The sequence below is a fragment of the Neovison vison genome, chromosome 2 (assembly GCF_020171115.1).
Source record: "Neovison vison isolate M4711 chromosome 2, ASM_NN_V1, whole genome shotgun sequence".
NCBI lineage: Eukaryota > Metazoa > Chordata > Mammalia > Carnivora > Mustelidae > Neogale > Neogale vison.
The window spans coordinates 226,913,565-227,191,238 of NC_058092.1; the positions used below are offsets into that span (position 1 = coordinate 226,913,565).

The 277,674-nt window shown below is 45.2% G+C and overlaps 3 protein-coding genes across 3 annotated transcripts; 2 read left to right on the forward strand and 1 right to left on the reverse strand.

Annotated features, from left to right (window-relative positions):
• Window positions 1-47,628: 47,628 nt before the first annotated feature.
• On the forward strand, window positions 47,629-59,087 carry KCNK18 (potassium two pore domain channel subfamily K member 18). Its single transcript, XM_044236682.1, has 3 exons — window positions 47,629-47,848; window positions 50,326-50,454; window positions 58,291-59,087. The coding sequence occupies exons 1-3, from the start codon at window positions 47,629-47,631 to the stop codon at window positions 59,085-59,087; spliced, it is 1,146 nt and encodes a 381-aa protein (XP_044092617.1).
• A 23,826-nt stretch (window positions 59,088-82,913) lies between these two features.
• SLC18A2 (solute carrier family 18 member A2) lies at window positions 82,914-119,490 on the forward strand. The gene is made up of 16 exons (XM_044240607.1): window positions 82,914-82,944; window positions 83,362-83,497; window positions 84,914-85,265; window positions 93,343-93,401; window positions 93,661-93,744; window positions 94,063-94,155; window positions 94,934-95,023; window positions 95,185-95,228; window positions 95,300-95,360; window positions 98,372-98,467; window positions 108,773-108,851; window positions 109,035-109,086; window positions 110,023-110,086; window positions 111,957-112,076; window positions 112,211-112,344; window positions 118,971-119,490. The coding sequence occupies exons 2-16, from the start codon at window positions 83,377-83,379 to the stop codon at window positions 119,073-119,075; spliced, it is 1,554 nt and encodes a 517-aa protein (XP_044096542.1). The 5' UTR covers window positions 82,914-82,944; window positions 83,362-83,376; the 3' UTR covers window positions 119,076-119,490.
• A 2,233-nt stretch (window positions 119,491-121,723) lies between these two features.
• On the reverse strand, window positions 121,724-203,674 carry PDZD8 (PDZ domain containing 8). The gene is made up of 5 exons (XM_044240606.1): window positions 202,594-203,674; window positions 178,385-178,510; window positions 160,385-160,487; window positions 130,665-130,827; window positions 121,724-126,869 (listed from the first exon to the last, which is right to left on the reverse strand). The coding sequence occupies exons 1-5, from the start codon at window positions 203,463-203,465 to the stop codon at window positions 124,666-124,668; spliced, it is 3,468 nt and encodes a 1,155-aa protein (XP_044096541.1). The 5' UTR covers window positions 203,466-203,674; the 3' UTR covers window positions 121,724-124,665.
• Between the last annotated feature and the right edge of the window lie 74,000 nt (window positions 203,675-277,674).

Below are 277,674 nucleotides of genomic sequence, written 5' to 3' on the forward strand. Positions count from 1 at the left end.
ACAACAGAAATTTATTTTCTCACAGTTCTGGAGGCTAGAAGTTCGGAGACCAAGGTGCTGCCAGGTTGGTTTCTGGTGAGACTTCTCTGCTTGGCTTGTAGACAGTCACGTTCCCCTCTGTCCTCACATGGCCCTTCCTCTGTGCTTTTGAGGAAAGAGAAAGCTCTTGTGTCTCTTCCTCTTTTTCTAAGTCCACCAGTCCTGTCAGACTAGGCCTCCACCCTTATTACTTCATTTAATTTGAATTACCTCCCTAAAGGCTCCACTTCCAATGGGGGTTAGGGCTTGAAGATATAAATTTGGGTGGGGGATTGGGATCCAATTTAGTCCATTACAGTGTGATATAATTTTTCCCTCATTCATTAATTTACTGAGCACTTATTAATTGCCAGACGTTTGGTTAAGTGGCTGGAGACATAGCAGTGAAAAAGCAAACAAAGACATTGCTTGTTAGACCAGAAGCTGTCCACCATCTAGGGGGAGAAGGTGTCAAAAGACAAGGAACATGGAAACTCAATCCCACTTCAGCCAGTGTTAAGTATTTGGGCAATAGTCATACGGTGTGTTATTGGGACTACTTTGGCCAAGCACATAGAGAACCAGGGGAAGAGTTTCCCAGGCAGAAGAAGTTAAGTGCAAAGGTCCGGAGGCAGAAATGTTGCGTATTAGAGGAGCAGAAGGAAGGCTGGCCTGGTTGAGCTGGGGAGAGTGGAGTAGAGCAGTTTGAAAAGAAGGACAGGGCCATGCCATAGAAAGCTTCATAGTTTGTGGGAAGGAAGTTCGTCTTTACTCTAAGAGCAATGGGAAGCCATATGAAGGTTTGTATTCTGATTTATGCTTTCAAAGGATCTCATTAATGGTGTGAAGAATAACCCATAGAGGTTTAAGAGTGCAAACAGGGGTCTCACCAAAGAGGGTCTTCATTTGTTCGCTGGCAAATATTTACCGAATATCTAGCTGCTAGGTGATGTGCTGGTACAACCCCAGGGAGCTAGGAGCCTCCTGTGTTGTAGGAGGAGGACTCCCAGACAGGGTGGTTCTTGCCCAGGGCACTTCCAAACTTCGATGAACGTGTCAATTGAGTGAAGACATCCCTCAAGGCTGAGCTTTGTGGCTCCAAGTGGGGAAGGAGTTCTGGAGAAAGGAAGGGCCGAGTGAGGAGAGCTGATGTGGAGCACGGCTTCTCTGCAGACGTGAGACACAGCTCAGCAATGAAGGACGGGCGTCCCAGAGAACGGGGTCCCTTCCATCCATGGCGACAGGAGGAAAGGCGCACACATGGAATGGACACAACAGCAGTCATAGCACGGACTTATTTTGCATAAAAGTCCATTCAACACGTTTTCAGCAAAGCACATGCTCCGTCCCTGCAGGCCTGGCCCGGAGGGGTATGTGAAGGTGATTCAGACTGGGCTCCCACCATGGAGGGATTTCCAGCTAGCAAGGGGCATAAGGTAGACCCATGATGATCTGTCACACCCGAGAGATTGAGATGTTCTGTTAGCAATTCGGACACAGCACTGCGGGACATGAGAAGAGTGTATATGCCTGTTATATAGAACAATCCTTCCAGAAGCATGAATATGTGCCTCCCTCTTCACCCGTGCAGATACGGAGCACACTTTCTGCTCTCCGAGTACCTTCACGTTTATCCACATAAGAGCCTTGTGAAGTGTGTGTAACAGGTGCAGGGCCCACTTCTGTTTTCCATGTGAATAAAGACAGTGCTTTCTCAGTTAGGACCCAACCAGGAAACTGGGAACCGCAGCCATGCAGCCCTCGACTGCCCGGACCCACCACGGGTGGTGGAGAGCTGCTGGGGAAGGCGCACACGAGCAAGGGCAAGGGGAAGTGGGGGACACAGTTAGGAGGTCCAGCTGGCAGGACCTACTGCTGGATTGAGTATGGAGGTGAGAGAGGGAGAGGACTCATAAATGATGCTAAGATTTACAGAGGATAGGGAAAATACAGAGGAAGGGGGAAAGAGGAAGGGGGAGACAACAGACTGCTAAAAGGCTGTTTGATTCTAGGAGCATTTCCTTCTTTAGTCTCAGTTTTCATATCTGTGAAATGAAACTTTCTAAAAAGATTTTTTTTTTTTTAATTTATTTGACAGAGAGAGAGACTGCAAGAAAGGGAAAACAAGCAGGGGGAGTGGGAGAGGGAGAAGCAGGCTTCCTGCCTAGCAGGGAGCTCCATGGGTGGGGCTTGATCCCAGGACCCCGGGGCTATGACCTGAGCCAAAGGCAGACCCTTAATAGCAGAGCCAGCTAAGCTGCCCAAAACTTAAAAAAAAAGAAAGAAAAAAAAATATTTACTTATTTATTCTAGAGAGATAGCCCGCGTGTGTGCACACACAGCTGGGGGGGCGGGCGGTGCTGGTCAAGGAAGGGGAGGAGGGGGAGAGAGAGAGAGAAGCTCAAGCAGACTCCTCGCTGAGCTAAGCCTGGAAGCCAGAGGTGGGGCTTGATTTCAGGACCCTGAAATCATGACCTGGGCCCAATTCAAAAGTCCTACACTTAACCAACTGAGCTCCTCATTTACGAAAGGAAACTTTTAAGACCAATAACTAAAGTCATTTGTGTTGTGTACGTGTGTGTGCACGCGCATACGCACACACCAAAATTTACGAAAATGAGATCACAGCCGTCCCTCAGCATAAGACAAAGCATGCCAACCTAATCCAAGGCCCTTTGTGCACCCAATCCCACTGCAACCCCCTGTTCCCCCACCTCAGAGGAACCCAGATGTCAGGCTTTTGACTACAGCATTTGCCATCTCTAGTCACCTTTTTTTTTTTTTTAAAGATTTTATTTATTTATTTAACAGAGGGAGAGAGACCACAAGTAGGCAGAAAGTCAGGTAGAGGGGGAGGGGGAAGCAGGCTCCCCGCTGAGCAGAGAGCCTGATGTGGGGCTCAATCCCAGGATCCTAGGACCCTGAGACCATGACCTGAGCCTAAGGCAGCAGCTTAACCCACTGAGCCACCCAGGTGCCCCCATCTCTTGTCACCTTTTAAGGGTTAGAGATAATTCTGTTCTTTCCCTGCAGCTTGTGATTCCATAATGCCTCTCATTTCGTTTCTTGTATAGTTGATTTGCACTGGACAGGAAGCTTCCATATGGACCACGGTATCTCTTTTCCACTGAAGTTCTAGGATCGCTGCTGTCCATGCAGGGTTCGCTCCAGCTTTTTGGATGAGCCAAATGAGGGTCAGAGGGTGATAGGCCAAAGCGTGTCCCATCCTGACCACGTTTTCATTCCATTTCATGCCTTGCTTTCTGCTGCTGGTCTTCTTTTCATGCACCTTTGTACTCATAGCTAGACTACGTTCTCAAAAGCAGGGATCTCTCTCCTGAACTTGTGACCAATGTGGGAAAGCAACAGGGTTCCGGCTTCAGTCAAAGAAACAGTGATGAAAGGAAAGCAGCCCACGTGATGGGGAGGCTTCTAAAGCCACAGGTAACACAGGATAAGAGGTGTAGGAATTGGATCTAAGGAGAGGAAGGGCATACATAGTGCCCAACGGAGTCATCGAGAAGGAGTGTAATTGATCAGAACCCATGGCAGAGCCGGCTGGGCACAATTTTGCTCTTGCAAGCCAAATGCCCTGGTGTTAGACAAACAAAATAAATGAAGTTTCACTTGTTCATGACAATCAGGCTCCTGTGATCTAGGAGTAAAACAAATGACTGCAATCTCCACAGAGTGGACATTCTTCCTAGTGATAAGGGCAAGACTGGCAAGAATTCTAGGGTTGGGGCTTAGATGGGCACGGGTGGTCCTTTGTTTTGATCACTAATGCCAAGTACTGAATGGTTTACATGCATCTTGTCATTTAAGTTTCCCTTATAAAGAACAGGCACTGTTACTATTATTTCCTCTATTTTTAGAGCGAAGGCACCAGAAGCTCAGAGTGGTTGGTAAGTTGCTCAGAGTCACCAAGAGAGGAAATGGGGGAGTCCGTATTCAGACACAGGCCTGCTTGCCTCCGTAGCCCTACCTCTTCACGTGCTTTTCCATCTCATCTCCTGCAATGGTGCTCTCCTTCTCCAGACCTGGGCTGTGAACTGTTTCTCTACTAGCCTCCTGAAGGTGGGTTTGCCCAGATGCAGGCACCGGGGCTGTGACAGACAGGGACTATTTATTACCAACTCAAAGATAAGCAAATCAGCATATGAACTCATTAGCAAGAGGCTTAATCTCCTCAGGTAGCCCCTCTTGGTCAATTATACTTTCATTATAAGCAGCTGTTAGTTACATCTGTGCTTTCCAGGTTACTCATAAGCCAAACCCTAGCAGTCAAGTGATAGGAACTACTGGAGGGTTACTGACGATTAGTTTGCCCACGTCCAAGGGCAAAACACCGTCCTAAGTGTTCTACTGACTCTTTAGCTCCTGGACAAACAAGTTTTTCTACCACTAGACCTGCGTTAAGCTACGTGATGCTTTCCCAGTGAAGATAGTGATAGCAGCCTGTGTAACCATATATAAAGACAGATGCTGGGTGCAGATCAGGTTTTTTTTCTATTCTGTGGGCTCGTTCTGCTTTTACAGAAGATTTCAAGTATGAAAAATAGCTTCAAAGAGTTGATGTTTATTATTATGTGTCATGAGTGTTAGAAATCTTGATATGTCATAATATTATGTGTATAATATTATATGTATGCATACAAAATTTGCTTATGTATTTAAAAAGAGAATAAACAGAAAGGAAACATCATGGCCCAGCGGCAAATAACTGAGATCCTGTGGTTTCTAACCTTTTAGAGTTTGATAATCAACAATACAATATTACAAACCTGTTAGGGTTTGCTATTCAATAATACAAAACAAAACAAAAAAAATAAGACAACTATAAATAAATCCTATCTAGCTGATTTAAATTATAGAACTCATGCAGCTTGAGCAAACCCTCTCTCCCCTAACCATGGTGTGATTCTTCTTGATTGAGAATCGAGTTTCTGGGCTATTTCTCAGAGAATGAAATTACAAAACACAAGATAGCAGATTAAAAAAAAAAAAATTGTCGCCAGGTATCCCTGCTGGATATCAAGTGACTGGGTCAGAAACTCAGTCGGAAACTCTGCTTAAGGAAGAACAGAACAAATCCCTGACGCCTGGGAGGCCAAACAGAGCATTGTTTTAGTTCCGTAGGACATAACGACAATGGAATAGAACATTGTCCCGGGTAATGGTCTCCTGCTGGTGGAGAAATGTGGAGGCAAAACCGAGGTGCTCAGCAAAAACAAACAGGGGGCTGAACTGCTACCTTCTTTTTAGAGCAAAAACCGTGGATCCAGGAACTGAGCCCCTCCCAGCAGCTTCCATTCTGTAATAAAAGTCTTGCCTTTGGAGGTGCTCTGGGCTGGGCTGTTGTTGGGTGGGGGGCGGGGTACAGAGGCTAGCTGAGCCACTGTGGCTGAACCTCTGGCTTCAGGGATAGGCTTTAGGGACCATTTTGAATTTCAGCAGCTGCTGGACAAAACAGGTTTTCCATTAAAGCACTGCATCATTCCTCAGGACCGGCTGAGATCTCCCTACCCCCACATCCTACCCTTAGCTGTATTCATTTGATGACTGCATCACACCGACACACTTTGTATGGGTAAGGTTCCACACGTGTTGGAGGGAAAAGCCTTTATTTTGTTAGAATTAACAGCGGATGCCTGAAGAATGACGCCAGGAATCCATCATGTGATACGGAAATCAGTACCGTCCATATTTTTGCCTTTTCTCTTGGTAAAATAATACTAAATGTAGAGACTCTCTACTACCTGTCACAAAACATAATTGGAATCAGATAAGAATTTAAACCAGATAAAAATTTAAATAGAAGTTATTTAAAACGTGAAATTTTCAAAAATAAACATCTCTTCATAGTTGAGACAAAAATAAATGAAAATTCAGGACCAAAGTCATCCTTCAACTAACTGAAGCTTTTGTAGAACACACAGCTCAGACCCTACCGCACAGATGGAAACTAGTCCGAATACAGGCTGGCAGTATTCTTTCATTCCACAAACTTCTACAATCTCCATTAAAGCTGCATGGCATTCAAAAGATGAGGTCCAATTCATCTTTGTTGTTAATGAGACATTTTACAAGCGTATTTTCTTCTTGGGAAAAATTCTTGAATTGGGTAAAACAAATGGGAAGTGGATATTAAAAAAAAAAAAAAACTCAACAACAAAACCCAACAACCCCCTCCTGCTTGGACTGCTGATTGATTTGCTCAGAATTCTCTAGGCAAGCATTTCGTTTCCTGATAACTGCCATTTCCCCTCCCATTCCCAATTCTCTTTCCTTGGGGGCTGACACAGGACATGGAAATACCAGTTTGTGATGGTGGAGTTCCCTTCATGTATTCCAACAAGAGAACTATTTCATATCAGTTGTCAGGTTGTCCCTCTGAGCTTTCCTTTTCCTCTAAGGTCAGGTTTTTCTACATAAAGAAGGATGCCTGATAGATCACTAGTAATAGGAGCTAGGTGTTCAGGGTTAAACACACACAACTCTGGGAAGCTTTGTATGGCCACTCAATGTGTTTTATAGCCTTGCTAGCAGTAAAGGCTCCTGACCTGCATACCCCATAGATGGTGGCAATTTACATTATTATTACTGTAATTAATTTGATATTTCTAATTTAAAGACATTCATATTTGGGGAAAAAAAGCACAACAGCGATGAGATGCTTTCATCTTCAGTTACCTGTATATGATTATCTCATTTTTCTCCTTTACCTTTCTGGATTAACAAGAGCTCCTTGGTGAAAAGATAGTCCAGTGGGTGATAAAAGGCATCAGTTAATTTCGAAGGTGCTTCGGAAATTGGATCAGTAATGTAAATCACTGTCATAGAAACCTCAAGTGGTCAAGAGAATAAATGGGGAGAATAATAATCAAGAAGAACTACTTTGGAGTACAGGCATAAAGGTAAGGGGGGAGGAGTAAAAATTATGTAGGGACAGAAGAACTTCAGTTTGTTGATCTAGTTGCTAACGAATGAATTTAAAGCATAAGGATTTGGATTAGGCAGTTCAAGTTGTTCCTAACAGTATAGGGTGAAACCAAAGCAAACAGTTCTCGGTAAGTCCCCAGGTACTCAGGGCTGGCTGAACAAAACGAGCTATGGAAAAGGGATGATAATTAGTAATAAACATGAAGGCGTATATACAGTTTGGACAATTCCGATCTCAGCGCCTCCTCTTCCTCTATAACTGAGTGCGTCCTGCAAAATGAGGAACCGTTTTTGAATTCTGTCTTCATCTTGCATGAATCTGGCCAGGAGATTTTGCATCTCCCTCAATGGGTCAGCATACCTAGACTATTTGCTGGGCATATTTACACTGATCCCACATCCCAAAGCCTGTGCACCTTGATAGGTGTGGGATGCCTCAACCTGCATCACTTCAAGACTCGCCTTGTCCTAAAGCAGATTTCCAGGCACGCACATTTTCCCTCAGGAAAATCTGCTTCAATAAAAGCGAGGTCCAGGCACCCAGGGAAAGCCTCAGCTTAAAAAAATCAGGCAGGGAAATTGGTGGTTTCGAAGGCTGTGTTTCAACTCCTGTTTTAAAAAGTGTTCTGGAATCATTGTGTTTAATGTGAAATTTCTCCAAGAAAAAGTTCATGGGAATTATTTTTAAGTTTCAGAAAAGTCTATTTGGTTAGGGCAGAACGTCTTCAACTTCAGAGACTACTTTTTTTTTTTTTTTAAAGAAAAAGGAAACAAATTTCAATCACTTTAATATACACTTTAAAGGCAATTTATGATAAGTGGAGCAGTCCTCCCATGACTAAGCCTACAGCAAACTTCCCAGGCTGAATCATTCATCCTTGTATTCAAGAAAAGTCCTCTCGACAATTTAGAAAAATATTAAAAATATGGAAGCAATTGTAAAATCACTTTCACCTGTGCAATATCCTTTTTCAGGACGAGCTCCAAATTACATAGCTAGGGTTACAGATTTTCACAAGCACAGTTTCATTTGTGATCGTTCTGTGGCTGTAATTCCAGGCTGCGATTTGTTGCACTCCACTGAAAAGTATGGGGTTATCTTTGCCTTGTCTTCCTCCTATGACTTGAACCATCCAAGAGAATGTCCAGAAATCAACTAAGAGGAAGGGGAAACAGGAGGTTGAGTATTCAAAGGACTGAAATCCACCACATGAGTAAAATGAAGTTGATAGTAAGTTGGGATTACCTCCCTGCTCCACGTCCTCCATCTGAGCAATGGGCTAACGCCCCTGGGCTGGGGAGATCTGGGGACGAAGAAAGAAGTCCTCAGCCGCGGCAGAGATGCTAAGAGAATTGCCAAGCTGTCTCTTGACTTAGAGTATCTGAAAGCTTTCTGGCCTCTCTGAGGAAGCCGATCCAAATCCACCCGGTGTCAGTTTGCTTTCTAGAAGCGACAGGATACGTACCCGGATCTGGGCAGTGCTTACATTTGGGGTTTATTGGGTTTAGGGGGGATGCTTGGAAGTCTGTGCGATAAAACCGCAGTAGAGCAGAGGGCGGGGGACGAGGTGGGGAGGAAAGGAGTCGGGGAAGGAGAGGAGAGTCAGGGAGATAAGCAGGGGGTGGAAACCCTGGGAGGGAAAGGAAAGGCCGGAGGCGGAGAGCCCAGCCAGACCGGGGCTGGGAGAGGTAGGGCGCGACCCGAGCTGTGTCCGGAGCGAGAGGACCGGACTGGGCTCTATTAGAGGGCGCCACGGAACCCCGGGCCGCCCTCCGCGGCCGAGCTGGGCCCCTTCGCCCGGCGGCCGGCCACTGTCGCCCCCACCCCCAGCCCCAGCCCGTGCGGCCGCCGCGGGGACGCTGTGCTCTGCCCGCCTCTCTCCTCCGCCTCCGCCGCACCCGGCGAGACTGAGCTGCTGCAGGGGCAGCCCCGGGCCCCGGTGGCTCGCCAGGCTGGCTGGGGCGGGCGCGTTTGACTGGAGGTGGCATTTGCAGGAAGGGAGGAGACAGGGCCATCAGAGCTTCCCTGAGCACCGGGGGCCGGGCCGGGCCGGGCCGGGAGTGAGGGTAGGAGACGGGTTGCGAGTTGTGCCTCTTGCTGGTGGCGACCGAGCTCAAAAGGCAATCGCGCGGGCCCCGGGCCCTCTCTGTCGCCGCAGTCCTTCCTCCGCGCGGGGGAGGCGCCCACCTGTCCCGGTGGCGGCGTCCTCGGCGTCCTGGCGCGGACCCGCACGTGGGGCCGGGGAACAGGGCGCGGAGGGAGGCGGCCCGCGCGCCTCGACTTCCCGCGCGCCGACGGCTGGGCTCGGTGCGCCGAGGTCCCTCCCGGGGCTGGGGTCCCGCCCGCCCGAAGACCTCACCTCCGCGTCCCGCCCCGCCTCGGGCCGCGAGGATGGGGGCCAGGCAGGGGCTCCGCCGCGGCCGCGTCCCCAGCGAGCCCAGAAGCGCCGCCTCGCCCTTTCCTCCCGGGCCGGGGCCCTAAACCCCGGAACCCCGCGCGGGAGGGGGCAGGGAGGACAAAACAGTCAACGCTTTCCCGCCCACGGCTTCAGAGCAGCAAGTCTGTGGCGCTCCAGACCCGGGGGTGTCGCCTTCCCCAGTGTCTTGCGGGGGTGGGCGCCAGGCTGGGCCTCTTGACAGTTTCACGCCTACTTAGAATTTCCCGTTGGCTTTGCAGAGGGGTAGCTGCGCCCTCCCCTTGGAGAGAGAGGCCGTGCCTGCACCCGAAGATAACTCTCAGGTGACCCGGGGAGCGGGGCAGTCCGCGGGGCGGTCCGCGACGGGGGTCGGGAGTTAGAGGTTGCTGTTCCATCAGAGAAAATCGGCGGCATTTAAAGTACACTTCACGTAGGACTGGGCCTAAATTTAATTTAAAAACAAATTGAAAAGATTTCATGTTGTCCGGTTTGCCTTTTTGCTTCAATTTAAAAATTAGTAACCCTTGCAAAAAAAAAAAAAATCAGATTTTTCTATTTGGATGGTTCCATGTCAGAAAAGACTTGCAGTAGCTGCCGGCTTTGCTAATGATTAAAGGGAGGACATTTCCTACCATAAGGTAGAGTCAGCGCAGTGCCTACAAGCCATTGATTTCCAACCCTGTGGCCTCAGCTTGTTGTTCACTTTCTCCTAAGGTTATGACAATAATAATCATCATCATAATAACCAGGACACAAACAGCTCTTGAAAGTCGTTCGTAACTACTTCTTGGAGGTGACACACACACCCACCCACACACACACACACACACCCTGTGGACCTGTGTTTTATTTTTGCCAGAGGAGCTCAGAATTGCCCGAGTTTTTTAAAAATGATCTATTTACAGACTTGCTAATGCCTCCCCAGAAATCCTGTTTATCGGCCCAATAGTTGTGACAGGGTTAGAAAACCAGTTTAAACTGTTAATCGGCCACAAAAAGGGTCCCAGATTGACGCCTTTCACTTACCTTTGAAAGGCTATAAAAGCGACGCTGTACATTGGGATGAAATTAGCGACAAAATCATTACCTTGACTTCCCACAATAAAGACGGCCTTAAAGAGGGGCTATTGATGGTTTCAAATTACATAACGGTGGTTTATAAGTTCTTCCTCTGGGTTCACAGAAAGCAATTTTAAGGTGCGAATTCTTCAAAGAACACAGCTTCTAGCACTCAGCCACCAACATGCCAATGCTTTTTTATTTTATATTTTGCAAAGCGGCTATTAGAGAAAAACAAAAACAAAAATTCTAGTAAAAGCAGGCCGTGCCCAGAGAGAATCTTGTCCTGTTTAAATTTCACCTTGGCCTCAGAACCCGGAGGGCTCGACCTCTTCCTCGGGGGCGGGAAAGACAGTGGGGTTCAGAGACCCTCGGGGGTGAAAAGCCCAGAGTCCGTCACCGGTCGGCCCACCGCGGCTGCAGATTTTAAAGCCGGACACAATCTCGCTTAGGTTAGAAGGAAAGGCGTTTCCCTAACACATCCCTGATTCCGGGGTGGGGTGGGGGTCCGAGCGCCAAAGGTCAACCCTCCCACCCACCCGCCTCCCTGGGAGATCTCCCATCGGGGCGGAGGGTGGGCCTGGGCCTTGCAGCCGAGCTTTCCCGGGGCGGATATCCACGCAAATCCGAAAGTCTATCGACTGCAGACGGCCCACCTCGCCCGATTTCTCTCGGGTCTGCATTTCCGGGCGCTGAGGACGTCCCCTCGAAGCCCGTGTTCCCGGTGACCCCACCCGTGCGCACCCCGCCGCCGCAGCTGGCGCTCCTGGAGGGCAAGTCGGTGGTCAGGGAGCCACCGGGGGGCTGCGGGCTTCCCCGAGCAGAGCCTTTCGGGCCGGCCGCACTGATCGCGGCGCGCGGAGGGAGAGGAGCGTGCCCCCTTTAGCGTGTTAGGGGGTGAGAGGCCACTTGGGGTCAGGAGCGCTCGGGGAGCAACTTTGCAGCGTTGAGGCACGGGAGGGGTGTCCACGCGCACGCGGGCCCGGGCTGCAGCGGAGGCTCGGCCGCATTCGCTGCGCAGCACTGCCCCCTGGTATCCCCCGTCGCAACTGCCCCGCTCGGCGGTGGCGGGTCTTCCCTCCTGCGCGCTGGGACAGACCTTTTCTCCTCTCCCGGACGCAAGCCCCGCGAGAGAGCAGTCCCTGGAGGCCTCAAGAGAGCCCTCCTGCCCTGCTCAAAGCCTTCCAATCCCCTCCTCAAGCACTCAGCACCCCCAAAGAGACCCACGGAGCCGGCGGCTGCCTGAGCCAGGCCTCTAGCGTGGCCCACGCCCCTTGTTGACTGTGGCGTCGAGTCCTGGCTGATGTCTCCTGGAGGGGGCTAGAGATGCGGGCGCGCAAGGAGGCCTCCACTACGGGCCTCGGCAAGGAGGAGCGGGGAAGGGACTTGTTGACACAGAGACTCATCTGAGGCTGAGAATGTTCATTCTTTAATGAACACCAGCTCCCAGGGCATCTTGCGTTATGGGCTTTCCAGAGAAGAAAGGAAGGGATGGCAGGGCTGGGGTCCTCCTCACACCTTGATTTGGGAGAGGTGGGCAAAGCACCTGCTGACTCCCACCGAAGTATCAGGGCAGAATCCTGGAGGTTGACATGAGAGGGAACCAGTCCCTGGCCCAGCCCACTCCTTCCTTTCCCAGTGGTCCAGTCTGGTCTTCAGTTCCTGAAGGTGCCAGGAAGAAGACTGTCTCCTTTTCCAACCCACTCTGGGCACCAGATGCCAGGGTGGACGGAGGGGCCCAGGCCTCAGGACTGGTCATCCTCTCCCATCCCAGCTGGGTGGTTGGTCCCAGGCTTTGGGGCTGAGCTGAAGGGGACGTAGGTGTTTAGACGAGACTTAAAAAAGGAGCTCAGGCTCTGGAATTAGATGGAGTTGGGTTTCAACTTGGCCATATACTTGGCTGTGTGACCTTGAGTCAGTGACTTGACCTCTCTGTGCATCAATTTCCTTGTTTGTTTTTCAGGATGTTGTGAGGATTAATTGAATGCCTTCATGGTGTCAGCATATGCTTAGTTCCTGCTGATTCATGCAGGTGACCCTGCAGGAAAAATTTCCAGCAAGCATCCTGGAGGGTGGGCTCCAGCAGCACTGGACTGGGGCATCTCCTGATCTCCGGTTTCAGGAGGAATGGATACAGAGCAGGGCTGGACCTGGACTCTTCCCAGCCTCTTAGAGCAGGGCCCATACCGTACATGCTGGATGACTTGGCATACTTCTTGCAGGTCTAGGAAGCTAACCATGCTCCCTTGTGATTCTGTCAGGCTCTGAAGGCCATGAGGACCCTGGGCCTAACAGCCACATATCCAGCCCAACCGCAGAAGTTGTTTGCTTTTAAATCTCCATTTCACGGAGCAGGAAACCGGGGCTCAGAGAGATAGGAGACTTGACCAAGATCACACTGCTGATCAGGGGTAGAGCAGGGATTTGGAGTGAGGTTTCCTTCAAAGGTCAAGCTCCGAACCACTGCGCTGTGTGACCTTGGAAAGGGGGAGACTTTGCTCTTGGGTTTCCACTCAGTCTCTAACTCTAAGCTGCCCTTTCCCCTGCCTTGGCACTGGCAGAGGCCGAGAAGCACTGCCGGGAATCGCGGGCCGCGACGGGCAATTCCACTCGCTCAGTTAGTGCTAGGGGCGTCCTCCAGCCTCCTTTGGTCGTCTCTGGTCCCCTTGGTTGCCTTGGATCATACTGAGCCGCTCAAGCGCCCTGGGCTGGGCGCCAGGACAAAGGTATGGGGGCGGGGGGGGCGGGGGGCTTCTCTTCTTTCCCTGGAGGCTCAGCGCGGCGGTAGGAACCATTTAAGATCGCAGTTGAGGCCACGAGTACTGGAGTACTGAGTTCCGGGGAGGCGGGAAGGGACGAGGAGCCTGGAGGCTTCGGGACTCTTCCAGGTGGTGCCCACGCCGCGCAGGGGTCCCTCGTCCCCCTGCCCTAAAGGGAAGTTCCATGGGCCGGAGTCAGTGTACTGCGGAACTGCAGAGTTCGGGTTCGCGGTGCAGGGCCCATCTTTTGGAGCTGTCAGCTGCCTTGACGCCGGGAAGTGCACTTGGACTCCCCAGAGCCGTCCCGGAGTTCAGCAAATATTTAACCAGCACCTAATGGATGCGAGTCTGCATCTATCCCTCTCCCCCAAGTCACTCTCGATTTTCAGACCACCCCTGGGGCCCCCACTCTGTGCCTTAACCCCGAGCCTCCCCTGGGGCCCCGCTGAGGGTTCCCCTGGTGGTGCGGGGAGTAAACATTCGGGTGAGATGCGCGCTCTCCTCCTCCTCCTCCCGCTTCTCCCTACGGCCGCCGCCCCGCCCGCGGGCCTCGCCGGGCTGGGCGCCCCCTGGCGGCAGGAAGCCGAGAGGCAGGAAGCTCGCCCGCCGCGGGCGCACCCCCGGGCGCCCTCCCACGGTGGGGGGGGGGGCGCCTTGTCCCCAGACACAGGCCGAGAGTCGCTCCAGGCTTTCCGGGACTGGTAGGGGAGCGCCGCTGCTCCAAGCCCGCCACGTCTTCCAGCGGCGGACCTGGTCGCCCCCATTAGAGACCCCCAAGGTCAGATAATCCCACCCAAGTTCAGAGGTGAAGGAGAACAACCTACAACCGGATTCTTAAAAAGAATTCCAATCCCCGCCCCCCGCCAACCACACGGTGTCCCTGCCCCTTGCCCAGATCGTAAGAACAGGAAGGGTAAATACGCCTCAGCTTTCTCGGTTGTCACACGCCTGTCCCCTGATGCCCTGTGCTCGGGTCTCTGTGCGAAGCAGTTTCTCTCCCTCAAAAACCCCGGCGGGGGACGCGGTGGGAGAGGACGGAATCCGGAGGCAGAGGGCGCTGAGGGCGCCCCGGCACTACGCGGGCTCCTCCATTCTCCCAATCACCCTTGGTGGGGTTCTTCTCACCGTGGCCCCCTCCCCCTCGTTTTCACAGACGGAGACTCAGAAGAGAAAAATCAACTTGCCCCTCGCTGCTCAGTTAGTAAGTCAGGGAGCCGGCATCAGAATTGAGCACATTCTGGGGGCGCCTGGGTAGCTCAGTAGGTTAAGAGTCTGCCTTGGGCTCAGGTCATGGTCTGGGGTCCTGGATGAACGCCTTCTCCCCCTTCAGGCTCCCTGGCCAGCGGGGAGCCTGCTTCTCCTTCTCCCTCTGTCCTCCCCCCCCACCCATGTTCCCTCTCTCAAAAAATACATAAAATCTTTAAAAAAGAAGAAATAAAAAGAAGAAGGAGAAGGAAGAAAGAAAGAGATAGAAAGAAAAAGGAGAAGAATGAAAATAAGAATAAGAATTGAGCAGTTCTTACCTAGTTTGCTGTTCTGACCCGAACGTGGAAAAAGCCTTCTGTCCACGTGTATGTGGAATGTATTGGGTGCTTTCCCCCTGCCAGCTAGTTGGGTGGTGGGACTTTATATCTTTCGTGATGCAGATTCTTAGGGGGTGGGGTTGGGGGGTAGGGGGTGGGGGCGTTGGTCAGGAGGAGAGGAAGAAAGTCTCAGGCAGACTCATCATTAAGCTGGGGCTGCGGGACTAGGGGTTTGATTGGTGTCAAGACCCCATACCATGACCTGAGTGGAAATCGAGAGTTTGATGCTTAACCCACTGGGCCACCTGGGGTCCCCTTCCTAGTGATTCAGATTCTCGAACCAGGTCTATACCGCCTCTGATTCCAAAGGCAAATACAATTGTGAAGTTCTGTGGGATGTGGAGATGAGGAGTGGGCACTGAGCATGCCCCCAACTTACTTGTTTTGTAAAACGTTGTATGGAAAATGTTAAAAGGACACAAGAGAAGAGACGGCTTGCTGATGATCCCCCCTGTACCCATCTCTGATCTGTGAGTAATCAACTTCCTTCCCCCTCCCAGCTGACTCTACCCCGCCCCTCTCCCGCGTTCAGAGAGATTATTTGGAAGCAAGACCTAGACATCACAGTATTTAGTCTGCAAACATTTCCAGCACGTGTTGCCAGAAGACCACCACATTTCCCAAACGGCAATACCATCAACAAAACAACGATACCAAGATACTCCCAGACCACCACCTTCCTAAACATGCACCGCCCAGTCAGCGGGGACCTCCTTTCTGGAGAGGGCTTCCTCGAGGGTGAGGGTCGGAATGAACTGAATCTGAGTCTTAATTTTGTCACTTAAGAGCCAAATGGGTCAGGCTTAGTTTCTCTCTGAGCATCAGTTTTCTTCCTAGTGCACTGCTGTTACCTCAAATGCTGTTGTAAAGGTAAAACAAAATGCATGTAAAGGATTTAGCATAGAGCAGGGGATGGTAGCTTGGTTTTTTCTCCTAAAGCTAGGTGATGCTTTAGCTAATGATTTGACAATTGGGTTTGAGTTGAAGCATCAAAATTTTCCTCCAGGGGCTCCTGGGTGGCTCAGTGGGTTAAGCCTCTGCCTTTAGCTCAGGTCATGATCTCAGGGTCCTGGGATTGAGCCCCACATCGGGCTCTGCAGAGAGCCTGCTTCCCTCTCTCTCTGCCTACTTGTGATCTCTCTCTCTCTCTCTCTCTGTCAAATAAATAAAATAAAATCTTAAAAAAATTTTTTTTTTCCTCCAGCAAATGGTTGGAGGATGACACTGTGACCAGCGATGTTATTTTGAGGTCAGCTCTTAGTCCTGGAAGGGCCGAACTCATAATGAGTATTAGATGTGACAGGATTTTTTTTTTTTTTTTTTTTTTTAGATGTGACAGGAGCCAGCATCACAGAGTAACTACTTAGGCAAAGGTGCTGGGAGTTAGGACACCAAGGCCCTCCAAGGACTCTTCCAGGCTTAACAGTTTTCTTGAACTTGTCTTGATTCAAGTTCTATGGTCTATCCATACCTCCTTATTCTCAAACCCAGCTCTGGGCCAGGCCCTGGGGTCAGTGCAACCTGCTGAATAAAGGGTTCATGTGATGATCCCACTCTGTAACCTTAAATAGGTTATTCTCTCTCCTGGGACATTTATACTTTACTCTTTGCTTCATTAACTCCACCCTGTCTGAATGAGTCAAATTCCGCTGTCATAAGCTCTCAGAGGACCATGTGTCTTCTCTTTGCAGGACTTACCCCCTTTAAAACTGCCTTTATTCACTTGATCGTCAGACTGCCTTTCTCTGCTCCGAGCTCCATGATGGCAGGGACCCTTGCTGGTTTCTTTCCACTGTACCCTCAGCACTTAACACAGTACGTACTTGCTGAGTGGCTATGAAATGGGTTTTCTTGGGGCGCCTGGGTGGCTCAGTGGGTTAAGCTCTGCCTTTAGCTCGGGTCATGATCTCAGGGTCCTGGGATCGAGCCCCACATCGGGCTCTCTGCTCGGTGGGGAGCCTTTCCCCCCCCCACACCGCCTGCCTCTCTGCCTACTTGTGATCCCCCTTCAAATAAATAAATAAAATCATAAAAAAAAAAAAGAAATGGGTTTTCTTGTTGATAGGTTCAAAACCTAGTTTAACTCTACCCCTTGCCCTAATCAGCAGTCATAGTCGGTAATTCACAATGGTAGTGTACGTACTATTTCAGTATATCTTAAAGGAAATTACTTCCCAAATCACGGCCAGGCAAGCTATTCTAGAGGTGACAGAACAGAAGGGCTCATAGACCAAGGTGAGATGCGAGAATCTCACAGATTACTGAATACACACCGCAAGCAGGAAGAGGAAAGGCACTGGGAACGTTGGCACAAATACGATAATGTGTGAGCAGGTGGGAGACGCACTCCTGAATCCTGGGTTAGGTAAAATGCAGTGGGTCTCTCTCTCTCTCTCTCTCTCTCTCTTTCTCTAGTAACCTTCCCCCTTAATGATGTAGTTCCAAGGACCAGAATTGAGAGTGAGTAATAGGACCCAATAGACAGAAGGTGCCCGAGGCCATGACCTCCCCTTTCCCTATTGGAGGGCTGGGTTGGCAGCTCCGTCTGGCCCAGCAGGAGGTCATCCATTAGCCTGCTGAACAGCTCTGGTTTTAGCTGTGCTTCTTAGGCAGAGCACAAGTGGGACCATAATGGATGTCACCGGTGGGTATCCGATTTAGGGGATAACATAGCTGCAAGCCCGAGGCGGCAGGAGCCTACCTTATAACTTGGACCCTTTATCTATTTCTTTCCATACTTAGCACTCTGGTTTGTTCTAGTCTATGTTCCATTCATTCTAACCATCTTTAACGTATCACGCAGGTTACCGATTTACTCGCAATCCACGTGAATTCTGTCTGTGTCCACAAGCTACCTGTCACTCATCCTCTGTTCTGTGCACATCTTATGCGTTTTGCTTAAACTTCATAACCTACTGACGGATTTACCACTGTCCCTCACACTTCTCATGAGTTTAACCCATCTTGGTTGTTTTCTTTGTCTTCTGTAGTGTGATTGACTATTCTCAGATAACGCTGCACACACACCTTACACAACACATTTATTCAATGCCCACGTATCATGCCAGCCAGCCTTCCATGTAGTGGAAAGACACAATCAAATAATCCTCACACTCCTGTGACATAAGATAAATGCCAGAAAGTGGGGGCAGGGGAAATTGCTGTCTCAAGAATGTGGGGGTGGGCAGTCAGGGAGAGCTTCCCAGAGGAAGTGGCATTTGAGCCAGAGATCTGAAAGAAGAGCTCCATAGTCTTCAGTTTCAGAAATTCCTAATGAATAAACATCGAGGTGTCTTGCTTCCACCCCTTTCTTTTTGAGTCATTTAGCCTAATTTCCATCTGACTTTCCCAGGGAACACTAACCTGTTCTAGTCCCCCAAATGTGCAAATGTTATGTTTTACACAACAATAACAACGAAACACACCTATTGGCAAGACAGGGCAGAATGGTGTTTAGGCTTATAAATGGTTCTAACTGGGATCAACAGCCTATAATTAGACTTTAACAATCCAAGAGAGGAGTAATATGCGCCCCGCAGTATAGATTGGCGTCTTTTTCTTTAGTTCTGCAGGTTTGGTGAGTAGATTGGCCCCCGACTTGCCTCCTACAATAACTGTCCTACCGAGGTAAACATGTCACAAACAAGAACAATGAGATCACCAATAATATAACACTAATACTATAAACAAAAGAAACGCCACCTTCGGCTCTGGTGGAATGAAAAACACAATGTGGACCAACTAACAGAGCTATTTAAAAAACAAATTACTCACGGCCAAGCTTCTTAGCTCTCCAGACGCAATTTTCCCAGAGCCTCCGTATGAGCAAAAGTTTTTCGTGAAAGGGGCCCGCCTCTGCTCCTTTCTGCTTGGCGCTTGCTTGCAGATCTGAGGCCTTGGACAAAGGAGAAAATGCCCCACACAGACCCACCTCCACGCTTATTCTCACATATTCTTCGGTATTTTCTTCCAGATCGAGACATTTCTAGGGTCATAGGGCACTGTAAATGGAGAGTGTGCAAGCACATCTCCATCAGTGACATTTCTCTGAAACTTCTGGCTTTTTCCAAATGCCAAAGCCCTCGGATCACAGGCCACGCTTCTTGGATAAGGCCATTTTCCTTTATTTTCTTTATGGATGTATAACAGAATGCTAGAATTATAGAGGACTTTTAGAGATGGCCTGATCCATCTCTTTCATGTTGTAGAGGAGGAAGCAGGCTCCAGGTGCAGACTGGTAGCCACCAAACATGTTGCTGGGCAGAAGGGCAATATTCCTTTGTATGAGTAAGTAAAAAGACAGACTCAGGATCAAACAAGATGCCTGGCTGTGCTCTTCTGGGCATTGGTGATTTGCCCTCATTTCTTCTATAAATGGACTCATCTGACCAGGGAATGAGTCTCCAGAATATTCATTTAACTTCCACGTGGCTTGGCAAGAGGGACAGAGACAAGGATTAAGTCCACTGGCTAGAAATGAAGTGAACGTATTTATGGAAATGGAATGACTGGTGGTTCTGGTGGAAGAGATATTACGCTGGGTAGGACATTTGAGCCGACTCAAACTGGCCCAAGATATAAAGGCCTTTATTGGATCACATACCAAAGAAGTCCAGATGAATACTGATTTCAGAAGTCAGTATTGTAGCCAGAGACCAATGATATCATTGGCTAGCCACACACTGTCTCTCGGGTTCCTCATGGTGACAAGATTGCTGCCAGACACTCCAGGCATGCATCCTCCCAGATTTAAGTGCTGTGAAGGAGAGCGCCTATTTCTTAATGATCACAGTGGGAGTCTCAATGCTTCTGACTGGGCCATGTACTCATGCCTCAAACCGTCACTGTGACCAAGAGAAAGCAACGCTCCAAAAGGTCACGTGTGAATTACATGCCCAGTTCTGATGCAGGTGAAACATACGGACCGATTTCTCTTAGGAAAGTTGAGATATCAGGAGAAAGCAGACTGGGGCTGGGTGGCAAAAATAAAGGTGTCCATCACAGATGTGAAATTGGACATTATTCTATTTTATTTTATTTGTATAAGATGTTAATTAGAGCACCAGTCTTCCAGTGCCAGCCCCAGGCCATGCAAGCTCTGGAATCCAGGAGATTATACAAAAATCCCTCCGGTTCAGGCACAGCTACTTGCTCAACAGGAAGTGCCTTGCATCAGCCTTCTCTCCCGTGAGCTATACAAGACCATTAGTTTGATTTCAGGAGGATGAATTCTGCTGATTTATAATTTGGTTCCCGCTTTATCATAGACTTTTGGAAGCTGGCAAGCCTCCGTTTCCTCATCTGTCTAATGGGGATAGTACCACAAAAGTGAAAGCTTTTTGCAAAACAAAGAATTCCACTCAGAGGACATGAAGGGGGCTGGGGAAGCTGGGGAGGGCAATGTCCATGGCCACAAAGCCAAGGGCATGGAGATGCTAGACCATTTCAGATGAAGCACCGGCCGATATGTGGGTAAAAACCACAGCTGAAGGGTCTTCTGCTTTCTGAGCCAAAATTCTGTGTGTGCTCCACCTCAAAGAAAGTCAGAGTTTTGGAGCAAGCATGAGAGAAAAGGAAGGTCAAATGCATACTTCATTCATGGAGCTAGAACCCAGAAGCCCTAGAGAGCATCACCCATCCGTCACAGGAAGCCTGGGGACAGGAGAGAAGAGGCAAGACAACAGTGATCCCCTGTTGGTCCTGTCACCTGAGTTGACCAGCACTCAGAAGGCTGCCCTCAGGGACACCTGTTAGTGAAGGCTGGGGGGTGGGGAGGCGGTCTGCTGAGGGGTGAACCCAGAGTGAGGTTGCAGTCACCACCTCCCGGAGAAGCCCAGGGGATTTCTGTCTTTGGAAGCCTTTCAGACTTCCCTGGGAGCACCTGCCATTCCTGAATGCCCACGAACTCCCCTGATACCTGCTGAGGCCATGTCGACCAGTCCACTTCCCCGCTGGCCCCCTGGCCCCTTTCCCGTGTATAGCCCACAGTAGTGATTCCTGCTGAATCCTAGAACCTGAAAGTCAAGAGGCATTCCCTTTTCTCCCTCCCCCAGTCCCACCCCAGACTGTCTCCTGGGTTCTGCCTCAAAACCAAAGCCTTGGGGCACCTGGGTGGCTCAGTGGGTTAAAGCCTCTGCCTTCGGCTCAGGTCATGATCCCGGATCGCCGGGGAGCCTGCTTCCTCCTCTCTCTCTGCCTACTTGTGATCTCTGTCTGTCAAATAGATAAATAATATCTTTAAAAACAAACAAAAAAACCCAAAGGCTTGCAGGCCCAAGAGAGATCCCTATTGACAGCCCTGTCTCCAAATGCATAAAAAATGGAAATTTCTGCAGGGACAAAATAATCCTGAGAAGAGGAAAAAAGCGGTCGTGACACCTTCACGTGGTAATGAGAATGAGACCTTATGAATTTCAAGTACCCTTTTATTTTTTTTTAAGATTTTTACCCATTTATTTAATAGAGAGAAAGAAGAAGAGAGCACAAGCAAGGGAGCAGCAGAGAGAGAGGGAGAAGCAGGCTCCCAGCTGAGGACCCTGGGATCATGAGCCAAAGGTGGCCGAGCCACCCAGGTGCCCTGATTTCAACTCTTCTAATCGATAGGCCACCTCAGGTGGGTCAGCTGTGCTCTAGGATAGCTGGGCTACATCTTTTCCCTGGAAGATCTCAGCACTGGGGCTAGCAGCAAAACAGCAACGGGGGCATCCCTCTCCCAAACGGAGATGAGGTACGCCAAAAAGGGACACGTGGAGTCTAGTAGCTGGAAGTCATTTCCACTCTAATTTTCGTCTGTCACCTCTGTGTTGTCACCTGCGCACAGGGCAGGTGGGGAGGGGAAGCAGCCAGAGAGGGTAGGGTTGGCACGTCTGTAACTGCTGGACACTGAGTCCGGGCTTCCTTCTGGCTGGAAGGGCAGTTCCGGGGAGGGGGACGGGTGGGGGGGGCTGTGCATCAGGCGGGGAAAACGCGGGGTTCCCACCCAGGTGGGAGCGCGGAGGACGGGCTTCTGTGCGGGGATCCCGGGACTCTGAAATAGTTATGGGAAGCTCCCCAAGGAGGACAGCGATTCTGCACACTCGCAGGGCTAGCCTCAATCTGTCGTGTGTCCTTCTCACACATTGGGAGTGAAATCGAAGTGTCAAGGGGTTTTAAACTCATCTTTGGATTTGCGGGAAGGAAGTAAAATCCAGACTTGTTCTTCGAGCTCCCTCTGGTGACAGCTGCCCCAAACAATCCTGCTCTATGGGATTTGCAGGCGGCAGGTGGCACCGAGGCTTCCGGGGGATTCAGTTCGAGGCAGCCTAGGAGGGAGGACCCTCTCCCTAAGGATCGGCAGCCCCTCCGTGTGCACCCTTGGGAGCTGGAATTCCTGCAAGTGCCCCGCCTTGCTGCTGTGCTCATGTGTCCTGGGATGTGGGACCAGGGCAGAGGACTTGGAAATCTGCTCTGGGCCACTTCACGCTCATACCCTAGTCTGGCCTTTCTTAGACCAGTCCTAGCTTCTCCACCAGCCTGGCAGCTTCTCCGCCTCCAACATGGCATGTGGATCATCTTTGAAGGATGCCTCCCTCCCCGCAGCACCCGGTAGGGGGCTGTGCAGACTGGCGTGCTTCCTGGAGGAGCTCTGGGCACCAGGGCAGGTCACAAGTTGAGCAGCGGTGTCACCTCTGAGGCTGATGGTGGATGAACGGCTGCCTACCCCATGCCATATGCCTTCTCATAGGTTTTGACAGGTGGTGGCAGGTTTGACAGCTGGTCAGCCCCACGTGGACCCTTGTCCCCAGTCACTGCACTCCGACTGCCGGCTCTGATCCCAGGTGTGGGGCTTTTCCTCGCATGCTGGTGGCTGGGGAGATGGGGCAGGAGCTTCGGGGTGGGAGTCAGGGCAGCAGTGGGGTTGGCCGGGAGATCAGCCGCAGGAGTAACAGAGAGAAGGCCTCGTGTCCATTCGCAGGCATGACTTGCACAGAAAGCTCAGGAAGAGCTCCAGAAAGCAAGAAGCATTGGCTCCAAAGGCCCCAGACAAGAAAACACTAGACTGGGTTCCAGACCTGGCTCTGTGGTCCTGGCTGGTCACTGAACTTCTCTGAACGGTGTTTGTATAATGTCTTTGCCGAACATATTTTCCAAAGATTCTTTTCCAGATACAATATTCTCTTCATCATACATGTGTATTGAGATGGCTGATGGTGTGTTCAGTGACCAGTGGATATGTGCTACCACTTTCAAGGAGGAAAACTCAGGAAATCCCAACTCTGGTTTTCTAATTTCCTCCTTGGCTGGTTGGGCCATTGCCTGGACACCACTGCCCCCTTGTGGCAGTGAATCTCATTTTGTGGGGCCGTGGTAAGAAATTCCACAGTTTATAAGGCTTCATAAACTTGGATTTATAAAGGGGTTTGGGTAATGAATGTCCACAAAGCTTTATTCATGCCTGGAAGGGACGCAAGCCTGTAGCTAGATCAGATGCCTTAGTCATTCACCCCCTGAATGCCTTTCCCTTACCTCAAAACAGTTATTTATTTTAATATACATTGTTTATTTGTATGTTTTTCTTTTCAAACTCCTCTTTGAATTCTAGTTAGTTAACATACGAAGCTGTATTGGTTTCAGAAGTAGAATTTAGAGATTCATCACTTACATACAATACCCAGTGCGCATCACAAGTGCCCTCCTTGATACCCATCTCCCATCCAGCCCCTCCCCCCACCTCCCCCCATCAACCCTCAGTTTGTTCTCTATTGTTTTTTTATATTTCTTATTTTATTTTATTTTATTTTTTTAAATTTTATTTATTCATTTGGTAGACAGAGATCACAGGTAGGCAGAGAGGCAGGCAGAGAGAGAGGAGGAAGCAGGCTCCCAGTTTAGCAGAGAGCCCGATGAAGGGCTGGATCCCAGGATCCTGGGATCACAATCTGAGCTGAAGGCAGACGCTTTAACCCACTGAGCCACCCAGGCATCCCTGTTCATTTGTATTCTTTCTTAAATTCCATGTATGAGTAAGATCGTATGGTATTTGTCTTTCTCTTACTCACTTATTTCACTTAGCATAATACACTCTAGTTCCATCCATGATATTGCCAATGGCAAGATTTCATTCTTTTTGATGGCTGAGTAATAGTCCACTATAGTCCATATCTTCTTTATCTATTCATTGTTGCTGGACATTTAGGCCCTCTCCAGAGATTGGCTATTGTTGATAACACTGTTATAAACATTATGGTGCGTGTGTCCCTTTGAATCTGCATTTTTATATCCTTTGGTTAAATTCCTAGTAGTGCAATTGCTGGATTGTAGGGTAGCTCTATTTTTAACTTTTTGAAGCACCTCCGTACTGTTCAAAACAGTAATTTAGATGCAATCTTTTTTTTTTAAGATTTTATTTATTTATTTGACAGAGAGAGATCACAAGTAGGCAGAGAGGCAGGGGGAGGGGGAGGGGAAGTAGGCTCCCTGCTGAGCAGAGAGCCCAATGTGGGGCTTGATCCCAGAACCCTGAGATCATGACCCAAGTGGAAGGCAGAGGCCTTAACCCACTGAGCCACCCAGGTGCCCCAAATCAACCATTTTTAAGGTGAGCAATTCAGAAGCATTTTTTAAAAATGGCATTTAGTACATTCATGATGGCGTCATAAGCATCCTTGCAGGATGCCCCCTTTCCTCCAGCATCTAACATGGGGCTCTGCTGTTCGGAGTGCTTCCTGGAGGAATTTATGAAAACATCTACCTCCAAAACACTTTGATTATCCTAAAAGAAACCTCCTGTACCCACGTAGGTAGTCTCCAATGCTCATTTCCCCAGCACCTGGAATCCCCCACCCCCCAGCCCTTAGAAACCACCAAGCTGTTTCTTACTGTCTGTACGAAATTACTTTTTCTAGATATTTCATTGGAATAGAATCATTTACAGTATCTGTCATTCTGGCTTCTTTCACTTACCATAAAGGCTTCAGGCTCCTATACGTTGTAGCCTGGACCAGTACTTACTTCATTCTTACAACTCAATAATATTTCACTACACAGATGCCATATTTTATTCATTTGTTCATCCCTGATGGGCATCGGGGTTGTTTCCATCTTTGGGAGATTGTGAACACTGCTGCTCTGGGCAGGTAGTATTTGTTTGAGACCCTGTCTTCTATTCTTTTGAGCATATTATCTAGAAGTGGAATTTCTGGGGCATATAGTAATTCGAGTTTAACTTTTTTTTTAAACTTTGTTTGTTTATTTGACAGACAGAGATCACAAGCAGGCACAGAGGCAGGCAGAGAGAGAGGGGGAAGCAGGCCTCCTGGTGAGCAAAGAGCCTGATGTGGGGCTCGATCCCAGGACCCTGGGATCATGACCTGAGCCGAAGGCAGAGGCTTAAGCCACTGACCACCCAGGCGCGCCCGTGTTTAACTTTATGATGAACTGAATCTTTAGAATGATGTATCCTTAGGAGGGAAGATGACACGCTCCAGGATGGGCAGGATGGGCATCTCCTTTCTTACGATCCAGGATCTGTCTCAGGTTTGCAGGCTGGTTGATGTGGTTTCCCGTGGGTGGGGGATGGGGGGCCTGGTCTGTTCCCCACGACTGGGATGAACAGTGTTCAGAGAATGTTCTTCTTAAGATGCAAAGAAGGAGACCAAACCAATCTGTGCAAATGCATTAAAAAGCCTCTTCCAGGCTCCCATCGGCCACGGTTCACTGGCCAAAGATCACAGGGCCAAGCCCAGCTTTAATGGAGAGGGGAACATAATGCTGGGCGACTCTGTCCGAAGGCCCTGGGACATCACGGGGCTGAGGATGTGGGGGCAACAGGCTGTCACAGGCAAGGAGCAGTTACGTTCCCCACATTCCCGCGGGGACTTGTTCCCTCTTGGTAAGGGGCTGGGTCCTGTGAAATACTTAATTTACTTTTTCTGTGTCACCTTTACAACCGTCTCCAAGACATTCACGATCTTGATGCAAATGTATTTGCGCTTTGGGACGTTTGCCGGTAGAGAACCCTCAGGTCACAGCACTGGGCCGCGAGCGTCCTGCTGGCGGCCGGGCCTCTGGGGAAGCGGGGCTTGTGCTGGGTGGAAACCTTCAGGCTCCTTTAACCCAGGCCTCTTAAGAAATGGGAATCGATAAGTGGCATAAATTATTCAGCTCAAGGAACATTCTCAGAAATGAACAACAGGGTTTTCATCCTTTTCAGGGTTTGGAACTTTCCTCACCTTCTGAATGGCTGGGCATTTCTAACTATTAAAAATTCAGATCTCAGGGAAGAATGAATCTAAGTCGTACAAAGATTTCCACGCAACTCCGAGCTTCTGAGGGTCCGATAAGTGGGGCCACCTCAGGGCTGTCGAGAGGGCCCAGTCTCTGTTCAAAAAGATCTTTTCTACCTGTCGGCTGAGACGCCAGAAATCCATCCCATCTCTAAAATCCACTCTGAGGGCTCTTTGTCTCTTTGGAAGGGAAGACTTGCTTCAGAAAGCAGAAATTCGGGAGGGGAGATAAACTAACATGTGTCCAACACCCGTTACACAGAGGCATCATTGCCGCAAGATAAATAATGTTTTACAAACGTGCTTTATTGTTTTTTCCCTTTAAATAACCAATACATCACAGAAATAGATAACATCAGAAAGTAAAAGTTAAAACGAAGAAGAGTACCTTGCCTGGCACCCATCAGAGATCATCTCTGGTCGATCCTCTCTGTGGTGTCTAATCCTGCAGATTTTTCTCTACACCGACACACACATTAGCATCTTTCTTGACGTATAAGCAGCATTTGATTGGGTTGGCGACTCTGGCTTGTCCTCCTGGCTTCTGAGACGGCTTCTGCTTGACTTTCCACCTTCTCCTCTGGCTGCCCAGCCCCAGTGGCTTCTGCGGGTCTCTGGACCATCTTCTCGGCTTGCTCTCTACATATCAGGAAGTCTTGTTTGGTCTTTTTTTTTAAAGATTTATTTATTTATTTATTTGACAGAGAGAGAGAGATCACAAGTAGGCTGAGAGGCAGGCAGAGAGAGAGGGGGAAGCAGACTCCATGCTGAGCAGAGAGCCCGATGCGGGACTCGATCCCAGGACCCTGGGATCATGACCTGAGCCGAAGGCAGAGGCTTTAACCCACTGAGCCACCCAGGCGCCCCAGTCTTGTTCAGCCTTTAACCAGCCTTGTGTACCTTCTACCCGGCTGTGGACCTCCAACCTCCTTCTCTCCTCTGAGTTCCAAACTGAATCCCCAACAGCCTTTGGACAGCCTCACTCGAATGACTTGAGAGACCCCCTAAGTGACTGAACAAAACCGAGATGTGGATCTTTCTCTTTCAAAAGCCACTACTCCCATCTCAGAATTAGGACCTCCTAATTGTGACTAGTTATCTTCCTCTTCCTCGAATATTTCATTCAATCCATCATTAAGTCCTGTCAACTTTGCCTGCAAATATCTCCACATAATAGACTAGGCATATTTTATCAAATTCAAGATGTGTTGCTGCTGGTACTTGTTTAATTTTATTTTTATTTTTTTAAGAGAGAGAGAGAAAGAGAGTACAAGTGGGGAGAGGGGCAGAGAGAGAGAATCTCAAGTAGATTCCATGCTGAGGGCAGAGCTTGACTCTGGGCTCGATCTCCCAACCCTGAGATCATGACCTGAGCCCAAATCAAGAGTCACATGCTCAACTGACTGAGCCACCCAGGTGCCCCAGTACTTTTTAAATCTTAGCAAAAAGTGTCAGTGAAATGTTTTCACCATATAATTACCTCATAATTGTTTCATGGTTAATAACAATGAAAAATGCTATCATTGGGTGGATATCTTTTGATTTCAGAGATGGATAAATGTGAAAAAGAATGGGATCTTTAGGGGCACCTGGGTGGCTCAGTGGGTTAAAGCCTCTGCCTTCGGTTCAGGTCATGATCCCAGGGTCCTGGAATCGAGTCCCGCATCAGGCTCTCTGTTCAGCAGGGAGCCTGTTTCCTCCTCTCTCTCTGCCTGCCTCTCTGCCTCCTTGTGATCTCTGTCTGTCAAATAAATAAATAAAATCTTTTAAAAAATGCAGATCTTTGAGTCAACGAAATAAAGGACCTTGAGTCCTTCTGTCTCCATCTCGGTCACTCCTGTTCTAGTATAAGTCGTCTTCCATTTGGACTTCCTGAGTGCTTTCTCACACCTCACATTTACTCCTCCTCAAGTCTTCTCTTCTCTTGTTTATCCACTGGCAAGTCCTCTTTACCTCCAAAATATATCTGGATTCCAGTGATGTCGCCATACTTCTCTTCTGTGACCCTCATTGTGGCCCCACCATCTCTCGCCTAGACAACTGGTCTCTTTGCTTCCTCCAGCAAGCCAGAGGGATCTTTCTAAAGAGGAAGCCCACCTCATTGCCCCTCACGTCAAAACTCTCCAGAGGTTTCTGGTTAGACCTGGAAAATACATTTAATGGCCAGGCTACCTGATCATTTCTTGTCTGTGGCTCCCTGGGTCGCAGGTCCCTGCCCCAGACATGCCGAACTCATTCCATCTCAGGGATTTTGCGTTTGCCCTTCTGTTTGCTTCAAAAACTCTTGTCCTGGACCTTTGCACAGTTACTTCCTTCCCATTAGCAAGGGGTTAGCTCAAATGTCACTTCAGAGGGGTGTTTTTCCCAGACCAACCTACCAAAGCTGCCTTTCAACCCCTATGTCTGCACCCCCTCCCCATCAACGAGTCACTGTCACTTAACCAAACACTGTGATTTAGGCATTATTTCCTCTTTGTCCCCTCACTAAAGTGTAAGCTTCTTGAGAGTGGGAACAATGTTCCCTGCTCCCACTTCAGCACTTTCGGGCTTAGCACAGAGTAGACAGTCAGTAAATATTGATGAATTACTTGATTCCCTACTCCCTACTTGTTCCTGAACTTGACTGCTAGACTGATCTTTTTAAAAATGAAGATCCTGACCATGACTCCATTAGCAACATCCTGCTGTCTCTGATCCATTGTATTTTCGTTTTCATTCAATTCAAAAGGTTTTCTAATTTCCCTCATGATTTCTTCTTTGAAAGAAGTGCTGGTTAGAAGTGTGTTATTTTAGTTTCCAAATATTGGGGAATTTTCAGATATCATTGTTAGTGATTTTTTTTTCTTTTGAAGATTTTTAAAATGTACTTGACAGGCAGAGATCACAAGTAGGCAGAGAGGCAGGCAGAGAGAGGAGGAAGTAGGCTCCCCGCTGAACAGAGAGCCCGATTCGGGGCTCCATCCCAGGACCCTGGGATCATGACCTGGGCCGAAGGCAAGAGGCTTTAGCCCACTGAGCCACCCAGGCGCCCCCTGTTAGTGATTTTTAATTCAATTCCACAGTGCCCAAAGAACATTCTTTGTATGACATGGATCTAAAGCGATCTATTGTGACTCGTTTTATGACCTCAAATATGATTGATTATAATGTGCCTCTGAGAAGAATGTATATTCTGCAGTCAGAATTTTGGTCATAGTGTCATTCAAGTCTATTCTTGCTGAATTTTTGCCTACTTATCTCAATACTTTAGAGAAGGGAACTGAAATTTCCAACTATATTTGTGGATTTGTCCATTTCACCCTGAATTTTTTCAGTTTTTATTTCAGGTATCTTGAAGCACTATTATTAGGTGCAAACCATTTAAGACTGTTATGTCTTTTTGATTAATTGACTCATTTATCGTTGGAAAATAACCTACATTAGCTCTGGTAGTATTCTATGTTCTGAAATCTATTTTATCTGATATTAATATAGCCATCACAGCCTTTTCTTCTTCTTTTTAAAAAAGATTTGTATATTTATTCGAGAGAGAGAGAGAGAGGAGCCTTGGGAGACAGAGAGAATTCCAAGACAGCTCCCCGCTGAGCATGGAGTCTCATGCAGGGCTTGAACCCAGGACCCTGAGATCAGGACCTGAGCTGAAACCAAGTCAGACACTTAACCGACTGCACCACCGAAGTTCCCCACAGCCTTTTCTTCTGACTGATTTAACATGGTATATCTTTCTCCATTCTTGAACCTACTTGTGTCCTTATATTTAAATTGTGTTTCTTCTAGATGGCAACTGGTTAGACTTTGCTTTTATATCCGGTCTGACAATCTATTCCATTAATCGGGATGTTTAAACCATATACATTTAATGGTTATATTGTTACCATTAGGTTTCAGTCTGTCATCTTCCTATTTATTTTTCATTTGTCTCATTTGTTCTTTTCTTCACGGATCACTGTCCTTTGTTGTCTGATATCCAGTTTTTTATTTGTTTAAAGATTTTATTTATTTATTTGATAGAGATCACAAGTGGGCAGAGAGGCAGGCAGAGACAGAGAGAACGAGAAATAGGCTCCCCGCTGAGCAGAGAGCCCAATGCCGGCTCCATCTCAGGACTCAGGGATCATGACCCGAGCTGAAGGCAGAGGTTTTAACCCACTGAGCCACCCAGGCACCCCCATATCCAGTTTTTTTAAACCTTGTTTTATGTAATTTGTCTTTTCTTTTCTGATAGGAGGGTAAATCTGATCCCTGTTGTTCCATTTTGATTAGACCTACTGATTGTCTTTGAGTTCACGAATCCTAACTTCTGTTGTATCCAAGTCTTTAGTTAAATCTTTTTAGTTAAACCTATACATTTCTAAAAAACCAGAATTTATTCTTTAGGGCAGTTTTAGATTCATAGCAAAATGGAGCAGAAGGTACACAGAGTTCCCATATACCCTCTACCCAGACACAGACACGACCTTCCCTACTATCAACATCCTACACCTGATGCGTACATTTGTTACAATCAATGAACCTACACTGACACATCGTTGTCACCTGAAGTCCATAGTTTACATTGGGGTTCACTCTTAATGTTGTACATTGAATGTATACTGACATGTATCCACCAATATAGTATCATGCAGAACACTTTCATCACCCTAAAAACTGACTGTGCTCTGCCTATTGAACCCTCCCTGCCTCCTAACCTCTGGCAACCACTGATCTTTTTACTGTCCCCATTGTTCTGTCTTTCCAGGATGTCATCCAATTGGCATCGTACAGTGTGTAGGCTTTTCAGATTGGCTTCTTTCACTTAGTACTGTGCTTTTAAAGCTCTTTTGTGTGTTTCCATGGCTTGACGCCTCATTTCATTTTTAGCACCAAGTAATATTTTCATTGTCTGAATGAACCACAGTTTATTGCTCCCTTCACCTCTGGAAAAACATCTTGGCTGCTTCCATGTTTTGAAAGTTATGAAAAAAGCTGTTATAAACATCTATATGCAGGGTTTTTGTGGACATCTGTTTTCACCCTCTTTGGGTAAATACCAAGGAGAACAATTGCTGGCTTGTGTGTTAAGAGCATGTTTAGTTCTATAAGAAACCCCTAAGCAATCTTCCAAAGTAGCTCTACCATCTTGCAGCGAGCAAGGGTTCCTGTTGCCCTACATCCTTGCCAGGACTTGGTGTTGTCAGTGTTCCACATTTTGGCCATTGTAACAGGTGTGTGTTGGTATCTCATTGTTCTAACTTGCCATTCCCTGATGTCACATGAGGCTGAACATCTTTTCATGTGCCTATTTGTCACCAGTGTATATTCTGTGAAATGTCTGTTCAGATCTTTTGCCCATGTTTAAATCAAGTTGTACTTTTCTTTTTACAACAATTTTTAAAAAAATTTATTTTCTTTCATTCCCTAGCTTTGAACCTAGGTATGCTACTTTATTCATATAAACCTTTGCTAGGCGTTTTCTCCCTTTTAACCTCCTATGCTGCACATGTGCACATTTCTCCACAGCCTTACAATAATTATTAACCTTGTTCATTGTTCTTTTTTCCCAGTATGAGATACGGGAACCAGGAAGAGAGGCTACATATGGAGGCTACTCCATAGGTTTGTTTTACAGACATATGGACACCACGTGACACAGTGAATGGAGCCCAGATGTCCAAAACAGTGCACAATCTCAAAAGTGTCCAGACTCCTGGGCTCCTGTTTTTGGGGAGGTTTTTTTGATCACTGCTTCAGTCTCATTACTAGATAGTGATCTAGTCAGGCTATCAATTTCTTCCTGTTTCAGTCTTGGAAGCTTATAGGTTTCCAGGAATGCACCCATTTCTTCTAGATTGCTTAACGTATTGACATATAACTGTTGAGAATAATTTCTGATGATTGTTTCTATTTCCTTGGTGTTAGTCATGATCTCTCCCCTTTCATTGATAATTTTATTAAATTGGGCCCTCTCTCTTTTCTTTTGTATTAGTTTGGCCAGTGGTTTATTGATCTTATTGATTCTTTCAAAAAACCAGCTTCTAGTTTCTTCGATGCATTCTACTGTATTTCTAGTTTCTAACTCATTGATCTCTGCTCTAATCTTGATTGATTCCCTTCTTGTGTGTGGGATTGGCTTAATTTGTTGTTGATTTTCCAGTTCCTCAAGGTATAAAGAGAGCTGATGTATTCGGGATTTTTCAAATTTTTTGAGTGAGGCTTGGATGGCCATGTATTTCCTCCTTAGGACCACCTTTGCCATATCCCATATGTTTTAGACCAATGTGTCTTCATTCTCATTGGTTTCCATGAATTGTTTAAGTTCTTCTTTGATTTTCTGGTTGATCTAAACATTCTTGAACAGGATAGTCTTTAGCTTCCAAGTGTATGAATTCCTTCCAAACTTTTTCTTGTGGTTGAGTTTCCAGTTTCAAAGTATTGTGGTCTGAGAATATGCCGGGAATAATCTCAATCTTTTGGTATCGATTGAGCCCTGATTTGTAACCCAGTGTGTGGTCTATACTGGAGAAAGTTCCATATGTGTGCTCGAGAAGAATGAGTATTCTGTTGTTTTAGGTTGGAATGTTCTGTATATATCTATGAGGTCCATCTGGTCCAATGTGTCATTCAAAGCTCTTGTTTCTTTATTGATTTTCTGCTTGGATTATCTGTCTATCACTGAGAGAGGTGTGTTAAGATCCACTACAATTAATGTATTCATATCAGTGTTACTCTTTATTTTGATTAACAGTTGGCTTATGTGGTTGGCTGCTCCCATATTGGGGGCATAAATATTTACAACTGTTAGATCTTCTTGGTGGATAGACCCTTTAAGAATGATGTAGTGTCCTTCTGTATCTCTGACCATAGTCTTTAGCTTAAAATCTAATTTAACTGGGGCACTGGGGTGGCTCAGTGGGTTAAGACTCTGCCTTCGGCTCAGGTCTTGATCTCAGGGTCCTGGGATCAAGCCCTACATCAGGCTCTCTGCTTGGTGGGGAGCCTGTTTCCCCTCTCTCTCTTTCTGCCTCTCTGCCTACTTGTGATCTCTCTCTGTCAAATAAATAAATAAAATCTTTAAAAAAAATCTAATTTATCTGATATGAGAATCATTACCCCAGCTTTCAATGGCCAAAATTAACAAGACAGGAAACAACAAGTGTTGGAGAGGATGTAGAGAAAGGGGAACCCTCTTATATCGTTGATGGGAATGCAAGTTGGTGCAACCACTTTGGAAAACAGTGTGGAGATTCCTTAAGAAATTCAAAATAGAGCTACAAATAGAGCTGCCCTGCAATTGCACTACTGGGTATTTACCCCAAAGAGACAGATGTAGTGAAAAGAAGAGCCATATGTACCCCAATGATAATAGCAGCAATGGCCACAATTGCCAAACTTTGGAAAAAGCCAAAATGCCCTTCAGCAGATGAATGGATAAAGAAGATACGGTCCATATATACAATGGAATATTCCAGCCATCAGAAAGGATGAATACCCAATTTTTATGTCAGCATGGATGGGACTGGAGGAGATTATGCTGAATGAAATAAGTCAAGCAGAGAGAGTCAATTATTACATGGTTTCACTTACTTGTGGAGCATAAGGAATAACATGGAGGACATTAGGAGAAGGAAAGGAAAAGTGAATTGGGGGAAATCGGAGGGGGAGACAAAGCATGAGAGACTGTGGACTCTGAGAAACAAACCGAGGGTTTTTGAGGGGAATAGGGTGGGGAATTAGCTGAGCCTGGTGGTGGGTATTAAGAAGGGCACATATTGCATGGAACACTGGGTGTGGTGTATAAACAATGAATATTGGAACACTGAAAAATTAAAAAAAAAATTAGAAAAGGTTTCCAGCCACCCCTTGAAGGTTTCAGGACCCATCCAGTTTCTGCCTTAACTTTCACATACCTTGCTGCAAGCCCCTATAAACTGTCCCCAGGTTCAACAAAGACAAGGCAGATTTGGGGCTGATCCCTGCCTTCTCAGTGGTCTATCCTTCTGATAATAAAGCTTTCTCTGCTTCAAACCTGGTGACTCAGAGATTGGCTTACACCAAATCAAACACACTCATTTGATTTCAGGGTTTGGTAACAATTCGGTGAGCCAGCCAAGAGGCTTTGTGCTAGAGGCCGGCCATGAGGTGACTTGGGGGATTCCCTGAAGCTGCTTGACATCATATTGAGTCTCCAGAGGTTCTCCTGGCTAGCTCCCCCAGCAACATCAGCTGCATTTAGCATTCTACAACTGAAGGGTAAGTTTCTGGTGTGCATAACCAGTGGCCGTTCCTCTCATTTGCTTTTGGTTCTTTTGGGGAATTTTCCTCCTAGGGCATCTGTAAGAGGGGCCCTTAAAGTTTGCAAGATCGAAAAAGTCATCCAATTACCTGTGTTCAATTATGTTTCCTCCTACAATGCCTTGATTGTTGTCTTTGGGTGTTGTATGTTTGTCCTGCTTATAACACGTGAAATGCTGATTTGGTTCTGGACACGTTGGGCTGCAGATTCCAAAACCAGTTTTAGTTATGAAGTTACGAAACCGAAAAAGATTACCTTCTTTTTCAACACTCCTTGGCCATAGTGTTTATTCGACTCTGGAGAAAAATGACAAATTAATGGATTCACAGATTATAATACTATCTTGTAATTACATTTATTTTGTAAAAGGGAGATATGTGGAAATTGGACCCTTAATATCTTCTCCACAAATACTAATAACATAAAAGCTAGATTTTGTTTGTATCTTGTTTGTGTATTTATGTCCATATGTGTTATAAATATGAGATATTTTCTCTACCTTGGATGGTACTGCTAAAATTAATTGATAAAGGAGCTTTATTTAATTGGTTTAAAGGCAAGCACTTGTAAAAATTGTGCATTCTAAACCCTGATAATAACTAACCCAAATGCTTTTTAATTTCACATGGTCTGAAAAAATATTTGATATTAAAGCAAATTCAAGGTTGTTGGTTTAATTAAACAGACATATATTTAGAGTTATCAGCATCACATATAAAACTTTTATTCTACCAAGGCTTACCAAAGGTCAAATGAGCTCATGCTGTCTTTGTTACAGAATTTTTCAACAAAAAACAAACAAAAAAAACCTTAAAAGTAATGTTAACTGTTCAGCGTCATAAAATTTTCATAACTGATCTCAACGTAATTGTTGAGGATAAACAGTTGAACTTTAAAGTTTTGCTAAGTTAAGTGGTGAGTAAAGTTAAATCCATTAACGAGATACCTGGGTGGCTCAGTCAGTTAAGTGTCTGCCTTTGGCTCAGGTCAAGACACCAATGTCCTGGGATCATGTCAGTTTCCCCACTCAATGGGGAGTTTGCTTCTCCCTCTGCCCTTCCCCCTGCTCATGCTTTCTTTCTCACTCTGTATGCTCTCTCTCTCTCTCTCTCTCAAATAAATAAAATCTTTAAAAAAAGTTAAATCCATTAAATGTCTAGATCACCTCCAAATAGATAAAGTCCTGAAACATAATTACTAAATATTTGTTTATCTGCTTTTGGCTTTCTATGGCAGAGAAAACTAGAGATACTTGGGTCTGTTAGTAAACACGTTTCATGCTTTATTTACAAAAGTTGTACTATAAAAGAACATGTTTCTAGAAATTATGAAATATATTCATAAATTTGCCAGTCTAGAGAATTCTGGTTTAACACACACTTCGTAGTTGGTGACTACTTAGTTTTCACTGGAGATTGAGGTTTCTAAGAGTTACAAATTCTAATAAATGTAGTTGAGACTGCTGGAAATGATGAGAAAATCAGCTATGTGTGTAGGGAAAGTAGGATACATATTTTTGGTAAGAAAGCTTGGAGGAATGGAGAGGTATTTTCATTTAGGAAAAAGAAAATAATTTTGTCCTAAAATGAGGCTGGTTATTTAAGGAAGGTAAGCTTAGGACAATATCTAAATGTAAAAAGAAGGTTGTGGAAGGCTTATGAGAAGGAAATCTTTGGAAAAGAATTTTATACATGGGCAGGATGCATTTATTAAAATTTATGAGTTTTAATATCAAATTAGAATTGATGAGTTAAATTAGAATTATTAGAATTTATGAGTTTTAATATCAAAAGCACACTGATATGAAATTGAAATGTGGTTTTCTGTCAAAATGAGTTTTCTCAGATTACTGGTCTACTCTTCATCAGTGTATAAGTGTGACAACACTGACTCCATCTTTGGCCCTCCATCTTGTTTGTGCTCCCTCCATGGCTGCCCCCGGGGTTATGTGCTCCAGGCCCCACGGAGGTGAACACATGCCTGATTGCAATGCCTGAAAGGTTGTTCTGACCTTCCCTAAAGTGTTGCACGGAAGGCTCCATGTCAGGTAGCTAGTCGAGATGTCCTGGCGCACGGAAGGCAGCACTTTCGAGAACTACCCTATGACCTCACGACCATGCCCCTTGCTCTATAAAAGCTGAGGGTTAAGGTCAGGCTGGGGCAGAAAAGAGGGGCGGAGAGTGGATGCGTACAGCCTGGACCGCCGGCTCCTGTCAGTAAGCAAGCTTGTGTAAGACTGTCAGTGTGTGGAGTGACTTGCTTCATTTTTTGGTCTTTTTTTTTTTTTTTTAAGATTTTATTATTTGACAGACAAAGTTCACAAATAGGCAGAGAGGCAGGCAGAGAGAAAGGAAGGGAAGCAGGCTCCCCGAGGAGCAGAGAGCCCAATACGAGGCTTGATCCTAGGATCCTGGGATCATGACCTGAGCCGAAGGCAGAGGCTTTAACCCGCTAAGCCACCCAGGTGCCTCTCATTTTTTGGTCTTAAGTCACCTTCTCATCTGGAGGATATGTTACTGACCCTCCTCCACCTTCTAGCAATAAGAATTGTAAACAAAGCTTTCCCTTTACCTTAAAGGTATCTGCCTAGGAAAATAGTTTCTATGTTTTTTCTTTATCAGGTCTTTGATTACTTAAGAAAGTTCAATCTTCTCAATATTAAAGGAGCTAGTTTTGCTGACAACTATGTAACCCTCTGTATTTGCCTTCAGAATTTCTCATTACCACCTTGACTAAATAGATAATTAAGTATTAAGCTGTATAGTGACCTATGATCCTATTTAGGCATGGGCTTTGTAATTTTTTTAAATAAAAGATTTTATTTATTTGACCAAGAGTTTGAGAGTACAAGCTGGGGGAGAGGCAGGCAGAAGAGAGGTAGAAGGAGGGTCCCCACCGAGCAGGGAGCCTGACACAGGGCTTGATCCAGGACTCTGGGATCCTGACTTGAGCTGAAAGCAGCTGCCTAACTAACTGAGCCACCCAGGAGCCCCTACTTAGGGTTCTTTAGTTGGTATGTCAAATTACGTGGGAAGCATTGTCTGACAAGTGATGATAAACCTTCTTAGATTATCAGTGAATGCTGTAATTGTTCCAGAAATTATGTACAATTCCTAAGCTTTTGCTATGTCCTAGTAGAATGTCATCACTTGTGATCTTAATTATTAATATGTTGTGTGTCGCAGGAATAACCGACTTCCTTGTCACCTGCATTATAATGAGCTCTCATTAGATCTTTAATCATGGCCATTTTTGAGTCCTTTGTCATTTATAGTCATTGTCTTATTCTGATAAGTCATTGTCTTATCATTTGCCCTTGCAGATGTGTTTCAGCTTCAAGGAGATTCATGGAAAGGACTTTTAAAAAAATTTATTTTATTTACATTCAATTAATTAACATCTAGTGTATTAATTAGTTTCAGAGGTGGAAAGGATTTTTGACAAATACAGGTTTCCTACATCTAGAAGATCATAAAACGAAACCAAGCATTTCTGGACTACGAGGAAAGTTGCACTCAAACAGAACAAGAATTAGTAACATGCAACTAGCTAAATAGAGGGAGATGTTTATAGTTTTTGTGACTCTTGTTTGAAACTTCACCGATTCTCCAAAGTTTGGTCTTCCAGATTTAAGGAAACTGTCTCTCTCAAGATATCTATGATTTACAGAAATTTGGTAAAATCTTTTTTTGTAAACAAATGCAAACATTTATCTTTTCTCCTTACTTGAACCCTCCAGAATTCGGAAACTCTCTATGAGTATTGTCTTTCATGACAATTATAATTGTTTACACAAATTCATAAGAATCTGTTCCCCCTTGTTACAGGGGACCATCGAAACATTGCTCATATTATCAAGGCTGGAAGTTCATATTTGAGAGACACACACGTAGACTCAGATATGACCAGACAGATTTAAGGAACTAAGGTTGACTTTCTGGAGTCAGTAGAGCCCCTTAGAAATGTCGGCCTGATATCTTGCTGACAGAGTTCCCAGCAGCCTTACCAGGTGAGTGAAGAGTTCCTGGCAGGTGTAGGAACCTCAGAATTATTTTGAGGATCTTGGAAAGAGAGGAATTCACCCAAATTGACAGGTATTACAGGCGAATCTGATGGTAAGTATTTGGCTCAGCTTCTGGCCTCAGGAGGCTATTAAAAGTTTAATCTGAAATTCCTTATGAAAGGTTCCAGCAAAGCAAGTTTTTAAAAACGTATATGGTCAACCACTATTCTTGGTGCTCGCCTGTAAATAACCAGGCCAAGTTTGTAAAAAACTGGACCTATTTCACAAACGAATTTGTCCTAATTTGGCCATCTTTGGCAGAAATAAGAGTGATTTTAGAGAGAAAAAACTTACTTTAGGAACATACCTTTATGGATGTTAGATTCTATTTTTATTAATTGTCTTTGAATGTCCCTTTGCCTTTAAACCTGGGCTGGTCCTGAAGCCTTCTGGTTTCTTCAAATACCTGGCTATGACTCTCCAAACTAGGTTTCCCATTTTCTCCCATTCTCTTGACTTGGAATCATTGAGAACTAAAACTGCCCTTCTCCTTGAACCCCTGCAAACTGAAGCTGGATGACTTGAAGTAGACTTCAGAGAAATTGCTACAATAGCTCACGGATAGTCCATCTTCATCTCTGTTGCTCCGTGGACCACTTGTAAAGATCCCCAGGGACATTTGAACTACTATCCAGGAAACAATCCATTAGATTGCTGATGCCTGCTCCCCTCCATCTGGGGATGCTTTGAAACTGATACCTAGAAATCTTCTCATTCACAGCACTTGGGACTCAGACACTAGGTTTATAATTTGGGGCAACCATTAACCTGTGTTTTATTTTTGTTTCCATAGAAACGCTTCTTATTAATTACCTCATTGCTTGTACAACGTAGACTTTGAAAGCCCAGTTGCAAGATCGTTTCTTGAAATGACACAACTATTTAACTGAACGGTCCTATTCTTAAGACTAAGACTGGTTCATGAGGGTTAGAGCAGGATTTTTAGCTAAGGTTCAGAATAGAGCAGTTAAACTCCAGCTAAGAGGAAATAATGGTGATCTATGATGTCTTTCTAGGAAAAAAAAAATTGTGTCAAAAGGGGAGTATGTTAGTTTTTTACCCCATCACAAGGACTTTTGATAAAAATTTATTTCATGGATGCCCGGGTGGCTCAGTCAGTTGGGTGTCTGCCTTTGGGTAAGGTCATGATCTCAGGTTCCAGGGATCGGGTTCCACATTGGGCTCCCTGCTCAGTGGGGAGTCTGCTTCTCCCTCTGCCTGCTGCCTCCCTTCTCTGACAAATAAATAAAATCTTAAAAAAAAAAAAGAATTCTTATACATGCCTCCCAATTATGATAAATTAAGTCACAGGGCTCCATATGCTGAAAACAGTTAATCATATTAAAAGCTAGACTCTTTTTCTGGATTCCCTAGGGATTAAGTCAATGTTACAGGAACTACTAATATTTGGATATATGTAATAATGTGGTTTCTGAATATTTGGATCATGCAAAATGTACAAATTAAGCCAAGTGTCAAAGAATATTTCCCACAAGGGAAAAAGCTGTTTCCTTCCTCGAATCCAACGTTTGCCCCTATTTGGCAGGAAGTAGCTGAGATTGGTTGTCATCCTCTCCCTGTGATCAAATTATAAATGGGAGTGGGGATTTGAACTTGGACATATGCTTCTTCATCCATGTAAACTGTCACTAGGCAGGATTTCCCCCCATTAGAACCTCACACACTGCTCATAGGCACATTCCTTCACAGCCTTGCAAGAACTATTAAACTTATAATTTGGGTTTTTCCCCCTAATACTAGCTGTAGGAACCAAGGAGGGAGGCCACTTGATAATATGTGTTTCATAGATACAAGGTCAACACGTAACATACCAGGATCCCTGGATGAAACCCAGTGTCCAAAACTGTGCACAGTCTCAAAGGATTCCAGTCTCCCCTTGAAAGCTTTCAAGGGCCAACCAGTTTCTGCCCTAACCCCCACATACCTTCCTAGCTCCTATAAACTGTCCCTAGCTTCCAAAAAGACAAGGCAGATTAAAATGAGCATTGATCCCCAGTCTTCTCACTGGGTTATTCTTTTTTTTTTTTCCCCTAAGATTTATTTATTTTAGAGAGAGAGCACACGAGCAGGGGGAGGGGCAGAGAAGAGGGAGAGAAGCAGACTCTCCACTGAGCAGGGAGCCAGAGAGCCAGACGCAACCTGAGCCAAAACCAGGAGTCAGATGCTCAACCAACTGAGCCACCCAGGCGCCTCTGGGCTACTCTTCTGACAGTAAAGCTTTCTCTGTTTCCAACCTGATGACTCAGATATTGGCTTACTGTGCATTAGACACATGAATTTGATTCTAGGGCTTGGTAACAACTTTACTGAGATGTAATTGATATATAACATTGTGTAAGTTTAAAGTATACAATGTATGATTTGATAATGTTATGCATTGCAAAATGAGGTTGCTCTTACTGACTTTTATAACTTCTTCGTAGATTGCGGATAACAATCCTTTATCAGATAAGTCTTTTGAAAAATATTTTCTCCTAGTCTGTGGCTTGTCCACATTCTCTGGACATCCAGTAAGTTTTAAATGTCATACATTTTTAAAATTTTAAATTTAGAATATCTTTTTGTCTCTTTTAAAAGATTTTTTTTTTTTATTGGAGAGAGTGAGCAAGCATGAACAGGGGAGTAGGCAGAGGGAGAGGGAGAAGCAGACTCCCCACTGAGCAGGGAGCCCGATGTGGGACTCGATCCCAGGACCCTGAGATCATTACATGAGCTGAAGGCAGATGCTTAACCCACGGAGCCACCCAGATGCCTCTTGGTTGTCTCTTACACCCTGTAGATATTGTTAAAATTTTTCATTCATCCATTTGTCAACCTTTTCTTCTGTTTAACAAATTAAGCTGTGTTAAACTAATTGTCTGCTAACTCTCTCACCTGGATCATCAGTGAATCTACTTTTTTGTTTCTTTCCCTACTTGATTTTGATTATGATCACATTTTCCTTCAGTGTGTCTGTTGGTTCTTTATTGTGTGCTGCGTCTGCAGGAGGGAAAGTGTGGGAAACTCTAGACCCCAGCATTCTAGAAGAATAAAAATAACTATACTTCAAAGTTTTCCAAGCACTTTCCCATGTATCTTTTGACTTTCCTCATTCTACCGGCCACCAACCAGGATAACTAATTGCAGGCTATAGAGTTATCTCTGCCAAGAGATTTTATGAAGGCCCTGGCCAGAGACTTGGAGACGTGAGTCTCCATCCCACGTCTGTGAGAGTGGTGTCTCCAGCTACATTCTCAGGACACCCTCTGCCCCTTGGTGGAGGTGTGGTCAGTTATGTCTTCACAGTCACCCCCTTCTTCCTGGACCATGGCCACCTGCTAGAGGTTTCTTTTCTAGCCAACCTTACGGCTGTGTGTAGTTGTGAATAGAAGTGGGGGTACTTGGGTGGCTCAGTCTCTTGGGCGTCCGGGTCTTCGTTTTGCCTCCGGTCATGGTCTCAGGGTCGTGGGATCTGACTCTGTGCTCAGCACAGAATCTGCTTGTCCTTCTCCTTTCCCCTATTGCACGTGTGCTCTCTCTCTCTCCATCCCTCTCTCCATCTCACGCCTAAATAAATAAATAAAATCTTAAAAAAAAAAAAGAAATGATGCATGTAATTTCCACCCCACCATCTTAAACGAGGGTTAATTGTCCTGATTTCCTCTTTCCCTTCCCTTGACTTAAACAGAGGTGGGCTTCAGAGCCCAGAGCATGTCGGCGAGGACGGTGCCCAAGGGTAGTGCTTCTCACACTCCAGTGAGCTTTGGAATTGCCCGGGGGCTTGGTCAGACTGCTGGGTCCCACCCCCAGAATTTTGAAATCTGGACCCAAGAGCTTCCATTTCGAGCAAGTTCAACCACAGTTCCCAGACTGTGGTCATGCTGTTGGTCTATAGGGACCACACTCTGAAAACTGCTGCCCTGGGATAAAGCGGTGCAACACGATGGAAAGAACCTGGGTACTTAGTGTCTGGATGAAGCAGGGCTGCCCCAGCAACGAGCACATCTTGCTTTTGGACTATTATCTAAGAGATCGATAAACCTCCTGTTATTCTTTTTAAAAACCACTGTATATAGTTCAAGCAAATCTGCCTTCACCCCATCAAGGACACAGGGGACGGCCAGGTAGGGAATGGTGATCTCTAGGCAAGTTTTTGATCAATGACAGCCCTAATGTTCAATCTTCCTCTTCGATCTGCAGGTCCAGCTCTCTCTGAAGGAACCACCCCTTCCCCGTAGGCCTGACTGTGCAGATGGGAGGCCACAGGGCCCTAAGCCCAGGGCAAAGCCGACTGGACCAGAGGTGGAGAGCTAACCCGAGAGGGGACCCCCACGGCTGCACGTGTGGGCTAAATCAAGCAAACGAGCTTTGGAGGCCTGGTTTGTACACCCCACCCCGACCTCCCTGCCTTCTCTCCACCAACCTGTTTGTATTAAGACTTTCTTTCTTCAGTTCCCACATTCTGCCCTGAGTGGTAAGCCTGTAGGTCGTAAGTATAAAGCGGGTTATATGGCTTGATTGTAACACAGCAATTTGATTCTAGGAACCAAGGTCATGTTTAATGTAGGAGTGTAATTGGCTCCCATTATTTTTAAAAGAATTGATGGGTTTATTGTGACTGAGAAGCCCCCCGCCCAGTACTTGTCCTCAAGAGAGAGAAACAGAAATGCACACACGTACACACACACCCATGGGGCGAGAGTATGATTCCGTGTCTCCCTGGAGGGCTGTAGCAGGAGAGTTCACATGGGCCACGGCTGCTCCTGCTGCTCCAGGGGAATCCAGGCTGGGTGATGTCCTTCCTCCACTGTCTGGATTAGAGGGACTCATCCTTGGCTGTTGGATAGTACCATCCCTCTTCTCCACTGTCTGTGTACACGTACCTACCTGAGGGGAGGTCTCAGGTACTGGGTCTCAGGAGACCAGGAAGCAGCCTTAAAGCTCAATTTTGTTTTATCTGCACCTTGTGTTTCTATGTGTTCAGCAAAAACACTGCTCATCTAAAGGAACAAAATTTCTTGCTGTTGTTTCCACCAACCCCCACGTTCAGAACTAGAAAATTTTACCTCAGTCAGACCTATTACCATGGATCTGCTCTCTGCTGGGTATTAATTTCCTTCTCCTTGGATATCTTTTGACTCTTCTCTTCCACGAGGCTGCCCTAGGCTGCTTGGGCTCATGCATCCCTCTCTCGTCTGCCTCCATAAGCCACAGAGTGTTTGCAGCTCACTTCCTAATTCGTCCCTTATTATACCGAAGTGTTTGAACCCAGGTATCTGCATTCTCGCTTCCTGTGGATGGTGGGAACCTTTATTGGCCTCATGTCATCTGGCCCCTACTGGGCCCCCCAGGAAATGCTTTTTTGGCTGGTTGACTGACATCTTTCTGATGCCTCATTAGGAGAGGGATTTAAACTTCAGCAAGGGGAAGTCTCTCCTCCCTAAGTAAAGGGACTAGATAGTATATTGGAAGCAGAAAAATTCCCCTCTCTCCTAAAAATGGAGGAGGCTTGGGTCATCTCTGAGTGGGCAGGCATGACTGGATCTCTTGGCCCTGACTTATCCACAAGAGCTTTCTTCTCTTGTGGGTTCTCACCTGTTCCTGCCACCACTATCCCATAGGCCCAAATATGGGTGAATAACTCCTGTAGACTGACAAAAACCGTAACTGAATCACATACAACTAGATCATGTGGCTAATGGGCTGCTGCTCACCTGTCTTCAGTTCATGTTCTATCACAGGGTCTTCCTCTATCCAGCTCCCTGTCTCCCTCCAGATGGTGGAGCATGGCCTCAGGAGTAATGGATATAAGGCAGTTGTTCTTTTCTTTTCTTTTTTAAGACTTTATTTATTTATTTCACAGAGAGAGACAAAGAACACAGGGGAAGTGGCAGGCAAAGGGAAGGAGAAGCAAGCTTCCCATTGAGCAGAGAGCACAATGTGGGGCTCAGTCTCAGTGCCCTGAGCCAAAGACAACTGCTTAACTGACTGAGCCATCCAGGCACCCCTGTTATGTTATGTTATGTTACGTTATTTATTTATTTATTTTACAGAGTGAGAAATCACAAGTAGGCAGAGAGGAGGTAGGTGGGGACGGGGGGGAAGCAGGCTCTCTGCTAAGGAGAGAGCCTGATGTGGGGCTCAATCCCAGGACCCTGAGATTGTGACCTGAGCCAAAGGCAGAGGCTTAACCCACTGAGCCAACCCAAGTGCCCCATGTTATTCTTTTTTATAGTATTCTGGATGCTTGAATTATGTATAAAAAAAAAAAGCCTTAAAAAGATAATGCAAATACACTTCATTACTCTAACCACCTCATGCTTTCACTTAGTTACACTGACCCCAAGCACATTAATAGCATTTAATAACAAATAACTTGTGTGTTCTTATCTTAAAATGTTGATTTTTGGCTTGAGTAAAGAACAATGGAGCACTCTACGGTGTTGTTCCAAAGTAACATCCAGGAGAGAAATCCCATGTTCATGGACTGGAAGGCTTAACACAGGGAAGATGTCAAGTGTCTTCCCATTGTTCTGTGGGTTTCATGCAGTTCCTGTTAAAATCCCAGCTAGGTTTTATGTAGCTATAGATGAGATTATTTTAAAACTTACATAGGGGGCGCCTGGGTGGCTCAGTGGGTTAAGCCACTGCCTTCGCTCGGGTCATGATCTCAGGGTCCTGGGATCGAGTCCCGCGTCGGGCTCTGTGCTCAGCGGGGAGCCTGCTTCCCTCTCTCTCTCTCTCTCTGCCTGCCTCTCTGTCTACTTGTGATCTCTCTCTGTCAAATAAATAAATAAAAAAATCTTAAAAAAAAAACTTACATAGAAATTCCTTTAAATAGTTCAAAAAATCTTAAGAAGAATAAGGTGGGAGAAATCACTGTACCTGATATTAAGGGCTACTACATAGCTATAGTAATCAGATAGTGCTGTATTAGTAGAAGGATAGACATCAGATCAATGGACCAGAATTAAGAAACCAGAAGTGTATTTACATAAATTCACTCAACAGATTTTTCATGAAAATGAAAAAACAATCCAACAGAGTTACAATAGACTTTCAATAAGTGGCACTGGAGCAATTTAGTGTCCATAGGCAAAAAAATCAACCTTGAACTAAGTGTGACATGTTTTGCAAAAATTAACTCATATGGATTATGGACTTAAATATAAGCAGAAAAACTATAAAACTATTAGAAGAAAACAGAAGAAAATCTTGGGGACCTAGGGCTAGGCAAAGAGTTCTTAAACTTGAACCCATCTAGGAGGCTAGCTACAAATGTTAAGTGTAAGGGTGGAGAGGCAGAACAGTTGGCTTGTTCTATGTTTGGAGATTTTTTCGTTCTTCAGGGCAGTAAAGAAGCAGTGAAGCATTGGTTGCTTTCTATTTCGCACTGAGAATTGCATGATCATAATCATATTCCTTTACTGTCTTCCATCTCTACAACTCTGGGCTCTGTAGAGGTCCTGATCCCCAAGGGGGACACATTCACCAGGAGAGCTAGTAAGGAAACCATTGAACTCTATGGCTGCTGTCGGGCACTTTAGTAGCCAGAAAGCAAGAAAAGGGTGATCAGCTTGTCAAGGGCAATTGCCTTGTCAGCAGGAGGAGGTAGGGCATCTTTCACACAATGGAGCCTGGAAGGAACTTGAGTGTGACTCAGGTGACCCACTTAGGTACCTCTTGGCACTTCTTACCCAACTGTGTCTTTGGATGGACAAAATAAGCAACTCCAACCTGAAAAAGATATGGTTACCATGGACTCGGATATCCCCAGGAATGAGGATTTGGGTCATGCCATTGGGTCAGCCATTGAGACAATAGAAGAGTTGGAAGAGGACAAGGGGATTTAGAATGGGTAGTGAAGGAAGGGGACGATGAGTATCATTGAAGCCCTGAGACCAACTGCAGCAGAGGCTGTAATCTGTCCGAGTAACCTCCGTCTTCTGTGTTTGCCTTCTGATGATCGATGTGATTTCATGGTAGCCACCCAAATTCGTTGTGCTTGCATGATCATTCCTCCAATGTTTTCAGTGCCCGAATTGTTGCACTGGTCAACACCTTCCACCTGCACACCATTGCTGTCATCACCAGGGGAAGTTTATCAGCTGGAAGGCCACCTCGAGCCAAGGGCTCTCTGTACACCTTCTCCCCACCAGCTGGCTCTTGGTCAACCCCATCCCAAACCTCCATCTTGGAGTTTGCTCTCACAGTACACGTTCGCTGCCAACTACCCCAGGTTGTGGATCCTCTACAAAGTGGACATAGAGAAATGGGATAAGAATTGCAAAACCTTTTCTGGGATGCAGGATGCGACTGAGAAAGCCTTCCGATCATGATGCAGAGCTGACAAAATCTCTGGCGGGCCAACGGGGAAGTTCTAGAACAAAGGTTGCAGGTTGGAGGAGTCCCTGGGGGGGGCACAGATGGAGGGAAGCTCTTATACCCCCACCGTGCGCAGTTATTGCACAGGGCTTCCCAGAGAAGAGGACTTGAAGGTTGAAGGATGAACAGCTGGAGGCTGTTGTGAACTGTGTTCCTTGAAGCTGCGCAGAGAATCCTTTTGTGAAGGGGGATCTGAATGGGCAACAGTCCCGTGCCTGTCACTGGCCATGTTTTTCCCATGGCAGAGATAGGGCACAGGGCACATTTCAAGCCCCTGCTTCTGCCATGTCTGCTAACAGCTGATTGGCTAGAGCAAATCACGTGGTCTAGATTTGCCCACCTTAAGGTCGTGGCGGGGGGCCTATGCTACAGGGGAGTGAAGAATTAGGACCAATAATTAGATCCGTACACAATCAAGCCTGGAGACCGTAGAGCTCTGGCCATACCCATGACTATTATTACTACCGGTCCAGGAAACCAGATACCACAGACAACCCTCGGGAAGGGCAATCACTTGACTGAAAACCAAAAGTCAGATTTGGTACCTGGAAGTCAAAATTGCAGCTTCCAGATGGGAAAGGCCAGAACACAGAGCTGCTCCCACAGCGTCACCCAAAGCCCCTGCAGGGCAGCTCTAGGCCAGTGGATCAATAGCAATTTGGGGTGCTGGGGGGCGCCATCTAAGTGACTGAACGTATGAGAACCGGCTGCCTCCCGGTCCTTGGGGAAGCACGCGCACCATCCACTTAGTGCTGGAGCCTGGCCATTCTCTGGGCACTCCCATTCCTCTCCTGTCCCTCCTCCTCCAGCCGGGGCTGCTCCTGCCTCTCCCACCAGCTCCTCCTGTTCTGAGCGCTCGTGGGAGGATGGAGGCTGCAGGGCCACCCCCGGCCAGGAAGTGCTTGCTGGAGGCCCTGGAGAAGCTTTTCCCTCGCTTCTGCTTCCTCTGCTCCCTGGTGACCTACGCACTGCTGGGTGCTGCCCTCTTCTCGGCCATCGAGGGTGGCCAGAAGCTGGGGCCAAATGACCCAGACTTTGAGGAGTTCTTGGTGGAGCTCTGTGGCATCCTGAAATGCAACAGAACAGGTAGGTGTCTCCTCTGGGCGGGGTGGGCCCTCCTCCATGGGGGGAGGCAGCCCCCAGTGAGCAGCGGGCTGGGAGCCCTCAGCTTGTATCCTTCCCGCCTCTGTGTGGGACCTTAGGCAAATGACTCCTCTCTGAGCCTCAGTTTTCCCCTCCATAAAACAGGGAAAACAAGAGTCTGTTAGGGTTGCTATGAAGAATGTAGGGAAAGCACTGAGCACCCAGTACGTGCTCGGGAAGGACCCGCTCCCTTCCCTTTGCCTCAGTTCCCAGCCCCACCCAGACGGACAGGTTCTGAGGAGGATGGATTGTCAGAGATTTGATGAGGTTGGTTGGGGGCCATGGGTGACCAGACTTGGGGTTGGGGGTTCCTAGGTGCTCCTCCAAATTATGCCTGCCCAGCCCCAGGACTCAGTCTACAGGAGCTAGGATTCAAGGGACAATCAAACCGGGCTTGGCCCCCCTGGAGGAGCCGCCTGGCCCTCTTCTCTCCCACTTCCTGTTCCCAGTGGCCTTTTCTACCTTTGGACTCAGGGGAGAGAATTGGTAACTTGGGTGCCTGGTTTCAATCCCGGTTGTTCCCCAACTTGCTGTGTGACCTGAAGCAGAGCTGTTGCTGTCTCTGGGTCTCAGTGTGCTGGACGGTGGGGGCCCAAAGTCTGAGGCCTGCCAATCATAGGGCCCTTGTGGGAAGCAGATTAAGAACATGAAGCCTCTTGAAAGGCATAAGGCACTTTTTCTGTCCTTACTGCGTTTCATTTGTCTTTAGTCATGTAGTCCTGCTCTGCCTTGTTCCCCAAAGTTTGCAAATATGTATTTCACAGACCAAAATAAAAATATAGAGAGTCCACAATTAAAAGACAAAGGAAAAACAGCCTCTACAAGTGAGGGGAAGGATGTCCCTGGTGTGACGGGTAAGTCATCAGCTGGGCTGCTCACGGCTCCCCCTTGGACCGGACCTTGCTTCTCCAGCAGGCTTTCAGGAGGCAGAGCCTCTCCTTCATGGAGGGTCCTGCTCCTTCTCTCTGCATCTCTACCAGACAGACACACGATGCTCAGTTGACCCAGGACATGTCCTCTGCCACCGCCCCTGCCCCCGCCAGGACACTGAGCCCTCCCCAGCTCTGAAGGCAACAAGTTCAGAGCTTCCCAGACCTGATCAGGCATCAGAATCATCCAGGGAGCTTGTCTGAAATACACATTTCCAGGCTCTTCTCCAAACCCACTTAATCAGGATTTCCAGAGCTGGGCTGAGAATCTTACAATGTTTCCCTGGTGATTCTGACGGAGAGAATACAATGGGAACACAGCACTGGGCCAACCCCATTTTGTGTTTGTTTTTTAAATAATCTCTGCACCCAATGTGGGGCTCGAACTCATGGCCCTGAGATCAAGAGAGTTGCGTGCTCTTCTGCCCGAGCCAGCCAGACGCCCCTCCCACCCTGTTTTTTTTTTTTTTTTTTTACTAATTTTTGTTGGAGATTTAAATGCCCGGTAAGTGCAGACCCAGTGCAGAACACATTCCTGCGTTATCGCACTTAGTCCTCACGTCACCCCCAGGGGTCTGTATGAACTGATCCCTTTCACAGATTTGGAAATGGAGGGTCTGGGAGTTAAGCAGCTGGCCAAGGTCACAAACTACGACGGGGAGCCAAGGATTCCACCCCAGGCGTTGGACTCCAGACCCCACTTGTCACCACAGCATGCTCCCTCCCTGATGGGGAAGGGCTCGGACAGAAGCATCCCGTCCACGGCTGTGGGACCTACCTAGGGTCAGAGCCGGCTCTAGAATGTCCAGACTCCCGGCTCGGCACCCTTTCACATGAGCAGTGAGCTCCCGCCGCATGCCAGGGTCTCAGGATGGCTCTGAGGTCCCAAAGCCCACTGCCCACCCAGGCCAACAGAGCTATTTGGGAACCTCCCTGAGGAACCAGGGCCCCAGTCGTGCTCAGCTCGCCCAGGGTCAGATGCTGTGAAAGCCACAGCTTCCCAGAAATCCTCAGGCGCCTCGCTGCCCACAGATCCCAGCATGAGTACCAAATGCCATCAGGCTTAATGACCTCCGGGAGTAGGGATGGTTTATATCCATATAAGAGCTTGCATTTCACAAGACCCATTTTGTTTTCAATTCTCAAAACCTTGTGAAAGAGACTGAGCAAAAGTAGAATGCCCCTTTGCAAAGCGAAAGACGCGGCGGCTCAGAAATTTCTGGAAGCCCCCTTAGGTCACACAGCAATCTTGTGCCAGGATTGAGGTTGTGCCAGACCCCTGGGGGCCTCTCCCTGGGGGCTCCTGTCACAGGGGACAAGGCCTTGTCATCTCCGCAGGAACTAAGTGCAGAGACAGCAAAAGCAGAACCAGGTTTTGGCATTAAGGGGCCACAAGGCAGGGGGGTCCTGTTCCCTGGGGAAGACCCCTGCATGTGGTGGGACTGTCTTGAGCAAAACCCACTTCCTCACTTTGGTCCTCTCTTTCCCCAGTGGAGGAAGGCAGGAAACGGGACCTCGGGGCGCTGCTGCAGAAGGTGAAGCCCCACTGGTTTAACGGGTTTGCAGACTGGTCCTTCCTGAGCTCGCTCTTTTTCTGCTGCACAGTGATCAGCACTGTGGGTAAGTCCCAGGGCAAGGGCAGGCCTCGGGGGGAGATGTCGGGGGAGCAAGAGGGAGCAGGGGGAGGCTGGGGCGCCTTGGTGGGGAGGTAGAATATTCAGTTCACTTGGTCAAGTAATGGTGCAGGAGGGCCGGCCCTGTGCCGGGTCCGCCGGGCCGAGGGGCCACGTAAATCTGCAGGACTGTGTTCCCTGCTAAGACGGGGGGTGGGGAGGGTGGAATTTGGAAGGACTGCCCTCCCTTCTGGTGGGTGCAGCCCCTTGCCCCTGGTGGAGGCCCCAGGGAGCAAGGTGTGGGTTGCCTTTCAGCCCCCTTCTGCCCCTTGGCTGAATGTTCTTGTACGAAACACCTCCTGCCATTGGTACCCGCCGGCCCAGGCTCCCGGGCGACCGGATGTGGTCAGCCTGTGATGTATTTGGGGTATCGTGAGGGCGCAGTGTAAGGGCAGCTGCCCCAGGCTTGGGGTGGTCCAAGAGGCGACACTTTAATGGTAAGAACACTTTAAAGGCTCCCAGGAGGGGATGTCGGCCAGGCTGAGTCAGGGAGAGCAGGAGGCGCCAGTGTGGGGGAACGTGGGCGTGAAGAGGCCACTCCAGGCCCGGTGTGGACCAAGGCCCAGTAACAGAAGGAATGGCGGGCATTGTAAGGAGGTTAATTAGGGGTCACGAGAGGTGGGAGGGAGAGGAGGGCCCAGTCCACGGGAAGACCCTGCAAGCTGGGCTAAGGAGTTTGGGTTGATCCTGAGGGCAGTGGGGAATGTCCTTTAAACAAGGGTAGAACACGTTAGCGCAGCGTTCCAGAAAGATCACCCCAGCTGTAGCATGGGGTGGGGGTGGGGGACAAGAAAGGGTAAGACTGGCAGCAGGGAGAGCAGTGGGGGGGCTTCTGTGGCCTCCGATGTGAGTGAGGATGGATCCTCATCCAGGACAGTGGTCACGAGGACAGAGAAGAGGGGTGGATTGGAGGAAGTCTTTGCAGGAAAGTCTGCAGTGTTCGGATACCTGCGGGAGGAGGAAAACATCAGTCTCTAGCTCTGCTGGGTGGGACCGACCGGCTGCGGGGAGGGTGGTGAAGACCCTGCGTCTGGGGGTGCAGGCAATGATTTGGGGCCAGTCAAGGTCAAGTCTCCAGGGGAGCTTCCAAGGGGAGACATGCAGCCTTGTTGGAAATGTGGGTCTGAGGCTCAGGGGTCTGGGCAAGGTTGGGGAGCTGGGTTTCAGAGTCACCAGCATATAGATGATAACTGACTCCCAGGGGAACAGAGGGGAGCACCGGAGGGGGGAGGCCTGGTGTGGGGAGGGGAGCTGGTGTCCCACAGCAGGACTGGGAGCACCGACAGTGAGGTGAGGGAGGAGGAAGGGCTGCGGTGGTAATGGGGACCAACAGCTACCCTCGGGGTACTAAGCTGCTTCTTTTAAAGCTCAGAGAGGTCTTATGAAGCAGGTGGGGGAGCCTGAGCCCAGAAAGGTGCTGTTAGGGGCCAAGGCCACACCGTGAGTAGAACTAGTGCCCATGAATAGGCCTCGAGACTCCAAGTCCAGTGCTGTTTCCCTAGACTAGCCTGCCGGTCTTGCAGGCCCGTGGGGGTGCCGCAGGGATGCTGCCTAGCCCCGCCCAGGGAGCCCCAGGGAGAGTCTTCCTGTGCCTGGGGCGCAGGGGCAGCTCAGATTCCCAGAGAGACGTTATGTCTGGCTGGAGTTGATGCCAGAGCCTGGAAGGAAAGGCACTTGGAGAGAAGGAGCCCACCTCACCCCATTACCTGCACTTTCTTAAGTGCGTCTTTAGCCCCAAAGCAAGGATTCCTTATGTGCAAATCATTGACCCAGGGCAGTCCTTCCGGAGCCCAGGGTAGAGGGGAGGGTGTGGGGCAGAGCTGACCCCTACAGTGCCCACGTACTCATTTAAAGGGGGCCCCAGGGGTGCCTGGGTGGCTCAGTCATGAAGGATCTGCCTTTGGCTCAGGTCATGATTCCAGGATCATGGGATCAAGCCCCGCATTGGGCTCCCTGCTCAGCGGGAAGCCTGCTTCTCCCTCTCCCACTCCCCCTGCTTGTGTTCTCTCTCTTGCTGTGTCTCTATCAAATAAATAAATAAATAAATAAATAAACAAATAATAAGATCTTTTAAAAAGAGGGGGAGCCCAGATCCTCTTCTCGGGGGCTGCACAAAGTGTGGTCTCCTGGGGGACAGCAGAAACAGACAGGAGTGGGGGGGCATGGCAGGAGCAGTGACCTCCTGAGCTAGGGACCTGGGGCTGCTCTTACACTTGGGTGCTGTGTCCCTGGGCCCCCCTCTGAGGATGCTTGAGGGACTAAGGGCCCCTGGCTTCCCTCCGAGCGCTGCAGCAGGCTGGGACAGGTTTGGGGGGCCGCACCAGGGCTGGCAGGAGTCTCCCCAGCTGGGGATGGGGTCACAGGAGGGCAGGTGGTGAGGCTGCCCTCAGCCAAGGCTCAGGAGCTCCTGGGTCAGCATCTCCACTGGGAGTGTGGCCCATGGCTCCACCCTGGCCCCTCTCGGCCAGTGAAAACGCCCCGGGGCCGGTCTTCATTCAAGAGAGTAGCAGTCCCTAAGAGGGATGGGCCTACAGGGGTCGCAGAGCCCCGGCTGTGGCTGCGGGCTGGCGCGGCAACCCCTTCCCACGTGGGGAGTGGAGCACCTGGACAGCCGTGGACCCTGGAGACTGGCCGTCTGGGGTCAGCGGTGTGACCATCAGGGAGCGATGTGGCCCTTCTGACTCCCTCGTCGGTAACGCCTCCCAGGCCTGCCCTGCGGGTCACCGTGAGGATAAGTGTAGGTGACGCCAGGATCCGCTCAGCTGCCGCTCACGGAAAATCCAACCCAACCGGCTTCAACCGCAGGGAGAACACGTTCCCTCCGGAGAAAGAAGTCCGTGGAGGCAGCTCCGGGGCCGGTCCACGTGTGGCTCGGCCGTGGCCTTGAGCCTCAGGTCCTCTCCCATCCTCCTTAGCGGCTCAGCAGGTCACCTGAGTCCCCTCCGGTCGCGCGGCACTGCTTGTGCGGCCGAGAAGGGGCTGGCCGTCCCCACCAGCAAAGAAACCCTTCCTAGAAACCCCCCACACCTGAGTCAGTCCTGGCAGATGACCAGAAGGACCTAGACCCATTGGATCTATCTCCAAATCGGGGGTGGGGGAGCAGCGGTACCCCAGGAAAGATGAAGGAATAGTTGCCGGAGTGAACACCCCGCGTCTGCGGCGACAGCTTCACGGACGGACGCGAAGCGCGTCCCCAGGTGGCTCCGTTCAGAGCCGGGCTCTTCCCCTCCTGGCGGCTACCGGCAGGGAGGGACCGGCAGAAAGAACACCGCTAACTACCGCCTTACTGGGCAATTCCCAGCACCGGGCATGGTGTGTCCAGCCTTTAGATGCACGATCTTATCTAAGCCTCATGACACGCCCGGCCTATGGGGCAGGAGCTGTGTCATTTAGCGGCGAGCGGAGGCTCTGGAGAGGGAGCTCAGAGCCCCCAAGGCAAGGCCTTTCCAGAGAGATCCACAGCTCAGTGGAGCAGCAGTGGTGGGGAAGCAGCAGCCTCAAGGAAGGTAGTGGAGATGAGCAAAGGGGTTCAGTTTGTTTTCCTTTTCCTGGAGAACTTCAGGGGATTAACCTAATGCCGGCTTTCTGGGCAGGCACCGTGGACGTCTCGAGCTAGATGATTCTTCGTGGTGGGGGCTGTGCTGGGCATTATAGGAAGATTAGCCGCATCTCTGGTCCCTACCCATCTGAGGGCCCTACTTCTTCTCCTGCTGTCTCCACATTGTCAAATGTCCCCTGGGAGGCAAAATTTTCCCCAATGAGAACTGATCGAATGCCGTGGTCTCTGGACCCATTAGCATGCATGAGCATCACCTGGGAACCTACTAGAAATGAGAATGAATTCTCAGGCCCCATCCTAGACCTGCTGAGCTGGAAACTATAGGTGTGGGGCCCAGAAATCTGTATTTAATAAGTTCTCCAGGTGATGCTGATGCACGCCAACATTTGCAAAGCACTGATGCGATTCGACGGTTCTCCGCCCTGACTGCACATTGCCTGGCTATCTTTTATGAGCTCCCAAGCCTGGACCCTGAGGCAATCAAGTCAGAGTCTCTAGGGACAAACCCAGGCCTCAGTATTTTTCAGAGCCCTCCAGGTGATTCTAATGGGAGCCCAGGCTGTGAACCACTGATCTAATGGAAATGCATTATCTTAGTTTAAGTCCCAAGAAAGCGAGGCTACCATCAAATCAATTAGGACATCATGCCGTCCCGTAATTACAAGTGGAAGAGGATGTTGGGGAGGTTCTCCGCTGCCTGTGATCAATAACAGTGTTTGAAGTGCTTCCTGCCCTCCATCTCTGGGCCACCCTTAATGCACCTGGCCTTGATGGGGAAAAAAAGGGCACCTGGCAGGTGTGAGGTTGGTCAGTCCCCAGTCATTTCCGACTGGGTCCGTCTCCTTGGATTAGAAAGTAAAGCGTGTGGGGGCTCTTCGGGGGCTCAGTCCGTTAAGCTTCGGACTCCTGATCTCAGGGTCAGGAGTTCAAGCCCCACATTGGACTCCATGCCGGGCGTGGAGCCTACTTAAAAAGAAAGAAAGTAAGTAAAGTGAATGGGTTATTAAATACAGCCCAAGTGGAGTGAACTAACCGTACTGGAATATATGAATACATTAAAAGAAATGATAGGATTTTCCGTTATGCATCTCAGCATTCAATAATGGGTACAGTTAATACAATTTCCTTCACAGGGGCCGCATACTCTCTCAGATTTGCTTCCTTGAAGCGTTTTCTGAAAAATGGCATAGCTCCTAGATTCAACGTGTTCTACCTCGAGGCGGCCACCTCTAGTTTAAACCTGCTAAATTCACCCTTGCCAAGGAGAACACTTGGGGGGGGGGCGGGTGGACAGGGAAGCCTTCAGCTAAGGGGTGCACGCCCTTGTCGGCTTTGAGCTGTGCCACCGCAGACAGGTCCCCTGACTTCCCTGTTCTTTGTCCACTAAATGATGGTAATAATGATGGTTGTTGGCATGAGGGATTTTGCAATGCAGGGAATTTTCACTCTAAAAGGTACTTTATTCTAGCAATGGAATGTTCTTTTCCTTAAAATAGATCTGATGCTGGGACCCTATCCTAGAAGCCGAGAGGTTTCCCCTGCGGAGGGTCACCTGACTCACCTGGGGGTGCACAAGAACCCAAGGGGCTTCTCCACCATCTCGAAAACAGGGTGGCCCCCCTCTCTGGGCCCTCATGGCTGCTGGGGACCTGCTAAGCACTGGTGGCTGCATGAGGCTCATGAAAAGCTTTGGCCCAAGCATCTTCGTTGACACCCGGGGCTCCATGGCCAGGTCTGAGCTCCTTCCTCTCCACAAGAGGCTCCAGGTGCCCTCATCCCCCATCGTCCCTGCTCCAGAGAATCTTTCCATACCTTCCTTCATGGCTGGAGTGACCAGCTGCCCAGTTTGCCTGGGACTCCCACAGTCTTAGCACAGAAACCCCTCCGTCCTAGGCAAACTGGGCAGATGGTCATCCCAGCCGTGGCCCACCTGTGTTCCTCTTCTCCACCTTTTCCCCTTCAAGACCACACCCCCACCTTCATTGCCTCCGGGCTTCTTGGCTTTCACTGAAGACTGGGCGGGGCTCTGAGGCCACCTGTGCAACCTCTTCTCCTAGAGGCGACGGTTAGAGCTACTAGAAACTCTCAGGGACAAGGAAGGGAAACAGAGGCATTTGGAACCCTTGGCACTGTCTCAGCAAGTCCTGCCCCCTGAAACAAACCTGGGTTTCTGATGGGAGGGTTAGCCCATCAGACGCGGCCCCCATTCCTGTCCCCTGGTGTATACACCTGTTGGGTCCTCACAATGCTATGGATGGTGGAGAGCTAAGCTCAGGGCCTTGCTTTCTTCCCAGCTAGGAGCCCTAAAGGGCAGGACCTCTGCCCGTTTCCCACTGTACCCCCAAGCCCACCTGCAAGTGCCAGGCATGAAGTAGGTGCTCAATAAAGGCAAGTCCAGGAGGAGCGCCTTGTTCTAATCGCTCAAGGGACAGTGTGCTCTTTTACGTTCTGTGGTTGATCTCTACCTGCCGCAGCGAGTCACCAGTGTGGCTACGTGATTCACATCTGCCTCTCTCCCTACACCAGAAGCTCGGCGAGGTGGGATTCCGTATCTGCTCTGCTCACCACGGTGTCCCCAGCGCATGCAGTAAGCACTCAATGTGTACATACGCTATGAGGGCACATTCAGATTGAACTGCCCCTGCCACCAAATGCCACCAATGTGCGTCGTGGAATTAGTCAAGGGGGGTGTGGAGTGCTCTGGGATGGATGCCAACCGATGAGACCGTTTGAGGTCCGCAGCGCTGTCCGGGGACCCTGGTGTTGGGGGGGACCCGGACGCGTGCCTGCCGCTGGAAGGCAGAGCCTGAGGCCAGAGCTGGCCACCGGGAGCCGGGAGCCCGGGCTGGGGTTTAGCCAGCCAGAGGAGCAAGTGCGTCATGTCAATTTGCATCATTGGCCTAGGCTTTTCTGTATTAATCATCCTTTATGACATAAAAAATTAAACACAGGCATTTAATACAAAAGCATTTCCCTCACTCTGTTGAGGTCACTGAGCTCGTTCCCTCCAGAAGCTCCTGCTGCCCGGCCCGTGGAGTTTGAGGCCTCTCTGTTCTGGCCCCGCAGTCGATGGGAGGGTCGGGGCTGGGGTAATGGGAGGGGGGCGGCGCCTGAAGAGCACGGAAAAGCCTCAGCCCACCCTCCCTTTGCTTGGCTGACTGGTTTGTAAGAATGGCAAGGTCCCACCCCCTTGGGTGCTCCAATGCCGGTGTGACAAGTCTAAGGGCTTGACTGCCAACTCCACTCTTCGTCCCTGAACGCTCTTGGCTGGGTTGCTGCATTTCTCCAAGCCTCAGTTTCCCCACCTGCGAACGGTGATAACATCTGCCTCTGCAGGGGGGCCGCTGCCAGCCCACAGTAAGCACCACCGGCAGTGTGGATCAGCCCGAGCATGGGGACGCCGGCATTTCTCAGCTTCGCCCGACGGGTCAGGCCCTGGTCTCACGTCATCCTTCCAGGGGGTCAATATACAAAGCGGGGGTTGCCGCCCTGTGTTGTGGGCAAGAAACTTGACCACGTGAGCGCAAACCCAGTAAGGTTCTAGTAAATGGCAGAGCTGGGATTCGAACGCAGGGTGGTAAGAGTCTCGACGCTGGGATCCTTACCACTTCACTAGCGTTGGTGAACGTGTTGGTCTAATCTGCTAAACCTCAGTGGCTCCGAGGGCAGCAACTTGTGTCTCACACCGTCCATCCTTCCACTGTCCCTCATGCTATGTACAGTGCTGTATACTGTTGGCGTATACTAAAGGCCCATTATGGAGGAACAAATAAAGGAGGGGGCCAGACATCCCGGGGAGGACAAGGGTGGCTTCTTAAAAACAGGTGCTTTTGTGGAGGATGGAGGAGGAGGTGGTCCTGATGGCAGAGCCTCCCCCTGCCTCCCCCCTGCATGCGTCCTGCCATGTGGATGTTTAGAAATGGCCGCGGCAGAGTGAAAAGCGATCAGCTCACCCCCAGACATGCTTGTCCCCCCTGCCAAGGACGTCTTGGGTCCAAGATCCGGACGTGCCATGCTCCTTCTCCTAAAGAGAGGCTGAGTCTCCCCTGTCACTGCCCCCAGCAAAGCAAGCCCAAGGCCAGATGGCCGGTGAATGCATTAAGATGAGTATTTTCAAACACATTGTGTAAACAAGGAAGAGAAATGGCAGAAGGTCTCTTGAAAGCTTTTTCGGGGGAGGGGGAAGAGCAGACAACCATTCCTGGGCTCTGTGCTCTCTTTCAGGTTACGGCCACATCTACCCCGTCACCAGGCTCGGCAAATATCTGTGCATGCTCTACGCACTCTTTGGCATCCCCCTGATGTTCCTAGTCCTCACGGACATGGGTGACATCTTGGCCACCCTCCTGTCTACATCTTACAATCGGTTCCAAAAACTCCCATTCTTCCCTCCTCCCCTTCGCCGGTGGTGCTCCCGCCTGCTCTGCAGAAGGCCGGCCACCAAGCCCGTGGCCGAAGCTGTCCCCAGGATCGTCATAGACGCCCAAGAGCTTCCGGGTCCCAAACCCGGCCCGTGTCCCTCCGCCCCAAGCAGCAACACGGATCTGTTCGAGAGACTGCTTGCACGAGAGACACAGAACACGCTGCCCCCACCCCCGCGGGCCGTGGAGAGGAGTAACTCGTGTCCCGAGCTGGTGTCAGGGCGACTCTCCTACTCGGTCATCAGCAACCTGGATCAGGTGGGACGGCAGGTGGAGAAGCTGGACGTGCCCCTCCCGGTCATCGCCCTCCTCGTGTTCGCCTACATTTCCTGTGCGGCCGCCATCCTCCCCATCTGGGAGAAGCAGCTGGACTTCGAGAACGCCTTCTATTTCTGCTTCGTCACGCTGACCACCATTGGGTTCGGGGACACCGTTTTAGAGCACCCGCATTTCTTCTTGTTCTTCTCCATTTATATCATCATTGGGATGGAGATCGTGTGCATTGCTTTCAAGTTGGTACAAAACAGGCTGGTTCACATCTACAAAAACTTCATGCTGTTCTTTGCAAAAGGGGTATTTTACCAGCCTGTTAAAAAGTGAGATCTCTGCCATCTCTTGTGTGACAGACGCCAGCCAGAGCTGGTCTCTTCACGTTGTCTTTGGGGGTCCAGGGTAGTTAGAACTGGTGTCCCTGCAGCCTGTCCCCTGAGACCTTGGGGCTTAGAGACAAATCCTGCATGAGGGCTGATTTTGATCCTGACGCCCAGCGGAAGCGTGGCCAATGCCCTTCATATCAAAACGTTAGACAAAAACTATCACCATCCTCCAAAGCCCAGTTAATGGGAGCCCCATCTTCATTTTTCAAACGTCCCACCTGTTGTAGAGGAAAATACCTTACGAATGTCATCGCTTCTCTTGAGTCACCAGAAAAAAACCACCTTTGCTCTTGCAGTTTGTACTTTCAGCTCAGTTAAAATCTGCCCGAGCTCCTCCCTGTTCACCCTCGATGAAACAGCGAGTCTGACCATCCTCTTCTCTTGAACGGCTTCCTGGATGTGTGCCAGGTCAGCCCAATCCCAGCCCACGCAAGATACACTGAGGCCAGGGTGGGATTGTCACCAGTGTCCCCATGGGCCTGGGATACTCCGACTGCTGGATTCTGTACAGACCAGTGTTCTCACTCAGGTGGAAAGCTGGTGCTTCCTGAGTGAGGAGCGCGTGCAAATGTTGATGCTTCGAGGGGGTGACTGGTACAGGAGGGGCCGGCTCTCAGCGGGGGGATACGTGCCTGAGCTGTTCCTGACTGAGTTGGCACGTGAATGAGCTGGGCTGTGTAGCAGATGCTGTGGGTGCCCCACTCTTATGCCCTGGGACTCCAGCTTTCTTTGCCCGAGGAGTGTTCCTAAAGCATGGGCGTAGGTGGGGCAGGCTAGAAGTGTCAGGGGTGAGCCCTCCTGGGTGCACCCCACGGTCAACAGCTGAGGAGCAGGTGGGTGGATGGTGCCCAACAGCCTGCCCCTCCCATGGGCTGACTGTGGGTCGGACTCAACACCGTCTCCCCAAGTTCCCCAGTGGAATGGAGCCTCCGTTGCTCATCTGTACCCCCTGTCTTGGCCTCCTTTGTCTTGGTTTCATTTTTCCATTCCTCTTGAGGTCACTGCCAATGACCCACCTGCACACGCATCCTTGTCCTAGAGTCATTCCCGGGAAGCCCAGCGGGGGAAAGGCTGTAATAAGTCAGGGTTGGGGCAGGACAGGCTTGGGGCAGGACAAGTCTTCCTAGTTCCTTGACTGGTTCCATGTCCTAAGACATGAGAAAGTCTCTTATTTCAGAGAATCAGTGTTTCTGGAAAACTTCTTTGAGAGGATCTTGGAAATCCGGTGATTCGCAAAATGAGTCCGTGGGTAAGTGGTGAACCTTGCTCCGAGGTATAGCACGAAAATCACAAAAACCAATAAGAAGTGCTGGGAGGTTCCAGTTAGAAAGGAAAGGAAGCACCTACCTTTTGCACCTTTTCTGGTGTGCCTTGGCGTCAGGTCACTGCCAAGGGCCAGCTCTCAGACCGGCCTCGGGTCTTCCTTTCTGGATCTTTCCTCCTCCTCCCCACAACCACGAGGTTCCTGCCCTTTCCACTCTTTAAGACCTGCCCCAGGAAAGGGAATTGACAAGGGATAAGCAAGAACCATGGAGAGACAGAAAGCCCCGAAAACGGGATTTTAGGCAGCGGCTCATCAGGATTAGGATTTTTATGGGGTTTCTTAACCTCCCTGAAACCACAGAGGCCCGGGGGCAGCAAAGTCCCCTTGAACTCAAGAGTCAATCTGGATGGGCCTCCCGGATGGGAGCACACGATCGGACCGGAGGGTTCTTCAAGGTTCACTGAGTTCTACAAACATTTCTGGAGTGATTGCTGCTTTCCACTCGCAAGGAGGATTCCAAAGATGATGCGGGTACACCCTCAGAAGCATGGGGGTAATTACAGGTGGTTTCGAATCTCGGCCTCTCCCTTCTGGAGGCAAAGGTATGTCCTGTTCCAATGCAAACATGTGCGGTCTGTCAGGGACACATTTTTACGTAGATTAAGCATCGCGATCATTTGCTAAGTGGACTTGCTAGTGGGTGGTCTTCGGCGGTTCTGGGAAATGGCCCCGCATGCCTTCCTGCTCCTCATTTCTTGCCCACATGCACCCCATATTCCAGCCACCCTGGGCTGGTCGTTTCTGCATCCCTGTGCGGGACACTTAACTGACTGAGCCCTCCACATGCCCCCATCATCACTGTCCTTGCTCCCCTGTAATCCTCCTCCCCCTGGTCAGTAGGGTCTGCCGCATACACAGAGGGGACAGAGGGCAGGACCAGGTACACCAACTCCATGGAGGTCAGCCTCCACTTACTGCATACTTGCCGTATCCGCGTCTTTGAGTGGAGTCCTCATGCCCACGGTCTTATCTAACAGTCCCTGTAGCACTGAGAGAATGGTGCCCATTTTACAGATGAGGAAGCCGAGGCCAAGTAGCTAGCTGAGGGACGTGGCAAAGCTGACTCTAAGTGCATCAGATAGCTGCATCCCCTGGGAACTTGTTGGAAATGCAGATATTCAGGCTCCATCCAAGACCTACTAGATCAAAATGCTGGACAGTGAACTCAGTGTTGTTTTAGGAAGCCCTCCAGAGGATTCTGATATTTGATTTAGAATGTTGGATTCTCAAGCTTGAAAACCACTGCTCTAACTGCTGTATTCATAGCCTCCCTGAGACTCACCAGTTGGCGGTTGGGGCGTGGGGGGTGCAGTGGGGTGGAACAGTCACCCGGGGGAAGGCATGAGGTCTCCTGGATGGGGAAAGCACCCTGCAGAGGTAGACCCTCCGGCGGGGAGGGCCTCCTGCAGACTGGAATGGACCTGTCCCCAGAAGAGCTAACACTCTGTCCTCTCCAAACTCTTGGTGATCAGGGGAGCCCGTGATCAAATCCCCAGCAGCACTGAGCTCTCTAGGAAGGGCTGTAGGGTCTCAGCTCGGCTAGAGTCAGCATGGGGATTTAGGGGACTGGGAAGTGGCCTAGAGGCTCCTGGACCAGGACAGAAGGGAGCATTTCAGTGATCACCTACTGCATCTCCCACTTGGGGCAGAAACTCCAGGTGCCCACGCACATCTTGTCTCTGACCTCTCCGCCCCTGGACCAAAGCCTTTGGGAGGCGCTGCCCTATGGCTGTGAAGGTTGGCCTGTCCAGCTGTGCACCAGCCCATATACCAGCACATGGTATTGTTAGATTCTACCCCCCCTTTTTTTTTAACAGAAGAAGAAACTGAACTTCTTCTTCTTCTTTTTAAAAAAGATTTTATTTATCTATTTGACAGAGATCACAAGCAGGCAGAGCGGCAGGCAGAGAGAGAGGGTGAAGCAGGCTCCCTGCTAAGCAGAGAGTCCGATGTGGGGCTCGATCCCAGGTCCCTGGGATCATGACCTGAGTGGAAGGCAGAGGCTTTTAACCCGCTGTGCCACCCAGGCACCCCAAGAAACTGAAGCTCTGTTCTAGGATGTTAAGCAGTTCTCTCAAGGTGACACTTAAGACGTGGGATGAAGGACGAAGGAGCCACCCTGGGAGGCCCAGTCCCCGCAGAGCCTGGGGACTGCGAAAGCGAGCGCTGCCCAGGGAAGGGTCACAGGTCCTGGCCGGTGTTGCCAGGGGAGATGAGGACTCGGAGCTTCATAGGGTGGGGAACCCGGAGGAACCGCTCCCTCCAGCGCACTAGGACGTGTCCGGCGGCTGGACCGCGCTCCCCAGAGCGGCCAGCAGGTGGCGCCACCAGACCGCTCGGGCCCCGCGCTCCGAGGCCAGCAGGTGGCGCGTCGGCCAGGACCTCCCTGCAAGTGGCGGTTTCAGACTTCTGTCCTCGCCGCGGTCCCCAAAGAGGAGGCCCCTCGCCTTTCCCCCGCCGCGGACATGGGGGAAGCAGCACGTTTGTGAGCCCTTGTCCTCGGAGCAGCGGTCTAGATGGGGCGCTTCGGAGTCCTGTCCTGGCATGACCCCCAGAGAGGGGGCGCCGAGGACCACGGTCCCCGTACCCTGGTCCTCAAACCACATGTCCTGCCAAACTCATGTCAGGGCCGGAGATGTTAGCACTGGAGTCCTAGCCATAGTCCTGTCAGTAATACCCCCTTCACCCTGCATCCTTCTTCCCGGATCCACAAGCCTCACTCCAGAGAGCGGGGTCTCCCAGCAGACGGCGGAAGCCTGCCAGAAAGACGCTTGGAAGCTTCTGCAACGTCCAGCCGCCCTGTCCCACTCGAAGTCCACTGGGTTGGGGCTCTGTGAGTGGTGCCCAGGGAGAGCTGTGCTGTTGATTTGGGTGTGTTTTCGTTCCTAACCACACTGAGGTTATTCTCCCCAGCGTGGGGTTGGGAAGTACTGCCCTAAGGGAGGGGGGCCAGGGCCAAGCCTGCCTGACAGCAAGAGGCTTGGGAGGGCCTCCGGATGGGTCACTGGGGACAGAGGGTCTGGGAGTCAGGACACCTGACCTAGTGCTTGTTCTGGCTGCCACTCTGCTCTGCTGAGTGACCCCAACAACTGGACGCCTGCTTCTGGGCCACTTGGCAGGGGCGATTGGTCAGGAGAGCCCCCGTAGTCCTGCTTCCAGGGTGTGTGTGTTGGGCCAGGTGACCAGAAAAGCAGGTGTCCCCCGCTTTGATGGGTGGAAGCAGGAGGGGCCCAGTGTCCTAGGGTCCTGGCTGGGGGCCTCTGGGTGCATTGCTCTGGCCTGGGCCTCAGCTTCTGAGTGTGCTGCCAGATGGGAAGAAAGGAAGGAATCCAACATTTAATGAGCAGCTACTATGTGCCAGGCTCTCCAACCATGTTACAAATCTAAACCTTTTCAGCTCTGTGTGGTTCATCATGGTGGTATGCCCCAGGCCCTAGTGCAAGGCTGGCTCGGAGTAGGTTCGTGACAAACATATTTGTGTGAATAAATCCCTGTGGGTCGTCTACAGAGAAGATACAAGTTGGGGTTTGGGTCAGAGCCTTTGCCCCTGAATGCTTGTGCCGAATCACTGGGCTGGTCCCAGTCCAGAACTACTGGAAACTTTTCTGCTACTGCTACTGCTCCTTCCCCAGTTTGGGGGGGGCAGCCCCGAGCCCCAGAAGGCACTACTTGAAACTAAGGTCAGAAACTTCCACTGACTCAAGGTCAGTGTGTGGACAGAGGTGACCTGCCTGGAGGCTAGGAAACAGGAGCTCAGGGACCTTCCATGGCCCGGGCAGCTCTGACAATGTGGTTGCACGGGGGCGTGTTTTTGTATTTGTCAGCATTGTAATTTTTTATTTGTTCTTGTTCTAAGCAAATATCCATGTTCTCACCTGGTTTGGGTTGGGTGATTTTGGATTCCTTTTTTTTTTTTTAAAGATTTATTTATTTATTTAACAGACAGATCACAAGTAGGCAGAGAGGCAGGCAGAGAGAGAGTGGGGGGAAGCAGGCTCCCTGCTGAGCAGAGAACCCTATGTGGGGCTCAATCCAGGACCCTGGGATCATGACCTGAGCTGAAGGCAGAGGCTTTAATCCACTGAGCCACCCAGGCGCCCCTGATTTTGGATTCTTTTCAGGAGGACCCTTAAGTTGAATAAACATCCATAACACCTGATTCCCTCTCACCCCAGCCGAGAAGGAAACGATGTCCAAAGGAACAGTCTCTTAAGCCAGACTCCCGCTGGCTTTTCCAACGTCCTCTCCAGACAGAGGTCCAGCCATATTTCTGAGGGACATCACATCTCTTCCTGCTGCCTCAGCCTGGGCACACAGTAAAGTGAACTTAAAATAACCTACCGAGATCCGTGCTCTGGTTTCTGCCAGGTGGTAGGACTGCTTGCTATCCAGAGACGCCCAGAAAGAAGATGACTAATGGAAAGGGTGAAGAGGAAGGCAATCAGATAGCCAGTCCAGAATCTTCCTCCAGAGCACCCCTCGGTGTCACACTGACCAGGAAGGAACAGTGTGGCTCAGTGGTTAGACCTTTGCCTGCGGTGACGGGCTGCTGCTTGGCCAGCCTTGAATCTAGGTTTCTTTACCCATCGAACTGACCTAGAAATAGCACCTACATCAAAGGGTTGTGAAGCTAAACAAGGTCATCCATGGGAAATATGGTGGCCCAGCTTTGCAAGCTCTTAAAAAATTTCTAACTATTTCCATTACTCTGAAAAGGAGGCAAAAAATGGCACAGTTGCATTGCCTCCAGCAGGCCCCCCTGCCTGCGAGGTGGGAAGGGTGTGTTCAGCCTCCGTTTGCAGGACACGCTCAAGTGAGAGTCCGCAGTGGTTCTGGGTTGGTCCGGATCTTGGAGGCTCAGGCAGGATGTGCACCCCCATCCAGGCGGGGTGCATTTCGTAGCTAACACCCCAGCATGCAAGGGGTGGGAGACATCGTTTCCCAGCTCCCCTCTTCGCATGCGGTGGTCCCCGTGCTCAGCTGTGCCCTTCTTCCCCAGCCGGTACTTGTCACTTTCTCTGAGCTTCCATTGCCCACCGCCCTCTGACACTCCCTCATGGCCTTGGCTCCAGAGCTCACACCTGAGGCCTTTCATTTCTTCTGGGCTCCACTGCCTCCCTTGTGGTCTCTAGCGGCTGTAAAAACCATCTCCGGTCCTTCACCCCGGAGCTCTGGGTTCACATCTGCTTCCCCTGCAGCTTCACTTGACGTGTCGGGGATGGAGCCCAAGCCTGCCCTCGGGCCCTGCTCTTCCCCACACAGGGATGGGCAGCCCCGGCCTTCCGGGTGCTCAAGATGGAAGCCAGGGAGGCTGTCTTGACTTGGTCTTCCTCTCTTCCACGGTGCCTCGAGAGGTGCGTGTGCAGCCCCCATTTTGCGTGCGCCTCCCCGATGCAGCCGGTCGCAGGCAAGGCCCTTCACAAGTATGTGGCTCTGGGTGTCTGTTCATTCACCCACCCCGGACCGCTCTGCACTGGATGCTAGCGGTGTAGACTCTCCGACCGACAGGTGCACAGTGGGTGAAGACAGTCTGATGGGCCCAGGCCGTTCCCCTCCTCCTGACAGAGAACCCATAAGACAGCTGGGTGAGAGAGGGGTCGGGCTGAGCTGGACGGGAGAGGGACGTCCTCGGGCTCCTCACCCAGCTCCCAGGAAGAGCCAGGCACAGGGCGGGGCTGGCAGGGGGCTCCTTGGGGTCTGGAGGCCCAGCTGTGCCCTTGCTGTTGCCGTGGTGACAGACGCACGTCTGTTGGGCAGAGAACTTCGGAGCGGTTCAGAAGCCGGACCACAAAGGGCACCGCCATCCTGGACACAAATTATGGCTTCTTTTCATCTCTTTGGCCCTTTTATGCTCTGCTTTTGTTCCTGTCATTTAGATCAAAGAATCAAACCCTTTCAAAGGATACAAATTCAAAACCTAGGCAATTAGGTGACCTCTCTGCCGTGGCAGCCCCTGCCCTCCCCCCCACCCCCGCAGTCTCTTTAAAAAGCGATCCGTGTGCAGTGACACAGAGATGACCAAGCGGAGGCGGTCAGCACCTCCCAGAGTCACTATCCAGCCAGTACTGACCGAGCGCCTACTATGTGCCAGGACCCAGGTCGGCGCTGGAGAGTCCGTGTGGTACGAGACCGACCCGATCGCTGCTCTGTGCCTCAGTTTCCCCCGTGTAAAACAAGGAGCTGCCTGGGTCCAGGGGTTTTCATGCGGAAAGAAGGAGATGCCAGTCACCGCTTGTGACTGAGTAGCTCTGCTGAGCTGTTTTATGTGCTCTATTTCCTGATAGCATTTTGTTGGAAGAAAGAAGTTCATAACTTAAAAAAAAAAAAAGTGGGGGTGGGGGACGGTGGGCCAGGAATGAAAACCGCTAACCAAGCATTCCCTAAGGCTTTTTCCAGATGGAATGTTCTGTGTTGCTGACTGCTAAGGAGACGGTGGCTTCCCCTGGCTGGTCGGACACACAGAGCTGGACGGAGAAGCGAGGTTGCATTCAGGATGTTCCTCTACCTGGGTGACTGACATCCTGCCTTCCTTCTACATACAGTCGGGAACCTCACTGAGTGTTGGAAAGAGAGCAGACCTAGGGCTTTGGACACCTGCCCTTGTCAGACTTGGGATCCCAGCCCGGCCTCAAGGCCCTGTCCTCACCCCTTCCTCTTGGGACTTCACCCGGACCAGCAGCCTTGAGGAACACGCCCTCCTCAGAGCTCCCCCTGCCCACCCTGGCCTCGATGCCCCTGCCCCGTGGTACTTCGGGGTCTGCCGTCTGCCTGGCTGGACAGCGCAGCTTCAGAACACGATGTGTGTTGAAGAACTTGCTAGATGAGATGCCAGGATCCCGCTGGTGCTGCTGCTGCTTTGGACCCCGACTCTCACCCTGTGCCCTTCCTGGTTTTCTCTTGAAATGCGGGACAGCCCAGTGGGCAGCGTGCGCGGAGTAGGCCCTCTGCCGTCCCCTCTCCCTCCCCAACAGGCGGCTGAAGGACACCAGGCCCTCATTACAAAGGCGGCCCGAGTTTTTCCCAAAAGCCATTTACACTCTCTGGACAGGGAAGCCGGAGATAGGTTGGGGACAAGGTGTTTCACTAACTGTCTCTTGTCTGGAGGAGCCGCAAGAAAGCTTTATTAATGCAGCAAAACCAAACAGGCTCATTTAGGGTCATGCGCCACCTGGGCCCACTGGAGGTTCAAGCGGATATTTTTGCCCCAAGCCTGAGTCCCCTTGTATTTATTTCTTTAGCCTGTATGTTATTCTAAATGCGTGCAAGAAACAGAGAGATTCTGGATTAGAGAACAGCTCCTATTCAAAATACCCTGAACTTGGTGAAGTTACCCCACTACATGGGGACTGTTGAAATTTTGTCATCTTGCCTTATTATCCTGGGGTCCACCAGAGATCAGAGGATCCCAGGGAGCGGAGGCCACGCCCTGCTTCGCACTGTGCAGCCCCAGGTGCACAGTGGGCCTGCAGCAGAGTCAGTCCCTCGGCCACCAGCCGCGAAGGATTAGTGACCTCTTGGCTTCAACACCGTGGGGGACCCCTTCTTCTGGGACTATGTGGGGTTTAGGGTCACCAACACTCCAGGTCTGCCACCTCACCCCTCCCTCATCCTCTGGGGAGATGGGAGCTGTGGGGAGCAAGGGGAAGATGCCCGAAGCAGCTGGTCGGTGGGCAGTCTGCTTCCCCTTCTCTTGTGGCTGTGTGATGAGTCCGCAAGTGGGAACGGCCGGCCACACATTTGGAGGAAACGGCACCTTCACATGTGCATCTCAACACAGAGAGTTTTACCCTTTGTCAATGCCCTTTCCTTGAGCCTTTCCTTTCCATAACTCCCTGACTGCAGGGGCGGGGTAGGAGGGACTATCATTCTCCATGAGAACCTGGGGGCCCTGTGGATGATGAGGACCACCCACAGATGGGCTCCGGGCAGGGCTCTGGGTGAGGGGGAGGGCTGCCCCCCTTCTGGGAGGCTGGGTATCCTTCTCCCCGGCCTTCAGGTGGCTCAGTTCAAATTCTGCAAAGTCACCTGGGGACAAATAGCCAAGGCGAGGAGTGAGAGGGTCCGGAAATGAAAATCTCCAGGAGCAGAGAGCAAGGGTTGAGAGATTCTTGGTGAACCTACGTAACAGGATTTTCGATGAAGGCAGACCAGGGCGATCAGACATCCAGGGTGAGGGGTATGGAATGCAGTCAGATGTGGAGGGTGATCCGATATCGGTATCAAGGGTTGGGGGTGGTTCTTGCTAAACTGATTTAGAAGATTCTCACTACGGCTGAACTAGGCCGGCTGAAGACAGGCCCGAGAGCAAGGCTTGGTTGGAAAGAAGGCTCCCAGGAACACGTCTAAGGTTTGGTTGGGGAGAGCCTTGCCCCAGATATTGGAAGGGATGGGCCGCTCTGAGGGCCGCCTTTTTTGACAACCTCACCCTCACATCTTCTGTTTCTTCTAAGGTTTGCTTCCTTGAGTCCCTCATAAAGAATCTTCCAGCACAACCCTGGTAACTGCTTCATGGGAGCAGAGCTCAAAGGACAGCAGAAAATAAAAACACAGATGTCTCCTTGAGAAAACAAGACGACTTTGGATTTTTCAAAGGAGCAAAAGTGATTTTCTAGGGAGGAGGAGGTGTTTGGGGCCAGGAGCTGAGTCTGTGAGGCCGAAGGCTGGCCCGGTGTGGGACTGGAGGCTGGAGGGGTGTAGTGGGTTCTAGAGGAGAACCAGGGCAGGGTGAGGGAACGCTCACTTGCTTTTTGGGGAGGAGACTAAGAGGTTCAGAGGATGAGGGGAGGTGACCAGAGTCTCAGAGGGGACGAATGAGAGAGAGGATGCCAGCCAGTGTCTCTGTAAACCCTCCCAACATCTGCGCTCTGCAAAGAACAGCTATGGAAGGTTGATGGACTTCACTCATGTTGTGAAATTTCCTGCTCTTGGACTCCATATGCCACCCCATATGCCCACTCTAGGGGGTTTCCTGAAGGCGATCATTGCACAGATATGGAAAGCTGTGATCCTAGGGACTGTTCCCTGGGGCATCACTTATCACTGACCGACAGTGCAAATGTCCATCAAAAGAGAACAATTAGGTGAATCCTCGTGCATTTAAACACTAGATTCCCTCAAACCACTAAAAGTGAAACTTTTTGCAAGCAGCTTTTTGCAGTCAATATGGTACTTTCGTAGGAAGGCGAAAGCACCATAAAAATCTTTCAAAAAATTATCGGAATGGTTTGTCGCAAAAGGACATCATTCCCAAAATTAGAGTCACTGGGCAATAATGGTGCACAGTTCAGTGTGCAAAGCCTTGTGCAAGGCTCTGTGGGGAGACCTGACCTTTAGTGACAGCCAGCCTTGCCCTCTAGGGGTTTGCGGAGGGAGATGCAGCAGGCTCTGACAGATGGCTGCTTGAGTCCAGCCATCAAGCAGCTGAGGAGAGGCAGCAGAGCCTGCCAGGGAAGGCTTGGGTTCAAGTTCTCGGGTGGTGGGAGAGCCAGGTGCCAACAAAGGGCGCATGACATCCTAGGTCCTGGGACGCAGGGGTGCAGGCAGTGGTGGAGCAGTGAGGCTACTTCCTATTTCTCCTCCCTCCTTCCTTTCTTTTCATTTGCATGAAGATCTTAAAAAAACCTTTAAAATTAGCGATATGTGTTCATGCAGCTATTTTGAAAAGCATTTGGCATTGCCTGGAAAGGGTGAAGCTGTGCCTGTCCCACAATTCAGCAGTCTCTTCCACGTGCAGACCCTGGGGACACACATGCCTACGTACACCAGGGGGAGGGACACGCATCTCCATCACAGCCTGGCTGATGAGAGCCCCAGATCGGGGAGGCCCCAGCGTCCGCTCACAGAATGAACATGGAAAATTCGACACGGTCGTATCAGGGACTACTAGATAGCAATGAACATGAACGAACAGCAGTTATACGAGGTACGGCTGAATCTCACCAGCGACATTGCACAAAAGGAACCAGAAGGAGAACAAGGAAGGTCATCAATCAAGTCTGGAGAGTGCTTACTTTTAGGGGAGGGGAGGTGATTGTGTTGGAGGGGAGGCACGAGGGGGCTCTGGGGCTTCTACATCTTGACCTGGATGGGGGGTCACACGGGGCTCACCGAGCAACTCCTCTTTGGACAACAAATACGTGTGCTGTGCCTTCTTCTGTGCATACACCTCATGATAAAAAAATATGAGAAAGAAGCCACAGGAGCTTGTGATAAATAACACTTAAAAATATAGAAGGGCATACAATTACAAGTGGAAAATAAAGATCTTTAGCCTCCTACACACTGCCCCCCTCCCAATCTCACTCCCTGGAACTGATGACCATGGGCGCCCTCGGGGGGTGACCAACACCCACCCAGAACCCAGCTGAGTGCACTTTACGCCAGCACCGGCACGTAGAGCCTCTGTAATAAATGTGCTTGCTTCCCTAAATTGGATTGTAACAGGCATGCTGTCCTGTGAGCTCTGATTGCACTGGGGAATAACATCTCTTGGATGTTTTTCTATGGTAAGCACTGCGCTCCCTAATTTTTGTAAGTGGTCACTTGGTATTTCCTTGTAAGAGGGACCACCTCTTATTTCATAGACCCCAATGTGCCCACGCTCAGGAGGCTTCCAGATTCTTCCTACTGACCAATGGTTCTGAAGTCAAACGTCTTAACTAAGTTTCCAAAAGCTTTTTTTTTTTTTTAAGATTTTATTTATTTATTTGAGCGAGAGAGAGAGCATGAGTTGGAGGAGGATCGTAGGAAGAAGCAGACTCCCCGCTGAGCAGGGAGCCCGATGTAGGGCTTGATCCCAGGTCTCTGTGGTCATGACCTGAGCCAAAGGCAGACGCTCAATGGACGGAATCACCCAGGTGCCCTCCAAAAGCTTTCTTATCCTTGAGTCTTTTCTTCCATTTGGGGGGTTTGGTGAATGTTAGGGCTGGTAGGAGACATTCTCTCATATTACCACTTAAAGTCATTTTAAAATGAATTTAAAGGGATTCATTTTCTGCTCCCCTCAGAGGAATTTAAGGTTGCAAAATCCGGAACAAAACAAGGCGAAGACCCAGAAAGTCTCTCTGGTAGCAGTGGGTCAGGCCACCTGTGCAGAAAGGGTGAACCAGAACCTTCCCCAAAGGCTCCTGGAAAAGGGAAAGCTCTCTGTGTGCGTGCGTGCATGCGTGTGTGTTTACGTGCGTGTTTCCCTGCGGCACCCAGCACTGGTTTTGTGGGGAGACAACATCTTCTACAACAAGACCACAGTCAATATAAACTCAATTGGATGTAATGACTGGGTCCTTCTCCCCCCCACGGAGATGGTGACAGTGATTTCTCAGATGCCTTTTAGTTACAGACAAGTTTCTGAACAAAATAATTAGGTTTGGGTCTTTGCAGCCTGCCCTATTGGACTATTGATTAGCCACGAAAATCTCCTGCGCTGCGAATGTCTGGGCGTGTGTTCGGCATAGCAAGTGGACAAAGACAGCTCTGAGCAGGAGGGTGGGGGGAAGAGGGGGTGGTAGGTAGGGGTAAGCCTTCCCAGAGCTGCATCCCATCTGTGCTTTCTCCCAGAGTCCTCTCCTACCGAGAACCACCTGTGGGCCCCCACCTGTTGGTACCCCCAGCGTCAGAGCCCGCCTGCCCCCGAAACATAAAGGTCCAGGAAGCAGAGTTCCAGTCCCCACTGCCTGGCCTCGCACCCCTGTGACATCGGGCCAGGCTGTGTCCATCTCTGAGTGCTTCCTTGTGTGGAAAGGGCAGCCTTTAGACTCCACAGCCTCCAAGGTCCCTTCCAGCGCTAATGTCCCAGCACGGCCAGGAGAGAGCGAGCCACGAACTTGAGCCATGCAAGTAATTTTAAACTTTCTAGCAGCCACGTTAAAAGAAGAAGCAACCGGTGAAATTAGTTTGGATAATGTATTTTATTTAACCCGGAGTATCTGAAATAGTATTGTTTGGGCATGTAAACAATACCAAAGTTCTTAGCAAAATACATTTTTTTTACTAAGTCGTCGCATGCAATTCAGTGTGTATTTAAATAGAACATAAAGGTGCATCTCGAGTCTGGCTGCATTTCAAGGCCACATGGGGTAAGTGGCTCCTGCATTGGACGGGGCAGGTCTACCTGGTGCATCACAGATGGCGAAACCGAGGCGCAGCTGACTGGGGCAGAATTGGCTCTGGCCCCAGGGCTCCTCACCTTGTGTCCTGTGGTCCTCCTCTGTGAATAGCTCCGTGCAAGCTTCCTTGGGGAGACAAAGCAGGACAAGAACACTTCTTTTGCTGTCCAGGAGTTAAAGGTCCCGCTGGGGGGAAAAAAAAAAAAAAAAAAGAAAAGCGAATGAGCCCAGATGATCCTGTCGGTGGGGGGGGGCACACTGACTGCACTTGGCAATGCTTTATAAAATGGGGGTTTGGGGGGCAGAAACCCAGCGAAGGTGGTAGCAGTTTTCCCAGGCTTGATGTGCAGAGAGGACTCCAGCTGGGCTCTGGGGGGCTGAGGAAAATGTGAATAAGGTTTGTGACGGGGGTATAGAGGGCCTGTCTGATTAGAGCAGAGGGTGGGAGCTGGGGGTGGGTAGGGTGGGGGAATTGTAGTTGACCCTAAAAGCTAAGCAGAAGGGGTTAGATGTGAGTATTAGGGAGTCATGTAAGGCTCTTGAGCTGTGGCAGGGGTCCTTAGAAGCTGTGGTTCATGGAGATCCACGGAGTTCCTGACTGATTGAAGGCAGCACCTACTGCCAGGGAGGCAGGTCAGGAAGCTGCTGGAGCAGGAGTTGGTGATGCGGGTTGGGAAAGAGGAAAGAGGAGCCATTCTGTGGAATTGAAGGAAGCCTCTATCGCGGCCATGCTTCGATGGCGAAAATGCCACTCCCCCGCCCCCGTGATGACATCTGGACATTTCGCTTCTTGCTGGTCTCCCTTGCCCAAGGGCAGGAAGGTCCTTTGAGGTGGTGGGATCTTCTAAGCAAAGATTCCAAGTCAAGAAGGAACAGAGGTTGGGGGATCAAGGGGCCGGGATGGCTGCAGGGGAGGGGGCATGAATGATTCAATTTCCTGAGACTTGAACAAGCAGAGACAGTCGTCCCTCACAGCATCAGAAATGGAGTAGGCTTTTTGGTGAGTTGTGGGATGGTGGGGAAAAAAGTTTTTCACGCCAAACTGGGTAGAAGGAGAGGAGGCTTGCATAGGTAGAAGGGGACGCACACTGTGGTGGAGGGAGTCACCTTTGCAAAGGCAGGGGCTGGACGGGCCACCCCATCACCGGGTGGGAGGGGAGACCCCTGTTAGGGCTCGGGTGGGTTCAGTTCGTTCCCCGCAGCTGCTGCTCCCTGCTTAGGTGATGAGGCACGTGAGTCAACCACAGCATTTACTGTGCCACTGGGGGGGAGGGGGGGAGGGAAGACATGGTGGGCAAGACACCAGAGGCCCTGGCTTCCGCTTGGCATGGGGAAGGATGCCAAAGTCAGACAGTAATCACAGTTGCCATAAAATTGTGAGTATAATTAGTGCCAGGAATAACAGGTTTAGAGCCCTATCGAAACAGCCCAGGGACCTATGCATAAGGGTGGGTGAGGACTTCCTTGAGAGGAAATACTTTTCCATCTACTTACCTTTTTTTTTTCTTTCAGAAGTTTAGTATCAAGCAAAAGGAGACTTTGCTTAACACTACAGAACATTTCCAGACTTGAGCTATAAGAGAATACCTCGCTTCCCACTTGAAATTGGCTTCCCTTTTTATGCTTGTTGTTGGGAAGCTGAAGAAAAATTAACATATGGCCGAAAGATAAAATAACTACATTTCTATGGAAACCTTTAAAATGAAAGGTGAGGCTTACGTTAAAAGTCCATCCATTCACTTTTAAATGTCTTGACCTGAAACCTAAAGGTTAAGGGGGTTAAGTAGATAAATGGGAAGAGAGGAGAACCTTCCAGGCAGCTGAAATGGTCTGAGGAAAGGCTCTGGGGTGAGAAGGAACACAGGGTTTACAGATAGATGGGAGACTACGAATGAGAAAGATAATCAAAGAGGAAGAGGAAGAATCTCTCAGGCAGAAGGAGCAGACAGTGCAAAGGCCCAGAGGCAGAGAACCTGCCTTGAGAGAAGCCCTTTGTGCCTAGAGGGCCAAGGCAACACGGCTGAGGCTGGCGATGACCTTTCAGGCTGCAGTGCTGGGACCCTTAGGACAGTCTGAAGCCATGTGAGAGCTCAACTAGTCATCAGGAAATCCGATTTTCCATCAGAGACAAGAGCGACATGGCAAATGAAAATGGAGGGAGTGGTTGACTCTGGACAGGGTCCTACTGAGCCTCACTGAAGACATTTGACATTTCCCCAAGTGCAAGGCCACTGAAGGGTTTCAGATCAGGGAGTGGCAGGACCACACTGGTGTTTCTGAACTCTCTCCCGCTGGTGGTGAGGAGGGTGGACTGTGGGAGGTCTGGGTGGCCGTTGGGGTAGCCACTGGGGTGACTGCAATGGTCCGAGTGAGGGGGGAATATGACGGCATGAGGCTGATGAGACACTCTCTTCACAACTGGCTGGCTCCTTGCAGCCTTCAATTACAGCGAATGTCCTCAGACAGGTTGGCGATTCTATCAAAGTGGCCAAACCTGGAGACCTGCGTTTTACAGATAATGCCGCACGAAGCCAGCTAATCCAGTGATTGAATTATTAAGTTAGAGCATCTATGACTTAATTTTATCGGCAGTCAGCAAGGCATCCTTCAAGTAAATTGACATTGGCTTTGCCCTTCCCTCCTAAACCACAACAGATTTGGTTCAATTTTAAACAGAAAATGTTCTTTTGCACTATGCAGAAGAACTCAGAAACGAATGGAAATGAGATGCATTTGTTTCCAATCATAGCCTCATTATTTACATGTAGGCACAACGACTGATAGAACTGGCTTTAAAGGAAAAAACCCCCCAAACCAACCAACCAAACAAACAACGCTTTAACTGAATCTGTCCTTTAATAGGACAGATCCTGGCTGAGACCTTCCTTGAGCACTGGAAAAGAATGAAATCGGTGTGGTTCAGGATAAATAAATATCAAGCCAACGTGGTTGTTGGTATCGTGTTGATTTACACGTCTGCTGGTTCTTTTGGTCTAGGGGCTCCATTAAATCCCTCAGTTAGGACAGTGAAATTGTCTTTTTTCTTCCTGGCTGGCTTTGCTTCATCTGTTTTGAAGCTCTGTTATGGGGTACATTTGCGTTATGATGACGATGTCTTCCTGCCACACCGATCACGATCACTTTTATCACGAGGAGAGCGCCTTCTTCGTATCACTGTTTAACATTTGGTTTGGGAATCCTTGTGATCTGACATTAACATGGTTGCTCCTGGCATATGTACCTACGGTTTCCATGGTGTATTTTCCCCACCCATTGACTTTCAACCCATCTGTCTTTATATTTAAAGAGTGTCTCTTACGGGCAGTGTAGAGTTCAGACTATTTTTTTTTTTAAATCCTCTGTGACAATTTCTGTCTTTTAATTGTAGTGTCCATTACCACTGAATGTGATTTGGGGTATAGCTGGATTTCCTCTATCATTTTATTGATTCCTCTTTGTTTGGTTCATCTGTTCCTCCTTCCCACCTTTTAAAATTATTTGAATACTTCATAGAATTCCATTTAATTTTCACTTTCCTGTTTAGCTAGTCTCCTTTGCATTATTTATTCATTTTTTTTTTTACAGTGAAGGCCCTACAGATTGCAATATACATCCTTGATTTTTTATAGTCCATTTACAGGTACTAATCGCTTCTCGGCATTTTGGCTAAGATCAAGTGTACAGGTACTAATCTACCACTGCACGTAAAACAGAGACGTCTGCTCAATTCATAGCCTCATAACCACCCTCTGCCTTTTTGTTATCGTTGTTATAAGTAATACATGCACATGTCATGTATCCATCAAAAGAGTGTTTAACTTCCGTTTGACAATGTTATATTTTTATTTATTTATTTTTTTAAAAAAGATTTTATTTATTTATTTGACAGAAAGAGACAGCGAGAGAGGGAACACAAGCGGGAGGAGTGGGAGAGGGAGAAGCAGGCTTCCCGCTGAGCAGGGAGCCCAATACGGTGCTCGATCCTAGGGCCCTGGGATCATGACCCAAGCCGAAGGCAGCTGCTTAACAACTGAGCCACCCAGGCACCCAGACAGTGTTATATTTTTAGAGTTAAAGGTTTGTAAAGGAAAATGGTTAAAAAGAGAGAGAGAGAGAGAAAACAGAAAACATCTGGGTCTTTTGCAGCTAGCCAGATATTTTATTACCCGAAGCTCTTCATTCTTTCCTGAGGATCTGGGTTTCCATCGGCTGTCACTTCCCCTCAGTCGGGCTAGAGACGCAGCACAGCCCTGCCCGTCCCTAGGAGACATGGTCCATGTGTGCTCAATACGGCCACCTCCGCACGGAAAGCCTTTGTCTCTTCCAGGCATCCACGGCTGACAACCCCTTTGGAAAGGAACCTCGTGGGCAGAGAGCTGATGGTCTGTCTCTGTTCTGCGCACACTATGGTCGTGGGCCCTTGCAAGGCCCATTTCTTGGTTTACATCTACGTCTTTCCAGTTTCCCACCTCATCCCGGATCCCCACGCCTGGGGGCCTCCCCCTAAAAGGCACCCACTCCTGCGTGCTCAATACATAGCCTTGGACAGGAAGCCCCAACATAGGCAGGGGTGCTCTGGGCGCTTTTAATGAACCAACATGCAATCACGCCCTAGAACTTGCTCTTCTCGCCCCGCCCCGACCTCCTTTCCTATCCCACACTGAAATCTGTGCGCAGACACGAGGGTAATCCGACGTGCGGCCGCTGACAGCTCCAGGGGGCTCCTCCTCATTTCCCTTCTTTATTCCCAGGGGATGGAAACCAGGCTGGCCTCCAGCTGCTCACCGCTGGGGAGGACACTGCAATGTCTCAGCTTGCTCTGGCCCCCTTCGGGGTTTCCCCGAGACCCAGGCAGGGGGAGAGACTGCTGCCTCATTCCCCCAAGCTGTCCTGATCGCTCTCCAGAAAGGCTGCCCCAGTCCGCCCACCTCACCCCCAAGGTGAACCCCATTTCCCTACATCTTCAACAAGTGGCATTAACCCACTCCCTAACTGTTGCCAGGCCGATGGGTGTCGCTCTGTTTCTCACGGTCTCTGATTGGCGTGTCTCTCGTCACTGGTGTGCCCCAGTGGCTCCTCAAGAGCTTGGTGGCCATCCAGGCTTCCCTTCGTGGGACCCGCCTGCTCCACCCTGTGCCTGGCTCTCCAAGGGGGCACGCAGGCCCGTTTCTCTCCCCTGTGTTGACGTGTACATCAGGTTTTGCTACGGTCCCAACCATTGTCTCTTCAGGATGCCTTTGTTCATTTGTGCTCCCGGCACTGTTTGCATTTCACAGTTCAACGCCCAGCCACTCAGTCTGTTTTCCCGAATCCCAAGTTCTCTCATGGGCGAGGACCTGAGAATTTTCCCCACGGACCGCCTGCGCCTTCCAGGTTATGCAGCACACTCACTTTTCCAACGCCAGAGAACACTTTTTAAAATTTTGATTTCACCGTAATTCCAATATAGTGAACAGTGTTACATTTAGTTTCAGACGAACACTATAGTGACTCGACACTTCCATTCATCACCTGGTGTGTCTCACAGGTGCCCTCCTTCATCCCCAGCACCTGTGTCCCCCCCTCCCCCTCCTCCCATCCCCCTGGTCGCCAGCAGCATGTTCTCGGTAGTGAAGAGTCTGTTTCTCAGTTTGCCTCCCCGCTCCTTTGCTCTTTGGTTTTGTTTCTTAAGTTCCACATTTGAGTGAAATCCTATGCTATCTGTCTTACTCTGACTGACATTTTGCTCTGCCTTACACTCTCTAGCTCCATTTGTGTCAGGGCAAAATGATGAGATCTCACTCTTTTTTACAGCTGAATAATATTCCGTTAGAGACACACACCACAACTTCCCTATCCCTTCATCTATCTGCGGACACTTAGGCTGGTTCCACAGTTCAGCCATGGTAAAGAACACTGTTCCAAACATAGGGGTGCATGTATCCCTTTGAATTAATTTTTTTTTTTAATTTGGAGGATAAATACCCAGTAGAGTGACTCCTGGATCATAGGGTAGTACTATTTTTAGCTTTTTGAGGAACTTTCCTGTCGTTTTGGACAGGGGCTCCACCGGTATCCATTCCCACCAACAGGGCAAGAGGGTCCTTGTTCTCCACCCTGTCGCCAATATTCTCTTTCTTGTGTTGTTGATTTTAGCCGTTCTGACAGGCGTGAGGTGATATCTCGTTGTAGTTTTGATTCGCGTTTCCCTGATGATGAGTGATGTTGAGCATCTTTTCGTGTGTCTGTTTCCAGTGCCAGACAATATTTTATGAGCGTGAACATCTGTTGTGCACCTGGCAATAGGCAAGCGTCATCTCCCTGAATCCCCGTGACAACTCTGGGAGGGGACCTCTTATCGTGCTTGAGTGACAGATGTGAAACAAGGCACAAAGGGGTTTAGTATGTGCCCAAAGTCATATAATTTGTAAGAGTGACCCAGTCAGGACCCGGCTATCCATAACTGAGATGCATTCGGGTTTATTCCAAACAATGCCTATTTCAAATGGTTGCTTCGTTCTAAGCAGCTCCCTATCATTCACGCCTTATCATTCCTAAATACTGAAATTTACTGAAAAAAGTCAACCCTGGTGGTACCTTTGTACCTTCCCAGTCCCTAGAGTTTGGAAAGGGTAGGAGCAGGTGGAGGAAAAAGCCAAGACTGGTGGCTGAGCTCACCAGTCCGAGTTCCCAGGGAGAACAAATGTGTTCCTAGGAGGCTTTCCCAGAGCCTGGTCCTCAAGGAATGGACTTCAGTGGGGGGAGAGAGAGAAGAATGGAAACTTCCCCTTCAAGCAAAGGGGATTTCTCTCTGGTTCCCATGGCTCCGCATTGGAAGGGAACTCTCCCTGCCCAGTGAATGTACTTTTTGCAGCTATTTAATGAGCACTGCCTGTGTTCGGCGACCTTGGTGATGAGCAAAAAGAGTGTCCCTTGTCCTGATATCTGGAGACACAGAGGTAATTGATCACACTTATGGGAATATTATTCATCATGGACAGACAAGTTTTGGAGGAAGTAATAGTTCCATGAGGGTTTGAAAGAGAAAGCCCTGATACTGGAGGTGAGGTCCACAAAAGGATGGCTTCTCCTAAGAAGTGCTGTTAGGGATGATAAAGAATGAGAAGGAGATACCTAGGAGAAGGAGGGGAAGAACTTCTCAGGCAGAGGGAACAGTGCAAAGGCCCTGAGGCTGAGAAACATTGAGAGGAACAAGGGTGGCTGAAGGGGAAGGCAAGAGCTAAGTGGGCTAAGAAAAATTTGTACAGACCAAAAGACCCAGACCAGAGTGGGCTTCCCAGGCTGGATCTTCAACGTGTAATGCCAGGACACTAGGTGTGTGTGTGTGACACACACACCCACACATACACACACACATACATGAACGCTTCCCAAGCCATGGGAGACCCTTGATTTACACGTCTATTTTAAAATTGATCTGGCTGAGATGGACCCAGGTAGAGACAAGAGATTGCCCCTTTATCACTTCCCCTTTCAATAATCTCGGTTCCCCACCAGTCAAAGAAGAGGCCCACCTCTCATCCAACCTGATTCTTACCAACTTACTGTGTTCTATCGTCCTGAGGCTTAAAAACACCCAGAGGAAATGTTAGGGTCTGTTTAGTCAAGGCTCCAACCCGCCCCCTCATCTCATTCAGTTATGTCCTTCTAAAACAATTTTTCTAATAAACATATAATAATTATTTATCAAAATTCATGTGTGTATGATGCCTTTATCATTTATATGTTACTTATGATTGTTAGAATAACATGAGCGTAAAGAGAATTTTAAAACTTACAACCATAAAAAAATTTAAAAACTAATGCCTATTCATTATTTGTTACATATATCATATAATAGATAAGATGGTGAATTAAGGGGTGCCTGGGTGGCTCAGTTGGTTAAGCCTCTGCCTTCGGCTCAGGTCATGGTCTCAGGGTCCTGGGATCAAGTCCCATATCGGGCTCTCTGCCCCGCAGGGAGTCTGCTTCCTCTTCTGTCTCTCTGCCTGCCTCTCTGCCTACTTGTGATCTCTGTCAAATAAATAAATAAAATCTTAAAAAAAAAAAGATGGTGAATTAAGAAGTTAAGTGATAAAAACATTACATTTGGATCAAATTCTGTTGGAAGTGGAGTGAAAATATACTTTGCAGACGTAAAGAACATAATGTAAATTTTTGGACTTAAAGAGGAACTGCATTGTGTTTTTTAGTATAATATGGTGGTTTTGTATTCTTGTACTATTTATATTCCATTGGGTACATTTAAATAAGTGCTATGATGGTTTATATACTAAGGTCAACATATACAATACACCCCAAACCAGTTAAATTTATTAAAAAAAAACATTTTAGTTGCCAACTCAAATATGTGTGGGGCATACATATTTTTAAAGGATTCTTGGGTGGGTATCAACAAAAGTGTTTGAAGACACTGCTGTCAGGTGTGGTGTTCCAGGGGTGGGGGCCGAGATCACAGGGAGGGAGCACGCGAGTGGCATTTTCCCTGGTGCCTGATTCTGCTAGCTGGCGGGGCTGGAGTTGGAGTGGCTTCCTGTGTTCACCTGCACGGTGCTGCTACCAGCATGTGTAGACACCCCCAAAAAGGTGATTTTGCCTGCTTGGACCATTACTATCTCCCCAGCATCAACCATTGTGCCTGGCATATAGTAAGCACTCAATAAATCCTTACTGGTTGAATGAATGGCGGACACACCCAGCTTTCCCTTTGGGCAGGGCACTCTGTTAAGGGATTCCAACTTCATCTTCACTGCAACCCTGCAGTCATCAAAATTAGTATCCTTGTGTCAGGCATGGGGAAACCAAGGCACAGAGGGGCTACATAATTTGCCAAAGATCACCTACCAAGGAAGTAGCAGAACAGGACCCAGGCATCCTGACCAGAACCCTTTACCTGACACATCTCTGCCCAAGGGCGCATGGGCAGAGTCTGCGTCTTTGGGTTCTAAAACTCCAGGCACTTGGGGGCCCTCCACGAGTGTGATACGGTCCACAGCCATCTACACGGCTCCCTGCCATCCGCTCTCTCCTCCTAAGTGGTTTTCCTTCTCTCCTGTTTAATATTTCAGTCGACACATCCTGGGACCTCCCGGAGTCCCCACGTTACTGACCTACTTACTTATCCAGCCATCTTCTTCATACATGAGGGGCAGCATGGGGGTGTATGGAAGGAAGGAGCTGAGAGAGGGGAGCACCACGCCCCCACCCCCCCCTGCTGTAAGCAGCCTCCAGCTGACAATAGGCCAACATTAATAAAACAAGGCTGGGCTCCAAGGTTAGGGGACCACAGGAGGGTAACATTTATTTTAAGTGGCTTTCCAAGAAAAGAGTGCCGGTTCCTTCCACCCTCTAGAAGGGTCTCCAAAGCTGCAGCGGTGTCAGGACATGTTTCTGTTCTGCTTATACAATGGAGGTACTTGGAAATCAAAGGTGGGTCCTTACCCCTGGGGAGTGAGGATTACAGCTCCTGTGATCCCACAGGCACTGGTGCCTGTCTTAACCAGACAGCCCCCTCCAACCTCCTCTTCTCCTCGGTCTAGCACAAAGTGTAGAGGACTACAACATACAGGGTGGGGCCAGCTGCCTCCCCAGTCCTTTTACTAAAATGCCAGGTACCTACCTGGTCTCTAGTGTCCCCTGTCCAGGGTGACATGCTCTGGCTGGCCCCAGAGGCCCAGGACCCTGCTCCTAAGTTCTGAGTCCTAGGCTCTGGGGCTGGAGTCTTCTGTCCCCTCTCCTACTGGGGGGTGACTGTCAGAGGTGTCCCCTTTCCTCCTGTTTCCCCACCCCAACCCGAGGGGCCCCAAGGACCTGCCGGTCAGAGGTTCCAAGTGGCACCCTGCTTCATGCTTCCCGGGGAGAGGAGAGGAATGGTGGGGTTCTGAGTGGCTTCCCTGGAAAGAGATGTGTCCCTGTCTCCCAACACCCTGTGACCCCTTTCCCTGGCACTCTCATCCAGCAGCCTTCATGTCCTCAAGGCCAATCTCAGGGGCAGTGAGGCTCCAAGAGCAGCTGCAGCCCTTTCTTGGGGGTGAAAGCTGTAATCTTGGCTCTGACCTTAACCTCAGGACCCTTGACCTCTCACTCTGGAGCCCCTGACTTCTTCCCTTGGTTCCCCGGCCGCGTCACCCAGGCCACCTGGGATGGCCCGGACGCAGATCCCCGGAGGCCCGCGCAGGTCTGGGCGGGGGCGCCGAGGCCGGTTCTGGAAGGTGGCGCCCTCCCGCCCCCAGCGGCCGTGACGTCAGAGCCGGACCGGGTAAAGTGAGCGGCGGCGGCGGCGGCGGCGGGGCGCTGGGGCGGAGACGCAACCCGGAGCCGCGCGGACGGACGGAGCCCACGGTACAGGGCGGGCAGCCGCAGGCGACCCCGAGGTAACCGGGGAGGCGGGGCGGCGCGGGGACAGCGGGGTCCGGCGGCGAGCGGGGACGAACGCCAGCACCGCGCGTGGGTCTCCGGGGCGAGCCGGGGCGCCGGACGCACGGGGCGCGGGGTCCCGCGGCGCCCCCTGAGCGCTCGATGGGAGAAGGGGGACCTCGGGGGCGGCGGACAGCGGGGAGGCAGCCCGCGAGCCCCAGGTTCGGGCCCCGACGGCGCCCGCGGGTGTCCTGGGCGGGAGGGCAGGTGCCCGGAGGACGCCGCCGCCGCAGGTGAGCCGAGAGTGGGACGTCGGGGACCCGATGGGGCGCGCGGCTCGGGGGCCGCTCCTCCTGCCCGGACGAGGTCGGATTGCTGCGGGTGCGGGGACCCCCCGGCCGGCCGCGGCCCCTCACCGCGCGCCGCGCCCGCAGCCCAGCCACGGAGCCATGGCCCTGAGCGAGCTGGCGCTGCTCCGCTGGCTGCTGGAGAGCCGTCACTCGCGGAAGCTCATCCTGTTCATCGTGTTCCTGGCGCTGCTGCTGGACAACATGCTGCTCACCGTCGTGGGTACGTACGGACTGGGCGGCCCCCGCCCCGGAGACCCCTTCCCTGGGTGTCCCCCGCCCCACACTCCCATCTGAGCGCGCTCCGGGAAAGTCGGGAGAACACATTTTGCAAAAACCTCTCCTTCCTCCCCTTCCCGAGTCTGCCGCCCTGCAGCCGCGTTTTGTGGCTTCGTTTTTCTGCCTTTTTTTTTTTTTTTTGTGGCTTCGTTTTTCTGGTGGTCAGGTCAAAGAATGTGGCATCTTGTTAAGACCCAGAACTTGTGTTTCCTCCTGATAATTTCCTGCTTCCCCCTGCCTACTTAGACCACGATGAGAAAGATTCCTACTAAGAACCAACCAGTCCCTGGTGTTCAAAATAATGTTAAAGTAATTATTTTGCCGGCCCGCAACGTGGGTTAACAATTCGACCTCACATTTAAAGGAACAAGTCAACATCCCTCCCTGCAAAGAAGGAAGTGACACGTAAATATCCCTTATCAGTGGGTGGCTGGAGATTGGAACCTTTCAGGATCTTTTCAAAAGCAATTTGAACAGTGTTGGTTTCAGTCTTTTCCCTATAGCGGATTTTTGATAAACAATTAAAATCCAGGTCTCTTACTTAGCCCCATTAATAGCAGAGTGTTTGGTGCATTTTTCCTTAATGTCCAAATTTTTAATGAATATATATATGTATATTAATTCAGATTCTCAGGCGTGGGTTATTCCCCTCCTCTCTGTTGCCGGGTCTCATCTCCAGGATTACCAGAGTAGTGTGGCTCCTCAGAGTTCAGTAACAAGGGCCTCGCCTCTCCTTTGTGTTGAATGATCTGTTGTCCAACACATGCCCACGGCTGCTTTTACATCAATTTTCCTTTGCCTTTATAGAGGTCTCAGGAATTTTTACATTTTCCAGGTTGTATGAGAAATTGTGGACTCCCACTCAAGTCGTACATGAAGCGGGCCTGTTGCAGAATTTCCAAATTATTACTTCCTGTGGGTTTATATTCCCCTAAGTCCCATAATGAAAATTTGATTTCTATTTCCTGGATTCATTGACTGAAAAGTCTTTCTGAGCCTCTCTTGGAAGAGCTCTCGTTGACCCCCAGGTCAGCCCTGAATAGACTTCAGACCCCGTTTTGCTTTCCTAACCTATTCCTGGGAGGGAACCCCGTCAAGGAGACGTCCCGCATTAGCGCAGAATCCCGGGCAGGTCCCTTCTGCACAGGATCTGGTCCCGAGAGGAAACGGAGCTCTCACAGCCTCCTGGGGCTTTGTTTTCTTCCTGGAGCTCAGCACGGGGCCGGGGGGGGGGGGGTTTCCCCTCCCAGGGGCAGACCTGTCTGGGCCTCCTGTGGCACTTGGTAGCTTTGCAGTCCTTTGACCTGGGGAGGGGGGCTTCCTTGCAGCCGCAGCCTCCCCATTGTGTTTTTGTCCACAGTCCCTATCATCCCAAGCTACCTGTACAGCATTAATCATGAGAAAAATAGCTCCGAGGTCCAGACCGCCAAGCCCGTGCTCACGGCGTCCACCTCAGGCAGTTTCGAGAGCATCTTCTCTTACTACGACAACGCCACCATGGTCACGGGGAACAGCACCCGAGAGCTTCACAGGGGGCTGCTACGGCCGGCCGCCACGCAGCACACAGTGACGAACACCTCCACTGCGCCTTCGGACTGTCCCAGCGAGGACAAGGACCTCCTGAACGAAAACGTGCAAGTGGGCCTCCTCTTTGCCTCTAAAGCCACCGTCCAGCTCCTCACCAATCCCTTCATAGGAATGTTGACCAACAGGTAGGCTCCGTGATTTTGGCCAAGGAGGGTTTTTTTGCTTTGAATTTTTAAAAAAGATTTTGTTTATTTGAGAGCACACGTGCGCCCATGTCGGGAGGAGCAGAGGGGGACCCGGGAGAAAGAATCCAAAGCCGACTCGGCACTGAGTGCAGAGCCCCACACGGGGCTCGATCCCATGACCCTGAGCACGAGGCAAGAGCCGGAGCTTAACGGACCGGGCCACCCAGGCACCCCTGGCCAAGGGGTTTTATATTTCTATCGTTCCCAGGTTATTTCTCCCTGGGGTTCTGTTTCTTGTTCACTCATCAGAAGGTAGAAAACCAGCGGTGGTGGGTGAACTGGGGAGAGAGCCCATCTCCTCTTCCTTTTGTTTCTTTCCTCCATCACGATTTCACATCTGTTGCCCCCTCTGTTGGTCAGAAGGTAAGAAACCTTTGAAGGAAAATAAAGGGACCCTCCCCAAGTGGGAGAACTCGGATTCTGTCTAAATGCCGGATTTCATTAGTGCAGTTGCCAGACTCGCCCCGGGGCAGCAGGAACTCTGCAGACGCCGGGGCATCATCATTGGATTCTGTATGTCACTCGGCTTTGTCTGGTCTTCTCCCTCGGGTCATCCACTTCCCTGTAGAGAGCCAGGGTGGTTTGGTTTCCAGCTGACATGGTGAAGCCTCAAGATGGGGTGTGGGATGTGGGGAATGTGGAGAAAGACCAGTATTCCTGCTAAGTAGATGGAATCTTCTAGAATGCTGAGGCCATGGGAAGTGTAAACAGCTCCCTGGCCCGTTACTGAGCTGGGTCCACATGCACAAAGAGAAAAGCGAGGCTGTTTTCTGGATAAGTCAAACCAGCCAATAATGCCCAAAATAATGCCCCAAGCTAGCTTTAGGTTCATCTGGATGCTTTGGACTTTATTATTTTTTTTTTGAACCATCTCCTAATTTTGAATAATTGTTCCCATTTCTACTGTCAGTGGCCACCTGGCTGGTATTCTACAGCCAAGGTGGTCCAGCTCTGTCTGGTACATTGGGGGCTCAATGCTGAGGACGGGGGGCTTGCTGAGAAAAGGGAGAGGCAGCCCCTGCGGACGTCGGCTGCAAAGAGGGGGAGCTGGCATGGTGCGAGGGGGGGCCGGTGGGTTGCCATGTGCTCACCGTGGCCCTCAAGGCAGGAAAAGGGTAGAGGGGGGGTGCCCGGAGTCCTGGGGGTGGGGGTGGGCTCTGAATAAGGAAGGCAGGGCAAGCGGGATGGGCTAGGGCAAGGCAGGAAGAGACTCCAAGGGCCAGGCCGAGAGAGGAGGGGGGTTGTGTTCAGGGTTAGGGGACACTTGGGAGCCACTAGAGTTCCAAAGCCAAGTTGAAGAGTCTGGGAGCCAAGCACAGTTTGCAGTAGGTCGGCCTGGCACCCCGTGGAGGCTGGGAGCAGGGACATCTTTACCTTGACCCAGGCTCTGGTCTGCAGTAGGGGAAACGGGCCCGGCTTTGTTACTCGCAGGACCCTTTGTTCAAATATTATTGAGCATCTCGAGACTGTAATGACAGCATTAAAGCAAGCACAGGGCCCTTGTGAGAGTGGGGCTGGCTGTGGGACAGAGAAGAGGAGGTTTGTTGAGTGGGGGGGGGGCGTGGGGTGGTGGCAGAGGCTCAGAGAGGCGGATCTGACTCCCCCCACCCCCCACAGGCAGCCCCGAGACGCACGCACAGGTTACGGTCACCTACCGGTGGCCACTTGGCTGGAAGCCCATTTTAGGCTTTTGCAGCCTGACTCTCTGGACAGGGTAGTGGTGCCCCTGAATAAATTTTAACAATCTTAAGCCCCATCCGTGTCCCCCGAACCCCCCCAGTCTGTGTCAAGCAGCATTACGAAGCTGCCGGGTTAACACGGGCTGAGCACGGGAGCCCGCCTCGAAGCAGGGTTTTCAAGGCGCCATTTGCAGGTGTCCTTCTCCTTCAGGAGGAAAACCAAACAGCCACCGCAGGGTTGTTTTTCTCCACCTCCAAGAGTGCTTCTTAAAATGCATCTGGTGTAATTGCAGAACACGTCTCCGGGTTTTGTGTTCCGAGAAAGCAAACAGCTCAAAGGCTATATGAGCAAAATTGAAGACATTACTGTAATAATGCCTTGTCAGTCACTTGGGCAGCAGTCGTCCTAGCTGAGGAGTGTAACACAGCGCTCAGAAACTGGCATGAGCGTTCAATCATCCACATGCAAATGGCAAAGGAAAAGCTTTTTAAAAAAATCCCATTCTTGTTTTTAATGCTTTGCTTACACCCTGGGGAAGAGCTTGTTTAGAGACTGTAGCCACCCAAGGCTCCTGTTTGGGGCTCAAAAAAAAAAAAAAAAAAAGAAAGAAAGAAAGAAAAAAAGCCTTCCAACGGAAACCTAATTTTGTTTTGTGACCTGTGAAATTCGGTCTATTCTTATGATGGGTAATCCACTTTACAGTTTAGAGCAAACCTGTAATCCCTAACGCATTCCCCCCAGCTAGCCAGCAAATTGAAAAGCTTCTCTAGGGCTGCCCTATGATACGGAAACGCAAACGAGTTGTAATATTGATGTAGCGATTGTTCCTCCAAAACGACCCTGGTTTTTGGGCATTTTTCAGTATTTTCCTAGCCCGGTAGATACGAATTTTGGGGACTTGCGGCATTTCTGGGTGCCCCACAGCTCTGCTCAGAGACGGATCCAAGAGGACTTGCCTGGGTGAGCGCCTGCGGAGGATACAGTCTTCTGACGGGATTGTGCCACTTGCACTCTCGATTGTGAACAAGTTGTGTCACTCGCACTTTCAGGGTTGTGAACAAGTGTGTTTAATACAGCATTTTACGGTTGCTTATTATGTTTCTGGTTAAGGAAAGAGTGGCTGAAAGCCCGGAGCCTCAGAGCTGGAGGGGACTTGATCGAGGGCTTTGGGGCCCGTCCTACCATTTTGTAGGGAAAGGAGTTTACCGCTCGGGGAGAGAAGGCATCCGCCCCGGGCAGCACAGGGTAGAGCCAGTGCCCAGACTCTGTCGGGTGTCTTCTTCCCTTCCTGTTCTTTCCACCTGCTCCATGATTTACAGTTTTTACAGTTCACTTCTCAGAATCCCCAGTGCCCGTCAAAATCTGTCCTCCCTGCATCTGTTGGGGCTCTCTCGGATTGAACCAGGCTGAGCCGGTGAAAGTAAAAGCCCAAACAGTGAGTTCTTGATTGATACTTTTTTTTTTAAAAAAAAAAAGAGGCTTAGTTATTAGAGAACATGTGCGCATGAGCTGGGGGAGGGGTAGAGGGAGAGAGAATGTCAAGCAGATTCCTGGCTGAGCACAAAGCCGGACCTGGGACTATCCGGCTGTCTTGCTGAAAGCAAGAGTCCAGACACTTAACCAACAGAGCCACCCAGATGCCCTGTGATGGCTGTTTTTAATCATCAAGTGGGGAGTTTAGAAAAAACCAGTGTGGTTTTTTTGGGACATGGACCTTCCCTCGCCTCCCCAGTCCTGGAAGAAATCTTTTTCTAGCCCCTGGTGGGATGTGGCACTGCTTGACAGCATGTCTGCCGTGGGGACATGTGGGGACATGGGGACATGTGGTGACGTCTGACAGTGGGGAAACAAAAGGCCTCCTACATCCCCAAAGACTAGGGAAGCTCCCGCCAGGCTGGTTGGAACCTCTCCTTTCTGGAGTCCTTTTCTGCAGCTGGGACCCACCCCTCACACGTGTCACGGCCGGACCCTCCTATTCACGGTCAAGATGCCGCTGTCTGAGTAGCTCTAGAGGCCGGTGACACGGGAGGCGGGCGGCCTGTCTGCTGCTGTAAGTATGGGCTCTTTAAGAGCCCGCCTTCCAAACCCTGAAGGTAACAAATGACACTTCCTGAGAAATGTTTACTTGCCCATTGGGTTGCTAATATGCAAGTTTTATTCCTGTTTGATTTCATCTTCAGGTGTTAATATTTTTATTGAAAAACGGGTGCCCAGAGAGGGAACGGAAGACCTTTGGTTTTTGGCAAGGGTGGTGCTTGCATATCCAGCAGCACACTTTCCAAAGCTCGCGGGTTCCATGCACCTTGGTTGACTTGATTTTTATCTTTGAGGCTTGTGTGACTTCTGATTCCGTTTATTCATCTCACGACAGGAGCTGTGCATCTAGGGAGGGGTACAAGGAATTCAGCTAGCAGCATCTGTGTCCTCTAGCCCCATGAGTGAAACTGAGGCATATGCAGACCTAACAGGAAAGTTCCAGGTAGATACACACTGTAACAGCACCTTTATGTCTCTCCCCACAAATCGGGTTAAGAACGGGGCGCCATGGTCTCCCCTCGCTTCCGTAGTAGCTGCCTCTCGAGAACCAAGAGCTATTCCAGATGCACCGGATGGCTGGGGAAAGCGTTAACTCGGGGTGCCGGGGCGCAGCGCCCCTGGCTTCCTCCCTCGGTCCTCCTCTGCTCCCTGGTCTGCTTTTTATCAAGCCAGCATCAGTGGCTTAATTTATTTCCATAGTTACCTCCTGTCTTTGAAAGCCGGTTATTTGTCCTCACAAATCTTAGCCCACATCTGAATGACAAGAAGGGAGCCGCAGGGCACAAAGTGGCCACAGAAGGCGGGTGATTCTTTTCTCTTTCCCTTCAGCCGCTGGTCTGCAGTTGGCTTTGCGGGAATAAGCAGTGACCTTTTCAGTTCCTCCGCGGACAGGGAAACCAGCTCTTCTGGAGAGGGATCTCCTGTCCTAGCTGTTGTTAGGACGGGGTGACCGAGTCTTCGCTTCTGAAATGGAGAGAAGCTGCCTGTGAAGTCGGGGGCTTCTCACGGGAGCCAAACCCGCACTTGAGCTGTGTGGCAGGGAACAGGGGTGACCCCCACAAAAGTCAGAAACCCCCGCTTGCATCCCTCACTGCGTGCATCTCAGAGCTGAGCAAGACAGACATAAGGGCTAAACCTAAGAATTTTTTTTGCCTATGACATGATGGACGTCAGCCACCTAGTGCGTTTCAGCAAATGTAAGGAGTCCCTCTCTTTCCTGAAGTTTCCTGTGCCACCTTTCAGAAGATCATTGAAAAGGGAAATGCCACCTCTTGTCTCATATGACGTCGTTTGTACCCTTCTGGGTCCCCTACTCTGTGTCAGGCAGAGGGAGCCTGAGTTTTAACAGCCCTGAGAATTGGGCTTGCATTGGTCTCTATGGCAAAGATAAGCTAGTTGTATTAAAGAAAAAGGTATTGATTTTCCGTGATGTTTTAGGGACTGTGGAGTTTCTCCACTGGTGCGTAGGTATATATAATGAACAGAACTTTTATTGCTTTGCACTTTTTCCTGGGGATTCAATATATGACTCTTAGTCTTACTTCGATTGGATTAACTGCTCCCTGATGCCCTATAGAGAATGGCTGTGGGCCAGGATGACGCATAAGGGGAGAGTAATGGGATATTTCGCCAAAGGTTTGCTCTATCAGATGTAGCTCTGCTGAGCGCTGAGATGAGAGACTGACTCAGATCTTCATGACTAATGTCACTTGAGTCTCTGTTTAGGAGACATTGTGGGGAAGGAGAAAGGGCATTGGTGATCGGCCCATCACTCAGTGACCCTGGGGCCCTGGACAGCTTTCCTTCGGAGGTGGGCGTTGGTTGGGGGCGCTGGGGCAGAAGAATCGGAAGGCGGAGGGCTCCAGGATGTGCCCGTTGTGCCCTGCTGACTTGGGGCTGAGCCCCGGGGCAGAGATGCTGCCTAGTACTTCCTACTGGATAGCACAATGAGAGGTCTGGTGGGCACTGAAAGTGTAGGGGGCATGAGTGTCTGGTAATGAGAAGGAAACGCGTGAGCCAGGGGTATCCGGAATGGTTGGCTCGATCTGTCACCATGGTGAGCCTCTCTGTCTTTGAACCTCTGCTCTCTCATCCAGCATGAGGGTTTGGAATGGCCAGCCTCTGAGTTTCTTTCCAGTTTGACCATGTGGTTATTCCCTATGTGCTTATTAAAATGCCAAAGGGATTAAAAAAAAAAAAAACCAAGAACAAAAAAGGCATAGCTGCAGTGGTTTTAAGGCAAACGCAGCACCTGGGTTTGGGATCAAGAATCCTATATAAGCACATACCCCTGTGGGCATGGAGCTCCCTGCTGTTGAACTATAGACCAACCATTCCACCCATGCGGTGTGATCCCATGCTCCTGTAACGGACATCCCCACGTAAGTGTATGCCAGCAGGACCGGACACACCCCAGGCACTCAACATAGGCCTGTTATCCTGAGTTTGGGGCAAGTTACTTAGATTCCCGGCCCTCAATGTAGTCATCTGAAAAATGAGGGTCCTGCCAGTGGGAATCACAAGGGACCCCCTCACTAGCTTCCTACTTATGGCCTTGGGAATGCCAGAGCCTCCTGGTAAGAAGCTACTCAAGATGTGTCCTGCCAGGTGGCCCTGGCCAGTTATCAGGGCTGCAGACTGAGCATCGTGGCCCTGGTATTTCCACCAGCTTTGACAAATACATTGTTTTCCAAGGAGTGTGTTGAAAGGGGGAAAGAAGCCTGTGTTTATTCTAGGGCAGCTACGAGCATTGCCATATTCCATTCTTCCCCCAAGATGTAGAGGAGTTGCTGGGAAAAATGAACTGCTTGTGAGTTCTCTTCTCTGAGCCTTCTGGGAAGTTTCTTTATTCAGTATCCAGCAGAGCTGTGTAGGTCTTGGGATTGTAAATGGGGGTCTTTTGCCTAAGTGAGTAAAGAGCACAGAGCAGCCAGCTCTCAGCTAGCTGAGGTTAGAGACCCTTCCGTTTGATGCCCATCTGAGCTGCTGTTGGAGCTGGCATCCTTGCTGTTTGCCTGTTTGGCTCTGAGCCCCACCTGGTGAATTACAAGCTCATCTCATGTCATAGTAAGGGAAGTTTTACACGGGACAGTAGGAGGAGGGCTGTCTGGGAATCTGGCATGATTTTGAGGTGCTGTTTGTATGTTTGCTAGTTTCTGGAGCACATGAAACAGTTAAAAAAAAAAAAAAGGTGTGTGTGTGGGGAGGTGAGTATGACCACGAACTTTTGGAAAGATTCTATTTAAAGCCACATACATCGTTTGGCTTCCTGGGGAGGTAGTGAAGAGAAGAGCTCTTCCAGGCTGAGTGGCTGCAGACTCAAGACTCCTTGGTCCTCACTTGGCTCCTGTCCAGGAGTGTCTGGGGGTTGGAAGGTTTGGAGGTGGGAGGACACAGAGCCTGGAGATGGTCTGGGCTGTTCTGCCTCGAGGATGGCTGCTCAGCCAGCGCTGAACCCCCTCCCAAGGCAGCAGGGACCAAGAAGCTGCCTTCACTCTACGTTCCCATGCATAGGCAGGAACCAGGCGGTCTGCTTGCCTGCAGGCACAGAGAGGAAAGAAGGAAGAGAGTGAGGGAGGAAACCCTCTCTGAAGCCTCTTCTGTGTCCCCTGGTAGCAGTTGCTCATCCATATCTCATTCTGTCCTCCCTCCTGTGCCGGCAGGTGGGCGGTGGCCAGCTCGGCTCCCGTGGGTGGGCCGGTGTGATACCCAAAGACCAGGCAGGGTCTTCCCACCACCCCTGTCCACCCCCGGGGCAGAGCCCTGTATGGACTGTGGTCTTTGTGAGCAATCAGGGTGTTGAATTTTTGCACAGAAAACGAGGCCTATTTTTCTAGGCTGGTCCCACTGAGGTCAACGTGGAGATAGACTCGAATATTTTCTTGCATCCCAGCGCCTCTGAGATGTAGTTCCATTGTCTCTGCCGCCAGTTGAATCACTTGATGAGCTTTTTATTGGACTCATTTTGTTGCCACTGTCCCTTTGGAGAATCTCTAGCAAAGATAGTAATTAATTAAAGAATTTTTGTATATTTTAGACATGCTCTGTGTTACTTGCCAATATTGTGTTAACATTTATTGCAGAGAAATTTCTGTTCAGAGTGGCAATCATGAAATGTATTCACGTTCGAGGTAGTCAAACACGGAAAGGTCACACAGGAAGCACCAACTATATGAATTTTCAGAAAAGCTGACCAAACACTTATCCGCCTGATCCCAAAGGGTAGGCAGGAGAGACTCCGTATAAAGCCTTAGAAAAATACAGAAGGTTGCCAAACATTCCCCATGCTTCTCTTTTGCAGAATTGGCTACCCAATTCCAATGTTTGCGGGATTCTGCATCATGTTTGTGTCAACAATTAGTAAGTGTCTGCTGTTTGCCTTCTGCGCGCGGGTCATGGGATGGGCTCTGGAGGACCCCCACACTGGGAATCGAGGCTGCAGCCCTGGGTTTAGGGTGTTGTGTATTGGCCACAGTTGCAGAAGGGGGTCAGTTGAGCTGTTCATGGCACAAAAGCACCATCAGGTTAAGGACTGGCTTCACATGCCCATGCGAGCTGGGGGCGGGAGGTCCTGGTGTCAGCTTGGCACTGACACGCGGCCGGGCCGCTCCCTCGGCAGTGTTCGCCTTCTCCAGCAGCTACGCCTTCCTGCTCATCGCCAGGTCGCTACAGGGCATCGGCTCCTCCTGCTCATCTGTAGCCGGTAGGTGTGCAAAAGCCCCAGTAAGTCAGGGCCCCGGGGCGGGGGTGGGGGCATCAGCCTTGCCCCGGCTGGCCAGCCCCTTGCAGAATTAGCTGGAATAATGTAGGGAATCATGAGATTAGTGACGGTGCCTGGGGAGGGGTGCTTAGGGAGGGTACTGGTTTTTCCTTGGCTTCTGCTTGGTCTTCCATTTCTGTGAATCTGGCCGATTTGGGAGATCACAGGTCTGGGTCGGAGAGGGAGGGCAGTGAGTCACAGATGATTTATTTTGGTGCTCCCCAGAGAGTGTGACTGCTGACCATTTCTTCTCCTGTTTAGGGATGGGCATGCTGGCCAGTGTGTACACGGATGACGAAGAGCGAGGCAACGCCATGGGCATCGCCCTGGGAGGCCTGGCCATGGGGGTGCTAGGTGGGCAAGGGCACCTGGAGGCCCTGTCTGCTGTGGGAGGAGGGTCCCAGTGCTCCCTGAGTCCACTCGGAGTTCGTTTGCTTGTTATCCCCAACTTCCACGGAGCCTGTGAAAACTGGTGGGACCTTCCTGACCTAGGAGGGTGTGGGCTCCCCTGCCTCCACCTCCCAGCCTGCTGGGTGACCTTGGGCAAAAAAAAAAAAAAAAAAAATCCCAGACCTTCACTGGTCCAGATGTAAAATGAAGGCTGAAACAGGACAGTCTGCAAAACTCCTTTCTCTCGGGCCTTCTCTGGGTTACCATTCCCTCCCGAGGACCTTCCCACCGTGCTACCTTCCAAGTCTGTCTCTCCCCCGTCCTGGCTGGCGGAGAGGAGACTTGGGTCCTCTGCCTTCTCTGTCGCATTCCCGGGCTTCGCTTGGGAGCCCGAAGTTCTGCCCATGCTGGTTGATAAGGACCAAGGTTCTCGCTGACCCATTTTCCTGTGCTCCTTAAGCAGCACAGTTGTGTGGCCTGGGTCTGGTTTCTCTCTGGTCTTTACTTTTGGGGTGACCTTGATATGCTCTTGCCCATGTCTTGGGTATAGAACCGCTTGGAGAAATTGCCAGGGCAACTTGACCTGAATAGAATGTAGGGTGGCAGGCCCAAATAGTTTTTGGAACAAAGTACAGACTCAAACTCAAGAAACAAATGGATGGTTCTGGTGGAGTTGGGTGGGGGCGGGGGACGGGGATCAGTCCCAGGGCCTGGCGCCAGCCTCTCTCTCTCTTCCTTGCAGTGGGCCCCCCCTTTGGGAGTGTGCTCTACGAGTTTGTGGGGAAGACCGCTCCATTCCTGGTGCTGGCTGCCCTGGTGCTCTTGGACGGAGGTGAGTCCATGTGGGCACCTTGGCCATGACCTTGGCGGCCGTGACCTGTGTCAGCAGGTGACCCATTTCAGCAGGTGCTTGTGCCCACACCTCTTTCTTTTCTTTTTCTTTTTCTTTTCTTTTCTTTTTTTTTTTTTTTTCTGCTCCCCTCCCTCTTGTAGCTATTCAGCTCTTTGTGCTCCAGCCGTCCCGGGTCCAGCCAGAGGTAAGTCCCTGGGGAAGGAGGGTGCGGCGGTGACCACATCCACTTTTCTAACCCCTGTTTTCTGCTGACAGAGCCAGAAGGGGACGCCGCTAACCACTCTGCTGAAGGACCCGTATATCCTCATCGCTGCAGGTGAAACTCCCCTCAGTCTCCCCGATTCTTCTCTACCCAGGCGTGGGGGGTGGATGGTGAGAACCAGTGAGAACCAGAACACTGGCTGTAGAGAGTCATGGGCAGCCCAGGGGCTCTACCTGCGTCACAAGGAATGACTTTGTTCCACCATTAATCTCCGACCCTCAGCCAAGTTCCTCTCCTGGTGTTCATTGGCGGCAAAAAGGTCTGGGTCACGGAGATGCCCTGACCCAGAGCTTTGTTTGTGTCGGTGGCTGTCACTGTTTGGCCTTGAACTTCAGGAGGGAGTTCGTGGCCTCACTGCAGGCATCGTGGGCGGGCAGTCTGACTGACCTGGCCGTACATGAGGAACGGCTGACGGCAGAGCCCCAGAGGACAGCTCCCTTCCCGTGGAGCCGTCACGCTGGGCAGCACTGGGGAGGCTGCCGGGAAACTCCCTTTGTCTATAGAAGGTCCCAGCTTCGGGGTCTTGGCCTAGATGGGCTCAGAGGAAGCCCCGGTTCTGTGGTTTGTGGGAGGATACTGGGCCTCATTTATCCAAGAAGCAGTCCTGCCAAGACCCTCTCCGTGAGGCGGGCCTGGGACTGCCTGGCAGGCGGCTGGCCTTTTGCTGCCTGCGCCTGCACCCTGGTCGGCAGCGGCCGTGGGGGTCGGCCAGGAGAGGGCAGTCCCGAAGTAGCATCAGATGCGGTTAGCGTGTGATTGGTCTAAGCAGCGGTCACGGGCGCGGCCGGCGCTGAGCTGGACGGTGGCCTACCTGCCTGCGAGCGTTCCGGTTCAGCCTCGTCATGCCCCAGGCCGGCTTCCTAGAGGCCTTCTGCTGCTGGATTTGGTTGGGGGGCACCGGTGTCACCCTGGTCTAGACCCTCTCCATCAGGCCAACTGGGGCCAGTGCTGCGAACCTGGTGTGACTTCCTTATGCAGGGGACCTCTCTGTGTCCCTAGCATGATGAGGGGACCGTTCCAGTGCCCAGACACCCATGGAGCCCAGGCCATCCCGGGCGGAGTGAAGAGGTGTGGTGAGAGTGGATTCCCTGCAGCCCAGCGCCCACCACCTGGGGCTTTCTTTGACCCTCACCGCCTCACCCTGGCTCAGGGAGGAAAGAACCATCCCGCACTCTCGGGTGACGGCATCTCCAGGCAGCCTCGGCAGAGGGAGCGGGGGGCCAGGCCTGTCTTACTTGTTCTGGTGGGATTTTAACTTTCGAAGGTGACTGAGCAATGACCCAGAGGGATCAGTGCTAGTGAAAGGAACATTTTATTACCATGCCACTCAGGGCCCCCTGGGGAAGTAGCAGGTTGCCTAGGCCAGAGGTTGGCATGGGAAGGGCAAGGCGGGGCTGGGAGAACGGCGGGGGATGGGCAAGGCGGGGCTGCAGGCTTTGGGGCTGGGGGCTGTCCCCGGGTGCCTGGCGCCTGGCCCTGGGGAGGTTTGGGGCCGGGGTGTCAGGTTGCTGTGTGAGAGGTGGACAAGGAGGGGTTCAGAGTATGGGCCCTGGGTCACAGGGGAGACATAGCGACACTATCAGTTTGACCCTACTTCACAGACAGCAAATAGACCCACTGCGAATCTGGGAAGACAGCAGACGGGTGACAGGAGCCAGTCACGTCCGCATCCTTTCCGTGTTCCATTTCTAACGTCAAGATGCATTAGAAAAACCCCTTTGTTCATTATGTGAGCTCCTTAATCACCGTTGCACAATGTTCTTTGACTCAGGATTCTGGCAAATAGACAACAGCTGTGTTGTCCCCACTGGCTTCTCATCTTGGAGCCCTCACCGGTGCATAATCCTAATAGTGGTCAGGGGCTCTCAACTCTTGTTCTGGCCTTGAGGACAACTTGTTCTGTGGCTCTGGTCAAATCTGTCTGCCCCACCTGGGATAGGCAGGCCCTCCTCTCTCTGACAGATGTAGATTCTACCACTTCCTCCTCCAGGAAGTCTTCTGTGATTAATGACCTTTCTGTTCACATTGCGACAGCCTTGGAGCTGGATGAAAATGGACCCTGTGGGAGCTGGTCCAGTTGGTGGAGTCCTCTGTTTAAGGCCCGCCTCTTCGAGAAAAAAAAAAAAATGCGGCCCAGGAAGCTCCCAGCACCGCGGGGGAGGTTTCTTCCCTGATGGCTCTACCTTTACCAAGGGTTCTGGTTAACAGGGTGGTGATGGATAGTTGCAGAAATACCCTATAGGGTTAGTTGATGAAAAAAAAAAAAAAATCCCTCAACAGCCCATCTGTACTGAACGCACTGGGTTTGGGGACATCCCAAGCATCTTTAGAGATGTCTGTGTTCATTGCCCAGTAAAACAGGCTCAGGAGCCTCCAGCTGCTGGGGTCTGGTGTGGTCTGGGGGTGGCCCACACTGGTGGGCGTCCTTAGGCAAGTGACTTGGCTAATGAGTTAGAACTCCTTCATTAGTAGGTTGGGATGGGTAGTCAGAGGGAGTCTGAGATTCCCTCCAATTCCTTTATGACTCTGGGATTCTAGTTTGAAAACGTTTCTTAATACTTTCTTTAAATTTAATATTTAATTTTAGTCATTAGTATTTTGTTTTAATAGATTTAACTTAATATTTGATTATTATTTAGTAATGGTGATGATAATAATAATAAACCCAACCTCCTCACTTTCCCCTTGACCTGTTATTTATCTTTTCCTCACAAAAGTAGAAGTTCTGGGCCTCCTAGTGGATTGTTCTTTTGTGGGCATATGGGGTTTGTTTATTTATTTTTTTAAAAAAGATTTATTTGTTTATTTATTTATTTGACAGATCACAACTAGTCAGAGAAGTAGGCAGAGAGAGGGGAGTGGGGAGGCAGGTTCCCTATAGAGCAGAGAGCCTAATGCAGGGCTCGATCCCAGGACTCTGGGATCATGACCTGAGTCAAAGGCAGAGGCTCTAACCCACTGAGCCACCCAGGCGCCCCAGCATGTGGGGTTTAACTGCTTTTGGCATCAGAGATGCTCAAGACCCAAAACTAACTAAGCACACTAACCCTCTTCCTCCCTTGCAGGGTCCATCTGCTTTGCAAACATGGGGATTGCCATGCTGGAGCCAGCCCTGCCCATCTGGATGATGGAGACCATGTGTTCCCGCAAGTGGCAGCTGGGTAAGGACTGTAGTGGGAGCTTCTGATTCTAGAACTTTTGTCCCCAGGGCGAGTCCTATCTTTGTAGCCTTCTCAAGCTGCAGGTACCAGGATGATAACATGGTGGTTTCTGTTTGACACTTAATGGGGTCTGTGCTTAGGATAGCAATGCCCTTTGGGGTCTATTTCAACTCCAGTTTGTTTGTTTGTTTTTTGTTTTGTTTTGTTTTTTGTTTTTTAATCATCCCTGACGGATGCAGAATTAGCGTAGAGGCATCAGATCTGGGCAGAAATGAGAGCACAAAAATACATTCAGCATCTCCCCATGTTTCTGAATTAGACTAGTTAAATGTATGTGAACAGCAATAAAATTTATGTGAAAGAGGCTAACAAGCAGGATTTAAGAGGATTAGTTTTAACACAATTTTTTTTTAAGATTTTATTAATTTATTTGACAGAGATCACAAGTAGGCAGAGAGGCAGGCAGAGAGAGGGGGAAATCAGGCTTCCTGCTGAGCAGAGAGCCCGACACGGGGCTCGATCCCAGGACTCTGGGATCATGACCTGAGCCGAAGGCAGAGGCTTTAACACACTGAGCCATCCAGGTGCCCCTAGTTTTAATACTTCTAATTTAGAAAGTAGTACATACTTTATTATTAAAAAAACAAAGTATATAGATCAAGGAAGTCAGTCTTAAAATCTCATGTTCATCTTTCCTGCCAGCCCAATCCTCTGTGATATTCATCGTTAATAGTTTTGTGTCTTTTTCCAAATGGTTCTGCATTTATCACCATGCGTGAGATGCTTAAAAACCCAACCCAAGTGGGATCTTGCCAATTGTATCACTGTGTGACCTCTTGTTTGTTCATGTTTTCATGTCAGAATGGGTTGATGTAATTTTCAAAATTAATTACATTTAAATTTTTATCAGTTATACATGTATTTAATGTTTAAATAAAATAACATTATTAGAATTATAGTGAGAAAGCCAGAAGTCTTTGCTCCATGCCTCCCCATCTCCATCTCGCTTTCTCAGATTTGATCACCTTCAGTGCTTTTAGATTTTTCTTCTGCTAATTTATTTCTCTAAATAATATGTGTAACTCCTGTTTTTTTTTTAAGTTGTCCAATATCTGACATTGTCTACCAGCTCCCTAACGTGGTAGATGGAGATTTAATGCCATTATTATTCCACCTGAAAATATCAAACAACCAAAACACCTGTTTTTCTCAACTTCTGTTTTTTTAAAAGTTATATTGTTTGTTGTTAGGATTAGTATTCAGTATTGCCATTATTGTGACTAGGTAAATATTCAAAGAAGAGCCACATAGAGTTTTATGGTTATTTCTTTTTACAGACTTTATGTCCATAAAGACTACATTGAAAACTAAAAAAATGGAAAGACTTTTGTTTTTCCTAGAGTTAGTCATTGCCATGTCTTTCCATTTTCTTAGTTTTCAATGTAGCCTTTATGAACATATTCCCAGACTCTCTGGCAGAGGTGAAAGGCCCTTTAAATATGGCCAAGTACATCAGCAAGCCCAACCCATTTCTGTTTTCTTGTTTGTGGACATTTGTTGCACATTACTCTGTCTTGCTCCAGTCTGGACTTATTTACTAGGTCATCCAGTATTTGAGTATCTTTCCTTCTCTTCTATTTCCTGCATCCTTCTCCTCTATATTCCTTTCTCTCGGTTTACACTATCATTATGATGGAACACATCCTCTAGCTGCTTTCTGAGAGATGGTGAATAGCAGGTAAAGTTTTCAGAGATCCTGCATATCAATAAACATCTTTATTCTCCTATTTGGTTGACTTAGTCTATTTGAGTGTATGATCCTTGGTTGGAAATTTCTTTTCTTCAGTTTTGAGGCCAATGACCTCTTGTGCTCTGGTGTCCAGGGTTGCTGTTGAGGAGCCTAGTGTCAGTCTCATTCCCTGTCCTCTGTAAGTGCTGGGAGGCTTTCTTCCTCTCTAGGTTATGCGTGTCCATGATGGTTTTTGCAGTGGGATCTTTTTCATCTGTACTGGACACTTGCTTGGTTAGCCTGTTCACCAGAGAAGCTGCTCCTTTTTTGTTCTGGGAAACCATTTTGTATTATTTCTTTAGTTAATCCTCTCCCCTACTCTATTTTCTCTCTTCTACTATTTGTTTTTTTTGATTCAATGTTGAACCCTCTGTGTTTTATCCATTTCATTTATCTTGCCTTTTCTTATTTCCAGGGATTTCTTTCTTTTCTTTTTTTTAAGATTTTATTTATTCACTGGAGAGAGAGAGCTCACATACAATTGAGGGGAAGAGGCAGAGGGAGAAGCAGACCTCCCGCTGAGCAGTGAGCCCGATGTGTGGGGCTCAGTCCCAGAACTTGGAGATCATGACCCAGCCGAAGGCAGAGGCTTAACCACTGAGGCACCCAGGTGCCCCTATGCTCATTTCTTAACTTTCATTTTCTAAACTGTCTAATGAATTTTTATAATTGGTGTCTTCATATCTTAAATTTGAAGAGTCCTTTCATATTTACTCTGAGTGGTTGTATGTGTGGAAGGGCCACTGAAATAACAACGTCTTACCATTTAGTAGGAAGACTTCCACTCACTTCCCGCCGCAGCGTCTCAGGCTATCCCTGGTCTCCATGCTGCCTGGGGCCCCTGGGCTAGTTGAGTTTGGTTTCCCTAAAGAAGCGGTCTCCTGCCAGGGTGAGCAGTTGAGAGCTGGGGAGTCCAAGTCTCTTAAACTAGTCTTTCAAACATCTTTCCTGTTGACAGCCTCCCTTACATTCACAGTACCTGGAGCCTTCATTTTTCTGAATGTTCTGGGTTCTGAGGCACAAAAGCTGTTGCTTCTTGTTGACTGCCCCATGTGCAAGTAGAAGGTTCCAGTGTTTTCTGCTGTGTCCCTCACTGGTCTCTCTCTGCTTCTTTCTTCTTCTCACTGCATTTTCTCCTTTTTCTTTTCGTCTGTTTTTGGGCATTGAGGGGGAGGGTGTGGAGTTCTCTTTTGTTCCTGTATTAAAATTAAAACAAAATTTGGGATGGGAATGGAGGAAAAACCTATAGATATAATCTGCCCTGTTTAGCCATAAGCCTATCATTCATCTTAACGATTGGATATTGTTCTATTTTAAGGTTATACCATTAATTTTCCACCAGCTGCTATCATTGGCCATTTAGGTTAGTTTTGGTTTTTGCCATTTAGAAACCATACTGTGGCAAAATATTCTTACATGCATTCCTGTTCATGATTGGAAGTGGAACTGTGTGCAAATTCCTGAAAGTGCAATGGGCTTTCGGTAATTAGTAACACTGTGCTAACACGAGAACTGTCAGTCTTTCCTAGTTGCATATGTGAGAAGGTTGCGGGGGGGGGTGTCTCATTTTGATTTATTTTTTACAAATTCTTTGAGTGCAGTTGAGCATCTTTTCATGTGTTTATTAGGCATGCCTATTTCCTTTATTGTGGATTTCTTATTAAGATAGTTTGCCCATTTTTTCTGAGGAGTTGGGTTCTCACTGATTTTAAATATTCTTTGTATGTTTATTAATCCTTTATCAGATGTTTCACAAATATTGCCTTCATTTTGTTGTATGTCTTTTGAGTTTAGAAATGTGTTCTACCGCACACTCAGAACCTCTAAGATGCCGCTGGTCAGAGTTAGCGGTCTGTCCCTTCAGGTCCTTGTCATTTCAAGGGAAGCTCCGGGGAGACCTTCCCCACGGGAAGATTATTTTTGTCATCCATATTTTCCCCTAATTTATGATTTATTTTTTACATTAAAATCTTGGATTTACATGTACTTAATTTAGGTGCATGGTATGGAAAAGGACCAGGGGTTACTGTTTGCTGTGTGACCAGCTAGTTATCCTAAGGGCACACCCAATTTTTCCCAACTTTATCGTCCTTGAAACGACTGTGTGTCCTTGGGTCTGTCTCTGGGTTCTCTCCTCTGTTCCGTTTGTCGGCAGGAATTCCTGTGTCTGTGTTTTCCTGTTTGGTTCCTGGAGCTTTAGGACATTGTTGGATATCTGGGCAGCTGGTCCCTGCGCACACACCTTTTACTTTAAGAATTTATTGATTATCCTTCCTGGGGATTTATTTTCTATTCATTGTTCTCTCGGCTTCTAAATGGCCATCTTTGGGTGGAGACTCTCAGTTCCAAGGGAAGCTGCCATTTTTAGTGCCCCCAACCTTCCCACAGGCAACTTTCTAGTCCCTCCGGGGGGCGTCTCCAGCTTGTTGCTACCCCAGTCCTTCCGGATGTGCCACTGAATCTCTGGGTTGTTTTATCAAATACTCCTTCCTTAAAAAGTCCCAAATTGTTTGGGCGGGGCAGGATGATGTGGGCTGCTGATGGGTGTGGGGTTCATCTTTGGGGGGATAAAAGTAGTTTGGGAATAAATAGGGCTGATGGTTGCACAACCCTCCAGCTCTTCTAAAAACCACTGGACCAGGGACGCCTGGGTGGCTCAGTGGGTTAAGCTGCTGCCTTTGGCTCAGGTCATGATCTCAGGGTCCTGGGATCGAGTCCCGCATCGGGCTCTCTGCTCAGCAGGGAGCCTGCTTCCCTCTCTCTCTCTCTGCCTGCCTCTCCATCTACTTGTGATTTCTCTCTGTCAAATAAATAAATAAAATCTTTAAAAAAAAAAAACAAAAAACCACTGGACCCTGCGCTTGCAAAGGGGGAGTTTCAGGCATATAAATGATGTCACAAAACAAAATCAAAACCCAGCCCCGAACAGCAGGAGACATTCAGCGACAGAGGAAGGATTCTTGGAGCCAAAGTAAGGCTAGTTCATAGACCGAAATTTAGCTCCGAACCTCCTGGCATGGGAGTTACCAGAGGAAACCCAGAGACTTGAAGCTCCCAGGGAAGGCGCAGCACTTAGCAGAGGGAAGGGCTTTTTCTAACTGGGGGTTAATGGAAAGCAGTTTTCTCCAAGATGAGAAGATGCTCTTCCTGTCTTGCCACGCTGGCTGTCAACACCGTGGGCGCCTTTTCTCCCTATGGTGGTTTGGGCTTCCAGGCGTTTCCAGGAGGCACCCCTCGTCCTGGGGTCACGTGGCATGCGCACTGTGGGGTCCACGGAGCTCCTGTGTTTGCTCTGCCAGCGATCTTGGGCTGAGGCCCTTTGCTGGCGTTTCCGATGTCCCCACCTCGCTGACTTTTTTCCTGACCCAGTGCATCTTGGCCATGAGCAGGGCTCCTCGGCTGGTTCCTCTCTGGACACAGCCTTCTTTATGAAGTCCATAAAGCCCGTCAGAGGCCCTGGGCCTTCCGGGTCAGATAACAGGCTGGAGGCCTCCCCGATTTTATCAGGAGGTCCGCTCCTAGGGCTTATCTTCTAGGCCAGATGTTGGTGGTCACCGCACCTTTCCACTGTGCCTTCGCTCCCCTCCTGCCTCAGACAGAGATTTGTGTTTCTTCAGGCGAATCCCATAGCTCTGCCAAGTCCTCCCCCGTGGGAGCGGAGCACAAGCCCTGCAGCTTGTGGCCCAGCTCTCCCAGAGCCCAGCCCCTCAGGCCGTGGGAGCCTTGGGGTGCGGAGGGCCCCGTGGGGGGTGCCGGATGAGGACTGAGGGCGGGGGTGAGAACTGGCCAGTGGAGGGGGCGTGGCCGTTCGCGGGGGGCCCGGGCAGCCTCCCCTCCCTGTGCGAGGTCATGTGTGAGCTCTTCCCAGTCCAGTGTGAAAAGGGAAGCCCTTCTCTCCCTCTGTTTCCCTCAGCATTTCTGGAAAAAGACCATAAGGCTTGAAGTCAAAGCAAATCAGCCTTACCAGCTACCTGGGTGATCCACGACTGTTTTGTTGAATGCTGTGGTTTTGGCCATAATTTTTAGAGACAGTAGATGGCGGCCGCCGATATTCTAGAGGGCTCCCTTATGAGCCCATCGCCCAGACACCACTGCCGCTTGGGGTCGGCCCTGAGATTGGGTTGGAAGGGGAGAATGCTTTCACGGCATCTCTCTTTCCCTCAGGTCTGGGGTCAGATGACCTCTCCCTGATGCCGGGAGGCTTGGGGACCCCCTTCCTGGTGAGGCCTACAAACCCTGAAAGGGAACGTAAGCTCTGGGCAATGCAGCCCAGAGAAGAGTGGAGCCAGACTCTTCTGGTTCTTTAAGGAGGTGTCCTGGTGCAGTGCAGGATGGAGACTAGGATACCAGGGTGCTGGGCAGGGGAGCCCCTCCACTCCCAGCCGGCCCTGACCTTCAGGCATGTTCAGGGCCAGCCTGGCTGGGAACCCAAGACAAGAGGGTTGCCCATATGCTGTCACTCTGGGATGTGAGGACTGCAGCCTCCTGAGCCTCCCAGGGAGGCCAAACCCGGATCATTGCCTCGCTCTGGTTCTGGACCAGGCCCTTGCGGGCCTCAGGACTGGGTGATCCAGAGCTCGGATGAAACCCACAAATGCATCCCCACCATCCCTTCTGGGGCTGCATGTCCAGCATTGGTTCCTTGGGGGCTTTGTGGCAGGTAGAGCCTCGCCCTCTTGTGCCCGGCGAACCTGTGGTCAAAGCCAGGCTTTCCACGAAAGCCCAGGGGTGGACGGTCCCTGTGGGTACACTTTCTCATAGGTGCAGGGGCGAGTATGGAGGTACAGGCACCCCAGTTAGGAGAGCGGGGGCCCAGCAGAAGGAGAGGCTCCCACGTGTGGCCCCCACACTGTGTGCAGGCGGCCGATCCACATGTCTCTCCTGTGTTGGGAAGATGCAAAGACTTCTTGTTGCATTTGCACAGCATACAGGTTTGGGGAGGGTCAAGTTGTCTTGTTCGTGACAGATCCAAAAAGATCTCCCTGGGCAGAATGAAGGTCTGAAAGGAACAAGAAGGACTCTCTCTGGGGAGAAGTAGAGTCCTGCCCTGGGGTGGAAAACACCGCCTGGAGGGCGGTGGGGGTATACGGGGGTGCGGGTCAGTGTGCATGAGCCCCACAAGGGCTGCATGAGTGGTGGCTCCCCGGGCCCAGAGCAGGCGTGACTGCCTCCGGAGCCCAGAGTGACCCAGGGGCCGGACGGTGGAGCCAGCCCTGTGAATCGTCCAGGCCTTCCTCAGATGGTAGTGGTCACTGTTGCGCACCCAGCAAGGAGCTGGGCGGGGTCGGTCCTGGGCACCATGTTTCCAGGTAGAGGAGTCACTTGAACTTGTACCCAAGGGAGGCAGCTGGTGCTCAGTCACTGGCCACGACCCAGAGCCCTGGTGGTGGTTCTTCAGGGAAGCCAAACCGTGCCGGTGGCCGGGCTGGGGGAGGAGGTGGAAGGTTCTGGAATGCACAGCAGGATCAGCGGGTGGAAGAGATGGGAAGCTCCGGGCTTGGGGTTAGGACACCAGCCCCTGGCGGGAGCCGTCCTCACAGAGCTGTCTGGAAGAGCAGTGGGCTCCCAGCCCGGGTCTCTGAGCAAAGCCAGGTGGTCTCTTGGGACAGCCGGCAGGCTGCTTCGGGAGGCACACTGAGGTTTCTAGGTTTCCTTGAGTCCCTAGAACGGGTTGTCGGTTGTGTGCTGTGCTGGGGCCCTGGCAACGCCGAGGAGGCCGAAGCCGTGGTAGACCAGCTCTCGGGGCTTAGAGCCTGACGTCCGAAGCTGGAAGTCAGGAAAAGAGGGTTCTAGCTCCAGACCACACCGCCACCTCTCGCCCCCAGGATGCTGCACAAAGGGGGCTCTGCCTGCGACGGACAGTGGCCTCCCTTGATACCTTTGGTTCTGTGAAGTCCGTGTCCTCACACGGGCTTTTTCCCCTAAGTGCTCAGCCGTGTTCCGAGCGCCGCCTGGCTGCCTCCTGGAACAGGTGACGTGGTCCCCCTGCCCGCTAGGACCTCGCTGCAGTGCGGGGCCGGCCAGGCCACCAGGGTGAAAGGCCAGTAAGGCGCCCGCAGGGAGGGACAGGGCAGGGGGCTCAGACGGGGGGGGGCGGGCTGCCCTCTGAACCTCAAAGCCTTCCCGTGAGCTGCGTGCTCTAGGAACGGTCGCTGTTTCCCTCTGAGAGGTTACGGTGACCGCTTGGAGCCTCCACCGGTCTGTGAAAGGGACATCTTGTTTCTATCCCGACTTCTGGTGCTTTTTCCTGGAGAGCCATGACACTGCAATTTGGGGCCTGAGCGGTTCTGCTGTCGGTGGAAAATAGGGGGCGCCCACGTGTGGGTCCCACGGTGAGCTTAGCACCCCACTGGCAAGTCAGGAAGCTGTAGCTGATCTGGGGCTTCTTCTGGAGCTCGCTGGCGCCCCTGCCTTGAGGCTTGGCTCCTAGAGTCAGGATTCACCAGGAAGCAGGGCTCCTGGCCGGGTTCTCTGCAATCTGCTTCCACTGGCTCCAGTTCACGGCCATGTCTGTGGACCAAGTTCAGTGCACAGGTGTTCAGCCCTGGGGGGTCGGGAGCGTTGGTTGGCTGCTTCAGTGTCAGTCTGTGAGGGCTTTATGTTTTTAACATTTAGTCACCAACATTTATGCATCCCAAGAGGTTTCATGTAAGAACCTCGAGTTGAGGCTTTTCTAGAAAAATCAGATATTCCAGTCTGGGACCTTGGTCCTCCTGTCTGGGAAGACGAGCAGCTGCCTTCTCTGAGGGGCTCCAGCCCTTCCCCCCATGTTTTGTTTCTCGGACACCGAGGCCCAGTGTCGCGGCGGTTTCTCACGGCACCTGTGCTCTTACGTGTGCTTCGCTTCTCCCGTCAGTTACGCCCTCCCCGGACCCCACAGACACCTGTCCCGAGACCAAGGCCTTCATGGCTTCTTTCTCCAGACTAACTCTCTGACGTTGTGTTCAAGGTTGGGCTTAGTTAGGAGCTGCTTTGGGGAGCTTCTGGGTTCCGTACCTGTACTGTGTCCGTACGTACCTGCTTGGGTCCCTGACGTTGCCTCGTCCCAGTTCAGTCGTCATCTGATGACGCTGTGGCCACCGGCTTCGCTGTAGCCCTGAGCCGGGCCCGTGCTCTCCGTCGTGTTTGCTGAATCGGATTGTGCCCAGCCGTCATTTCGCCACCTGTATGCAAGCGCGGCGGAAATGGTTCCCTGGAACAGGGCAGTGAGATCGCTCCTGATTCTCATCTCCCACATCACCAAGGCCAGGATGATTTGGTTTTGGATTTTGCTCCTGAACATAATCATTTTGAAATCCAGCCTGTGCTGCCAGGCTCAGCCTCCTGGAGGGTTGGACGCAGAGCTGCAGGGAGAGGCTGCTGTATGCTTGACAGGCGCCAGATCCCACCTGTCTGTCTGCGCGCTGCTGGGCTGCCGAGACGAGAAAGGCCGCGGGCCCCGTGCGTTTCAAGAGCAGTGCCCACCTGCTGACCGTCTAGCGTCTGGCGTGCGTGCTGGCTTGTTCCAGTCGTGGGATCGGGGACAGAGCAGTGCTCACCATTTGTGGGCAAGACTTAGAATCAAACCTGGTATAACTGAGTCCAAGAAGAACACCAAAAGTATGACTAGTTTGACAAGCCATCTTTCGAGAAGAGATCGTCTATTGTCGTGATGACAGATGGGGACCACACAGAGCTGATCTGGACCAATCCCCGCAGCCAGGCAGGTGGGACTCGAGGAGGCTTTCTGTTCAACGCACTGACGATGTTCAAGGCGACCACTGCCACCCGCAGCTGGAAATTGGCACAGGGTTGGCCCCAGGGATGCCAGGTCTCTGGGAGAGCGTGGAACCTTGGACATGTCAATGTCTGTCACGTGCCTCGGTCACAGAAAAGGACCACATGGACATTTCTTTTTTCAGACATGGAAAGATCTTCATAATGCTAGTCAAAAGAAGCAGGGCGTAGAACAATAACATAAACCTATGTTTTGTTTTCCTTAAAGTCCCTTGCACACGCATTTATCTGAGTGTGTGTGAACTCGTGCGTACAAACTGTCGGGAGGAGATTCCCGTGCGCATCCTCTGAGTGATGGGGTTTGGGATGATTTTAACTTTTTTCTTGGTCCTTAATGTTCCCGCGTTTTCTCCCTAATGCCTGTGTCTTCCTTCCGTGGTAAAGTTACAAAGGGGTGAGGCCAGGGGCACGCGTGGAGTCACAGTGGCCCCACTCCCGCGGCGGGAGCCGCCCGTGTCAGGTCGCATGCAGCCACCAGCAGGCACAGATGGAGGAAGATGGAGCTGTTGATAGAGGAGCGGATTTCATTTCTGGAGCGTCTCAGCAGCATTGTGAGGACAGATCGGGCCCATGGGGTCCAGTCTGGATCCGTCCACCACCGGATATTAGCTGCTTGCGTGTAGGTCCTGGGGCTTCTCTCCTCGGTTCTCATCAGCATCGTGGTGTCTGACAATTATTACTTTTTCTAACAGTTGACTGATGAGCAATACTGATAAGGTGTCCTTTTCATAAATTTACAGGCATCGCTTTCTTGCCAGCTAGCATCTCTTATCTCATCGGAACCAATATTTTTGGGATGCTCGCGCACAAAATGGGGAGGTAAGATGATATGCGGACAGCGCCCACTCTCTTAGAAAAATGTAGCTCTTTGAGGCAAATTCTGCATGATTTTCCTTACTTATCACAGGCAACTGCTTTGATTTCCACTGAAGATTTGACCTGAGGAAAAATTCGAAGTGGTCATTTATTAAAGGTGCTTTTTTATGTTTTGTTTTTTGGCAGGTGGCTTTGCGCTCTTCTAGGAATGATAATTGTTGGCATCAGCATTTTATGTGTGAGTAAAAGATGATATTTGACAAGGGGTAATGCTCTGTAAATAAAACTATTGCTTTGGACTAGACTCCCTAGGAAACCTTTTATAACCATTTAAAGTTTGTTGATATTTGATTTTATGACCTCTTCCATTTTCCTCTAATTTTTTTTTTAACCTTCTTAAACATTTTGGACAAGATTCTCCAAGGAATAGATTTTTAATTTGAGGTTAATCAGCTGGAGGTCATGTAGCATGTTTTTTGCATACTGTGTATGTCGGTGCCCAACTCCCCCCAACATCTTAAACATTGTGATGTTTATAATGTATATTATATTTATAAAATTTTCAAAAAATATATTTATAAATTCACTTACAAATTTTTAATAATTATATAATTATATATTTTTATATACAATTCTATATTTTTATATATAAAATATAAAATTATATATAATTGTATATGATCATATAAAATAGATTTATTTAAAAAGTTTATAATAAATATAAATCTATATATGTATAAATTTATATATATGTGTGTATTTGTAATATATATGTATGCATTTATACATATATCAATAATGTATATAAAACACTTTCAGACTACTAGCCGAAACAATAGCAAGATTGTTTCCTAGAATAAAACACCTTCTACCAATGGCCAGTATCCACCGCACGTGAGGCCTCCTGGTCCTTGTCAGAAGTAGAGTGTGGTCCAGGCCGATCTCAACTCTGGCAGTCAGCGAGTTTTCCTTGGTGGTCGCAAAACCCATTTCAGCTTCAGCTTCTAAAGGCTTGGAGGTGCCGGTTCCCCCCAAACCCCGCCCTCTTCCTTCTTCCCACTTCCCTCAGAAGGAAACAAGCACACTAGGCCTGAGAAAGCATGTCCTGAAGATTTTCCCGGAAGATTTACAGTTGGATATTGTGATTCTAGTGTAATGTTATTTCCTCTTATAGATTCCTTTTGCAAAAAACATTTATGGACTCATAGCTCCTAACTTTGGAGTTGGCTTTGCAATTGGTAAGTCACATAACCTTATGCCGAAATTTGAAACTTTGCTTTCTCCATGACTAAGAAAGGTTTCGTCTGATTTGGGCAGAGTCTATTTCCTCAACCTAAAATTTCCGGAAGCCTCAGAGGAGGCTGTGGGCAGCCTGTCGATCATCTACAGATAGACCTGCTTCTGCCTGCTGGTCATTTATTTCCAGAAAATCAGTACGTTGAAAAGCCTGATATTTACAGAGGCCAACGGCTGCTCCGTGGCTGGCCTCGGGCAAACAAGAAAATCCCTCACTCCGAGCCCGTTTGTTAGGGCTCAGGTCTGTGCACGGAACTGCTCCCATGAACCCGGTGCGGGCAAAGACCTCACCTGTATTTTTTATAAGGTTTAGTACAGAAAAGAGGAATGGAGGCACTGATCTCCACCGAGCTGCAGGACTTCTTGCCTTCGAAGGGACGAGTCTTTGTAATGTGAGGGACAGTCAACTGTTAGGAAAAACCTCCTGAACATTTTTTTTTTTAAAAGATTCTATTTATTTACTTGACAGAGATCGTGAGTAGGCAGAGAGACAGGAAGAGAGAGAGAGGAAGGGAAGCAGGCCCCCTGCTGAGCAGAGAGCCTAATGTGGGGCTCCATCCTTGGACGCTGAGATCATGGCCTCAGCGGAGGACAGAGGCTTAACCCCCTGAGCCACCCAGGCACCCAGCACACTTTTGATAAATAGTATACATTTGTTTCTCCTTTGTAATATACACATGGGGCCTGATAAGAGTAAATGCTAAATCTGCCAAGAAGTGAATCTTCGGTGCAGTAGGAAGAGAGAAGGGAGGCTCTGCACACTCCCCAGGCTGGGTCGGGTTTGTCCTCGCGCGGCACCTCATGACGGCAGTGACAACCGTGATGCATGTTCAACTCCCTGCGGCCCGTCCAGCCTTCCATTTCGTTCACCCCATGGCCTCAGCACCCTCTACATGTTAGGGCATTAATAAATACTCACTGAATGAAAGAAACGTCCCTCCCCTTCTTGCCGTTAGTACTTGGTGGAGGGGAGGGAGCGAGCGCTGGAGCACAGCGCTGGAGGAGGGAGCGAGCGCTGGAGCACAGCGCTGGAGGTGTCCACAGACAGTCTGGTTGTAGCCGATCCTTATCTGCACCATTTTACGGGTGGGAAAGCCAGTGTTTGGAGAGATAAGGCCGTGCTCACCCACCAGGGCCATGAGCCGGGGCCTCAGCACACATGCTCTTTCTTTAGGCTGCCTGTCCCTGACTGATGAAGGAATAAGGGATTCTAATACTGGCCTTGGTGTTGGTGTTTGAGCCCCAAATTAGCAGATCTCTTTCAGTCTCTTCCGAGAGCAGGGCAGGGTCATCCCTCAGACAGCTTCATGTCCTGATTCCTTCCCATCTTTCCCGATACTTTCCAACTTCTTCTTATGGTCTGTGTGTGAGGCTAAGGTGTGGAAGGGGAGGAGAGTGTGTGAGGCCTGTAGGTCACACCTGGGTGAGGGCAAGGGGCCTGTGGACCAGAAGAGAGTTAATCTGGAAAGTACCAGCCGGGAGCAAGTGAGGGGGTCCACACGGCCAGTAGCCGACAGCCAGCAACCCCCCTGGATGTGAAGCCTGGTCTGGGAGTCGCCAGAGGACTGGAGCTCTCCCTTGGAAAATGGGCCCTTCAGACCGTGGAGGACAGGTGAGGTAAGGTGGAGAACAGGCAAAGGTGGCCTGGGTTCCAGTCCCAGCCTCTGCGACTGGCTGTCTGTCTTCAGTGATGGGTAGTGACCACTGAGGAAGAACTGGTGAGGCTATGAGGTTAGGACACGGTCCCTGATATTCCCCGCGTTTTCGGGTTATGTCCGTTCTCCACAGACCATGTTCCCTGACTGTCCGCAGGAATGGTGGATTCATCAATGATGCCCATCATGGGCTACCTGGTTGACCTGCGGCACGTGTCCGTCTACGGGAGCGTGTACGCCATTGCTGATGTGGCATTCTGCATGGGATATGCCATAGGTAAGGACTCGGGCTTTTCAAAACAACGTTTCAGCTTAATGCATGATCATGATTGAAAATTATTTAAACTTTTGTGTCTTTCTCTCTGTGAGACATCTGGAGAGAGGTTGATCTAATTCTCTCTTTCCTGAAAGGTCCTTCTGCTGGTGGGGCTGTCGCAAAGGCAATTGGATTTCCATGGCTCATGACCATTATTGGAATAATTGATATTCTTTTTGCTCCTCTCTGCTTTTTTCTTCGAAGTCCACCTGCCAAGGAAGAAAAAATGGTAAGAAAATGTTAGGATGCAGTCAAGGGTTTCTTGATCATTTTAGCATGGTTTTCTGGGTAGTTTCTTCATGGCTTAGTTATGAAATACATTTCTGCTCCTTTTGGGCAGAACACTCAAACATAAATGGTCAGAGTTCTTTTTGAGTGTATACCACATGGACCATATTTCTTTTGCTGTATCAAAAGTTTTGTTTATAAATGTGAAGAATGAAATGATTTTTATACATATGTTAGCAGTCTGTACAGCTCTTTTGCCAGCCAGACATGGGGCAGGGTAGTTCAGTGTAATTTTCTTCAGTTCTTCAAAATCTTGAACATTCTTTCTTTTTTTTTTTGCCTCTTGTGCCAAGTCCCAAGATTAGCCATTTTTGGTGCTGTCTGCTTTTCTCCTAAGCCTTACAGCTTTCAGTAATAGTGTTTCAGTCCTTACTGCAAAAGATTCTGGAGATGGCTTTGGTGTAGATAACAGAGCATTTTGGAAAACCATCATATACTCTGGGCACACAGAAGCATGGGTAAACTTTAAATTCACAATTTCACAACCACAGTCATATCCAGATGAAATATACAGAATTGAGTGTAAGGTGTTCCTCTTCTGAACAGATTCACGTATTGGTTTTAAACTTGAATTTTGAAATGCAATAGTCATGTTAACCTGACAGCCCTCAGACCTGGTGGTGGAGTTTTTAAAACCTTACATGGTGACAGATTCATCCAGCTGGAAGAAGAGTGGTGTAGGTTAAGAATGAATGAGATCACCGAGGCGGGGAGAGACGGTATTTGTGATTATGAGGGTCACTTGTGATGCTCTCTTGGGGGTACATCAGAAGTTCTTTCTGATGGTTGAACTGAATTGGGTATTGATGCTTTGGCATTTCTCAAACTGCCCTTTTATGAATTTCCCCAAAGAGTGGGTTTAAAAACAGACACAGATTCTAAAGTTAGGCTATGTGCACCTTTATTTGTTCGGAGCATTCTTTGTATTCATTAATTCCTTCAATGTATTTAAGAAATATATTCAGCATTGGGCACTGGCCTTATGCCCTTTATTGAGGTAATTTTGAATCACTCACAGCCTGTTTGACAGAAAGAAAAGGAATGGAAGGTATGGAAATATCCTGATGGAGACCCCCCCTTTGTTCCCTTCCTCTTGCTGACAACCGCCCCCCCGGTTCTGAACAACCCGTAGTGCTTTGTTGATCTTCCTGTCTTCTGGCCTGACCCAGGCACCATGCCTTGCCCCAGCCAGGGTGAGAAAATTCTGACACTGCAACAACTGTCATTCTGTTGCCATTGTATCAGTTTGATTAAGGCTGAAGGAAGGTTATTCCCAACCCTATTTGTCCAAAACCAGACAAATCACCTACAAATGCTCCTGTCACCCAAGAGACTGTTTAAGATTCTTGGGAGATGGTGAAGGGCTGGAATGGTCTTGGAGCCAAACTGTCCCATGGGGAAATGAAAGCATCTGCCTCATTGCCATGCCGTGAGGATTCGGAGAAGAATGCCACAGGTTGCTTAGCCCTGTGCTCAGCACACAGTAAATGCTCAATAAATGTGTTGTTATTTCCAGTGCCACCCCATACTTCTTGCTTTTACCAAGTGCTCTGATTTACTGTCCGCTCAGAGGTCCCCTGCTGTCCTCCCTTTGTCCCCTCTGGGAGGTGAGCACTTCCTTTTGTACTGAGACCCCAGGACTGCTGAATGGGTTTCCTTAGCCAAGCAGCGGACGTTAGTGGCTGTTGGGTTATCTGTGTGTCGGCAGCAGCGTGATGGCTTATCTGGGGCGTCGGAGGAAATGAGCGAGGGCTGAGGATGAATGGGGGATCAGCCCGCCCACCAGCTACTGCTGTGGGGTCCCCAGGAGGCCCTGCAGGAAGCAGGCAGACGCCTGGAGCCTCTTCTCTTCCCTCATGTAATTCTGTGCTTTAGTTCACTTAAAAATGCCGAGGGAAGAGGAAGAGACAATCTTGAGAGGCAAAGCAGCAAGCATTGCAGGCTTCCAGAAAGCCACTTTCACTGTAAAATGTCAAAGTCCTCGATACATGCCTAGCAAGAGGAATCATTAAAAACTTGGGAGAAACGTGCATCTCGCTGCTCGTAACTGCTGCCCTTCGTTGAAGGTATCACACCGGGTTGCGTTTGCCTAGTGGAATGGTAGCATCGGGGGTGGCTGACCGCGGCTGCCCGCTCGGGGAGCCGGCAGAGCAGAAGAAACCTCATGATGGGGGGAGTGAGGCTGGGACGGCATGTGCCACTGAGGGGACGGAACTGATTACTGTCCACTTGAGAAAATCCAGTCCCGACCAGTGCTGGCCTTCAGGATGAGCAGTTACCAAATGCAGGGGACGGGAGAGCCGGAAAATGGCCTAGAAACGGGAGCAAATAATTCTTCCATTAGGCAGTGTTCTGATAATGAGACGTTTGGACTTAAGCCGTTTTATATTGGAAGATCGAATGCCGTCTTCATGGGTCCCCAGTCACAGAATCATGAATTAGTTTGTGAGCACTTGAGTGTTTCTTCTGTTTGGTGTATTCGATTTCCTTCTTTCTTTGTTCCCCCCTCCCCTCCCTTCCTCTCCCCTCCTTCCTCTTTCTTTCATCATCAGTACGGTGGAGGGAAAAAAACCGGTTTGCAGCTCAGGTCCCTCTTCAAGTGTAAGAAATACCCACTCTGCCATGTGAGGACAACTGTGGTTTTTTTTTTTTTTTTTTAAATATTTTATTTATTTATTTGACAGAGACCACAAGTAGGCAGAGAGGGAGAGGGAGAGAGAGGAGGAAGCAGGCTCCCCGCAGAGCAGAGAGCCCGATGTGGGGGTTGATCCCAGGATCCTGGGATCATGACCTGAGCTGAAGGCAGTGGCTTTAACCCACTGCGCCACCCAGGCGCCCCGACAACTGTGTGTTAGGTACATGACAATGACATGCAGCCCATGGCTCTCAGAATATCTGGCTGAGAATAGCTATGTGCTGATACGGATATTTTTTCAGATTGAAAAATTATTTTTGAAGATAGGGCACGTTTCTTGCGTCTTACTCTTGAAGTTTCTGGCTGTGGCCCAGATTGGAAAGTAGGTGTTTGAGATCACAGCTGGCTTTTCCTGGGTGACTCTTGGCTCTCTCATGGTTGTTCTAGGGTCCTTCCAGGGGACTCTGTTTCCTGAATGCAGGGGCCAGGCAAAGACCTGCTTGTATTAATCTATTTATAGAAATATATCCCTTTACAGGACATTTACATAGTGGATATGTAAAACCATCTCTATTTTTTTTCCCCCTAGATATGGTAAATAAAACTTCCTAGCATTCAGGCCTGATACCTCTCAAAATTGCCCAGCCCGGGTATGCCCTCCAGTGCTCTTCCTGTCTCAGTACCCCAGCTGGGTATTTAATTTATATACTTCATTTGGTCCAACAAAGCTTTTTACCACTTCGGAGAGCCTCATTCTGCTCTGTGTCTGATAGGAGAACCAGGCATTTGGCAGAGGTTCAAATCTCAGGCTCTGGGCTGTGCTGTGAATTCATACACCCTCCTCCTCCCTCTCGTCTTCAGTGGAGAGTCAGACACTGTTTCCCAGCAGACCACTGGCTTAAATTACGTGGTGGCTCCCGGAGCCTGGCTCTTTGTGGCCTCTACATACTTGACTTTCCCACTGGATCCTGTTCGCTTCTCTCTGTCCCTGGAACTTTGGGAATATTACATTATGCCATCGGGCTTCTTTGATCACATATAACTTGTTATAAAAGCAGAACTGTCACACTGTCTTTCAAAAGAGGTTCAGAAGCCAGTAAGCTAGGTTGTAAAAGAAATGAAACAGTATTTCAAGAAAAAAACCTTGTTTATCTGGAATAGGCTTTGTGTGCAAATATGATTTTCTCTGCATTGGTAACTTCTGACCACTGAAGTCTGTTCTGTGCCCCCGTCATCAGGATGACTGAACTTCTTCCCTTGCAACACTGCTGCTTGAGTCCATACTAGATGCCCAGTGTTAGGTTTCTAATGGAGTAGGGGGGGTTGAACCGAGAGAGAGAAGGCAGTTGCGAGCAGGGTAGAGCGATGGCCATCCTTCCCAAGGCTCTCGGGCCTGTGGTCAGGGATTGAGGCCCCTTGCCTGGCATTCAGGGCCCTGCGGTCTCGCTGTGCTTGGGCTAATTAATGTCCGTGTACCTCATCATCAGAACTCTGTGGCAGCCACGCTGGCTTACTTAGTGTCTTCTGTTTTTATTTTTATACTTATTGTTTTTTGAGAGCATAAGAGTGAGCAAGTGTGCTAGTTGGGGCAGTGGTTGGTGTGGGAGGGGGAGGTCAGAGGGAGAGGGAGAGAGAGAATCCCAAGCAGATTCCATGCTGAGTGTGGAGCCCAATATGGAGATCATGACCTGAGCCAAAAATCAAGAGTCGGCTGCTTAACCGACTGTGCCACCCAGGCGCCCGTGTCCCTCTTTTACTTAGTGGCTTGTCAAGTAGATAGTTCAGGCTGTGCCCACAGCTCCTCTGCTGTGCCCATCCTTCCCACCCTTCAAGGTGCAGCTCACGTCCCATCTCCTCTGTACAGCTGTCCCTGAGCACGTCATCCATGGCCAGCATTCCACCTGAGTGTGGTGGGACCGGTCCTCCCCTCGAGGGAAGTCACAGAGCTGCTGCGAGTCTCCCTCGCAGAGGACGGACCTGGCGGGCAGGGCAGCAGGTGCCGGCCGTCGGCCCTGCTGCAGTTCCGGATGATGCCGTGTCACTGGGCTGGTGCTTCTCATAGCATGTTGACACCACTGCCATGAAGGGTTAGGGACCTGAATTTCAGGATTAAGTGCCCCTCCCCACAAGCGATTCCTGTATATATATATTTTTAAAGATTTTATTTGACAGAGATCACAAGTAGGCAGAGAGGCAGGCAGAGAGTGAGGGGGAAACAGGCTCCCCGCTGAGCAGAGAGCCCGATGCGGGACTCGATCCCAGGAGATCGAGATCATGACCTGAGCCGAAGGCAGAGGCTTAACCTACTGAGCACCCAGGTGCGCCCCGTACATGTTTCTTTGAGGATCGCTACCCTGAGGACATAAGACGTTGAGCTCTTTGGGGGTTAAACCTTTCGTGTAACAAGGATACGTCCATACGGGGAGAATGGTCCTGATGGACAATGTCTGCTGCCTCAGTGACTGAGGTTTAGAAATTGAGCTCTTTATTATATACATGTATTAAGTCACTTGGCACGAAGCGTTAAAACAAAAAAAAATTTGCAGCAGACACTTTGAGCTGACAGCCGTAGAGGGTCAAGGAAGTCGTTATCTTAACATGTCACCCAGGCAGATAATTTTAGAATTTTTCAGCAAATGATAAATGGGTTGGCACTGAGTGGAGTCACAGAACTTATCAAATGTATGGGGCAAGACCTGGGGGGCGTAGCTGACAAACACCAAGATAGGTTGCAATAGGCCAACATGAGATAAAAATTTTAACAGATAAATGCTTCCATGTAGATTTTCACGCTGTACCCAAAGGTATTGGAATAGTTTATGTGGAATAAGACTCTGAAAGGCACAGCTGGTGGCAGAGGCCGTTAGTTGTACCCAGTGTCCTGCCATGCAGTGCTGTCGCCCCTCCCTCCAGCAGGAACAGACTTTGGCACAGGGCTGTCTGGCGCACATCTGCCCCATTCCAGTACCTTCCTTTACATGCAGTAAAGGTCATGTTCCCTAATTACTGTGCATACACACAGGGTTGTCGGCCCACCTCAGAGAGTGCTCGTGAAGCGAAGGTCTTGCAGCGGAATCGCTTGGCAGGGGCCTGGCAGGATAAGGAGGAGCTGTTTGCTCAGACAGCAGGCTTGGTCTGCACATGTTCAAGAGGAAACATGATTACCAGGACTTACTGAGGATGTTTTTCAATTGAGGATCAATGGACTGTTTATTTTTCAGTAACAATGAGAAGGCACAAGATTTTTCTGTTCGTGAGAGTGTTTTTTTGTGTGTGTTGTTTTATATCCTACATTTGAGCAAGAGGAAGACACCCAGGGTTTGGGAAGAGGTGCTCTGGAAATGCCGTTTATGAAAACATATGGGCCCGTGATGTTGAGTGTAGGGAAACCTAAGGGGCCATGGTGGTGGTCTTAAAATACCATAAGGGGAAGTCTGTGAAGATGGCTGGAATCAGAACTGGATCCACGTCGAGAAACAAGGGACACAGGTTAGCCTCAGGCACACGTCCAACAGGAGTTCACCTCATTAAGGACAGCATGTGCCCTTCCTGTGTTGCCACAGTGAAATCCGTGCACAGCAGCTGGATTGGGTGACCTCCAAGATCCCCCCGAGTCCCAATTCCAAGATTCTAAATAGAACTCTAAATAGAACCCGCCATAGCCCTTGCCTCACGGCTCACAGGTGGTCCTGACTGGACCTGACTGGCGGAGACCAGGTCCGCAGTCTCTCTTGCCTGGGACCCTCCTGGAGTGTGGAACCCCAAGGCTTCTGGGCCAGGCACCTGGCAGTGGCACTGAAGGACTGACTGGTTGACAGTGCGTGCGTGTGCTAGACACAGCTTTCCAGCTAGTAATCCTTAAAGATGGTAGGTTAAAACCATCTTATCTTTGTGAAATAAGGTTAATGTACCTGCACTTTGCTCTCTTTCAGGCTATTCTCATGGATCACAACTGCCCCATTAAAACAAAAATGTACACCCAGAATAATACCCAGTCGTATCCAATAGGTGATGATGAAGAATCTGAAAGTGACTGAGATCCTCAAAAGTCATCAAATTTAATTGTACAAAACCGTGTTTCCAGTGAAATGACTCCTCCGGAACTGTCTTAGTCATACCATTCATCCCTGGTGAAAGCAAAACAACCAAAGGTTATTCATTCTTCTCCGTGGTTGTGATTGATTGCCAACAGCCTTATAAAGAAAAAGCAGCTTTTCTAGGGGTTTGTATAAATAGTGTTGAAAACTTTATTTTATGTATTTGATTTTATTAAATATTATACAATATATTTTGACGAAATAGATATAGTGTAAATCTATAAATATTTGAATCCAAATCAAATATAATTTTTAAAAAAACTTACATTCATGAACACTTGGGCAAAAAAATCTTATATTTTTTCTGAATATTGGTAATGAGTGTTTAAAATTAAAGCACACATTATCTCCGAGACACTTCCAACACTGAGAAACGAGAAGGAAGTCTGAAAACAGAGTCAAATAAGACAGCATATGATGTCGTGACGCTGAGGGTGGTTACCTTGTAATTACTGTGTGTGTATTTATGAGCTAAAAGCTATTTTTCTCAAATGCAGAGGACAGGAACTTGAGTCCATCTCTTTTGGACTTACCCATAAATTGTAGCTGGCATTAGTTTTCTATGCAATCATCTACCTGGAAACAGATGGTTGTATATTATAAATTCACATGTCATATGGCCGGCAGCAGACACTAAAGGCAATAGGGAAAAATAGTAAATATTGTGAAAGCAGAGAAAAGCACCCAGAAGTATAGTTATGAACTAGCTTTCCCTTTCCAATATATACTTGGTTGTCTTAGGATGAAAGAAAATTGAGGGTAGATACACCTTACACTGTCAAGGTTTAAGCGTGATCAGATACATTAACGTCTAGTTCAAGTTTTAGAAATTTAAAAGCCTAATAGCTGCTGTGATGTGAAAAAATCTGACTATATCTTTCACCTCTTAAGAGGTTATCCAAGTGTCTTCTAGCAATCTATTGTTTCGAATCGCAACTATTATTTTTTAGACTTCTGAAGGTTGTTCACATCAATGTGAAAACAAATTTTAAATGAAGATGGAGGAAGAATGAAATTATCTTGAATCACGTTAGGAAAACAGGTAAAAATAATAGGTCAGGACACATTCCCTTCAGAGACAGAAAAACCCTAGAAACATCTAGAAATGTCTGTGTATCCTTCTATCATCTAGTGCTGTGTATAATGTGGTTTTCCTAAGCATGACAACATTGACGTGCCTTTTCAGTTCATCAGCAAATACTGTGTTAGCACTGTCAGTTGTCAGGTTTTATGCGAGATGTGACTGGAGCGTGCGGAGTGTAGAATGTCTCAGATAATACTTGTTAATTCTGTAGCTCTGCAATCAACAAAAATCACCCAATGTCTGTATTTTGTTAAGCTAAAGTTGTGTTTCTGTTAACTTGGACAAGGAGCAAGGAACTTTAGAACAAGGACTCGACCTCGTCGTTCTCTAAGAGAGTAGCTGCTATTTCCCATTCGCTTTATGAAGCTTCTTGGAGTGACTGGAAATCTGGTGTTCAGGGGCAGTGTGGTGGAAGCAGACAAGTTTCCTACTCACACATTTGCACTGGGCAACTTGCATGAGTCTGACTTTGAAAGATGGCTCTAGAAGCATTCTCATATGGCTAACAGCAGGATTGTTTTCTACTCCCACAGGGGAGCGACTTTGTGGCTCTCCCTGACCACAGTACTGTACGATTTACTCCAATTTCATTCTTGCCCTTGAGGCTTCAGTCTCTTCGAGAATGACTGGCAGAGGCATGGCCACTGTTGATCTCTAGAACGAGCATAAAAAGACATGTGAGGTTTTTCAGAACTGTTTTGGGGAGCAAAAGTATCAATTTTATCTGGGAGGGGGAAAATTACAAGGTCTTTTATAGAACTAAAATTCTGGGGTTAGCAGGACTGTGAAGTGAGGCTTTTTTTCCCCCCTTTTAACGTGTGTATCACTTTAACCGTGAATATACAGCTTCCTGAATGTTTGAGCAAAGATGGGTTTTTATGTTTGTACCTGGCAAAGTAGATACAAAAACACTGAAGTAGCAAAGAATATTCAGTTTTTTCTTTTGACTGCTACGTGTATGTGCATACATGTTTTAGCTAGTTTCCTTAATAAATCTTCTGAACACTACTGTGCCTGTTTGTATTCCTTTATAAACCAGACATGATCGCTGGAATAAAATGCATAAGGTATTGACTGTGAATATCTAATTAAAAACTATTCTTCTCTGCTTGCAGGCATCAGGTAAAGTTCAGGTTAGTCTGAACCGTACATTTTGGCTTTGCAAAATTGGCTTGAATTGAAATCTGTAACTAGTCCCATGGTGTCAATGTGGAAAAGCCCAGTAAGTTGCCCCTGCATTTCTAAAGTCACGTTGTTTTCCCGATTGTCGTGAACAAATAACCGTATCTGATGGTATCTGATGGGAGTAACTAAGCTCTTCTGCACGTGAGCCCACAGGGCACAGGGCCCTGAACTCCAGACAACTCAGGGTATGTGCGTGGATCTCTTTGAGGCGTGAGACTCACAAGTGTGACAACTGCAGTTCTACTCAGATCCTAGAGGGGTTCTAAACCCTTCTCTTGAAGAAAAGCTATTATCTCAATTTAGAAAGAAAGACAATACATTTTTAAAGTGATTTTAAATTTATTCACTTTAAGGGAAATTAAGATCTCATCCTTATAATCAGGAGCCAAGTATTTTCAACCTGCCTTTCAAAAAACCCAGATAAATTTAGGGCTTGACAGAACCCTCCAATCTTTAGCTTGTTTCCTCCTCTCAAAATCATAAAATGGCCAGTAGTGTTTCAACTATTCTGATCCTCTACTATAGGGCTCGATTTTAGGAAATGTAGCATATTAATTCTGACTCAGTGCTAAAATATTGTTCAGCTGGATTGTTTAACCTAGTTTTTCACCTAAATACCAGAAATACAGAAAATAGTCTAATTCTTAATAAGTAGCAGGGCTGATCCATACATCTGAGATTTCCGTTTAGAAAAACAATAGCAAAACCAGAATTTAATGCTTTTAGGCAAATTTCAAAATAGCAACTTGGTTTAGCGCAAGTGGACTGGGTGAAGAGCTTGTACACACGGCCCAGCTCTACCAGGCGGTCACTCCAGACAAGGCAGCAATCATCTCTTTCAGATGGTAGCAAAGGAAGATATTCTTGTTTTCTGTGGTAGTTCTTTTTATTATTTTTTAGCTATTGATAACATAGCATGGCAGCAAGATTACATCAGGAATGTAATAGAATACAACTGTTTCCCGTAGGCCTGAACCTCACTATCCCCTAGGCTATCTGGAGTGATCCCCCCTCCCCTGCACTAAAGCATGGCTGTGAGGCCTCTACCGCCTGTCCCAGTAGATATAAAAATATTGCACTACATTAAAGGTAGATCTTACAAATATCATTAGCAGCATTACTGAGCTTTTCATAATTGTGGTTCTATAGAGTTAAATACTTTTAAAACAGGAGATTTTTATGAAACCCAAATTTTGCGTTATTTCTGCAGCTCTTTCAAATACATCGGTTTCAGCAGCGCGCTCGGATGTCACTGTACCTTCTGTGGTGTCATCCGTCACACGCCAGCCACTTACAGACACTGGCCTTCCAGGTCATCACCGGTAAGTTATTTTTTGTTAAGGTAAAAGTTGGTGATTACATTGGGCAGATTGTTTCAAGCACGTTACAAAACTTTTTTTTTTGGCTTTCAGAGCCGTTGGTGTATACAGACTTCTGTAGCAGTGTTCTTTCAAAATGCAAGCATGCTTAACAACAAAAAAAGGGGATACACAGATCTATTTTTGTTATCAACTTGGCCATAAAGGTACTTTCTAATATTTCACTTAGTAACAGTAGAATAACTTTTCTACCTTCAAAAATGTTTTTGTCCCCCATTTGAGTCATACCTTTTTGTTTGCATCGCTTTTTACTCTTCAGAGAGCTTCTGCAGTTCTGTTCTCCTCACAACAATCCTGTGAGGTAGTTACTGTTTATTCCTACTTTGGAGCTGGGGAGACTGAAGCATGGGACCTCCTGTGGTTATAAAGTTCACTACTGGCCAGTGGAAGAGCTTGGCTTTAAACCCTTGTCTGGAGTCTCCCTGAGCCAGAACCCTACACACCTTAAACTAACTCTGCCTCTTCCCACCACTAGCGAAACTGTCCCATCTAGCTTTAAATTCATGTTAATCTTTACTATATGCCCATTATCACAGGAGATACCTACAAGAGGAAAATAGACATATAAAAGGCCAAAACTTTGATGATACACCAACAGAGGTCATGCTCACATGGTTTCCTTTAGTCACATATCACTGGGGTCCACACAAGGGACCGAGTATCAGAATAGATCTTTATTATCAGAGAACTGATCCCAATTCCTATGTATCTATACTGTTAATTTTTCTTTTTTCTTAAACAAAAGACTGAACTATAAATGGGTTCAGAATGACCACCCTTCCTTCAACCTGCAGCATGTAGGAAAAGCAATAAATCTATCTTACGTGATTCCTTTCCTTTACAGCATCCTCCTACATGAAAATGTTCCTAAAACAAAACAGCCAAACCCAGTTATCAACACTGGGTCATTTTAAGAACTGGCCCCTTGAAACTTTATCCTTGACATGCTTTATTTCCTATGGGAGAACTGAAGACAAAAAATAAAAAAATAAAAAAAATCAAATGTTCAGAACTTCCATTTGAAAGGAGAAAGCATCAACATTTCAAAAGATTATATTTCAAAATCCTACTGATTACTGGTTTTTTAGTAATCTTCTCTACAAAATTCTTGACCAAATGCATTCTCTATTCCCTATTACATTTTGTTTTTCAATGCAACCTCTTCAAATTAGTAACTATATTCTCACTAAAACTGCACAAAAACTAGAAAAAAATTCACAGGATAGAAAGCAAGCAATATGCGTAAATTATTATTATTATTATTATTTTTACTAAATCAGTGTAACTGACTAAAGGCGCAGCATCTGCTTTTACGTTTCATTTGGCAAAAACAAAAAACCATCCCCAAAACCCCAAATTAACAAAAACTTCAAGCAAATAGAGATGACAAACTTCCTAACACAAAGATTCAAAAACCTGTTCCCTCAATGATTGCCGTTGTCAATTTGGGCATGCAGCAAACTTGTTGTAACCGTGATGGAAATGAAAAGATTTCAAGGATCTGGACAGTATCCTATTTAACACTCCTTCAAAAACTAAGATGAAGGAAAATAACACAATGAGATATCACACGTACATAAACATGGAAAGTTAGCTTACATAATTACATAATTAGAAAAAGTTAAAAATTAATTAGTAAAAATAAATTCCCAGTATAAACCTAAAAAGCATAGCTATAAATGCAATCTGAAAACAACCAATTTAGTGAGCTGGTCATGTTTTTGCTGGAAAACAACCTTTTTTCACTCTTGTTTTTACATAAGCAAATGGCTGTGGAGAAGCAGGCCGAAGTGCATCAGAAGAGGGCTTACACACGGGTTATCTGTGTTCCTCGAGATGTAACTTTTTCCGAATCACTCGAAAAGTTCAAACGGGCTGTCTGTTAAACAGACTCAGATGGGCCAAATAAGTCCTCTGATATGCTGCTGAATGGCTGGGAGTCTATTAGTTGGGTGATTTCATTATCAAGGTCTTCTTCCGTATCATCTGTGTACTTGCTTATTTTTTTGGAGTGCTGGTCTAAAGACAGACTTTCTAAAGATTCAAGATCTTCGATGCCCGCTCTGTAGTGGATCATGAGAAGTGTTAGAGCTTGTAGTCTTTCACCTGATTTAGACAAAGCAGCAGAAAGAAGGGATTTTTTCCTTGATTCAGTTGCTTCTTTTTCTTCTCTAACAAGGGAATTATTGTGTTCCAGCTCCTGGTCAATTTCGTTCTGCAGTTTATCCAGCATGAACTCTAATTTCTGGATCCTCTCTTCTGTAGGCAAGCCCCTGTAAAGATCACGGCCGATTTCTTTAACTGCAATGAAAACGCTGTCGTCCAGACCACCCTCCTTCCTCACCAACTTTATTCCTGTGTTGTTTCCTCGTTTAGAAGGACTGTTCGGACCACAGACCTCTGTGTCACTGCCTTCATTGTCTGATGTGTTGGGTGTGTGTTTTGGTGAAGGTTCCACTAGATCAGTTCCTGGTTCAGAGAGGCGAGTTTTAGAGACTTGGCGCAAATTTAACAAACGAGAGCTCGTATTGATAATGTGTCTTGTCAAACCTGTTGTTTTATTGACTGACTTGCTAGCTTCGGCATCAACACGAGGAGGCAGGCCTAAGAAGGTTTCTTGTCCTTCCAGCCTGAGGTTTTTCAGAGTCCGGTCTATCCGCCTATCAGTTGCTCCACAAAGAGGCGTCTCCGCTAGACACTTTTCCTGACATTTTTTATGGCAAACATAAGCACAGAACATACACTGGGAAGCAGCTTTAGTCCACACTTTTTTCTTACAGTAATCACACCAAGTTGGGTTCTGGAACTGAGTATCCTGGAAACTATGCTTATTTTCTGTTAAACCAATCTGTCCAACGAGCTGCTCCTCTTTAGGTAGGGCAGAAACCTCTTCGACCAAATGGAGTTCTTTTTCTTTCTCTGAGTTAGTAACTATCGGGTGGTCTGGTTCTCCTTCTTTCAGATATTTGAAGTGAATGGTAATGTCACCAAAGCAAAATTTGTCATTGAAGCCCTTCTGCATACTCAGATTGCGCAGCGCGGTTCTCGTCACCATTGCCTTAGGTGAGGGGGCTTCCAGTCTGAACTTGGAGAAGTATTCCATGTTTGATGTAGCCAGGCACCCCAAAGCCACCTCTTCAAGTTTTAAGCTGACATGCCCCAAACAGATAAGACCCCCTAACTTGAAAGGATCTCTGCACCATAGTGCAATGTTTAAGTATCTGTGGCAGGCTTCTATGTCAAAGAAACAGGTTGCTCTGGTTCTTGTCCATTTTCCTAGCTTGTTACGGTAAGGAATTTCCGATGATTCCCACGTCTGTGGGTCATCTGAACTGTCCTTAGGAGGGCAGGAGCTTTCTGAAGTAAAATCTCTCGTCACTTCTTGCTTTGCTAAAAATGGCTTAGATGGAGCTACATCTTCTGGGTGATCCATATTTTTCGCTTGCTTTTCAGCAGGTTTATCTGCAGGAGGAGGAGGCAGCACCTTTTCTGGCTTTTCAGGGAGGACCTCTGGTTCTGTCTGATTTGGGGTGTCAGCAGAAGGCAAAGGAACTTTCACTTGTGGTCGTGGTGGCACGGGTGGTTTGAAAGTGGATCCTTGGGTGGGTTTTGACACTTGCGTTGGGTCTGTTATCTCAGAAGCTTTTAGGGCCAAGGGTTTATTTCCCTCTTTACATGGAAGTTTTGGTGGTGGTGGGTGACTTCCTACAATTAATTTACGGTTTAAGACTGGTGATATTGTTCCAAGGGGTTTAACGGAAAGTGTTGTTGGAGTACGTTTAGGGCTGTGACTTACTGATGGAGCCTCATCTTTGAGCTCATTTTGTGCTCTGACATCACTTGCCAGGTCTTCAAATTCAGAATCCAAATCTCTATTTTCAGCATCTACTGCCAGCCCAGTGGTTTCCTCTTCATAGTTTGGTTGGCATGAGCTTGACAGAAAGTTTTCTTCCAACTGCCCAAAATTATCTTGCAGCGCTGCACCTTGACTGCTCTGGCCAACAGGCCTCTCGTAATACACCAGCACCCGGTCCCCCGCCTGCTTGATCAGCTTCAGCACTTGCAGGGTAGATGTGATTTTCACACCTGGTGTAAGATTTTAAAAGAGAAAACATGTAAATTACTGCAGTGAAAATCACTTAAGTTTGCTGGATGTAACTGCCATTAGTTATTATGGAAAAGCAAAACAGAAATGTGGTGAATGATCAAGTTCATAATGCTTGATCCGATGCTTGAAGTAAACGTAGCAAAATATTGTTGTTATGAATAGGAGACTCTTTTACATATTCTTTTTATTAGTCCTACCCATCAAACTAATCTTTTTATCAGGACCAGAAAGAACAAGGAAAGCATAAATTGCTTTAAACAAGTTGGTTATTATCCGCATTGATAATATCAGCTTAAATTTTCATTTTATTATGTTCTAATAGGTGGCTACATTAACATAGTTTGAAATTCAAAAGGTAGAAAAAAATGTAGAGTGAAAAATCTCCCTTCCACCTGGATTTCCCAACCATTCTGTCTCTTCCCTGAGGCAATCAGAGCTAGCAGCTTCATGGTGGAGTCTTCTAGAGATGCTCTAGGTGTTATCTTTAAAGGCTCTCAAGATGTTTAGATGTTTGTTTCCTGCCCTCCCCCCGCCCTTCCCCCAGTGGTACTTACCCAAGCTAGCCCTTTCTGTAGGACTTAGAAAAAGGTGAGAAGGGGTCTATGTTTTCCAAAGGTCTTAGGGCCACCCTAAATAAATCAGAGTAACGTCAGCCCCATCTAACAACCTGACTTCAGTGTTCCTCAACCCTATACCCCCCCCCACCTCAGTTGCCCAGGCAAGATCATGCTTTAGACCCAATTATCACTTGGAATTTTCCACATCAAAGGTCTTTCACTTGCAATTAATCTCTGCTCACAACCTCCTATTTCACACCTCCTTGTTACAATGCTGTCTGTTACTGAATCTGTTCTGAGGTGATGTCCAGGCCCAATCATTCCTCTTTTGCTGTCCTGTCCAACTGGTCTCCTGACACCACTTGCTTTTCTTCCCAGCCTTAGTCTCAAGATTTCACTGATGTTCTCATCAAGATTTGGGATTCTTTTGCCCTGGTCCTTTCCTCTTCTGCCTACCTGGCTTTCTGACCCCAGCTTGCCAGCTCCACCTTCCTTGGGCCCACCACCTTCAAACCCTGAATCCCACCCTCCCTACTAGTCTTTTATTCTGCAGGGGATCTCTCCTGATTTGCTGGAGATCAACAAGCAGCTGCCTTTTCTCCTAGCCAGTCATTTTTACTATGAATCTATCTCTGAGAATGAAGTAGCCCTTTACCTGTACTTTGGATCCTCTTCCCCATCTTCCTCAGGGCTTTGCTCCATCAGCTATCCTGGCTCATATCTTTATTCCCTTTCTTCTTCTCCTTTAAAACCTTTTTCTTGGTTTTTCACATCACTGTGCTAATTTGGTTCTGACCACCTCTGCTTTCTTTTTCTCCATCCGTATCTGCCCCTTGTACCAAATGTCCCCATGGTTTTATATGTTCTAGTTCTCTAGATCACAACCACCTCAGTGGTTGCAACTGTCAACTTTTTCTTTGGTTGGTCTCCCTTCTTCTTCCTCCTTTTCCTACATCTGATTACTTCCGGAGATCAGCACCTAGATGCTTCCTCAAAGTAACAAATTCAGCTTAGTTAAAATCCCTTCTCTGATCTTCTCATTCTCCTGTCCTCAGTATGTGAATCAACTTGCCACTCTCCCAATTAACCCAATCCGGACCCCAGAGACAGCTGACCCCCTAGATCCCAGGAGCTCTTAGTTCTGTCAGAGTTCTAGTCCTTTTCCTCCTCTGTTCAGATACACCTGATCACTGGCTTTGGTTACAAGAATCCACGGCTCCTTGCTGTGACCCCTCAGACTGTCCCTGTTTTCATACTGCTCCCCAATTTCCCCAAAGCTTTGGCTCAAAAACCTTTAGTGTACAAACTCATCTCACTGGAATCCAGAGTTTCTAATGTGGCTCTCTCCATGATTCATCCAGCCTGCTCTTTTTCTCTAGTTCCACAAAATTGTAGTCTTGACATATATACAATGAAAAGTAAGTCCCTCTACTGAGCTGTAGGAAAACTTCAACTTAATCTAAACTCGTTCTTTGTGACTTAACACCTGGCCTCATCTCTTCCCCGACCACCAGGAGCTTTGTGGAGACAACCACTGCTCCTCTCAGAGCTAGTTGGCCAAATCTGGGTTCCTTTTCTTTTGCAATTTTACAAATATATACAAAAATAGAGGAAATAGAAGAAAAGTGAACTCCATCATTGAGCTTCAAATATAATAAGCACTATATATGCTGATCTTATTTCAACTACCACCAATCCCATTACTAAATATTCAAAATATTATATACCGGTACAAACAAATTATAGGTATAGAAAATATTATACCTGCTCCTTATCTCAGTAAATACTTTGTTTTTATAAAGGGGTGACCTTTAGTTTTTCCACTCTGTACACATTTATATTGCTTTCTTTTTGAGAATAGATATTTATTTCGGAGAATATTTATTACATGTGTAACTAAAAACAAACAAACAAACAAAACCTTTCATAAAAGGTCATAAAAAAGAAAATATATCTTGTAGGTAAAACCAGAACAAAGGGATAAGTGGATATAAAGAATTTATACTGAATTCTAGTTTTTAGCTGAGGGGGAATAATTGCTGTGTTTATGTGAAACAACCATGTAACAGTGGGGTCTGTTTTATGGCTCTGCCATCCTCAGTGCCTATGAAGAGCAGCAGCATCTGGGGGCTTCCGAGAAATGCAAAATCTTGGGCCCCTGTCCAGGTCTGCTGAAGCAGAATCCCTATTTTAACACCAAGCCTGGATGACTGGAATACAGTCAGAAGGTTTGAGAATCACTATCTATGACCCACCAAAGGGATTTCCATGTGAAATATGGACTTAGTTGAGTTTCCAAGTGTGCAACTAAATGACTGTCATTATTTTACTGTCATGATGGTTTTGAATCAAAGGTTCAACATGTAACAAAGGCAAACTCCTTGCTTTAGGAACTGATCTACCTTCTTCATTATCTTAGCTGTGAAAGAATATACCATATTGTTTTTGGAAGCTCGGCTGTGACCAACCATATGTTTAAGAAATCTCTTGACAAGCCTAGAATGGGGGGTGGGAGGGCGGGGCAGGTACTACAAAGGTCTGAAAGGTTTGGACTTTTTTCCCATTGGTGTGTACAGGGAATCCTACTGCTTATTCATAAACACCCAAGCAAATAACCTGCCTATCAACAGAATTTATGTAATCTATCCAGCTGATAGGAAGGCATGCAGGGGACACATTCTTCCAGGGCAATAGTGATACGGGCTGTACTCTAGTGACTGCATGTTACCAAATGGCTGGTCAATCAGGGACAATACAGAGCCATCAGTACGGGGCCATAGGACAGTTCAAGTGTGCCCTCTTGGACAAGGAATATTAGTCTCCCTCCTGTTCATTATCTAGTCCTAAGTGATGGGGGTCATAGTACTAATACGGTCAATTTTGGGCCCAGAGTGGTAAGGTGGTTATACAGAAGGAACTGTTGACCATATTCATATTCACCAAACACTAGAGGAGTAGAAGGTGGGATGGAAAGGAAAATTAGAGAAGTTTACAGAAGAGTGGTATAAAGATGAAGTATTTTACAGATTTATACCTAAGGACTAAAAATGGCATATGTGTTTTAAATTAAGGCTTCCTTCAGATTTTTATTTTTAATAAAGTTACTCTCTATCCATTATAAAAGTAACATGTGCTCATAGAAAGAATGAAGTCAGGGAAAATTCCCACATTTGCTCACTGATTTCTCTGTAAGTGTGAAGTGTGTTGCACAATTACCTCCAATAGCAATCAGTCGGTCTCCCCGCTGAAGATCTGCAAGTGCAGCAGGCGAATTTGGGGCCACCGTCTCAATTATGACATGCCCAGCATACCCGTCAGTTGACTGGACAAGACGAAGTGTAAGTCCGACACTCTGTAAATTCCCCTTTATTAATTCAACCTTTGATAAAGAGAAAAAAAATGAAAACAGTCAATGGGTTCATGGTAGGTGAATGAGAAAAGAGCTCACTGAGAACAACTGTAGCTGATGCTGACTTTTGTGCCATGATGACTGTTTTTATAGACAAATAAAAGAGGGGGAGATTTTCACTGTGACAATATAAGTTAACATATGCTCAGACTACAAATTGGGGTTCAGAAACATTAAATACTTTCTTATCTTCAGTGTGTCTTATTTAAGATCCATTCTCACTGTAGAATATTTGGAAATAGAGAGGCAAAATGAAAAGAAAACACTCCTAATCATATCATCCAGAACTGCTGTATATTATACCTCCTTACAAAAAATTAAGATCTCATTGTAAATATAATTCTGAGTCTTGCTTTTTTGAAATATAATGGGAAATATCTTCTTTTTTATGATGTATTATAAATTATCTTTTGGGGGGCAAAGTGAAAGAGTTTACATTTGTTTTATTAACAGGTATCTTATTGAGCTATCCTTCTCTAACTCATCAAGATCATTTTGTTTTCTAAACAAATGTCACCTAATTTATCAAAAAATGTGTCCCAGATTCACATCATCTATGAACTAAAAAGACAACACATGTTAGGTCCTCATTGAATTACTGATTTAAAAAAATGGATTAAACGCTACATTCTTCTTGATGACAAGAATTCAATCTGTGTTTATTGAGTTAAACAAATTACAAATCAGTCTAATTGTATTATCATTCAGCCCATGTTTCTTAGTTCTGGTCTTTAAGAGATCTCATGAGGGACTCCTTCAAATAACTTGCTAATATCCTAATATATCACTGTCTGTATTGCTTTAATAAATAAACCCTACTTTTAAAAGCCAGAAATTTTTATTCTCCTACCTAATGTGTTGGCCAGTAACAGAGACCTAACTAGAAATTATTTTTTAATATGGATATTACTAGATTTTGTGAAGTTGTTTTTAGATTAAGGAAAATCTTAATCACATTATACTCAAGAAATAGGAAATGTAGTCAAGTTTTTGATTATCTGAAGGTTTACAAACAAAAAACCCTTCTAAAAAAAATACGTATTTAAACCTCTAAAAAACCTCTGTCTAGTCTTGCCTTATGATATAGTAAATAATCACTGTATAATGTTAATAGTGGTTTTCACTTTAAAAAAGTGGTTTCACTTTTTAAATAGTGGTTTCACTTTAAAAAAGCCCTTAAGAATACATTCTTTCAAATCCACAAACATAAATATATTCTTAACATACAGAATGCCAAACTTCTTCAAACTTCAAAACTTACAACGTAACATTTTCTAATATGAGAAAGCTAATAGTACCAGATGGGCAAAAAAGGAAATTGAATGAATCTGAGAACTGTAAATTTTAAAAATACTTGGAATGTATTTTTTGTGATTTACTCCTTGTTCCTAACATGGAATAGAAGTTGGGTGGATAAGGTTGAGAAGGGAATTGAGGCTTGTACAGGTTTTATGTAAATGACTTATTTTATTTTCTATATACCAATCATACTATTCCCTTTGCTTTTCTTATTTCAAATGATTCTTGAAGGAAACATTCCAGATGGAAAAGGTTAAGGGTTTTCAGGAGGAACAGTGGTAAGGGTTGATAATACATTATTGCCTGCCCCCTTTTTTACTACTGATTAATACTAAATGCTATTGATTTCATAACTTACACAGGGAACCAAACAAGACACCATTTCTTTTGCCTCTTGCTAAAATTATTTTGTTTCCTTCTAAACTCACAGTGCTGACCTAATTTTGGGATTATAGGTACAGTGGTCTCTGAAACAGAAATTTAAAAATTTAAGTTCTGACAGCAAAAGTTTTAAGAGAATAAAAACACTTCATACTTAAACCTCACTTAAAAATGAGTATCACACAGGGTGCCTGCGTGGCTTTGCTGGTTAAGTGCCTGCCTTTGGCTCAGGTCATGATCCCAGGGTCCCGGGATCGAGCCCCATGTCAGGCTCCTTGCTAAGTGGGAGCCTGCTTCTCCCTCTCCTCCCCGCTTGTGCTCTCTCTTGCTACCTCTGTTACTATCTCTTTCTCTCAAATAAATAAATCTTAAAAAAAAAATGAGTATCACACAAAAACTTTTAATGTCAAATTTATGATAAAGTTTACAAGACTATCCAAATGATACCATGACTTCTGGAACAAAACTGGTATCTCCATTGGGATGAACTATTTTTAAACAAAAATGGCCAAAAATAAAAAATTCCCCTCCATACACAGGTACCTGTATTTTAAAATTATATATATGACTACTGGATATACCATGCAACACTAAAACATATGCCAAAATACAATTCTTTAAATGATGAGGTGAAAATAAAAATTCTAAATATTTTTTATATATCTGCATGTGGCATGTACCCTCTGCCCCTGAAATAAGGGACACCTCATTACCTGAGAGGTTTTAGTTTTGAAATTTTTATTATGAAAAATTTAAAATGTATTCAAAAACAGAGAAGAGGTAAAATGAACCCTGTGGGAGGTTATAAAATATGGTCACAAATTACTATCCTCATCGTATGCATGGCCCTCTGCAATGATTCCCTTACGCAACCTACCATTAGAGGGTTAGCTTGTTTCTCCACCCTTCTCTCAGCAACCCATATAACCAGAAAAAAATAAGGAAAGACAAGATGTTCTGAACATTATCATTCCTGATATATGTGACATTGAAAAGAACGTGAGGGGCGCTTGGGTGGCTCAGTGGGTTAAAGCCTCTGCCTTCGGCTCAGGTTATGTTCCAGGGTCCTGGGATCAAGCCCCACATCGGGCTCTCTGCTCGGCAGGAAGCCTGCTTCCCTTCCCTCTCTCTCTGCCTGCCTTCTCTGCCTACTTGTGATCTCTGTCTGTCAAATAAATAAAAAAAAAAAAAAAAAAAAAAAGAACGTCATGCCTAGTAATGACAAATACACATTCAAGTGCACATGGTAAGTTCACCAGGATGTGCTAGGTCATGAAGTAAGTGTCAATAAATTTAAAAGATTGAAATTCAAGATATGTTTTCTGAATGGAATTAAATTAGAAATCAACTAACAATAACTAGGAAAATCCCAAATATTTACAAAGTAAAACAATATGTTCCTATATAATTCATGGCCAAAGAAGGAATCAAGAAAAATTAAAAAACATTCTGAATGGAATGATGAAAACACAAATTATTAAAATCTGTAGGATATAACTAAAGCTGTGTTTACTACTTTCAGTGCTTATGCAAGTGGCAAAAAATCCAAAATTGGTAATCTTAAGTCCTACATTAAATCAGAAATCTCAAAATAGAAGGAAAGAATAAAGCGCAGAAATTAATGAAATATAAAAACAGAGAAATCAATCATGAGAGCTGATTAATGAGTAATAAAAGTGATAAGCCTCTAGGCCAGACTCATGAAGAAACAAAAGACACATTACCAAAATCAAGTAAGAGGGACTATCACTACAAAATCTATAGACAGTAAGAGAATAAGGTGACTTTTGGACTATTTTATGCCAAACCACTTGACAATTTAGATGCACTGGAAAAATTCCCTCAAAAGTTACCCCTAGAAAACAGAAATTTTGGATATTGCCATATCTACTATTTATATCAAATTTATAATTCCCCCATTCCTCTTCCCCCTAACCCCCAGACTCTAGGTCTAGACTGCTTCTTTGATGAATTCTCAAGGAAGAAACAATAGCAATCTTATCGGAATCTTCCCAAATTATGTGTTAGGGCCAATGCTATCCCCTAATTCCCACACCCAGACAAATACAAAAAACAAGAAAGCAGAACTACAGACCAATATTTCTAATGTTCAAACATAGAAGCAAAATTTCCTAAAAAATTTTTTAGGGAATTCAACCTAACAATGTATAAAAAGGACAACAATCAAAAACAAGTGGAGCTGATATCCAGGAATTTAAGTTTGATTTAAGCAGCCGAGAATCAATCAACATAATTTACCATATTAAGAAAATACAAACAAAACAAAAAAAGAAAAAAAAAAAACCCAAATCCATTCATGATAAAAGTTCCAAACAAACTAAAAAGACAAGGGGACTCTTAGATTATGGGCGTCTACAAAAATCTACAGGTAACATAATAGTCAATGTTTTCTACCTAAGATCAGAAACAAAGAAGGATTTCTGCTTTCACCATTTCAATTCAGTATTATACCGAAGGGTACAATCACAGTCATAACACAAGAAAAAGGGAAGGCATAGAGATTGGAAAGAGAGGAGAAAAATGGTCTTTGTGTACAAATAACATGATCTTATAACCAGAAATGAGTAATTCTATGAAGGCTACAAAACAACTATTAATAAGTGAAATCAGGTCACAGACTCCAAATTCATTTACAATAACATAAAAAATTTTGGGGTTAAATTTAATGAAAGATGTGCAGGATCTGTATGCTGAAAACTATAAAGCACTGCAAAGGAAAATTAAATTAGACCAAAATACATGGAAAATAATACCATGTTCACAGACTGAAAAACTCATTACTGTTAAGATGCCAGTTCTTCCCAACATATCTACAGATTCGAACAGAAATCTCTGCAGGCCTTTGAAGAGGCAAGTCAAAGAAAGGTGAAGGACCTGGAATACCCAAACCCATCCTTAAATAGGACAAGGATATACTCTCTAATTTCAAGGCTTACAATATATAGCACACAACAGAGATAAATCTTAAAGACATGTGGAGTGAAAGGAGTTAAACACAAAAGACCATATGCTCTACGATTCAATTTGTATGAAGTTCTAGGAAAGGCAAAATTATAGTGACAGAAAACAGATTAGTACTTGTCAAGGACTGGGGGTTGGAGGCTACAGACTGAGGGCATAGAGTATCACAAATAAAATTTTCACGGTGATGGAAATATTCTATATCTTGATTGGGGTAAAGGCTATATGATTGCATACAATTACCAAAATTCACCAACTATATACTTAGTGAATTTATTGCATTTAAATGATGCCTTAATAAAACTATTAAAAATAAAGCAAAAACAAAACTGCCAATATACCATTTTTGTCTTAAGATAGTTAAATATATATATTACTGATAATTTATTCAGATAGCTCTTAGTTCTCCAATTTACTTAATTTAATAATAACAATCTGGGATGAATTTAGATAGTCCTTAAGTCAATCAGGAAGGAAAGCAACATTTAGATAGTTTTTCCACTTAGGTCAATCAAATGCTTCCTCACTCTTATGTACAGATAACTAGAAATACTACATTGTAGATACTGGATTAAACCAGACATAATTATAAGAAGAACTGTGTCTGAAAAAGAAACAAAACCACTTGAAAATGTATTAAAAGAATATGAATAAACTTTTAATTTTTATCAAATACTGGCATGTGGTTAAAAAAATCAAATACATAAAATAGCTTATACTAAAAAGCAACAGTCCTCTTTTTCCAAGCCCCCGACTCCTACACCACAGCAACTACCTAGCTGCTTAGGGATTACCTTTCTTCCTGTAGGGAAAACATTATTATCTCTTAATGTATCAAATTTTAGACAATTTGCAGACTTCCTACTTTAAGAGACAAGGATTAGCACCATCTTCCTTTCCCCAAATACAGTAGAACTCATCACTATTTTTAGTTCCCCTACATAAACTCTTTATAATTTTAACTAATACACTTATAGTTCTATTTCTTTTTCATCTTTCTTGATATTAGGACTTCTCTCGTTCCCTTCACCTCACCTCTTTACCTTCTAAATTTTACCGTCAAAGTTGATAACTATTAGTTTTGTAACTCTAATTACCAAGTTTGATTCTAAAAGCTAAAGATCAGCAGTGTTTACAACCATGTCAATTACATAAATATTATTTATTGTAAAGCTGAGCATTATTGAAATTTCTGTCTTGTAGAACCTTTAGCTTTTCTTGGGAGTTTTTTTTTTTTCTTTTCCCCCTCAAACAACATAGCTTTCACTTTAAATGTAGAATTTATGTAAGTATGGCTTCTGTAGTTAGCTCTTAAATTCCTTTATCCATTCGTTTACATATTATTTAGCACCCAGTTGAAGGGTTTTCTTTACCCACCCTGTACCTCCTGCCGAAAAGAAGCCAGTTAATAAATGCGTATGAAATTATAAGATTACAGAAATCACCTTCTGGGAATACCACTCCCCACAAAGGTGGAGAGACTGTGTTAGATTAAAGAACAAATAAAACAGGACACAGAACTAAAGAGAGGTCACAACCCAATGTTATGTATGAATCTTGATCTGATACCAGTTTAGAAAGAAAAAAAAGTCTACAAAGTATTTATGGAACATTGAGGACATTTTAATTTGGACTATTAGGTAAAATTAGGGAACTATTAATTTTCTTATGTGTGACTGTTAATTATGGTTATGAAAAATGCCCTGTTCTTAGAAGAGTCATACTGAAATATTTACGGGTGAAGTATCTACATGTTGATGTCTATAATAACCCCTGACTATGACTTGAGCAGAATGTTAATGTCTCTGAATGTCACTGGTAAGATGAGATAGCTATCTCAAATGTGGAGCTCTGAAAAGGTTCAGTTGTTATTACTGTTACTAGCAAAACTTAGCACTACTAACCAAAAATGGTAACACAAAAGGAAATTCAAAAACCAGTCTGCTGGGAATTAACTCAATACATAGCTAAGGAAACAAGGCAAACTATTATGACACAAACATCAATTCAGGATATTAAAATATTTAAATTATATCAGGCAAACATTAGTTTTGTAGGATCAAGACTGAGGGGCTAAGTTTATGACTGATTTTAAAAAACTGTCTAACTGAAAAAGACTCTTTGGTGACTGGTGTCAACAGTTGGTAAAAGAACAGCCAATTCAAATCAATTAGAAGTTCAATGGGCTCAAGCAGGGTCTTTATTTCCAAAGAGGCAGAAATTAAACTAATGGTGATAAATATCTACCTTTTCACAAAATTCTAAGTTTTCATCTCATAAAGTTTCCTCTATGCAGGAGACTAAAGACCTATCAGATGAAAAGTAAAAGGAAGAGGCCAAAAAGAACAGTAGGGCAAGAAAAACTGTACTTCTTATGGACAAATAAAGTACTGTGAACAAAAAGTGAACATGGACCAATACTATGTTGTCCTTTGGGTGCTGAGCATGAAATCTTTTTTTGGGGCTGGGGGGGCAGAGGGAGAGAGAGAATCTCAAGCAGGCCCCACACCCACCATGGAGCCCGATGTGGGGCTTGATCTCACAACCCTGAGATCATACCTGAGCCAAAACCAAGAGTTGGACACTTAACTGAGTTACCCAGGTACCCCTGGTCATGAAATCTTTATTAAATAAAGAGAAAGGGGGGGGAGGAGGATGAAAGTGAAGGCAAAATGTCTGTGGTAACAAATACAGGTATACATTAAAGTGGAAGGCCTGGGGTTTATCTCAATAATCATCATGCAGTAATTTTTCCTTTCTTATAAGCAGCCAACTGGATATTTTTAGGTTCTATCAAACTCTTGGTGAGCCCCTACTGTAAAAGATAAGCTACAATTAAGGAAAAGTTAACCTCTAATAAAATTTTCAATCAAAATCTCTGTAGACATGAAAGTTTGCTTTCTAGGTTTCTTCAAGGAAAACCTTCTTGTCCCAAGTAAAGAAATGATAGTAAATAACAAATGGGGCGGTAATAAATGGTGTCACAAAACCTTTTCCCTTTGGAGCAGTAATCTGGTTAACTTCATGGAATTTGTCTGGAAGTCTCAAGCCAAATCCTCCAAATCCAAATCTGTGGTGATACAAACTATACAAACTCCAGGATCCTGAGACTGTTCAGACCACAAGGATCCTACCTTCGTTAGAGGGTTGGAGGCATCGTGGTCAGTAGCTAAATGCTCATTATCATTGTTTTAGAGATTATCTAAATGATATTCCAAAAGAAAAGCACAGTGGGCCACAAGACACTTATGGATATGGCATTATGGGAATTCAGGGGGAAGTAAAAACTGCCTCTGGAGGAGGGGTCTGGGGCAGGCTTCAGGTAAAAAATGGCATTTAAGTTCTATCTGAAAGGATGAGAAGAATTTTTTTTTTAAAGGTGATTTTTTTTTTAAAAGATTTTATTTATTTATTTGACAGAGATCACAAGTAGGCAGAGAGGCAGGCAGAGAGAGAGAGGGAGAAGCAGGAAGCAGGCTCCTGCTGAGCAGAAAGTCCGATTCGGGGCTCGATCCCAGGACCCCGGGATCACGACCAGAGCCGAAGGCAGAGGCTTTAACCCACTGAGACACTCAGGAGCGCCGGAAGAGAAGAATTTGACAGCCAGTGTAGGGAGTTGGGCCAGGGAGTGTGGGAAATGCTGGAGAGGCTATTGTTCTAGGTCATAGTAACACTGCTAGAGCAAAGAGATGGAGACAAGAGTTCAGAGCATATCAGAAAATTAGAACCATCATGATGGTATCAGTTGAGATTTAATGGGAGAAAAAATTCTTACCCTGGTTTTAACAACACATTTTACTAGGAAAAAGCAGCAGCATTTCACAGAACATATCACAGAATCCTATGTATTCTAATACTAATAGAGAAAAAGTCCTACAATATATCATCTTACAATAAATGAATATAGATTTACAAACATCTACTAAAATCTATTTGCCACAAATATGTTCCTTAAACCTAAATTTTGTGGCATGCCTGATATTTTATAAGAGAAAGAAGAAAGTTGTAGGTTAGTACATATTAAACACTTACAATGTGCCATGTTCTCCCCTGCTCTAGATCTGTCTCTGCAGTACAGTTATGGTGGGAACAGCCAGACATCTATGACACTGTTCCACTACGCTGCCTCCTTACCTGGTCCAGGGCACACACCTGACCCAAGATGGACCAATCAGAGTTCCTTCCTGGATGGTGGGAATTCATCAAATTCAGCGATTTCCTTGAATGGGATATATATAAGTGTAGCTAGCTGTAGGCATTGGTATATCTTCCTATGAATTGGGAAACAAAGTCAGTCTGCAGAGTGAAGAATAAGGCATATAAACAGCCAGGAGCAGAGAAGAGAGAGAGGCCTGACAATGGTTTAGTTTCTGGTTCCAGTTTGTCTCTAAGGCCTAGCTACACTCCTGCTAAAGGTTAAGCAGAGTCTAACCCACAAAACCATGAACAGTGGCCCTCACATCTGCCTGTGGCATCTGTGCAACACCAAAAAAGTATCTGTTTTTTGCTCTAGCTAGTTTTGGTAGACACCCGTTTCAAATAAGCTCTAACTTAACAAATACAGTGTTAGAGACAGTCACAGAAAATATCTCATTAAACTCAAAGTGCTGTATTTATGCAACTGTAAAGTTACAAATACAGCATAGAAGTAGGATGTAGTGTTTTCTGTGTGGCTTAGTCTGTGTTAACTGGCCAGAGGTTTTAATGGAGTAGAAATATTATTTCTAGTATTTTCTGAATTACATACCAAAAAAGTTTATCAATTGTCAAGAATTGCTGACACATACTAACTAAACAGCAATTACAGGCTCTGAATCACAAGTCAATACATACAAGATTGCAGACAGCCTGCATTCAACTTTGCCAATAATGTCAGACACAGGTTAAAAAATTCTAGCTATTTCGTGGAGAGCAATTTAGTAAAAACACCAAGATAGCCTTTAAGAGCTCTCATACTCTGACATCCTTTTAGCCTTTCTTGGACGCAGCTGGGATGCTGTATTTTCACCTGGGGGGAAAACAACATATTGATTTTTTAATCCCTTCCTAACATGCACATAATTTTATACAATGGATAAGAAAAGGATATATTTTAATAACACATCAATATAGCTCTTTTACAAACTGTTCTATCCTATACAAGCTTTTAACATGGAGGGAGATTAAAAAAAAAAACAAACCCAAACAACCCAGAAGTCCAAGAAAAAGAATCAGTAAGTGAAAGACCCTAAATTACTATGAGCAGGTATACTTTTGAGTATTTCTTCATCAAGTACATTTCTGAAAAAGACATCCTAATAACTATTTTCCAGCTTTTTTTAGTAGAGTAGTTGGGCAGGGATGGGAGAAAAGGCACACAAACAATGTGCACACATGGACACAACACCAGTATATACCGGAACTTTTATCAGCAGGCTTTTAAATGCCAAGTAGCTATTCCCAGTCTTTCCGGTCCATGAGGTAATAAACCAATACCTTTCTACCAGAATTCTCACTACATTACAATTTCAAAAGACGCTCATGATCTTCAGACATATCAGTGTATCCTATAACTCCTCTTCTCAAAATGAAGGGGTGGTAACATTTTTAGAAAATCAGTGTTGATTTAAGAAACACATTTACCAAAACCTACAGCAAAGCTACCAAGGAAGAAAAGTAATGGGAAGAAATGCACCAACTGATTCACTCACTCATTCAAATGCTTAGGCACTTGTCCTTGAGGTGTAGCTGTGAACAACACAGATGAGCTTCCCTGGCCTCATGGAAGCAGGAAGAACAGGTAGGTTGAACAAATAATTACAATACTACATATGCGATTTAATTGGCGTCACCTAACTAACATTTAGAAATCAAGGAAGGCATTCCTAAAAAACAAATTTAATTTGACACTTGAAAGAGTAATAGTTTATCAGGCCAGGCCAGGAGTGGAGGCAATATATTCAACAATGAGAGCAGTAGCTTTGAAATGAGGAGATGAAAGCTAGGCATATTTGAAGAAATGAAGCAAGTTTAGTATTACAGCTCTTTGACAAGTTCAGTCTATGTGAAGAGGGAGGGAATCCTGGTTTGGCCAACTAAAAGACCTTTCAAAAGAAAGAAGAATAATATCAATTCCACCACCAATTTTATGCCTAAGATACTCAAAAGTTAATAAATGGTAACTATGCTATAAAAGAAGCATTTGGATGTGTTAATACTATAATGTGACGGCAAACTTGAATGTGAATAATATTTAATCCACACTGTTCATTCAAACCCCTTAAAAAATGCCCAATTTCACAAATACTAGCACAAAGGAGAAGGGTTTTTTCCCTTAAAAAAAAAAATCCAAAAAGTCAAATGTTTTAAAATGTTTCAAACTACTTCAAAGCTTGATTATTTGCTGTAAAACATACCATTCACAAAAATGTTTCATAAAGATACATAAGTTTGTAAACCATTAAGTGCTTCCCCTTTTATAGGTCACTGATGTAGATTACCCAAATTTCCAAAGCTCAAGTACCCTAAACCTAAAACCCAAGGCCATAAAACACAAACCGAAGGAATTTGAATATAGAATTCTTCCACTGATACATTTTATTTACTTAACCAAAATGTGAATGCTGAGAAAGAGGCAGTTCATAAATTGCTAAATGAAGACAGAGGCTCTAAAAAATAAAATCATATAGTTGTTGCTTTCCTCAGAGCAATATGCTGTTGAGATGAGCAACTTGTGACTTACAGTGACTTACAGTGATTACTTGGACAGACTCCCTAGTGAGTAGTTAAGAAAGAGAATGCCTATATGTAATGGTCAAAATGGTGAGAAGTGCAGAAACAGGTCTGACTTGGGTGACACAAGTGTCAGATCGAAGTTTCTGGGTGAGCTCTGCCTAGCAGTGCTGCTTGCCTGGCTGCAGGGCCAGGATCCAAGGGGAATCCTGCACACTACTTCTTTCCCTCCTGTCTGGGCAGATTGAAACTTGATTCTCCTTTCTCCCTTCCTTCCCATCCCTGTGGAGTGGGTTAGAGTCCTGAGCCAGCCACCGAAGACCCAGGACAACAAGACTACACAGGGAAGACAAACTACAGTTAATTTGGCTCTTTCCAGGTGGGCAGAGGGCGGGTTACATCAGGGCAGTGATGGTCTGGAATAATGTAAGGGCTTCCTATAGGAGCTTTCTTTTTTGAGAATCATGTTGGCAGGAGACAGCTAAGTGACAGACTCTGGCTCTGTAAGAGGTGGCCTTTGAAGGAGGAGCCATCTACATGGTTCTGTCCCCAGGATTAAACAATTTTTGGAAGGGCATATCCTACTCATTGCAGTATTCAACTATTACTGTGTTGATCTGCAGAGGTTTTGTTGCCTACATTTTTTAAAACTGAAAGCATCTATTCTTTCAACCGTATGATGAATTTCTGCAGACTGGCTAAGAGCCTGGATAGCAACTGACATGGCACCCTCCATGTCTCTGTCAATGTGTATACACTCTTGTCTTCTTCCAGGACTCTTCTTTGTACCGCACGAAGTCTCTAGCTGCATCTACTTCCTCACACATGACAGAGATTTGACCTGCTTTCCCCTCCTTTAAAAAATCTGCCACCACCTAGTGTTAGGCCTGGCTTCTTAAATCCTATTACCCCAGAAAAGTGCAATATTCTTCTTGAAGGGCCCTCTGGTTGGGTACAAATCCTAAGCACGGATAGAATTAGAATAACAAGGACAGAGATTCTAAAAAACAATTAGCTTATTGAAGTTTTCAAAGATACATGCCTGAAAGTAGAACTATTAGTTTATGCCCAATGAATACCCTGGATCTTCTGGAATCACGCGAATTTTAAAAGTTGTCTTCAGAAACTATTCTATTAATGCAGCAAACATTTCAGTCAGAAAGCCACCGGTATTTACAAAATTTGGACACTATGTTCATGAGAATATAATACAGATCCTTCGGTCAAAGTAGCTCAAACTCTAATGCAAAAAATTTCAGAAGGTCACTAAAAATCTCCATTTTTTGGGGGGGCATTATATAGACTTCCTCTACTTGGCTTGTTTTGGGGCTTGGCAATTGAATTCTGAATATCAGGGATCTAGGCAATTATGATTATAGTACTGAAGATTCGCCCCTGAACTCTGAATTTTGATTGAGAGGTCAGGATCTCTAAAACTAAAACAACTTTTATATTAAGTTACTGAGCCATGTGCAAGGGAAACAACACACTCAGCACAAAATGTGGCAGAGGTGTAACATTCTGGTCATTTTCTTGAATACCAGATGTCAGATCAATTTGCTTATGGTTACAGGGCACAAATTACTGCCAGGCTAGGAACCAACAGCTTACCATCCATCTCAATTAGAAGCAGCAGCAATGTGCCGTTGAAGATCTTATGCCAGATTTCATAGTTTACCACCCACCACTTTGAAAAATCACAAACACAAGTGACAATCACACCGCAAGGAGCAGCAGCTGCTAATGGGGTCACAGCCATTTTTTCTCCTCCTCCCCCACTCTTCCTTCTCCTCTTCTCCCCGCTCAACATGCAAACACAATTGAGTGTAAAGTAACACAATTCTGAAGTCACAGAGCTAGAGCACTGTTACTCAACAGTGGCTCATAAAGCACATTTTGATAAATTATAATCCTGAGAAAAAATAAAACAATTTTTAGGTTCTAGAATGAAGACAGGCACATGTGAAAAGAAAGAAAATATGAAGTCTCTGCAGGGTCACTCTGTATCAATCCAACCTACTTTTAAGCACAGGCAGGTCTGACAACACAGACGATGCAAACTGAAATACAACTACTGAGTAACTGTGTGCACTACCAAGCAACCAGCTACGTTGTCAGGTCCACCTTCTGTCAGGTCCACCGCCGTCTATCAGGAAAGAGGAGGTACCGTATTCATTAGCGGTCTTTTCTGAAACTGTCTTGTATGACTAAGGAAGATTCACAATTTATACCTAATCACACTGTCTTTTTCACAGAAGGTATAACTCCGGAAAAAAATATGGCAAATATCTTGTTTTTATTTCTTGACATAAAAATTACTATCAACTCCCACAGAACTTTCCAAAGATGGATCACTAAGTTTACTTCATAAAGGTTTAAATTAGAACAGTTCTTAAACTCGTAAGCCAGATAAGTGAGAAAGAATCTGCCGGGTACGGAAGTGCTACTGCAGAAGTTCTCATACCCCCTGCCCCAAATGAGGACAAAAATTATTTTTTAAATTAGTTCTTAAAGAGGTATGTTTGAATGGTACAGTGAATAACTCCTAAATTCTCTCACTTGGATTTTTACATGTAAACAGTTTCTTTGTCAGCAGAATGCCTCCATTTTCAGTAAGTCTTAATGGAGAGTTAACAAAACAAACCAACATTGGAATCAGGCCCTCCTCAGCAGTGGGGCAGATTCAAAATTCCTTTTTGAAGAAAGACCACAATGTCTGGGATGGCTTGTATTCAGCACTGGGTTTGAAATTGAGCTCTAATCTTTGCTAGTTTTGTGATCTAAGACAACTGATTTAGCCACCGTGGGTCCTATATGTATAAAGGGGATACTCATGTCTACCACACTGGTTGTCAAAATTAAAATACTATGCAGCCATCAAAAGAAATGAAATCTTGCCATTTGCGACAATGTGGATGGAACTAGAGCATATCATGCTTAGGGAAAGAAGTCAAGCGGAGAAAGACAACTATCATATGATCTCCCTGATATGAGGAAGTGGAGATGCAGCATGGGGGGTTAAGGGGATAGGAGAAGAATAAATGAAACAAGATGGGACTGGGAGGGAGACAAACCATAAGTGACTCAATCTCACAAAACAAACTGAGGGTTGCTGGGGGGAGGGGGGTTGGGAGAAGGGGGGTGGGGTTATGGACATTGGGGAGGGTATGTTCTTTGGTGAGTGCTGTGAAGTGTGTAAACCTGGCGATTCACAGATCTGTACCCCTGGGGATAAAAATATATTATATGTTTATAAAAAATAAAAAATTAAAAAAAAAAAAAAGAAACTACAAGAATAAGTGCCTGGCACAATCCAGGCACTTCCACTGCCTCTCCTCAGCAGGGACAGGAAGACTCCTTTTGGGAGTGAAAATGCAGTGAGGCCCCTCAATCTTCAAAACAGAAAGCCAGCTTGGATGCTTCTCTGATGACCTGGTCTCTAAAGCAATTAGATGGTAAATTAGAACTGCATCCTTCGGTCATCTCATCTATCAACAAGGATACAGAAATATGCTGAAAACGTAAAGTCCATTATACAAAACTGAACTAAGAGATCTAAAGAATAAAAATTTTAAAATGATCCTCTGCCTAGGTTCAAAGACTGTTAGCAAAGTAATCATACCAAAATAACTACCTTGCAATCCACTTAAGTTTCTTCTCTCTCTCTTTAAATCTGATTGAAGTCTCCATTAATGCTCTGATATGAAACTAATTTAAATTTTATACAACTACTCCAGTGAAACAAAAAGCTCTGAAAAGTATGCAAAGCCTGAAGTTATTATGGAAACAACAGAATGGAACATTGTTGCCCTTTTAAATTTCTTTGTCAAATAGCTCTGATTCTCAATCACCAAGTCTAGCCTTGGCTTCTTATCACTGTACTATCACTGTATTTTGGTAGGCGGATTTACATCTCAACTAAGACTCTTTAAAGAATGTATTTACTGTTTGGCTTTTTATAGAAAATATATGTCAAATAATGAGTCTTAAAGACTCATTAAAGAGTCTTAGAGACAGATTATTATTTTTAATCTTGAAATCATTTCAAACTTATGGAAAAGATGCAAAAATAGTACAAAGGATTTCCATTTTATCCTGAATCCAGCCCTCCCAAATGTTAACATTTTGCCACATTTGGGTCTCACTCTGCATATTTTTTCTGAACCATCTGAAAATAAGTTGCAGACATAATGCCTCCTTTACCTCTAAATATTTGGCCATTTTCAACAAGGCCATTTTCTTAAAACCACAATACAAGTATCAAAGTCAGAAAATTAACACCGAAACAATCTACAGACCCTTTTCTAGCTGGAATGCGACTGTGAAATATGTACCAATAGCCTTTTACTTTTCCACAGTCTCAGACCAAAGAATCATCTGGATCAAGGGTCAACAAACTGTAACCTGTGGACTGTTATTTAAAGAAGTTTTACTGGAAAACAGCCACGCTCGTTTGTTAATGTACTGTCTCTAGCTGCTTTAGAGTTAAGACAGCAGAGTTGAGTAGTTGTGAATACGACTATCTGACTTACAAAGCCTGAAGTATTTGCTGTTTGGCTTTTTATAGAAAAAGTATGCCAAACCATGACTTCAACAATGGATGTGCATGAATACATTCACAGTGACATTAGAGACTTCTTTACAACATCAGAAAATAGGAAAGGGCACCTCGGTGGCACAGTTAGTTAACCAACTGCCTTCGACTCAGGTCAGATCCTGTAGTCCAGGCATCGGTGCTCCCTGCTCAGTGGGGAGTCTGTATCTCCCTGACCTTCCCCCTCTCATGCTCTCTCTTTCTCTCAAATAAAGAAATAAAATCTTTTTTTTTTTTAAAGGGAAAGTCTACAGGTTCATTAATAAGTAACTGGTTAGATAAATTATGGCACATAGTGGAGTATCAAGCAGAAATAAAAATAACACATGTATATATGGAAATAAAAATAGGCCCCCAGTATATCATTAAGTAGGAAAAAAGGCAGGTTATAAAAGATGTGATCTCTTTTTTAAGGAACCATAAATATAACCTGTGAATAGTATATATATGCTTGTGTTTATAAAGTTCTTCTAAAAAGTTAATGGTGGTCTCCCTGGGTAGTAGGATTATGGTTGGCTTTCACAGTTTTCTTTACAGCTTTCTGAATTTTTTTAATATGGGCAAAAAATACAGTTTATACCAATTTCCAAACATATCACTTTTATCTTATAGAAACCGCTGATTTTTTTGTTTAGTTTATTCATGAGTATAACACAAGGAAATTAAAATTCTGCTTCATGATACCTATGTTGCTTCTTTATGCTCAATGGCTTCCCGCTTAGACTTCTAACAAAATTCTCAGTGTTGACCAATTTATGAAAGATAATTCACACATCATTTAGAAAGTGAGCCATCGGTCCATACTCTACGAGTCTCTTGATAACGTTTAAAGAAATATAATGAGTTACCCAGAAGTAGTCTTATTTACAATGATTAATAAAACATTCTTATCTTTTCTAGTATAGAGCACACTGTTTATATATAAGCAGCTTTCAATATAACCACTTATTTGTATAGAACGATTCAATATCAATGTAAATTAACATGCTTACAAATGAGAAACACAGCTGTCCTAAACCCACTTTGAACAGGTCATGTTCAATATTTATGTGGAGAAATACACAGCACCTTATGGAAATACTAAGTAAGACTGACTGTTTAACAGGACACAGGAGTTAAGTGTGGTTGTTGCTGCCTTTTGCCCTTGCCCATTTGAAGATACAAAAGAAACCTTCAACCTAGTTTTACTTTTAATATATTTATCTGAAAGTAATTTCAATTAGTAAATGACAGAACTTCACATTTACAGTAAAATGAAAAAGTCAGTGCTAGAGATCTCAGGTTAGTCCCATATACTATTACTTTCTAAATGTTCTAAAACTACACTATTAATGACAGATAGGTAGGCTTTTTTCTATGCTATGACATGAACACTGTTTATTTCTATGAAAATTTTTTTAAAGATTTTTATTTATTTGACAAACAGATATCACAAATAGGCAGAGAGGCAGGCAGAGAGAGAGAGAGGAGGAAGCAGGCTTCCTGCCGAGCAGAGAGCCCAATATGGGGCTCAATCCCAGGAACCTGGGACCATGACCTGAACTTATTTCAGGCTTTAACCCAAGGAGCCACCCAGGTGCCCCCTCTACGAAATTCTTAATTTATCTTAAACCTTCCTGAAATTTAAATGCTTGTCCATGTTTTATCCTCACTTGAGATGGCCAGTAGCTGGCTGATCTCCACCTTCTTAAAAGAACCCTTATTAAACTTCATTTTTTTTTTTTTAAACTTGCTGATGTTCTTAAAAGTCACTCTTTGGCTCATAAGTCTTACAAAACAAATGATACTATCCCATGACTGAGGAAGCTATTCCCCTGTCCTTCTCACCTTGTCATAGGAAGGGTTTAAAAGGATGTATAAAATGTCAGCACTAAAAACAAAGGAGCAAAGGAGGTGGGATTCAGGTCAAGGTTGATGATAATAGTTATCTATTATAGTTATTATGGGCCGGATACTGTGCCAAGTGTTTCACAGGTATTTAACCCTTGTACTGTTACTAGTATGTCCATTTGAGAGACTAGGAAATAACTTGTTCTGCAGGCACAGAACTAGTGTCAAAGGGGCCACATCTGAACCCACCACTGGTGGGATGGTATAGTAATTAAGACCACCAGCTCTGGAGTCACACTGCCTGGGTGTGCAGACTGGGGGACCTGGGTAAGTTACTTCCTGTGTGCCTCCGTTTCCTTCCATCTAAAATGGTGATGACAAGCGTGCCTATTTTCATGAGGCTGCTAAGAGAATTAAATGGCTGCTGCATACAGAGTCTTACAATCATGGCTGGCACAAGAGAGTGCTCAGATCTTGTTACTGCTCCTAATGACTAGGGGACTGAACACCTGTGGGCAGGGAGGTGCATGCTACTGCAGGATCTCTGGTAACACCCAACACTTTTCTAATTGTTTATTCCCTACTTCTGCAACTGGCTTCTGAGGGTATGACTTGGGAAATGAGCTATTTGGCTACATGGGTTTCTGTGGGAGGTGTACTCTGCCTCATAAATAGGATGCTTTAGTGCATGACAAAGTATGGACTGAGTGAATAAGTATTACTCGGGCCACAGTAAACTGGAGGGTCATGAGGAACAAAATTCAAAAACAGTATTTAAGTTTTACTAATATTATTTTCTCAACTTGTTTTCAAAAGCTCTTCTAAAAATTTTTAGATTTTTACTACCTTTTTGTGAAACCATTCTGATTCTCTTTATTTGAAAAAGAGATCTGAAAACAGAGCATATATAACCCCAACTAATGTATTCAACTTACTAGATGTCAAGACTTAAATGACAGCATCAGAAGCATAAAAACAAAAAACAGCAGATCAAGGCAGCATATGAACAAAATTCCATGTCTAGACTGACCTTTGATAACCACTGTACCTCAAACCCAACATGTCCAGAATGAGATCTTCTTTCTCCTCTTCCTGGCACCTCATGGCTTCAGTCCTTCTCGCTTCCCGTCTCACTCTCCCCAAACGCCGCATTTCTAGTGGTATCCAAGCCACATCGATTCTATTTTCCACTTTCATTGTCACCATTCTGGTTCAGAATCTTCATTGCCCCTCATCTCTACTATTTCGCTTCCTTCACTCATAAATCATGTTTGACTTTATCCATTTGCTGCCAGATTTAGTGGAGTTATTAATTACTAAATACTGTATGCCAGATACTGAACTAGACATTTTATTTATTTTTAAAGATTTTATTTGTTAGAGAGAAAGCAAGAGCGCATGAACAAGGGGAGTGGCAGGCAGAGGGAGAAGCAGGTTCCCCGCTGAGCAAGGAGCCAGATGTGGGACTCATCCCAGCACCCTGGGATCATGACCTGAGCTAAAGGCAGACACTTAACTGAATGAGCCACCCAGGTGTCCCTTGAACGAGACATTTTAATATATAGATTTCATTTATCCCTCCTACATCCATGTGAAGCACTACCAGTCCCATTTTATAGAGGAATAAAGTGCTTGTGGAGATGGATTTGAGGATGCTGAGGTCATGCTGCCAATAAGTGACCTAGCGTGACCTAGCTACGACTCAAATTCAGAACCAAGTTGCCTTAAACCAAGATTCTGATGAGATCACTTTCATTCTAAAAGCTTCCATAACTCCTACTGTCTTCCAGAGTAACAGCTAAATTTCTTAGTCTGGTATTTAAAGCACTTCTGTAATACGGACCAACCTTTTTATTGCTGTTTTGTATAATCTTCCTACGCTACCATATTCTTTAGTCAGTCTGGATAACACGTATCCTAAACATACTCAACCATTCTCATTCTTTATTTGGTTTTAACTCATGTCCTTCACCTTGAAATGCCCTCCCTACCATCTCAAAACACTACATACACCTGGGAAGCTTGGCTCAAATGTCACCTCCTATTCTTTCTCAGTTTTCCTAGAAGAATGCTATCTCCTCTCCATAGTATTTGGTTCTCAAACTCTCTTAGAACATTCAAATGCTAACTATAATACTTATGCTCCCATACTGTTGATCCTACTGTATCCTTACTTTTTCACTGCTTCACTGCTTATACCTCATATTCAGCTTCTTTTTTTTTCTCTTTTATTTATTTGACGGGGATGGAGGGGGGACAAACAGGGGGAGTGACAGGAGAGGGAGAAGCAGGTTTCCCATTGAGCAAGGAGCCTGATGAGGGGCTCTACGCAGGGCTCGATCCCAGGACCCTAAGATCACGACCTGAGCTGAAGGCAGATACTTAACTGCCTGAGCCACCCAGGCACCCCTTGGGCTTCTTTTTCATATTCACAAAGTGCCTTACGTGAACTGGAGTTGATGTTTCTATATTTTAACTTAAGTTCCTACTCTTTTCACAGTATTTCACAATCATATTAAACACACTAAGAAACTATGAAACAAAGAACTGCATCCCTCATTTTTAAGCTAGATGAACTTTAAGAGCGGAAATGCTGCATAGAATTTACAACTAAAGCTTAAAAGGCATTTAGTTTACTTAAGAAGCCAAATTACAGAACATTATATATGATTAAAATTCCACTGAGTCCCTACTGTATTCACAAATATTATCAAATTGAATTAAACCAGAGTTTTCATAAAAACTGGCATTTTCAAAAAAGCTTTATTTGCCCTAATCTTTTTCTTCCTTTTGATAAGATTAAGACTGTAAATGGCAAATGGTTAAATAGGAACACCAAAATGCTATCTGCAAGACATCTGGCCTTAAGCAAACACACCAAAATGCCAGCTAAGAAGCATCTAATGTATTTATAAATTTGTCTGTCTCAGATGTTCTTACTTGTAATCAGAGTTCTTTAGGGAACTCTTTTTTGACTCTTTGTACGTATAGTCAACAAACTGTAGACAGATCTGGATAGCTATCATTCAGCAAGACTTCTAAAACTCTCCAAAACCAAAAGGGAAGTAAAACAAGTAAATTTTGAATCACAGTCATTTATTTAGGCTACACTGAACTATATACATAGAGTGGGAAGTTCTTTTAATGTTTTTAATAATGCCATTATACCATTATGTACCATATTTGTAAACTAAAACCCTCAGTGTAAAAACCAAGCTTTTGGGACTCCCTAGTGGCTCAGTCGTTAAGCACCTGCCTTCAGCTCAGGTCATGATCCTGGAATCCTGGGACTGAGTCCTGGATCAGGCTCCATGCTCGGTGGGAAGCCTGCTTCTCCCTCCACCTGCTGCTCCCCCCTGATTGTGTTCTCTCTCTCTCTGACAAATAAATAAGTAGAATCTTAAAAAAATATATTAAAACTAGGCTTTTATAACAGAAGGAATACTGAGTAGTAAATCTCATTTTGTGAATAAGGCATGTTGAAACCTAGAAGTCTAGAAGAAAAAAGTCCAAGGGTAAATGGAAGCTCACAGCTAGTCAGTCATTTTCAGTATTCCCAAAAACATTCACTGAATTTCCACTAAATGCCAACTTCTATAAGCAAAAACAATCATAGTGTTTGTGATAAAGAAAGACATTGGTGAAGATAACACCAATCAAATTATCATAGAAATGTAAGTATGAATTCCCAACTATGAAAAATATTCCTGGGACACCTAGGTGGCTCAGTTGGTTAAATGTCTACCTTTGGCTCAGGTCGTGATCCCAGGGTACTGGGATCAAGTCCACACCAGGCTCCCTGCTTGGCAGGGAGCCTGCTTCTCCCTTTCCCTCTGCCCCTCCCTCTGCTCGTGCGCTCACACCACTCTCTCTCTGTCACTCTCTTTAATAAATAAATAAAAATCTTTTAAAAAGATATTCCCAATGTATCTTATGCTCATTAGGCAAAGTTTTCTAGAAGAATGATGACTGGTTGAAGTATCAGCCAGGGTTTGATAAGGTTTGATCAGAAAACACCTTAGTATTTGAAACAGGGGTACGTCAAAACAGGGGAATGGTTACTCAATGATAAAACTGAAAACCAAACAGGAGACAGTAGAGTGACTCAGATACTAGCAAAAGTCACTACCAACCTTTGGCTGGAAGAACAGAGGGAGGAATTGGTCTTAGAACCAGCCAGATGATAGAGCACCCAGCATAAGCAGGAAATACAGTGGGTCTGTCCTAGAAGAAGCATAGAGCCCTGGAGGAGAGATAATAGCTGCCAAACATGTTTGTTGTCCAAGGCCAAGGGAAACAGGAAGAATACCCCGGCTTCCCCAGTCCACTTCTACTTCCCATCAGAACTTCACATGGGTTAAACACAGCTGAGAGTCAACTGATACTAAAGCCCTGGAAAAACTGCCAGTGGAGGTCAGCCCCGTCATACATGGTGCAGGGCTCAGGCCCAATAATGTATCTAAAGGTGAACAAGCTAAGGGTTGCCACAGAGATCTGAAGAATGGGGAAAGGCACAGCATGCATGTAGAAAAAGGGGCTGGGGGAAGGGTGTGTAGGTTCAAAAGCTGTGTAGTACACAGAGTATGGCAAGTCTGAAAGAGTGAATGATGGTCAGTATAGCTAAAGCCGAACGGAAGGGTAGAAGAGAAAACTGGAGAAACAGAGGCCAGGCCAAGGAGTGCTTTGTGGGGGACATCAAAGAATTTGTCTCACTCTAGGAGCTACATGAAACCATTGAGAAATTTAAGAAGGCAACTGAAAGATCAGATTTGTATTTCAAAATGATCACTTATCCTCCACTTACCCTCCTAGGACACTGACTGAACAAGTGGGACATTTCAGGGTGTCCACTAGGTGCGGTACACATAGCATTATTTGTCTCCCTATAAAGTCTACCAGCAAGTAGGCAGTGTGCAGAATTATCAAAGACCTTTTAAGTAAATTTCTTTTAGCATTTATATCATCTGATCATCAGCCATCAGGGACATGATTTGTTTTCATTGCCCTAAAGATCTATTTCCTTGCTCAGTATATTTGTTGATCATCCTACTGTTTCTTTTTTGTGTTTTTATGCTTCCATTAATCATTCACCTACCTTTGTATTTTAGCTGAAGATCACTAACTTTTCCCCATTCACTTATCTATATATAGCTATCTCACTGCCATATTAACTTTACATTTTTCTCCCCACATTATCTAACTCTCATAAATTACTTGTATTATAAAAACCAGGATTGCACAAATAATTAATTCTGTGAGAATTTCACGGTTTTTAAATAAGTGTATTCATTTTGTGACACCACTCTCATGTTAAGCTGAAATTTTTGTTTGGAGGCACAAAGACATATTTATTTCTTTAAGGATCCTAGATCTCATATACTTTAAGCACAGTTTTGAATTCTTATGCAACAGTCCTACGAGCTTTTTCTTCATTTTGTTCCTCTTAACTTGGGAGCATCTTAGAAAAGTTTTGTGCCATGTGTAAATCTGCATATTATATTGTACATCCTTCTTTTTGGTTTGTGCTGTCCAGAAGAATAGCTACTAGCTACATGTGGCTACTGGGTACTTGAAACGTGATTAGGTTGAATTGTGATGTGTTATAATTATAAAATACGCACCAGATTTCAAAGACTTTAGAAGGAAAAAAAAATCACAAACTCCTCACTTTTTATGTAGATCACATGTTGAAATAACAATGTTTTGGGTATACTGATCAAGTAAAACATTACTAAAATTAAGTTCACTTATTTATTTTTACTTTTTAAATGCAGCCACAGATAACTTAAAATCACGTAATGGTGTACATTTTTTTCCATTGGATAGTGTGTTTTCAGCTAATTTGTGAAAACTGATCAAAGTCCTAGACTCAATCACTCCAGATATTATACCTGGTCATCTTTATCCTTAAGGCAGCTCTATCTGTAACAAAGGATACAGATATCTGCTAAAGAAATAATTTACGAACCTTTCGTATGGTTCTTCATCAAAAACTTTCTGAAAGTTGAAACACATTTACTATTTCCATTTCTTCTATACGGCTGTTTAGCACTGTAATATTAGATTAGACAGGGAATGAGTTCCCTATTAACTGTATTTTCTTTCAACTGATTATGGTCCCTCTACCAAGTGTTTCCTGGATTCAGCTGCCTCAACCTTTACTTTGAAAGTATAGGGAGACTCACTGTGATCTATAATAAGGCAGATTGCCTCTGAATCAGGCTCAATCTTGGGCAATTGAGCATGGCTCATTTAATTATGAAGGTCATCCTTCCACTCAGATCCCATCTCCTGAGTTTTAGAGGTCTCCTTGCCTCTGCTCTACACTGATTCCACTACTACCACTCTCAAATGTCTTCCAATTATCAGAACACCACTCAGTCCAATCTTTGTTAGAGTAGTGGGATTTAATGGAACAAGGACAGCTCCTATAGGCAAAAGGCTTTGGCTCTTTTTATCTGGGCAAAGTATTTCACAGACTCATGTTATATATTTGGTTCCCATGCCTCTCTGATACTTACAGTTCTTTGAAAATAGGGATCATTTCCTCAGATGCCTCTTTAATTTTAAGGGTATGTTTAAGAAGAAAACTGAGGAAGCCTGATACAAATTATTTATCTTTCAGAATCAGATCCCTTAAAAAAAACTAAGGTTTTGATTGGGAAGTAGCAATGAAGAGAAGAAAAAGTACAACTCAGGTCAAAACAAGATAAAATCTAGAATCTAGGAGGTGAATTCTTCTGACTTCACAATCTGTGGTATGGCTGACCCTCTCTAAAGCCTTTCTTATAGCAGTTGCCAACCGCGCGTTGCCAGTGGACACCATATAAACCCTCTGAATATACTCATTCTGATTAAGAGTTCGAAATTATCATTTATGGATTCTCCCCAAATGTCAGCAAAACACTCTTCAGGGATTTACTACTTCTTATCTTTCAGGAAGATCTGAAATATCATTACATCTCCTAATGTCTTTAACCACAGTTCCCTTGGGAACCTGCACACTGGGTTCCATAAGACATGAAGTGCTTCCATTTTTACTGAACACACGACTGTTCCAGTATCTCCCTTCTGCCCATCTACTGTACATTCAGGGACCCAGAAGATTCCTTTCTATTTATTTGTCCATTTCAAAACAGGAAGGAATCCATGTTCTTTTCAATTACTCACATCCCAATATATAAGAAAAATTCCCTTAAAAATAAGTCCTCAGACAGATTTGAATATTTTCTGATAGAAGACTGTGGGCTGGGCACCGAAACTGCATTCATAACCTTCACCTGTGCCTTCTACTCTACAAAGCCTAAAAAACTAAAGTGATTCTCTGTAGTTCCTTGCTGTTGGGGACACTGAGTGACTCAGTTCTAGCCAATGGATACAAGTGGATCCCTGGGACCACCCAGGAAAGCATTTAACAAGGACAAAACCCGGCTGACATGTGCATTTGGCATGCTTTAGACCTCACCCCTGCTTTTGATTTTTTTCTTTAAAGATTTCATTTATTTGAGAGAGAGAGAGAGAAGGAGCAGAGGGAGAGGGAGAAGCAGATTCCCTCCTCAGCAGGGAGCCTGATGTGGGGCTTGATCCCAGGACCCTGAGATCATGACCTGAGCTGAAGGCAGACTCTTAACTGACAAAGCCACCCCATGTGCTCCGACATTACTTTTTTTCTTGAAAGGTGGATACCCAGGGTGTATTAGACATCTTGCAGTTATGAGGATAAAAATCCCACACTAGGGGTGATGGAGGAGGAAGCCAGTTAAGAGCCAAGGCTCTGTGCATGGAGTATCACTGAGCTGCCATCCTAACTCACAGCTTCTCATACAAGACAAGTCTTTTTCTTGCTTAAACCACTATTCACTTGGTTTTGCTAATACTTGCAGCTAATGCATTAAGACTGTTCCATGTCCACCTTCCAACATTTGTGCAAACACTACAAACTTAAAGCTTTTCTTTTTCTTTTTTTTTTGAGATTTTATTTATTTATATTTGAGGAAGAAAGAAAGTGAGAAACAGAGCACAAGCAGAGGGAGGAGGAGAAGAAATGCAGACTCCCTGCTGAGCGGGCAGCCCAACATGGGACTGGATCCCAGGACACCTGAGCCAAAGGCAGATGCTTAACCCACTGAGCCACCCAGGTGTCCCTAAAGCTTTTTCATCTATTGTTATTATTAATGATCTTCCACTATCAGCAACATAAGATACACTATAATGCTTTAAAGACTCAAAGACACATTTAAAACATGGAAAGACTTAAGCTTCTTTCATTCTACATATTCACTGAAACTAGTGGCTCTCTTCACCGAATGAACTTCAACATTTAAAAAATTAATTTAAGCCTGAAAACTGTATTTATACAAAGATAGCTTCTAAACTCATCAAATACCTTCACACGCTTATTTTTTAATGATGTTCTTTTTTTCTATCTCAATTTGCAATATACTGCAAATAATCAAATCCTAGTCTGTAATCTTTTATGTAGTCCTAAAGAACACAATGAATTCTCCCTAGAGTTATTAAATTCAGTCCTATGTAATTTAATGCCTGGAGACACTTAACTGCTGCTGACATTTTTGACACCAGATGTAATTAGTAACCTAGAATTCTTCTCCAAAACTACCTATGACATATGCGAAGACCTAAAATTGTGACTTAAGATTAAAGTCTTACTAACCTTTTCTGTAAAATATTAAAGCTGTCTAATCTCATATTTCTGAAAATATAACAAGGGAAACTGAAAATGCCATTAGCAATGGCAAGTTATGACCACTTCATACCAGGATAAAACAAAAATGCTTTTCCATGTATTCATGTAATTCAGAACAAACTGGTTATTTTATTCCTCTGAGGAATTGCTTCAAATTGTTTGACATGTAACTTAAAAGAAAGCTGAGGTACGAATGACCACCAAAGAAATGGGAGACTTTCCTAAAAACCATTATTTTAACCATGTCATTCCTGTGCTCAAAATCTTTAATAGCTCTTTACTACTTCCATAAATTCAAACTCTGTGGCCTGTCCTCCCTCCCCAGCTTTACTTCTCCCTATTATCCCACCCTGGTCAACATTACTCTATTTATTCCAAAAGAATTTCATACTACTCAATTTTTTGTAAGGGTATTCACAACAGTTATTACACAAAGGAATTATGTTAATTTAGAAACAATTTAAGGTCAGAGGAACATCCAAATACCACATTACCATTAAAAAAGTTAAAAAAAAAAAAGATGAATCACAGACATGTACCCTGAAGGAAATAATACATTATATGTTAATAATAAAAAAATAAAAATATCCTCAACCAGAATTACAGATAACCTCAGATACTTAGAATACAACTAAGTCTGACATATATACCTAAACCTAGATATTCCAGAAAGAGTTCTAGTACCTTCTCTAAAATATGGGGATTGAAGAAATCCCACTGAAGTACACATCCTATTTGTATATATGCTAAAAATGTGTTTCTACCTTCGGATAATTCGGAGTTCAGAAAAATAAAACATGTGGTTCGATTAAAAAAAAAAAAAAAAGTCATGTTCTCCAAGAGCATGGAGACATGCTTACAGACCTATTTTAAAAATTGAGAACTGTGACTACTTTTTAAGATGCTACAAAGAATAACAGGTTATTTTAGAAATACTAAAAGCACATCATTACTACTATAAAACAGCTAGGTAGCATAGTTCAGAAGTACATATTCACCATAATGAAGACATAACAGAGAAATAGTATTGGCTACAAATAATAATCACAGAACTGGCTATATTGCCACAAAGAATTATTATTATTATTATTATTATTATTTTTGCCACCAAGAATTAAATGTAATAGAAACAATGAAATATCTAAGTTCTTAAATACATCTTTAAAGAATACAATTATAATTTATTCCTGCAAAAAAACTATTGATGTGCTAAATGGATCTTATTTTTCAAAAGACTAAAAAGTAACTTCAGCAAGGTCTGGGGGTTCCAAGAAGCACTCTTGGAATTTTATTACCACCAAACCCATAATATTTCAGTATATACTTAATAAATGAAATAAATTATCTAAAAAAAAGGGGATATGGTTCCTTTAGGACATAGCCTGCCCCCAACACCCCTGCTTCAGCCATAAAATTCTGAAACTCTTGTTTCCATTGTGAAACATTGTGGGCTTAGTATCAGATATTCTGTAGATAATTTTGATAAACGCTCTAAATCTTTAATAGACTACTAGATTTATGCAAAACACAAGAAGCACATAAAAATTACTATTAAAACTTTTATTCAGAATATTCAGAAACTACCAACTCATTTTGGAAACAAATTAACCAATAACTAGTGACAATTTTTATTCATTTAAGGGCTCAAAAGAATCCAACCAAGTCCACTTAAAACATGTTGAGAGCAAAGCACTATTTTTTTTTTTAATTCTAGCATTTAAAATATTTTAAGTCTTTATAGTTTTTCAATCTTGCAATTTAGGTGACTGTTTGTTTGTTTCCTTTCTTCTTATCAAAAAAGAAATCATGACATTAAAAAGAAAAAAATACACTAAAAAAAGGAAAAAAAAAGAAACCAGAACTCTAAGTCCTTCATACACCAAAAGCATAGCCTAAATCCATTCTTTTTTCTATCTCCTCAGCTACCACCTAGTTACAGTAACCAACAATAACCAACAATGCCCATAAATGCCTCCTAACCAACCTTGCGCTAGGTTTACTCTTGTCTTCTATAATCCTTTGTCTATACAAGCAGAACATTTACTGCACAATGTACACAAGATCATGTCTTAAAACTCTCCCACCACAAATAATGAAATTCAAACCCCTTACAAGATTAAGCGTGACTCTCTAGCTCTCATATCATGCTCTCGCTGTACTAGCCTTCTTTTTCGTTCCTCAAACGCACACGCCCTCACACATCTGCTGCTGCCTTTGCTGGAAATGCCTTCCACTGCCTCATTTCCCCAGACTCTCCATGCAGCTTGCTCCTCTTCACAATTCAGGCCTTGTCTTCAGTGATCAGTCGTCAGACTTAGCATATAAAAATTAGGTAAATACTTGAAACAAACAAAATTATTCACTATTTATCTGAAATTCTAACTGGGGTATCCTGCGCTCCAGTATCATGTCTATAGAGGTTTTCCTTATTATCACAAGCTTTGAAGAATCTGTTCTATCATAATCCTATTTTTTTTCATGGTATCTGTCAATCTCTGGAAATTACCTTCACTTTTTTGGTTTACCCATTTATTGTCATTTTCTGTCTCCATCCTGTAACATGTAGTTCAGTTCTCTCTTCTTCTAACCCTCATGCTAAACCTCTACCCTATGATAACACCATAAAATCAGGGTCTTTTCTTTTTCTGGACTGTTTCCTGAATCTAACACAGCACCTAGTATAAGGTAAGCACTCATAAAACATCTACCCAATGAAAGAAGGCTCTAAATTTTCTTGCTCTCTAAGGTGTTTAGAATTCTTTCTAATTCCATCCCTGTGAAATAACTTTAATGCTCTAGAAGGAAAATTAGAAAAGGTTTCTAATGCAAGCAAGTGATCTGAACACCACAGTTTTATGAGATTTCATTTTTTCACTATTGTGCTGTATTAAGACAAATAAGAGCTGTTCACAATTGTTTGTACACGAAGAAAAATAACTCTATAAATATAGAAACATTATTAATGGTATGTTTATAGAACGCAAAAGTTTTGAAAGATGTAGAACTATGCAAATCTACTGTACCGTCTTAATAGAACTCCTTTGTTTTTCTTCCCAAACACCACTGCTCAACTCGAGTGTACAATGAATATTTGCCTCTCTGTCATAGGATCCAAAAATGAGTAACCTGCAATATAAAAATAAAACAGGGAGACTCTTACACCAGTTATACACAATAAAATTATTCTGATTATAATACCAAGAAATAATAAACTACTCCATAACTATTTATAATTTTGGAAACAGAAAAAAAAATTACGTCAAACACTTAGTACACCCTCTAGTGGAAAAGTGAAGTAAAGCCAAAATTAGGTGAAATTCCAGGACAAACTTTCTTCCCAGCAAAATCAAGCAGATAGTAGTAGTATGCATTCATGAGGTAAACAAACTGACCAGACATCTATAGATAGTAGCAAAAGTTACAGATCTTTGAATGAGACTGTTCAATTTAAAAAATTAGTTGCAGAGTGATACACATAGTACCATACCATCCCTATAAACACACACACTTAAGATAGTACAATATAGTTACTTATAAACATACCCACACACTTCTCCATCTAATAGTATTTAGTTAGGCAAATTAACTTCTCAAAACCCATCTCCTTCTCTGAAAAATTCAGGGCAAAAATAATACCACTTAGAGCTGCTGTGAGAACAAAAGAAGGTAAATGCATACAAGACATTTAGTACAGCACCTAGCAGACACTAAGTGTTCCACAAGTGTTTGCTATTTCTATTATCCTGAAAACAACTGTCAAGGAATACCTGCATCACCTAATTTTTACTGTTTAATACTCAGAACTAAAAAGGAAATCTCAGGCCCAATCTTGAGATGATGTAAGCAGTTTTATTATTGAAGGAAAAAAATATTACCCACATGTCTAGCTTCCATATTACCGGTCTTCTAAATCAGAACATAAGTCTACCAATGTATTTCAGGAGTAAGTTTGAGAATAGCTTTAGTGTTAATCAACATTTTGACTACTTCTCTGTTATTTTATGTCCACACAAAGATCATGGGGGTAAAAGTGAGATTAAAAAAAAAAAAGAAAAAAAGAGGGGCGCCTGGGTGGCTCAGTGGGTTAAGGCTCAGGTCATGATCCCAGAGTCCTGGGATCGAGCCCTACATCGGGCTCTCTGCTCGGCGGGGAGCCTGCTTCCTCCTCTCTCTCTGCCTACTTGTGATCTCTGTCTGTCAAATAAATAAATAAAATCTAAAAAAAATTTAAAAAAAAGGTAAATAAAACATATTAGAGTAATATGAGAAAACCGTGTCCTAAGGTTGGAGGCTGCTAGCAAATCATGTCCATACTTCACAAACTGGCTTCATCAACTAAAAACCTGAATAAACTCATAGCAAAACAAAGACAAAAACAACTCTAAATTTAGATAGCTTTTAATCTTAAAAGTAAATTTAAACTTAGTGCTTAACAGCCTACTGCCAAAAAGTTAAGATTCATAATTATAAAATATTGTTTAGAAAAATGAGAATTTTCATTCATCAAAGCTCTGCTGCCACCATCTGTTCAAAAGAGTAAACTACTTACTATCATGCACAGAAGGGTAGGCACTAGCTAATGCTCCTCAATTCCCAAAATATATTAATCTTCAGGATTTAGGAAAGAGAATCTTTGTGACCCTGACTTAGGCAATGGTTTAAGACTGGAAAGCAAATGTACAAGTAACAAAGGGGGAAAAAATAAATGGGACTATGCCACTTAAAATTCAATCCTGAGTTAAACAAAGGCTTTACATTCAGATTCAGTTAAACAAAGGCTTTACATTCTGGTGTATAAACACCAGAAATACACAGTTACAATCACTGGCTAATACATATTTAGAGTCAAATGAACACTCAATATATGCTGAATAAGCAAGAAGCAGTACAGAAATTTTTTACTATACTACTTTGAAAGGGGGAAGAGTACATACTGCTGAACAAAATGACAAAGGAAATTGTCTTTAGATCCCTGTTCCTGAAAGAGATATTATTAGTTCTATGAAAGTTCTTTCCAAGTTCAAAAGGTTAACTTTTTTAAAGGCAAAAGTATATTGGAACCTCATGTTAAACATAAACACAAACACCACCTATCAAGAGATAGAATTTATATGACTCAAGACCAAACCACTGAGAAAAGGAAAGTAATTCTCAATGTGCCCTTCTATAAGAATCTCAATTTACACCAGAAAAGAAAAATAAAAATTCTTCTTCTTTTTTTAAAAATGATTAATTTGAAGGGAGTCAAATATCAACTCACTGGCTGTGAGAAGAATCAAACGTAACTGACCTCCTCCTATACATGCGTAGGGCCTATACTACCCCCTCCCTTCCCTCTGAAACCATCCTAACTCAGAACTCAACTCTCTAGTCTATGACAAAAACCAAACCTAATGTCTAGCCCTTGTCTTTTTCCTGCTTTACTTTTCTTCTTCTTCTTCTTCTTTTTTTTAAAGATTTTGAGAGAGAGAGAGAAAGAGAGAGAAAGTGCACACCTGAGTGGGAGGATGGGCAGAGGGAGAGAGAGAGAATCCGAAGCAGGCTCCACGCTGAGCGCAGAGCCCAACTTGGGGTTTGATCTCATGACCCCAAGACCATGACCTGAGCTGAAAACAAGATCCAGAAGCTCAACTGACTAAGCCACCCTGCACCTCTCTTCTGCTTTGCTTCTAAAACCCCAAGTTTACAGAACACTTGTACAGGGAACTCTAGCCATATCCTACTACTAAAGATACATAAAATCACATTTATCACCTCTGAAAAAATACCTCTATTTCTCCCACTAGTCCTGAAAGGCAGTAGCTGTGTCTTGGTCTTTATAACTTCCAATACCTAGAAAAACAATCAATACTTGATGATCAAATCAAAGTCAATTTTACCATAATTTTATTCAACTCAAATCTTTAACAGTTTGTTCATTTGCCTCCCTACCTATATCCATCCACATATTCAGCCACTCAGGAAACCCTGTCCTAGTTATTCTATTTGTCCTTTCTTTCTGTCCCTACTGATCCATATCAGTTTTTTAAAGATTTTATTTTATTTATGTGACAGAGAGAGACACAGTGAGAGAGGGAACACAAGCATGGGGAGTGGGAAAGAGAGAAGCAGGCCTCCCACTGAACAGGGAGCCTGATGCAGGACTTGATCCCAGGATCCTGGGATCATGACCTGAGCCAAAGGCAGATGCTTAACGACTGAGCCACCCGGTCGCCGATTGATCCATACCTTTTAAGCACTCACCTCTTCACCTTTACCCTGTAACACCTCTTAATTAGGCTCTGGGGCTTTAACCTTTCTCTCTGTCCAGTCTACCTTATAAATAACAAACTTCTTAAAACAAGTGGTTCTTAATGTCACCTTCAAGATACCTTTGGTGACTTCCCTCTGATTAAAGGATAACTACCTTGGATGTCTCTGCTAGCAAATTTGGCCCTGATTTTTCACATAAACATCTAAATTTCACTCAGACAGGTCCCTGAAAATACAAACTTTCACTTTTGCCTTACTGGCTTTTTCCCCAGTCACCTACCTGATTATATTTTGTTTTTGTTTTAAACTTTTATTTAAATTCTAGTTATTTAACATATAGTATAATACTGGTTTCAGGAAAACTTAGTGATTCACCCAGTGCTCATCGATAACACCCAGTGCTCATCGTTAACAAGTACTCTCTTTAATGCCCATCACCCATGCACATCCCTCACCTTCCTCCCTCCAACATCCCTCAGTTTTCTGTACAGTTATGAATCTTGAATCTTTTATGGGTTGCTTCCCTCTTTTTCCCCTCTTCCAAATGTTCATCTGTTTTGTTCCTTAAATTTCACATGAGGGAAATCACATGGTATTTGTCTTTCTCTGACATATTTTGCTTAGCATAATACACTCTAGCTCCATCCATGTCATTGCAAATGGCAAGATTTCAATTCTTTTTGATGGCTGAGTAATACTGCTATCTACATCTATATATATCTATATATCTATATCTATCTTACATTTTCCTTTTCCATTCATTAGGTGATGGGTATTTGGCCTCTCTCCATAGTCAATAACTGTTGCTGTCTGTGTTGTTAATTTTAGCCATTCTGACAGGTGTGAGGTTGTAGCTCATTGTGGTTTTGATTTGTATTTCCCTGATGATGAGTGATGCTGAGCACCTTTTCATGTGTCTGTTAGCCATCTGGATGTTTTCTTTTAAAAAATGTCAATTCACGTCTTCTGACCATTTCCTAATTGGACTATTTTTGTTTCTTGGGTGTTGAGTTTGATACATTCTTTATAGATTTTGGATATTATCCCTTATCAGGTCATTTGTAAATATCTTCTCCCATATCTTCTCCCAAAAGACATTCACAGAATGTCTTTTAGTTGATTGTTTCCTTTGATGTGCAGAAGCTTTTTATCTTGGTGAAGTCCCAATAGTTCATTTTTGCTTTTGTTTCCCTTGCCTCCAGAGATGTATTTTGTAAGAAGATGTTACAGCCAAGGTTGAAAGGTTCTAGCCTGTGTTCTCCTCAAGGATTTTGATGGATTCCTGTCTCACATTTAGGTCTTTTAGCCACTTTGAATTTAATTTTGTGTATGGTATAAGAAAATGGTCTAGTTTCGTTCTTCTGCATGCTGCTGTCCAGTTATCCCGACACCATTTGTTGAAGAGAAGGTCTTTTTTCCATTGGCTATTCTTTCCTGCTTTGTGAAGATTAGTTGACCATATAGTTGTGGGTTCATTTCTGGGTTTTCTGTTCTGTTCCACTGATCTATGCATCTGGTTTTTGCCAGTACCAAAATGCTTGATGACGATAGCCTTGTTACATAGCTAGCTTTAAGTCTGGAATTGTTGATGCCTCTAGTCTGCTTTTCTTTTTCAGGACTGCTTTGGCTATTCAGGGTATTCTGTGGTTCCAAATTTTAGGATTGTTTGTTCTAGCTCTGTGAAAATGCTGGTGGTATTTTGATAGGCGTGGCATTAAATGTGTAGACCTCTTTGGGTAGTGTAGATGTTCTTCCAATCCATCAGCATGTTTTCCCATTTTTTTGTGTCTTCTTCAATTTCTTTCATAAGTGTTTTATAGTTTTCAGAGTACACATCTTTTACCTCTTTGGTTAGGTTTATGCCTAGGTTTCTCATTGTTTCTGGTTGCAGTTGTAAATGGGATCGATTCTTTGATTTCTTTTTCTGTTGCTTCATTACTGGTGTATAAAAATGCAAGAGATTTGCATATATTGATTTTATATCCTGTGACTCTGATGAATTCATGTATTAGTTCTAGCATTGTGTGTGTGTGTGTGTGTGTGTGTAATCTTACGGGTTTTCCACATAGAGTATCATGTCATCTGTGAACAGTTAAAGTCTGACTCTTCCTTGCAGATTTGGATGCCTTTTCTTTTTTTTGTTGTTGTTGTCTGATTACTAATGCTAAAGACTTCTAGTGCTGTGTTAAATAATAATAATGAAATCACCTACACTATCTTATTGGCTTTTTTCCTAAAATCTGCCTTCCTTCTGCCTGTCTTCATATCCATGAGGTTTTCCACAGCAGCTTCAACTCCAAAATATTTTTTCCTTGCCCTAAATTTCTATAATATTTATTCTCTCAGTCTCATTTCAAACCAGACAGCCTTGTATAGCTGGCTTTTTTATATACATCTGTTTTTGTCTGTTAGCCCCAACTACATTCTAAGTTTTAGAGCATAGGCACTGGTGGGACTTCCCACTTTTCTGTATTCACTACACTATTTACACAATGTGATGGTAGTAGTGACAGAACAACTGGGAGCAGTGGTGGCAGCTAACAATTATCATGGGGGCGGTTCTAAGAGCATCTACGTTTATTATCTCACTTAATATTTATAATTACTGTATGTGATAGGTACTGTTATTACCCTAATTTACAGATTTAAAAATTGAGGCACAGAGAGGTTGGCTAATTTACCCAAGAACACATGGCTAGTGAATGAAGGTCTGGGTTACATAAATCGAGATGAATGAATTCAAGAACATTTGACAGAAAAAGAGGGGGGAAAAGGCATTTATCTTTTGGTTACTATCATCAATCCTACCTACAAATAAAAAACCCCAGAAGTACTGATTGACAGTTATGGCATAATGGTATAAAGAGAGGGAAAATTAAAAGATATAACATTCTTCTGAATTCTATGTTCTGGCCACAATTCATTTTATAGTTCACTTTACTTTTGTTATAGGTATCATATATAAGTAAATAGCATACTAACATCACATTTAAAGAATTTTGGAATTTGGCATTTTAAGACACAGCTTTGGTTCTATGTCAGCTAATTACTATTTAATTTTCTTAAATTCATTTACAATTCAGAAATCAGAGGAATTAAACAGTTGTTTTGCTATATAAAATAGCAGTGGATATATGCAACTGCAAAATAAACAATACTCTTTTCCAACACAGTAACTTTAGGGAAGAGGAGCTAGGGGACGAAAAAAGAAACCAAGGACAGATGAATTCCAAATTTGCAATCTTCTGAAAAATCTGCTTATAGTCAAAAGTAACCTAATTATAGGGAGGGTTATTTAACTATAGCCTAGAGAAATGTACAAAAACTAAGAAAATAACTTTTTTTTTTCTCCCTGAGAGGAACTGCAGCAGCTAATAAATACAGGTGTAGTCTCAAGATCTCTATAGGAATTCAGATCATCTGGTAGGGTTATATCAAATTCAGAGTTACAGACCTTTATTGTTATAGATGTATATAGCTTTAAAACCTGAAGGGATAATATTCAACAACAATTCCAAGTAATTCCTCCCAATTTTCAACATCATTCATACAAATTTAAATGTCTCATATTTGAGCTGATTTCCATGAAGGAAAGATTTTGGCCTTCATCTAAACAACACTTCATTATTAGTTCACAAGATCTTTCCCAAGTAACATTTAAAAAATAACGACCTGGGGCGCCTGGGTGGCTCAGTGGGTTAAGCCGCTGCCTTCGGCTCAGGTCATGATCTCAGGGTCCTGGGATCGAGGCCCGCATCGGGCTCTCTGCTCAGCAGGAAGCCTGCTTCTCTCTCTCTGCCTGCCTCTCCATCTACTTGTGATTTCTCTCTGTCAAATAAATAAATAAAATCTTAAAAAAAAAAAAAAATTAAAAAAAAAAAAACAAAAACAAAAAACGACCTGTCCTCAAATAGGTAAAAAATTTCCAAATCTTATATATTTCTAACATAAAATGAAATATTTTAGGGCTAGATTTTTCCTTGATAATTTTTTTTAAAGGATATAAAGATAACAGAATGTGGGATTTTGGAGTCAGAAAAACCTAGGTTCAAATTCTAGATAGGGCGTGTTGGGCAAGTAATAATAAACATCAGTTCATCATCTATAAAATAGATATAATAATACTAATTTTGTAAAGATATTCTGAGAGCTGGAAATAATTAATGTAAAGTGCCTACTACTTATTATATATTGCAGATAATAAATGCTATTAATAACAATGTAAGTACTTGCAGAATCATGCTCCCAAATATCTTCAAATTTTGCTAGATGTTTGCCCGTTTTAAAAAAGATAAAATATCAAACACTAAAGTAAATACAGATAATATAACAACATCCATTTATCAACTACTCAGGGAGAAAAAGAGGTTAAGATTTAGCCTTCTTAAAAAAAAAAAAAAGATTTAGCCTTCTTTGCTTCAGAAAAAAAAATTTTTTTTAAAAGTTACCATTAGAGAAAAAAGTTACCAAGTGAATGCAATCAAACATTACTATAAGCTAAATGAAGGATTCACAAACCAATGCAAGGTAGAAATTGCAACTTCTAAACCAGCTTGTCCTGTAAATGAATTTCAAAGTCCATAGTATTAACAGGCTTCTCCACATTTTGGTATATAATATGCTATTAGAGGATTAATTCCTTTTATCAAACTGTCACCTTGAAGCTGTCTCCCTGAATACAGACATAGCTCCTTTTATTGTGCTTCACTTTATCGTGTTTCAGAGTATTGAAGATACTTTTTACAAACTGAAGGTCTGTGTCAAGTCTAAATTCTAAAAATACTTGATTTACAAAACAGGAAGAACAGAGAGAAGGGACAGAGGAGCAAAAAACCAAATTGAACCAAACAAATAAGACAAAAAATAAATGGCAAAATGACAGACCTAAATATAACTTAATCATTACATTAAATGTAAATGAACTAAACACTCTGATGAAAAGGCAGAGATTGTTAGACTACACATAAAAGAACCGTTTATGGGGTGCCTGGGTGGCTCAGTGGGTTAAAGCCTCTGCCTTTGGCTCAGGTCGTGATCCCAGAGTCCTGGGATCGAGCCCCAAATTAGGCTCTCTGCTTAGCAGGAAACCTGCTTCCTCCTCTCTCTCTCTCTGCCTGCCTCTCTGCCTACTTGTGATCTCTGTCAAATAAATAAATAAAATCCTTAAAAAAAAAAAAAAGAACCATTTATATCTAAACATAAAAACACAAAAAGACTGAAAGTAAAAACCTGTAGGAAGAAAAACAGAAACCATACAAACAATAAACAAAAAATAAACAATAAACACAAGAAAATTGTAACAGCTTTACCAATTTAAACAAAATAAATATTAAGACAAGAAATATTATGAAACGAAAAAGGACACTTTGTAAAGGCAAAGGGTCAGTATATCAAGAACAATTACGCACCTAATAACAAAACTACAAAAAAGAGATAAATTCATACTCATGCTTGAAGATTCAAACACACTTTCATTCAGTAATAGACAGAACTAGACTAAAAGAATCAGTAAAGATGAAGAAGATCTGAATGACTATACAGGCAGTCCTTGCTTTGAGTTACAACATATGAGAACTCTGTCCCTGCTTTGCATTGTTCTGATATGCAGGGTTTTGGTTAACATAGTTCCATGTGGAATAAGGACTATCTATATAAGTTTTTGTATAGTTTTGGAAGTATGCTAATGCCCCACATATTAAAATAAGAATCAATAAGGATGGAAAGTCAGGGGAGGGAGGGTGGGATACTGAACCCAAACAGAAAAAAATAAACCCAGCTATATTTCAAATGAATAACATAAAACACTTAAGGGGAGAATTACTCTAATTCATGACAATAGTACTTGACCATATACCCAAAACTTGGGTAGAGTAGGTGAGAACGGAGAATAAATCCTGAAATTTTTTTCATAATTATGTTTTCTCTACTTATATAGACAAAGCAATTCTGGAACTATCTGAGAGGTATTATGGGATTAAGCAAATGAGTAAACTAGTGATGTTACTGGGAGTCAGGGTTCAAGGGACAAAAATATGAAAGGAGCAAGAAACAACCCTATGAGAATGAACTGTAATTGGAAATATTGGGTCAATTCATGATTTCTAAAATATGTATGTGTTATATATATCATATACCTGTATGTGTCTACACATGTATGTATTTGCTAACTGTCCACTAACAGGGCCTATGATTATATATGAGTAGAAATAAATACACCCAACACCCAGACCTTGATTTTTAGTATTATTTTCTATTAAAAGGAACTAAGGCTTTTTGGAAAAAAATAGCTGATTCTAGGACTGTGACAGATAAGATACAAAATGATCCTAGAACAGCTGTTATACCACAAAGTGGTAAAGACCTTTAAAAAAAAATCAAAAAAAGAGAAAAAAGACAAGTTTATGTCAGATGCAGCATTAAGGAGCAAGTTTGAAGAAGCTCTTAGAGGCCAAATTTAGGAAAACTTAGGCATCAAAATAGTTAAGAAGGAGAGTAAAGAAAAATAAAGAAAGAAATCCATGCATCCATGCTGGTAACAGATAATTGGGAAATAAGGGAAGACTCCTGGTAATAGAATAGAAAGTCAGCTTCTGTGGTTTTCTGTCTTCGTGTTAACATCTGAAAAATTTTTAAATAATGTATTTTTGAAAACCAGTAAAAAAAAGTACTTAAAAGGAACTACTGACAAAACACAGACTTTAGAACAGTTTGACTCAGTGAAGAACTGACCTTAATTAGAATCTCCTATCTCTAATTAGGACAGGCTATCCTAAATATACTGCTTTGGAGTAGAATTCTCAAACAATAAAATTTCATAGGCTTTGCCTTTACCAACTACAATCTTAGTTTGTTTAATATGTAACTGGTTGATAAAATAAACAACAACAAAAAAAAGAAAATGTATCTATTACATCAATGTCTTTTAACATAAAGATGTATATGACAAACGCCATCTAGAATTTGGTGCCAGAATTTCTTTTCCCTTGGAGAATATGTACAGTATACCAGAAAATAAGAGCTAAGTAACCCATCAAGTTTCCTTTGCTGCTAGAAAATTGATCTTTTCTTCTCTATATGGTTATTTTTTATGTAATTTATCTTCTATTTAACTGTACATGGGCATATATTTTCTCTGCAAAGTACTCTAATCTTCTAAGATGGAATATAATTTATGAGATAAACTGTAAATCTAAAAATAATCTTAAAATGTGATTATAGCACAAATGTGAAATAATTTAGTCTTCTAATAGCAGTGCTATGAATACAACTGAGTTCATCTACGGTTAAAAAAATCAGTTTTAGTTCATGCAAAAAAATCCAGAATGACTTTTTAAAAAAAATTTAACAAACTGTTAAAACCAATTTTTACAAGGAAATTTCTGTTATTGCTGCCAAGATTGTAACTGGGAAACTCAAAACTGTATTTTAGATAATCAGAAAATGACTTCCCTTTACACGTGAGACCCTTCTAAAGTAATAAAATTCAAATTCCAGGGGGCACCTGGGTGGGTCCGTCAGTTAAGTGTCTACTTTCAGCTTGGGTCATGATCTCAGGGTCCTGGGAACAAGTCCTGCATCAGGATCCCAGCTCAGCAGGGAGTCTGCTTCTCCCACTCCCTCTGCCAACTTGTACTTTCTCTCAAATAAATAAAATCTTTAAAAAAAATTTCCAGTTCTCACAACCAAATACACAAAGAAAAATATACTTTTGTTTAAAGATTTGTTTTCTTCTTGAGCAATACTATGATTCTATTAAGGCATAATAATAGAGATTACTCGGCTCAGGTTATGACCTCAGGGTTGTGGAATCAAGCCCTGCATTGCACTCCTCGCTCAGCAGAGTCTGCCTGTCCCTCTCCCTCTGTTCCTATCCACCCTGTAGCTTATGCAATGGCTCTCAAAGTAATAAATAAATAAAAATATTAAAAAAAAAAAAGGGGCGACCCTATTGAAGGCTTGGTATGCATCAGGCACTGAGGGGTTATGTACCTATCTCTGATCACAATTACCAACAAGGCAGCAAGCATCCTTGCCTATTCTAGAGAGGCACAACTTGTCTAAGGACATACAGAAGCAAGAGCACATGACTAGGATATGAACACAGCACTTTCTAACTCAAATGCCAGTATTATTTCCACTTCATTATTTCCAGAACTTCAGTATTTTCTTGGATACTTCTGATTTGTTTTCTCATCAGCAAAATGCATTTTAAAGCCTTACAACAGGTAAGTTTGATAAAAATCTTCAGGCAGACTCTAAGTATGAAACTATACTAAAATAAAGTTAAAAAAAAAAAAAAAGTCCTCAAACACAGTCATCACTCCAAATTAAAAAGCTTAAGAAAGAAAAAGAAATCCTCACAGAGAACTATGGTTGTCTGGGGATAATGAGTTTGATGTTCTATTTTATGGATTTGGGGAAAAAATTACTAAATTTCCACTATTTTTACCAATTCAAGGTCAAGTTCTACATGACTAAGAAATAAGCATTTCTAAGAATGTTAACCTAAAACTATTAACAATGCTAAATGATACATATGCTGTTATAATAACTTGAACATGTAGGTCTCTTTTCACCTAGAGAAATGTGAATATGTATGTCTAAATGCTAAAAACCCAGGAAACTTTTCTCATGACAGCATGCTAATTCAAAATAAATTTATCCACATACATATGGTCCACAGAAATTTTTTAGCTTTAAATGTTTATGTTCTTGGGGTGCCTAGGTGGCTCAGTGGGTTGAACGTCAGGTCACGATCTCATGGGTCATGGAATTGAACCCCAAGACTGAGCTCTGTACTCTGCTGGGAGTCCACTTGAAGATTCTCTCCCTCTGTCCCTCCTCTCAGCACATGCTCTCCCTTCTCTAAAATATAAATAAATCTTTATTTTATTTTTTAATTTATTTTAAAGATTTTATTTATTTATTTGACAGAGAGAGAGAGAGAGAGATCACAAGTAGACAGAGCAGCCGGTGGAGAGAGGGGGAAGCAGGCTCCCTGCTGAACAGAGCCTGATGCGGGGCTTGATCTCAGGACCTGAGATCATGACCTGAGCCGAAGGCAGAGGCTTAACCCACTGAGCCACCCAGGCGGCCCATAAATAAATCTTTAAAAAAATGTTTATGTTCTCTTAAAAATTTGATCATTCAATAATTTTATTCTGTTTGCCTCAAACCTTTTCGTATCACTAAATGAAGTAGTCACGGTAACAAATATCTCAAGAGTCTTAAACCTTTAAGTTTCCAAATTGAAATAATAAGCATTTTTTCCCCTCCCTTTGAAAAGAGGGCACTTATTTTTTCTTCCACTTTCCTTACAGTGTCACTTTTTTTCTGCTTTAGAGTTTACAATATATCACACAAGATCAGAGTACATTCAGGAGCAGGAAAAATTACTTAAATATAAATGCTTAGATTATAATAACATGTCCTTTTTAGTTTAAATAATACAAATTTGGACTCTATCTGACCTGAGAGTTCTACTTTTTATATTAAGAAAAACGTTTAGAAGAAAAACAATGTAAATAAGATTTTTTTTTTAAGGTGTGGTAAGTCAAACCATTCTTTTATTCGCTTATTTTTTAAAAGACTTTATTGATTTATTTGACAGAGAAAGAGAGCACAGGGGGAGTGGCAGGCAGAGGGAGAGGGAGAAGCAGGCTCCCCACGGAGCAGGGAGCCCAGTGTGGGGCTTGATTCCAGGACCCTGGTATTATGACCTGAGCTAAAGGCAGATGCCCAACTGACTGAGCCACCCAGGTGCTTCTATAAGTAAGATTTTAATGAGAAGAATATGAAAATAATGTTTAGAATTCAATTCGAAGACAGAAAGGGCAGAGATGAGTAGAAAACAGTAATTTATTCTTTCCTTCATAAGCAATTTTAAGTAATCCTTAAATTGTGTGAAAATAACAAAGCACCACAATACTAGGTAACTTTACATGGCTGGGTTTATAAGGATAGTGACTGGAAAACTTAGATAGTCTGCTTCCTCCCAAGATTAAGCTGTCACCTGGGGGAAGGTGATGGCAATATAACCCAAGTTTACAAAAGGAACTTAGGAACAGACTATTGCCCCTGCTTTCCCCTTCAACTTTGAGAAATGTGAGAGACTTAAGAACGTCCATGCTTTCTGTATCAAATCCCTAGAAACAGTGGTCTTTACTTTTTAATCTTTTGACCAGTGATACAGTAACAAAAATCAAACAAGATAAAAGTTTATAGTGAAAAGTCTGACTCTCACCTTCACCCCCCGTCCATCACCAATCCAGTTCCCTCTCTTATACCCTGTAAGAATTTTTACTGGTTTCTCGTGTGTTCTTTCAGAGATTCATTACACAGTTCTTCATTAAAACAAAGTAAGATACAAACACACACTGTAATGCTTTTCTTTGTACCAGCTATCTCAATCCAACACGACCTAAATAATGCCTGACTACACTTGCTCAGTGCCTTCATGAGCTCTTTGGCTCAAGGCTGATAGCAAAGCTTTAAGCAAGCAGTATCTCAGATAAAGCAAAAGAATGGTGAACAAAGGAGACAACAATAGCTATAGTTAAATAGCCACAACCAACAGACATATAACCAATCTATAACCTCACCAGCAACATTAAAGCAAAAGAACTAGTTTTTAAAAATCCCTAGCACACTCTAAAATGAATAAATAAAATCTAAAAAAAAAAAAAAAAAAAAAAGCGGAGGGGGTCACCTGGGTGGTTCAGATGGTTAAGTGTCTGCCTTCAGCTCAGGTCATGATCTCTGGGTCCTGGGATCGAGTCCCATGTCAGGCTCCCACCTTAGCAAGGAGTCTGTTTCTCTTCTCCCTGCCTCTCCCCCTGCTTGTGCTCTCTCTCTCTCTCAAAATGAATAAAATCTTTAAAAATTAAATAGAAATAAATAAAAATTCCTAGCACATTACCTCTTTATTACACATCATCTACATCATAGTAAACAAATGTATGCTGAATAAATGAATAATAAATCTCCTTCAAGGCTATCTTTGAAGGTTTGGGAAAGGGTAGATGACTAGGTAGATACAGGAGAGTTAAGAAATTTTGTCCAAAATTGCCCTTTTAATGTATAAAAGTTGCTGTGACTATTTTGGAAAAGATAATCCAATGGTATGATTGTGATTCTACAAGAAATGTGAATCTACAAGAAAATTAACTGAAAGAAAAAAAGAAAGATCTGGTCAAAATTTCCTTAGACACAGATCACTTGAAAAATGTCCTTCCTAATGTTAATATGACAAACCCTAATCATAATTAGATATTTAATACTCATGCTTACATACCATATTAGCTTTAGCCAATTCAAATTCAGACTTGTGTAGAGCTATGTTTTTACTATATATGTCATTTTACTGTATACTACAGTCCCTTTTACAAAATCTACAGCATATTTAATCTTTCTTTGCTAAAAGAATTCCTTTTCAGTCTTTCTGACATGAAGCTGTACAATACTGAATCACTACAAGACAAAACAAAAAAATCTTTAGCACACTATTAGTATGCTTAAAATTAACCTATTAGCAACGACACAAATATATTAGGTACAACATATAACTGTGTACCCAGGCACTTGTTTTTATTATGGGCTGGAAATAAAAATAGAAGTGATAAGAACCAAATAAGTGGTACAAGCAAGAGTCAGAAATGTAGCACAAGGACAGTATACTTGAAATAATCAGGAGACGCATTAGAGAGGCAGCTACTGAAGTGGATCAAGAAGTGTGGTTTCAAGGAGCACAAAATGGGGTAGGGCCTTCAGCCTGGAAAACAGTGGGGAGTCAAGACAAGAAGCTTAGTATGGTGAAATATCTGCTCCATGGCCCACATCCAGCCCCCTGCTTGTTCTTGCATAGCCTATAAACTACCAAAGATTTTTACATTTTTTTTTTTAAAGATTTTATTTATTTATTTGACAGAGAGAGATCACAAGCAGGCAGAGAGGCAGGCAGAGAGAGAGAGGAGGAAGCAGGCTCCCTGCTGAGCAGAGAGCCCGATACGGGCCTCGATCCCAAGACCCTGAGATCATGACCTGAGCCGAAGGCAGTGGCTTAACCCACTGAGCCACCCAGGCGCCCAGATTTTTACATTTTTAAAATAATTGAAAAAAATTAAAAGAATATTTTATGACACACAAAAATTATGAAATTCCTATGTACAGGTTTATGGGTACACAGCTTTACCATGCACTGTCTATGACTGCTTTTATACTATATGGCTGAGCAACAGAGACTGTGTGAATCATAAAGCCTAAAATATTTACTATCTCTGGCCCTTGAGAGAGAAAGTTTGCCAACATCTTCCTTTCGGAAAGCTCATGTGGCTGAGGCACTATGAGTGAGGGATCGAGAGGACAAAGAATCCAGAGAGGCAAGAGTTGCATGCAGGCCACAGCAAGGATTTGGGTCTATATTTTAGTAACAGGGAAGCCATGAAAGTAAACAGGAAAGTGACAAGAAGGTTTGAATTTTAAAAAGTTAGTTCTGGTGATTATATTGTTAACCAGTATTAGAAAAGTAAGAAGGTTAGCGCAGTAAGTAGTTTAAGCAAGATAATGAACACAGTTTAGACTACAGGGCAGGCAAAGTAAAATAAGGAGGCTGGACAAGATTATTTCTGAGATCCCTTTCAGCTCTAAAATTTTAAGAATCACAGAGGTTTCTAAATATTTCTAATTGGTATTTCCAATTATCACATACAAGTCTCAAAAATATTATACTATAAACAGCTCTCCAATGGTTAGTAAATTAGAAATATGCCAAAAGAGCATAAAGCATCTAACAAGTTTGGAAATTACTGAGGAACAAACGATCCTCTCCATTAGAAGAGGTAAAGGATCTGTACTTGAGGAACTACAGAACACTCATGAAAGAAATTGAAGACACAAATAGATGGAAGACCATTCCATGCTCTTGGATCGGAAGAATAAACATTGTTAAAATGTCTATACTGCCTAGAGCAATCTATACTTTTAATGCTATTCCGATCAAAATTCCACCGGCATTCTTCAAAGAGCTGGAGCAAATAATCCTAAAATTTGTATGGAATCAGAAGAGACCCCGAATCGCTAAGGAAATGTTGAAAAACAAAAATAAAGCTGGCGGCATCACGTTACCTGATTTCAAGCTTTATTACAAAGCTGTGATCACCAAGACAGCATGGTACTGGCATAAAAACAGACACATAGACCAGTGGAACAGAGTAGAGAGCCCAGATATGGACCCTCAACTCTATGGTCAATTAATCTTTGACAAAACAGGAAAAAATGTACTGTGGAAAAAAGACAGTCTCTTCAAAAATGGTGCTGGGAAAACTGGACAGCTATATGTAGAAGAATGAAACTCGACCATTCTCTTACACCGTACACAAAGATAAACTCAAAATGGATAAAAGACCTCAACGTGAGACAGGAATCCATCAGAATCCTAGAGGAGAACATAGGCAGTAATCTCTTCGATATCAGCCACAGCAACTTCTTTCAAGATATGTCTCCAAAGGCAAAGGAAAAAAAAGCGAAAATAAACTTTTGGGACTTCATCAAAATCAAAAGCTTCTGCACAGCAAAGGAAACAGTCAAAAAAACAAAGAGGCAACCCACGGAATGGGAGAAGATATTTGCAAATGACAGTACAGACAAAAGGTTGATATCCAGGATCTATAATGAACTCCTCAAACTCAACACACATGAAACAGGCAAACACATCAAAAAATGGGCAGAAGATATGAACAGACACTTCTCCAATCAAGACATACAAATGGCTATCAGACACATGAAAAAATGCTCATCATCATTAGCCCTCAGGGAGATTCAAATTAAAACCACATTGAGATATCACCTTACACCAGTTAGAATGGCCAAAATTAACAACACAGGAAACAACATGTGTTGGAGAGGATGTAGAGAAAGGGGAACCCTCTTATACTGTTGGTGGGAATGCAAGTTGGTGCAGCCTCTTTGGAGAACAGTGTGGAGATTCCTCAAGAAATTAAAAATAGAGCTTCCCTATGACCCTGCAATTGCACTCCTGGGTATTCACCCCAAAGACACAGATGTCGTGAAAAGAAGGGCCATCTGTACCCCAATGTTTATAGCAGCAATGGCCACGGTCGCCAAACTATGGAAAGAACCAAGATGCCCTTCAACGGATGAATGGATAAGGAAGATGTGGTCCATATACACTATGGAGTATTATGCCTCCATCAGAAAGGATGAATACCCAACTTTTGTAGCAACATGGACGGGACTGGAAGAGATTATGCTGAGTGAAATAAGTCAAGCAGAGAGAGTCAATTATCAATGGTTTCACTTATTTGTGAGCATAACAAATAGCATGGAGGACAAGGGGTGTTAGAGAGGAGAAGGGAATTTGGATAAACTGGAAGGGGAGTTGAACCATGAGAGACTATGGACTCTGAAAAACAATCTGAGGGGTTTGAAGTGGCGGGGGGGGTGGGAGGTTGGGGTACCAGGTGGTGGGTATTATAGAGGGCACGGATTGCATGGAGCACTGAGTGTGGTGAAAAAATAATGAATACTGTTTTTCTGAAAATAAATAAATTGGAAAAAAAAAGAATGCTTTCTAAAATATGGTTTATATTTTATACTTGTCCTGGAAAGGTCAAGTTTTATAAAATTTATGATTAAAGATTTACAGGTCATATGTAATAAATTAACACAAAGGGGGAACAAACACAAACATGCTTAAATATATTTTCACTGCACTTTTCCCCCATAATGTAGCAATGGGGAAACAAAGAACATACCTGCTACATTCTAACAATGTAACTTTAAGGCGGCCTTCAGTGAGTGCCCATTGTTGTATATGGATTTGTTCTTCTTCATCTTCTTCAAATCCTTGCGAAGTTTGGAATGGAAAAAACGGCTTAAACCTGAGGAAAGTAAAGATAAGTCTAAATTTTTGGACAATACACCACAGTTTAAAGAGTAGTAGTAACAAAACCTACCTGAAACATAAAACAAAAACCTAATACTGCATGAGCTTTAAAAATCCAAAGCCTATCATACATGCTCCCCTACAACTGGCAGTGGATGGTATCTCCTCTATGGCACCCAGCCCTCCTGTGGTTTTTTTTTTGTTGTTGTTGTGTTTTGTTTTCTTTCTTTCTTTCTTTCTTTTTTTTTTTTTGGCATCCCCTCACTGACAAGGCACAACACTTATAAAAAACAAAAAGAAAATCAAAAGACCACCATTAGGCCCTGAAACTTGGGTGGGACAGAATAGTGATTCTTTCTGGTCCAGAAGGCAAGAGTGTTTGTACAGTGTAAGATCAAAATTCAGAATACCGTGTTCCTGGAAACAATATAATTCACAGTAATTTGTACATGATAATGATTAATAACAACTAATGGTGGCAAAGGTATTCGTCAGAATTGTCCACTACTTGTCAGGCAGTGTGCTAAGAGCTTCCCAAGCTTTTTCTCATGTAATGCTCACAAACCTGGGAGGATGACAGAATTAGCTTCCCTTTCCAGATGAGAATAGTGAGCTCCCTAAGTTAAAGGATTTGTTCAATGTTACACAGTGGGTGGCAAAACCAAAACTCAAGCTAGTCTGACTCCATCAAAGCCTAAACACCTCAGTTACCTATGAATAATTCAGGCCTATATATGCTGCTTCTTCAATACTCTGGGTTTCATGGAGACACTTGTGTTGAGTTATGAACTATAGCCTTTAAAAACTTTAATTTGAAATATAATCCATACTCCTTCATTAAAGCAAAGGACAAGGAAAACGAAGAGAAAATTGGGCTCAGGGGTGGGGAGCCTACAATTTTCAATTTACCTTACACACGGTCACCAGACACAGCAGCTTCAATGGCTTCTCACCAACCACACACAATAAGAGACCATCAAAGTTTTTGGTTTCATATTCAAAGTCCACCACGATTAATCTTTCTAATGGCATTTTTCCTTATGAAACCTTCTGGGGCGCCTGGGTGGCTCAGTAGGTTAAGCCTCTGCCTTAGGCTCGGGTCACGGTCTCAGGGTCCTGGGATCAAGCCCCGCATGGGTCTCTCTCTCAACAGGGAGCCTGCTTTCCCCGCCCCTCTCCCGGCCTGCCTCTCTGCCTACTTGTGATCTCTTTCTCAAATAAATAAATAAAATCTTAAAAAAAAACCAAAACCTTCCTATCTAGAAAGTATAGTCACCTCATGTACCCTGAAGATATTATGCACATTCCTGCTTTCAGGTCTTTTGAACTAACTGAATGTTTTCCCTACTTCTCAAAGCCTAGCCAAATCCTAAATGCTTTTTATAATCGGCTTTAGGTCAGAGCACACACTGCCTTCACTCTTCTTTATTTTGTAGTCATTTAAATTGCTGTGCATTTATGCCTTGAAATCTCAAATGTGACTTACACTGTTTGTAACTCTCATGCACACAATCAGGACTCAAGTATGTGTTGAGCTGATTTATAAAAATCCAACACTAAAAATGAAATAAACATTTAGAATATATTACTAGCTTACTATAGTTTATACTGAAAGATATTGATAGCAGGGAGAAATACTGTTTTACAGTTTCCTAATCAACAGGATCAAAGGAAAAACTTTAGGTAAAGATAAGTAGGTATATAAACAAATATTCAGTGCTTTTATCCTGCCTCTGAATTAGCGGGAAGGCAGAAAGTCCTTCTCAATTCCTGAATTTGCATTTGAAGTAATTTGATTCAAACTGGCACCGAATGTTTAAAAGGAAAAAAATTAGGAACTAAATCCATTATTACTACATTATTGTAATTGAGTGCTTGTAACACACATGTCTTATGGCTCCTACAGAACACATCAATGTCACTCATAAAACATTACAAAGATCACTATACTATATACAACCAACTTTGAATATAACAATCCAGCTAAATCATAGCTGCTCTATGAATCAACTTTTCTTGTTATATATAAACTTAAAATTCAATAAAAACATTTCCCACAGGTGTGTGACTTCAAGGTTCTATGGAATTAAGTCTAACTTGATTTATTAATGCCTCTAGCATCGTTTGCTAAAAGTGTTTATGCACAAAAGTACACTAAAATCACAAAACTGAATTCCATTTAATAATAACACACTAAGGGGGCGCCTGGGTGGCTCAGTGGGTTAAGCCGCTGCCTTCGGCTCAGGTCATGATCTCAGGGTCCTGGGATTGAGTCCCGCATCGGGCTCTCTGCTCAGCAGGGAGCCTGCTTCCTCCTCTCTCTCTCTGCCTGCCTCTCTGCCTTCTTGTGATCTCTCTCTGTCAAATAAATAAATAAAATCTTTAAAAAAAAAAAAAAGAGAGAAAGTCATTTAAAAAAAAAATAATAACACACTAAGATAAAGCTATTTGTTCACCAAGCTACTAAATAAAATCCACATATTCACATTCTCTAAGGATACTTTGCTTTTCAAAACTTTTAAGTCCAAGGCTTTAATTTAAGATCCCCAAACCATACAGAAATCTAAACAATAAGGCAGGCTACCCCTTCCTTTTACCTCCCTATCCTACCACATTATCCTTCCAGAATTTATGAACCTTTTCTCCTGTTAACCTATTGACTTAAAAATGTCACTGTTTTCTCATTCAAGTTCCCTGAACAAGCTACTTGTACTTCCTCCTGCAGAAGCCTTAGAAATCCAACCCAGAAAGATCAACTTCTGAAATGAGAGAGCTCCACAGACCCCCTCTTCAATAAAACTGGTGGAAATTACTAAAATAAAAACAAAACCAGAAAGAAAACACATAAAGCTTCTGAAATGTCCCTAAGGGTAAACAGCAAAGGAAGGAACTTATATTCAAGAAACTTTACAAAAATTTGGTAAGAATTTGGTGCCTACACCAAGATCGCTCCCTCCAACGAGCTCAGCAAGGAAGAGATTCTCTGTAAACTGCTGCAGCCAAGACAGGCGGTCTCACCCCCAGCTCCCAGCCGAAGAGAGTCACAGTGCCTTCCTAAGACTTCCTAAGATCAAGTTCAGCAGTGTTTCTCATTCGGCCTTCTGCTTCCTAGTACTGAGGCTGAATTCCAGGCAGGTCTAGTCAAGGGATGGGAGCTCCCTTCCTTGACCCTGCCCCCATCTGTGGAAGGGAGGTTTCACCTTGGGCACAGCACCCTGATCATTTTGCTCTGGCTCATGATGCAATGGGTCTGTGTCAAGAGAGGCAAGCCTAAAGTACCTCAGGCTGCTGCCCCCCCCACCTCACACCCGTTTCTAGAGTGGGGGTGTCACAGAGAAGCTTGCCACTGTTCCCACCCCCATCTCCAGAACTCTGGCTCAAAATATTTGCTAAGGGGGCTGGAAATGGAAAGGCACACTGTAAAACATAAAAAAACCTCCTCATCTCTTCCCGAAGGAACTAAGAAGCCTAAACCTAAGTGTGCTCTTAAGAACAATGGAGGTTATGGGGCGCCTGGGTGGCTCAGTGGGTTGGGCCGCTGCCTTCGGCTCAGGTCATGATCTCAGGGTCCTGGGATCGAGTCCCGCATCGGGCTCTCTGCTCAGCAGGGAGCCTGCTTCCCTCTCTCTCTCTGCCTGCCTCTCCATCTACTTGTGATTTCTCTCTGTCAAATAAATAAATAAAAATAAAAATCTTTAAAAAAAAACACTTCTTTAAAAAAAAAAAAGAACAATGGAGGTTATGATGTCAGGCAACTGGAGGAGATTCATGGATTTAATGAAGATATAGCCTATAATAAAGGCTGCCTAGTTTACAGGAAATAAGACAGCTGGGTGATGTCTCCAGGGGTCAGAACAAGTATCAAATACAGACCTCAGAAATTATTCCTTCAAAGAAGCCATAATTTGACTGGATTAGATGGCAGAACAATATATGCCCTAGGGTACTGGTGAAAACAATAGGCACAATGGGGGTGTAGGGTAGACTTCACTAAAATAACCCAGGCAAGCACTAAAAAACAAATAAATAATAAAGCCTGAGGGGGAACCAGTGCTCAAAGTTGCTATAATATTATCTAAAATATTTAATTTCCAACAAAAATTGTGAAAAATGCAAAGAATCAGGAAAGCAGATTTCTTTCTGACCCATAAAGCAGAAAACAGGCAAAACAAACTGCCAGTGAAAATGACCAGGTGTTGGATTTAACAGAAAAAGATTCAAAATAGCCATCACAAATATGTTCACAAAAAATTTTAATACCATGATTAAAGAGGTAAAGGAGGTGTTATGCCAATGTCATATCAAATAGAGAATATCAATAAAAATATAGGAATTATGTATATTAAAAAAAAAAGAAAGTGGGAATTCCAGAGCTGAAAACTAACAACTGAAATAAATTTACCAAAAGGGCTCTCAACCATAAATATGAGCTGGCAGAAGAAAAGACCTAGTGAATTTGAAGACAGAGCAACAGAGGTTATGCAAGCCAAAGAACAAAGAGAAAGAAGTATAAAGAAAAATGAACTAACCCTTAGAGAAATGTGGGAGATCATTAAGTACACCAACACACACATAATGGGAATGCCAAAGAGAAGGAAGGAGAGGGGAGAGGAGGAGAGGGAGGGGAGCAGAACAAATAGTAAAAGAAATAATAGAGGCTGCCAGTAAGCCCTAAAGCCACAAATTATATGATTCCATTCATATGAAAATCCAGAATAGAGAATCTATAGAGACAGAAAGTACATTAGTACTCACGGTTGGAGCGATATGAAGGTTAGGAAGGGAATAGCTGAAGGATAGGGGGTTTTATTTTTGAGGTGAGTATCTGTGAATATACTAAAAATCATTGAATTGTAAGCTTTCAATAGGTGAATTTTATGGAATATGAATTATACCTGAATAAAACTGTAAAGAGAAAACCGAACCCAGTTTACCCAGAAAGAATTTCTTTTTGTAGCTTTGGTATATAAATATTTGGTTAGAATTATCTGATTAAATAAGAAAAAAAGGATAAAATAACTTATAGCCCCTTTTAAGGCTTACAAAAAAAACAAAGATTTATTAAACAGTTACCAGATCACATGTTGACTAAAAGCCACTTATTTGCTCACTTAATCCTTACAACCACCCCAAAACTGGGCATTCTAAGGTCTAACTAGGTCTTAGAGGTCTCACAAATACTATACACTGAAGCCAAAACTGGAACTTATATTAGTCTGCTAGGGCTGCTGAAACTGTGTGGCTTAAAAAATAGAAATTTATTTTCTCATAGTTCTGGAGGCGGAAAGTCCAAGGTACCAGGTTAAGGTACCAAGAGGTATGGTTTCTGGTAAGGTCTCCTCTGCTTGCAGACAGGCACCTTCTTGCTGTGTCCTCTCATGGCTTTTACTCTCTACACATACTCCTGATGTTTCTTCCTCTTCTTATAAGGACACTGGTCCCACTGAATTAAGGCTCCAACCTTATGACCTCACTTAACCTTAATTACCTCAGGAAAGGCCCTACCTCAAATACCATTACACTGAGGGTTAGGGCTTCAACACAGGAATTTTGGGGGACCCAATTCAGTCCACAACAGAACTCCAATATAACTCCTGAGCCTAGTCTATAGTTCCTGAGATTGGTTTGATTGCCACCCAGTTTTCTGCAGGAATAATGCACTAAACCTGGTCTGAAGGTACCCAGCAAGGACACTCATAGTCTCACATATATTATTGTTCTTGATCCACAAAGCAACATGGTGAAGCACAGCTGCAAACTGTTTCTTCATTTCACACAGATAAGGAAACAAGTTCAGAAGAAAAGAGACTGCTGGAGACTGCTTCCTTTATTACAAAGTTGCATGAAAATAAATGCCAGCAAAATGAGGGCATAAAGCAAGAAAGAAGAAAAAACAGTGGATCCAAGTCCAGAAAGCAAGGACATCCTACACTCCGAAGACAGGTATGTGCCAAGCCATGAGAGAAGTCTGGTCTGGAACAGGTGAAGAAGGCTCCAAGAAGACCTCTAGGAAATAAGGGGAATGGACAAGAGAGGCAGAAGGAATGAGAGGGGAGGTTAATTTTTCATTTAAATCTTGAAAATTTGGCTAAGACAATTAGGTAAAAAATAAAGAATCCAAACTTAGTTTTAGGGACATACTGCCTTGAATGGCACAAAGACTTTTAAATTAGAATATAGAGAAAGAAACATAAACCTGCATATTAGGTAGCTCTGCAATAAAGAAAAATTATACAGAGTAACAATGTAAACACACAGACTAGTCAAGGAAGACAACTCTGAACAGAACATAAATGTCATCAGTTACATAGAAATAAGCATCTAGTTCAATTTATGTATTGAAAACAATGATATAACTAGCTTAAGAGGGGTGCCTGGGTGGCTCAGTCAGTTAAATGTCTGCCTTCAGCTCAGGTCATGATTCTAGGTCCCAGGATGAGCCCTGCATCAGGTTCCCCACTCAACAAGGAGCCTGTTTCTCCCTCTCCCTGATGCTTCCCCTACCTGTGCTCTCTCTTGTCAAATAAATAAATAAATAAAATTCATTTAAAAAAAAAAACAAAAAACAAACAAACCTGGATTAGGAGAAGGTAGAGGGAAGGTAAGAGAGGGTTTCACCTAGCTAAATCCTTACCTACCTCGGAAAGAAGTTAATCAACAGACAATGTCTGAAATTGTTAAATCAAAAACCACAATACAACACTGTCGAGCAACAAACCATAATTAATTAGCAAAGTTAACTTTACCAAGTCCTTACTGTATAAAAAGCATGACATTTATTAATTATTATAAGTCTATGAGATGAATACCATAATTCCCATTTTGTAGATGAGGAAATGGAGATGCAGAAGTTAAGCAGCTTGGGGCTATACAGTTAGTAAGCAGTGTAGCCGAAGTAAGAATCTAAGCAGTCAGGCTCCCAAATCTGTGTTCTTAATCAGAGCCTCTTAAAAGCTGTTAAAAACAGAAACAGTGGGGGGGCACCTGGGTGGCTCAGTGGGTTAAAGCCTCTGCCTTCCCCTCAGGTCATGATCTCAGGGTCCTGGGATCGAGCCCCACATCGGGCTCTCTGCTCAGCAGGGAGCCTGCTTCCTCCTCTCTCTCTGCCTGCCTCTCTGCCTACTGTGATCTCTGTCTGTCAAATAAATAAATAAAATCTTAAAAAAAAAACAAAACAGAAAGTTACAAATGGTTGCTTCTGGAGAGTATGACTTAAGTGGGGAAAGTAGAGGGTTTAGGGAAGTGACTGCTGACTTTCAGTTTAAGTCCTTTTTTATCCGATTTTTAAATTACGTACATTAACTAAAATGAAAAAAAAATATCAAGTGCTGGAGAAGATGTGAAACTGCTAGTGTAGACTATCAGAACTACTCTGAAAACTCTGTGGTAATATTTGCTAAACCTGAAGAGATACATAACCTGTGACCCAGCAAACCTACTTCTAGATATAGCCAGTAGAAATGCCCACAAATGTATAACAATAATCATAACAGCACTATCCAATGGTTCCTCAAAACCAGAAGGGATAAACCAAGGGATAAACTAAGGTACACAGTGGAATACTCCACAGCAAATACAACAAACTACCACCATACACAATGGCATGGATTTATTTCACAAATATACTGCTGCACTACGTAAAGAATCTAGAAAAACAATGAGTGCATACAGTATGGCTCAATTTATATAAAGTTCAAAAACAGATAAATAAAACCAACCCTAAAGCAATGGTGGTAGATGTAAAGATAGTAGCTACTTTTAGGCATAACAGGGAGGGTAGTGACTGGTAATATTCTATTTGCTTGTTCTGAATGCTCTTCTGTTCACTTTGTATCTTCTGTTCACTTTGTAAAAATGCACTGAACTGAATTTTATAATTAGTGCACATTTTAAGGGGTTAGTTGTATTTCTATAGAAGTTTAAAAGAAATACCATGTTTAATTTGAAAATGTACATTACTTTGGTAACATTTTAAAAATATGCAGTATTTCAATTTTACACCTACAAGAGAAGCCAAGCCTTCTTCTGCGGATCTGAATCTTTTTTAATGTCTAAAATACTTTTTTTCTCTAAGATGTTTTTTCAAGAATGCTCTAGAAGCACCCTGAACGCCAGCTGGTGACATCTCCATCACATGGCAGCAGTAAAACTGTTTGCAAACACTGTGATCTTTAGAGAAAGAGGGTTTACTACAAACCCAATATAAAAATAGTCTGAGGTCTAAATCTACTCTTGACTTCAGCATGGGCTTGTGTGTCTTTGCCAAAATAATAAATCTGCTCGTTTTCAGCTCAATAAAAGGAAAATTTTACTAACAATTAGAGCAAGTAAAAAAAAAAAAAAAGGCACAGCTATTTCACTGCACTGCATACTTTCTACCTCTAGAAATACTCAGACCGAAGCTGGACAAGACCTTGTCAAGGAGGGAGGGTGTTATGAAAACAACACAAAAGTCAGAATCACAGAATCCCAACTCTTAGAGATTTGTTTCAAAATAATCAGGGGGAGGGAGGTGTGGGGACATAGAGATGGTCAAAAGTGGCCATAAATTAATGACTGCTATGGATTACGGGGGTTTACTGAACTATTCCCTTAACTTCTGAGTAAGTTTGAAATTTTCCATAATGGAAGAATTAAAAGGGCTTTTTTTTTTTCCTGCACATTAAAACAACTTCAGTTCTCTCCTCCTGTCTCCCTTCTCTTCCATACTTTTTATTTTTATTTATTTATTTTTTTAGCAACATCATTTGCTCTCACTGTTTCTCCAAGTTCTACATATTGATGCCTAAAAGTAAATTAGACACCTTTTCTTCAAACTTGCTCCCTTCTATTTTCTTACTGGCACTGTGGATTTCATAGACACTGGGGAACCTGCAGTTACACTCTACTCTTTCCCTTCTTACGACTGATCAGTTCCACCTCCATTCCCCTCTATGGTATTGCTGACATGTCTCTTCCACTGTTGGTTCGTGTTGCCCCCCTAGCCTGGCTCAGATTTTCACTGGTTACTTAGAAGATTGTGATTTCCCGAATTAGGTTTCTTCTTCTTAAAAAGAGTATTTTTAAAATCCCAAACAAAAGCCTGCTGTTTGTTTTTTTTTTTAAATAAAAAACTACATCATAGGACTATTACAAGACTTAGAGAATTCACACATGTGAAACACCTAGTGGAGTTCCTGTCGTGTAACAGACACACAAATTCTGGTTTTCTTCCAAGTCTTATCAAACTGGCTTCCCCTTTGCCTCACTGGATCCCTAAAGTTAAGCATACAATGTCCTGATTCCAGTTCCTTTGCTATTTCTCCCACCAACACTATACTTCTATCCCATCCCCCTGTGTCCAAAGATAAACAAACTACCCTTTAGCTGGTCAACTCCAATGTCATCTCATCCCTTTCCACAAATGTGCTTACTTAAGAATAGAAGAGACCAAAGTCAGGCATTCTGACTAGAGTCTTATTTCATGCTCAGGTATACAAACAACAGCAGAGCAAGCAGCTCTCAAGAGGCAATTGGGAACTCTGTGTGGTTTTTACCTTTCAGTCCAACAGTCTTGGCTCTCTCAAATTAGGAACTAAATAATCTAAATGTGCTCCAAATTCTCCTAAACGAAATACCTAAACTAGATAAAGCAGGGGTGATCATTTTCAAAATGTTTCATTCATTATTCTTCATAGTATTCTTTAAATAATGAATTCCCCTGCTGCATATAAGTATCATTACAAAACCTCAATTCACTATAACTTTTCTGGCACACATTATTATACAAAGTATGGCATACCAACACAAAACTACATACAAGCTAGAGAGAAAACAAAGTATGAGTGGTTCAAAATACTCTTAATTTTCTGTATCAGTAAACCATGAAACTAAATTACAAATTTTCAATTTTACTTAAACAATTTGATTGATACATTACAAATTCATGCACCAAATTCCTCCATGTTTACCAAGACTAGTACTGCCATATTGTTTCTCCTGAGAGACTGTTTGCCTGCTAACGATTGTGATCCCATAACTAGTCCCCCCCATGGTAAGCTTCTTCCACCATTCAAATTCTACTTCAAAGCCACCTCTTCTCTGTAAACTATCCCCTCCACCTGGTATCGCTTCCTCACCTGTGTTCTAAAAGCCCTATGTGCTAATCACCCTGTTCACCTATTTCTCTCTAGCTCTCCCTCACGCCAACCCTTCCTCCCAACTAAATTGTTAGCTGCCGGAAGAAAAGAAACATACATGACACCTATTGGAGAATAGTGGGTAAGAGCAGACTCTAGAGCTTGAACAGTTTGGCTTGGAATCCTGTTCTGCCTTGTCTTAGCAACATAGCCATGGGCATACTCTGACTTTAAGCCTCAGTTTCCTCATAGGAAAAACTACAACCAGCTGGCAGAGCTGTTATAAAAATTACATTAAAGAATAAAAAGCAGGGCGCCTGGGTGGCTCCGTGGGTTAAAGCCTCTGCCTTCGGCTCAGGTCATGATCTCAGGGTCCTGGGATCGAGCCCCGCATCGGGCTCTCTGCTCAGCAGGGAGCCTGCTTCCTCCTCTCTCTCTGCCTGCCTCTCTGCCTACTTGTGATCTGTCTCTCAAATAAATAAATAAAAAATCTTTAAAAAAAAAAAAAGAATAAAAAGCAATCAGCATCCCTTACTCCTCAGTTTTTTTTTGACAAGGCAGTTTAAGGCACTGTTGAGCACACAAGTTTTAGAGTCAGTGCTGGGTTTTGAATTTTGTTTCTTACATCTGCTAGCTTTATGACTGGGCAAGCTACTTCAACTTTGAGAGCCTCAGTTTCTTCATCTGTAAAAGTAAGACAATAATTATTACCTATATTATAAGGTTACTGTAAGGATTAGATGAGAAGATTCACATAAAGCATTAGGCACAGGGAGGTGCTCCAGAAATATTTCCTACCAAACTTTCTATTTATCTATTTTAAGGTTGGTCTCCTAGAGACATACCACAGAAACAACTCCTTCCCTTCCAAAAACAACCATTTCAGGAGTCAGCATTCACCAAGTATGATGTTCAAGGTCATAGCTATTGGCCTTCCTTGGAGATTAGATTCCATATGGCTATGATTTCAGTCATTACACCAGTTGATTTTTTAAAAAATTGTGTTCTTTCTGAGAATATCAACTTGCAAGTGCAGGGAAACTAGTAACAGCCAGCATGCCTCCCTACCTCAGGCATTACTCTTCTGCCTCTCCATCATAAAGCTTTATAACTGGAGCATATATTAAAGCTGAATATAGTAAAAGACACTGACTTATGGAAGCCTATGGAGAATTGTTCTATTTATGGAATTCCTAGATGTGTACCATGCTGACAGAGTCTATACTTGGGAAAGTGATTTTAATTCCTGTACTTGTAAGGAGAAAAAAGTACCCATGAATAATTATGAAACTAATAAGAATAAGAACAACAAACACAGTTATAAAAATTTCTTCCCAATCATCCACCTATCTTCTACTTAATACGAAATATTCACTTTTACCCAAACTCCTAATTCTGCACAGAAGAATCAAGATCTAAAATGCCTCACAATTTTCTGATGTGGTTTTAGATATAAACTGTATACACTGAATAAAAGAGTGGTAACAGAGGCCACAGGTCCCTCATAATAGAACTCACCTTTGAGTTCAATGGTAACTGATATCCGATGCATGGGAGAGATACAGTATCAAATGAGATGAACCACTCAGCAACGTAATCCTCCTGAACATGTTTGATAAATCTCCTGTCTTTTTATGTTCATTGCAACTCACACATGAGAGTCCCTTACCATAGCCTATGATCAATAAAAGTGAAATTCTCAGCTTTCACAAAGCAGGGGGAGAAAAGGCAGAACCATTAGAACTGTCCTCAAATCCAAACTCCTACTCCTCTCTACCAGCTCCCCCAACACATACCTTTGAATAAAAGAATACAAAAATTGCTACTTTATTGATTTCTAGCATGTCTGTGAATGATATAATACTTTCATATACATCCTTGATTCTCATGACTCACAACAATGTGTAACACTGTAAGTCTTATTTACATATGAAGAAACAAAGGATGAGGAAGTTCAAGTGGCTTTCATAATCATAACTGCAACAGATTCACTCAAACCTGTGCTCCTTATAACACCAAGATGTAAATACTATAAATCAATTGAAAATAATGTATGTATATAATGTTCATTAAAGCTGACTCAGAGAGTGATACAAGGGGGATATCTCCTTCCCATATGGTAAAAATAAATAACATTAAAGCAGCAGTTTTTTGTATTTTGCTCACAGGACCCCTACACATTTTAAAAAATTAAGGAATATAAAGACTGACTGTTTATATGCTTTATACATACATTTACCACAGTAGAAATTAAAAATAACACTTTTAGGGGTGCCTGGGTGGCTCAGTTGGTTAAGCAACTTTCTTTACAGGCTCAGGTCATAATCCTCTTCCTGGGATCAAGCCACATCCCACCGACAGCTTCCTGCTCAGGAGGGAGTCTGCTTGTCTCTCTCCCTCTGGCACCAAGGTGCCCCCCCAAATAACGTTATTTTAAACAGAAGAATACACAAGCTCACATTACATTTGCTGTCAGGGTGATAACATCATCACACATTATGTAACTCCTGGAAAACCCCACTGTACATTTGTGAAAGAATAAGGCTAAAAAAGGCAAATAGCACTTTTTCTGAATTATTATGAGAATGGTTTTGACATAGTAGACCCATTCCGCAAGGGTCTTGGAGATCCAAAGTGGTCCCTAAGCCACACTCTGAAAACCACTTAAGTTAGAAGGTTAACAGCTATCATGGCAATTCTTAAACTCTAAGTTCTAACCCTCTATCTTACTTTAAGTACATTGTTTCTCAGTACTAGATTAAAAGAAAAAATCTCGAAGGAAGGGGCTGTTTTATTTATTCCCTCTTAGCACTAATTCTCTTTACAGTATATAGTGCCCTGGACAAAGTTTACTTATGAAGTAAACTGAGTCTCTTCTTAAGTCTTAGTGGATGCATAAAGAGAAAACATCTTAAAGCAAAAATTATCACTTCCCAACTACGGTAAAGACATAACCAATGACCTACGTAATACAGATGTCTGATCTTAAGCCAGTTAGATGTATCAAATAGACAAAACTACATTAGAGACATGAAGGAACAGCATAAAATCTAAACAAGAGAAATCAGGAGAAAAGTTAATTCTTTAAGGTTATATAAATGTCCAGCTTTTCCTAATTTTTTCTCTATCCAAATAAAAATAGCACAGCATATCCTGAAACATAAATGGTTTTAATATTATCTGTATCTCTGGTTCTCTTACCTAAAGTTGGAACTTACTAAATTTTTACTTACTATTGTGGTTGCACATTTGAGAGACTCTCTACATGAGACCTCTAAACAAATAAGGTAAGTGAATAATGCCACCTCATAATTACATAATTCCCTTTCCTATGAATTTTTATAACTTTTTATTTTCATTCAGTCTTAAAAATAACAAGTTGCATGACTTGCCTAAAAATACACTAAATCAACAAATCAATAGTAATTCCAGAAGTAAAAGAGAAATTCCCAGCCATCTAATACTGTTGTTGCAGGACAAGAGGCTGAGTTACTTTCGAAAGAAACCTTAACTGCACAAAGTATCCCCAAGGCTCCAATAATTATTACCAGAAAGCCTGGCCTAATAAATGCTTGTTGACTGGCACGATTTTCGAAATAACAAGTCCAAATCCTAAGTCTATAGCACTAAAAAAATCCAAACATTTTGAATAATTTACCCAGATATTTCAAATAAACAATTACTAAAAAAAAAATGGCCTATAATTTAGATAAATTGTATTCATGGGCTTTATTACAGACTAAGACCGTCAGGAATTTTCTCCTTAAATTTGATTAATTTCAACATGCCTGGACTACATAAAATCTGTGCTATCTACCACTTCAGAATTAGTAAATATAAGGACATGCAGTTTGCTACAAACATTTAAATTCTTTCCATGTCAAACTTTAGTCCTGTTTAAAACCCAAAGTTAAAAACTTTAACTGAGAACTAATGATCTTGCCAAATATTAAAATAACATCACCTGTCCTAAATCTTACAGAATATAATACTTACGATAAGAACAAAATGAGATTTTCAGTGCATTATAAAAATGATTATCATACATTGAAATTAGTTATGACAGATGGCTCTTACTTTAGCCACAGCAAGTTTCACAGAACTAAAAGCTTTGAATTATTTACTTGCTTGACCAAATAACTAACGTAGCAAGACTGTGTAGTCAGCAACCACGATCGTCCTTAGTAATGAGTAGGGGTATAACTGAGTATTTATGAAAGACTATTGTGTGAAAAAGACAGTAAGCACACAACACAAACACCAGGTGCACTATTTAGTAGATGTTGATGTCTGCATGAAATAGGCTGTATTTAAGAACAGAACACAGTTATTTTTTAAAATACAGATTTCTGTAGCCAGCTACTAAATAGAAATATGTTCTCATTATTATTATTTAAGATTTTACAGCAAAAAACAATAGTTACTTATAATTGCAGATTATACAGGTACAATATGGGAGTTGATCCTACAGGAAACACCATTTCTAAACATACTGAGGTCACAAATACCTATTTAAATATCTGTATGCATACAAATACTTAATACAAAGGAAAAAGCCCAAACAAAACATTTTTATTGGGCTAATCACAGTATTCTTGTTTGTCTCTTTGCTGAGTAGGCTCCAGGCCCAGTGTAGAGCGCAGTGAGGGGCTTGGACTCACGATCCTGAGATCAAGAGCTGGGATCAAGAGCAGATGCTTAACCAGCTGAGCCACTCAACTGAGGACCCCCTAGTCTTCTGGTTTTTAAGTACATACCAATAAGGACTAATTACGCTGGGCAGAGGGACATTTCTAGCTCTTTTCTCAAAGCTATGCAAACCAAAGCACAGACATCTCAGTACTCCACCCACCATATCGTCACCTCCATTATCCCAACAATACATGAAGAATTCATGGGCTTAAATACCCAATGTTTTGATTAGAGAAGAAAAAAATACCTGTACTAACCATTCTGCTGGTTTCATGAAAATTGATAATTATGTACCAGATTAGTGAAAATTAGTTTTACTGTTACTCTATGTCAGTCCAAGGAAAGGATCATCTATAGTTTACATTGACCTTTCCTAAGAGTGTGAAATTAAAAGCCACAGCTTCTGGAGTGTCAGAGAAGACTGCAAACACATTCGTGTTTTGTTTTTGTGGAAATGAAAGGAGAGCTGGTGCCCCTAAGGTGCCCAAAAGACCTTAACTCAGCACTGTGAATTGCTGGACACTTACAATCAGCATAATCTGTGTGTGTGTGTGTAAAGGGAGGAGGTACTCCTCATCAATATTGATTTTACAATCAGAATTGGGTTACATATCAGCAGCCTAACTGTGTTTATAATAAAGACCTTCTACCGTTTAAAAAAAAGGTTAAATATGTTACATGTATCTGTTTATGAAATTCAAAGAATACAGAGCTCTTTAGAATGAATTCAAAATTCCAGTACTTCAGTTACATAGCTGAGTTCACTTTGTGAAAATTTACCAAGGATACACTTAGGATTTGGACAGTTTCCATCTGCATAGACAGACACACACAGACACACATATGCACACAAACACACACATATATATGTCAATAAAAAGTTAATACAAAAAAAAGTTCTGGCATTTAAAGGGGGAATGTGCTTTCTCATACAGAATAGTCAAAAGATGATATTTCAGCAGGGACATGAAAAATGATAGTGTGAGCTCTCTGGCTATCTGTGGGGAAAACATTTCTAAAGAAAAACCAGGAAAACCCTTGTGATGGGCACATGCGTGGAGGGTGAGAACAGCCAGGAGGCCAGAATAGACTAAGTAAAAGGAAGAGCTATAGAAGATAAGGTCAAAGCTGGAGACATGACCAGGAGTGAAATAAAATGGCGAATGGGATGGGCCTATACAAACTTCCAGGAGGGATATCCATGTCATACTCTTACAAACCAATCTGCAGGGTCACATTTATTATAATGCTCCCTCACTGTATTGTTAAGAAAAGAGGGATAGAAGATGGGAGAGGAAAAGAGAGGAACCTCCTCAGCATGCAAGAGGCCTGAATACGTATCTGAGCAGAGTTATGTGTATACATCAAACTTAACATGGGATATACTGCGGGATGGAATTAAAAGAGAGAGGAGCACATTTTCAATTTTTTTATGTTCCTAAACACTATTTGAGCATTTGCAAAAAATACGGCAAACAAAAAACAAAAAACAACCTGGAGAAACAATCAGAAGAAAAAACTGATTATCTACAAAGATAAGGGTAGAAGATGTTTATGGTATCATTATTTATATTAGAAAAATGAAAAAAATCAGTAAGGAACTGGTTAACTTATAGCACTTCTGATCAATGTATTTCTAAGAATCTGTTAAAACAAATGAAGTCGGTATATTTGAAAAGCAGAGATACAGTAAGCTTTAATGAAAGGGCAAGATGCTAAGAAAGGAATGATCCTGTTTTTATTAATTAATAAAAAATTATCCTATACTTAAGAAAAAGTATGGGAGAATAGTCCCTGAATTTAACCATTTTAAGATATTAAGTAGATTTCTCACTTTGATATTTCATATTTTCTATCTGAATTTTTACAACGAGCTTATCATTCCTTTAAAAGGGGAAACAAGTGTCACCTAGCAAATGTCTGACACATCTTGAGTAATATGTCTGACAGACGTAGGATAATCAATAAATATGTACATTCAATTAGTTACTAAGGGAAGATGCTTTTATTCAGCAGATATCATATATGTGGCATTTAATATCGCCAATTAGATAGATATTATTTCCATTTCCATTCTACAGATACGGAAACTGAGACTAGGGAACATAAGGCCTCTTGTTCAAGGGCTCTTGCTTGGGAGAGTGCTAAAGTCAGGTACATTTTACCCCCAAAGTTCTATCAACTGGAATACACAATTTAAGTACTTCCCTATAGCCTCAACCCAAAAGGATAAAATAATTTCAATAACAGTGACAGTCTCTACTTAGCACGTGTAGTTCCACTCATCTGAAGATAAATAATTAACACATATTCCTCCATTTTCACTGGTACAAGTACAATAAGTATGTGGTTTTATATAAGTCTTAGCAATCTGACAAGAAACATTTTCAAACTAAATTTCTTTAAAACTTGTACTAATAACTAGGTAGTTGCTTTATGACTTTCCAGTGAGGTATGATGTTCTTTGATGCCATGCCAAGTGTTGGTAGGTCCTATGACTCTAGAAATGGAAGAAAGGGATTTAATGGCACTTGTTTCCTGGTGACACTGTTCTGAGAAAAGAGAGAATCTGATAGGAAGAAATGTCAGGTCAATATTTAACTTCTAAACATGGTACTGAGTGGTAGAAACTCTATCTTTGAATGTCGAGTATTCTTACTGAACAACTGATTCAAAAAGCCTCAGCCTGCGATATAGGGAATCTTACTAAGAGGAGAAAAAAAGAGAAAGAGTAACTGGTTACACTTCCTTGGATAGAGATTTTTTAGGAATGCCTGAGCCATATGAGTCCCGTATGCCTTCTAAGAAGGCCAACAAAATTATTAAAGAGTTTAATATTTAACCATGTTAGTTTTACTTATACTTATGGCAACAAAGTTGTATCCTTCTATCTGTGCTTATTACTCAACTTGGAATCTAAGCACCCTGAGTATTCTATAAATTTCATGAAATCACATGAAAATTTGTTTATGCATTTTTCTGCAGAGAGCCACATTTCCCATTAGCTTTCCAAACTCCAAAAAGATAAAACATTCAAAAAAAGTACCTTTCAACATATACGTACCTCTGCTCCTTTTTTGTAGGCATTTAAGCATAGTTTTTGTCTTGTTTTTTTAGAGTTTTTTGTTTAAATGTTTAGAACTTTTTTTTTAACAAAAGGACAGACAGTAAATATTTTATAATCTGTGAGTGCATATGATGTGTCTCACATTCTTCTTTTTCTTTGATTAACTTTAAATGTAAAGTTTAAAAATGTAAAAACCACTCTTAACTCAAAAGGCCTAACACCAGCTTGTTTTAGAGCAACAGTTGTTTACTTCTACAGAAATAACACAGACTATTTTTTTGAGAAAGTCACTAACCTCCTCTGAGTCTCAAGTTTCCACATCTGTAGATACTAAACTCTCCCACACAGTAGTTTTAAGTATTGTGGCAGCAAGTGTACAGAACTGCCCACACAGTCCTTGGCATATAGTTAGCAAACTGATTTTATTATCCTAGCCTGTGCCTCATATGATAGATCATTAGTGATATTTATAACTCAATATTAAGTGTTTGATCAGTGGGTATGCCCCTCCCATATAATCTACTTTATAGTGATCGGCTTTGGTTATTTCCAGAAACTAACTGGGGTCTTCCTGGACAGCCAGCAGATATGCACGTTACTCATTAGAAACTAATAGTCTCCTCATAATTACTCTTCTTCCTTCAATGTGTGAATCGTTTCTAGGGCAGAGATTTAATTTATCAATATGTTATTTTCCATCTAAAGTGTTATAAATGTCCAAATCACAAAAAGGCTTAAGAAAACCCCACTTGAAAAAAGTAAAACCAGAATTAATGGGAGTATATTTAGGTGTACCAAGGACCTAAGGTCACAAAATATTATACGACACATTCATCAGCAGAGATACTGACCTTTCCTCTTTCTGTTCCTCACAAAACGGAAGGTCTCAAATATATCCAAGATGCCATTATAATGAGGTTCAACTATTCTGTTTTCTCCAGAAAGACTAACCAGCTTAAAAGCATGAACTACATTATAACCATTTTAATCCTTCACCACACCTACCATAACACTAGGTACGCTAGTCTTTAGGGAACAGTTATTGAAAATATGTATTTTAAAAACAATTTTATTTATCTAAGACAATGATCTCTCAATTCTGTTTATATAGATATTCATCTGAGAAGCAGGAAAACCAAAGCACAACAGATTAAAAAACTAGCTACTACCACATCATTACTCCAGAACAGCTACAGTGATACAATAATGTCCCTATCTGGACTCTCCCAAAGTATCAAAGGTTATATTTCCTACTGATGTTAGTAAGTAAAACTATAATTCCTACAATCACTAAGGATTTTGGAAGCTATTGTAAAATATTTTCCAACCTAAGACACCCTTTAAGAGTTGTCCACATAAAATGTATGGAAGAGTTAAGTGAATAAATATACTACAGGACACTTACAAATGATTTTGTCAGCTTTCAGTAGATTCACTTTGAAAGTTTTTGAGACATTACTACTCAAACCATCTACACAGGATGGCTGGGTGGCACAGTCAGTTAAGCATCTGACTCTTGGTTTCAGCTCAGATGATGATCTCAGGGTCCTGCGATCAAGCCCTGTGTCGGGCTCACACTCAGAGCGGAGTCTGGTTGAGATTCTCTCTCCCTCTGCCCCTCTCACGTATGTGCTTGCACTCTCTCTCTCTCTAAAACAAATAAATCTTAAAAAAAAAAAAAAACTTTACTTCAAATAATCAGTAAAATGAGAAAGCTATAATTAACGGTATGAGTAAATGTTTTTCTTCCTCATCTCAGAAGACAAAGAAAAAATAATTCAATTACAAACCACATCATACAGTATAAGGCTTTCCAGACCAAGCCTAATTTAGTTCTCTGAAATTAATGGTATACTTAGAGAACACATAGGTAAATAAAAACATGTTAAGAAGCTCTACCTAACTAAATACAATCCAGTCCTTGCCTTTGGTGGGACAGTGGTCCTCCTTGATCTCTAGTCAGCAGGAATATTCAAAAAGTTCCCACAAGTAAAAGAACAGTTATGACAAAAATAGCCATATTCAGAAGATATTCCATGAACATGAAGAGTGAAGTTTCCCCCACATATTTGTTCCACATGCACTCATCAAATTCAAAATCAACAAGTAGATGTCTCCTTATTTGTAGATCAGAGAAGTATTTGTATATAGTTAATGACCCACTTGACATCGAAGCAAAAATCCACCACACTCAACTGAGAAACAGCTACTGTGCACTTACTACCAATGTACTGCAGAGAATGGAAAATGTTTCCAAGGATTCTTAAAAAACTTCTGGTAGAATGATTTTTTTAAAAAAATTCAACATTATATCAAAGTCTTTTATAAAATAAAATTGCTCAATGAAAGTCCCTTGAAAGATAATAATGTTTAAAGAAGGGTAATAATTATCGCCCTTTACTATCCAGTACTTCCCATTTTCACTGATTAGCAACAGTATTACTCCCTATTTAGGAAGGATCTCAAATTCATATGATGCCAGGCCAGACAACTACCATTAGCAAGTAGGTGGGGACTAAAAACCAGGCATAAGAACTTCCTGCAGCTGCTACCAGACCTATTTCTCCAACCTGTTATTGCTATAAGGAATGCAGGCCTGGTGCAACAAGATCATCCAATGTCTTAGAAGAGAAGCCAGTAGTCCAAATCATGCAAAATCTTCCCTTTTAAAAGTACGAAAAGTTCCCTTTTAAATTACGAAATTACGAAACAAACAAAAATACCAAGAGGCCGAATAAAAAGTACCTGCAAACAGAATTTGGCCTTTCAGTATGCAACCAGGGGTAAAACATAGCAATAACAGACTAGGAAGAGAAGCATCAGTAAGAATCTCAAGTAGGTGACTCCCAAATTCTAAACTTCCCCAGACTATTACTCAGATTTCATGTAATCATAAATATTAGTGGTAAACTTTCTTTCCTAAGACTAATTTTTGGGTTAATTAAAAAAAAAAAAAAAAAACTTGGTAGCTCCCCACCAATACTAGTACTTTAATTTACTATTTTAAAGTACACATTTTAGGGAAAAAATTCAAAACAACATTTGAGGGAGATGAACTTAGAATTATATTAATAAGACTAAATTATAATATATGGGAAATGTGTAATATTATAACTCTTTTAAAAATATTATAATGTTTTACAAACTATGTTAGTTGGATAAAATGAAGTGTTAATCATCATAATCCTTAGAAAGCAACCACTTGAATTCCTTGAATCTCTAGATTGAGACATCAGGAACTGGCATTCCTCATAGGCCACCTTCACTTTAGCAACATGAAATGGAAAAATAAATAAAGGGTGGGGAGAAGTAACATTAACTGGCAAGGTATTTCTGTTATATAATAATTAAAGTGCCAAAGGATCCTAAGACTCAATAGAATTTTCTTTACTGCTTTAGCTCTAAGTAGATTAGATGGCTAAAAAGGATAAACTAGCAGACCTTCTATTTGGAAACAAAATCTGCTGGATTAAAAAAGAAATACTATGTGGGGCAGCACCCAAAGATTTAACCTTTAAAGGATCCGCTCTCAAAATTTCCAATGTAAGAAAAAAAATCTTTAGTTACACTCTTCTCAGAGTTCTCAGTTGATCTGTAAAGTTACCTCCATATATATATGTTATATTGATAGTGTACTTTTAAAAAACAAAAAACAAAACGTTAAGAACAAGGTGATAGAGTTAAATGGAAAAAGGTAGCTCTGGCTTTATCAGGGCTGGAATTCACTACGTAACAACTGTGTGACTTTAAGCAAGTTATTTAACTACTCTGAGCACTACTCCCTCGTCTATATAAAAGGGTAAACAACAGCTACTTTAATTCTCATTAAGAGAATTGTGATACATCTTAAATGTATTTTAATTCATTCTCTTAACTGAAATCTGAATCCGCTCCACAACATCAGTAGCTTAAAATACTTCTGGCAAAAGAGCTACACAGAGAAGAGAACTCAACACTTCCTGGAACAGCCCATTTCATCTTCACACTCCTATTATTTTCCTTTACTTACCTAAAATCAGCTGCCTAGTTACTTCAACCTTCCATTAATCAATCACATTCTAGTTAAATCATATTAAGTACTGCTAATTCAGTTCTCATTAAACTTTAGGCTCCACAATGGTTGAGGCTCCACAGTACTGAAGCCCCAACACCTAAACAATGATAAGTACACAGCAGGTGTACAACAAACATTTGCAGATTAAGTGGTAAATTCTGTTAGTTTACTGATTTACCACCGAAATGCCTTCTAATATAAAGAGCACAAACGTGCACATTTCTGGAGGTGACTACTTAATGTCAAAGGTTTAAAATTTGAACTATCATACATAACCAGACACAGGCTACGTTTTTAAAAAAATCTCTTCGGACATAGTAAATGAAAGCAATTTTGCTGTATGTTAAATGGTGATGCTATTCAATGATAAAGTTCCTTCAAAGCAATAAAACCCACTAATGTCTCCATACCTGCTATTCATAATTTCCTTCAGATTTAATTGAATTCCAAGTCTACATTTAAAAAAAAACAAACAAAACCAAGAACCCTCAAAATGATACCCAACTTAACTGCCACCTAATTGTTCTTTGCAGAATAATCAATTCTGCAAATAACCCCCCATATAAGAGCATACTCAAATTTTATTACCTGAAAGTTACCCAGAAAACAGAATACCAAAATCTGTAATTTTTTCTCATTACTTTCTTAGCAACACATTACTATAAATAAACATCTTACTGGTTAGATACCAGAACTCATTTATAATTTAGTCACTTACATTCCAAAGCTTGAAGCGTAGGTTTCGCAAAGTATGTTGTTCTTCACAGAATGGGAAATCAAACACAGTGAACAACCAGTTCACCACCCTCTGCAAACCTATGGAACTATATCCATTATAAAGTAAATTTCTCCTGCCACTCAAAGGTTTTAAGCTTTCACTCTATGCTATTAGCCTAAACAAAACGTAATTAGGAAGGCCTCTCTGCCACATACACAAGTCAATAACCCATCACGAACCCAAATATAAAATATCTCTGGATTACCTGGGTCACTGTTGTTTGACACTTTGGTAGAAAATTAGTGATCCAGAAATATGCAACTAGAGGACACTAGGTAAGGCAAACACCAGACTGACACACTTCTATAAGGAAGGACAAATCCAAGAGTCAAGCATTTTAATGAACAGAAAATTAGAGGACCGAAAGTGACATAAGAAATTCAGCTGATTTTGAAGAAACAGCCATGTAGGACCCTTTCCACTCCAACAATTCAGACTAAAGTAGATGAAGCCCCATCCCTACAAAACTTCCTTTCCCCTTCATTTCTTCTATGATATCAAAAACAAACAAACAAGCCACCCAAAACAAAAAACCCTGGACCATTAATCAAAACAGTATACTAAATGAAAATGAAGCCACCACATACAGGAGAGCTTTAGAAAGTTGCAATCACTACCGATCATCAACATTCCATCTGCAGGCTGATCTCAGGTACTGTGTGAGAAACTCGCAGCCAGAGCTGACACACCAAGGGCAGCATCTAAGTCTGTGCTGCAGAACCTACCCCAAAGGGGAAGATGACATTAACACAAAACCTACAGAGAACTACCACACGTAGAGGCTCCCAACCGGCTTTCAATTCGCTGTGGGAAGTATTCCTTTACAACACATTCTGCATCTCTGCCCTGAAAGTTGCCAAAGCGCCAACTGCAAAAGTGGCCTGCAGTTGCAAAATACAACAGCCTCGGGCTCCCCACACTTCTTTCTCATGCCTGTACTTTGGGTCTGGCAACAATTTCTCAACGTGGTCAAGGTGATGCTGCAAAACCGCCCTCAATGCCGCAACCACAGACAGGACCCGTTTCTCACCAGTCCCAAAGCCGACTAGGGGGGCCGGCCGCCCTGCCATTTTCAACGTGCTGCTCCTACCCACGCGGACAGCACCCTGAGTGCCCACGAACACGCGAGAAGGCTTCTGGCTCATCCTGATGCCCTCTGGCAGCGACGAATGTGTGCGCTACTCGCCTCCCTCCCCGGGTAGTGTCCCGCCAGGGTTGGGGAGATCCCTGGAAAAGCAAAGGCTGGGGGGGGGGGAGCCTCTGCCCTTCCCATTGCACGCAGGCGGCAGCACCCCGCCCAGGCCCGGATCCCCCGCGGCTAGGTCCCCGCGCCCGAGGGGTGTCCTTCCCTCACCTCCCTCCCTCTCACCTGATCTTGTAACTCGGGAGAGTGTGCTTGCGCTTGATGATCTTCTTGAGCTGGTTGACGATGATGGAGGTGAGCTGGGGCATAGGCCGCCCTTCAAACTGGGAGCGCACCTCAAAGTCGATCAGCGGGTCCTCCACGAAGGAGAAGAACCAGTGGGTGAAGGGCACGCGCGTGAGGACGAAGCGCAGCCTCCCCACGACCCGGGACAGCTTGACGAACAGGTAGGCGGACTTGCCGAAGACCAGGTCCACGTCGATGGCCAGGTGGAAGCCCCCGTTGTACTCCACCTCCGCCTCGAAGGCCAGCTCCTCGGGGGAGGTGGCGGGCAGGGTCTCCCCCTCGGGGCCGTCCGACTCCCCGCTGGCCGAGGGCACCACCGGCCGCAGGAGGCGGATGGTCTTGATGAAGGGCACCGTCTCGCCCAGGAACACGTCCCGCAGACTCAGCCCCTCCAGCAGGCGCCCGGCCGTCTTGGTCTGCAGCAGCTCCTCGAACTCCACCTTGATCTTCTTGGTGACCCAGCGGCGAGCCAGTGCGGTGTCCCGCAGCTCCCGGAACAGGAACAGGATGGTGGCGTTGAGGAAGTAGCAGGTCTCCCGCGTCGGCGGGGCGGGGGTCTCGAGGGCCGGGGCCGGGGTCGCGCCGCCCTCGGGGGGCCCTCCGGAGGGCTCCTCAGCTCCACCGCCGCCATAAAGGTACTCCCTCAGGGCCAGGCCCGGCACCGGCTTGATGTAGCGGAAGCCGTCGCCCGCGCGGGCCGCCTCGTCCGGCGGCGGCTCGGGCTGTTTGCGGTACAGCAGCAAGAACTGGGTGAGGAGCGTGAGGAAGGAGCCCAGCACGGCCGACGCCAGAATCATGAGCAGCAGCCCCATCCCGGCACCGCCTCCGCCCGGGCCGCCCGGGCCCCCGCTCCCGCGCCCACAGCGCAGCTCTCTTCACGTCGCCGCCCCCGCTGCCTCCATCTTGAGGACATCGGGCGGCGGGGTTGGGGCAGGCGGCTCCCTGGGCCTCGTTCCGCGGCTCCGGCAGGCGCGGTGCGACGCCCGAGCCCGCAGCGGCCCGCAACTCCTCAGACACTCCGGGACGCGGCTGCTGTGGCGGCTGCAGCCGCGACGGCGGCGGCGAGGCGGGGGGGGCGGAACGGCACTCCCTCCGGCCTGTGCTCATTGGACGAACGGCGCGTGACGTCAGGGGCGTGCTCGCTCCCGGCGGTGTCGCCTGGCACTCTGCGCCCGGGCGCGCGTACGCGGGTCCCTCTTCACCTCTCGGGCGCCCTTCCAGCCCCGCCCCCCACGCCAACATTCCATTCCCCCGCGGTCCACGTGGCTGTCACTTCTGGAGTCGCCGACGGGATCCGGGGAGATAACTGGGACCGCTGTTGGAGGATAAGGAGGCCGGGCGTAGGTGGTGTGGCGCGTCCTTGATCCCGGTCCTCCCGTTACCTTCTGACGCGCCTGCTCCCCACCCCCCTTTGGCCGCGGTCCCGGCCTGTTACCTCTGCTGCAGTGTGGTTCTTCCACTCGCACCCCTGAGAGATGGGCTGGCAGCGGCTTTCCCGGCAGGGCAGCGCCGCAGAGGAGCTGAGCCGGCCGTTCGGAGACACCCCAAGCCGAGGACAGGACTGAGCTGCCTCAGAGACCGCCGTCGCCGACCGTCAGTCCGGCCAGCAGACGCTCTGCGTCTGCGAAGGGTGGGCCTGGGAAGGAGGGACGGAGAAGAACGGCGTAAGATGCAAACTAACTTTACCAGCAAAGTGGATACTCGAGATTTAAATGAGAAGGTAGTAAAAGAGCCGGGAGGAGCAGGGATGATGAGTGAGATGAATTTGCCAGATGATGAGAAGATCAATGGTGGCTCACTGTCCTGCTCTTGCAGTGTGTGCTAAGTCCATCTTAGAAGACTTAGCCCCCACCCATTTTACAGATGCAAACACTGGCACAGAGAGGCAAAGAAGTTGCCTAGGGTCACACAGTGGAGGCTGGTTTGTCTAAAACTAACTCCCAAGCCCTTCGTTACTAATCTGTACCGTGACCACGAAATTGCTGGAGTTGGAAGGGGGTTTCCTCCTTCCCTGGTGCACAGAAAGTGTGAGCTGGGGAGGAGGGTCAGGAAGAACTTGGGATTTTGTACAGGGTAGCACCTGAACCAAAGCCACAGAGTTAATGAATCCAGTTTGCCAAGAACAGTGTTGACTCTCATGTCCTCTGGCCACTTGGTTGTTACATCATAAATGCTTATGTGGCTCTTGCCGCTTGGACATCACAACAATTCTTCCTCTAGTCCTAAGAGGTCAGACAGATGTTCCCTACTTAAAAGTCAGGAGGACTTTCGGTGGCCCTAAGGGCCAGGGCACCGCCTCTCTCTCTGGCCCTGGAAGATCTTCAAGCTAGCCATCGTCTCAAATCTAGGTGATTCTAGAACAGAGTTGCATCCCATTTCAACCCAGCTGGAGCAGGCACAGAACTTTGGAACCAGGCCTTACTCCTGTCCAGGTGAGACCAGAATGGCTTCTTTACTAGGAGAATGAGGAACTGGACTTAAACCCCATATTCCACATACTATGGAAGTCCAAGGCCCTGTTAGGATTTCTGGGAACTCCGGCAATGTCTTTACTTGTGGTTGCCTTTGACTCCTGGCTTCTGCTTCAGGACTGCTGTCTCAGTTCTACATGGTTTCAACCCAAATGGGAATTGTAGACTTTATCTCAGTTTTGACCCAAAAACCACAGTGTGGCACTCTATCTCACAGGCTCCTCCCTCCTCTCCCATCTTCCTCTCCCCGTCTCACCCCTCAGATTGCCTCTGGAAATCCTGAATCTTCTCAATCCATTATACAGAGTCCCTCCATTCCCCAGCAAAACTTGTCACTCCAGATCCATGAAGGAGCTCAGCATGCCTTTTGGGAAGATAAAAAAAATGTTTCCCTGGTGTTAAAAATGGCTAACACTTACTAAACACCTCTAATGATTTTATTAATTACAGTGTTATCATAAATAAAAATATTTCTAGAGAACAGTCTGTGTACCAGGCGCAGTGTTAAACATCTCATGTGCCTTATTCCTTTTAAAAATCAAAATGTTTGGGGCGCCTGGGTGGTTCAGTTGGTTAAGTGTCCCTGCTCTTGATTTCTGCTCAGGTCATGATCTCTGCCTTGTGAGATCATGGGACTCTGCGCTGGATGTGGAGCCTGCTTAAGATTCTCTCTCTCCTTCTCCCTCTGCCCCTCCCCCACTGTGTGTGTGTGTGCTTGGGTTCTCTCTCTGTCTCTAACAACAACAATAGCATCAAAATGTCCTTAAGTGCTGGCCTTATCCAAGTCTGGGGTAACGAGTCTTGCCCCTGACTTGCTGACCCCATCACAACCTACTTGGCCAACCTACTCCATGTTGCACCCTGCAAAGGTTTACCAGCTTGGGACCTTTGTTTCTTTTGCCTTTTATTTTGCTAGGTCATTTGGCCAACCCAGGGTTTCTTAACCTCTGCAATATCGCTGTTTGGAGCGAGAAGGTCCTCTACTATGGGGGCTGTCCTGTGCCTTGCAGGAGGTGATGTTGCGCTAATAGAAGCTTATTATTTGTAATGGAATTCCCTGGAAGAACATAAATTCAGCAACCTTTTAAAAAAAATCAATCCTAGTTCATAGAAACTCAAAAATCTAAGAACCTTTGGCCCCAGCTCTGAAAAATCTATGATTCTGAGTAGGTTTTTGAAGGAAGAAGTTGCATTTAGCCTGCCTGCTGACCTTTTAATGAGTTTTAAGTGACATCATTGAAATTAAGCTGCCCCAACAGACTTCATGGGAAGTATCCATTTCGTGGGTAAAGGAGGTTGAATCCTGCAAGACGGGATGCTTCTAAGACTAGCATCCTCACCAACTAGAGAGAGGCATGGACCACTTTTGCTGTTCAAGTCTGAATCCTTTATACTGAACACCAAACAGGATGAGAAAGCCAAAGCAGGTGAATATGAAGAGTTTGTGAGTAGCATAAAATATGAATTTGATAAAAAAGATTTAAAATGACTCAAATATCACAAAATGGGGGGGAAGCAGAGAGAAATTTAGAATGATTGTCTAACAAATGATACATCACACCATTCTGTGAACTATCACAGAATTCAGTGACTGTGCTTCAGCATCCAGTGTGTGCCCGGCTTGGGGTCTGGAATGAATTGGACAGAGTCCCGGAGTCCCAGAGTCCCAGAGTCTCAGCTTTCAGGGCTGCCAGGGCCTGGTGGAAGAAGACACATACCTACATAACTGATGTGAAGAGATGGTACCCAGTGCACTGTCAGAACAGAGCCTTACCAGTTCTGGGATAGGGAGAGTAAATCACAAAGAAGAGAAACTGCCCCAAGCTCACTTGACTGAAGTTGGATTCATGTTAACAATACTGGGGAAGCCCCAGGAACTCAGCTTCAAGGTGCTCAGCTCTTGTGGGGCTCTCTCAGAAACCTAGGACAGAGAGGGCTGTTTCTCTAGCTCGTTTTCTCTGGCCCCACCTACCTGGTACCATGTTGCTACACCTCTCTGCAAGTGTGTGCCATTTTCCTCCACAAGGCTCCCAACTGCCCCATAACCTCAGCATGTAGACAGCTTAGGAAGACACCAGCTCTGCACCCAGATCTAGAGGGTCCTATGTTCCTGGTGCCTAATGTGTCCTGCTGTTTCAATATCAAGCATTGGGAGAGAAAACCCAGAAAGGACTCTACCAATCCAATCATTTATGCCCAAGGAGCTTGCCTCTTCTGGTTGGTGGTGTGTCGAGCGACTTAGCCAAGAAAGAGGAGAGGACTGAGAATGACAATTCTAGTCCAATAGGGGGTGAACAGTTCATTCTGGCTGAAGAATTTTTGTTGGCCTTTGATGACTAGGAGGGCATTCTAATCAGAAGTAGGCCAAAGCTCAGAAGCTGGAAATCCAGCAGTTTAGAGAAATTGGGACCAGGATGGCTGGAGAGTGGTGTAAATAATTCTAGTGCAGGGAGGTGAGGTTGTGGAGGTGAGATGGTAAAGCAGGCTTGAGCTGAATTAGGGAGGGTTTGAATGTCAAAGCAAGTTTAGATTCCATTTTTCAGTCTTTATAAAGTCTCCAAAGATTTTTATGCCAAGACCATGGCATTATCCTTTTTCTTTCTATTATCTCTACCTGCAGAACCTCAGCCAATTCAACTGTCTACTTCCTCCCCTCTGCATCTATAAATTCATGATCTTCATTCTCATTTGGGCCCTCAAAGCAACTGAGCATTTTCCCCCATCACCGTACGTGGTATCTACTTGGCACCAATGCTCATTTCTAGTTGGTTCAGAATTCAGGTAAGGCAGAGAAGTGTTATTGATCTCTAAAAATCCCTGCATTATTTTGGACCCCAAGTGATTCAATAGGATTCAACTTAATTCTCCTTGTGCTCCCCTTCTGTTTTTGTTTGTTTGAGTTTGATTTTTATGGCTCCTCCTCCTCCACTAGCCTATAGAGTTTGGAGTGACTCCACAATTCTCTACTTGGCCCTCTTCTTTTTTTACTCCACATCCTTTACCTGAATGATGACCAGTTCTGGAGACTTCAACTCACACCTCTCCAAACACCCTTCTCTCCCGCCTGTTCTCAAGATGTCTTCATCTCAACTTGATCAAAACTGAAGGTCTCCCCTCTGGGCAGACACTGCTGGTTGCCTGCCTGTTGTCTTTCTCCCCTTCTTTCTCAATAAGAGAACTCCCATTTTATCACAAATGACAATGCACCTAGATGAAAGACTCCTATTCCCCAGTCTCCCTTATGCTTGGATGTGTCCACATGATTGGTTTCTGATCTGTATGAAGCATGGGGGTGAGGTCCTTCTGGAAATCTCTCAAAGGGAATTGCCTCAGCTGTAAGCGATGCTATTTTGCTCTCCTCTCTTGTTCCATCGTCTGGCTGTCTGAAATAAAGTCAAGATTTGTGGAGCTCCAGAAGTTCTTCTGGACCTTGAGATAAGTTTGATAATGGAAGCCATATGCTAAAAGATGGCAAAGCAGACAGATGACTGGGTCCTTGATGACTTCTTGGAACTACCAGAGCAGCCTTGGGTTTTCTGTAGCATTCAGTCAAATGGAATCCTAATGGCTTCACCTTACAACCAGCCTTCTCAAGCTGGCTCTTCCTCTGTGTTCCCTACCATTCACCCACCTGTTCAAACTTTACTTGCCCTCCTTACTCTCCCATGTTCTTTATACTCCTTAGTATATCTCAGAAGTGTCCCCCTGTCTCCCTATCACTAGAGCCTATTTCTTGCCCCCTTCCTCTCACTTGCCATGACTTTACTTCTTCAGTTATGTCTTACCCAGTCACTCTGCCCATTGTGCCTCCTATAACCTGTCGTTATAGTGATATTTTCCAGGACAAATCTGATCCTGTCCCTTTGTTGCTAAGATTTCTCCAATGGCTCCCCACAGCCATATTAATAGTAATGTCCCTCCTTCATCAAGCACACTCTAACTGGGAAGCATTGCGCTTTAGAAGCATTGACATTCTCTCAATTGCCTTTTGGGGTAGGTAGTATCATATCCAGTTTATGGGTGAGAAAACAGACATTTAATGCAGATGAGGTACTAAGGATCACTAAGTAAGTGGAAGAGCAGAGATTTGAACAAGCTGTTTAACCCGCAGCCTTTCATTTTAGGGCAGCATCCCTTTAGGATGCCCTCCAAACTCATGAGCAAGGTCAACAAGTGGCTTTTGTGATCTGGCCTTGGCTTATACTTCAGCTTCTTTTTTCACCACTCCAGAAGTAGAATTTGAAGATATTATTGACAAATTTGGTTCCATTTAAAGCCAGGAAAGTAAAATTATAATAAACTTTGTTAGGGGTACAAAATGTTTAGACGATGTGAACTTTAATGTGCCTACTTTTCAAACTTTTGATGTATTTTCACCTAGTTTAATGTTCTGGAATACATTAGCCATTAAAAATACATAAAAATGGGGGCAACTGGTCAGTTAAGCAGTTGACTCTTGATCTCCGCTCAGGTCTTGATCTCAGGGTTGTGAGTTCAAACCCTGCACTGGGGTCCATGCTGTGCGTAGAACCTACTTAAAAAAACAAAAAACATAAAAATGTATATTTAGGGATTCACATTTTTCCTTTTGTCCTCGGCTCCACTATATTTTGGCATGTCACTGTCAGAGGCAGTCTTTATTTTAAATCTTAATATTTTGCTTATCATAGATTTCATATTAATTTTTACTTTTTAGATGTTATACTAAATGTTGTTTATCTTGAAGATTGGGTTTTTGGCACCCCCTTAAGTTTTGTGCCCAAGGAGAATGCCTAATCCTGGCTGTGTTCATTAGCCATATGAAATCCCATTTGCAGGCTCCTGAACACACAATGACCTTACTTTCCTTAGTTTTGTCATTCTTGCCTAGCACACTGTAGGTACTCAATGAATATTCGTGAGACTGTGAATAGAGACGCCTGGGTGGCTCAGTGGGTTAAGTGTCTTCCTTCAGCTCAGGTTATGATCCCAGAGTCCTGGGCTCAAGTTCCGCATCAGGCTCCCTGCTCAGTAGAGAGTCTGGTTCTCGCTCTCCCTCTATCCCTTCCCCCTCCCTGCTCATGCTTGCTCTCTTTCTCTCTCTCTAAATAATAAGTAAATAAATAAAATGTGAATGAATGTTTTTCCTTCTGACCTTAACACCCTTTCATCTGCCTGCCCATTGCCTGAATAACTCTTTCTTGGGCTCTTTTTAGACTGAACTGCACTATCACCACCACCAGGAAGCTTTCCTGGACTGTCCACACCCCCTTCACCTCTTCTAAATCTGGTTAGAAGATTTTCTGTTGCCTTCAGGGTACTTGGAGCGCAGCATGGAAAAAGCATTTCTTACTATGTTCTGAGGTACTTGTTCAAAATCAAAGTCTGCCTGAGAGCTTTTTGAGAGCAAAGACCATCATGGATTTTTTTTTTTTTTTTTTTTTGTCTCTGTATCCCCAGCCCCCAGATCACCTAGGAGGATCATGCTCAGAGGACAGAGGGAGAGAGGGAGGACTGGAGGGAGAGAAGAATGGATGAGTGAATGCAATCCTTTTAAAGACATAACCAGTAACAGGCTGCAAGGTGGATTGTACTGAAGGAGAGCAAGACTTATGAGGAACTTTTGCCTGAATCAAGGCAAGAGTTGATCAGGGATTAGACTGATTCCATGATAGTGGGTTGGATTTAAGAGACATTTTAGGCGAAGAGTCAATGGAATTTGGTTGGCAATTAAGTGAATGGGGAAGTACTCAAAAGCAACTGAGGTTTCACCATTGGGTGAGTAGAAAGATGTGCGTTCTGGGAATGGACAGTTAATGCAGGAGGAACAAACCGGAAGTCTGTCGCTACTTGAAGGCATTGGCCCAGAGAATGGGGAGATTGCCTATTAGCAGATTCTTATTGGATAGATGAGGCTTAATCAGCATTTATACCACTCTTAAATTGTTCTCTACAGCCTTTCCACTTCCACTTTCCTTTTTCTTTCCACTTATCGCCTGATGCTTCTCTGGTCTGGGCCACTGTCCTCTCTCACCTAAGTTCCTGCCACTGCCTCCTAACTGGTCTACCTACTTCCAGGTTTCCTCCCTTTCCTTCATTCACTACTCTGCAGCCAAGCCAAATTGAGCTACTCCCTGCTTAAAGTCTTTCAACAACTCTCCACAGGCTTCTGGGTGAAGTGTTAATTCCCGAGTGCAATCCCTTAGGCCTGTCTCCATCTAGCCCTTGCCTCAAGATTCCACGCCATCCCTAACACTCTCCCTGCTCATGGCTGTGCACCAGGCTAACTGCATTGTTGTGATTCTTCCTTGAGCCTTGCTCTTTGTCTTATCTCCGGGCCTTTGCACATGCTACTTCTTCCACCTGAAGCTCTCTCTCTTTTCTCTTTGCAGGGCACCACTACCTTTCAAGTCTAGACTTGAACATTCCTCTTTAGAACTTCCTCTGGCCCTAACTTACTTAGGGTTGGCCTCAGCTGTATGCTCCTAAAATACCCTGTTCTTGCCTTATTCACATGCTTGTGGCAGAAACTGCTAGCTGCCTGTCCAAAATCCATTCATTCCTCCATTCATTCCAAAGAAGAATTTGAGGGGTGCCTGGGTGGCCCACTTCGAAGGGCATGCAACTCTTGATCCTGGGGTCATGAGTTTGAGTCCCACGTTGGGTGTGGAGATCATGTAAATAAATAAATAATAAAAAGAAAAAACGAGAATTTGAGAGCAGCAAATAGTTCAACTTAAAAAAAAAAATCGGGATGTCTCAAACTGCCTAGCAAAAAAGAGCTATTGGCTGTGCTCCTCTGGCAAAATGAAAAGGTGACCTTGGGAGAAAATAACAGGTTGTAGCAGCAAGAGGCTTAGTGATAGTAAGTCCTTGAGACCTGCCAGGAGATCCAGACTCCCTGTTTGGAGGTCATTGTGACTGCTGGGCCCCCAGGGCACACTCACTTCTTCTCTGATTACATTCATTCCTTAGGTGACTTAATCAGCCTCATGGCTTTAAATATTATCTATATGCCTCTGCTTCCAGATGTATTGATTCAGTCTGGACCTCTCCACTGAACTCCTTTAGGGAACCCATATATTCAACAGCCTAGCAGACATCTCCACTTGGGTGTGGGCGTGGAATGACTCACTGCGTGTAAAACGGAGCTGATGTTCACCCCACACTAGTTCCTTGGGGAGGCCTCACGATCTTAGTTAATGGCACCTCTGTTCTTCCGGTTGCTCAGGCCAAAAAGCCTTATGTTGTCCTTGACACCTTTTCTTCGTAGCCATGGGTGCTCTGTTAACAAAAATCTTTTGGTTCTACCTCCAAATATATTTGGAATTTAACCACTACCTTAAAAAAAATAAGATTTATTATTTGAGGGAGAGAGAGTGTTGTGAGCAGGGGAAAGAACAGCGGGAGAGTGCGAGAAGCAGACTCCCCACTTAGTGCAGAGCCCCATACAGAGGTCCATCTCATGACCCTGAGATCATGACCTGAGCCAAAATCAAGAGCCGATGCCGAACCGACTGAGCCACCCAAGTTCCCAGGAATTCTACCACTTCTTAACACATTTGCCATCCTGGTTCCAGCATCATGTGGGGCCTGGATTATTGGAGTGATCTCCTCCCTGGCATGTCTGCTTCTGCCCTTACCACCCCAATGTCTGTGCAAACATTGAAACCAAAGCAACTGTAGAAAAGCACAAATCCAATCGTGCCACTCAACTGCTCAAAAGCACTAGTGGTTCCTGGGGTGGCAGAAAGAGGGTCTCCCCAAAGATGTCCCTGTCCTAATCCCCAGAACTTATAAGTATGTTGTGTTACATGGCAAAGAGGAATCAATGTTGCAACTGAAATTAACATTACTGATCAGCTGACCTTAAAATAGGGAGATTATTCTGGATTATCCAGTTGTGCCCAGTGTAATCACAAGAGTTTTTCAAAATGGAGGATAGAGGCAGAAGGGAAATCGAAGTGATGTAATGTGAGAAAGACTCAACCACCATTACTGGCTTAGAAGGTGGTAGAAGGGGGATAGGAGCAAGGAATGCAGACAGCTGCCAGAAGCTGCAAAAAACAAAAAATAAATAAATAAATAAAAAAATTCTCCCCTAGAGTTTCCAGAAACTCCTTAATTTCAGTCCAATGAGATCTGCTGAAAGTCAGGCTTTTCACCTCCAGAACTCTAAGGTAATAAATTAGTGTTGTTTCAATCCTTAAATTCATTGTCATTTGTTACAGCAGCCGTAAGAAACTAATACAGTTCCCTCTCTCATGCAAGGGAAAAGTCAAAGTCCAAGGCTTCAGATGACCTAGTCCTTGTTACCTCTCAAGCCTCATCTCCCACTTTGTACCTTACTCAGTCCTCAGCCACACTTCCCTCTTGCTCCAGGCACACAGCTTTGTGGCATGAATGAATGATTTTGAAATCCATCATTTTCCAGAAGAAAGAGAGGAGAGGCAGTTTGCCCATGGTGCCCCAGCAGGGACTTGAACCCAGCATGCCTGCCCAGCTACCAGCAGGGAGCTATTTCTGTTGTGTTTAACTTTGACTTCGGCTTCCTCCCCAGAAAGTCTTGTGGTTTTATCTCCCCTGGCCACCTACCAAAGTGTTTAAACTCTCAATGAGGGAAGCTTTATGTTGGTCATATTGTTCCTTGCCAGAAGAGTGGCTCATTTTTTGCTGTGTGAAATTCAGCGACAGAAACATTTTCCCTTTAAAAGGCAGAGGAAGAAATGTCCAGGACCTCAGATTCTACTGATCAGTACAGGCCAATTTCGTAGGAGGAGAAGACAAGCTTGGCTCTTTTCAGTCAACTGGGATTACTGTGTGGAGCCCTGTTTATGCCCCAGGGATATAGAGAGTGAGTTTCATGGAAAACTGGACAAATTGCTAAGGGTTGTTCGCAGTTTCAATCTGAGTGCAAAACGGCCTTCCTCTTTTGCCAACCTGGCATTTATATTTCTAAGTGAGAAAGTGTGATGGGCTATCTTGTAGCCACCTAGTGAAGGGCCTCCACTGGCCGGCTGTGCTGAGTCACCTCAGAGCTGATCAGTGTCCTAGTGTCCGGCCAATATATGCTGTAGTCTGTTGTGGGACTCATCTCTGGTCTGGTCAGCTCTGGCCACAAGGGCAGAGGCAACTTCTCCTATAAAACTTGTGGATATGACCCAAGCAGATAGAACAGCCTCTTCTGTTGTTTGGGGCTCTGTTTTTGTCTGCCCAGCACTCCTTTCTTTTGGGAACCCCCACTTTTAGGTGGTTCTCCTGGAGTTCTCAGTTCCTGACCCCTGATCGCAAGGATAGACATGTGACCCATGTCTGGGCCTTTGCAACAGTGACTGTTCTAGAAAGGGTGAACATGGATTTAAGCAGGGCCCATTAGAACCCAAACCCAAGAAGAATGTATAGACTATAGGAAGGAGACTCTTCTTTCTGGCTGGGGTGGCTAATCTTGGGAGAACATAAATCTGGAGTGGCCCAGTAGAGAATACTTGTTTGTGCAGGAAGCTAAGCGTAATCAGGCAAAGATGAGGAGTGAATAGAGAGTTGGTTCCTGAGGTGAGGAATCCCAGTTCAAGTGTTGAGGAAGCTTCAAGTTTGTGGTGGTCAAATGGTCTGAATGTTTAAAAATTAGAAATTGATGGGACGCAGTTGGTTGAGCATCTGCCTTCGGCTCAGGTCATGATCCCAGTGTCCTGGGATGGAGTCCCGCATGGGGTCCTTGCTCAGTGGGGGTCTGCTTCTCCCCCTGCTTGTGTTCTCTCTCTCTCTGTCAAACCAGTAAAATCTTCTTAAAAAAAAAAAAATATATATATATATATATATAAATTAGAAATCAAGCTTTTATCTGTTATCTACATGGACAAATCTAGCCTCATAATGGCAATTTTTTTAAAATTGGAAAACTTTAGTTTTTATATGACTAGAAATTGGCAAAATATGAAGATAACTGAATTTAATTATTATTGTGCATGTGCTACTTATGGCCCATGATAACTGGATGAAAGATAAAATAAGGACCCATTTTAGGAATTACCAGATATTCCCTAAAAATCACTAGTTAGGTAATTATATAAAAATAAACACATAGTTTATGTGCCATTGACAATAATGATCTAAAGGATTAAAAAGAGGATATAATTATCCTCAGAGTATAAAACTGAATATACTGCCATCAAAAATGTAAACGAAGGGGCGCCTGGGTGGCTCAGTGGGTTAAAGCCTCTGCCTTTGGCTTGGGTTGTGGTCCCGGGGTCCTGGGATCGAGCCCCGCACCGGGCTCTATGCTCCGCGGGGAGCCTGCTTCCTCCTCTCTCTCTCTCTGCCTGCCTCTCTGCCTACTTGTGATTTCTCTCTGTCAAATAAATAAAATCTTTAAAAAAATGTTAATGAAGATAAATATAACAGTAAGAATTGAATATTTTAAAAGAAAACTTATTTTGTAAAACACAAAAATAGTAACATTAAAAGGTAAAGCAGAAATTATAATCATGAGAAAAGAATTATCAATAAAATTGTTTAAATCAAGTTGCAGTTTTTGACATTTGTCCAAAAATGGAATAAAATCTTAATATTTTTACAAAAATAAAACTATTCCCAATTCTAACATCCATTCTCTTAACTTTGTTGCTGGTGTAAATAATCAGTTCACATGTCTCTCATGTTATGCCTAGACTTATAAATATATTTCAGAGTCATATAAATTGTTTAGTATTACAGTACATTCTCAGCTGCCCGTGTGCACTTTTGTTGTGATTTTGCTAATTCATGAGTTCTTTAGGAACTGCAGTTAAGACACAAGTAAAAGGAAAATAAAAAGAGGGGTGCTAGGACGGCTCAGTCAGTTAAGTGGCTGACTCTTAATTTCTGCTCTGGTCATGATCTCAAGGTAGCATTTTGCGTGAAGTCCGCTTGTGGCTCCTTCTCTCTCCTCTGCTGCATTCCTCTCTCTCCCCTCCCCTCTCTAACATAAATAAATAAAATCTCAAAAAAAAAAAAAGAAAGAAAGAAATACTCACCATTACAAGGAATGACATTGTGCTCTACAAAAAATCTACTCAATTCAGGCTGAGAGGAAGAAATCAACAAGTCAGTTAATTTCCCTTTTCTATTACTAAGGGCGTCTACCACTTCAGTCCTCTGCTCATGCTGAAGCAGTATCCATTTCTGTTGTTTGCAGCAGCAACTTAAAGCCTTCATGGCCTTTGGACCCAGTAGCCTTTGTTTTGAGGACAAAGGCAATAAATGTAAAAAGATTTTTCCCTAGGACCTAACCAGTATTGGCCCCAAGAGTGGATATTTAGATTTAGGGGTAGTGATATGCTTGTGTTGAGCCCTAAATCCCAAGTGACAAAGTCACATACACGCTCTTTAATGTGTGTGTGTGTGTGTGTGTGTGTGTGTGTGTGTTTGAGAAATAACGGTGGGTCCTCTAGGGCATGGGCCTCTCTTCTCCTGCCCAGGTCTAAGAATGGATGGAAAGGAATTCCCTGAATGGTTGACTGATAGGTCATTTAGGGTACGTGCATTGTAAGGAAGACTTCCGCTTATCCCCTAAGAATCCCTGGGATGAATGGAGCCTTAGAAGGCGATCTGGAGCCAAAAACAGGTACGGTACCTCTTGCCTGTTCTGTCTCTTCCTTCCCACCACACCTGAGAAGAATGGGGTTCTTCAGTTAGGCATACTCAATCGGACTCTGCACTCCATGTGCTTTTGCTAAGCAGCCATACCGCTCACTTGTTGAGGAACAAAATACTTAGAGATCAAATGTTTGGGGGCACTTGGTTGGCTCAGTTGGTTGAGTGTTCGACTCTTGGTCTCAGCTCAGGTCATGATCTCAGGGTTGTGTGATGGAGCCCTCTGTCTGGCTCCCGGCTCAGCAGAGAGTCTGCTTGGGATTCTCTCTCTTTCCCTCTGCTCCTCCCCCCGATATAAATAAATAAACCTTTTAAAAAGGAAATCAAATATTTTAATGCTATATTTCTTAATTGGTAGCTGAGTTTCAGCAAGTGCTTTATTTAACAAGTAACTGTAGGGAACAAGGGCAGGCTGACCCGGAATGTGACACCTTGACATACTAATTATTTAATTTTGTTTTCTTAAAGGTTTTATTTATTTGAGAGAGAGAGAGAGAGAGAGACCACACATGAGCTGGGGGGTGGGAGAGAGAAGGGAGAAGCAGAAGGAGAAATAGGCTCCCTGCTCATGCGAGTCTAAGTCCCAGGACATGACCGAAGGCAGATGCTTAATGACTGAGCCACCCAGGCGCCCCATATCCTGATTATTTTAAATAAAAGTTATTTAAGAGGCAGCCTGGGTAAGAAGAACACTCAGACCCACCTCTGTCCTACTGAAAACAGGAAACAAATTTCCTGTGTGAAAGTTCCCCTCCCTGTACCAAGAGGTAAAGAGCCATCCTGATCACCAGAGATAGGGAATTTAGAACTGAGAAGGCTATTTAAACAAACCTTGTCACTTTTTACTAATTTACTACCCTGGCCCAAATTCCGTTTAAAATTCCTTACTAATCGAAGCTCTGGAGGTTGTTTTCTTTGTCCTGTCAATTCCTCCTCCCTGTCTCTTTGTCTAAAAAGTGTAAAGACTGCCTGTCTTGGTCGTTTCTCTAGGTCTCAATTTCACTATTGGGCCTCTGTGCATTTGCAATAAGGCTGCCTTTTTTTTTTTCTTCGCTCTCCTGTTAATGTTTCATGTAAATTTAATTCTTAGTTCAGCTGGGAGAGGATAAAAAGTAGAGTAAGAATTTTTCCTTGCCTACATAACTTAATAATAAACACATCAAAATAAAACAGAACTAATGAGTGGATAAGATACTGATCTACAAAAAAATGACAACACTATTTTGTTTTCAAGTCAGGAAAAAATTGCCAGGATGTATTGCTCGTAAGTGCCTACTAAGAGTCTTTTAAAATAAAGGTACTGTTAATGGGCATCCTACTGTAGGATAAGCCTTTAAATAAAAACAGAGATAAGTACAGAATTCCCATTTTACAGAGAGGAAATGAGGCACAGAGAGACCAAGCACATTGCACAAGGTCATACAGCTATTAAGCGTCAGGGGCGGTAATCCAAGCCAGGTTCATCTATGTCCGGATTCTGACCTGGTGACCACCATGGCATATCAGCTATCTGCTCCCTTTCACCTCACATCCAGAAGAACCAAATAATCAACATCAGCAAAGAAAAATTTGGGAGGGCCCCTGACCAAGCATCTTTCTTTGTTTTACTCTTCAGATTCCCCCCAACAACAATAAGTCTTATTATGACTATGCAACAGCTAAGCATGTGTTAAAGTGTTGGGTTATAAGATGTGAAGCAACACTTGCTGACTTATGCTTTCCTATTGGGTAACACCTGACCATGAACTCTGGATTACCTCTTCCCTCCAACTCCAGAATGTTGACTTGTCTACAAGGTCACTACAAGTCGAAAAAGTGCCACAACAGGGCCCTGATCAGGAAGATGAGGAAACACATTGGAGTGCTATGAAGATATTTACAATATGTTTGCATTTTGCCAATATCGTTATGATTAATGAGATTTTGGCTTGACTGAGATATTTTTCACATACCGTAAAATTCACCTGTTGAAAGTGTATGGCTGGTTGGTTTTTAATGCATACAGAGTTGTGTTACCTTCACAATGATATAATTTAAGACATTGCAATATCCTAAAGTGAAACCCCATACCCATTTGCAATTATTCCCCATTTCCTCCCACCCCTGCCCTAGGCAGCCACTATTCCTTTTCTATCTTTACATATTTGCTTAATCTGAGTATTTCATGTGAAATAAATCATATGTGGTTTGTTTTTTGTTACTGGATTCTTGCACTTAGCCTGATGCTTTCAAGATTCATTTGTTATAGCTCAGCACTTCATTCTTTTTTATGGTCAAATAATACCCCATTGCACGGATATACAGTTGGCATTACGCAGTTGTCAGCTGTTAGACGTTTCAATCATTTCTATTTTTGGTGTGATGAATAGTGCTGCTAAGAGCATTTGTGTACAAGTTTTTGTACGAACATATATTTCCATTTGTCTTAGATATATGTTTATGAGTTCGATAGCTCGGTCATACGGTAGCTCTGTGTTCAACCTTTTGAGGACCTGCTAGGCTCTTTATAAAGCAGTCATGTCGTTTTACATTCCCAACAGCAGTGTGTGAGTGTTCCAGTTTCTCTACCTGTTCACCATTATTCGTTGTCCTGATTTCAGTCATCTTTGTGGCTGTGAAATAGTATCTCATTATGGTTTTTATGTGCATTTCCTTAATGTCTAATAATGATCTTCTTTGGAGAAATATCAGCACAAATTTTTTGCCTATTTTAAATCAGATTACTTATCTTTATTAAGTCGTAGGAATTCTGGATGCCAGTCTTTCCCCAGATAGATGATTTGCAAAATATTTTCTCTCATGCTGTGAGTTTTCTCTTCACTGTCTTGATGGTGCCCTTTGAACCATAAAAGTTTCTAGTTCTGGAGAAGTTGAATTTATCCATTTTTTTTTCTCTGTTGCTTATGCTTTTGGTGTCATATCTAAAAAATCATTACCTAACCCCATGTCATGAAGATTTACTCTTATGTTTTCTTCCAGAAATTTTATAGTTTTAGCTGTTACATTTAGGTCTATAATCCATCTTGAATTAATTTTTGTGTAAGGTGTGGGGTAGGTGTTCACCTTCATTCTTTGCATGGATACTTGTCCATTTTTTGAAAAGACTGTTCTTTCCCCCACGGAACTGTCTTGTATTCTTTTTTAAAAAATCAATTGACCATAATGTGGGACTTTATTTCCGGACGTTAAATTCTACTCTATTGATCTGTATCTCTGTCCTTATGCAAGTCCCACCCTGTCTTTGATTACTGCCGTTTTGCTGATTTTGAAATCAGGAAGTGTGAGTCCTCCAAATGATCTCTTTCAAGAACATTTTGGCTCTTCTGGGTCCCTTGCGTTTTCATATGAATTTTAGGATCATCTTGTCAATTTCTGCCATGCAGTAAAAAAAGTATTTTTCCTTTTCCTTGTTACTTTTCCTTTTCTTTGTTACTTTTTATATTCATTCGGAGTAATTCCTCTGTTTCATCGTTTCCTTAGCTTCCTAAGTACTTAATACTAATCGAACACTTACCTCTCTGCCAGTTATCTCCACTGCCTCTCAGTGCGTTCGTTCACATCATCTTCTTGAAAGTATCCTTACCAGGGCCTTCTGGTGGGCTCCGATCAGAACTAGTCACGCTCTACATCCATAGGGTCACCCAGAGTCCTGTCCCAACCAGCCTCTTAGATTGCCTTCACCTCTCCTACCCTGGATCTCCTTTTTCCCATCTTTCATGTCTTTCTCTTTACTCCCTCATTTTGATGAAGCACATTTCTAGGACCTTCTGAAGAAGCTGTGTGGGAGATAAAATTTTGAGAACTTTCATATATGAAAATGTCTCTATTTTGTCCTCATACTTGATTAATGTTTTAACGGGGTAGAGAAATAATTTTCCTTCACAATTTGCAAGATATTGCTCCGTTCTCTTATGGTGTTGTTTATAGGAAATCGTAGGTTATTTTTACTGTTTATTTGCATGTGACCTGCTTTTCCCCCCGGGAGCCTATAGGATCTTCTCTTTGCTCCTGGAATTCTGAAATGTTACACTAATGTGATCAGAAAGAGTCTATTTTCATCCTTTGTGCTCAATACTCCTAGGCTTTCAACCAAAAGCATGTCCTTCAGACGACGGCTTCCTTCCTTTAAGTTTCTTTGTTTTCTCTTCCTGGAACTCCTGTTAACCAGATATTGGCGCTCCTTGTGTGCTCAACTAATTTTCTCCCTCTCTCCCTATAACTTTTTAAATTCTTTTTGCTTTTCTCCTCTCAATTTTATCTTCTCAAAAGTGCTTCTCCATTTTTTCTTCCAAACTTTCCGCTAAGGTTCTAATTTCTGACTCAGTGCTTTTAATTTCTCAGAGATTTTCCCTCCTGTCCTTTGAATACTTCTCCTCCCCCATTTTAATAGACTCCAGTTCTCATATCATGATGGCAATATCTTCTTACTCTCTGAGTTAGGGTCATTTTTGAAGTTGTCTTCTCTCTTCATAGTTCCCCTCAAGTTTTTTTGTTTGTTTTGTTACTATTTATTTTAGGCCCTACTTTTATTTATTTTTATTTATTTTTAAGATTTTATTTATTTATTTGACAGACAAAGATCACAAGCAGGCAGAGAGGCAGGCAGAGAGAGAGAGAGGGGAGGAAGCAGGCTCCCTGCTGAGCAGAGAGCCCGACTCAGGGCTTGATCCCAGGACCCTGAGACCATAACCTGAGCCGAAGGCAGAGGCTTTAACCAACTAAGCTACCGAGGCACCCCTAGGCCCTACTTTTATATTAAAGCCTTTTTTCAGCAGCCAGGTAATCCTTGGCTATCTGCACACATTTAAGAGAGGTGGGCAAAAAAGCTGATGGGATCGTTGAGTGTGCTGGGAGCCTTGCGGATTTTGAGATTTGCTATAGGCTGGTCTGAGTCAGCCATTCTCAGGGTAATTGCTTATATTGTCTCTTTTTCTTTTTCTTTCCATTTCTTTCCTTTTTTGAGAGAGAGAGACCACACACATAAGCATGGCTGGGGGACAGGAACAGAGGGAGAGAGAGAGAGAATCCTAAGCAGGTTCTATGCCCAGTGCAGAGCCCGACATGGGGCTCAGTCTCACCACATTGAATTCATGACCTGAGCCGAAACCAAGAATCAGACATCCAACCAACCGAGCCACCCAGGCGCCCTGCTTATGTTGCTTCTTTAGACATTTTGTCTGGGGCAAGTCAGATTCTTCAGAGAATGCTCTTTGGTTTTCCTCCCTTGAAGTTAAAGACCAGAATGTCAGGGTTCTGGGCACTGAATGAATGCAGAAATCAGGAGGAATCTTGTAAATTGGCGTGGACACATTTATTAGTGATCCATGTTTTTACTACAGCGTTCCTGCCCTCTGCTGTGTTTTACTCCTTCAAGGGTTACAGCCCCAGTCTTCTGCCGGTGGCTGGGGGGTGGGGTGCGCGGTAGTTAGCAGTATTGTGGGCTGATAGAAGAAACTATTTCTCAAACAGCTTTCAAGCAGTCCTCCTCATTTTTAAAAAATATACATATTTATTTATTTATTTATTTGACAGATAGAGATCACAAGTAGGCAGAGAGGCAGGCAGGGTATGGGGGGACGCAGGGTCCCTGCTGAGCAGAGAGCTCCATGCGAGGCTCGATGAGGGCTTGATGCAGGCTTGATGCGAGGCTCCATCCCAGGACTCTAGGATCATGACCTGAGCCAAAGGCAGAGATTTAACACACGGAGCCTCCCAGGCGCCCCAGTCCTTCTCATTTGAATCTCCCCACCTTCACCCTCATTTCTGGTGTTATTGATGCCACCCTTGCTGAGTTTTTTGAATTTTCTTCCTATATTCTATTCTGTTGGGTTGGCTCTTAGCTTTTCCCGTCAGCTTAGCACTTGGCTTCTCTCTGCCTTTTAAGTTATCTGTCTGCTTTCCAGAATTTTTATGTTGTCTTCCAGACTACTCTACCTGTCCTTGTGGGTTTAGGTCTACACAAAAAAATAAAAAATACAAAATAAATCTCTTAAAGCAGTTTTCAATGAGGTTTGAAGAGGAAGCAAATTAGAGGCCTGGGGTCAATCCATTATCTTAATCTGGGAATGTGATAACCATTTATTTTTCCAAATACCAAATGAAAAGTGGATAAAGGGTAGTAGAGGCTTGTCTTCTCTTCATACACCTTTTTCTCCTTGGATTTCATTGCTCTGGCCTCCCAACTTACATCTTAAATCTTTATTAAATCTTTATTCTTGGTTTTCTTTGCTGGCTCCTCTTCCTCTCTCTGTGTCCTCTCCATAATAGGGACCTCCAGATTTGGGGCTTCAGTACTCATCTCTGGCCTTTCCATCCTTCAGGTCCTCCAAAGCCCTCATCTCTATATGGTCTTGCAAGACCCTGCTTTCCAAGCTGCTCCTTGACCCCGTCATTGTGTCTCATTTCCCTGATTGTCTCCTTCATAGCCCTCATCACTTTCTGAAATGATTTATCAACTTATTTATTCTCTATCTTTCAGCAGAATGCAGACTTCATCTGTGAGGGCAGGAATTGCTTCTGTATTGTTCACTGCTGCAACAAACAGTATCTACCAGATACATAATGGGTTCTCAGTAATATTATCTGAATCACTGAGTGAAAGATCTGGGCTCTCCCTACATTTCTTCACCTTTGTCTTACTTGTCTTCCCTTTCTGTTCCTATACTTGCATGTCTAACCATGAGTAGTACACTGAATACTAAGATTTTATACCTCAGGGCCTTTGCATAAGCAGTTCTCTCATAATGGAGTGCACTTGCCTTCCTGCCAGACTCGCCCTTCATTCTTGAAGATGCTCTATCCCCTCCCCAGGCATTCAGTACATACTTCTGTCCTTGACTGTCACTCTACAGGGTCCTTTAATTAGCTGGTACACTTGTCACTCCAACTAGACTGTGCTTCTAGAAGGCAGGGACTCTATCTTAGCTGTTTTTATTATTCCAGACACAGGAATTCAAAGTGTGTTGAATGAATTGTTTACATACATCTCGTATATGTGAACTCCTGTGGGTAGAAGGGCACACTCCAACTTACAACCATTGGCTCTGAAAGGCAGACCTGTGTGCATGCTTTTCTCATACACACTAAACAAGAGCTTTGACCATTATTGGATTCATTGACAAGTAATGGTTTATTAAGAGCCTTGTCAGGGTTATACAGACGTATTTAAAAGAAGTCCATTTGAGGACCTGAACACATTGATCAAATAAACCAATGATGGTCAAAACTCTTTTCCTGGAAGTCTGTAGGAATGGACCTAGACGCCCATTCAACCCCCAAGGAAATTCTGTTCTCATTTGTACTGATGCTACTTTCCTCAAACCACACTTGGGCTCATGACACCCTCTAATACCTTTGGATCAATTAGTGGAAGATGCTCATGTCTCAGATGTTTTTACCCTCACTGGCTCACTTCCCATCTCAGACCAAAATATCTCTGGCCTGGAGACAATTCATGAGCTGGATGAGAATATCAGTCCTGGCCAGTTTAGACCACATGCATTTTTATAGTCTATAGTTCCCATCAGAGGGAGAATAATTAAGACTCTAGACGGATGAGTATATGGTTCTTCCCACAGAATTGCTTAGCTAGGCAGCCCTTTCTTCTTCCACGTTCCTCAGTGACCTCAAATATTTATGGCGCCGGAGATCAGGGGTGGAGCCCTTTCTTAAAGAAGAGAAGCCAAATTGAGTGTGACCAAGAATGCTTTCCCACCCCCACACTTCACTCTCTATTCATGTATCCTAATGAACAAAACCGACACATATTTCCAAAGTAATGTGAAGGTTAGGGATCTTCGACTCTGAAACTGTTTCACAGGTCTCTACTTCGCAAAGGACCCTTCAAAGGATTTCCTATTTCTTTTAACCACAAGGCCACTCCCAAAGCCTGCGCATAGCCCCCCTTTATTTCAGAGCTCAGCGGTCATAGTAAAGCTTGAACGAACTGCGCTCCAGTTGTGAAATCGAGAATTCTCAGGCCCTCCACTTCAGTCATAAACTTTTTAATGAAAGTGTTCCTGACTGCTCATTCTCCTGTCAAAACCACAAAGTTTCGGAAGCGACTTTAGAGCCACAATCTGTTAGAGGCAACAAAAATGAACAAAAAGTTTCACTTAGGAGAAGGCTGCTTGAAGAGAGGCGGGAAGGGCCTAGTTGCACCCTATCTGACTCCTCTCTGTTGCCGGTCGTTCTCCTCCTCCTCCTCCCAAGGGGGCAGAGGCCAGCAGCCTTGCTCTGACGGAAATATAATTTATAATATATAATTTATATATATAATATATTTCACCTGGAAATATAAAGAGAGCGACCACTTCCAAAGGGTTGTTTTGTCAAATAACTTCAGGAAATCAGTCTGATTTCCCTCCCGCAGATCTGGAAACCTCTAACACACTCATGTGCGCTGGGATTCTCAGTAGAGAATGTGGGGTGCGGAGTTCCCTTGCGCCATTGGATCAGGGAACGCTTTCTTTCCAGACCCTCTCTTTGCCGGGTTAGTGTTCTGTGGAACACACTTTGGGAAACGCTGCCTGACCAACTTTACAAGAGTCTGATTCTGGGTTTGCACATGAATTCATGCTCCTTTATCCCTACACGGGAACCCTCTTCTCAAAGAACAATCACTTTTCAAGAAGGAGGGATGTTTGTGCTGCTCAGAGCATCTGTGGTTCAATTCCTGCTGTTTGGCAGAAGCTAAGCCATAACCTTCCATGTAGTTTTACAGTAATAAAGGAGATATTTTATTTTTTTAAAGGTTTTATTTATTTATTTGATAGAGACACAGTGAGAGAGGGAACACAGGCAGGGGGAGTGGGAGAGGCAGAAGCAGGCCTCCCGCTGAGCAGACAGCCTGATGTGGGGCTTGATCCCAGGACCCTGGGGTCAGGTCATGATCTGAAGGCAGGTGCTTAAAGACAGCCACCCAGGGCGCCCCAAAGGTGATATTTTCATTTCCATCTGTTGAAGCCCTGTATCTCTCAATGGGTTCAAAACTCAGACAGAATTTCATTTATTGGGTTCATTAAAACCTCATCAAGACTCATTAAACTGGCGTCCCTCCAGACACATTTTGAAAACCGCTGCTGTAGGTTAATGGGGAGACCACCACAGAGCAGAAAGCAAAAGAAAAGCAAGACCAAATCAGAAGCTGATTGAGGTGAGGGAGACCTGACCGAGCCCAGGAAAGACATGCTGGAGCCCTGGTCCAGGGCAGTGATGATTAGAGGAGAGAGGAAGCCACGGAGGGTGTAGAAAGGAGGGCAGGACTTGACGGCTCATGGCCCTGGACAGGGGGGAGCTGAGGACGGCTTCCTGATGGCCACCTTGAGTCACCGTGGGGTTGGAGCTGAATGAAGAGGAATAATGGGGGGAAGGTTGGTTGTGAGCTTTAGCTGAGCTGCGTGTCCTCAGCTCGGAGGGGGAGAGGAGGAATAAGGAGGACAGAAACTCTGAGTCTAGGGTGACGCTTTGGAAAGGAAATCCTTTCCTGGGATTGGGGCGGAAAACTGGGAAGGCAAAACATGTGCCAAGAGAAGCCTCCTCTTTGCAGTTCCCAGCCAGACCAATAGCTGAGGAAGTGATATTAGTGACTTTGCAAGCAAGAAGAGATTCTAGGGGCGCCTGGGCACCTTAGCTGGTTAAGTGTCTGCCTTCAGCTCAGGTCATGGTCCCAGGGTCCTGGGATTGAGCCCCGGGTCAGGCTCCCTACTCAGTGGGGAGTGTGTTTCTCCCTCTCCCTCTTCCCCTCTCCCTGCTCATGCTCAGTCTCTCTCTCTCTCTCTCTCTTTCAAATGGATGAATAAAATCTTTGGGGGATAAAAAAGAGATTCTAATTCAGGAGGTACTTTCTGACCTTATGTTTATACCTGCCCCTCTGGTGTCTACCTGTGTCTTATTTCTGGAAATTATTCTGAGAAGATCTGTAGAGGTTCATGCCCCTTGGCCCTAACCTGCAAGAACATCTGGGAATATGTTGTCCCACTGACTTAGCAGGTTATGTTTGCCGGAGACCCCGGCTAAGCACGAGCAGCCTTCATCTCATTTCTGTACCCTCTCTCTCACAAAGGAGCTATAAAGATCAAATGAGATGACAAATAGGAAGCAGCAAACACACTTCTTGGCACAGTCTAGGTCTGTCCTCATCCTTCTGATCTCCACAGCCCTCAAATGTACCGGACTGCCCAAAGTGTCACCTTAATAGGGAAAAATGTCAACTTGATCCCAGACCAACTTGGGTATGAGTTCTGGGAATAACAATTCTGCCCTCAGAACACCGCGGTGAAGATTCAGTGTGATTCCCCATGAAGAGCCAAGTACAGAGCCTGGTACATAACATGTGCTCGATTCACGACAGTAACCGTGTAATTATATTATCATTAATAAAGGTCCAAAAAGAGGCTGAAGAAGACAGTCATTTCAGATGTGATGGACTAAGGCTTAACTCCAACCCCAGATATTCAAAACCAAAATGCCATGAAACACTTTTCACACATAAAAAAAAAGGAACTTGCTTTTCATTTGCGTATGTATCCTTGAGGCTCTACGAAGAGTCTGTGTTGTGTGCTGTGTATCCGCTGGTCACCCACACTTTGCACAGCTCATCAGGAATATCTAGTAAACTTGGCCTAGAGTTCAGCACGCTACAAGGTAGGGTGAGGTGAGTGGTGAGCACCCCCCCACACAAAGATATGTCCAAGTCGTAATCCCCAGTGCCAAAAACGTGACCACATTTAGAAAAAGGGTCTTTGCAGGTGCAATTAAGTTAAGGATCTTGGGATGAAGTCATCCTGGATTAAACAAGTGTGCCCCAAATCCAATGACAATTGTCCCTAGGGGAGAAGATGCAGGGAGAAGGGAAGAAGGTCCTGGAAAGGTGGAAGCAGAGGTTGAAGGGACGCAGCCACAAGGCACAGAATGTCAGGAGCCACCAGAAGCTGAAGGAAGCAAAGATTCTCCCTTAGAGGCTTGGAAGGAGTGTGGCTCTGCTGATACCTTTCCAGACTTCTGGCTCCCAGGCTTGTGGTAATGTGTGACAGCAGCCACAGGAAACGGACCCATGGAGGACAGAAATACACTCGGGCTAACTTTGGCAACAGGAACGGTGGAGAGAGGGCACCTGTCAGGAGGACATGGGGGCTATCATGGGTTCCGGGGACAGGAAGTTCAGGCTGGCCTCATGAGGATGGAGGACCAGGATGCAGAAAGGTGGGAGTAGAGTGTCTCTCTTGTTGGTGGTTCTTGACCTCTCCACTCCTGTCATCTTCTCTCTCAGCCTGCAGGCTGGCTCTCTCTGGTTCTCCGTGCGTGTGGCCAAAACCGTCACTGTCAACCTGACCTGTCCTCAGAGCACATTTGAAGCATCTGATGCACCAACAGGTGTCTCGTGGCTTGATTCTAAATGGCAGGGACAGAATCTCTCAGCCCGGGTCCAAATCAACTCTTGCCCAGGGGTGAGATCCTGTGTTTCAGGGGTCCTCATTTGAGGGTAAGGGGGCTGCTGGCCGATACCCTGGGAGGTTTTTATTTGAATGCCAAAGACAGTGTGAAGGACAGATAACTTCCATCTATCCAACAACTGGATAGGTCAGAGAGATTCTGACCTTCTTTCCAGATCTTCCTTTCTGCATTTAGACAATGTTCTGAGCCTTCAACCTTCTGTTTAACTCAAACCCCTCTTTCTGGCATAACCACATCATATTATTGGGGCGGGGGGAAGGGAGCGGGAGAAAAGCTGTCGTTAGATTCTCTTCCTGCTTGAAACATGAGGCTAATCTTCTGGAACAAAAGCATTATTGATTTTTATCTATTGTAGTCTTCTCCTGAAACAACAAATGTATGCTACTATTAGTAAACTATTTGGCTTGTTTTGGACTCAAATCTCAATTTTTTAAAATTCTTGTTTATTATTTTTCTCATGTTGCCTTGGAAAGGCTCCTTTGGGCCAAGTGGCACAGGAGGGATTTGGAGGTTGAAGGACTTTGCTCACAAGGCTTTTGATCTCCACAGCAAAGCTTCAGACCAAACAGAAGTCCAAGCCAGGCATGAGTGTGGAGTCTGGAGAAATGGGGTTGGGGAGATTCCCATTCCTTGACCTTCATTCACGACCCAGAGGGAATTAGTTGAGTGCATCCTAGGGGTTGGACATCAAGCCAGAGCTAGGATGACAGAACTGGGATGATCTGGACGGCCATGGGAGGGACAGACAGGGATCAAAGGAAATGATGCAGGTGAGTGCACCATTGCAGACTATCCCAAGGTCATGGAGGAGAAGGACCTGGCCATGACAGTGAATAACTCAGGCAGTTAGCCCGAGGGGTCAGGGAAGGCTTCTCCAGGGGAGGCACATTTCCAGAGATCTGAAGGGTGAGTGGGTGGTTAACCAGGGGAAGCTGATGGGGGTGGGGAGGCAGGCGATCTTCCAGGAGAAGAGAGCCCTGCGTGCAGATACTCATTATGCCATCTAACTAGAAACCCATCAACTGTAAATGAGAGATCTGCGTACACACGCGGACCCATGGACTCATGTGGATGGCGACATCAGGCAGTGATGCTCTAGTTCTTTGCCGTTTGCGGGGCCAGAGGCTGCATGAGGTTCCCACCACGTCTCCGACCCCGTGCAGGTCTCCCCACAATGTGGTCAGAGACTCCGGCCTCCCTGGCCCCCTTGAGGGCTCCCGGGGGTCTCGGTGTCTGCATCATCTAGAGTGTATCAAGGAGCTCGCAGGGTAAAGGAGCCCAGACAGACAAGAGACAGGAGATTCTATAAGAAAGAAAATGCTGAAAGCAGGAACCAATTCGTTTCCTTTCATCTCGTCTCTAGAGGGAGAAGAGGGAATCGGGGGCATGGGGAGACTCCTACCTGGGATTCTCCCATTGGGCGTCCGCCAGTCCTCCAGAACGGGCCTCCTGGAGGAGTGAGTTTCTCACCCCTCGGAGCAGGAATCATGTTGGGAAAAGCAGAGGACGTGAGTAGGGAGCCCGTGGCTTCTCCCCAGGATCCTCTCTTGACCACTCGCCATGGGCCACTCCTTCTTGCAAGTCCCGGGAGCCTGGATGCTTCTCTCTCTCACGGCAGCTTTAGAGTGCCTCGCTCCCTCTCGCTCCCTGTCTGTTCGCCCCCTGGATGCTGTGCTTCTCGAGGGACAGGGTCTCTCCTCGTATTTGCTGTGTGCCTAGCACCTGGCATTCACGTGCGAAGCATTCGATCAATATTTATTAAAGGAATGAATACATGGCCCTTATTAATTTTCGACTACACTTTAGTCCTCAAACATTCTAAAGCTGAACCATGTTGCTTAGAAATAGATTGGGGGAGGGGGGTGCCCGGTTGGCTCAGTCGGTTAAGGATTCAGCTCTTGGTTCTGGCTCAGGTCCTGATCTCAGTGTTTGGGATCCTGCTCAGCACAGAGTCTGCTTGGGATTCTCTCCCTTTCTTCCTTCCTTCCTTTTTTTCTTCTTTTTAAGATTTTATTTTTCATTTGAGACAGAGAGAGAGAGAGACAGAGCACAAGCAGAGGGAGCGGCAGGCAGAGGGAGAAGCAGGCTCCTCGCCGAGGAAGGAACCCGATGCAGGACTCGATCTCAGGGCCCTGGGATCATGACCTGAGCCGAAGGCAGATGGTTGAACAACGGAGCCACCCACACACCCCAGATTCTCTCCCTTTCTTTCTCCCTTTCCCTCTCCCTCCACCTCTGCTCCTCACCCTCTGCCCTCCCCCTCCCATCCCCCACCATTCATGCACAGGAGGAAAATAAATAAATAAATAAATACCTTTAAAAAATGAAATAGATGAGTGGGACTTGATGAGGGGTATTGTTTGCACTGCCTTGGACTTGGTAGGTGCTCAGGAACTCAACGGTGACTTAGCAGCTCGGTGATTATAAACATTTCCATGCTAATGCTCTGGGACTCACAGGTAGCACAGCTCCTTTCTTACTGGCACTGATTTTGTGACAAAGCAGCCCTTGGGGGTAGCGTTCACACGCCCTTGAACGATTTACTGCAGGGAGGCCCAGATCTCCTGTGGCTCTTCTCTCTGTACACAGGAGTGTACACGTCTGCCCTTCGATGAAAGATAGGACATAGGCTTTCAGGTCCCATTCCTAACACCTGTAGGTCAGGACAGCTGGTTTCTCTACGTGTGTGTGTGCGTGCATGCCTGCGTGCGTGTGTGCGTGTGTTTGCTCATGTGTTTGGAAACAAAGGTTGTACATTGTTCAGCAAAGGCCGTTGGGTTCCTGTATCTCCTCCTTGCATAATAAGTGCTGTCAGTTATGGCAGACAAGGGTGGCAGAGGGTGGCAGCTTGCCAGGATGGTCTGTGACATTTGGATAAACAAGCATCAATATTTATCAGAACTGCTTCTGTGTGCTTCCTCAGCTGCCGGAATGGGGAACCCTCCCTGCGCTTGTATATAGTTTTCTGCTTGTGAGATAAATGTTCGGGGCCATTAAGGGGGAAAAATATTTGTACTTCGCTCCCCAGTTACGTAGGCTAATTTACTGCATGAGGAGGCCTTGTAGTTCATTAATAATATACAAATACAAATCAAGGGAAGAAATTGCCTTCCTAATTGACTTTGGAGATGCTAATCTGAGATTCTCTGGCTTTAAATACGACCTAGCAATGGTGCTTGTACCATACACCTTGGAGAAGACAGAAAGCCACCTAACACCCAACAATGTCAGGAATCATTGTGTCTGGACTATATCTACAAGACACTCACCTCTCTCGAGGCATCTGGAGGTACCAGACACGAAGGAAATAGACAAACAGCTGCTGGGGATAGACTCAGCCGTCCTAGACTCAGTAGCCCAGATGTGCTGCCAGTGAAGGCCAGCCAGGTGGTGCAGAGTGTGCTGGGCTGGGCCAGGTCGGCCAGGGTGTTGCTGGGTCGCCTGCTCCGGCCCAGATTGCTGTGTTGAACAGAGAAAGTAGCATTAGGCTCCGCTGACTGGTCAAGCAGGGAGCCAAGCTCATCAGTCTTAAGAAACCAAATCTCTGGGGCGCCTGGGTGACTCAGTTAGTTTACTGTTTGAGTGCAGTTCACGTCACGATCTCAGGGTCCTGGGAGGGAGGCCTGCGTTGGGATCCATGCTCAGTGGGGAGTCTGCTTCTCCCTCTCCCCTTGCTGCTCCCCTCACTCACGCGCATGGAAATAAATTAAGAAAAAACCCCAAATCTTCCCCGTTGACATCCCATGAGTCTCTTGTCCTCTCTGACCATGCCTCCGGAGAACACATGGAACTTCTGTCAGTTTATTCGTAATGGACTGGGAAGTAGTGGAGTTGAGCGGTGGGGTTTCCCAGACCAGCCTTGATGGTCACATGGTCCGGGTTTGAATGCTACCCATTCTCTCTCCCACTGCAACCACCAACCTCCTACCCCTACAAGTCTGAAGCTGGAAATTCAAGTTCATAAAAGTGACCTAGGCATTAGCGACCTTGTCACCCCCTTTGAGTCTGCAGGAGCCTCCAGGTGATGATCTTGGCCCCTCCTGGAAGAAACCACTTATCCGTGGCACAAGGAGCCACACGGAGTTTCCTGTGGGTTCCATAGGGTAGACAGAAAAGAGCCTGTAAATTGCATGGCCCACCATGCTTGCTCCTGCTTTGCTTATCTATCTCCCCAAGGTGCTCCTGGATTGCTTTGCCTCTGAACTTTTCCTTTCTGACCTTGCCCTTTGGAGTCCTCTAATTCATCTCATTCTTGCCTTTCTGGATTGAAAGAATAGAAGAAAGAAGATCAGATCTGGTATGTGAAATTCAAGATTCATTTTTCTGTTCTGTAAAATGGGCATAATAATAATTCCTATCTCATAAGGTAAGGAGGAGAATTAAATGAGATTTAGTAAACGTGGATCTTAATGTTTTCCCAATAAGACCCATGAAGTCAGTTTAACGGGTTGTCATCAAAATTTTCAAAAATGGAATAGAAAATATCCGAGGGCACTGCTTGTAGGAGGGGCAAGTTTTATTTTGTGAATGTTTTGTTTCAGTTTAGTGTGTGGATGTTCATGTGTATGACCACTGGTAGATGTAAAATGAATATTTTACTGTAAAAAGGTACTGGTAAAAAGTGCAGGAAATATGTGTCATTAACATTTACCTTCAGTCTTGAGGAGATGAGCTCTGAGACTTAGGCAGCCACGACCCTAATGTTGAAAAGATTGGAGACAGAGATCCAGCCCCATTCCCCTGCCCCACCAGGAGGCTATGACGCCACACCAAAGGCCCATTCTGCCAGCGCAGGGACTTAATTCTGTTCACAAATATTTTTGTTAGGGACACCTGGGTGGCTCAGTCATTGGGTGTCTGCCTTCGGCTCAGGTCATGATCCCAGGGTCCTGGGATCGATCCCCTCATTGGGCTTTCTGCTCTGTGGGAAGCCTGCTTCTCCCTCTCCCACTCCCCCTGGTTGTGTTCCCTCTCTTGCTGTCTCTCTGTCAAATAAATAAATAAAATCTTAAAAACAAACAAACAAAAAAATGAAAAACCTCAAATATTTTGTTAGGCTCACATGGAATTTATTTAAAAAAATTTGAATTTGTTACTTTCATTTAAAAATCAGGAGATAGGACAGAAAAATCTAGAGTCTCAGCATCTCTGAAAACTTGGGGAGATTTGGCCACATCCAGTATCTTTCCTGTAGTCTCTGTCCTATCTGCGTCCTTACTTTTCTCCTACCTGGGCCCTGGAAGCACGGAAGGCTTGTTCCCTGACCCGGAGGCTCGATGTTTATTTTAAAGACTTGCAAAGCTGGCACGTATCCAGGAGCTCCTCAGCTTCAAACCCTCATTTGCAGAGGGAGGAAAAAAGCCAGTGAAGAAGGAGGTGACTTACCCAAGGTCACATAGATCACCAGTGATACAGCTGGGAACGGTACCCGAGTCTCCTGGGTCCGTCTTCCCTTGGAGCCCTTGGGAGCTGGCAACTGCCACCCTCATAAAAACGGAGGCTTTCTTAAGAGATGCGTCTGGTTCACAAAGGTCAGCGGCCCTCACTTTTTCCCTCTGTCTCGGCCACGGCAAGTGTTTACCGTGCAAAAATGAAATGAGAACCAGAGTGGTTCCTGCTTGTCTAACAAGGTATTTACATGCCTCTGAGGGAGGAAGACAGCCAGGCAAAGGCGTTCACCGTGAGCGGGAGCTGGGAGAAGATAAGAATCACCAGTACTGTCTGGCTCTGTGCTTTACCTTGATTTAGCCGAAGGATGGAGAAAACCAGTTTGCAGGGCGTATCTCGTCAAGCACGGTCACAGACAATGCCAGCATCAGCGTATGATGTCCCTATGTTTCCAGATCACCCAAGAGGGACGGTGCAGGGTGGCTCTCATGGGCCATTCTCAGAGCGGGACGCCACCGGTGCTGCGCCCAGGGCCGGGAACTTGACGGCTGTTTGGGTCACTTTTAATGTTTAATTTTTTTCTTTTTGCTTTATAAAAATAGCCAAATATACACAAAAAGTACAAAGAATAATATAACCAACCTCCATACACCTCACTCAGATTTGACATTTATCAAGATTTTTTTACATAAGATTTTAAACTCTTATTTGGTGTATAATGTATATACAGTAAATGCATAGATCTTACGTGTGAAGTTTGATGAGTTTCTAAATGTGTTGTAAAATGATTTCATACAGAAAGTTGCAAAAGAAAAATAGGAAGAATATCCACATTCTCTTCAAAGAGATCCCCAAATGGCAACAAATTACCACATTTGCTTTATTATACAACACACACACACACACACACACACACACACATTTTTCTGAACCATTTGTTGGTCGATGTGTTTTGCCAAATATTACGCCCATGTAATCATCACTCAAATCAAGTTACAGCATATTTTCAGTACTCCAGAAAGTTCTCTGCTGCTCTTTTCCACTTGTTATTTTTCATTTCTTTTTATTCATTTCATTTTCATTTCAATTCTCAATCTTATTTTTATCACCCTAGACGAGTTTCGCCTGTTCTTGAAACTGATGCACATGGACTCACCCTCCACTTTGTTTTTGCTGAATTATTTTAAAGCAAACCCCAGATCTCATGTTATTTCATCTCTATATAATTTGTAAGTAATTCTGAAAACATTTTCTTACATAATCACAAAGCCAATGAGATTATGTAAAAAGTCTTCCTAACAAGCTGCTGTGATTATCGCCATTTTCCAGGTGAGGATTCAGCTTCAAGAAGGCGGGAGGTCTAGCCCAAGGTCACCCAGCAAGTAGCTGGGTGGGGATGGGGGGCAGTCTTCCTCCAGAGCCCGTCCTCACCGTCTGGGCTGTCGGTCCCAGTGGAGGTGCTTGTTGCCTTTGGGAACAGGAAAGTTTGGCACCTCTGCGGACCCTTTCTTTGGCTCCTCCCCCCAGCACATGGCTGTCCAGAAATGCAGTCCCAGAGACCCTTTGAGCACACCTGCCCACATACACACTCACTCACACCAGCGTGTTTTACAAATGCTACCTGCAGCTTCTGGTTTCCCCTCTTTGGGGACAGAGGAAAGGGACCGCTCAGGCCTCCAGTGGCTACACAGACTGAGAGGCAGATGTGTTTGAAAGCCGCTGAGCGCTCCCCATTCACTGGGACCTAGACGTCACCAAGGTGCTACGTCAGGTTAAATGATCAGAACACAGAAAAGACCCACGCCTTTAACATTTTAGATCATATTTGCAAACAAGTACTCGTAACGCACAGACTCACGTGGGTCAAAAAACAACTAGAACTTGCGACAATCTATTCTTCCAGCAGACAACTAGGCAGAAACAAATCAGAGTATTTCTGCGCACCGGCCCCCAAACCAAGCACAGAACTCCCCAGGAGCAGACAACTTACAACTTACTGTAAGCCCAAATCAGCTGCTAGTAATCACGCTTCTATTCGGTCTCATAAACTGCAGGGTCTGCATAGCCACTAGATACGTCAAAGACTTAAATGTTTTCCTAGATTGAACTCTATACCCTTCCCAGAGGACATATTGGTAAAAACAGCCTTATTGTTTGTTTCTAAAACAGAGCTGGATGGAGCTATTCAAAGGGATATGAACTTTCAGCAAAATGTATTTACTGGGGTGCCAGGTGGCTCAGGGGGTTAAAGCCTCTGCCTTCGGCTCAGGTCATGATCTCATGGTCCTGGGTTCGAGCCCTGCATGGGGCTCTCTGCTCAGCAGGGCGCCTGCTTCCTCCTCTCTCTGCCTGCCTCTCTGCCTACTTGTGATCTCTGTCAAATAAATGGACAAAAATCTTTAAAAAAATGTATTATACTAATTGCTTAGAAATAGAACCCCTTCTTCCCCCACCATCATCTCCTCTGTTCTCCACATTACCGGCCAGTTGAACACGAGGTTATCTAGCGGGGTTTCTTTTCTAGGCACAGAGATCAAAACAAAGACAGGGTGGGGATGTGGGGGACGACGGGGGATGGGTGAACCGCCTCATCCCTCCCTCACAAGAAGTTGCCTGGCTTCTTTGTAACTTGTTTTGCATACTAACTTCTGTACGAGATTGCCTTTGGACGAGATTGCCTTTGGAAAGCCACTGGCCTCATGGATCTTCTCTATTTCTGGCACCGGACGTGCTAAGGCAGTCACCACGAGGATGTGTAATTACCTACATCGTCGGCGCCCTTGGAACTGGGAAGGGGCCTCGGGTCCTGCAGTTGTAGATTCATGTCTGAAGCTCATGCATTCTAATTTGAAAAATTAGAAAAACACAGAGAAGTAGGAAGAAGACGAGAAAAGCTTTCATCAGCCATTGCCTAAAGGTAAGGTGTATTTTCATTTTCCAAATTTAAAAATGGATTTTAACATAGCTTAGCTCACACAGTATGTGCAACTGTGTACTCTGCTCTTTTTACAGACCTTTTCAAATGCAAAGCCTTTTTACTGACTATGTAATATTCTATCGCAGGATTGGACCGAGATTTCCACCCAAGTGGGAGTTTGTAGGAGTATCTTCTTTCCTGTGAAAATTGCTTTAAGCTGTTCCAAACATTTCACCGGAGAACCCACTCTCCTTTCTCTTTCTCTGTCTCTCTCTCAGACAGGAATCAAGGAGCCCTTTGTTTTGCACACAGCCCATGCTCACCACGGTGGAGAAGCCGGCCACAAAGAACACCAGCTAAGAACAGACTTACTGTACACTCTAGCACAAGACTATTCACGTGGAGTGTGGCGAGTGCAAGGCTGAGTTCTGTGACTGAGAGAAGTGTTCTCGAATTCTCCCCACCTATTGGTCCTGGAAAACCTCTCCCTCTTGCTTCTATGCCATAGAGCACGTCCTGGGAGCAGGTTCAGCAGCTTACTGCCCACTCCACTCATTAATCTTATGCGTGCTTCAGGCTCTTGGAGCCTTTCCCAAACCTTTAATATCCACTTGTCTCCCCTACAAAAGGCCCCTGGCTCTCCCCGAGCCACCAGGAGCCATGTTCTAATATACAGCACTCTGGAATATGCCATGCCAAAAAAGGAACGACCAGAATAGTTGTTTGATGCCATCTCTGCACTGGGCTTTGTGCCAAAGCATTATACGTTTGAGATTTCATTTAATCCCCCCTGGCCGCCTTATGAGGCAGGAATTGTTCTGTCCACTTGGCAAATGAGGAGAGTGAACCTCAGATGGAGCTTGAAATATTTGTTTGAGAACTAGGAGCCCACCTTCCTACCTTGGAGCCCCTGCCAGCCTCTCAGCATTTCAGTGGCATGACTTCTGGACGTGGTGTGGCCTCAAGGATCGCTTCCATGCCCCTCCCCACGATTCTGGGCACGGCAAAGGCCGGCAGGACTTGGATCCGCCTGCATCTGGCTAGACCAGCAATGCCTCCTCCCAGGCCTCCTGGACACCAAAGTACAGAAGCACGGTCGCCTCCCCTCCCCCCGAAGACCTCACGATCTCCCCAGAACTTGATGACGTGCAGAGAAATGGGGCAGGAAGAATTCTCTGGAGACAGCGCCTTTTATTTTATTTCATTTCACAAACACAATGAAAAAAAAAAAAAAATCCTGCTAATAGGATCGCCGAGTCAGCAGGCCTAGGCAAGCTATTTCAAGGAAATGTAAAGCATCCTGGCACACCTTGAGATGGATGACAAGTCAGGAACAATGACAGGAAACCAGAAATTAATCAGAAGAGTTGCCTTTCATTAAAGGGAGGGGGCAGGGAGAGAGTTCAAGAGCAGGGGCACAGCCCTGACAACCCACTCCCGTTGATTTTGTGCCACTGCTCTTGGGCCCCCACAGCTCCTGGGAGCAAAAGAAGCAGCCAAGGTGCTCCCCATGCTTCCTGAGTGCTTGCAGCTTGACATGAGGACCGCCCCTCCCTGACCTGAAGTGCTTGGCCTGGGGAGGGGGAACTTCCTCTCGGCCAGGTGTGATAAATCCTTTGCGGTCTGGGCTGTTCCCTGGAGGCCTCTCTGGGCCAAAAGAGGCCTGTCCTTGGTAATCTGGGCCTAGCACCAGCAGCTCTGACTTGGGGCTGATGGACCAGAACCAGCTGGTGAGTTGCTAGCTGCCATCTCCCGGGTTGGGCTGATCTTGTGTTGATGTTCTGCACATCGTGGACTTCTCTCTCACTCTGCCAGGCAGCGGGCCGCCGTATGGGGCCGGGTGAGTGAGGGGGCCGGAGTCAGCGGGCTGGGGCTGAGAAGCACGGCGGACCCTTCCCAGGGCTGCACTGTGGGTGGGTTATTTCCCTCATGGCTCACCCGGCCCCAGACTCCCTCCCTGGAAGCCAAGTCCAGGAGGGTATTTTCCACCCCTGTTGGGCTCACCGGTGGAAAGAGGAAGTGGAGGGATGCTCAGGTTGGAAAGGGTGTTGGGATTGGAAAGAGATTGCTGTTGGGAAGCCACAGCTGGATTGTTGGTGGGGCCTTGCAAAGTCAACCAGCCCATCTCTGTCTTGCTACTTAATAACACTGAAAGTTGGATGGTTTTGGTTTCACTCAAGAAGACTACACGCCTCTTAGCATGATGAAAGTAACTGAAGAGGCAATGCGGCAATCCACACGACCGGGCGCCAGACCATAGTGGATGCCCATTGGGTGCATTACAATGGCTTGAGCAGGGAAAAAGTGCCCACCGGAATACACATTTCCTTCACTTCCTTCCTTTGGCATTTCTTTCTTATGGATTATATCTTGGAACTTTTTCAGGTCAAGGCTGATTTGGTATCAGTTCCCTTCCCCCCACAATCCCTTGAACATTTGGGCTCCTGCTCAGTCTTCATTTTGAAGTTTCTGGCTAAGGACATCTTTAGGAAAGACTTTCACAGTTAGGCTTTTGAATTTTTCTTCCCCAATGATTCTACATGGTGGGAGGAAGGTACTAAAGCCTTAGTCATTGTGTGAGGCACGTGACATCGTTTATTCCTTCTAGGGCTGAACTTGGCGGGTTGTGACTTGCCCTAGGTCACAATCCTAGTTGCAAACTGCCATGCCTCCCTTTAAGTCCCTGCTCGGTCACCCCACTGCCTGGCCTCTCAGTTCTATCAGTGACTCTGTTGGCAAATGACTACGAGCTTTGAACAAAACCCATTTTACAAAGGGGTTTACAAAATCTCTTTTGCACCCATTATCAATGGGTTTGCACAAAATGTTGAGGTTTCATGGACATTTTTATCACGACTTGTCAGCATCTTCTTTCTTAACTTTGCTCCCTTTTTTCATGGAACCACACTTTCTTCTGTTCAAAGAACTGGGTCTAGCGTCAGGCCAGTAGATCCTGCCTCCCCCCAGCCAAAAAACAAAACAAAACAAAAAACCAAACAATTAAACAAACAAAAAAGAAAGCTGGGCCAGTCATTATACCTCATTCCGCTGGCTGCACTGATTGACCCAAGATGTACATGTGCCCCATGTTGGGCTAACCAGAGCTCTCGAGGATTTTTACACTTTCAGCTGGAGGAGTAAACCTTTACCTCTTGGAGAGTAATTATATATGTTTGAACCCAGAGCTGAGGTTAGCGTTGTTCCAGGCTCTTAGAGAAAACAGATTTGAGGAATGAACCCAGAGGCCAAGGAGAGAAATTGAATCTTGAAGTGCTAGGAGACCCTTGTTTTGATTCTTCCTGCTCTTCCTGTCAAAATGATTCTTTTTCATCTAAGTCAGTTGAGTTAACTTTCTAGGATACACATTCAAATAGTTCTCAGTGAGAGGCCAGCAGGAGTGCTTTTCTGGGGCAGCAACTGGATGCAGGGCAGACATTGCATATCAGTTGTTTTTAGAGGTGAAAGAAAGGAAATGCCCCTGTTGGGTGATATGTAAAAAAGTGTCCAAACTCTGTTTGATGCAAATGACAAAAAACTACAGTTTAAACTGGTTCAGTCAACAAAGTAGATATAATAGCTAATGTAATTTAGAAGTCTAAAGAGAAGTCTGCCTTCAGGTGATGCTTGATCCAGGCTCTACTAATGTCTCGGAAGTCATTACTTTACCTGTCTAATCTGCCTTCCTTGGGTTCACAGAATGACCCTCAGAAGCTTCAGGCTTCAGCCTTCACCTTAGAGCAGTAGCATGCCTCAGTTTCAGATCTTCAGAGAAAGGATAATTTTCACTACAGATTTTGTACAAGTACTGGGATTTACTTTTCCTTGATCACAGCTGCATCAGGTGTCCATCCTTAAAATCAACAGTTGGTCTAGGAAGGGGGATATATTGTGGGAAGGATAAAAAGCAATTCTGGACAGATTTCAGAGCAGAGAATGGAGGAGGGTATATTCTCTCATCTGCTGGGGAGAGAAACAGTGATGGATGTGATGGACAGAGCAGCACATACCCACTGTGACCTTATTGCTGAGGTCTCTGTGCATATAGGCTTGGGCTGGGATTGGCTGAGATGCTGGTGGAGGCCTAGCACATAGAGATGAGCTGAAGTGAAGGATTTAAAAACAACTACAGGGAAACAGACGTGATCTGTAGCAGCTGTGCCCACTTTGCCAAGGGATGTCACATGTCCTGGTTGGCCATCTGGGGACCCAGCAGATGATGTGTGACCCAGGCTTCCTTCTGACCCCCTGATACTCATGTGGTAGAGGATTCTTAATCTTGGCTTTCTGGCACTCTCAACTTGACAGCCCACTGAGATCAATACCATGTCCTCTTTCCAGCTCTTCTACCCCTCTGCGTCTCATACCCCTGGACCAGGTACTAACCAGCTGTGTGCATAGACCTGTGTGGTCCTGGCAGAGAGTAGGCCCCTTGGGGATAAGAACGGGGAGGGAAGCGTATTTGTGAACCCCCCTTGCTTACAACTGCGGCTCCATCAGTGTCTGCTGAGTCAAAAATTTTCAGGACTTAAGCCAATTTTCCTGAGTCTTAAATTCTGGACAGCTGAACTCAATCCCCTGACTATGTGGTGATTAGGAAGACACAGCTTCAAAATATGGTTCAGTTTTATCACTTCTGGAGAACGGACCTTTCCAAATGCATGAACAGCTGACCCTTTTGAATTATGTATAATGGGGAACAATTAGAGACAACTTTAATGTCCATCACTAGGGTACCTCTCTGATGGGATGCTTGGCAGCTCTTTTTAAAGCATGAGTTAGAATCACATGTCCTTTCCCGGTCAAGATGTCCAGGATCTAAGTTCAAGTGACAAAACAAATTTCAGAGCAGTATGTAGTACAACGCCCCCCTGTCTCGAACCACCACCAAAATGCACAGGAACCAAACTGTGAACAGTGATCGCCTTTGAAAAATGGCATTGGGGCAGGGTACTTTCATTTTTACTTCATTTCTCTGTTGTTATCTTTGATGGTGAGAATGTAATTTTAAAAAAAGATTAATACAAAAAAAGAAAAATAACTCTAAAAGAAAATAAAAATAAGCCATCATGATGGGCACGGTGGATTGGTGCTCCACATTCATTCTGCCCTCCTGGTGTCCCTTCCAAATTACAGAAGCCAGAAATGGGAAAACTACATCTCCCAGAATCCCTTGCAGCTAGGATTCTGGGTGTGACTTCTACTTCTCCAGCCAGAGAGATTTGGAAAGTGGACATGAAATCGAGGCCACTCTGATGCTGCTGGCTCTGACAAGCACAGATGAGGAGGGAGGGGACTCTACTGGGGCAATGTTAGTGGAAATCTCAATGTCTAATCGCTCGCTGACTTTGTGGGGACAGGGTGTGGGGCACCACTTATGGGCCTGGGTTAGAGCGACTGGTACACCTCTGCAGGGCAGAATGGAAGCTTTCCAGGTCAGAGGGTAGCTTCCTGGTGCTAGAAGAGTCAGCTGCTCCCCAGTGGCCTGATTTTGCTGTGGGACTGGAAGCTGTACTTTTTTCAGCCCTTCCTATGATTCTATAAAGTGGGATAAACCTATACCCGGGGCGCCTGGGTGGCTCAGTGGGTTAAGCCGCTGCCTTCGGCTCAGGTCGTGATCTCAGGGTCCTGGGATCGAGTCCCACATCGGGCTCTCTGCTCAGCAGGGAGCCTGCTTCCTCCTCTCTCTCTCTGCCTGCCTCTCTGCCTACTTGTGATCTCTCTCTGTCAAATAAATAAACAAAATCTTAAAAAAAAAAAGGGATAAACCCCTTTTTGGGGCTAGAATGGATTTTTTTGCTCAACAGATATAACAGAAATCAGAAAAAGCCGCATAACATTTCTTCGGGTTCAAAGCCCTCTGATACCTTTAGGAAGCATAAGAGAATTGGTTGTTTCTTTTAAATAAAGCTCACTAAGGAGACTCAACTCTTAAAGGTACATTCTAATAACTGATGAAATCTGATGGCACAAACTGAGTGAGGAATGTGGTCTTTGAGTCTCTAAAATCACCTCTCTAGATTTTCTTTCTTACGTACACACAGTTTCTCTGTCGCTGGTCATCTCGTGGTTTCATTTAGAGCCACTTGTGAGACTAGTCTCCTTGGGCAAAGCCCTAGGCCAAAAACAAATGGAAACATAACAACAACAACAAAAAAATAAGGAAATGAACAAGGGTGTGGTCTACTTGTCCGGCTGATATTAACCAGAGCTCCCTCTGACATAAGAATGAGTAGCGCCTCCAAGTTTTTGTTTGAGTTATATCTCTATTTTACAAAATCTTTTTGAGATGTAATTTTTCAAGGTTGATGTCTCTTGAAGTTACTCACCAATGCTTATCTCAAGAGACATGTGTCCAGAGGAACATGCAGAGGAAATGCTTTTCTCATGAAGCCACGCTGGCAGTCCAAGGCCGAGTCTCCAGAGCTTCAGTGACCTTGGAAATTGGAAGTGTTGTCACATGGCCAAGCCCCCAGAGTCCCAGTTCTTTCTGGTACCTCCTTACCAGCTCTGCTTGGTCTTCTCCATCACCACTGTCATCTTGGCAGCCCAGCTGCTTGCAATTTACAATCCGCTTTGCAGGCATTCGCACTGGACCTTGATCACACTGGACATTGACATTGACCACAGCCCTGTGAGGCTGGTTCAGCAGGTAGCATCAGCCTCCCTTCAAAGATGAGGCAGCTGAAGCACAGAGAGTTTAAGGGACTTTCCCAAGATGACAGAAGCCTCAGGTCTTGAATCAGGGTTTCTAACTTAAAGCTCTGTGTAGCCATGGACATTTTATTTTTTCCAGTCTTACCACATTTCCAGTGACGAGCCGCATTTTTCCCTATGACTCTGGGGGTTAACATTCACATACCCCATGGGTCTCTTGCAAGATGGCAAGGCCAAGGGTTACATTTCTGGCTGCAAATCACGTGGTTCACCCAAGTTAACACCACCCACCAACAGCCTCTATCACTCCTCCTTCCTCTGGGTAAACATCTCCTGGATTCTGGGCAGAGAGAGATAGGGAGCTTCAGGCAGACGATTCTCTGTGACCACTGGATGTCAGTACTGATCTATGCCTGATAACCGAACCTCTTCCCAGGCCAGGCACAGCCATCAGCACCAGGATTTAAAATGCAACAGGAGGAAGCGTGTTGATTAAAAGCCAAGGGTCCAGTGACTACGTATCTTAATTGAATGGTCGGCTCACGGGCTGCTCGTCTTGGAGTTTGCCTTTCCATCGTTCTAGCTAGCTCTTCTGGATCCGAGCTAACAAGAGTGAGAGAACAACCAGCCTTCTGAGCAGGCCCTAGAATGCCTCTGTTGGCTGATTCGTTCTCTCCCCAAGAGCAGTACAACTCCCGGTATATTAAAAATATTATAAAGCAAAGAGTTAAAGTGGTTTGTCTTTGAAATAGGGAAAACGGAGAGGGGGAGAGCCTTGAAGAACTATGATGCTTTTTATTCAAGCTACACACTATTCAAGTGTGTAGCTTGAATAAAAACAGAACAAGAAAGTGTTAGAGAGCAGCCAGTAAATGAGGAGGACGGGGGAAGAAGGGAAGGTACACCAGCTTAGGGACAGGCCCCAGTGGAGCTGGGTGCTAGAGTCGGGGCGACCCAGGACTAGGCACTCTCTTTGCACGAACTCAGTCACATCCCTGTGGGCCCTACAGCAACCCCACGAGGTCTTCTAGATGAGGAAACGGGGGCTCACAGAGGCGAAGTGAGGTGTCCGAGGAGCCAGTGGTGGAACTGGGCTTCCAATGCAGGCTGGGCCTCCTACAACAGCCAGCAGCTCTGCTTGTCCGCGACTGCACACTGTTTGGGGCTAGGGAGAGTGGACTGGGGCTTTTCATGCCAAAGTACTGGGGCTTCCTGACTGTCTCTAATGTTTTTCCACGGTCCCTCTTGGGCTTGTCCAAATGTCTGTGTTAGACCCTAGGGAAGGGGAGGCCCAGGGGCCTTGCATTGTGGGGACCAGCCCAGATGCCCACACAACCCTTTCGGAGGAGGAAGGCAGATTTGACCGCCCACACGAGCACAGCTCTGAACCAGGCGAGCAGAGAGCTCGCATTTCCTGGGACCCTCCCTGCTTTTCCTCATGCAGTGTATACCCCTGACTTACTCTGCTCTCTCTACTCTGGCAGATGGTCCTGGCCTCCCCCACCCCTCTTTCTCAGCCCCTAGGAGCTGTTTTTAGTTCAAGGCAGCCTTCCAGTCCCCTCAGTCTAGTACACATATCCTGTCAGGGCCTTTTTGTCATAGATGGAAACCTACCAACAGGGTGGACACAGTGGCTGGTGGTCAACACATTCTGACCGGGCCTCCGGGCACAGGGTGACATGACTTAAAATAAAATTTGGGTGGACTTGTGGTGTTCTGGAGCCCAGAAACCTTTGCTGTAGGTCATCTGTAGAACAAGCATAACCCAGAGGGAGTATGTTTTTCTCCCATATTTCATTAGGCATATGGTGGGGATGTCTACCCTTGCTGGAGACAGCTGGAGCTTCCGAGGGGCACTCCAAGACATGGGTTTGTCACAGGGCCGTACAGTCCTGGACTCGGAGGCAAGCAGTGACCAGGGCTCATTCATGGGTACAGTTAGGCACCTCTGGAAACCTTGGAATTATGAGGAAAAGTGGAATATTGATTCCAAATGTGTTTTTAATAGGATTTATTTTTTAGAACAGTTTTAGGTTCACAGAAAATTGAGTGCAAAGTACAGAGAGTTCCCTTTTTCCTCCCATCCCCAGATACATGCAGCCTTCCCCACTAAAACCTCCCACACCAGAGCAGTACCTTTGTGACCTTCCATGAGCCCACATTGACACATCATTGTCACCCAGAGTCCATAGTTTACTTTAGAGATCACTCGTGGTTCTGTGTATTCTGTGGGTTTGCATAAATGTGTAATTCTGGGTATCCATGAGTACAGTAACTTACAGAGTAGTTTCACTGCCCTCTGGGCTCTGCTATTCATTCCTGCCTCTTTCCTCACCCCTGACAAGCACTGATCTTTTTGCTGTCTTCAGTAAATAGCCACAGTTTTGTTGTTTCTGGAACATGATATAGTTGGAATCATACAGCATGTAGCTTTTTTTAAGATTGGCTTCCTTTACTTAGTAAAGCACACTTAAATTTCCGCCAGGCCTTTTCAGGGCTTGATAGCTCATTCCTTTTTAGGGCTAAATAATATTTCATTGTTTGGATGTACTATATGGATTACTCATTCACCTACTGAAGAACCAACATCTTGATTGCTTCCAAGTTTTGGTAGCTATGAATAAAGCTGCTGGAAGTGTACATGTGCAGGTTTTTGTGCAGACATAAGTTTTCAGCTCATTTGGATAAACACCAAGGAGTGTGATTGCTGAATAAGGATAAATTTAGTTCTGTAGGAAACTTCTAAACCATCTTCCAAAGTGGCTGTACCATTTTGCATTCCACTAGCAATGAATGAACGTTCCTGTTGCTCCACATTCTTGCCAGCATTTGTTATTGTCGATGTTTTGGATTTTGTCCATTTCAATAGGTGTGTAATGGTATTTCACTATTGTTTTTTTAATTTTTTAAATTTTTATTTATTTATTTGACAGAAAGAGAGATCACAAGCAGGCAGAGAAGCAGGCAAAGAGAGAGGAGAAAGCAGGCTCCCTGCCGAGCAGAGAGCCCGATGCAGGGCTCGATCCCAGGACCCTGAGATCATGACCTGAGCCAAAGGCAGAGGCTTTAACCCACTGAGCCACCCAGGCAGCCCGGTATTTTACGATTTAATGTGTATTTCCTTAATGACATATGATGTGGAATATAGTTTCATAATCATTTTTATTATCTTTCCATCCTCTTTGGTGAGTTCCATTTGGATCTTTTGCTAAATTAAAAATCAGTTTGTTTTCTTATTAAGTTCTGAGTTCTTTGTATATTTTAACCAAGGAGTGCAATTGCTGAATAAGGATAAATTTAGTTCTGTAGGAAACTTCCAAACCATCTTCTAAAGTGGCTGTACCATTTTGCATTCCACCAGATTTGTCCTTTATCAAATGTGTCTTTTGCAAAAATTTTATCCTTGTCTGAGGCTTGTCTTCTCATTCTCTTGACATTGTCTTTTGCAGAGGAGAAGTTTTAATTTTGATGGCGTTCAACTTGCAAAAAAAAAAAAAATTTTTTTTTTTTTTGGTGGATCATGCCTTTGGTGTTTTATCTAAAAAGATGATGCCAACCCGAGGTCTTCTATGTTTTCTCCTCTGTTATCTTCTGGGAGTTTTATAGTTTTGCTATAAATAGACCTATGATCCATTTAAGGTTAATTTTGTATAAGGTCTGTGTCTAGATTCTTTTTTTGCATGTGGATGACCAGTTGTTCCAGCACCACTTGTTGAAAAGACCGTCTTTTCTTCATCATCTCCATATCTCTTTGCTCCTTTGTCATAAAATTTATTTTTTTACTACTCCTATCTAGATTCTGGGAGTTAATCAGAGAAGAAAACAGGGCTGGTCCCTGCCCTTTGGAGCTGACATCTATGCACATGACTTTTTTTTTTTTTTTTTTAAGAAGGAGAGACATCATGTGTGTAAGCAGGGAAGGGGCAGAGAGAGAGAGAGAGAGAGAGAAACTTAAGCAGGCTCTACACCCAGCACAAAGCTGATACAGCACTCCATCTCATGACCCTGAGATCATGACCTGAGCCGAAATCAAGAGTAAGAAGCTTAACCAGCTGTGCTACCCAGGTGCCCCAAGTGCATGTGACTTTCTTAAGCCACGCAGAAAGGTACCTGAACAGTGACACTGGGTTATGTATGCCTATCACCAATTTTGTGTTCCCAGGCTGGTGAGGTTGGTGTTCTATCATAAGAAACCAGAGACATGGACTTTGGTTTTAGGGAATGATTTGCTGGGGTCCTCAGCTGACATTTTATCCAAATCTCAGTGGCTGCTGGGATTTTTCACAGGGACTCTTACCGTGTCTATATGGGACATTCTGTGCTCTCAGAAAGAAGGAACACCCAGGAGAAAAGTCTCTTCAGGAATTCTAGCCCACTGTCCTGGGGAGTAGAAGACACACTGACTTCTGTTTTCTCCATGTCAGGCGTTGAAGGCCATGTTGTACTGGTTCAATGGTAAAACTCAGAGGGATGGGAAGCACCTGCCTTCTCTGGTTAGTGGTGGGGGAGGACCGCAGGGTCCTCCTTGTCAAAAGTCAAGTGGGGCTGGATGACCTTTCAAGTCCATCCACCTCTAATGTCCTATGTTTCTAAAGGAAGCTGAGTTGAGGGCATGGCCTGCCTAGTTGCATTTGGCTGACCTCATTCACGACGAGTGAGGTGGGTAGAGACTCAGCTTACCTTTGGCAGTGGGGAAGAGTGATTTAATCAAGTCCCAGGTGGCCCGTGGGAGAGGTCCTCGGGAAAGGGCAAGATTGCTTTTATCTTTAACCAAACAAAAACCCCTGCCCAAATCACAGCTTTGATTTTAGAGGGTGAGAAAGCATCATGACAAGATTCATAGGGAGGCTGCCCACCGTTATAAGTTCACCATCATCTCAGAGAAAATGCTAGAACTTGGCAGAGAGTATATTATGGGAAGGCAATTATGGTGGATACTGATGTGGTGGGGGAGTGTTCAAGTGTGTGGCATGGGTGGACTGGTAGGAGAGATACAGGGATGAGCCCAGTGAATTGAGAAAGACACAGGAGGACATGCAACTCTAGTGTGTGCATGTATGTGTGCATGTTAAACCAGGTAATATCTTGCTGAGCAGAGACACTGTCCCCCAGCCCACACACTGGATCACCTCAAGAGTCAGTGACTGGTCTCTCGGCTCCCAGCGCACCCACTGGCCTCTCTGCACAGACTGCTCAGCCTAGAGCACCCTTGTCACCCCACTACTCCCAGATCTTCCTGTGTGGGCCTCAGGCCTTCCCTACTTGACCAAAGCCTCCCGGCCATCTTCGTGGTTTTCTACTTCCTGTTTCCCCCGTACCCACCAACGCACGTGCACGTGCTTGCACACACACACATACACACACACACACACACACACGCTCATGCTGCCACGCTTTTGCTCATGTTTTTGCCCATCTACAGACCTCTCACCCTCCTGTCTTCTTTTGGGGCAGGGAGCAAGGGGCATGGGGGAGGGAGAGAGAATCCCAAGTGGACTCTCCGCTGAGCACAGAGCCCGATGCTGTGTCCATCTCTCGATGCTGAGATAATGACCTGAGCTGAAATCAAGAGTCGGACACTTAACCGACTGAACCACCCAGGCACCCCTCTCCTGTCTTTTTTTTTTTTTTTTAAAGATTTTATTTATTTATTTGACAGAGAGAGATCACAAGTAGGCAGAGAGGCAGGCAGAGAGAGAGAGGAGGAAGCAGGCTCCCTGCTGAGCAGAGAGCCCGATGCGGGACTCGATCCCAGGACCCTGAGATCATGACCTGAGCCGAAGGCAGCAGCTTAACCCACTGAGCCACCCAGGCGCCCCTCTTTTTTTTTTTTTTAAACAGCTTTATTAGATACAATTTGCACACCACACAAGTCATCTACTTAAAATGTAAGATCCAATGGTTTTAATATATTCACAGATACATGCAACTTTCTCACAGTTAATTTTAGAACATTTTCCTCACCTCAAAAAGAAACCCCATATCCTTTAGTTCTCACCTCCCAGTTCCCTGAGCCCCTGCTACCAGACCTAGGAAATCCAGTAATGTGCGTTCTTTCTCCATCAGTTTCCCTGCCCTGGATGCTTCACGTGAGCGGAGTCCCTCACGCCATCTTTGTGTCAGGTTCACTTAGCCTCATTTCAAGGTTTCAGCTTAGCTTTAGCCTATTTCAAGGTTCATCCGTGTCTTAGTATGTATCAGTATTTCATTCCTTTTGATGGTCAAATAATAATCTGATTCTCCCTGTCTTTCAAGGTTCAGCTGGGTCCCTACCTCCAGCAGGAAGTTGTCTGTAACTGACCTCTCCCTGGGATAGTCACAGTGTTGTATGGGAATGTTCCAGAGCCCCCTCTAAGAGTCTTCCTTCCCCATGGGACAGTAGCAGGCCAGTTCCCCAGGAAGCAGGCTCTGAGATGGTGATCTACAAGCAAGAAGTTTATTGGGGGATGCTCTTGGGGTTAACCTCATGGGGGAGCAATGACTGCAGGAGGGGCAGAGGGAGAAGGGGAGCTGCATGGGGTCACATCCAAGGTCCTCATCCCCAGGAGCTCTAAACCAGGAGGCCCCTCCAAGCGGGCCAAAGGCTGACCTTTATAATCCTAAATCAACAGTCATTGGAAGCTGCTGCTCCAGGAAGAGGTCATGACCTTGGACTTTCCTCAGCGAAAGGCAAGTCTTGTAGAGGGACTCAGCCAAGCCCTGCAGCCAGCAGCTGGAAGAATGAGGGCACAAGGCATCCATGCTGGAGCAGAGGCCCCTTGAGTGTGTGGGCCATGTCATCCTGCCTACTTGCTTCGCCTCTCCCCTGGCGCCTGAGTTTGGCTCGAAGTCAGGCCCCGTGGTCAAGACAGACATGGACTCAAATCCCAACTCTGCCACCTACCAGTCAAGGAACCCCAGAAAATCCCCAGTTCCCTTTAAACTGGAGTTTCCTCCAGTTATATTAACAGTCCTCTCCTTTAGAGTTATTGTGAGTCCAAGTGAGTTGGTGTTTGTAAAGTATTTAAGTGTTGGTTCATACTAAGCTCTTTCAAAGGTAAGGCGTTGGTATTTTAAGGGTATTATCAGGAGATGCTCAAGCCCATCTGATAACTGACTGACTTAAAGAGGTGGAGGCAGATATAAACCAAGGGGCAACAAATGAGCGGGATGTCTGCATTGAGAGGTGAGTATTCTAAGGTAGAAAATTATTTTTTAAAATCAGGGAATAGTTCAGACATCCAGAAAGGCACAGAGGTTTACTGAACATTCACGTTCCCACCTCTGAACTGGATTTTCAAAACTGCAGATATGTGTGAAGGCTTTTGTGTTCTCCTCCCCAGAATGCACCTGTCCCCAAGGTGAATCCTGAAAGCGATGTTTATCATCCTAAGGAACGTCTTGGTGCTGCTGCTGTATATGTGTAAATCTCCAGAAATTATCTCCTCTCCAGATAAGCTCATCTCATCTCATCTTCTGTTTGTTTTAAAACCTTTATATAAATGACATCATAGCATATGATGGCATATCCTTCTGCTTTTTCTATTCAACACAATGCTTGACATCAGACACGAGATTTGCTCATGTTTGTACAGGCAGTTCTGGTTTGTTTATTTTCCTTGTGGTATAAAGTTGAAAATGCTACTTGCAAAGCATAAGAAGCAGTGGAGAGAGAAACTCTTTCCAGCTGACCCACTTGGCCCCATCTGTGTCTTCTGAAAAGGTAGCGTAGCCTACAGCTTCAAGCTCCTGGAGCCAGATTCTGCCATTTGCTAGCTAGGAAGTGCTGGGTGAGCTACTTAACCTCTCTGTGCCCTGATTTGCTCATCTGTCACAAGAGAACAATCATACCTACTCCATAAGCTTGCTTGTAAGCACTGGCTGTGGGAGCTGGTGGACAGGACAGTGCTAATAGGGTTGGCTATGGGGCTGTTTCTAAACAAACAGTATGGAACACAGCTCTATGAAGCAATATCCCAGTCAGGAGGGCCTGATTCCTGCCATGTAGCAAGGGGTCGCCACATATCCTAGAATTTTCCACATTTGAAGCAGTTGCAAAGGTGACACTTAGAAAGCTAACTGTGTGATTGTTCTGTTCCATATTTTGCTGGTGGCTCCCGCACAGCTATGAAAAGAGAGCCCCGAGTTTCCCATCTGCCTGCTGCCTTTGGACTGTTCAGCTCCCTCAAGGTCACTCTTATTGTTCCTATCACATAGGTGAGTAAATGGGCTCAGAGCCTTGACCCACATCGGGGACCCCCCCCCAACTTCTCCTAGTCATTTTCAGCCTGTTTTCTTCCCTGAGGACAGTGGTGGGAGCCTAGAGGCTGAGAAAAGAAGAGAAACAGCTTTTAGCGCCCTGCACCCTGTCAAAGGTATGACCTTGTGTCTTCAATAATCAGAGGGCAGAAAGTCATTCTAGAACTAGAGGTTGTGTGGTGGTGTTTTCTCTGTCTTCCCTTAAGTGCTTTAGGTAAACAGGCAAAATGTGTTTTCCAAATTCCCTAAAAACCTGAGTCGTCCACAGGATGGGTGTGAGGGCAATCTGTGGGTGGGCGAGGAGCGTGGAAGCCAACGGTGGCCAGCCAATGGCTTGCATTCATCCAGGTAGATAAGTTTTGACTTGCCTCTCCTTGAAATAGAATTTTCAAAGAGGAAAATATGTCAAGGTAAACAGATTTTCTCCTTTATGAGATGTCATAGGACTATTCTTACATAGAGTTGTTTTTTTCAAAGTAATTTGTAATGGCAGAGTTTGGTACCATAATCAGTTTGTGTTTCCATTATAAATCCAATTTTGAGGGGTGACGGTGTTTCATTTTATCTTTCTCAGGGTTTAAACTTTATATTTTTCTCTTTTTTAAAAAAGAAAACATTTTGTGTATATGGTTTAAGAAACTAAGGACCTCGGTTTTGGGGGATGGCTTAGCAGTAGGAATTTAAGCAAGAACAAAGAGAGCCCATAGGTTTCAACTCTACGTCAATTTTGATAATTCGTACTGGACGTCAGGAGTGTCGTGTGGAGAAGGATTCCGAGACTACGATCAGCGCCAGCAGAAAAGAGCAGTGATTGACTAGTGATGTCTGTCATGGATCTCTGCAGTGAAAGAGAAGAGAGCCCGGAGGGAAACCTGCAAACACCCACTTAAAAGGTAGAGTGAGCTTGGTGCACTTTCTCTGAACAGGAACCCCTTACATCTTGATAGCACTTGATAGTTTCAACAGCATTTTTCATTTGCTTTGTTTTCATTTAACCATTATATCAACTCTGTGAACTCAGGAGGGTAAATCTGCCTTCATACTGATTAATTTACCCATTAAATACTTATTGAGCCATTACTATACTAGCGTATGGTAGGTCATCTGTAAGAATGACCACCACTAGTTCCTCCCCTTTCTGTTCTGGCATGTTGCCCCTCATCCAGAAGTAGAATCCATTTCTTTTCCCCTTGAATCTGGGAAGTTCTTAGTGACTTGCTTGGCTCAGAGGTTGCAGCTGAAATGATGTTCGGGGACTTCTAATGAGAGATCTTAAGAGCTGTTCAGTTTCAGCCTGTATCTTCTTGAAACAGTTGCTTTTTTCAGCCTTGGCCTGCCACATAAGAAATGTGGCTACCCTGGGGTGCTTGGGTGGCTCAGTTGGTTAAGCAGCTGACTCTTGGATTCAGCTCAGGTCATGATTTCTGGGTCGTGAGATTGAGCTCTGTGTGGAGTCTGCTTGAGATACTCTCTCCCTCTCCCTCCCCTTCTGGCCCTCCCCTTGTTCTCTCTCCTCAAAATAGATAAATAATAAAATCTTAAAAAAAAAAAAGAAAGAAAGGAGTGTGGCTACCTTTCTAGAAAGACCACAAAGAGAGGCCATGACACTAGACAGAGGGTTCTGGCTGAGCCCAGCTTTCCTTCTAGCTGTCCTACAAAGGCACCACTTCTACAAGGAGCCATCTTGGACCCCTCTAGACCAGCCCAGTTGCCAGCTGAATATTCCTAAGTGACCCCAGTTGAGGGTGTGTGCAACAGAAGAATCACCAAGCTGAGGCTTGCCTAAATTCCTGGCTCACAAAATCATGAAGTAAAATGGTCCCTAAGTGACTAAATTTGGGGGTATTTTGTTACATAGTAACAGGTAACCAGAACATTGGAACAGAGCTTCCAGAGATAAGGAAGGCCCATTTCAATCCACAGAGAATTCCAAGTCTCTGAGGAGAGGTGAACACATGGACAAATTAATTAGAATTCAGTGAAATAAAGCATGTACAAAATAAAGTGAGAGCCAAGAATACAGATGGGTAGCTCCATCTTAAAGGGGGTGGGAATGCTTCCAGAAGGGTGATGTCTTTTGGGGCTCTGGTTCCATTGCTCTTGGGATGCACAGCTTACAAGAGGTCATTTTTTTTTCTGGGAACATTCCCCAAACAGAGGAAGGGTCCACAATGGCCAAGTCTATATTAGGTGACTCTGCTTTCCTGGCCATAGCTGATAGATCCAGGGGTAGACAAGTTCTCAAGGTGAGCCAATCAAGTTCCCTCTCACAGAAAACTGAACACTACAGGATGGATATCACTGGAACTGAATCGTGGTGATAGAAGTCCTCTAGGGCAGGGTTTCTCAATCTTGACACCATTGACATTTTGGGTTGATTACTTTTTTTTGGTGGGGTGAGAGGAGCTGTCCTCTGCATTGTAGGGGAGTTTGCAGCAGCCCTGGCTCCACCCAGCAGATGCCTCTAACACCCCATATCCCAGTCATGACAATCAAAAACATCTCCAGACATTGCCAAATGTCCCCTGGGGGCGAAATCACTCCCAATTGAGGACCACTTCTGTAGAGTGACCGTTCTCAAATCATGAGCTTTCTTATCCTTGTCCATATTGAAATATGGTAGTTAAACTTTTTTTTTTTTTAATCTGCAAGTCATCTCAGAGCCATCTAATCATTCAGGGTCTCTTTCCATATCCTACAACCCAAAGAATCTTAGCTCCTATAGTATTGAAGTTTGGAATGGAGTTTGCTACACAGACAAATCTTGGGAAGGCATTTTAGATAAAGGTAGTCTTCGTATGAAGGCATGAAACAGCACTATGGAAGCATTGGGTATGGCAAGAGCTGTTCAAAGAAGATGGGTGGTGAGAGGTCCAGGGGTCAACATGCTCTGCAGGCCACACTTAAGCTTACAGATCAGAAGACTATGGTTCTGGGAACCTCCCTAATTTACCTATGGTCAGTGTTTTCCATTGAACCAAAAGCCTCCAAACGTCTTCCATTATCTCTAGATGGAAGGAAGGTTGTTTAGTGGCTCCTAAAGGTTAGATCTTGGGGTTATAGAGGATTATGTTACACTGAGAATATTTCTCTTGTTGAGGAACCAATTGCTCCTAGATTTGAACCCTGTCCGTGTTTCACTAACAAACTAAAATTAAAAAAAAAAATTTTTAAACGTCAAAATTTTTAAAACTTCATTGAGTCCCACATGTCTTCTCTGTGTGAGGCAACAGTGGACCCCTTTAGGCTTGAGTCAGTTGGATCAAAACGTCTCATTGTCCACTTGGCAATGTTTGGTGCATGAGCGGGGATCCTTTAGGTCACAGAGATCTGGAACAAATTCAGATGATTCGTTCTCTGCATTCTCTCAAGCAGCCGTGCTCCAAGAGCCTTCCTTTCTTCCTCAGAGACTCAGAGACTCTTAGCTTCAAGTTCCACTGTCCTTGCTAGTACTAAGAAATTCTCTGTTAGTCTCAAGTTCAAATTCCCTAGGAGAGAGTCTGGTTGGTTGGGCTCTGCTCTAGTACCAATCTTGGGCTCCTGGCCAGCCATAAACCCTGCCCCGGGGGGCTGTGTCCATGCCCAGGTGAACTAGGGTACAAAGCATGGAAGGCCCCTGTGGAAAAATGGTCTCTGAAAAGGACCCCTCAGCTGTCCCTGGGTCAGGGGAAGTGTCCTTGTCAGGCACAGTTAGGAGCGCTGGAGTCAGGGCTGAGGTATGCTATTGCTCTCCCCTCACGAATTTCCAGTGGTGGTTCTGGACCCAGAATTCCCTTTTCTAACCAAGTGGCCAAATCCAGTAGCCCCGGACCAGGAGCACCCATGGGAGGCCATTTTTGAGAAGTTAGCTTCCAGGAATAAATTCCCTTGGGAAACTCTGCGGGTAGTTTACATCTCAAGAACAGAACTCATTAGGAGCTTGGGGAGCTGTTAATTGCTCTGTCCAGCCAAGACACAGTCTGCCACTTGATGAAAAATAATGAAGTCACTGCAAGTTCCAACTTCCTCCCCTGTCCGCCTGGGTTGCCTCCTGCTTCCTTTTCCACCTCTCACTCCAGGCACTAGAGCACCCCCTACCCCCGCCCCTGTTGACCTGCTGCCCAGAGGTCCTTGCTGTGATGTTTAGGAACCTGTCTCTGGGGCAATCGTATTCTCAGAAAAAAACATACAGAACCTAGCAAAGGGCTGTTTCACTGAATTATAAATGTATTCATCTGCAAGCTGTGTTTACAAAGGTTTAAAGATTAAATTATGTAGAGCTGCTACTCGTCCTGTCTCAGGTTAGGACCCCTCAAGATATTCAACCAATCTTGGAAGAGCTGTGACTCTCTGTTGCCATGGCAATGCCCACCTCCTAGAGTGGCCCCGTTGCAGGCTGGAGGACAGTGCGGTGGGGCAGAAAGGCCTGGGAGGCCGCTGTGCTCGTCCCCGCTCTGATGCCAAGCAGTCACGTGAGCTTCTGAGACAGGAGTGTTGAAGTCTTTCCTAGCGGGAACATTTCATGGTCAATTATCTCAATGCAGAGGACTTTGGACCCTTTGAGGGGGATTTAGTATGTGAGATTGCTTGGTACTTAGTACTTGTTTTTCAAGCCCCTGGCTTTCTCCCCTGGGGCTTGGAACTTGGGGAGTGATCTGAAGATGTGGGCTCTGGTAGAGGTTATTCAGGGGGGCAGCAGCTGAGCTGCCAAAGCAGGGGCTATGGGGGTGGCAGGCGGAGGGATGTCCAGTGGGGCCAAGGTCAGTGCCTCAATCAAGCCTCTTCTGCGGAATGAATGTGACTGTGTTCTCACCGTTAACTTCCATGGTCTCTTCTCTGCCTCTTGTTTGATTTGGCGAACACCCCAATACCTTCTGATTTGGTGGTCTCTCCGTAGTTGGCCAGAGTGGATTTTTATTGTGTGCCACCAGGAATCTTCGATCAGAGCCTTGGTAAACTCAATACCCTGTGGTTTTCTGTTTAGGATCTGAAACCATTTTAAGGTCTTACTGAATCCCAAAAGGTTTCCGAGGTTTCAAAAAGGATGCTAGCATCAGCGATCCCTCAACCTGAGGCTACCCCCGAGCTATCACCTGTCCTGCCAGCTCTGCTCAGTCGGCAGTGGCTACACGAGGCACTGTGTTGAGGAGGATTCTGAGGCTCAGACTCATCTGTGGGGTTTGCCAGTGGGGAGAGGGATGAGGGGGCAGCGCCTACCAAGTGGATGTTTTTGTGCCTAAACTCAAAGGGGGCATTTCAGGGGCTTGGGGGGATATATATATTGTGGTGGTGTGGCAATATATATATATATATTGAGTGTCCCAGGTCCCCTCAACTCTCCTGCCTTGGTGGAAGGCAGCTGAACCTCCTTTGTTACCATCCTTTAGCAGGATAACCTTTCTGACAAACCAGAATGCAAAACCACAATAAGATCAACATCCCTTATGAGACCCAGCACAGTGTGATTTGTCCCGCTGCCGGCAGCTGGAAAGCCCAAGGGACAGGTTCTGGAGTCAGATTACCAGAGCTAGAAGAGTACACAGAGGCCAACCACTCCAATACTCCCATTTCACAGAAAGGAAAACTGAGACCCAGAAAGAAAAAGAATGACCTCTCCATGGCTCTGCTATCAATTTAGTGGCAGTTTGCGGTTTCACACATGCGTTGGTTCTTGGCCAACATGCGTCTGTCCCACTACCATCTCATATCCACTCCGCTCCCTCTCGATGAGTCACCGCACCCCTGGAATACCCTAACGGCTGTGTAACGAATTACCAAGAACTTAGTAGCTTACAACAACACAAATTTTTCCTGGAATTTCATGGGTCGGAAGTCCAACATAGGTCTCCCTGGGCCAAAGTCAAGGTGTCTGCAGGCTGCTTTCCCTTCTGGAAGGGAGGGTAATTTCCTTGTCTTCTCTGGCTTCTAGAGGCTGCTCCCCTGCCTTGGCTCAGGGCTCCCTTTGTTCATTATCAAAGCCAGCAACGGCCAAAGAGTCCTCACATCACTGTGACGCTCACTGTGCTGCTTCCTTCTACATCTAAAGACCCTTGGGATACGTTGGACGCACCAGATAATCTAGGATAATTTCCCTATTTTAAGGTCAACTGACTAACAACCTTAATTCTATCTTTAACCTAAATTCCCCCTTGCCATGTAAGCGAGCATATTCATAGTTTCCAGGCATGAGGACAGAAGCACCCTTGGGGGGTCATTATCTCACCCTCCACACCCCTGTTCTAAGGTCAGGGTTTCTCATCCTAGAAAATCATTTCTTTGAACAGGTAGCTTGCCTCCAGTGTCACCAGCCCTCCTGTTAGACTCCATACCAAACTCCCCAAAGGAGGGTCTAATCTCATCATTCCTGTCCACCATCAGTGGCTCTTTAAAAAAAAAAACTGATATATTGTTCACTTACTATAATATTCACTCTTCTAAAGTATACAATTTAGGGTCCCTGGGTGGCTCCGTTGGCTAAGCGTCCGACCCTTGATTTCGCTTCAGGTCATGATCAGAGGTTGTGAGATCATGTTGGGCTCTGTGCTGGGTGTGGAGCCTGCTTAAGATTCTCTCCCTCTCTTTCCCCCTCTCCCCTCACCGCTTGTGCTCTCTCTCTAAAAAACAAAGTGTACAGTTTGACCATTTTTAGTGTATTCACTAGGTATATGACCACCAACTTTATATAATTGCTGAACACTGAAATCACCCGAAAAAGGAAGGCCATCCAATCAGCAGGCATTTCCCATCCCCCGTCCCCCACTTCCTCAGCCTCTGTCAGTCACAAAACTACTTTCTGTCCATGCGGATTTACTGATTCTATCCTGGACATTTCGTGTAAATGTAATCACAGGATATGTGGCCTTTCATGTCTGGCTTCTTTCATTCAGTATCATGTTTTCAAGGTTCACTCCTGCTTAAACACCTCGCAGCCTGGCCCCCACGGACCTGCCCCAGGCTTCGCTTCCTGAGACCTCCCAGGCTTCCACTAAGCAGCCCTCAAATTCCACAGCCCTTCTCGACCCTCATTGAGACACGGGCGGGGTCTTTCTCCTCAAGACCTTTCATCCTTGGCTTCCATCACGATGCCCCTTCCCAGTTCTCCTTCTGCCTCTGTGCTCTCGCTTCTTCTCCTCTGGCCCTAGTCTCTCCTTGTCTTCGGAAAGGATCTGTGCCCCTGCAGTCAGTCCTAGGCTCTCTGCTGTTTCCTGTTTCCTAAGGGATGTAGCCCCCCATGGGCAGGCTCTTGGATGGGCCCTCCCTAGGACTGTAGACCACACTTCATACACAGCCTAGCTCTTTGTCTGCTCACAAACGGGTCTCTGAATAGCAAAGTGTTGGAAGTCACAGCTGTATAATCTTTCTGTCTTCGAGAGCTGAGTCAGCCAAGGCTCTTTGGGCTGCACGAGACAGAAGCCCAACTTAAGGAGAGTTGAACAAACAGGGGCTTGAACAACTCACATGCCTGGAGCAGCTCGAAGGACTGAAGGGGGCACCGCAGCTTTGGAGGTTTGGGGACCGGATTCAGAACACGTTGCTGTTAGGATTTTCCCTCTCTTGACTTCTCAGTTCTGCTGGCTTCTTCTTGGCTTATCCTCTCCAGCGCATTAGCTTTCTTCACACATCACAGAAGATGGCCCCTGGCAGCCTTCAATTTCTTCCCATTCGGGACTCCGAGACAAAGCCCGTCTCCAGTTTCAAATTGAGAATCCCGAGGAAGGGTCCCGCGCGCCTGTGTTGGGGTGTACACTCACCATTGGCACAATCATGGAGCCGTGTGCTAGGATCAAGGAGACCCAGGCCTGTTGTCTACTCTTGTATGTTGTGGGGCAGAACGCAGTGAGGGTGGTCCTGCAGATGCCCATGATGGGAGAGGAGGAGGAGCAGTTCTTCAAAGCAGTGTGTGTGCATGTGCTGGACGGTGAAAGCGGGCAGATGTCCCCTACAGGACATCAGCTACCCCCACTGCTCCTGTGACTCCACCATGTGGATAACACCTACAGCCCCCAACAGCCAGATGCCCATCAATGTCCACCTGGTGGGCCCACTGGCACCCCTGAACTAAGCCTCCCTGGTGTCCCAGTCTTTACCAATGGCACCACACCCAACAAGTCTCCCAAGCTTTTCCTAGTTCCTTGCGCTCACGAATGGTTGTTCCTACTCTACCTGGATACTTGGCCAAGTCCCATCAATCTTAGCTCTTTACTGTCTTTGTCAGCCATTGTTCCCACCCCTAGTGCCCTTGGTCTAGGTCAGACACTAAGCCACCCTCCCAATCTCTCCATGGCTCTCTCTGCCTCAGGGCGGTCTCAGTCACCATCTGTGGAACCTCCACTCTAAGTCAGAGATGTGCTGAGTATCAGTGTTGTTTTTTGTTGATCCTCATAACAATTCCAAGAGAGGAATAGTGGTATCACCAGGAAAATGAGGCTCAGGAAAGGAAGGGCTTGTGAGAGGAGTCAGGGGTGATTGACGGAGGACTTGAACTTGGTCTCTAATTCTAAGGATAGTGTCAATTCTGGTTCCCTTCCACTGTCTTTCCAAGTAGTTGCCAAATGAACTTATGAAAGATGGAATCATGCGGACTTCTTTTGGCTCAACAGCTGTTGTGAAACCTTCCCAGTTTATAAATAAGAGCCTTTAAGCCGCCATGGCCCTCGCCCGTCGCTCATAAAGGGAAGTGCTGCTGAGCTCACGCTGAAATAGGGGCTTCCCTGAGAGCCTGTAGGGTTCCTCTCTCCCACTGGAGGCCTGGGGGGTTGAGGGAGGGAAGAAAGTCAGTTTCCAAAAAGAGTTAAAGAAAAGAATAATAATAACACTGAATAACTTAATAACCAGCAAACATCTGATAAGTTGGGGGCAGGGGTTGGGCTGCATCGCCCCGGCTACCTCGGGAGAGCGTGTGGGGCGCCTTCCTCTGGGCTGTTCTAGAGGCTCTTTGTCGACTTGGTCACATGCTTGGCTTGTTTTCAGGCTCTCCCCACTCCTCTAAAATAAGCTGCAAGTGAGAACCTTGCCTGTTTTCCTCTGAACCGGGGCTGAGCCCATGAGTAGGTGCTCGGTTTTTGTCGTGGATGGCTAGGTGGGAGGCAGGAGCCCATGGAGGGATGAGAAAAAGAGTTTGTAGCTCAAGTGCTAGAATGAGATATTTCCAACTGTTTCCACATCTGGTTATTCCACTTTGCCCAGACGGCAAAGCAGCAACGACGGGGCCTCTAAACACTTTATGGGCCCCGTGATAAATACTCTCCCTTCCCTCCGCCCACAGCTAACCCCGCTGTAGAACGAGGTTGACCTTGAATGAGGTGGTGTTTTCAGCTGTAGCTTCACCACCACGGATCTGGAGTTGATGAAGCCAGCACTGTGAAAAGGAAAACTGTAAGAATGGGACAAAGAACCCCAAAGACTGAGAATTTCACACCATCCATTCACCCCCTTTGCTCCACACATCTAGTGTGTGGGCGCTTTAAAAAAAATAAACAATTAATGCACTGCCGTGGAGGCGGGGGAGGGGGGAAGGAACGGGGTCCAACTTTGTCTCGGCAGGAGGGCGGACTGGCTGCCCAGGGCCCTGAACGGACATTCCCGTCAGTTTTAACTGGACGGTCTGTCCGTTCCCCCCAGAGTGGGCAGCCGATCAGGGCTCAGGCGGTTGGGGCTTTGTGAATGGTTGTAAACTCTTCGGGTCTGCCTTTGATTTTGTTTTGTTTTGTTTTTGTGGTGGTTCCAGCCCTTGGCAGGGTCCCCAGAAAGAGCAGAACACTTGGGTTCTCCTCTTCTTTGCTTGGCTGAGCTTGACTGGGCAAATGACCTCAGTTTCGAGGCCTCAGATCACTCATCTGTAAAACGAGGAGGTTGGACAAGAACAGAAGTTTCCGAACCTTCTATTATTATTATTATTATTATTATCATTGCCCTGGAATTGGTTCTTCAAATAAAAACAAACTGGGCTACCTCTCTCCCCACAATATATTAAAACAAAGTTGGAAAAAAAAAAAAGATGGGGTGGGGAGAAGCAGCATGGTCCCATACCCCACGACACCAATCTCCAGTCTGAGAAGGGGGCCTCAGTGAGACCCCCAGCTTCTGCAGCACACTGTTTGAAAACTACTTCAGGTTCCCATCTGGCTTTCACTGGAATTACCCCTCATCTGAAGGAGTTTGATGTTTGTACTACCTAAGAACTGTGTATGGCTGCTAGTAGAGGGAACCTGAGAAATAAGGGCTTAAGGAGACTAGGGGGCTGTTTATTTATTTGGTAACAACGACCACAAGGAGGCACTGCATGGCTACTTTGGCAGCTCTAGGCATCATCTGGGAGAAGAGACCCAGGATCCTACTACCTTTCTGTTCTACCATTCTGAATTCAGGGTCGCCATTCTCAAGTCTGGCTCCGAGTCAAAACATGGCTGCTGAAGCGCCAGGCATCACACTTGTACTCTAAACAAGAAAAAGGAGGAAGGGGAGAAGGGCAGATAGGTACATACCAATTCTGTCTGCTTCCTTTAAAAACCCTTCCTGGGATTCCAGGGGCTGTGTCCTTGTTAAGAACCATGTCACGTGTCTACCTCCAGCTTCAGGGGAAGCCAGAAGAAGTTATCATTATTTTTTATGTTGAGGTATATTGGCACCCAGCATAGAGCCAGGGCTCTGCTAATAATGATGGCAGAGAGAACGGATACTGGGTAGGCCACAGGAAATACAGCCACCACAGCTCATATCTGCTGAGCACTGACCAAGTACCAGGCACATGCTGAGAACTTTGTATGCTTTATCTCTTTTAATTCTTACAACTGCCCAGGGAGTTCAACGCTCATCATCCCCATTTTATAGCTGAGGATGCGGAGGCTCAGAAAATTAAGTGACTTGGCCAAGACCGCATAGCAAGAGATGATGAAGCCAGGATATTAACCCAGGCACTCAGATGCTCGAGTCCAAATCCTTCATCATCAGATTATACTGTTGTGGGGAAGATGGAGAATAAATCACACCCTAGGCCCTTCATGCTGGTTCAGCATCTTCAAAAAAGAAGCTGGGGCGGGGGTGGGGGCATTGAGGGGGACCCAGAACACTCTACACAGAATGCTAGGGCCCCACCTTTTCTGCTCCTTGCAGAGTCCCTGTCGTTTTCCTCCTGGTAATGAAGGCAGCCGTGACACACTGAATTCGTTATGATGCATTTACCGGAAGGTAAGTATTTTAGATATGGTTTGGAGGGAGTTCAGGGGAAACATTTTCAGGGACTTGACCTGCAGGAATGATTTATGGAGCAGGGTTAAAAGAGCTAAATATATACGAGCTGGCACAATATGAGAAGTGAGAACGGGAGGGAGGAAGGCAGCGTGAAAGGAAAACACGGAGTCAGCCCCAGTGTTCCAGAAACCTAGGGGAGGGCTGCGGCAAAACGGGGCGAAATGGTCGTGACTCAGATCCAGTAGAAAACAGAAAAACGACAAGCCCTTGGGTCCCTCAACCAGATGCTTCTTCAGCTCTGCGCTAGGAGGTGGCGGTGTCGTCTGCTTCCTGGGAGTCAAGGGGCACCAACAGAAATGAAGCCGTTTGCTGCAGGATAATTGCAGAGGCAGAGCTCAGAAATGGTCTCCCAAGAGGAATGGGCAATGTCTTTTCATGGAGCTTTGAATTTACAGACTGCCTTGGCAACATTTTCCTCTTTTGATCGTGGCAACCATATTATCCTCGCCTGGCAGATGAGAACCCTAAAGGAGAGGTGGCCCGAGTGCCAAGTTCAGGTGACGTCATACACATCCCATCAGGGGCAGATCCAGGAATGGGGAGGATGGCAGGAGGGGCATCCTGACTCCGGACAGCTGCTGGTACATACTGGGTGCACAGTAATGCCCTCTCTCCGTATCTAACACATCTTAGAACCAAGTCCGTGGACATGTGTCCTTGTCAGGATTTCTCTTCAGGGAAGTTCAACTTCTGTTTCTGTCCTTTCCTCAGGAGACATTCTTACTGAAAAGAAAGTGGAATGTAGCCCTTTGAGAGTAAGGAGTAATGCAGGCTAATGTCTCACGAGCCAACACTGAATGAGAGAGCCACTAATCTGGAATTTTCCTTAATAATGGATTCCTTTTTTGTTATGAGGGGGGCTTCCTGGGGTATTGGTAACATTCTATATCTGGATCTACTTGTGAAATTCACTGAGCTTTATTATTTGCATACGTTTTTTAAAAAGGTTTTATTTATTAGAGAGAGAGAGAGAGAGAGCGCAGCAGGGGGCAGGAGAGGGAGAAGCAGGCTCCCTACTGAGCAGGGAGCCAAATGCCCTGCTCGATCCCAAGACCCTGGGACCATGACTTGAATTGAATGCAGATGTTCAACTGACGGAACCACACTAGGTGCCCCTATTTGCATACTTGTTAAATGTTATTTATTTATTTATTTGAGAGAGAGAGACAGAGAGAGAGAGAAAGCATGTGAGCAGGGGGAGAGGCAGAGTGGGGAGGGACAGGCAGAAAAATCTCAAGCAGACTCCATGCTCGGTGTGGGGCCCAACATGGGGCTTCATCTCAAGACCCTGACATCACAACCTGAGCTAGAACTAAGAGCTGGACGCTTAACCCTAACTCACTGAGCCATCCAGAGGCCTCTCATTTGCATACTTTTATTGAAATATATTAAACATATAGAAAGGTTCTTTTGAAAGAAAAGGGGGGGCATCTTCAATAATTTAAGGTCCTAAGTTGGCATTCTGGTTAAGACTATAATGAGGCAGGGACCACAAGGTATTGCTTAATTCCACCCTGTTTCCTTTTTAGAATGAGACTTTTGATTTTTTTTAAGGTTTTATTTATTTATTTGACAGAGAGAGAGATCACAAGTAGGCAGACAGGCAGGCAGACAGGGCGGAGGGAAGCAGGCTTCTCACTGAGCAGAGAGCCTGATGTGGGGCTCAACCCCAGGACCCTGGGATCATGACCCGAGCCAAAGGCAGAGGCTTAACCCACTGAGCCACCCAGGTGCCCTGAGACTTTTGATGTTTAATTGGGCACAGGGCCAGCTGGAATAACAACGACAACTTCCAGCTTCTTTTGTCACTGCGTATGGCCCTGTGACTAAGCCTGGCTGGTGGGACGTAAAGGAATGATAGCATGCAACTTTCAAGACATTGCTTAAGGCAGGTGACATGCCCTTCTTTCCTTCTCTTCTCCTTCCTGCTTGCTTAGAAGTAGACAAGATGGCTGGAGCTTGGCAGCTATCTTAGTCTGGGAGGACGAACCCATGCTGCAAGGGGTAGCGCTTTGGATGGCTACTCCTTAAACATCATGGAGCTCCCCAGCATCCCTGAGCTATTTTCCTCCCAGATCTCTTTTTACAAAGGTGAATGTACTTCTCCCTCATGTAAATAACTCTTGTGGTTTCTGTTATTTGTAGCCAGACTTATTCTCCATGGGTATGTATGGTGGGCACCCAATTCAGGTTACTCTGAGGAGGGGGAAGAGTGTGTGATGACCTTTGACATGATTGTTTAAAACTTTGTTTCTTAAACTGGGTTGTGGGCATGACTGTTAATTATATCTTATAACTTGGGGTTATCAGAGTATCACAAATGAAATATTTTTAAAGTCACTGGCAGAAATGGTGTCAAAGCAAGACCATGAGACATGTAGAAAAAAGAATCAAGGGGCGCCTGGGTGGCTCAGTGGGTTAAGCCTCTGCCTTCGGCTCAGGTCATGATCCCAGGGTCCTGGGATCGAGCCCCGCATCGGGCTCTCTGCTCAGCAGGGAGCCTGCTTCCTTTCCTCTCTCTCTGCCTGCCTCTCTGCCTACTTGTGATCTCTGTCTGTCAAATAAATAAATAAAATCTTTAAAAAAAAAAAAAAGAATCAAGTGGTGGCAACTTTTGGCTTTATCCAGGTGCTATTCTGGATTAGCTTTGGCATTAGGGTCTGAGTTCAGCCTCTGAATAAGTCTCGTGGACAGAATAAACAAGACTTGAAGGGGCAAAGGGAGTTCAGCCTGTGGAGACCCAGTGTCTGGAAGCAAGAAGGGAATGAGAAGAACAACACTGGGCACCACTTCCTCTCCCAAGCTGTCAAGACCCCATCTGAGTCAGGTCAACAGGAAGCTCTCATTGCCGACAAGGTATGGAAGGGTCTCTTGCTCCCACCTACCTTCATTTTAAGGAAAGAGAAGAAGTATTTCACAGAACGTGTTTTCTTTCTTTCTTTTTTTCAAGTAAGCTCTATGCCCAACATGGGGCTCAAACTCACATTCCCGAGAACAAAAGTCACAAACTCTGCCAACTGAGCCATCCAGGCATCTCCACAGAACACATTTTCATTGCAACAAATCCAACCAGATGTGATTAAAGTAAAGCATGAACATACTCGCCTACTCAGATTGTAGCCTACCCCTCAGAGCCAGCCATGTGGAACAGTATAGTGGGCATATGGCTGTTGGCAAAGCCAAAGTAAAGGCTGGAACCCCAGGGAGACTGGGCAGGTATCTCCAGCATATGGGGGGCCTCTGCCTGGGTATTGCTCACAGACATGATAGGCTGTGGGTGCTGGAGAAAGGGCTCTGCTCTTGAGAAGGTAGGCTGAGGAACTCCTTGAGCATGTAACTCTGTGCATGCTTGGGATCAGGATGTTCCAGAAGAACATCCTACTTTTTTTTTTTTAAGATTTTATTTGTTTATTTGACAGAGAGAGATCACAAGAAGGCAGAAAGGCAGGCAGCAGGCAGAGAGAGAGGAGGAAGCAGGCTTCCTACTGAGCAGAGAGACCGATTTGGGGTTTGATCCCAGGACCCTGGGATCATGACCTGAGCTGAAGGCAGAGGCTTAAACCCACTGAGCCACCCAGGCACCCCAAGAACATCCTACTTCTTGCCTTGACTGGTCCTCAGCTTATCAGCCGCACCTCACCAGGACAGGCCCCAGAGCCCAGGAAGCCACTTTCTCCAACATCTGTGATTCTCTTTGAGAAAAAAAAAAAAAAATGACAGGCCCTCCAAGCATTCCTGAGGACCACCGTGATGGACATCACAAAAACACAGGGGTAGTCAGGCATCTTTGTGGGATATCTGGATCCTGATGAATCATGTGTTGGGAAACAGGCACCCTAGACCTCCCTCTTGTTCAAGTTTGCAGTGGCAAGAACAGCTTGTGGTGACATGTACATCTGTGCTGTGCATGTACACAGTAACTGTACCACGGATCATCCCTCAACTCTGTTTTGTTAGAGGATATAGAAGGTTATGTTCATTCCATTCCCTGTAGGAGGAATGGCAACCACACTGCTTGAGATAGAAATTGAGAGAGCCTGGCAAAGATTTCCTCTTGACTTTTGCAATGATATAGAAAGGCATTTAGTTTTACTACTGAGTTATCTTTAATGAGAAGTTGGGAATGTTCTAGTAATTCACACTCCCCATGTTTGACTCAATACTGAGTAGTAGCACTGATAGGCACCAATATTGTTGTTAAATGGATTTTTGCATACAGTATCTCATTAAATCCAGACGTCCAATCCAAAAAAGATAATAGGTAAAATTATCCCCCAATTACAGATGAGCAAACTGAGGCTGAGGAGGCTTACATAATCATCAGAAGTCACATAGTTAATTAATGATGGAGAACATATCTGAACTCAGACAGGCTGACTCCAGTGCCAGACCCAATAGGCTTAATCAATATTGTCTGGAATCCTAAGAAAGCCAAATTCAATGTAGGTGTGGTGGAAGGGCTGTGTGGACATTCATCAATGAAAGATCAGAAAGACATAATTACAAGAATAATCAGAACCAAGAATATATTGGTATTTTTGTGTCTTCTAAAGAATTGCTTGTCAGGGAACCTAGATGGGTCAGTTGGTTGAGCATGTACTCTTGGTTTCAGCTCGGGTCATGATCTCAGGTTGTGTGACTGAGCCCCATGTTGGGATCCATGCTCAGTGCAGAGTCTGCTTAAGATTCTCTCCCTTTCCCTTTCCCCCCACCTCTGTCTCTCTCCTCACTCACATGTGCATGTACTCCGTCTCTCTCTCAAATACATAAAATCTTTAAAAAAGCAAATGAAAAATCTCATCTTTTTGTGTCATCTAGCATGCTACTTGCTATAAAACAACAAAACAACCAAAAAACCAACAATAAAGTGATCTAACCAGTGATTTAGCTGACAAGGAGCTTTCATTATCTCATATAACCAGAAGTCCAGAGATAGAGCAGCTCTAATGTTGGTTAACTTAGCAGTTTAATATCAAATGCGACATTTTAATGGCAAATGCAAGACCCAGGTTCTCGCCATATTTTTGCTCTGCCATTCTCAGCATACAGTAGCCCCACTTTGTCCATGGGGGATAATTCCAAGACCCCCAGTGGATCCCTGAAACCGCAGATGGTACTGAACATTATAAATACCATGTTTTTCCCTATAAGCACATACTTACGATAAAGTTCACAAACTCGGCACAGTAAGAGAACAACATAACTAATAATAAAATAGAATTGTAACAATATACTATAATAAAAGTTATGTAAATGTAGTCTGTCTCTCTCAAAGTATCTTACTGTACTACTTACCTCCTTCTTGTGATGCCGTGAGATGATAAAATGCCTAGGTGATGAGATGAAGTAGAGGGACGTAGACACTGGGCCAGCGTTAGGCTACTGTTGACCTGCTGACAATATGTCAGAAGGAAAATCATCTGCCTCCAGACTGCAGTTAACTGTGTGTAACTGAAGCCATAGAAAGCAAAAGTGCAGATAAGGGGGGGACTACAGTACTGACCTTTGCAAGCTTGTCCCTCATGGTCACAACATGGCTGCCATCAATCTCACACAACAATGTCCAAAGGCCACCAGTTCAGGAGAAGACACCCTCACATCCCTTTTGAAGAATATGGGGCAGACTTCCTTCTACGTCTCCTTTTATGCCATACGCCTGCCATGTGTGCATTCTTAACCCAATCACCAGCAGGGAGAATGGAATTACTACTGTGATTGGTTTGGTGCTTAACAAAGGCTGCACATTAGAATCACCTGAGGAGTTTAAAAAAAAAAAAAAGTCCTACATCCGGGTCCCAGTTCTAGAGACTCTGTTTGAACTGATCTCAGGTCCATTCAGGGGTATCTTTAGATAATATCTCCCCTTGCACTCCACTGTGTGGCCAAGGTTGAAACCCCTTCATTTAGACCAGTCAGGATTTCTCCCTGGGGCTGGGGCTAGAGTGGGACCTGCCAGGAGACACACAGTCGCCTGATGCCTGAACAGAGTTGGGCTTCTAGTCAGCGAGAAAAAAAGGTGAAGTGGTGGCCCGGGGCCAGGGATGGCTCCTGGGTAGGTGCCCAACATCTGCCTGAGCCCTTCTTGGAGGCCGGGATTCCGGCAGCCGTAGGGCACACTTAGATTTCTTCCTTTCTGGCCTTCAGATGCTTTCAGTGATACTCGCGGGATCCAGTGGTCTGTGGCCGCCAGGACACCTGGAGGTTCCTGGGCTCCACTCCAGACTGGTGGCACTAGAATCTCTGAAGGTGGGACCTGGGGCCTGGCATGGCCACACCCCCCCCCAAACGTTCTGTACGTGCTCACGCTTGAGAACAATTGAATTAGGTGCAGCAGAAACAAAGTACAAGGGCTCAAAATGTTCTTTCTCCAGGAAGAAGCAGCTTTAGGAGTTCTCTTATTTTCTTGTGGGTCCCAGTGATTTGGGAAGATGGAAATGCTTACCTGAGAGGTGGCTGGTGGAACCAAAAAGTATCCGCTCTAAAGCTGAACGTGGGGCTGGTGGCCGAGCCGCCCGGAGGTGTCCTCAGCGCCAGGTGCACCCGGGGAGGCCGCTGTGTGCCGGGACAGAGGCAGCCCGGCATAGCCCCTGAGGAGGCTACACGGCTGCTGTCTAGGGCTGCTGTTGGCAGTTTTGTCCTGGCTCTGTGCACGTGTGTGTGTAGCAGGTGGGTCCTTCGAGGTTCCCTGAAAAGCTGAAAGTCCTATTCATTGAGCCCTACTCCTTGATGAGTAAATCCTTACCCTCGAACAAGTCAAAGGGAAGCAGGTGGTTGAACACAATGGCTCTCCAGGACCGGCCTGGCCCAGCTGCGGCCCTCAAGCTTCCAGGCCTCCTGCCTCCCCCTGGTCCCCACTGCACGCGGGTGAGTCTTATCAAGCCATGTCCTGGCCTCCCTGCCACCCAGAACTGCTGCAGATCCTTCCCTATCTGCCCCCTTCTATCTCTTCAGCCAGTGGCCCCTTGGCCTGCTTCTTGGCTTCCCCACACGGAACACCTGGGGGGTCTCCCCTCTGCTCTACCGCCCTGAATCCCCTGGGGTTCCCTGGATGCCTCCACATCATGCCGCCCCCCACCCCCAGCTTTGCCTGGTGAGCTCGATCTCATTCTCTAATTCATACAACGAGGAGCAGGTTCAGGAAGCCAGTCCTGAGCTCCTTCCTCCCTCCTGCCAACAGAACTTCCGCTCCTATGTTGGTGCCCCAGGGACAGCCCGGAAGTCTTCCCCCGAAGTGCTGGCAGCCCCTTTTTGCATGGGGAGGGGCATGATCTCTTCTGGTGCAGGAGAGCCCCTCGGGCAAGGCTTTGCTCTCTAATCCTGAGCCTTCCAAGCCGGGGGAGCCCAGCAGGCGCGTGTTGATGGAGTGAATGACACCCTGTGTTGCAGAGTCCCTCCACCTCCCCGGCAGCCCAAGTCCTGGGGAAATGAGTCTTGTCCCATCACCACTATCCTTTGACTTGAAAAAGTACAAGAAGCTAATCTTTGCTGGGCCAAGCCCTCTAAGAAGCTGGAGAAGCTTCCAGAACAGGAGCTTGGTCTGCTGGGAGGCTGAGGGCAGCCTCTTCCTTGGGGGCCTGGAAAGCAGCGTGGAGGAGAGAAGGCAGGAAGGCAGGCAGGGGGAAAGGGCGGGGAGAAGGTGGAGAGTACCTTCCAGAAACCAGGTGCTTCGGAATGCAGCATCTTCTCTTCCTTCCCCATGAAAGCGCCTCAGCGTGAGTGTCACTATGCTCCCAGAGGCCACCGGAGTGTGATCAAGTGTGAACTTGCTCAGGATTTCATGGCAGGAAAAGGAGGCCAATCTGTTTTTAAATACGTACAGTTGGGCTGCTGCAAAAAGCTGTAAACGGAAACACTAGGTAAAATGTGCTTGCTAGAAACTTCTAGAAAAGGTGGACCCTTAGACGGGAACAATTTTAAAATTAGACAACTTACTCCTTCTTAGCTGAGTGACCTTGGGCAAATGACTTCACCCCACTGGACCTCAATTTCCTCATCAGTAAAACAAAAATAACAATGCACGTCCTGTGTCACTATTCAAGGATTAAAGGTATATGAAGTACTCAGTTAAGCACCCAGCGGATGAGCTGTACTATTGTCGTGCTGCTACTAGCATACATTTTCGTCTCCTCCAAGATCCAGCTGGGGGCTAGGCCCGAAGAGGGCAGGAACTGTAGCTCTCCCTCATCTCTGCATCTCCAGGGCCCAGACACTGTCTGACATGAAGCCGACCCTTGGTAAAGGTCTGAGGGCTGAATTCAGAGACTTGTTATTCTTCTCTTTGCCCTTCTCCAAATCCTCTGAATATATTCTTCCCTGGGAGCCTTGCCAGATGCCTAGAGGCAGGCAGGGCAGGTGAGACGGTCATTCCCATTTTATAGCCGAGCAAAATTGAGGCTCACAGAGATGATGCTTCCTGCCCCAGCCACATGGCAGAGCTGAGCTGAGCTTAGCTGAGGTCAGGCTCTTCAGACTGTGGGTTTTGTGGCCACTGTTGGTGGAAACCATCCGCAGGGAGCGGAAGGTGTTGCAATGAGTTGAGTTGGCAATCCCCAGGGAGACCCTGTTCCTCCGATCCCCGGACTTCTGCCCATTGGGCTTCAGAGAAGGTCTGAGCCCAGGTCGTTTGGTCACACTGATCTTGGCCCCTCTTCCCGCCCAGGCTCAGCCCTGCCCTCTGTCCGAGGTGGACCCCGGTGGCCCAGCAGACAGGACCTGGTGAGCTCTGTGGGTCTGGGCACATCCCAGGCAGGGATTGTGTGGGTTGCTCAGAGGAGGGGGAAGGCAAGGGGCCTTGCCCAGCTGCAAAGACACCCAAGGTCTGCATCCTGGCCTGGTCAACAGCCTCTCTGACAAGTTTATGACCAGCTTTTATGACTTTCGAGCTTAGTCACTGCTTAAGTCAGCCTCCTCAGAAACAAACACTTCACAGAGTTGTGACCCAGATGGTTCGGCAGCGAAAGGCATGCCCCACCCCTGGTGGAACTGGCTTCTGGAGCCAGTCTAAGGACGTGGGAGGCAAGGAGCCTGGGGTCATGGTGCATTTCAGTGGCCCATACAGTTGTCCTTTATTTTACTCCTGTCCACGCCTGAGTTTTCTGAGGGTAGGAAGCAGACGCCTGGCTGCCCCCAGAGACAGCCTGACCCGTGTCAAGGGCACCAGATCCTGTCCCCAGGCCTTCTTTGAGAACTGAGCCTGGAGGGGTGAAGGGGGCAGGGTTGGTACAACCTCTGGCAGACAGATCAACCCCCTTCCTGGCTTCCAGCTCAGATGCTGAAGATGGGAGCCCAACCCGGATCCACAGCAAACCCCGGATTCCTATTCCTGATGTTTCTCCACTCCTGTCACCAACCCAGTGCGGCCTCTATGTTGTTTTTTTTTTTTTTTTTAAAGATTTTATTTATTTATTTGTCAGAGAGAGAGGGAGAGAGAGCGAGCACAGGCAGACAGAGAGGCAGGCAGAGGCAGAGGGAGAAGCAGGCTCTCTGCCAAACAAGGAGCCCGATGTGGGACTCGATCCCAGGATGCTGTGATCATGACCTGAGCCGAAGGCAGCTGCTTAACCAACTGAGCCTCCCAGGTGTCCCCAGTGCAGGCTCTATTAAACCCAGAAGCCTCTCCAGAAACTTTCTGGCCTCCACTCAGGTCTGCAGGCCTTCACCCACCTGCAACGGGTGCAGGCCCAGCTGGAGGGGAACACACCGGGGCCCAGCTTGCATGGCCGAGCTCGGGAGTTGGGGGGTGGGGCATGAGGAGCCCTCACCCGGGAGCCAGCCTTCCTGCTGTAAGGACACAGGCCTCTGCTGGTGACCCTCTGTCCAGCTCAGCGAGGGCCGCCTCCCCAGGCAGGAGAAGAGGCGAGAAGGGCCAAGTTAACTGGAAACTGGCTCAGACCCAGAGTTTGTGGTTCAGAGCTTTGGATGAGAGGAAGGAATTTGGAGGAGTGCACTGAACTTGAGTTGGCTCACTTGTCCACTCTCTTGGCCACATGGCCTTAGGGCACTTGGGTCATAACATCTGCTCTCATTCTCCAGGTGCTCATTTAATTCTTGTCCCCCTGGATCAAGCCACTGTTGCCACCTGTCTGATTAGAACTGCAGAGCCTCCTGCCTGACGTCCTGCCCGAGGGGGACAGCTCTATTCCAGCTCCCGTGATGAACAATTACTTTCATTTTTCTTCTTTTCCTCCCTGGGATTTTCATCTTCTTAAATATAATCTGTTTCCTCCACTTCTTATTCTTTCTTTCCCACACATCCACTGGAGTTTTAGTCTAAAAATTGCTCTTGGGCTCCTGGGGGGCTCAGTTGGTTAAGTGTCCAGCTCTTGGTTTTGGCTCAGGACGTGATCTCAGGGTCATGAGCTTGAGCCCCGTGTGGGGCTCTACGCTGGGTGTGGAGCCTGCCTAAGATGCTCTCTCCCTCTCCCTCTGTTCTTTCACCTTCCTGCTCATGTGCTCTCTCTCTTAAAAAAAAAGCAAAAAACAAAAACACTAATAAACCAAAAAAAACTAATAATAAAAATTTTAAAAAGTAAAAATAAAATAAAAAAATCAAAATTGCTCTTGATCTCTAGCTAATTGTAATACTGTAATGCTGTTAAAGGAGGAAAAATTCACACACATGAAATGCAGGGCAGTATCATGGATAAGTTTACAAAACAACCGGGATTAGCTTGTGCACTGGGCCATTCCAGGCTTCATGGGCCAATTGGCAGTTAAATTTCATCTGTGTGTTGTCACAAGTGTGCATCCCTACAGGGTTCTATTGGAGCAGCAACAATACCTACATTTTGGGTTTAGCCCCAGAAAGCCCAAGATTTAAACCCCAACTCAGCCACTTGTTGATTTTATGACACAGGCCAATGTATAAGCCTCAAAGTTAGTGTCTTCATTCGTAAAATGGTAGAGAATCATACTTATTTCATAGAAATGCTGTATCAGCTGGCCACTGCTGTGTAACAATCAACCACTACGTCTTAGTGACATGCATAATAAAATATATATATATCTCATGTTTCCAAGGGCCAGCCAGGCCAGTTGTTGTAACTGGGTGCACTGGGCAACCTGGCTTTGGGTCTGGCTGACTCTACTCTGTGAATGCCACTGTGGGCTCAGCCAAAGTAACAGTAGCTACCTGGGGGCAGGTTGGGGCGGGGGCGGAATCTCTTCTCGGAACAATGGTAGAGACACAAAACAAGACTGTTTGAGCACATTTCAGGCCCTTGCTTGCATCTCATCTCCTTCTAACATCCCATGACTAAATTAAGTCCCAGGCTGAACCCAGGGACAGGGGTGGGAAGCAGTCTGCCCCCAGTGAATCCGTGGCAAGAGCATGGGAGCAGGGAGGAGTGAAAAACAGGCTGATCATTCAATCAACCACAGATGACACTGTTCCTTCAAAGTAGCGACTCAGCTCCCGACATGTGGTAGGTGCTCAGTAAATGACAACTATCGCCACTGCATGACCCCTTACAGTTGGCTTAACACAGAATATCTCAGTCTCATCTGCGGCATGCAGCAAAGTCAGGAATGGAATCTGGGCCTCAAGACATCTTGCCACCGCTCAGCATTTTCTAGATGATCCCCTCAACAGCCTCCGGTGTTTGACCTATCTTCATCCCTTGCACTGAAGGTGGGAGGGAAGATAAGAGGTAGGAATGCAGAAGTGGTAACCTCGAGCCCCATGGCCCCAGATATGTCCAAGACATGTAGACCATCAAAGGAGCACATGATGGGTCCTTCTGGTCCCATTTGCTTAGTGATGGGAACTGTTTGGGAGAATAGATTTTAGGTTAGAATCCTGGTTCTCCTACTGGCTGGGTTGTAGGCTCCCCCAGAAGGCAGCTTTCCCTGAATGGTTGGTCTATATTGGGTCTTCCATGTCATTGTCCCTTATGCCCATCTTGGCCCTTCCTTGATTATATTTTGTGGTGATGTGTAATCATATATTTATTTATGGGCTCATTTCCTTAATGCCCATCAGACTGTAAACTCCATGAAGGCTGTTGGGGTCTGTTGGGGTCAGTTATATCTAGGGCTTGGCACAGTAGTTGGTATGTTTATCTGTGGGATAAATGAATAAATAAAGTTAAACTCTCTGAGCTTTATCATCCTCTTGTGGAATATGAGGTAATAATATGTTCTTTAAAGAGTTGTTTGCTTGTTTTGAGAACTATAGAGGAAGGTATTAGAGGATTGCTTTCCATGGGGCCGAGCCTGGTATGGTGCATGGTACATGGTACGTATCCCAGCACTCTCTCCTTAATTCTTCCCGGTGGTTAAGTGCATGGAGTCTAGATTTTCAAAGTAGACCTGTACTTCTAGCTTCTCTTTCCATTTCATTCCTTATCTCCACAGTGGACATTAGGGGGGGCCTTTGTTCCTGGACTGCCCACACTCAGCGGCTCCTGTCTAGCCAGAAGGGAAACCCCTCCTACGAGGTCCCTTTCTATCACCACCCTCTTCGCTATGCCCCATAGGTCCTTCTGACTTAGGGTTGTGATTTGATGAGGACAGAGTGGGGAAGTCTCACTGTGATGAAAATCCTGAAATCCTCTCATACAAGATGCCAAAATGTGTTAGCTGATGAGACTCTATGCCAACAAAAGACACTGGCCCTGGCAGCCCAGAAGAGGTTGCCAGGGCAGAGTGGGATGCCGCAGAAGGTGCTGGAAGCCTTTGGTGGCATCGAGCAAATAGGGGCAGCAAGGGTGAATGCCAAACCTGCCACCGCTCCAGACCAGCCAGCGTTGGTAGACGCCATGAAGCCAGGGGCAGGGCTATCTGCATCCAGACCACATGGTTGGTGTGGGGTGTTCCCGGCCATGATGTGTGGGTAGGACACTGTGTAGCCCAGAATGTGACAGCACCCCAGGGGCCAGGGACCCAGTGAGCATCATTCTAATGGCGGTGGTCTTGGAAGAGGTGAGGCAGACCTTGTAGGCAACTGTGGCTCAGACAGGGGCCTTCTAGCTGATGGCAACCAAAAAAAAAAAAAAAGGAAAATAATATCACCCCACAAATGGGTTGGAATTCTTAGAAGAGTTGAATGAATGATTCGCCATACCATGTTTGTCCCTAAAGAGAGGTTCCAGCATAGTTTTGTTCAGAAAATAGAAGGTAATTGAATTTACATATTAATTAATTTGGTGATTAATTATGGCCCAGGTTGTACATATTTTGTCCTCCCTCAGGATCCTCCCCAGGCTCCTCTTCACTCAGTGCCATTTGGCTTTGCACCTGCTCTGGCTTCAGGCTGGAGCAACTATAACACAATTACGCCTTTTCCTGGGTCAAAGGGACCTCTCTCGCTTAGCACTTAGATGTTTTCATGCCGTGTATCCTCTCCTTTTTTTACCCTGAGCCCTATGTTGATATTAATTTTATGTCTCTACCTGACTGGCTCAGGTATTTGGTCAAACATTATTCTGGGTATATCTGTGAGTATGGTTTTGGATGAGATTAACATCTGAATCTATGGATTGGGTAAAGCAGATTTCCCTCCCTCAGGTGGGTGGGCCTCATCCAATCAGTTGAAGGTCCAAAGAGAAGAAAATGCTCACCCTCCTGTAAGAAATAGAAAATTCTTCCTGCATTTTCTTGACCCAAACCAAAACATTGGCTCTTCTGGGGTCTTGAGCCTACTGGCTTGTGGCCTGGAACTTTCACCATCAGCTCTCCTGGTTCTCAGATTTTCAGGATTCTTTCTTTCTATCTATCTATCTATCTATCTATCTATATCTCCTGTTGGTTCTGTTTTTCCAGAGAACCCTGACCAACACAAGCCCTAATTTTTCAACCCCCTTCTGCTCTTCTACTTTGGGCCCCAGCAGGGGCCCTGAGGAGAAAAACCTCCCCCTTTAGGAAGACATGCCATTGGTCTTTTACCTCTTATTTCTGCTGTGTCCTTCCTCTCTGGCTGCCTCCCCATCCTGTGGCTGAGTCCTGCTCCTGGATGGGCAGAGTGATCTGCAAAATACGTTAAACTGGCCCAGAGGGGTCATTCCCTAAAAGTACTACCTGAGTCGCAGGGAGACCTCCACGGGGGCCAGGCTTCGTGGGTGGCGGCTTGTGTCACTTCCCAAAGACCAGAGGCTGCACGTCAGGGCCGCTAATCCGCCTCCGAATGGCTCCTGGCTCAACCCATACGGAATTAAATCCAAAATTAAAATGCAGCACTTGCTTTGGACTCGAAGGGCGGACTGAGCTGTTTTCCTCAGGGACAAAGCTGGCTTGGGAAGCGTCGCTGTAGCCGTCTGGAGCAGAGGGGCCGCTGGGCTGAGGGACTGTCTGCTGTGTGTTGAAAGAAGACAGAGTCCCTGCACCACAGCCTTTGCAGACGCACCAGGGGAGAGTGGAGTGGAGCACAGGAAGCCAGCGGACCCTCAGACAGGGAACAGCTTCCTGCCCACCTGTTCCTCTCCACGCAGGCAGGGGTGCCCATGCCCCTGCCCTCAGTCAGAGCTGCCACCGCCCCCTTAGCCTAGCTTGACTGGCTGTCTGGTTTTCTCCTCATTTTCTAGTGATCCTCTTCCAGAGGCTGCCTGTGGCCGCAGCAGGAGGAAGGCGGGAGCAGAAGGCTCCAGGCTGGCGGGCTGCTCTGCTCCTCCTTATCGCTCTGGAAGTCCGCTTTTCACTCCCCTCAGCGGTGCCCTCAGCCCAGCACCCAGCACCCAGCCATGTCCCTCCGTGCGTTCCCTGGGAGCCCAGTATATAATTCAAACCTGAGGATGCCATGTGGGGACCCCACTTATGGGAGGAGGGGGTATCGTGGAGTGGATAATTCTGGAGGGACTGTCTGGATTCAAGTCCCAGCTCTACCCCTCAGTAGCTGGATGACCCCATATCAGTTGACGCCTGTGTGCCTCACTTACTTCATCTGTAGAATGGGAAGGATAATGGTCCCTACCTTCAGGGTTATTCTAATTAACGTGATTAACAGAATAAATGTGTTAAGACTACAGAGCACAGGATCAGGCTTATCCCTAGGTACTCAGTCATGCTGATTAACCATTAATCATAGTTAATTACTGGGGGGTGGGGAACTCCATGACCTTCTTCAGC

Excerpts from the sequence above, each read along its gene's own strand:
- KCNK18 (XM_044236682.1), top strand. The coding sequence starts at position 47,629 with ATGGAGGCTGCAGGGCCACCCCCGGCCAGGAAGTGCTTGCTGGAGGCC. Across the intron at positions 47,849-50,325 it reads CCTGAAATGCAACAGAACAG|TGGAGGAAGGCAGGAAACGG; the intron begins GTAGGTGTCTCC and ends CTCTTTCCCCAG. Across the intron at positions 50,455-58,290 it reads CACAGTGATCAGCACTGTGG|GTTACGGCCACATCTACCCC; the intron begins GTAAGTCCCAGG and ends GCTCTCTTTCAG.
- SLC18A2 (XM_044240607.1), top strand. The coding sequence starts at position 83,377 with ATGGCCCTGAGCGAGCTGGCGCTGCTCCGCTGGCTGCTGGAGAGCCGT. Across the intron at positions 112,077-112,210 it reads CTGCATGGGATATGCCATAG|GTCCTTCTGCTGGTGGGGCT; the intron begins GTAAGGACTCGG and ends CTTTCCTGAAAG. Across the intron at positions 112,345-118,970 it reads CTGCCAAGGAAGAAAAAATG|GCTATTCTCATGGATCACAA; the intron begins GTAAGAAAATGT and ends GCTCTCTTTCAG.
- PDZD8 (XM_044240606.1), bottom strand. The coding sequence starts at position 203,465 with ATGGGGCTGCTGCTCATGATTCTGGCGTCGGCCGTGCTGGGCTCCTTC. Across the intron at positions 160,488-178,384 it reads ACATTGTTAGAATGTAGCAG|GTTACTCATTTTTGGATCCT; the intron begins GTATGTTCTTTG and ends TTTATATTGCAG. Across the intron at positions 130,828-160,384 it reads AAAGGAGTTCTATTAAGACG|GTTGAATTAATAAAGGGGAA; the intron begins GTACAGTAGATT and ends TCTTTATCAAAG.